The following is a 263,159-nucleotide window of genomic DNA, read 5'->3' as shown; positions in this document are numbered from 1 at the left end:
AACAGATGGCGTTAGAGAAGGCCCAATCTGATCTGGACTCTTCTGAGCAAAGGCTGCACAGAAGCCAGGAGTCAGAAAATGAGACCAGACAGTACATCACTAAAATAAAGGAGGATATGGATGTGCTGCAAAAGGAAAAGTCAGAACAGGATACCAGATTTCTGGCCTTGCAGAAGGAACACCAAGAAGGTTTGGACTCCCTACTGCAAAGCCAGAAAAAGCTGGAGCAACAGCTAGACTTCAATAGGGCATGTGCTGAGCAGGTAGTCACCCTGCAAAGCCACCTAGATAGGGAGAAGGCAGAGAGCAATAAACTGATTCTGAAAGAGCTGGATACCCAGGCAGAGTTTGATCAGGAGCGCCAGAAAGCTGGTGCCTTCCAAAGGCAAAGGGACGACCTGACGGTACAGATGCAGAGTCTTAGTCAGGAAAGGGACACCTTAGGCCAGGAAGTCTGTCACTTAAAAAGAAAAATGGAAGAAAATCACCTGGCCCACCAGGGACTGGGTGACCTCCAAAAAGAACACCAGAACTTGCTAGAGCACACCAGGAGGGTGGAGGATGCTCTAGCAAGAAAGGAGCAGGCCAATAGGGACACAGCTCAGGAGGTAACCCTCCTGCAGCAAAGACTGGCCCAGTTCTCCAGGACCAACCAGGAAGCACGGAGGGAAAATGAGGCTCTCTGCCAGCACAATGAGAGGCTCCAGCAACGGGTAGCGATGCAGGAGAAACTGATAGAGTCGAGTAAGGCCTTAACAGAGGAACTGAAAGCACAAATGCAGGCTCTTGCATTGCAACAGGGAGCAGGGGCGGATAGAGATGAGGTCCGCTGGGAAAGAGAGATTCCTGACCATAACCGCAGGAGCCCTAACACCAGGGGCCTTCATCTCCCCCAGTCCCTGGACTCTACCACCCCCATGTCCCCTGGCGCACATGAGCACAGGGCCACAGGGATGGCAGATTACTATCCAGCTAAGAGTATGGGGCTCATAGGCCAGTACCACTCAGGAATGGAGGGGTGGGCATCCGGGTATGGGCACCCAAGTACAGTACAGTTCAATGGGGAACCCCAGGAGAGTAGGCCCATTAAGGGCATCCTGAAAACCTCTGCCCAGTTAGGTCAGTGGAGGGGGTACCCATTAAATCCTGGCAGCAAGGAGGAATCTGAAGACTCCTCTGAACTGCGCAGGACACAGGAGACCAGGTCCCCACATTCTGCCAGCCATTCCCAGGCTCGCAGAATCCGGGAAAACCTGGAAGAACAGATGGGAACCTCTGGGAGCAGTGCCTCTGAGTCCGAGGACGAATGGACAAGGGTTACCCGAACCAAAAAGGCCAATAAGGCAAAAAGGGCCTTGCTTAAGGACCCCTTAAAGCAGATTAAGGCGATCAGGAGCGTCATCACGCCTTACCATAAGAACGCTAAGTATTCTGTTTGGGAGCACTTAGAGTTGCTTGAACAAATGATGGAGACTTTCCATTTGAAGGACAGCCAAAGCTGTATTCAATATGTAAAGTGGACCTTCTCCCCGGAATACTCCAGTTTCTTTGCGGGGCTGGAGGACCAAAATCATTTAAGATGGTCCACCTATAAGGCGGCCATCTTGAAACATTTTTCTGTTCACAGAAATCCTCAAGAGGCTCGCAAGGCAGCCTACAATTTGCAATGTGGGGAGGATCAGGCCCCACAAGAATTTGTGCAGGAGTTAAAGCGTGCTTTTGCACAGACCACAAGAAGGGTGCGCACGGATAGCAGAGAATTTATTAATACGTTTTTCCATGCCTTGCCCAAATATATCATGACCCAGCTCGTGAGGGATTTTCACGAGAAAAGATCTTTAGACTGGGTCATTGAACAGGCTACCCGGATCTATGAGGTGCAGAAACCGATAGATAGCAAAAGTAATGCCCAGAAAAACCCCAAAGCCAACAGCACCCCTGCTGCTGCCAAGGTGGCAGAGGTAAAGGTCACCCCTGTTTTGGATTTGGAGATGGGGGGGCCTAAAAACCTACCTGCACCTAATAATGCTAGGCCCAGGAGGTCCTCGGGTCAGTCACAGACAGGGAGCCAAGGAGGCAGCCCCACAAATGGGGTCCCTCGCTCTCCTGATTATGTAAGTCCCCGTTACAAGGGAAATCGACCCATCCTGGGTTATGTGTGGACTCCTCCAGCCCAAGGGGGGGGATCCAGCCAAGCACCTAACCCAGGGAACTTCCCTCCAAACTTCCCACAGGAGGGCAGAAATTTACCAAACCCTGGGCAGAACTTTTTCCCCAGATATCCACCCGACTTTCAGCCCCAAAACCATCCATCCTTCTTTCCCCAATTCCTTGAGCCCAGACCACTGAATCCGGGAGAGGGGAGGCCAAGGGTGGAGGGGTACCCAAATCTTCCCAACCCGGGGTATTACCAAAGGAGGGACAGCTACCCTTCCCGGGATCAGCCCAGGGGAGAAAACAGGGCCCCGTATCAGCCTGAGCGGGTTTCACAGCTAGAGCGCCAGGTTCAAAACATGGCGCGGGATCTGGGTCACATACTGAGGGCTCAGCAGAACCCTCAGATGGGCGTGCCGGCGCAGAACGCACCCAACACCGCCCTGCCCCCACTTGCAATCCCGTTGTTACTCCACGGAACCAAGTGGCGGTAATGGTAATCGAGTTTGGTGGTAATAACCACCAAACTCATAATGAGGCCCCGTATTGCTCAGTACACACGTGATTCTGCAACTTGATAAATCGATGGTAAAGGTTCCTCAAAGCAAAGCCTTCCTATTGATTTTCCGAGGAAATTATTGTTTCCCATGGATGGGCCTACTGTCAGGGAGGCTGCCTGCGCTGGTCAGAGCTGGCGGTAAACTCTGCATTCTACTGTCCTTCCATTCGTCCGCCCTTCCCCTGAAAGGCGCTGTATGTGCTTTCTTCACTGCACCCAAGGTTACCCTAACTCAAATGTGAATGACGTCCCTTGTGAGACGTCCTGCGTCGCCGCTTACCCACCAAGGCCGTCAATGCTCGCTGAGTGCGTGAAATCATAGAAGTAGAGATGTGGACTGCAAGTAAACAGATGCTGCAGGTGTTGTGCTTACAGACCTTGGGCCCATGCCTGCTGAATCCTTTCTAAATGGGAGAAAAAACATCGACAACAGGGAAGGCAGAAACTCAAAATAAAGGCAGTGCACAATACTTGACTTCTGTTGGGGCATCTTTTGCAAAGATAATGCTTCTGTTGCAAGCTTTCATGCCAAAATCAAGCATGCAGTCACGGGTGGACTGGACTACAGGGAGCTCTGGAAATTTAACTGTAGGTCTCTGAATCATGGACTTTCATTTTCAAATTAGAAATGGGTTGCGCTTCCTGAAAATGTGTCATATGGGGCCACTTTGAAAATTATCTTCAGGGCCAATAAACAAAACTATTTTGAGCACCAACACATGCGATTTTGGAACTTTGTTCATGCACAATTGTGGCGCAGCAAGAAGGTGTGTGGAAAATACACAATACCTTACAAACAAACGGAGTGGAGGATCTCTTAGTTTCCGCCTTTCACACACCAATGCGACACCTACAAATCTAAATTAAAATACTGCTCACGGGGGTTTCACAATGACATCACAAAAAGCTCCCCCCCAAGCCAAAGTTTCACTATCTAAGGAGTGCTTAGACCCTCCCACATCGAGGAAGGTGAAGGCAGAAGGCAACACTCTGCTGTGGTGCATAGCGCTTGCTGTATGAAAAGAACTGGCCAAGTGCAGAACCTGCACACTGGGCTCAAATCCCAGCTTAACCAAAGTGAGTGAACCTGGGCAACTCATTTAATTTTATGGCTTCCAATTCATCAAAATATTAAATTGTCAGCAATAAGTTCTTAGGTTACTCTTCAAACAGCCTCATGGTTTAACTATAGAAGTGCTTCAAATATTATACTAGTGACTGACCCACCACAAAGTCATTAGCTTGTTTTCTCACTAATCGCAACACCACTTGACACCATGGCCCTCTTGGTGCACCTTCCTTGTAACCTTTAATCCGTAGTCACTACCTTCCTCATTGCTTCCTATGTCAATGCTTGAACACTTGTATATTCTGTGAGGCTGCTGATCTGAGCTCTGTTATAATGCTGGAGCAGCAGTGCCTTTGTCATACAGCTATTGATCTCTGCCCTTACTCTGTACTATAGCATGTATACCTACCTCAGAGCTGATATTGTTAGAATATGACATCTACCTAGATTAGGAGACATGGACCCTCATCATGAGCAGCTAATATTGCCCTTGAAATGCTAAGTGTTTATCATCCTGATTCCAGCACGTATGAAGTGGGCAAAGGGGCACATGAAGAAGGCATGGATGCTTATTTTGATCGGTGCCAGGGCAGCATATACAACTTTGGGTTGCGATGGCGATGAAGGGGGGGGGTTACCAGGGATTCTTACTACTCCCTTAACTTCTTTGACGTGGGCGTGGCCCCACTGTGTCAGTGCCCCCAGCCCTCAAAATCCTTTAAATTGCCCCTCCTATGGGTGCCATTGGTTAGCGTATTATTTTTTTATTTATTTTTTATTTTGGTTGGCTGAAACAAATCAACCTTTCAAAACAAGAACAGAATACATACAATTTATCATAAACAAGTAAAGAAAACAAAAAAATATATACAACAATTACACAAGTTTAGACAAATTTAAACAATTAGTAAAAAAGCAGAATAAAAAAGAAGAACTTAATTTTCTTTAGCAACTGGAATACGAAAGAAGCATTACGTAAAAAATAAAAGTAAAAGAAAATACATGACCTCCAAGAATACATAAACAATCAATAAGAATCTCAGAATATTCATAAGATAAAATTTCACAAAACATAGTCAAAAGAATGAAAAGTCAGGTTGTGCACCAGTAGTTCTCAGTTACCACTACTAACAGGATGCCAAAACTATAAAAAGCTCTCTTGAGATTGAGTAGATCCAAATTCTCTAGATTAGATCTCATAGAGTTTGGGTATTTGACTGCGATGGAAAAATTGCATCAAGAAAATGAACTATGGCAATTTTGGCAGCAATACTAGGATTGGAAAAAATAATCTGCCATATGGAATTGGAAACTGAGGGCTGAAAGATGCAGAGAACATTTTTGAAATGTAAGTTGCGTACTTTCAGCAAATCTGGACAGTCAATGATCAGATTTTGAAGAGATTCCTGTTGGAAATTATCAACACAGAATCTACAAAATTTCTGATCGCTTGGAATCTGTCCCCTTTTTGCCAATACGACAGCAGTCGGCCGTAAATTAAGCCTAAATCGTAGGAATTTATAGCAAAGATATGGCACAGGACACTTGACTAGATAGTCAGCCATGTGCCGAAGTTGCTTATGGCCGAAGGGGGCCTTGTTAAAGTCATGAAAGGATGTGCATTTGGCACGATTGCTGATCCAATCATATTCGAACAATTTATTTTTTGCCCCCAAAGGGTTTTGTAATAAGAGGTCCAGAGATATAGAAGCATCGGATAAAGCATCCAAGATGCGATTCCTCCACCTGGTAGGAAAATGATGGTCGGACTCTAAGAGGTAATGGGCAACTACGCTCAGTATATTATTAGTTTTGAGTCCTGAAAGGCACTCCATAAGACATGGGCATATAAAGAATGAGAGCCCAGTTCATGACGTAAGATGGGAAGAGGCGAGCAATTTCGCAGTCTTAAAACCTGTCTCCAAAAACACCCTTCTAGACGATCCCAACATGATTGGTCTCGCAGAATTTTCGCTTCAATTCCATATAATAAGATTGGCACAACTTTCTGCTGGAAAAAGGTCATCACATGTTTACAAGAACATTTGCCAAACTTGTACATAAGGATCCTTGCATGTGAGATTAATGTTACCAGCTTCAATTCCAAAGAATGTTCAAGATAGGTATCCAACAACAAATTAGTGAAAGGTACACCCAAGTATCTATATTGGGACATGACCTTGAGGTCAGTAGATTGTAACTTCCACTTAAAGCTAATATGAGTGGATCGTGGCAAGGAGCCACTACAAACCAGTATTTGGGTCTTATCAGTGTTAATTACCATATTGTTGTCATGTGCATATCTGACCAGACCATCCAGAAGATTTTGAAGGCCCTTAGGGGTCTGGGAGATTAGGACGAGATCATCCGCGTACAACAGCCATACAAGGCGTTGTAGACCCAGTCTAGGGGCATCTGACAAGATGGTGTTAAATGTATTGGCCATGTCCAGAATAAACAAATTAAACAAAATAGAGGCGAAGATACACCCCTGTTTGAGACCTTGTTTAGTTGGAAAACTCGATGACAAGAGCCCATCTACCGAAAGTCTCACCTGCATAGTCGTGTCTGTATGTAGCAGTTGAATTAACGTTAACAATGAACTGGGACATTTGTAATGTGAGAGTTTTGCAAACAATAGAGAGCGATCGATGGAGTCGAAGGCCACTCGGAAATCCACAAAGGCTAAATATAGTGGCTGTTTCCGAGTGGCATAGGACGATTTAAGCAAGTTCAAAGCAATCAGGTTGGGTAGGGTCCCAAGACCAGCTACAAATCCCGATTGAAATGGGTCACGCATGTTTGCAAAAAGGGACCGTTTGTTAAGATCCCAGAGAATGAGGCAGGAGAAGATCTTTCCCGGAGCGTCCAATAATGCTATTGGATGGTAACTTGCTGGTTCACATCGATCCCCTTTTTTATAGATTGGAAAAACTATTGAATGCTTCCATGTTTGAGGTACACACTGAGAAAGAATCACATGACGAAAGATGGTATACAGTACTTTGGACCACAGTTCTGGATGTTGTTTGAAATGATGATTCGACAAACCATCCAGTCCCGGAGCTCGGGACCGACTCACCTTATGAATAAAGAATAGGACATCATACTTATCAAAGTGTATCTGGAAATGAGAGGCTACTGGAGTATCAGCGGAGAGCTTGCAAGTGACAGGAAGGGCGTAAAGGTTACAATAATAAGAAATCCATTCCTGTTCTGTGACTCCCTGAGATTGAAGAACTATCTGAGGTCCGGTTAGTGTGGTGTTAATGGCTAACCAGATTTCGGCAGTGTTTTTAGTGGAGAGGGCACTCAACATTTTTGCTCTGTCACATTGATATAAGATGGACTTACGGCTGCGAAGCCAATTTTTATACCTAGTTTTAAGCTGGGTCAAGTCGACACCCCGAGGTCCGTCAGGCAGGAGCAAAGCTTCACGTTTTTGATGACGGCATAATGTTTTCCGTTCTTTTAGGTCTTGATTGTAAATATGCAATTTAGGAGTGGATTTGGCTTGATGATGTAAGTTTGGTTGGAACATCTGGATTAGGTCACAATATGCAAATTCATGCACAAATTCACCCCTACTGGCTTTGTCAGTTGCGATCATTAAATGATGGTTAAACAAAAGCAATGAAAACTCCGACCAGCGCAGTCGGTTGCAGCTAGGATTGACAATGAGAGAGTTTTTAAAGTAGGTTTGTTTGTTAGGTGTAAGCTCATGATCTATGATCCAGGTCATTTGCAACATATTATGGTCGCTCAAGGTGGTGAAGAGAACTCGAAAATCAAGGACCAGAGAGATTAAGCGGAATCAGTATAAATGAAGTCAATGATTGCTTAGCTCTTGTCCCTGTGCCAGGTAGAACAGGGCGGAATATCAGCTTTAAAGGCTCCATTGAGCATGTGGAGGCTTCGAGCATCAACAAAATGACGCCACTTAGCTAATCTTCCCACACAAGGAGAGGGGTTTCATTTCAAACAATGCAAATTTAAGTCTCCGGCGATTATAGTTTTTGAAACTTTGGAATCCAAGGATATGCAATCCATCATGACATTTAGATCTTTGAAGAAACATTCGTCTGAAATCCCAATTGGGTTCCAATAAATGTTGATCAAGGCGTATGTAGTCCCAGTTATGTGTAGTTTGATCCTCTGCATAAAGGCTTTGGGAGAAAGCCAAGACTCAGAAAGAATGTAAGACTGCTTTTTGACCGCAATAAGGAGGCCTGAGGATGAACGACCTCGCGAGGCTTTGAGTGCTGAATTCAAATATATGTCATGATTGTCCCAGAGGGGAATGGAAGTAAGCCATGTCTCCTGGAGCAGAATCACATCGTAACGATTGAGATCCAAATTAGGATTATTTGCTAAATGCTTAAACCCTCGAGAATTCCAGCTAAGTAGTGAAAAGGAAACCTGTGATTGTTTACTGTCTAGTTATCGCTGTGCAGTAGAGCACTTGCACGTGCATTGGGAGGCAATTTGTATGGCAGAGGTTCGACTTGAGCTGGAAGCAACAATTGGAACAGATGTGATTGGTGAGTTGGTGAGATCGATATTAGCAGAAGTGGAAAGCGTTGTGCCAGCTAAAAGGATGAAACCCATAGTGAAGAGTTGTGATTTGGCAAGCCATTTGGTGTTGTGTTTTGTACTAGTCTGGATTTCATCCACAGCTCGACAGAGGATAGCTGACTTTGTTGTATAAATTCAACCAACTCAATATCAGAGGAAGCTATATCTTCCAAAGCAGGGATGTCAGAGAAGAGTTCCATGATGGATTTTCTGTTGAGGTCATAGTGTGTGAATGGCAATGGTCTAAAAGAAAGCAACAAAGAAAAGAATGCTGGACATTTGGATGATTGCACTGATCGATTACTAAGGTGAACATTTGAAGAGGCATTTGACAGAAATTTAGCCTGAGGTGGATTTCGAGCATCACGATTGTTTCTAAGAGCAGAATCAATGAAACGTAACATTTCGGGAGTAAGTACAGAAGAGGAGGCTAGATTATCTTGAGGAGACATAGCCAAATCAGAGGTGCAAGAAATTGTCTGAAGAGGCGCCAAGGGTGAAGCACTGTTGACTGAGAGATCGGGTTTGTTTTGATTGGCACTTAGGGAGGCAGGAATCGCTTGAACAGCCTTGACAGCAGGAATGAGTGTATTGCAAGGGATGATTGCAGGCACAGTATCAAAGCTTACACGTGGGTTGAAAACTCCTAGTGCAGGGGCAGCATCGGTCTTATTTAAAATCACAGGTAGAACAAGCTGTCGTTGGACTGGTTGAATGGCCATGTATATATCAACTGCTTTTCGTATTTCTTGTCGGAAAAGATCAGTTGAAATATTATTCTGTGAAAGAACTTCCGGGGCAATGTGAGGAAGATAAAAAGGTCATTGGGAAATGTGGTCGGGGGTGGCTGACCTTGGATTAGGGGTGGTTATTGGATCACAGAAACTCGAAAGAACTTCCTTGTCTGATAGAGAGGCCAGTGAAGCTGCAGCCACCAATTGGTCCAGTGGGGGATAAGAAGGAATAAACGATTTGGGTTTGCCAGCGATGAGCATCTTTTTATCGCGGGCAAGTTTTACATATTTCTGAGTGACCATTTGAAGGGCGGTGGACAAAGCCCTTTTTGGTTGAGCAATGGATTTTAGGAATTGTTTGATTTTAGAGGTAGGAATTTTAGCACCTTTCAAATTTTTGGATTTAATTTGCTGATTAACAAGAAGCTTTGCAGCGTCAAAAGTGGATTTATTTGCTTGAAAAATGTTGTAGGCAGGTTTATTAGTTAGACTAGAAGGAGCAAAAAAAGGAATATCCATATTGATGGAAGATGTGGGAACAATTTCCACGGGAGACACAGAGGGTGTGCTATCATAAATGATATCAGTAAATTGGGGCAAAATCAGAATTATACTTTGTAGCGGTTGGGAATCTGTGGAGGAAAAAGCATCTGTTACACCAAGCATACACATAGAAGTTTGACAAGCAACTGAGATCATGCCAGTGATTGAACCAGAGACAACTGGTAAGTCACATAATTCTAATTTAGGGGGTGGGTAAAACATTTTTTGCCAAAGTAAAATCCGATCCAATTGGGCAACTTGAGACATTAATTTGACATCTAGGGTATCAAAAAGTTTTGTCATAGATTGGATGGCCAGATTCATTGCCATAAGCGTGATATCCAGCAGTTGTGAAGGAGGCTCAGTTATTTTTGGCGAATTGTGATGGAAAGATAATTCACGAGGTTTGCGCGGAGTTGGAGTGACATATGAAACCGCCAAGGCCGAATTTACATGGGAAGAATTAAGAAACAAATCTGGAGACCTAGATAGATTTTGAAAAGAATCATGAACAGAGAAACATGACTCATTTAGATCTAGGTCAATCACCGGCATATCAAGATGTCCCAAAGAGTCAGAATTGTTATCACGCATTACGATTGGAGCAGTTGGTAAATTATTTAGAAGAGCACTATCTGTGATCGATTTACTAAGACTGTCTAGATGGACAGCAACAGGCCCCAATGGAAACGTAGATTCCGGAGGACTCTCAGATGTTGGCAGGGAACAACAGTTTATGGCAATTTTGGCATCTGTAGGAACAATTGAAGATGTGGCAATAACTGCCGGAAGACTTGTTGTAGATGGCAAAGCAGTATTGCAAGAGGAGACTGGAGATGTTATACAAAAAGCTGCTTCCTTGTAGAAAGACCGAATATCCTTATTAGTTGACGCTTTATCCGTTGAAAGTATCAGTTTTTTGGTGGAGCGAAACCGCGGTGTAGAACAGGACCGTGGCGAGCCCTTTGGGGTCCCGAAAACAATGGGCGTCGCCAGGTGATCATTTTCCAGTATGAGGGCAGGGGGAGGGATCCCAGTACGTAAAGTAAAAATGCCTCGCTACATGAGTAATGTTCCACAAAAGATTGCAACAAACTATGGCTGAGACACTTGTTAGTTGTATCAAAAAAAAGATTGATGGGTAAATAAGTAGATAAAACCTGCAAAGTTTCAGCCAAAATACCAGAACAGAAGAAACCACCGGACCACTGCAGCGTGACAAGTGCGGCAAAGCGGCCAAGCGGGACTTCGCAGGACTTGCTTGGGTGCACGTGTGCGGTGCGCGCGCGTGCATGGTTTTATAGCAAATCCCCAGTTAGAGTGGTTGAAGCCTAAATGAAACAGAAACAGTTCATCAAAAGGGGGTATTTTCCTTTTGGTTTACACAAATAGTGCTAAAGGCAATGTCACTTTCAAGTCAGTTCACCTTCTATGTGCTGTAGTTGTTTCTTAATGATTCTTTTGCATCCAATAGCAAGTAAACACGGAATGCAGCAGCTGGACCAGAGAGCAGCGGGCTAGCAGGACTTCACAGGACTTGCTCGGGTGCGCGCACGCGGTGCGCGTGCTTTCACAGTTTTATAGCAAATCCCCAGCTGGAGTGGTTGAAGACTTCTGGGTGCTGTAGTTGTTTCTTAACGATTCTTTTGCATCCAATAGAAAGTAAACACAGAATGCAGCAGCCGGAGCAGAGAGTAGCGGCCAAGCGGGACTTCACGGGACTTGCTCAGGTGCGCGCACGCGATCCACGTGCGTGCACAGTTTTTTAGTATATCCCCAGCTGGAGTGGTTGAAGCCTTCTAGGTGCTGTAGTTATTTCTTAACTATTCTTTCGCATCCAATAGAAAGTAAACACGGAATGCAGCAGCCGCAGCAGAGAGTAGCGGCAGAGCAGGACTTCACGGGACTTGCTCGGGTGCGGGCAGAGTATTAAGGACTCATCCGCACCTCGAAGGACAATGTCATTACAACATGAATTCTGAACGTTTAAAAAAATATATACCATCCAGAACCAACTTTTTTTGGCAGGATGTAAACGTTCCTCAAGAACATGAATTGTGACCATATTATTTAAGTGTGTTATTTTTTTCAATCTATTTTTTTCCAAAACTTATTTTTTCTGTTGCTGTTTTTGCCTGATATTTGATTTGAAAGTTTATAGAAGATTATTTTGTATTGTGCCATTTTTGGTTAATTCTAAGCTATGTTTTAATATTCATACAGTAACAAAGATTTTGATTGATTCATATTTAATGGAAAATGAAATGCCTTTGAAATGGAACATTGAATAGGCAGGACCTTTGGCCCTGCTTGCCATTGCTTGCCTGCTTGCCATTGCTGGACACTTTAGTCAGGGTGGCAGTGGTGAGGCTGGGTAAGGCTCTCATAACCATGACTAATGTCTGGCAGAGGGACTCCCAGGACCCCCCTTGTTAATTTGCATAATTTAAGTAACTTTGGGACCCTACGTTACTAGGAGAATCCAGATGTGGACCCCTTGCTCACTATTCTTAGAGAGGCACAGCTCCACCCTAGTGATGAGGTCCAATCAGACCAAAACATGTGTCTGGGTTTGCTGTAGGTACTTTTGTTCAGAGGAGAATTGTCTAGCATTGTGGTGCTGGATTTCACCATGGATGGAGAAATACTGATATGTTTTGTGTTCAGGACAGGACAAAGACTGATATGTGTTGGATATTTCTCCTGTGTGAAAGATAGTGAGCTAGAGAATCTGGGTAAGGCAAAGGACTAATATCTGGCAGACAGACTTCCAGGACCTCTTGTTAATTTGCATAATCAAAATAACTTTGGGACGCACCTTACATTACTAGGGGAATCCAGACACGGACCCATTGCTCACTGTTCTTAGAGAGGCACAGTTCCACCGTACTGATGAAGTCCAACCAGGCCGAAACACTTGCCTACCATTTCGGTGCTGGACTGCCTGTTACACCGCTCCCCGCACGAGCTGCGACTCTTCCTACAAAGACACGCCCCCCCACGTCCCTAGCCTCTTCCCATCCAGCACCCAAACACACACGTCCCGACAGGGGTACCTCATTACCTTATCTGGTGTCACGCTATGGGGCATGACGTGGCATGCTTGGCAGGACTGGGGTTTATCGCCCTTCATGTGTGTGGCAAACGAACTGGAGACTCCATCACAGATACGCACGAAGAACTGCGCGACCCAGCGCAGCCCAGAACACGTGACTCGTTGCCTAGCAACTCTCAACGCTTGGGTATACGTGTCACGTGATAATGATCACGTGTTTCCTTTCCATGGTTAAAAGGAGCCCGGTTACGGAAAACGTTGCTTCACAGCTGTTCTCTCTGGATCACGTGTTGCTTGCGCTTCGTTTTCAAGTCTCCTTACTTCGCCAGACCCCTGCTCTGTCTAACGGACTGCTCAGTGCCTAACCCTTGTCTGCTTTGTCTACCTTGGAACTGTGGATTATTGGTTGATGAACTATTTTGCCCAACGGATTGCTCGTGTCTCACCCCTTTCTGCCTTGGAATTTGCCTTGGAATTTGGATCCATCAACGCCGACCTACGCTTTGCCTACGGACTGCCTTGTGTCTATCCCCTTGGACACTTCTGCTACTCGCTACCTTTCTTGTTACAAAGACCCCGTCCTGGGTGGTCACCTGCCTGTCTCTGCCGCCACGTCTGTCCCCCCCTGGTAACGCTTGCCTTCGACTCTCTGGGACTACGTTCCAGCATACACAACGCTCCAGCATATACAATGCTCCAGCATACACAGGTATATCGTGTCTTGGTTGTAGTCACGAGATTTTGCATATTGAACAGTTACATAACCTTATACCTTCCTTTACAGCGCTCCAGGGGTTTTTCCGGTTGTTCCTGAGTCCTGGCTCCACGGACTACCTTCTTTGGTCCTAAGCATCACTCTGGCGGTATTCTTGTGGTTGTCAGTCTGATACTTGGGAACAGAGGGATAGCCCATACTCTGCACGACCAACAGCTGCGTAACAGACTGTGAAGCCATTTGGTCATCCAGAGTATGAATCCCTCCACCGGGGACCCAGTGACCGCTTTGATGCAAGCAGTAGCGGCCCTCAGGACCGACATGGCAGCTGCTACAACAGCCATACATGACCGTCTTGATGCCTTACAGAGCACGCTTTACCCATTACCCCCAGACACCGAATTCGGGGACTCCGGCCCCTCGGAACAGCCAGCACCTATCCCAGCCTCTGCACCCACTCCTTTGTTGTTTCCGACACCCGTTCCTCTTGCTGCCCCAGAACGCTACCAGGGAGACCCTCGGAAATACCGAACCTTCATTAATCAATGTAAACTCCACTTCTTGTGCAGACCCTTGGCTTTCCCTGATTCAGTCACAAAGGCCGCATTCCTTCTTTCACATCTATCTGGGGTGACGGCCACCTGGGCAAATCCAATGCTGGAAAACGACCATCCCGCTCTGTATGATTTCGACCTCCTCACAACGGAAATGGCCAAGGTCTTTAATACACATCATAAAGCCCAATCACGGGACCTTGAACTCCTAGACCTAACACAGGGTAAGCTATCGTTAATAGAATACATAGCTCGGTATAACCAGCTCGCCGCCGAGACTTCCTGGCCGGAGGAGAAAAAGGCGATTGTGTTCTACCGTGGCTTATGTAACACCATGAAAGATGTGCTTTCAGTGGTTCCTGCCCTTCCCTCGGTATTTCCAGATCTGGTGGATCTCGCTTTACAGATAGATGCAAGGAGGTCCGAGAGAAGGACAGAAACAACATTCGCTAGCCAGTCCGGTCAGGTCTCTTCTACCACCCCTTCCGAACCCATGCAAATAGGAGGCATCCGAAGCCCGATAACACCGTTAGAACGCGAACGCCGGAGGGCGGATAACGCCTGCTTTTATTGCGGGTTAAACGGGCACTATGTAAGGGAATGCCCCCGACGCCCTAAGAACAAAAACCCGGGTTTTCAGAAGGCTCGCCCATGATACAGGGGGCACCGGCGAGCCTGTCTTCAAGCACCTCTGAACCCGCCTTCGGCCCTGTCAGACCAGTGATAGTCCAGGCCCTCATGAAGCCCACTAGGGATGTCACACATATGGTCCATATAGTGATTGACTCTGGGGCCACTGGTTGTTTTATCGATATCGCCTTGGCCCATCGTCTCAACCTACCCCTGGTCAGAAAAGAACACCCAGAACCCATACATGCTGTTGACGGCAAGTCCTTGTCGTCCGGCCCCATTCAGTTTCAGACCGCACCCTTGGAAGTATTGATCCAGAGCACCCACAGGGAAACCTTGTCGTTTGATCTTATTACCACGCCACAATTCGGTGTCATTTTGGGAATCCCCTGGTTGCGACAACACAACCCGTTGATTAACTGGGGGACAGGACAGGTCACGTTCGAGTCAGAGGTGTGTCAGCAGTTTTGTCTTGTGGATGGCGATACGCCCTCCTCTCCTGCCAATATCCTGGGCGTCATGACCGCTACTCGCATTACTGACGCAACCTCCGAGACTGGGCCTTCACATACTGTGGGGGCCGTCCTGGCTGACATCCCCATCGAATACCACGAATACCACATGGTATTTGATAAAGCCACGGCGGAGGGTCTCCCTCCACATAGACCATACGACTGCCCGATTGATTTGGTTCCGGATGCGCCTGTACCCAGGGGGAGGATCTACTCATTGTCCCAATCAGAGGAGCGGGCCCTCAATGAATACATCCAGCAGGCATTGCAATTGGGTCACATTCGTCCATCAAGTTCCCCTGCTGCCAGCCCGATATTTTTTGTGCCAAAAAAGGAAGGCGATTTGCGTCCATGTGTGGACTACAGGAAGCTGAATGCCGTTACCATAAAAAACAGGTACCCTCTCCCCCTCATCTCCACCCTGCTGGACAGGTTAACCAGGGCTACCATTTTTACCAAATTGGACCTAAGAGGGGCCTACAACCTGATCCGTATGCGACGTGGGGATGAGTGGAAGACGGCCTTCTGCTCTCGGCAAGGGTTATTTGAGTACACCGTAATGCCCTTTGGGCTTTGCAACGCTCCCGCAACTTTCCAGCGGTTTATCAATGACGTGTTCTCCGACGTCTTGGATACCTACGTAGTGGTATACCTGGACGATATATTGGTTTTTTCTCCCTCCTTAGAGGAACACATCGTTCATGTCAGAGAGGTCCTCTCTCGCCTTAAAGCGAACGCTTTGTTCGCCAAACCGGAGAAATGCATTTTTCATTCAAAGGAAGTGGAGTTCCTAGGCTTCCACATCTCCCCCGGAGGCTTGTCCATGAACCAGTCCAAGGTTCGTGCTGTCATGGAATGGCCGACTCCGACTAATGTTAAACAACTTCAATCCTTTCTTGGTTTCGCTAATTTCTACCGGCGGTTCATCGCCGGCTTCTCTTCCATCGTTTCTCCGCTGACCGCTCTGACCAGTCCTCTTGCCCCGTACTCTTGGACCCCCACGCAGAAAAGGGCATTCGAGGCACTCAAATCCAGGTTTACTTCTGCCCCGGTCCTACAACACCCCGATCCCGACCTCCCCTACGTTCTGGAAGCGGATGCCTCTTCGTTTGCACTAGGTGCGGTGTTGTCCCAGCCATGTCCAGCCACGGGCCGGTTACATCCGGTGGCCTACCATTCTCGGAAGTTCTCAACAGCCGAAACTCACTACACGGTAACCGAGAAAGAGCTGCTGGCCATCAAGGACGCCCTCCAGACATGGAGACACCACCTCATGGGGGCAAAACACCAAACGGTGGTTTATACAGACCACAAAAACCTGCAAGACCTGGCCTCCCTGAAGTGCGTAAATAGTCGGCAGGTACGCTGGCACTTGTTTTTTGCTGCCTTCGATTTTGTTGTGAAACACAGACCAGGCCTCACCAATGGCAAGGCTGACGCTTTGTCCCGATCTCCCGGGGGTGAGTCCTTAGTTTCGTTCCCAGACACTTTATTAGGGAAAGGCCATGTTGTCTGCTTATGTACGCCCTCGCCACTCATGCTCACTGCCATTAGAGAATGGGTTTCTCAACATCCCCATACGCTCACGGAATGGACATCACTCTCCAGGATGGGCTCCCTTTCATTCAGGGCAAGCTATTCCTTCCTACATGCGATGAACGCAACCAGGCGCTGGCATGGTCGCATGATGCAGCCATTAACGGCCATCCCGGGCAACAACGCACCCTTGAATTGTTACAGCGCTGGTGCTGGTGGCCATCCATGAGGAAGGACATAGAAAGTTATGTAAACACGTGTTCCATATGCGCACAATGTAAAACACGTAGAGGACGACCATTGGGATTGCTCCTGCCATTACCCATACCTCCCAGGCCGTGGCACACCATTTCGATGGACCTCATTACTGATCTACCTCGCAGACAGGGTTACGATACCATATGGGTTGTCGTTGACTCATACACCAAAATGGCCCGTTTTGTTCCCTGCACAGGCATACCATCGGCCCCAACACTTGCTCGCCTGTTTTTCAAAACGGTTTTCTGTCTTTTCGGTTTACCACATGTCATCATTTCAGACCGGGGATCCCAGTTCACGTCCTGCTTCTGGCGCGCTCTTACCAGGCTTCTGAAGATCGATGCACACTTCTCTTCGGCGTACCACCCTGAAAGCGATGGGCAGAAGGAGAGGGTTAACCAAGCCCTGGAACAGTACCTGCGCTGTCTGTCCCTCCAGTACCAGGACTCTTGGTTCAAGCTGCTCTATCTGGCTGAGTTCGCATACAATAATTCCCGTCATTCGGCCACTGGGTTCTCCCCTTTCTACTCTCTGTACGGGTAGCATCCTCGCGCCCTACCTCTCCCTGACTTCTCCTCGGCCACTCCTGCTGCTAACGCCTGCGTGCGTGATTTAGCGGGGGTCCATGCACATACTCTGGTCCACCTCCGCGAGGCTCAGGCGGTGATGAAGGCCAAAGCGGACCGTAGGCGGGCTGAGGCGCCGGTGTATCATGTGGGCGATCGGGTATGGTTGTCGACCAGACACCTGCGAATCCCTGGTTGTCGCAAGTTGTTGCCCCGCTTTGTGGGCCCCTATCGGATCGCCGGTATACTTAATCCCGTGGCCCTACGCCTGACTGTTCCGCGTGCTTGGCGGATCCACCCGGTTTTCCATATCTCCCTCCTCAAACCGTTCCTTGCTTCCACTCGCATCCTTGTTCCTCCCACCCCTGTTTCTGTGTCTTCCCAGGACGTTTTTGAGGTCAGTGCCATCCTCGGATCCCGCTTCCATAGAGGCCGTCTACAGTACCTGGTGGACTGGCTGGGTTATGGTCCCGAAGACCGGTCCTGGGTTCCTCCCATGACGTCCAGGCCCCTCTTCTGGTGGCGCAGTTCCATAAGGATAACCCGGCTTACCCACGGGGTCGTGGGTCGTTGCGGGGGGGAGTCTGTTACACCGCTCCCCGCACGAGCTGCGACTCTTCCTACAAAGACACGCCCCCCCACGTCCCTAGCCTCTTCCCATCCAGCACCCAAACACACACGTCCCGACAGGGGTACCTCATTACCTTATCTGGTGTCACGCTATGGGGCACGACGTGGCATGCTTGGCAGGACTGGGGTTTATCGCCCTTCATGTGTGTGGCAAACGAACTGGAGACTCCATCACAGATACGCACGAAGAACTGCGCGACCCAGCGCAGCCCGGAACACGTGACTCGTTGCCTAGCAACTCTCAACGCTTGGGTATACGTGTCACGTGATAATGGTCACGTGTTTCCTTTCCATGGTTAAAAGGAGCCCGGTTACGGAAAACGTTGCTTCACAGCTGTTCTCTCTGGATCACGTGTTGCTTGCGCTTCGTTTTCAAGTCTCCTTACTTCGCCAGACCCCTGCTCTGCCTAACGGACTGCTCAGTGCCTAACCCTTGTCTGCTTTGTCTACCTTGGAACTGTGGATTATTGGTTGATGAACTATTTTGCCCAACGGATTGCTCGTGTCTCACCCCTTTCTGCCTTGGAATTTGCCTTGGAATTTGGATCCATCAACGCCGACCTACGCTTTGCCTACGGACTGCCTTGTGTCTATCCCCTTGGACACTTCTGCTACTCGCTACCTTTCTTGTTACAAAGACCCCGTCCTGGGTGGTCACCTGCCTGTCTCTGCCGCCACGTCTGTCCCCCCCTGGTAACGCTTGCCTTCGACTCTCTGGGACTACGTTCCAGCATACACAACGCTCCAGCATATACAACGCTCCAGCATACACAGGTATATCGTGTCTTGGTTGTAGTCACGAGATTTTGCAAATTGAACAGTTACATAACCTTATACCTTCCTTTACAGCGCTCCAGGGGTTTTTCCGGTTGTTCCTGAGTCCTGGCTCCACGGACTACCTTCTTTGGTCCTAAGCATCACTCTGGCGGTATTCTTGTGGTTGTCAGTCTGATACTTGGGAACAGAGGGATAGCCCATACTCTGCACGACCAACAGCTGCGTAACACTGCCCCAGGCCAGGACAAAGACTGATATGTTTTGCATATTTCTCCTCTGTGAAAGATAGTGAACTAAAGAATCTGGATAAGGCTATCAGTAAACAGGACTGATGTCTGGCAGAGGGACTCCCAGGACACCCCTTGTTAATTTGCATAATCTTTAATTCGGCTGTTTTTTAATGATTGCTTTGAGGTTGAACCTGTGTGAGAGTGCCTTTGGCTGGAACTGGGCTTTAATTCGTTAAGTTTGCAGTCACTTTACTCCCGGATTGACGGCTGTTCAAGTCTGTGTATGCTTTCCTGCCAGCTTTTAATACCTTTTATGAACTGCATGTCATCCTGTTGAACCTCAGGAGAGAAAGTATAGTTTGACGGACTCCCTCAAATCGCAGCTGTTCCTAATGTCTATAATTGCATAATATACCATCTATTGTTCATGGATATATTTTTGTATATGGCATATAGCATATGACTGTATGTCGTATAAGTGTATGCAATATGTGTATTTGCCACATGAGTGATATGGTTTAAATTTCATACACTTATGCAATTTCTATATCTTGTATACGTCTTATATACATATGAAAACCTGCATCAAAGTTACTCGTAGCTTTGAGTTGAGTTTTTATAGTAGTGTGCATGTAACTAATGGTCATTTTATAAACGTACGTGTGTAGTTTGGTACAAGAAGTCCATTCGGTTGTCCAACTCCAGGCCTTCAGGACCGGAAACCTGATGGGTTTTCCGGATATCCCTAATTAATATTCATGAGCACAAATTTGCATACATTTAGAATCACTGTAATCAAATTGATCTCATGAATGTTAATGAGGGGTACCCTGAAAATCCGACATGGATCTGGCCCTCGAGGCAATTGTTCTGGACAACCTAGCACCTTCTAAACAAGTCTTTGCATGTGTGTATGGTGCATATCTAGCATATGAGTGTTTGATGTGAAGTCATACGAAATGCACATGTCCTGTATGCCTCCTATAAATAGGAAAACACATAACAGCAAGGTTTCACTTGAGTTTTTATAGCCTAAGGAGGCAAGTAAGGGTTTGACAGACAACACACATGTGCAATTTACTTCTATATGTTTCATATGCATATGAAAAATGACTCTAAAATCAGTCCTGACTTTGAAGTGAGTATTTATATGTATATCAGTTGTGGTGGGTTGGAAGAAGGAGTCGGACACATTGAGGACATTCTGTACTCTCTTTGATAAAAAGTATATGAATAATGCCTATCTCGCCCTATTGCTAAAGGAAATACCCTCCTGATCTAAAGGAACTAAAAGAGCTCATCAGATGGCAGGAAGTCTCATTCTCCTATAAACCCTTCTCCCTCACCCGCTCTCAGGCCTCCCTTGGCCCCCCTCTCCTCTTCCCTTCTACTCTTCTCTTTCTCTCCCATATCGCCGGATGAGGTCTCTAGACAAGCCCTCTCTATAAACGTCTCTTCCTGCTCTTCCAGAACTATCAAGGACAACATTGTATCCCTTGCACCAGCCTTCGCTGATTTCTGCAAGCAATCCTTTGCTACTGGTTCTTTGCCACCACTCCTCAAGCACTTCCTTGTGCACTCTCTCCTCAAAAAGACTTCTGCCGACCCCTCCTGCTGGCAAACTATCACCCTATCTGCATTACCCCCTTCCTGGGAAAACTCTTGGAGAAGCTGGCCATCTCCCACCTCATCCACCACATTGAATATGTTGGCTGTCTCCATGGCCGCCAGTCTTACTTCAGAGCAGTCAGAGGCACGGAAACTGCACTCCTGAACATCGTGAAGACGTGCTCTCAAATCTCGATTCCAACTCTCCTTCCATTCTCATCCTTCTTGACGTTTCCTCAGCCTTTGATACAGTCAGTCATGCCACCCTTATAAATCGGCTACGTGATACCCTCAGCATCACAGACCTGGCACTGGACTGGTTGATCTCGTTCCTCTCTAACTGACCATCCCAGGTTCAACTGGGCCCTTTTCCTTCCACCATCACACTCGCCATCTGCGGCATCCCTCAGGGCTCTATCCTCTTGCTGTGGCTCTTCAAGATATACCTTGCCCCTCTAGCCCATTTGATTTCTGCCTTCCTTCCTCACTTCCAGTGTTATGCGGGTGACACGCAGCCCTCCTTCAAGCTTCCCTCCATTACCTCTTCTTCTTCCTCTCTCTTTCCTGACTGTCTGTCTGCTATTCAGGCATATTGTGCTGCTAACGATTTCTGCCTTAATGCCAGTAAGACTGAGATCCTTCTCATTGGGACCCCCGCTCCCTCCTTCCATACAACTCTCTGGCTGCCCTCCATGGGCCCCCTACCCTCACCCTCTTGTGAGGCCAAAAACCCTGGTGTCATCTTCGACTCCTCTCCTCACATCACAGACCTTGCCAGAAAGTCACATTTTCAGCTGTACCTCCTCAGAGGCATCCTCCCTTTCCTCACCTTCCCCCAGAAACTAATGTTTCCAGAGTTCTGGTCCTCTCTAGGCTAGACTATTGCAACAGCCTCTTCCTCAATCTGCTTAAATCCACCCTTCACCCTCTTCAACTTAATTCAGAATCTAAAAGTATCACGTCCCATTGGTTCTACTAACTATAGGACCCGAGATTCCTTTATGATTGGGTTGCCACCAACCCCACTTCTACTTTTTCACTTTACTTAGCAGCACGCAGAATGGTCGGCCAGGTGCAAGGTGCCCCCTAGCTCCACCGGCCTTCCCCCAATTATTATCACAATCAATCATCACTTTATTGGACATGTGTCAATTATTTCACTGTGGATGGCCTCGAGACGGCATCTCCTGTCTGGAAAAGTTGTGATATCATCGCCTGGCCCACTTCCATGCCTAAGTGTGAAAGTCACACTTCTTCTCGCTCGACTGGTCACGTGATTCAGACACCGTGAAGTTGCTTCTTCTTCATGTAATTCGTGTATTTGATTTTCGTTTCACACAACAAATTGCCACCTGCCTTCAGTTTCTTATCTTGACCTTTCTGAGCAGGATATTCTGTTCTTTGCTTCAATTAATTGTAGCTACTGGTCATCTATTTTACTGATCTGACCTTGGCTTCTTTGGCACAATTTGCCTCTGCTGAGTTTCATTTCTGACGCTTATTCTCGATGTTGCTAAATATGAAGCTTTCCTCGTGTGGCCTATATGTATAGGTGGCGCTTGCTTTACTATCCTTCTACTAAGCATAGCAAGCTGCACGATGTTCTTAGCTTTCTTGCGGTTCCAAGCATATGTACATGCGTAAACTGGTTGAATATCTTTGTCATGCTTACAGCATTTTTGACATCGTCCTTTCACTTTAGGTCCACAATGTCCCTTGTTCATGGCGTTCCGTCTCTTTACGTCATTCCCTGGTCATCATCTCTTCTACATGTGCATCAGTCCAGGTGCTTGTGTCGTCACCATTTGTCTTCCATTAAGACCTTTTTGGTTTCTTCAGGGACTGTACTTAGACAATCTTCATTTTGTTTCATTTGTTGATATGGTTTTATCAATGAGTACCTTACTGTCCATAGTTTCCTTGGTATCGGTACTTCAATAGTCATTGTTCTTCTGATGGGTACTGGACAGAGCCCCACTGCGGCTCTCTGCTGGTTTATTTGCTCATCATATGTCACATATTTTGGCGTGAATGTTCCTGGTACTTCAAAATGGATGGTTGGAGTGCGGGCTGTACTTGTGACCTCCTCTACACTCCCCCCTCTGGGCAATTCATCAACCACTTTCACCTCTTTCTTTGGATCCATCTTCTTTGGTTCCTCTGTATTCACCTTTTCTTCATTGCTTGGGTCCATTCTTTCTTCATCTTCTGGGTCTATATATGATGGTCTGAAGAAATGTCTCTTTGGGGATCATAATCGAAATCAATTCTTCCAACTTCGAGCTTCTTCTGGAGTTTTTCCTAGAACATTTAGCTTCTGGTTTGCTTGTCTTCTGATTTCTGCTCCTTTGACTCCAGGCTTCTCATATCTGATCACAATGTGTTTCGTCTTTCCATTGTTTTTTGTCTTTATTTCCTGGACATAGTCGTCTTCATTTGGATCGGTTGCTTCAGTTGCCCAATTCAGTGAGGCATCACTACCCATGAACTGGCCTCTGGTCTTGCACATTGCCACGTGTGATAGACAGTGCGCTGTCTGGACATCAATGTCTACAGCTACAAAGATCTTTGACTTCTCCATGCTGTAAAGTAGGAGTGCACAAACAAAGCATTCCCCCTCTGAACAACTTCTTCCAACTTCTTTCATGTGCTGGTACCGGATGTTGTTTCCCAAATGTGCTGTGCTGTCCAAGTAATCGTTTAGTTCACTGTCATCTCCTTGTATGCTTCTCTTGACTCTTAAGGTTTTAAGGTTTTCATGTAGTTCGCTATAAATACATCCTTGAATGCATCCGTATGGCTTCTTCTTGCTCGAGGATTCCCAGGTATCCCGGTCTATGGTGCAGGTATCTTCATCTGTGCCAGTTGAGTGGAGGAAAGTCTGGCAATTCTTTCCTTCTCCTCTTGCATTCTTTTTCTTTTGGTTAAATATGTCCATATCCACTCTGCCATTGGTCCAATATATGGCTGTAGTATAGAACTTGTACTTGTCCCCCTCATTGTATCGTGTGTGCTTATCAATGCTGCCTCGGTTGTTCTATTCTCCAACTTCTTTTGTCGAATCATGAGCTCATTTTTTCCCACTTGTCTTGTCACTTCAATTTTAGGTTAGCTTCTCATTGTTGGCTGCCCGACCTTCCTTTCTTCTTTGACCTGTGGTTCTGTAGTTATTGACACTAGGCCTGGTGTGTGTGCATTCGATGTTGCATGCGTGTGCTTGTTAGTAACTTTTTTACATTCATACTCTGCTGACCCTGTCACCGGCTTTTCGATTTGGTTGTTACTACAAGTGTGTGTGTGTGTCATTGCTAATCACATCCATCTCAAGTTCATTCATTCCACCATCAGACCTCGTAGGGACTGGAATGACTATGTAAGGTCTGGGTGCCTTTGTAGGCTTCAAGCGCGCATCATTAGGTGGGTGCACTGGAATTGGAACACTTTGTGCACCAATAAAAAATGCAGTTCTAATCGTCAGTGACAGTAAAACAATGATGAATATAATGCATAAATACATAATACCCCTGTATGTTAATCTACAGCATTTACTTCCAGAAAAATACGGACGTCTCTCCTCCTGAGGGAGGACAAGTTTGCTGCTTTTTATCCCCATCTCGATCATCCGTTGAAAGATGCTATAAAATTATCTATGGATTCTGCCGGTTCTGTTTGTGAGTTGTAGGTACTAAAAAAATTGTTCCCCTTTGAACAATGGATTGTCTATTATTTCTGGACACAGTTCTCTTGTTAGGCTATGGGAATTGTTAAAATCAGGCAATAATTCATCAAGTGTCCATACTGTGCATGTTCAAAATATATGAGTTCCCAATCGGTGCCTCTGATTTGATTCATTCCCAAAGACATGTTGTGTCCTTGCCAATATAACAAAAAGTAAAGTCTCCTACACTACTTTCTTGATCTGTCCCTAGGCGGAAAGTTAAAATCTTCTTAGATAGTTCTGTTGATGGTTAGAAAGTTCGACTTGCATCATGATACCATGCAAGAGCATGCTCATCTGCATAGAATTAGCTGGGTCTCTGATAAATGTGAGGACGTCAACACCGACAGGTCTCCCCACGAGTTCTGAAAAATCCTCGATTAGGTGAAAAAAGACGTTATTTGCCAATCCGCTGTCTTCTGGCGACAGGGACATTTGTTCTGCCTTTGCTGAAGTTTGGGACTGTTTGGCCCTCACTCACTGTGAATAGTTTCTTCAATTTCGGTGTGTATGAAGAGCAACTTGAATAACTATTCCATTCAGGATTATGCTTAAACGTTCTGTGTTTGCTGGATCTCGAAGAAACGTCAGCACGTCTGTAGTTCTTCCGACAAGATCTGGACAGTCTTCAATTAAACGAAAGAACAGTACGTTAATAAGCCTATTTGCTTCTTCCTCCGGTTGGGGCATTTGGTTTTTCCTCGCTGTATTCCAGAAGCAGGAGGAACTGTTTGGCAATTACAGTGAGCAGCCTCCTTATTGTCTTTTCGTTTTCAGGATCTTGAAGAAAGTCAGTAATGCTGGTGAGCCTCCCCACCAATGACGGGTACGATCTTAGCACTAGATCGAAATATGTTAACACGTCTTTTGTGATGTCGCTACTGTGGGACACCATAAGTGATTCCGAACAAAGTCTCTAAGCCTCATTACGAGGTGGGCGCAAAGGGATACCGGGCACCATTAAGGACATCGGTGCCGGTAATCCCTTTGCGCCCTATTCCGAGGTCCCTTAGCGGGTCCTTCCTTAACGCCTGGTTTTACCAGGCGTTATTGACGGGGCCCGTTAAGGGACTTCAGAGCTAATAACGGTACCGCATTTTGCGGTACCGTTATTAGCGCCTTCCCGTTGAGCCCTATGGGGGCTGAAATGGGAAAGGGGAATTGCTTTTTCAATGGGGACTTAGCAGTCCCGCAAAGGTCGGAATAGACTGGTAAGTCCCCATTGCACGAGGGCGGACTCAGTACCAGTATTGGAGGCAGTCATGGAGCTAGTAGCGCCATGATTACCTCCAACCGCAGAATGAGGACCTCTGTGTTGAAAGAATCAGGATACTGTATTTTCTTCCAATTTATGTGTCCTCAATCAAAATTTGGCATATTCTTTTCTAAGCAAGGCTTCAGTGTGCCTCAGTCCAACGTTCAGAGTCAACAGACTATGTTGTGGCTTACACGTACAATTTTCTTCTTCACCCTGCAACTAGGATGCACAGGGTGTCAGTTTATATGTCCTTATCCCTATTTTTTGCTCAGAGGAATGTCCAAAATGAAGCCACAACTTTTGCACAAAAGTTCCTTGTCTTTGCTTTGCTGCTGGTCATGCGTCCTTATTCCTCGTTATGCACCACGTCTGCACATGCTGTGGTTCTTCACTGTCGTCTGTAGTCTCTTCACGGTGGGGTGCAAGCAGGGGCCTTCTCCGATGTCTGGATTGATGTCACCCAAAAAGAGCCAAGCTCTTTTTCCTTGCAGCTTCACTGCAAAGGGAGTGCAGTCTTCCACTGTAAAGGGACCTGTAAACCTTGGCGCATCCAACTTCTTTCTCATGTGGTTCTTCACCAGGATGGTGTCTCCAGGGAAGATTGATGGAATACGTAGTCCTTGAACTTGGTCACTTGTAGTATCTCTTTCTGTGTTCTGTGCTGCCCTGCACCCTTTTCGTCATCGCTGCAGCTGGCCTGAAATTACAGTAAGAGAAGTTGTCATGCAATTCAAGTAATTTTGCATTTCAGATCCTAAGATTTCTCTTGTCGGCTGGGTATCACATCGAGCTCTGTCTCAGGGTGTCAGGGGAGTGTGCATTCTTCTTCCTGTTGCTATTTCGTGTGGCGTAAGATGATGGTCAGAACCAGGTTGGTTTCTGAGTGCTTACAGTGCCAAAGGAAGGCAGTGTAACCATCCCTTTCTTAGAGTAAGCTTCAACTTGGCTATCCTCTCCTTTAACAAACCGTTGAGCTTCTCACATAACCCGTTACCTTGCGGGTGATACTCCGACAAGGACTTGTGCTTTATACCAAGCAACAAGCAAATCTGTTCAAAAACTTTAATTTACAAAAGTGAGTCCCATTATCTGATCTCATGACTTCACATACTCCCCACCTGGGAAATACCTCTCTCACTAGAAATTTGGCCGCACAGGTAGAGTCTGGGTGTGTACATGGAGCTGCTTCTCTCCATCTAGAGAATGGACACACCACAACAATTAGATACCTGTATCCGTTACATACTTGAATCATGTTGACGTAATCGACATGATTCAAGTATGACATCGACATTGAAAAGGTCCGTTGGGGTGACTCCTCTAATTACTTTTAGTGTGTGAACTGTTGGCAAATTATACATTTCACCATAAAAAAGGCAACATGCTCTGCTAAGTTCGGTATGAACCAGTCTTAAGCGAGTGTTGCTGCAAGATTCTCTATTGTTATGTGTGCTGGATAGTGTAACTGTTCCAGCGCTATTTTTAACAGGGCTATAGGCATTACTGGTTTACCAGTGCTGTCTTGTCACCACAAGCTTTCATAGGGGATTAAAGAACACCCTCACCGCTTCCAAAGATTTTTCTCCTCCTGTGGTGCCTCCCCTTGGCATTCCATTAACTGTGTTTGTCCCATATTATTGTAGCTTTCAGGTTCACTCCATGCGACAATCATTTTTTCATTTACATTAGTGACTTCCACATCCATGATCATCTCACTCTTGGATGCCATATGCTTGGCTTCTGTGTCTGCTGCTTGATTTCCATGTGAGATAAAATCTGTCCCCTTCGTGTGGGCGGCGCATTTCACGACTGCTATGCCCACTTGGAGCTGTAGTGCCTTAATCAGTCTGTCCAATAGGGCTGCGTGCTGTACTGGCGTGCCATCCGCTCGGAGGTAGCCCCTCCTTTTCCAGCGCGCTAAGCCTGCATGCACTGTTGATGTCACAAAAGCGGAGTCACTGTACACCGTTACTTCCTGGTCTGCATGATTCTCAATCGTGAGTATCAATGCCAATATTTCTGCAGCCTGTGCTGAATAATGAGATGGTAATTGTGCACTTGTGTATGGGCGCGTTACAAATGCCATATCAAATCACTAAGAAGTACTCAAAACTCTCCATTTGCTGTGTGCTTCATCACAGCAGTGCCTGTATATCTTTGTCCATTGTTTTGGTCGATTCTCGAGGAACAGTCAAAGAAGACAATTTCTCCTTCTGCCAATGAATTTTCTTTTACTCTGGGAATTTCATCGTAGAATTCTTCATAATTTGCACAGTCATGTATTGGTTCTCCTTCAGTGACTGGTTCTGCTATGAACATAGCTGGGTTCACTATTTTGCATCGAACTACCTTAATCGATGGATTTGATATGATCACTTCATAGGCAGAAACTCTCTGAGATGTCAATGTGCCCTTCGGTTTCTCTAGAATAGCAAATAGCGAGTGTTTGACATACAAAGTCATTGGGCATCCCATCACAATGGTTGTAGCCTTCTCTATGGTGAACACTGCGGCAGCTAAACTTTGTTCGCAGGGAAAATTACCTCTCATCACTGGGTCCGAATTCCCACTATAATATGACAGGGGCTTGTACCCCAATGTGGTTCTCTGTGTGTGCACTGCCGTCATAACTCTGCCATTCGTGAGTGAAAACAGGTAGAATTCCTCTGCAAAAATAGGAATCCCTAAAACTGGTGCCATACAATTGGCTCTTTTGGGTTCAGCAAATCCTTCCTCCATGGTTTCAGACCATTCAATCTTTTCTTTCGTCACCTGTGCCTTATTTAGGGCCTGTAACAAAGGCTTGGTATATGAGCTATAGTCAAAGACCCATGCCCTGACATAATTGCAAAGACCTAAAAAGCTCTCATCTGCTTTATCGTGTGTGGTTTGGCTGTGTTCAGTATGGCTTCAGCCCTTTCTGGGGTACCCCTTTTCACCTCATGTGACATCAGCTGACCTATATATATATAGCACTTCTTGTTGACAATATTGTAACTTCTCTTTGTCAACCTTATATCCTTTTTCAGCCAATATGGTCAATAGCTGAATAGAATCGTGTCTGCATCTCTCCTCTGTCGTGCTGCAAATTAAGATGTCATCCACATATTGTAAGACAACACTTTCTAATGCAATATTGCTTATGTCCATCTGCAGGACTCTGATAAAAATAGAAGGAGACTCACAATACCACTGGGGAAGCCTCGTGCTTTTCAGACGCATGTGTCTGAACGTGAATGATATCAGATCTTGTGAGTCTCGATGCAATCGGATTGAGAAAAATGCATTTTTCAAGTCAATCACTGTGAAATATTTACCCTCAACAGGTATATTACATAGAATTGTAGCCGGGTTAGGGACTAAAGGGAAATCAGCCTCAACAATATCATTTATTGGGCGTAAATCCGGAATTAAACACCAAGACCCTCCCTTTGATTTTTTAATCGGGTAAACTGCAGTGTTGCATGACGACTTTGACATCACTAAGATGCCCTGCTCCATCAATTGTCTTAAAAATTCCTTCATCTGCCTCCCTGGACATGGGATATTGTCATGCTTTTGGTAGTATTGCTCCTGGCTTCAGCTTGGTTTTCACTTCTCGGACTCCTTTCAATAAGCGTACGTCATAGGGGCCTGTGGTCCACACTGAAACAGGCACCTGGGCCATGTCGTCCTCGAAATATTCAGGACGGTTCTGTGCCAACACCATTCTCTGAGGCACTTCTCATTTGATAATTTTCACCCAAAAAGTGAGATTTACCTCAACTGCTGTTTCTCCCCTATATGCTTACTCATCAAACAAATCGTCATCAGTGACGTCAGTCAATCTGTACCTTTCTTCAATGGTGATTACTGTGCACCATTGTCGGCCTTCATCATCACAACCATCAATCAAAGAAATTTTCCCTAGTATCGCGGTTGTGTGTATCATCAAGGGAAATACTTTTCCTCGTGCATAGGTATTCTTGGCCTAAATAGAAATTCATCTGAGGTCCTCATGGTTTTCTCAGCAAGGCCTGGCAGCCCTGCCATTAGCACGCATACTCCATACGCAAATATTTCGGGGTCTAATGGTACAGCCCTCATAGCTGTGTGTCCTGCGTATGCTCTAATAATTTTGCATATGTTCACATAGTGCATTCCTGGAATTAAACATACTATGCCCTCCTCCATGAACGAGATTGTCATTTTTAACTTCGTCATTAGATCTCGACCCAAGATGTTTACTGGGGTTTGTCGTGAATATAAAAGCGGTACATTCATATCACATTCTACAATAGAGACTGGAAGTGCGTCTGTAAAAGGAAAACGACTTGTAGCTCCTGTGAAACTCTGAGTATTTATAGCATCGCCGGACAAGCTTGCCTTCACGTATACACGAACGTGTTGCATCCGTGTCAACTAAGAAGGAATATTCTTTATCCCCCATAACAACGTCCACCTTTGGTTCCTGGTGAGGGTCTGGTGTCACTGATAGGATAGAACACATCAGGGTTCCCAGTGAGCTGTCCTAGTCCATATATAATTTTGTCCCACCTTGTGTGAATGGACTTCCCCCATCACCAGTGTTACTCCTCATTCCAGGGTTTGCAGCCTGTCCTGCACTTACTGTCTGTGACAGTTGCATTGGTGACTGTTGAGACTATCCGTGTGGAAAATTCATTGAATTCTGAGGTTGAAAGCTTTGCTGTGCTCCAGGCATTTGTTGTTGCACCGTGTGATTCTGTGCAACTCCATTTCCTCCCTGCTGTAAAAACACAGGTGGATTCACCATACCTGCTCTTGTTCCTTGGTCATTTTGCATCATGCCTTGACTACTACATGTTCATGCTAGATGTCCTGTCATCCCACACAACCAACATACTGGTGGTGGTCTGATGATTTGCCCATTTGACATATCTTGATTGCCACTTTGCATGTTTTGAAAGCTTCCTTGATTATTCTGAAAACCTCCCTGATTACTCTGCCATCCTCTTCCTCTAAAGCCTCTTCCCCTGGGAAAAACCCCAGTATTTCCCTGATTATTGTGCTTTGGATTATTGACTTGCTGTATGCTCGACCCGTCTGTGCTAGTTATCATTGCCCCTTCAATGGCATATTTAGAAAAAGTGTTTTGCACTAATTTTGCCTCGTCACCCTTTCATGCAGCCTCTTTTTTGCAATTCTTTTCTTGCAGCAGCCTGCAATAGTGTGCTATGGTCAACTGTATTTCAGAACACGGTTTGGCCTTGATTCCTCCCAATTTCTTGAGCTGTTTATATACCTGATCTGGCAGCCCTTGGCATAATATATGGTAAAACACAGGTATAGATTTCCCCCAAGATTCCAGAGTCTCGAGTACCCACGCGTCTTGGAAATTCTGAATGTAAATCAAAGGGTCCTCTGACATTTTATGTGTCATTATAGCTCCCATGTCGGAGGTATCCGGATATAGCAATCTTAATGCTTTCCATACCGCGGCTCTGCAGTTATTAAATGGAGCTCCGTCATGCACGGTATTAAATGTGGTCACACTGGGGTAACCTGCCGTGTCCACACATCGTCTGTTCTATCACCTAGTATGGCAATTAAGAGACCTTTGATATCCCCTATTGCTAACGTGTTCCCTCCCGTCATTTTTTCTAGCTCCTGTATCCATTTTCCAGCTCCCGATGTCAACATGGCCCTCTCTCTCTTCTCTCATTGTTCTTCTGTCTATTGCAGGAGTAATATCCCTGCATCACCGCCTACCTGGCAATGTCCTTAGCCGGCACACATAGGGTGGTGGAGACACCCCCCTCTGACCGTGAGATACTTCTTTGTGTCGGTCTGACTGTGGGGCTGGTTCTGATGCCCTCAGTGCAGACCCACTAGAATCTAATCATCTTATCCCTTTCCCTCCTGAGAATCGTTTTTCACGTCTCCTCTCTTCCTCCTTTTCCTCATGTTCCACTCTTTCGGTGTCTGACATTGTCTGTGCCCAACTCGTGCAGCTTCTCGCATCCTCTTTGTTCCTACTGATTTCCAACCTATTTAGGGACAGCTCTCTACTTCTACTACTTTGGGAGACGTCCTCAGCATCGTACAGCTGAGTGCTCTCCAGGTGCTCGTCTTCCCCCTCCCCTTTGGGTACTTGTTCTAGCCCCATTTCATCATATATTCTATCAATTGTCTTTCCCATGCTTCTGGTGTCAAAATCATCTTTGATATTCGCCCTAGATGTGCCTGGTACTGAATCATACTCAGGAAATGATTCTTCTATGTCTTCCCAATCTACTACTGGCTCTTGTTTTTTAACCTCCCTTTCCAGATATTCAAGATCGCGTGCTCACTGTCTTCGCTTACGTTCTACATTGTCATGGAATTCTCTACGCTTCCTTGCTTCTTCTCTGACCCTATCTTCTTCCTCTTTCTTTGCATCTCTACGTTCATTTGCCCTTCGGATTTCCTCATCCCTTTGTCTCTTTACTCTTTTCTCTTGTATCCTTTGTTCTTCCTCTATCCTTCGCTGCTCCTGTCTGTCCTGATCATTGGCTGCTCTCTGCTTACGATCGCATTGTCTTTTTTGCACTTCGCTATATAACTGTTCTCGTCTCTGCCTGTCTTTCTTCCTTATTCTTTCATCTCTCAATCCTTTTTCTTTTTTCTTCTCTTTTCTCTGTAAATCATCTAGCTTCTCTTTTTGTTTCACGTCATCTATGCCTTTGCCATCGAGTTTCAATCAAATCTGACCTCCCATCCATTCGATCTTTGTGATTGCTATATCATCAGTTCTATCCTCATTTCCTTTTCATCTTTTGCCTTCTCTCTCTGTGTTGAGAGATGTACTTGCTTGTACCTGGTCTTTTCTCTCGTTCTCGCATCTCTCCTTGTCCCTCTGGACTTTAGAGGTGATATCTCTATCTCTGTCTTTGTCAGGGTTTTCGTCACTAATTTGCATAGGTGACTCATATGCCGGATTGCTATACCCTGTAGCTGATTTAAGTTCTCTTAGCGGGTATAACCTGTCGTCCTTACTGTCTTCAGTTTTCGTTTCAGATGGGGCGTGTGGCGCTGAAGGAGTCTCACCCCCCCTCTGTGCATACATTAAGTATCCAGTCTAATGGCAGCTCCTCCTCCTTATCCTGTTGATCTTCCACAACTCTAGACTAGCTAGGCGTATGTCTAACATTTTGCCCGTGTATGTGGCGTGCAAGTATGTCGTTATGTGCTGTAGGACCGCTTTAGATAACAATCCACCTTGGAGCCATGGCATAAACATCTTGTTTGCGGTTCCTTTAACTCATTCTGCACTGTACTTTTTCAGCTTAGGTGCATGTTTTGGCAACTGCTTGCACAGGTGTACTAATGGAGTCATGTCTTCCATATTTAAATCTGTTCACTTTCTCTTTATATATCACTTGTTATGTTTTTCGTTACTTTAAACAATTTCAACAGTATGAGCGAGCACCAATCGTTGCAAGCTCCAATCCCTTTTTTTCCACAAAAATTTGATATCTTCTATTTTAATCAATAAACATCAGGTTGTATTCTACAATATTTCAATTATCCAATCGCATAATTTTTATGCTAGTTCCCCGAAGGAAAACATTTCGTCCTATGAGGTCACAGAAAATAACACGTAAAACAGGCGTTTCACAGACTAGACAAACTCCAGCTGGTTACACAGACCTCTGCCTCTAATATTACCCTGACAGGGAGTGTAAACTCATCCCTTTCACAAGCATCTTTCACCGCTGGGGTGACCTATTTGTTCCTCTTTTATTCAGGACTATGCATGCAAGTTTCTTCTTGCCGCTATATTAAAGTGAAGGAATTAGGAGTATCCTCTCTCTTCTCGGGTGTCCTCCCCGGTATCCTCCCTCTTCTTGGGTGCCCCCCCCCGGTATCCTCTCTCTTCTCTGGTGCCCTCCCCGGTATCCTTTTTTGCTACTTAGTCACCCTTTGAGTCAATATTTCCTTCCCCATATATATATAGATACATTCTACTCTACTTCTGACTATACTTTGTTTTCCCGACTCCCTCCGTTACCTTTCCCTTACTTGCTCTAGGACATGCACTTTTTGCCAAAGCATTTAGTCTTTTTCACTCACCGTTCGCATATTTCCTCTCTGGATGCTCGGGATCACAGCCTTCATCACCGCCTCTCCTGCCGTTCGCCAGCTCAGTTGCCCGTATGAGTGGGAAGGGGTTATGTGGGGAAACACAGGTCCCTTCTGTCACAACCCTCGCCCAAAACCCCCTCTGGTAAACCCATTGGCCAGGTGGAGTCAGGACTCGGGCCTCTAGAGCCTGGCATCCTCTTCAAAAGCCCTCATGGGGCCAGTCCTGGCGCCTATGGCGCCAGGCTCATACACCATGAAAAACAATGTGCTTGGGAACTACTTTATTGTATTGTCAGCCAACATGGAGGCATCCACATAGCTTGGTTACTATGAACCAAGCTATGCAGTCTAGTGTTTTGGGTATGGTCGCCTAGGGACTACTTTACCTAGGCTATTTTGTTGGGGCTTTTTAAACCACACCCGAGCAAGACAACACGCTTTGCGTTACTCTGCAGCTTGCAACGTGACACTCACCGTGTCCAGCTATTCCCTCGAACCTCGGAGAAGCAGAACCTGCAAGGAGACAAAAGGAACATCATTAGCAGCAGCATCTTACCTGCAGTCTTCATCTTTAAACAATCGCAGCTACTGAGAACAGCTTCCTTGAATCTGCACGCCTCCCGGACAGAACGACCTGAAAGAGGAAGATAGAGGCAACATTAAAGAAAGCAGTAGAGACATTTACAAATTACGAACTGCTCAAAAGGCTTACCTGGCTGGTCACCTCTCGGCTGGCACCACTCTGGACATTCCACTTGCGCTGAAGAACACCGCGACCTACAAGGAAGGAAAACACAGGTTAGCAGAGGCAAGACTTCGCAGCGCTGCGCATAGCGCTTACTTACCGCATCATAACGCTCTTAATGCGCCATCATTTACCAGCGGGGCTCAACCAAGCCGGTTCGCCGCGCTGAAGCCCTGCATACCTAAGGGAGAAAAAAAAGACATTCTGAATAAAGAAAGGCATGCAGGATGGCAACAAAACTAAAGAACAGCAATAAGACCTACATGAACAATATCAAACGGCCGGTCGTCAGTGAAGTAACTGGACCGCGGTCGCCCATGAAAGACAACGCGCCCCTGCAAAGAAGGCAGGACGGAAAGCTCGCCTAATTCTACCACAAGGTGAGTGGAGGGTTCCACATGGACTGAAATCATATGGAGGGAGGATACTTACCCCAGTCGGTCAGTCTTGAACACAGTCCTCCTGTATTTTCAGGCAGAACCTTCCCCGCAGACCACATCAGGGCAAAGCTGAGAAGCATACCAGCGAGTAACCCGGCTGGGTGGCGTCCCTGTGGATACCAGGTGAGCGTAACAGTATGCAAAGCCTACCATAACAAATCCACCTGGGCGCCATGGAGACATCAGAAATGGAAAAATTGGCCCAATTACTAGGAGAGCTTTGTGCTGAGGTTCATTCTGCCCGACAAGAGACTAATGCCCTCTGGAGAGACCTAATAGTGAGCAAAGAATGCACTGAAGAGATTAGCAAGCAATAATTGCAATCACAGGCAGGACAGATGCCTCTACCTGGAAGCAATCCAACGATGCAAAAACCCGCCATACCACCCACTCTGGTTCAGATCACGTTACCTGGAACAGTGCCCCTGGCACCACCAGAAAGGTTCTCGGGCGACCAACGGAAGTATGCGGCATTCATCAATCAGTGCCGCCTTCATTTTCTTTGTAGGCCTGGAGCATTTCCAAATGACCATGCTCGGGTAGCTTTTGTCTTATCATACCTGAGTGGTAGTGCAGCAGATTGGTCGGTGCCGTTGGTAACCCATGACGATCCTCTATTACATGACTTTGGGGGGTTCCAGAGAGAAATGGAAAAACGTTTTGCTCGCCATACCCAAGAACAAGCAGTAGACAATGAACTCTTGTCCCTCCGACAGGGGAATCAGGACTTGTTAACGTACATTGCTATCTTCAACAGACTGGTTGCCGAAGCTAGGTGGCTTACGAGGCAAATTAAAGGACGTCTTAGCCCAGGTCGTTGATCCACCCAGAGACTGTGCAGAATTCATAAATCTGGTCGTGCAGCTAAACCACTGGTTGCAGGACCGAAAGGCAAACCAGTCTAAGACGGACCCTCGGACCATGTATGTTCGACCAAGGGAAAAAACAACCTGTGTACCTGAAAATGCTGTAGAATCCATGCAGATTGGAGGGATACTGCCTCCATTAACAAAACAAGAGCGGGACAAAAGAAGACAACAACAGCTTTGTTTGTATTGTGGGAAACCAGGACATTTCCTGAAAGACTGTCCAGTAAAACCCCCAAGAAGAACAGTCGGGGCCACAGAGAAGGATGAAGCTAAAGAATCAGATAACTACCAACCTCGACAAACGTAGAAGTCAGTTTGTCGAGTGAGAAGAAAGAGTTGCTGACCTCACACTTTGCAATACCAGTGATCTTAATTAACCACCAACATTCTTCAAGAAAGCATGCCGTTGAAGCATACATCGATAGCGGAGGAGTTGGAAATTATATTGATCAAGAACTGGCAGCAGAGATGGGGCTTCCTTTGTGTTCTAAGCCAACTATGGACAAGGTAACCACCGTGGATGGGACAAAAATCGCTTCCGGACCGCTATCCCAGTGCACAACCAGAGTAACATTGCTGTGCCAGGACGGACATCGGGAGTCTATCTCGTTCGATCTCATCAAGGCACCTCAGTTCAGCCTAATACTAGGGATGCCATGGTTGGTTGCTCACAACCCTTTGATAGACTGGCGGGCATGAAAATTAGCCTTCCCCGGTGACTGCTCCCCTGCCTGCTATTATCAAGAGGAGAAACCCCATGTCTGTATCCCCATGACTCCCGGTGCGACAGTATCAACCCTAGGAGCAACTAATACCTTGCCAAGTGAATACCATGATTTCCAGGATGTTTTCCGAATGGACCAAAACAATACATTGCCGCCGCACAGGCCCTGTGACTGTCAGATCGACCTTGTTCCTGGTGCTCAAATCCCTTGCGGCAGGATCTACGCTCTCACGGAGCCAGAAAACCTTCATTTGAAATCCTATTTGGACCAGTATCTTGCAAACGGATTTATCTGTCCTTCGAAGTCCCCCGCAGCCAGTCCTTTGTTCTTTGTACCGAAAAAGGAAGGAGACTTGAGAACCTGTATTGACTACCAAGCATTGAACCAGATCACTGTGAAGAACCGCCACCCCTTGCCACTTATCCCTGAGATGCTAGACCAAGTTAAAGATGCTCAGATTTATACCAAATTGGACCTTCGAGGAGCGTACCACCTGGTCCGAGTCAGAAAAGGAGATGAATGGAAAACCGCCTTCCGTACTAAGTACGGCTTGTTTGAATATCAAGACATGCCCTTCGGGTTAGGCAATGCTCCTGCGGCATTCCAGTATTTCATGAATGACGTCTTAAGGGAGTTAATTGATGTGAGCGCCTTAGTGTACATAGACGACATCTTAGTATACTCAGCCTCGGAACAAGATCATGTCAGGCACATTTGTTCAGTCCTCACCAAGTTCCGTCAACATCACTTGTTTGCAAAGCTTGAAAAAAGCTTTTTTCACGTCACCGAAGTAGAATTTCTTGGTTTTATCCTTACTCCAGGAGGCATCAGAATGGACGTGCACAAGGTAGATGCCATTCTGAAATGGACTTCACCGACATCTCTGAAAGGGGTACAAAGCATGCTGGGCTTTGCAAACTTCTACCTCCGGTTCATCCCAGACTTCTCTCAGGCTGTGCACCCAATCACAGTTACGAAAAAACAGTAAAAGGTTTGCTTGGACCGAAGAAGCAGAAGAAGCCTTTCAGGAACTTAAACAAAAGTTTACATCTGCTCCAATCCGGCAACAACCTCATCCAGACTTCCCTTATTTCGTTGAAACGGATGCGTCCAGTCTCGCAATGGGGGCTGTCCTTTCACAGAGAAACCCAGACACCGGCCAGTTTCACCCTGTGGCCTTCTGGTCGAAAAAGTTCTCACCGCCAGAGATTAATTATGCCATCACGGACAAGGAACTCCTGGCTATCAAATCCGCCTTTAAAGCCTGGAGGCACTATCTTCTCGGGGCCAGACACACCATTACAGTCATCACAGACCACCGAAACCTGCAATATCTCAAAACAGCCAAGGCCCAGTCCTCGCGCCAATTACGGTGGGCCCTTTTCTTTGCCGAATATGATTATGTAATCACATTTCGACCAGGAGTCAGAAACGGAAAGGGGGATGCCTTATCTCGCATGGGCATAGATGAAATAGTATATACAACTCCAGACCCAGTACCTATTATACCTGAAGACAAACTCTTGGGCATCACAACAGCCTTAACACAAGCAGAACTACGAAAAGAAATCCAACAGACAGTGAATCCTGATGCCTACCTCGCATGGCAAACTCAAGGAGAACAATATACTATCAAGGACCATCTACCCTTTTTTAGGGATCGCCTATATGTACCCAAGAAGGAATTACAACAGCATATTATTTCAAACTATCCGGATTCACTGATCGAAGGGCATCCTGGGATCGCCAAAACCCTAGCTAAGGTGAAAGTGAACTTTTGGTGGCCTACCTGGCGTAAGGACATCATTCAGTATATTCAGTCCTGCTGTGTCTGCGCACAAAATAAATCACAGAAACAAAAACCATCTGGTCTCCTACAACCATTGGACATTCCTCCAGTTCCATGGCACACTCTTTCCCTTGACTTCATCACTAATCTACCTCCAAGCCAAGGGTTCAACACCATCCTGGTAGTTGTGAACTTATTCTCGAAGATGGCCCATTTTATTCCTTCAAAGGCCTCACAGACGCAGCCACTTTAGCAAAAGTGTTCCTGGAGGGTGTGGTTAAGCTACAAGGATTCCCTTCAGTTCTGGTCTATGATCGAGGCAGCCAGTTTGTTTCAATCCTCTGGAAAAAATGTTGTGCAATGGCACAGATCGACGTTCGGCTATCTACCAATCACCATCCCCAAACGGACAGCCAAACCGAGAGAACCAATCAGACACTCGAGCAATATTTACGATGCATGCTGCACCACGAACAAAGGAATTGGAAAGACCTACTATGGATAGCTGAATATGCATATAACAATTCTTTGCATTCAAGCACGGGACAATCGCCCTTCTATACCCTTTATGGCAGACATCCACGTACCTCTGAACTAGACCTTCCAGCCAGCTTGGAAATGCCAGCGGTAAAAACTCTACACACAACCATTACTCAGGCTTTCAAAAGGGCAAAGGAACACCTTCTTCATGCCAAAGAAAAACAAAAGAGATTCACCGACCAACACCGTAAAAAGGCCCCTGATTATCAAGTAGGAGACAAAGTTTGGTTAGCCGTTAAATTCGTACCCATCAAGGGAACCCGGACCTTTCATCCCAGATTCTTAGGACCCTATACCATTAAGACAATTATCAACCCAGCAGCCGTGAAATTGGATTTACCACCTAATCTACACATCCACCCGGTATTCCATGTGTCCCTCCTGAAACCAATGCAACCAGGCACACGGATTGGGACACCACCTCAGCCCATACTCGTTGACGGAGAACCAGAATTCGAAGTCAAAGATATCTTGGACTCTAAATACTCTAGGACCAAGCTATATTATCTCGTCGATTGGAAAGGATTAGGACCACAAAATAGATCCTGGTAGCCCAGTGAGAATATCCACACACCATGTCTAATCAGGAAATTCCATCGGAACTTCCCAACCAAACCTGGGCCAGACAGAAGGAACACCATGGGAGGGGCCTTAGGGGGGAGTGCTGTCGTGACCTTCGCCCAAAACCCCCTCTGGCAAACCCATTGGCCAGGTGGAGTCAGGACCTGGGCCTCTAGAGCCTGACATCCTCTTCAAAAGCCCTCATGGGGCCAGTCCTGGCGCCTATGGGGCCAGTCCTGGCGCCTATGGCGCCAGGCTCATACACCATGAAAAACAATGTGCTTGGGAACTACTTTATTGTATTGTCAGCCAACATGGAGGCATCCACATAGCTTGGTGCCTAAGAACCAAGCTATGCGGTCTAGTGTTTTGGGTGTGGTAGCCTAGGGACTACTTTACCTGGACTATTTTGTTGGGGCTATTTAAACCACACCCGAGCAAGACAACACGCTTCGCGTTACTTTGCAGCTTGCAACGTGACGCTCACCGTGTCCAATTATTCCCTCGAACCTCGGAGAAGCAGAACCTGCAAGGAGACAAAAGGAACATCATTAGCAGCAGCATCTTACCTGCAGTCTTCATCTTTAAACACTTGCAGCTACTGAGAACAGCTTCCTCAATCTGCACGCCTCCCGGACAGAACGACTTGAAAGAGGAAGATTGAGGCAACATTAAAGAAAGCAGTAGAGACATTTACAAATTACGAACTGCTCAAAAGGCTTACCTGGCTGGTCGCCTCTCAGCTGGCACCACTCTGGACATTCCACTTGCGCTGAAGAACACAGCGACCTACAAGGAAGGAAAACACAGGTTAGCAAAGGCAAGACTTCGCAGCGCTGCACATAGCGCTTACCTACCGCATCATAGTTCTCTTAATGCACCATCATTTACCAGCGGGGATCAACCAAGCCAGTTCGCCGCGCTGAAGCTCTGCATGCCTAAGGGAGGAAAAAGAGACATTCTAAATAAAGAAAGGCATGCAGAATAGCAACAAAACTAAAGAACAGCAATAAGACCTACCTGAACAATATCAAACGGGCCGGCGTCAGTGAAGTAACTGGACCGCACTCGCCCATGAAAGACAACGTGCCCCTGCAAAGAAGGCAGGACAGAGAGCATGCCTAATTTTACCACAAGATGAGGAGAGGGCGCCAGAGGGACTGAAATCATATGGGGGTGGAGTGAGGATACTTACTCCAGTCGGTCAGTCTTGAACACAGTCCTCCTGTATTTTCAGGCAGAACCTTCCCCCAGACCACATCAGGGCAAAGCTGAGAAGCATACCAGCGAGTAACCTGGCTGGGTGGCGTCCCTGTGGATACTAGGTAAGCGTAACACCTTCAGACCTCTGTCTGCAGGTTCGACTTTTTACTCTAACCACTGTCTATGGTGAGCTTTGTGGTCTACTCAGCCGGATGGCAAAGGACTTGTGATATTGCCGAGGACCTAGAGTTACTTTATGTCGACGGTTAATGGGTGTCTTATCTACTCGATAATCGGTAATCATCCGATCTCTGCTACCAAGTGTACTCCGGGACCCCCAACTGGCCCATAGAGCCAGGGTTTGCCCAGTAGCACATTAAGATAAGATAGCAGCACCTGTGAGATGGATGGGGGTGCAGATTAATGCTCCAATATCAAATCAATAATAACAACTCAACGGTTTGGCAAAGGGAGTCAGTTTAAGCACAAGTACAAAAAACAGGGAGTCTCATGAATATCAGCAGATGCATGATCTTCTCTCTTGCTTCACAACTCCAACAAACTCAATAAAAAACACATCATTTATACTAAAAACTTGTCATCACCGACGTGTAATGCTTAAAGGTTGCCATGCAATTCTATTGGTTCAGGAAAGGTAACTTTAATATAGGTACTATATCTGTATATGGTAACGGAGTAAGGGGATTGGGTAAACACCGTCAGGTGGGGTATCTAAGCCCTTCCTTCAAAATGGCTACTGTGGACGTCACTAAAAGTACGATGTCCCATTGGTTCTACTAACTATAGGACCCGAGATTACTTAGTCCATTATGATTGGGTTGGCACCAACCCCACTCATACTTTTCCACTTTGCCTAGCAGCACGCAACAAGTCGGCCAGGTGCAGGGTGCCCCCCAGTTGCCCCAATTATTGTTACAATCAATCATCATGTGTCAATTATTTCACTGTGGTTGGCCTCTAGACTGCCTCTCCTGTCTGGAAAAGTTCTGATATCTTCGCCTGGCTCACTGTCATGCGTAGGTGTGAAAGTCTCACTTCTTCTCGCTCGGCTGGTCACGTGATTCAGACACCGTGAATTTGCTTCTTCTTCATGTAATTTGTGTATTTGATTTTCGTTTCACCCACCACCTGCCTTCAGTTTCTTATTTTGAACCTACTGAGCAGGATATTCTGTTCTTTGCTCCAATTAATTGTAGCTACTGTTCATCTATTTTAACTGATCCCACCTTGGCATCTTTGGCACGATTTGCCTCTGCTGAGTTTCGTTTCTGCTGTTTATTCTCGATGTTGCTAAATATGAAGCTCTCCTCGTTTGGCCTATATGTATAGGTGGCGCTTGCTTCACTATCTTTCTACTAAGCATAGCAAGCTGCACGATGTTCTTAGCTTTCTTGCGGTTTCAAGCATATGTACATGCATAAACTGGTTGAATATCTTTGTCATGCTTACAGCGTTTTTGACATCGTCCTTTCACTTTATGTCCACAATGTCCCTTGTTCATGGCGTTCCTTCTCTTTACGTCATTCTCTGGTCATCATCTCTTCTACATGTGCATCAGTCCAGGTGATTGTGTCGTCACCATTTGTCTTCCATTAAGACCTTTTTGGTTTCTTCAGGGACTGTACTTAGACGATCTTCATTTAGTTTCATTTGTTGATATGGTTTTCTCAATGGGTAACTTACTGTCCATAGTTTCCTTGGTATCAGTACTTCAATAGGTTCTTTTCTTCTGATAGGTACTGGACAGAGCCCCACTGTGTCTCTGCTGGTTTATTTGCTCATCATATGTCACATATTTCAGCGTGAACGTTCCTGGTATTTCGAAATGGATGGTTGGAGTGCAGGCCGTACTTGGGTCCTCCTCTACACTATGTACGAAATTTACATTTCCTGCATGTACGTGTAGAGTTTATATATAAGATGCATATTCATTCTGCTAATATCTCATATGCCTCTTATCCGTATAACAGCTCACATTAAAGTGTGGTCTATCTTTGATGTGAGTTTTTCAATGAATATAAGAGGTGTATAGGAGTTTTACATTTCGTACATGTATGCATGACACATCTCCCGTTCGTCTTATACAGATACAAAACTGACATGGCCATATTGGCCATACCATCAAAAATGTTTGCGTGTATCCTATTGACAGAGTTGAATAGCTGGATCTCTTTAAATAACACTATCCCATTTAACCAGACAGGATTCCGGAAAGGTATGGGTACATATGTTAACCTGTAGGCGCTAACATTTATAGTCAAATTTGCTTGCTGGAAGTTAAAACAGATTGTTTATGTCACCTACATCGACTTCCATTCGGCATTTGATGCTGTATGGCGGGAAGTCCTCTGGTAGAAGTTGACTAAGTGGGGCATACACATGGAGTTACAAAAAATGACAATTTCGCTCCACAGCAATACAAGTGTTAAAGTCAGATTGTCTCTTTTCCCAGACAGCGCACTGGGGCAACGCCTTTATCTTGGAAGCAAGACAATGCAGCGCAACACAGGTCGAATCCCGATACCACGCTTAGAAGTTACTCGCTGGTATTACACGAGTTATAAATTAACAATACAATAAAATAAATATATATTTGGAACCGCACCGGAAAAAATGATCTCTGCACCAGCACATATCTGTATGTGACACTTTATAGCAGCAACATGGCACACAAAGGTGTGTCTGCCTTTCACTCCCTATGTCTACTTGTACACAAAACCCTGCAAGTATCAACTTAAAGACCACAAGCAAGATACATTTACTAAAACAGGAGCAAAACTGCAAAGATTTTCTCAAAGTACACATAGATAAAAAGATTTGGAAGGAGCATGGAAGTGGACAATATAATAATGTATATGAAGTAAACGAATAACAAAGCCCTTTATTTTTAAGCTTGTCTATGGATATGTCCACATGTGTGCTATGTATTTAATTAACCAAGTGTGACTATTATGTATTGCAAACAAATATTTTGTGATGATGCATTAAAAGTGTGCCCATTTCTTATGCCATTTGTATGGGTTTTTAGGTCATCTGCTTGGTATTAGATAACCCACATTTTGCTATAGGTCTGTACTACACAAGTTGGTAGTGTGACTGAGCAGCCAGGCCTATCTCAAGAGGGATAAATGTGAGCTGTAGAGCTGTAGCATGGACATTCACAAATACAAGTATTCAAATAAGACTTACAATCAAGGTTTCAGTCATAAATAGTTATTTATTTAATTAACATACATTTTTAAATAAGCATTCTTTAAAAAGGCAATTTGTTGTAACAATGTAAATATACTCTAAAATGACTTTCCAGAATCAAAACAAGTTGGTGGATAATCTTTGGATATGCTTCTTACACAATTCCTACACCCTGAGGTGACTTCCATCACAAGGACAGTAATGGCATTTATATATCAGACTAGTTATACTTTGCAGATTCTGAGGTTGCAGAAAGGATGGTTAGGGAAGGAAAAAGGTTAGACAGTTTCTCAAGTATATGTGAGGACAACTAAATCTTCCAATGAAATCTAGATAATCCTTCCCCAGCAGTAACAGTATACAACAAGTTACCACCTATGAGGGACAACAAGTATGAATGTCAATGGACTGGAAGAGTCTTCAGGGAGCCAGGACAGCCAAAGTCATTTGGGACACAGTCTATGGATCTGAGACACTTCTTCAATCAAGGTCTTGCACAAGGTTAGAGAGTTGGTAGAAAAATCACTTGTAGGATCCCAAGCTGTTCAGCCTGTGAGAAGAGAGTTGAAATGAACTCTAAAAGGTAAGCCAATGCAATTCCCAACCGAGAAAAGTGTGGCTAAAAGGCAATCAGGTAAGAACCCCAAGCGTAAACAGTGCCTCTGGTTTGAAGAACAGTGGTCCAGCTGGATTCTGTCTTGCTACAGCGGTGCAGACCCATGTTCCTGAGCCTCAGTTGTGGGGACATGAGGGAGGGCATCTGGAGGGCTCCTGTAGCGGTACTTGGGAGGTCGTCGGCAGCTACAGGCTCTTTTTGGTTCAGCTGCACTTTGCGGTGTCAGCGTTTAGCAAACAGCACTGTTGCGGATCTTGGACACCGGTTGGACTCTCTTTGGTCCCTCGCTCCTGCACTATGGTGAGGGTACTCCGGATCTGGAAGTCCTACTTCTGGAGGGTCCTTATGAGTCTCCTGGAGCTTCTAGCCAGATTTGTTCCACGGCAGACGTTGCACTCGACTGCGGGCACTCGGCCCTGGCATTCAGTACTCATAGCAAAGTAGAAGTACAGTCAGTCGGGGATGGTGGACCAGTGGAGTTGGTCTCGGGGTTAGTTGGTCCCACTAACCCAAGGGGAGAAGTTGTTCCATCCAGAACTTCTCTGTTAAGGTAATCAAGGAGTTCAGCACTGCAGCAGGGCTTTACTGGACAATTCAAAGGTGCAAGAGGTTGCAGGAAGCTTCGTGCATGGTTTCTTTGTCGGGTATTTCTCCCAGTCGTTGACTCTGCCTGTAGTTCCAAAACCCTCGCCATTTAAGCAGGTTTCTCCCATTCATGCACAGCGTATGCTGTCAATCACAAAGCAGAGTGGCAGCAAGCCAGCCAATCATAACTAGTTGCATTCAGGCATTCCTAGAGCCAAAGGACAGGGGAGGTTTGGGACCCTCCCTCACATCATGTCCTTCCAGACACACTGGAGCCAGAGACAGGCTTGAGGGCTGAAGCCCGCCAAAGGCAAGACAAACAAAGGGCTGAAAGCTATCTCAACGCACAGGGTAAAACCCAAGAAAGACCTCACAAACAGAAAAAGGTGAAAAAAGATGTCAGGGGCCATCTTGACAAAATGATCACCCATTGGTGCTGTACTGCAGCTGAGGGTTCAGCCTGCAGTAGAAAAGCACAATGGTAGGAAAAAGTAAACCACTGCCAACAGCCATTTAAAGTAGTGAGCATAACATCAAAATTGTACATGAGAATGTAGGGTAAGTGGCTACTAGGTAACCCGCCAGCACTGCACATAAGATAGTGTGTGCTGGACCTACAAAGAGAAACAGTAAGTCAAGTTAATTTCACTTTACTATTCTTGGGAACTGTAGTTCACACAAGAAAAGGTATTTAAACCTTATGAGAAATCTAACAGATTTCTCTGTGACACTGCACTAGAGGTGCTGTGTGTCACCACACAAAAGGCAGATGCCAATGGAGTTTATCAGACTCCAAAAACAGTGAAAACACAAAATCCAAATCAGGTCAAAACACATGAGACATTAAGAAAAGGGTCTCAATCACTCCAGGGTGAAATTAAAAAGTCCTAAATTCCAGAAAAAGAGCTGGGGGTCTCTAAGGTTGAACGGAATTAGCACAGAAATGAGAATTCTCCCTAACACTCGTCTCCCCCAGACTAAGGGACAGGAGTATTTAATCCACTCCTGATGAATATCGTATTGCAGTCTGCCATACTTTCTGGACAGAGCATCAGCATTTTGGTGATTACACCCTGAACTGTGTTCTATTGTAAAGTCAAACCCTTGGAGGCTGATTGACCATCTGAACAATTTATGATTCTCCTCCTTCATCTGCATTAAACATCTCAAGGGTTGGTGGTCAGTGTGAATAACGAAAGTAGAGCCATACAAGTATGGCCTAAACTTCTTCAGAGACCACAAAATGGCAAAACAATCACATTCTACAGTTGCCCATCATGTCTTACGGTCCTTCATCTTCCTGCTGATGAAGCAGATTGGGTGTTCCCTGCCTTTCTCATCCGGATCGCTCAAAACTGCACCCATCCCTGTATCAGAAGCATCTGTCTGTACAATGCAGGACTGGTTATAATCAGGACCTCTCAAGACTGTGCTTGTGTTAGGACTGATTTTCTACACTCTGGCCTGGTGGACAGATGTATAGAAGGCCAACCAATAGTCTGGCAATGACAACTCTGGGAAGCTGTGGCCAAACCATTTTAAGGTAGCAGTGACAGGAGGTCTAGGCTAAATTCTTCAGAGGGGTGAGAGTGTAAAGGGTCCACAAAGAGGTCACACAATGGGAGTCACAAATTGCACTTAGATAGGATGTATAGAAATACACAGTTATTTAATTATGGCCAAAACACACTATAAGAAAATGAATACAGGCAGGTAGACTTATCAACCAATACCATCAAACTAAAATACATATATACAGTCACGGGTTCAAATGCACAATACAAATCAAAATACTACTGCCAAGGCAAGTAATGGCAAAGCCAATAGCGTAAGTAATAGGATATTTATAAGCCCATTGACCTATAATAATTTTGCAGAGGATGTTGTTGCAGTGGAAGCTGAGGGTGTGCCAAGTTTCAGTCAGAAACTCGGAACAGTGACAAAGTTAACCCGGTAGCCCAAAAACAAAACTGGTCAGCCACAGGACGATTCCCGGGCACTTCCGAAGATGGTGTTTGTGCTGGGCTCCGAGTAGACGTCGGAATGGATGGTCCCTCAGCTCCTGGGGTCATAGCACCTTTGCAGGCCTACTGAAGATCACGAGACAGACAGGGCTCCACCAGAGCTGTAGCAGACGTTGGTTGCCAGGCCTCCTTCAGTCAGGTTTCAGGTTTCTTTGCGGGTCTTCTCAGCTGGACAGGATACTTGGCTCCTTCAGGTTCTTACAGGATCTCTCCGAAAAGCATGCAGGGGTCCTCTTCTTATCCTAAAAGCCAGGTAGGAGTCGAAGCTCCCACTAGCCAATGGCAAAAGTAGTCCACACACACACACCACAGTGGTCCAATCAGGACCACTGGCGGGAACACTCATGCATACCACTCAGACACACAGAAACCAGGATGTGGATTAGGGACAGACGACTCAGCCCACATCCTGCCTGTCAAACACCCAAAGCCCTCCAGTATCCCGCCAAAAGCTGCTGCTTTCCCAGGCACTGGAAGTCCTTAGAAGGATCTTCCTGGACTCTGAGTCCAGGAAGAAGGCTACACAATAAGATGCAAAAAGAATGGGGGGAAAACCTTGTGGCACAGCCATATTTGACCATTAGCCACAGTCAGTAGCCAAACGTGGTAAACGTGGTAAGGCTAAAACAAAATTCCCCAAAAAGTGGAGAAGAGTCACTGCTGCCACCAGCCCATCTTTTAAACACCTCTAGAGTAGCCAAAAATCCTTTGAGTGTTATTCTAGGGCAATACATAAATGCACCCCATTACACTGCAGTGTAAGCTGCTTTGTGCAATGATAAAAACGTTACACAGGTGATACAAAAGTAACCACAAGTTGCAACATAATAACAGGACTAAGGGAAACACTGTTTCCCAGTACTGATAACCTTAAGGACATATCAGTTTCCCCATAACATGTGAGCAAAGGTCAGTAGAGTGAAGCTTAAGGCTTCACTGCAAAAAGTGCAGGTCAGATTGAAAAATAAAAGCAAAATGTTTGGGGGTTCCATAAAGATGGAAGAAAAAGTGCAGTAAAGAGAATCTTTCATAACAGCTTGACAAAGGGATTTCGTCAGTCCTTCAAATACCTTAGTGCACTCTTCATTCCACCTGGCCTTCTGGGGGAATTTGGGTGAGGAGATTACATTCAAGGGAGAAGCTCTGGTGCCATAGTTCTCTATGAAATTCCTGTAATTCCCATTGAGAGCTATGAAGGCTCTCACTTGAGTCTGAGTAGTAGGGGTGGCCCAGTCTTGTACAGCTTATTATTTGCTAGGCAATGACCTAATTCCACCTCCTCCTACCTCATGTCCAAGGTAGAACACTGAATTTTGACCAATCTGACATTTACTAGCCCTTATGGTCAGATGGGCCTGCTCAAGAGCCTGCAAAACACATCCAAGGTGGTGAAGAAGCATCTGCTCCAAATTAGTGTTGCTAATGTTCCTCTGCCAGCCTCTAGCGGCCCTGCCACTGCGTTGCTAATGCCATTGTGTTCCTCTGCCAGCCTCTAGCGGCCGTGCCACTGTGTTGCTAATGCCATTGTGTTCCTCTGCCAGCCTCTAGCGGCCGTGCCACTGTGTTGCTAATGCCATTGTGTTCCTCTGCCAGCCTCTAGCGGCCGTTCCACTGTGTTGCTAATGCCATTGTGTTCCTCTGCCAGCCTCTAGCGGCCGTGCCACTGTGTTGCTAATGCCATTGTGTTCCTCTGCCAGCCTCTAGCGGCCCTGCTACTGTTTTGCTAATGCCATTGTGTTCCTCTGCCAGCCTTTAGCGGCCGTGCCACTGTGTTGTTAATGCCATTGTGTTGTCTCTCCAGCCCCCAGCGGCCCTACCACAGTGTTGCCTTGCCAGCCTTTAGCGGCCCTGCCACTGCGCCAACCACCACCAGCCCCTAGCCGCCCTGCCAGCCCTACCACAGCCACTGCACCTGCCATGACCGGTCCCTAGCACAAGCACTGTACCGCATAGCACCATCCAGCTCAGTGCTCTAATGCATCCCCCTGCCACCCACCTTACAGCGCCCACACCCCTCCTCTCCTTCTCCTCTTTCTCGCTCATTTCTCTCTCTCTCTGGGCCATCTGCAGCTTGCTCCCTGCATACCCAGGCCTCTCACCACCGCCCTCCATCATGCCTCACTCCTCCCTATCCACATCTCCACACACCACTCTCAACCACTGCATTACCAACCCTCCTGAACACCTTCTTAGGCGTTACAGACTAAGAACCCGCACCAATCCTTCATTTCTGCTCCGCAGTTCATCACCGTCTACCCTCAGTAGGAACCAAAAGCTAAGCTATCGCACCCACACAACACCTTTAGACTCACATCCTCCAGCCCACGTACATACCCACTACCTTCATGCGCTCATACATGCACCCCTCCCTCCATCACTCACATGTGCTCCCACCACCTCGCCCTCACCGAACACCAGCACTCAGGACCCATCACCTACCAACCGCATCCTAAAATGCGCACTCATTAATGCACGCTCCATATATGCCCATGCCATAGAGATCAATGACCTCATCACCACCCACAAACTAGACATGTTAGCAGTATTCGAAACTTGGCTCCATGAGGCATCCAACCCATCCATACACCTTGCCCTCCCCCAGGATTACACCATCCTTAGGCAGGACCGCAAAACCTCTAAAGGTGTGGGCGTCGCCCTCATCAATAGAAACTCACTTGCCATTAGGCAGTGTAACCAACACTGGGACAACAATGCTGACCTTCTCTACGCCGAACTAGCTCTCTCCCCTAATTGCACCATCAACCTCTTAGTCACATACAGACCACCAGGGTCTCCTCCGGACATCCAAAAGCATCTCCTCCAAATCATTAGCAACAACCTGAAAAGCTCCACCAAAACCATTCTACTTGGTGACCTTAACATTGGCTTGAATGACCTTAAGGACAAATCTGCCACACACCTGGCCAACGATCTTTCCAACATGGGGTTCATCCACCAAATCACCAAACCTACTCACTGCAAAGGCCGGTCCATCGACTGGGTAGCAGATCATAACTGTTCATCATCCATTACCTCCATCTCAGCCCTCCCCTTGACAGATCACCATCTCATCCAATTCTCCATCCCCACCACACCCACTCGTAAAACCCTTACTTATGCACCCCCCGCCAAAGTTAGACGTTCCAAAAAACTTACAGCGACCAATCTCGCTCCTCTTCTTGATATCCCTGAACTCAAGCATCCCTTTGTCCAAGATCCCACCTCTCTCGCTAACATCTACAACAACACCCTCACCCAAGCCATTGACTCTATTGCCCCACTGGAAGACAAAAAAGGAAAAAAAATCTATGCACTAAAACTCTTGGTTCTCAGAAGAACTATCTGTCCTGCGCACCTTGAAGCGCAAAGCCCTATCCAACTGGCAGTCCACGCCCAACCAATCCTCTCTCAACGAGTTCAAAGAAATCTCACGGACCTACAAAAATGCCATCTTCGAAGCTAAATCCGAATCATACAATCAAAGAATAACCAAATCCAGCTCCAAACCGGAGAAATATTCTCTATTTTCAAAGAACTCACCACTCCCGAGTCCAGCACAGACGAAATCATCAAGGATGAAGCTTGGTGCACAGGCATCCAGACAGCCCTCTTAAATAAAGTCAAAACGCTTCAAGACAAAATTGCATCCCAACGTAAAGCACTCAAAACACCCACCACGCCTCCCTCTCTCCCCCTTCACATCCTTCACCCGCAAATACCCCTCTTTGCCTTCAGAGAAGTTACAGAACTAGAAACTGCTGATCTACTCAAAAACATCAAACCTTCCACTTGCAAGGGAGACATATGCCCTCCCACTATCATCAAAGAGTGCTCACAAGCCTTCACCCCCATCATCATAGCTTTCATCAACGCCTCCTTCTCCTCAGGAACCGTACCTCATTGCCTAAAAGAAACCTGGGTTCGCCCACTCTTAAAAAAACCCTCCTTAGATCCCACCTCCCCCAGCAACTACTGCCCCATCACCACAGTCCCCTTCCTCCTTAAAATCCTTGATAAAGCAGCCCACAACCAAATTCAGCAATCCATAGAGACCCATGCTATCCTAGGCAGAAGGCAATCAGGCTTTCGCAAAGGCCATGGGACCGAAACTGCTCTACTAGATTTAAAACATCAAATCACCAAAATAATGGACACAGGCAAACCTCCTCTGCTCCTGCTACTCAACCTCTCCGCAGCATTTGACTTAGTGGACCATGACATCCTCACATCTTACCTTTTCAATGCAACCCACTTCTCCCTTAAATATACCTCTTGGATCGCCTCCTTTCAAGAAGGTCGAACGAAGAAGGTGTATTCTGACCAGGCCAGTGCTCCTCCGACCACCATAAGCTGTGGAGTCCCACAAGGGTCATGCACTGCACCGACTCTATACAACCTCTTCACTAAACCCCTCTTCGACCTACTGGACTCCCTCAGCATAGCTTAGACAAACTATGCCGACAACACACAAGTCCTCCTCCCCCTCACTGGAGACTATGCCCGAGACACAGAAGCCCTCCTTAACATTTACTCCACGATCCAAGCATGGATGGCGATCAAAGGCCTCTGCCTTAACGGAGACAAAACAGAGATCATCATCCTGGCCCCCAGCGAAATCCTTTCCAAGCTCAGCCAAGACTGCTCACACATAACCATCTACAACACCAACATACCCGTCTCCACTGCTGTGAAGACCCTAGGAGTATACCTAGACGCTACTCTCTCCATGACAAGACAAGCCAACGCCATCTCCTCCTCCTCCACACTAACTACAAAACTCATCTTCGCCATAAAACCCTACCTTACCACTCCCAACCTCCTCTCCATCGCCAGCGCCACCATAGGAGCCAGGCTAGACTATTGCAACGCCCTCTTAGCCGGCACTTCAACTAAAAAACTTAACAAGCTCCAAACAGTGCAAAACAATGCGCTCCGCACTGCCCTGCACATCCCCAAATTCGACCACGTGTCGCAGGCCAGAAGAAATGCTCACTGGCTCCCAGTTAAAGAAAGAATTAACTTCAAAGTACTCTCCCTCACACACAAATGCATCAATCTTACCGCTCCCTCCTACCTAGCAGAAACCATTACCATGAAATCTTCCCTTCGTCCTGTAAGAACCCCCCATGACAACCAACTCCAAGTTCCCACCATAAGAAGAGCTAAAGCTTGAGGCATTGGCTTCCCACACATAGCATCTAAGCTCTGGAACAACCTCCCTAACTCTCTCAGAGCGGAACCCTCGCTGCTTTCCTTTCGAAAATCCATTAAAACCATGCTCTTCACATAATCACCTCCCACCCTCCCTTCTGACATGAACGACACATATGTTAAACGCCATGATGTCTGCACTGCTTATGTATGTAACTAAAACTTGATACTGTAAATCTAAATGCCTTGTAAACGTATATATCTAAAACATGATACCGTAATTAAAAATGGCTGTAAAATTAACAACCTTCCTTCTGCAACCAGCCAAATGCTTATCTGTAACAGCGCCATGATGCCCACGGGCTGAGCGTGCGCTTTAAAAATATGAATAAATAAATGAGATGCTCTTCCTAGGTGGGGATGAACACTGAAATGCCATCCAGGTATGCCATGCAGAAGTCCTCTAACCCATTCATAGCCTCTCTTTGGTCCTCTTGAAACTCATGTGACCAGCCAAAGGGATCTCATGTGCCAACTCTAGGAACTTTTGTCTCACCTCCTGGGTACTACCAGTCTCCTGTAGTCCACTGGGGTAGACTCAGTAGGTTCACTGTAGATGAGGCCATCCTCCCAGTAAAGCCTATGCTTCCCTGGCTCTTGCCCTTCCAGTTGGGAAGCTGTCTGCGCAGACCTTCTAGAGAGGGACACTCTCTTTGTCCTCTGCTGAAGTTTGCCCTAGAGGGTCCAGCTTCTGCAAGTAAAGTCTGCAGCTCAGGGTGGTCTCCATGATCCAGACCTCCAATGCAGGGAATGTTTGTTTTTCCAGCTCTGTGTCACCAGTATCTGATTCCACAGAATTTGGTTGGTCCTCCCAATCAGAATCAGCTGGGGAAGGGGTCACTGGGGTGACAGTCCTCTCACGGATGTCCTTGTCCTATGAATGGGTTTAGGTTTCAGACCTTTCTTTTTCCCAGAGATCTTTTCCTTAGTCTCTTTTCCTTTCTTGGGAGTTGAAGGCTGGCCTTCCTGTGGGCTGAAGTATTGGAAATCTCCTTAACATCAAACTGAGAGTCTCTTAGGATTGCCTCTCCAGCCAATCTTGTTTGCTCCTGCTTCTTTTTGCTGGGAGGCCTGGGGGTACTAAACACTACTGCAAGAGCCTTCAAATCATTCCCCAACAGAATTCTCCCTGGCACTTCATTCTGTACACTAACAGGAATCCTAACAGTCATGTTATTGCTCTGGATGAGAGCTGGCAGAGTAGGAACCATTTGGATAGGGCCTCCTGCAAGTTTAGTGGGACCTTTGGGTGCCTTAGCTACATCCTCAGGTTTGGAAAAACGTTCATCAACCACTGTCATGCTGGCCCCAGTGGCTCTTATGGCAGGAGTCTCCTGACCATTTACAAGAACACTGTCCTTATAGTATTATTTGGTGTTACATGGAACGGAGTTATAAACATCCACATTCTGTTGTTCCCACAGACCCAGGAACACTAAAGATACACTGGCTTGAACTCCAATGGGGTCTTCAGCCAGTAGTTGAAAGTGTGCACTTCCTGTTTGTGCTTCTCCCTCAGGGATAAAGGCTAAGGAGGCAGTGTGGACCCCTGAAGGTTTACCCTTACATTTGGGACCCCCTTTCACATGATCTACAGACCCACATACAAAGTATTTTCCAAATGTTCTCTGGAATTGGGGTTTCAGTTGACTTCCCTCTGGTCTGGCACCAGAGGGTTCACTAGACCTACCAGGTTTCCCATGTGATGTACCCTTGTTATGTCTGTGGCCCTCTTGTGGATGGTTGGAATTCAAATTCTCTTTACCCTCTTTCTTGTGCTGCTTCCCCTCTTCCTTCTTGTGAGTTGCCCCAGAGTCTTTATTAGTGGCCCTGTTGGCTACCCATAAGTCAGCAGCTTGTGCTAGCTTTTTAGGATCAATTTCCTTTGAGTCAGCCAAGTGCTGTCTCAGCTCAGGAGATCAGGCAACAAAAATAGATTCAAGCAAAAAAAGATGTCTCATTCCTTCAAAGGAGTTTACTCTGTAAACCTTAACCCAGCCATCTAAGTTGTTCAAACATTCACATACTGAGGTAGCACAAGATGTACCATCAGTCTTTTTGAGGGTCTTAAAACCTCTTAAGGTACTGGGAAGGAGACCCAACTCCATCACAGTATCACAGCCATTCAGGGGGAGCCTAGACATGAGCCATGGAATCAAATCATTCCCAATTATTCCTTGAAGACCATAGGTGTATTCAAACTTACCCAGCCAATCCAACACAGCAAGTTTAGGTTTATGCATACTCGCTGCTTCTTTAGGCAGGCGAGGCCTCTTTGGACTAGTAGACCTAGAAGACCCTGAAAGGGAAGCAGAATCAAGGGACATCTTTCTCATTTCCATTTCATGCTGGATTTCTCTTTCTCTTGATATGATATGATATGATATGATATGGCATTTATAACGTGCCTATACACAAGTGTTTCAAGGTACGACGAGGCAAGGCAGGAGGACAGAGGGAGGACAGACAACGATCCTACTAGGCCAGGTGTCATTCAGATCGCGCAAGTGCATGAGAAGGTGGGAAAGGAAGAGTGCGCAGGGGGATGGGAGATGGGAAAGTGCAGTACATGGGAACTGGAATAAATAAGACAGATAAAACACATAAAACAGCTAGCTGGTGGCAAGTGCAAGGAAGTGCAGACATAAGTGCTGGAAGGGGGACTGAAGGGATACAGAAAAAAAACGGTCCCCAAGTGCAGGGGTTGCCAGGGAGGCAGTTCAGGTGGGTAGTTGACGGGGCCTGAACCAGAGATCAGAAAGGGGTGGCCAGGTAACCAGTGCAATTTCAGTCAGGAATTCAGCAAGGGAGGGGAGAGGAGAAAGCAGAAGCAAAGAGGAAGGTTTTGAGGTGTTCCGGAACCCGAGATGGTTCTCCTCAAGTTTCAGGGAGGCAGGAAGGCTGTTCCAGAGAGAGGCCCCTGCCGAAGAGAGTGATCTGCCACCAACTCGTTGCTTGGAGAAGCGACTGACCCTGAGGGAGTTGGAGGCAGATGAGCGAAGAGTTTGAGAAGGAAGATGTTTAGGAAGAGAGAGTTGCAGGTATTGCGGCCCCAGAAGGCCTTGTGTACACTGCTGAGGGTTTTGAGAATACCTCTGAGGAGGTGCAGCTAGTAGTGTGACTTCTTAGAGACGTCAGAGAAAGAGAGTGCAGAGTCGAAGATGACCCTGAGGTTTTTAGCCTTGCAGGTGGGAGTGGGAGGAGGGCCAAGAGAGGCCAGCCAGAGAGCTGCAGGGAAGGGAGGGAGTTGGTGTGCCGATGAGTAGAATCTCTGTCTTACTGGCATTAAGGCAGAGGTCATTGGTGGCACACCACTCCTGGATAGCAGACAGGCAGTCAGAGATGAGGGAAGGAGAGGAGGAGGCCGAGGGTAGCCTGAAAATGAGCTGGGTATCTTAGTTTCACCTCTTGATGTTTGGTTTCAGCCTGGACATCTAGTTTCTTGAACTCCAACTCTAATCTTAGTTTCTCAAGAGAGATATAATCTGGGTTTAGATTTTGACCTTGTGGGGTCCCAATGGGAAGCGACTGAGTTACAGGGACAGGCTGTGGAATAGGGTGGTTCCCTTCTGGAGACTCTCCTCTTGTAGATTGGAGTTGGACTCTAAACTAGCATCCTCATCATCATCTTCCACATTATTTTGGTTAGTAGGTGTTACAGGCCTACTACCCAAACTTTGGTGATTTAACTAGTTTTACACATATCTTTCAGTTGTTCTACTATCAGGCAAGACAGGGCTGACTCATTAAAGTTATCCATATTTGGCATGTTACAATTGCTTAATATTTTGGCGCAGCTTAAGCCTGTGGCTGGTTTAATTGGGCGCAAGTACAACAAATAGACAATGTAACCACTCTACGCCAGTCCCGCCGCCTGCCACCAGTGTTAGGTAAGAACTGATGTAGTAACACAGTGTGAGACTACACAACACTTATCTGCTTGGTATTAGGTAACCAACCTTTTGGTGTAGGTCTGTACTACACAAGTTGGTAGTGTATTCTAGCAGCCAGGACCCTCTCAAGAGGCGCAAATGTGAGCTGTAAAGCTGTACAAAAGAAATCTGTAAATACAAGTAGCCAAGTAACACTTACACTCAGGGTTTCAATTATAAATAGTTATTTTTTTAATTAACACCAATTTTTAAATAAGCATTTCCTTTAAAGAGGCAATTTGTTGTAACAATGTAGATACACTTTTAAAGTAGTTTCCAGAATCAAAACAAGTTAGTGGATAATCTTTGGATATGCTTCTTGCACCATTCCTACACCCTGAGTTGACTTTAATCACAAGGACAGTAATGGCATGTATATATCAGACTAGTTATACTTTGCAGATTCTAAGGTTGTAGAAAGGAAAGGTTAGGGAAAGAAAAAGGTTAGTTTCTCAGGATATGTGAGGACAACCAAATGGTTCAATGACATCTAGATAATCCTTCCCCAGCAGTAACAGTTCACAACAGGCTACCACCTATGGTGGACAAACAGTAACAAAGTCAATGGACTAGAAGAGTCTTCATGGAGCCAGGACAACCAAAGTCATTTGGAACAGTCTATGGATCTGAGGCACTTCTTAAATCAAAGTCTTCAACAAGGTTAAAGAGTTTGTAGAAAACAATCACTTGTAGGGTCGCAAGCTGTTCAGCCTGTGAGAAGAGAGAACTCTTAAAAGGTAAGCCAATGCAATTCCCAACCGAGAAAAGTGTGGCTAAAAGGCACTCAGGTAAGAGCCCCAAGCGTAAACAGTGCCAGTGGCCCAGCTGGATTCTGTCCTGTTACAGCGGTGCAGATCCTTGTTCCCGAACCTCAGTCGTGGGGACAAGAGGGAGGATGTCTGGAGGGCTCCTGTGGCGGTACATCGGAGGTCATCCGTAGCTACGGGCTCTTTTCAGATCAGCAGCACTTCGCAGTTTCAGTGCTTAGCAAAGAGCACCGTTGTAGACCTTGGACAACTGTTGACCTCTCTTTGCTCCCTCTGTCCTGAACTTTGGTGAGGGGGCTTTGGATCTGGGTGGTCCTGCTTCTGTAGGGTCATTAGGAGTCTCCTGGAGCTTCTAGCCGGATTCGTTCTGCGGCAAACGTTGCACTCGACTATGGACGCTCAACCCCTGGCATTCAGTTCTCAAAGCAATGAAGAAGCACAGCCAGTCGGGGATGGTGGTCCAGTGGAGTTCGTCTTGGGGTTAGTTGGTCCCACTAACCCAAGGGGAGAAGTTGTTCCATTCAGAGCTTCTCTGTCAAGCTGAAAAAGGAGTTCAGCACAGCAGCAGGGCTTCGCCAGGCAATTCAAAGGTCTAGGAGGTTGCAGCAAGCTTTGTTCATGGTTTCTTCATTGGGTATTTCTCTTAGTGGTTGACTCTGCCTGCAGTTCCAAAACCCTCACTTATTAAGCAGGTTTCTTCCATTCATGCACAGCCTAGGCTGTCAATCACACAGCAGGGTGGCTTTCCGGACAGGACAGCCAGCAAGCCATTCAGGACTAGTTGCATTCAGGCATTCCTAAAATCAAAGGTCAGGGGAGTTTAGGGACCCTCCCTCACATCTTGTCCTTCCAGACACACTGGAGCCAGAGGCGGGCTTCAGGGCTGAAACCCGCCAAGGCAAGATAAACAAAAGGGTCAAATCTATCTCAGTGCACAGAGTAAGACCCCCACAAACTGAAAATGGTGAAAAAAGAACAAAGGGCCATTGTGACAAAATTGACACCCATGGGTGCTGTACTGCAGCTGAGGGATCAGCCTGCGGTAGAAAAACACAATGGTAGGAAAACGTAAACCACTGCCACCAGCCATTTAAAGTAGTGAGGGTAACATGAACATATTACATGATAATGTAGGTTAAGGGGCTACTTGATAACCCCACCACAGCACTCCACATATGATGGTGTGTACTGGACCTACAAAGAGAAAAGGTAAGTAAAGTCAATTTCACTTTACTATTCTTGGGAACTGTAGTTCACACAAGAAAAGGTATTTAAAGCTTATGAGAAATCTAAAGGATTTCTCTGTGACACTGCACTGAAGCTGCTTTGTGTCACCATACAAAACGTAGATGCCGATGGAATTTGTCAGACTTCAAAAAAAGTGAAAACATAAAATCTAAAACAGGTAAAAACACATCAGAGACTGAGAAAAAGGGCTCACTCACTCCAGGGTTAAAATTAAAAAGTCCTAAGTCCAGCAAAAGTGCTGGTGGTCTCTACGGTTGAAGGGAATTAGCACAGAAATGGGAATTCTCCCTAACATGGGTTACCTGATTGTCATATAAAGTACATGTCAGTAATCAGATCCTCATCAAAGTCTAATTAGATACATGCAATCAACGGAGGCTGGACCGTGCGGGCAAAGGGGTGCCTCAACTTTTAATTAAGGTGATCTTGTCTCACCAGGCCTGGTGCAGCTAACAAAGTTTCTGCTCATGCCTTCCTCCTAGGTTAAGAGGCAACCAAGAGCAGTGACCTTGTCAACACTACCAGGCTGTGGGATGCCCAGCACTACTGGGGCTTGTGTTTTCTTTTGCAGAGCCGGATGGGCTCTTCGCAAAAGACGCAGTGTAAACTACTGAGGTGTTGGCAGGACCTGACTGCTTCTCAGCTGTGTGGCAATAGTGTGCCACCTCACACACGCTGATGGAGGGACGAACCATGAGGTCCATCATGCAGGGGTTAGCTGCGGGTGAGAACAGCTAAGCAGAATACTTTTTATGTATGTATATGTTTGTGTGTTTTCATGCATGCATGAGAGGGGTTCTGTGTGCATGTGAATGTGTAGGTCTATGTGTGAGATGTGTGTGCAGGCAGGAGAGTGGGGCAAGGGCCACAATTGGTGGGTCGGAATGGAGGGGTACCTACAATGGCTGTGGTGGTTAGGTAAAGGGGGGCCTACATTGGTGCCCCATACAGTTTAAACATGGCATCTTACAGTGGAATGGAATGTTTCACTGGCATAATGTGGCATTATGCACAAACCCAACATGATAAGTGTTCATATGTGGACATTGTGGCCTACAGTTGTGTTTTCTTTCTGTGGCATTTCATCTTTTACTGGCATTACTGCAAAGGCAAAATGAGCAATATTTCTGTGTGAAAATTCTGGCCTACATTGGAGTAGCCACCATGGATATGATTCCCTACAGTGGCATGGCATGTTTTACTGGCAGTATGTGCAAAGCCAACAAGAGTATGTTCTTATGTGGGAATACTGGCATATATTGGCAGAGCAAGCATGGCATGTTTTCTTGTAGCATTAGTACGGTACACAAAAACATGAGTATCTTCGTATGTGGACATATTCCATATATTTAAGCCAACATGGACATGTATGGGTTCAAACTGCATAAATATGTTTTTTACACTTGAAGAATACTGGCATATATTGTGGGCAAAGTCATTATGAAAATGCATGCTGTCAAACACTCCTCTGATATCTGCCGCCTTCTGGAAGAACTTGACCTTGATGTCCTAGGTCTCACTGAGACATGGTTCACGGCCAGCTCTGTCACAAGCTTTGATATGCTCCTACCCGATGGCTACAAGATCCTCTCTGTGCCCAGGTCCAACCGCTCCAGTGGGGGTGTAGCCCTGATCTTGGCTGAGTGGATTCCTGCCTCTGTCACTCCTACGCAGGCCTACTCCTCTTTTGAATGCCTTGTCTGCAGGCGCTCTCTCTCCCCTAGCCATTTACTTACTGTGGCTACTATCTATCGGCCACCTGGTCAGATTTCTTCCTTCCTCTCTGAGTGGGCAGACCTCTCCTCCTCACTCCTGGCCTCTACCACTCAACTCCCCCTTCTTGGAGACTTCAACATCCACCTGGATGCCTCCTGTCCTCCCTCTGGACTCTTCTGCGACCTCTGCAATTCTCTCTCACTCACTATTCTCCCCTCTGGCCTGACTCACTCTGCAGGGAACACTCTGGATGTTCTGATCTCCTCAGACCTTCCCCTCTCTGTCCCTCTCATCACTCCTCTCTCATGGAGTGATCACTTTCTCCTCTACTCCCACCTTATCCTCCCTACCCCTCTTCCATCACTGCCACCCACCTTTTCGGTCATCCGACCCATGAAGTGTGTGTCAGCTGAGGCATTCTCCGCCACCTTTGCACCCCCTGCCCCCCTTGGCTGACTCTTACCTTGACACAGCCCTCTCCATGCTCCACTCTTCTATATCTGATACTCTTGATATCCTTGCCCCTGTCATGAGAATCTGCCTGAAGCCCAAAGCCAAGTTCAACTCCTGGTACGACTCAGACCTCGTCACCCTAAAACACAAGTGCAGGGTGGCCGAGAGGAAATTGTGTGCTTCATGTGCATCCTCTGACAAACTGGCCTGCTGCCTGTTGAAAAGGCAATATCGACTCTCTGTCCTAACCAAGAAGAGAGCTTATATCCAAGCCTGCATCTCTGCGGCACTCAGCTGAACTCTTTAAAATCTGCAAGGAACTGGCCAATCCTGCCGCATTCTCTACCTCTCCTGTCCCTTCCCAGGCCCTCTGCATGGCACTGGCTTCTCACTTCATCTCAAAAACTCAGGACATCCTGTTCACTCTCTCCTCCTCCCCCCTGCTCCCTCTACTCCCTGCTCTTTCTCTGGCCCTTCTTCGGCCACCTCTCCTCCCTCCTTCTCTGCCTTTCTCCGTTCTCCGCTGACAAGGTTTCTAGACACATCCAATCTATGAAAGTCTCGTCCAAACAGGTTCACCCCTGTTCCTCCAAAACCATCAAGGACCACATTGACACCCTGTCTCCTGCCCTGGCTGATTTCTGCAATCACTCCTTCACCACTGGAGTCTTCCCTTCCCCCCTGAAGCACTCCCTTGTGCACCCTCTTCTTAAGAAACCCTCTGCCAACCCCTCCTGCCTGGCTAACTATCTCCCAATCTCCATCACGTCCTTCCTGGGCATGCTGCTGGAGAAACTGGCCATCTCCCAGCTTAATCTCCACACTGAAGCTGTTGGTTGTCTTCATGACCATCAGTATGGCTTCAGAGCTGCCAGAAGCATGGAAACTGCTCTCCTGAACATCTGTGAAGACCTGCTCTCCAAACTTGACTCTAACATCTCCTGCGTCCTCATCTTGCTTGATCTCTCTTCTGCATTTGACACTGTCAACCATACCATCCTGCTCAACTGTCTCTGTGATAATCTGGGTATCACTGGTCAGGCTCTGGCACGGCTGACTTCTTTCTCCTCTGACCGACCCTCCCAGGACCAGCTTGGGTCCTTCCTCTCTGCTATCTTTCTCTCGGCCTGTGGTGTGCCCCAGGGGTCTAACCTCTCTCCTTGGCTTTTCAACTAATACCTGGCACTCCTTGCCCACCACATCGCCACTCTCTTCCCCAATGTTCAGTTCTATGAGGATGACACTCAACTCCTTTTCAGGCCACCCTCAGCCTCCTCCTCTCCTTCCCTCATCCCTGACTGTCTGTCTGCTATCCAGGAATGGGGTGCCGCCAATGACCTCTGCCTTAATGCCAGTAAGACTGAGATTCTCCTCATCAGCACACCCACTCCCTCCTTCCCTGCAGCTCTCTGGCCGGCCTCCCTTGGCCCTCTTCCAGCTCCCACCTGCAAGACTAAAAACCTCAGGGTCATCTTCGACTCCACACTCTCCTTCTCTCCTCACATCTCTGACGTCTCTAAAAAGTCACACTACCAGCTGCACCTCCTCAGAGATATCCTTCCTTTACTCTCCTTCCCCCAGAAGCTCACAGTCTCCAGAGCTCTGGTTCTCTCTAGGTGGACTATTTCAACAGCCTCTTTCTAAATCTGCCTGCTTCTACTCTCCGCCCTCTGCAACTTATCCAAAACAGGACTGCAAGACTTGTCCTTGGCCTCAAGCCCAGGAATCGTATCTCTCCAGGACTGAAATCTCTGCACTGGCTCCCAGTGGCTGTGAGGATTAAGTTCAAAACCATCTGCATCGTTCACAAGGCCTTCTGGGGCCTGGGTCCTCAATATCTTCAACTCTCCCTTCCTAAATACCTTCTTTCTCGAGCTCTCCGCTCATCCGCCTCCAACTCCCTCAGGGTCAGTCGCTTCTCCAAGCTAAGAGTTGGTGGTAAATCTCTTTCTTCGGCTGGTGCCTCCCTCTGGAACAGCCTCCCTGCCTCCCTTAAACTTGAGGAGAACCATCTCCGGTTCCGGAAGCACCTCAAAACCTTTCTCTTTGCTTCTGCTTTCTCTCCTCCTCACCTCTTCTGACCTCCTGGCTGAAACCAGAACCACTCTGGCTACCTGGACACCCTCTTATCTTGGGCCCAGGTCCCCCGTGCCATCATCTCACACCTGCACTGACCACCTGGCAAACCATGCACTCGGGGACTGTTTCTGTAGCCCTACAGTCACCTACCAGCTCCTGACACCTATTGTTCGCACTTACCCAAGTACTTGCCACATGCTGGCCGCTACTTACTTATTGTTATCATCTTGTACTGCACTGTCCCTGCCCCCTTCCCACGCTCTTGCGCGATCGGAATGACACCTGGCCTAGTAGGATCGTTATCTGTCCTCCCTCTGTTCCCCTCCCTTGCCTCGTCATGCCTTGAAGCACTTGCGCATAGGCGCGTTATAAATGCCATATCATATCATAGCATTGTAAAATGCACCTGTGCACTACTGGAAACTCTGCAGCGAATGGATTTTTTCGTGTGGCACCCTAAAAAACGGATGGCTTTTTAACAGTTTTTGCAGAGAAACTGTGCTGTAAAATGTACCAACAGCACCTAGAACACCTTTTTAATGAATATAGAACAATTTCTTCATGTGAATTATAGTGTAACATTCTGGGGGGAGGGGAGGCTAATATCTTGGAAACTAGCCGTTATTTGGTTCTTTAAGGTGATTTTTCATGGGAAACATTTAAGTGCCATTTCCCTTTTTCAATTAATAGAAAGACCATGTTAGCACATGCCACTTTATGATGCTCCATTAACTTTTCCTCTGAGAGCTAAACTGGTTATCTGATTCTCTTCAAATGGTTCCTTATTTTACTCCTAATGGATTTTAGCTGCTTATTGTGATTTGGACTTCTGCGGTTACTACATAATTTGAATATGGTACTGTACAATTTTATGCTGTTCTTATCTTACATTCTTTTTCATTGTATACTATGGATGGTGAAAAGTTCACTTGTTGAACTGTAACACTATTAAATAAATAAAAAATGTTTAATTAAAATAAATGACCATTTTCACCAATTATTTTAAAAACATTCTCAGAGGCAGAATGCCCCCAACCCCCCCTTAGTTCATTCAGGCTCCATTGTGTAAGGGTTTATTTGGAAGGCACCCTCAACACAGGGAGATCTTTCCCTCCACACCCAAGGTGTGACACAACAAACTGTTTAACAGATTATGTTATTCAGCCCTACTCCATACGCATATCATGGCCCTTGGACCACCCTCCCAAGCTTCCCTCCACGAGCTAACAATGAGCCAAGAACCAGGCTGGTGTACAGGAAATATGTTTGTATTTATTTAAATTAAAAGTAGTAGCGATTCACAGGAAAATGTCAAACACCACTTTATCCGTGGCACAACACAATAATCTTCTCTCCACATAAATAAATCACAAAAGTGAGTTGAAAAGAAAACAAATGAACAATTTTTTGCTTTCTACAATTTCAGTTCAAGAAATAAGTAGCGCTGGTCAGTGAACACATTTATAGATGTAGTGCTGTGCTATTTTGATTTTCCTGTGTACAGTAGGAAAAGCTAGCAGTGGGGTTTCAAGATTGGTACAAATACATGTGGCAATTATGGTTTCATATACACCTTTAGTTTCAAATAAAGACAGGGTGATTTAGAGGTTGGTTTTTCAGACCCCCCTACTTTCGTCTGTGTTGGGGAAGTCAGACAGAAAAATTGGAACGATTGGGGAATTTTGGATTTCAGACCTTCCTCCACTGAAAGGCCGGTGTTAAGGGGAAAGTTGGAGAAAAGAATTGGACTGATGTAAGAACAAAAACACCCCTCTTCCTTAAAGAAGTCAGGGTCAACAGGACAAAAAGGATTACTCGATTAAATTACAGGCTGTCATTTTTCAGCGCACACATGGCAAGTGAGCTTTGTTAATTTTTTAATTTTAACAAAAATCACCCCGTAGTATTCCACCAAATGGGGAATTAATTACATTAATCTTTTTAGTTAAATAGGCTAAGAATCTACACAGACTTGTCCCCCCACCCCCACTCCCCAACCACTAGAAAAGGAAAGGATTTAAGGCAAGAAGACTCCCCCACCTTTTCGTTTCCCAGGGCTCAGATATACTTACATAGAAAGCCTCTGTTTACAGTGCAGGACAGCCAGCTGCATGTCAGGACCCTCTGTAAAGATAGGGCAGGGGTCTGATCACTCCACTCTCAAGGATGGCCTCCCCGCTCTCCACCATAAGACCTAGTCAGCGTTTAGGCCTTCCTAGCAACAGACAGCTCCACCCAGATGCACTGTCAGCAATCTCCTCTGATGGCTCTTTGCAGCTGTCAGATGTAAGTTGCAGCAGCACTCTTTTGATGGTACATTTCCGCAGTGCTCTTGCTTCCTCCAAATGCAATCCCCCTTATATAGCAGCGATGACAACACACATTTTACAATCTTGGGGCAGTACCCTGCCAGATTTCTCACAACTAGGATTGGAAACGTACCCTTCCCTCTCCTCCCAAATCCAGCCCATCTCAACAGATTGGTTAAGCAGTGTGGAGCAGACATATGGCAGCACCATTTGCAATCCCCATTTGTTCTCCTGTCACATTTTTGGCAAAAACTAGTTATGTAGCAAATCTTCAAAATGTTACTAGCAACTGCCATAACATATATATGTTCCTTTCCAGTTACTCATGGGGAATTAAATAAGACAACAGCCAGGTCTGCACCATTTGGCACAGCCGTTTTGCAATTTTCCGCCATTTTCACAGAAAGCATTACAGTTATGAACATGCAATTTCCTCTCCATATTCCTAATTTTACCCTTCACCGGTTGCCAACTCTTGCATTTGGAACGTTTTCAGATCAGCCAGGATCCTAGTTTTCCTGGCCATTACAGTTCCCTAACTCGTAGGTGCATGAATTTTATATCTCCAAAATCGCCTGGAAATTACCTAAAAAGAGAAAGTACTGTAAAGTTACTTGGAAATAAGGCAACATATTTTTCTTTTATTGCTTCCCCTGCCCCTATTTCCTTTTGTGACATTTCTTCGTGATTTTTAGATATTGAAAATGTTATAGAATATAAATATTGACATGAATTGTCATATATGTCATTTGAACTGCCCTGAAGAAGCTCACTTTTAGAGAAATCGATCTAAATAGTGTGAAACACGTGTTTACAAGTTGGCATGGTGGATCAGGCAAACTGAAAACAATGTGTTACAATTAACAGTGTACCATACTTGTATTTTGAGGACAGTTTGGAAAGCATATGCCCCTCCAGACCATTCTTCGCCTGCCAAGCCATTACAGAAGGGGAAAGACCATATGCAAATCATGATTGGTCCCACCCGAAAAGGTGCAGTCCAGCCCGAACTACTGGGTCACAACCCTTCTGTATGAGACCACAAGCATCCCCAGACATGTTTCAGCCTTGTTGGGCCTCATCAATGAGGTGTAGCTTGGGTCTCTAGGCCGAGCAGGTATGGGAACCACATGTGGGCATACACGTCCCACTCGGTATGACTTAACCAAATCAAAAAGCTGATGGCTGTAAGGTTTTGAATGAATCATAACCACGGGCACGGCTCTGGGCAACCCTCCAGACCATCATTTTTAAACCTGCGAAGCTATCACAGGAGGGTATAGAGAACATATGTAAATCAGGCTTCATCCCACCCCAAAAGGGGCTGTCCATGCCGGTCTGCTAGGTCACAGCCCTTCTCTACAAGACCACAAGCTTCCCCAGACAACAGCAATGCTTTCAATGAAAACCTGAAGCACACACAGCTTGGCGCAGGAAGCCTGAGCTGAGCTAATGCTGGGGCAGTGAAAGCAAGCAGGGCGTATAGTGGAGAAGAACGGGGCCTTTTCAAGACCCGTGCGGGAGGCGGGGTGGTGGGGTTACGTGCGGTGCCCCAAATGTTCAACCCAAACAAACGCCATTTTGGCAAGTGCTGTGTTCTCTAATAGATCTTATCTGATCATATTATATAGATGAGATGGATTTAAAGAACATATTAAAACGGATCACTTAAGTACACGTGTTTAGCAGCTGGGCTGCAAGTGCCTGGCCACATCTGTATTTCCAGTTCTAATTCTAAGAGGAAGAACATTTAATAAGGAGGACAGGCCTTGCTCTGCGCCTCACAGGCTCTGCTGGATACTGGGATGTGTCAGGCTGAGGGGCGTGTGCCCCTTCCTCCTTTCCTGCTCGGAGGTCCACGTGAGCGTGCCCTCGGCCAGCCTTGGCGGAGTCGGCTTGATAACCACCCATGGCACGGCGGTGCCGCAGCGGGGAAAGCATCGGACGGGACTCAATTTCCATTCCCAGGGCGGAGATACCGCCAGTCCGCCTGGAACCAAGGTCACCAGCCGCTCTGGCCTTGTTACAATGCAGATTACGGGGTGCGCTGACCAATCACGTGTCCCAAACGCCTCTCAAGGGGCTGTGAAGTGAAGGTCTGTGCCTATCTCTAATGGCGACACGCGGCTCACACGCTTCTAAGATCTACCCGGATTCTTATATGTCGCTGCACAGAGTTTGAGTTGCTATGATTTGTAGGATAATGATGTGTTATTAATGTAGGCTTCCCTAGTAAAAAAGAAATACACTTTTTGGATTGTTTTGGGATTGCTTCTGGCTTGTTTTCAAGCTGCAGATTTTTTTGGGATTTATTTGGGATTTTTTGGGGATTTTTTCAAGCAAGGATTTATTTGCCTTGGGTAGGAGGATTTATTTTGGAGTTTTACTGACTTGTTTCTCAGTAAAAACAATCCACTAACACTAATTGGCAGGCAGGCATTTCTAAAGGATTTATTTTGGAGTTTTACTGACTTGTTTCTCAGTAAAAATAATCCACTAACACTAATTGGCAGGCAGGCATTTCTAAAGGATTTATTTTGGAGTTTTACTGACTTGTTTCTCAGTAAAAACAATCCACTAACACTAATTGGCATGCAGGCATTTCTACAGGATTTATTTTGGAGTTTTACTGACCTGTTTCTCAGTAAAAATAATCCACTAACACTAATTGGCAGGCAGGCATTTCTAAAGGATTTATTTTGGAGTTTTACTGACTTGTTTCTCAGTAAAAACAATCCACTAACACTAATTGGCATGCAGGCATTTCTAAAGGATTTATTTTGGAGTTTTACTGACCTGTTTCTCAGTAAAAACAATCCACTAACACTAATTGGCAGGCAGGCATTTCTACAGGATTTATTTTGTATTTTTTTCATCTTGTTTCTCAATAGAACCAATCCAGCAACACTACACATTTTTACTGCATTTATTTTGGATTCTTTTGCAAGCAAGGCTACATTGGAAGATTTATTTTTGATTTTTTCCAACTTGTATCTCTGTAAAAACAATCCAGTAACATAGGCACACATTTTTAGTTAATTTAAATGTTGGAAAAATAATGTCAAACTGCACTTAACTAATTTCTCCAGTAAATAATGCCCAGTCGCTATCATTCAGGGTGTATCAATTTGCAGCAATGGGTAGAAGGAATGCCAACACCTCGGCCAGCCCATCTCCCATCGCACCACCTGACTCGCTGGATGGTGGCTGACTGTCTCCTGCCTGCCACCCGGTACAGCTGTACCCCTCCTCTGTGCTACTCTGTTTACCACCCCCGGTTGTATATCTGTTCTGTTACGTTTGAAAAAAAAGAATGCACCCGCAATTACTATTTTATTTCTTTCTTTTATTTATTGGATACTTTGTAAGTCCCCTACACATAAAATGGTGTTTCAAGGCACCTCAAGACAAAATAAAGGGGGCAGGAGAGTACAAGGGAGAAAGATAACAATATTCCGGCTATGCCTTGTGACATTTGGATCATTGGCAGCAAACCATGCCTGAATAGCCTACTGTCTCTACCCCAAACAATAAATACTATGTATGGTACTCTTAAATAATTTACATTTCTTATGCAGATGTAAGTAACCAAGCAGAAAAGAAGCAGAAAAGAAATAATATGATTAACAGGTGGGGCTCATGGCCGGCCCCTGCTTCTGGCAGGCACTGGGCCACGATGGGGGGTTAGGCCAGAGTCCTAGGTGAGGCTTGTGCTGGCCCGAGCTCCCCTGGGATCTCCCAGCTCTAGTCTCCCCACCTAATAAAACACTACTTTTGGCTTTAGCTTTAAAAATGCCATATCACAGTGAGAAAACATGGCCAAACTGGATGTACAATGTAGGCCAGTCTTATAGTCAGGCCTGGCTGAAGAGGTATGGGGGCCTAATTCAACCTGATGGTTGGGGGACCCTTTGCTTAGAATGCAAAACAGTCTGAGGCACCTGTGGGGTGCATACATCATAATGGAGAGCAAGAAATACAGCCACGGGTTAATAGCTGCCGATTTTCCCATTGCACTTGCACGATGCAAATGCAACGTGCCTGAAGATCCTCTGTCTGTTCTCCCTTGTCTTCTCCCCTTAATTGCACTGGTAAAACTGCAAAATCGCTGACGGGCCTATTTGCAGTGTCTCAACTGTTAAATGTATATTACACACTTACTGTGCCTCTGGAGACTATTATCGTCTCAGAATTTCAAGGTATACTAGACTGGGGACAGCAAGATCAAAATGATTTTCCCATGATAAGACACTTTAGGGAAGTGGTGAAATCAGGGTTGGAGTCCAGTCTTGCAATTAAAGTACTTAACCACATATCTTCCCAGCTACAGCTTGTGGACATGTCTGGGTTTTGATGGAGATGGCTTAAAAAGTATGCAAATCACATGATAAACCACGCTGACAAACATTTCCTTATAGAAATATGTGTAACACGAAAAAGAAAAAAAACACAACTTTTGTTGCCCCAACCCATCCTCCTCCCCATTTTCACTGGAAAGCTACAAGTACCAGAAGTAATATAAGCCTAATCTCCAAGTAAAAACCACTGAACAGGTTATCATGCCATGTTCATTCTAGAGAGGAGTGCCTGCTACCTTTTTTGTATTTTTTCAAGGAACTTGGGGTTGGTCATCCTCCATTACCTGGGAGAACACAGACGTGGACCCCTTGCTCACTGTGCTCAGAGAGGCACAGCTCCACCTCACTGATGGGACCCAACAAGGCTGAAACATGTGTATGGGGTTGCTGTTGGTACTCTTGTTCAAAGGAGGTTTGCCTGGCATTTTGGTGCTGGACTGTCCTTGTGGGCGGGACAAAGACTGATATGCAAATGGATATTCCTCCTTTGTGAAAAGTACAGTGAGCAAAAAGTGATGGCTGCGGACTCTCAAGTGGGTAAAAACCATTGAACAGGTTATTATGCCATGTTTATTCTAGAGAGGTGTGCCTGCTACCTCTTTTGTATTTAAGCTCCATGGGGTTTGCAAATGTGCTTAGACACACAACAAAATGTATTTTGTGGTAATAATATGGTCACCTACATTTAGTCATTGTTTGACTAATAAAGAGAATTTAATTTAACTGTGCTGCTCATAACAAAATGTGTTTTAAAAAAGAGTTTCTGAGGAGAGTGGGGTTAAATTTGCTGGGTATGCACTCTGTTCTATGTATAGTTATGGTATTCTGTTAAATGTCTTAATTTTGACACCTAACCACAGCGTTTTAAATGAGTGCTCTTTCCTGCTTATTTCGTTGGGAGTCGGCTTGTTTTGGGCTTTTTTTTCTCGGGCCTGGCAGCGTGGGCAGCAATGGCGGAGGAAGAAGAAGATACGGTGGTGGCTGTGGTCCTTATGGGCACGAAAAACTGGATAAATACCATACAAGAGGTAAGTGTGCACACGTTTAGGGCACCTTTATTCATGTGGATGTGTATCTGGACACAATCTGGAATTCAGGAGGTGAGCCCCAGAGCAGTGTGCTGATCGAGAAACAAAGTTAACCCGTCAACACAAGCAGGGGCACTCCCCATCTAGCCCAGCACAACTATGAACTGGAGATGTGTGGCACAGCCGGTTCCACGTGTGTCTCCTACTCCCATTTCCAGGGCAGGGGCACAAACTTGCAACTGCCGTCAAAGGAGCCAACTGTAAATATATGTCTACTGGGCAAAGGAGAATGGCAGTTCAATCTCACTGCTGTCTTTGAGCGCAAAGCTTATCCTGTGTCATGCGTTACTTATTTACTTCCAACTGTTCAGCGCGCCATTAAAACCATCTAAACGCTGCGCCTGAGGGTTGAACACTAAACAGTTTGGTACCGCAGTGACCGGAGCTGGATCTTTGAAGAAACCGTGCATTTATTGTAAATACACATTGCAAAATGTTGCGGCCATTGACCACAGTACTGAAATTGCCAGAATCAATGACCCTGTAGAAGGGTCAGATGGGGTACTGGGTGTCACTGCCTTTTGGATCAAAGGACAGTGGCTCAGAGCAGGCAGGCAACACGTACATGGTCGAGAAACCCAGGTCTAAAAGGATGACTTAAGAGACCATCCTGGAGTCATCCGATGATCATCAAACTACATTAGAAGTCATTCCCACATCATCAGAAGTCATCACGCTGTTAAAGTCATCAGCAAATGTCTCAGAGTGGTGGGTGATGATTTGGGGATGGGTTTGGGATGACTTGCTGATGATGCCAACATCATCCCTATTTTAGAAAACTCTTTGTTCCTGATGATTTTAGGATGACTTGCCGATTACGTCAAGAGCATCAACAGGTTTGCCCCAGATGATTCTGGGATGACCTGCTGATTACTTGAAGAGCATGTTTGGCCCTGATGATTTGGGGATGATTCTGGGATGACTTGCCGATTACTACAAGAGCATCACCATGAAACATGTTTATGTATCGCAAACTATTCTTAAAATTGGGCTTTTTTCGCTGCCGGCTGTCCCAGGGATAACCACAAGTTGGCGCCCCTGGTACTGGGTGCTGCACCGGGAAACATCCAAGATGTATTGAACGTGTAAAACAAAACGTTTCATGAAGTAAAATATTTCCTGATATTTGTTCAGATTCAATACAGCCTGCATACGAAAGGAACACAATTGTAAAAAAAATGATACTTGTTACTATTTCAGTTCCTGCACACCATACTCATGTGTCCAGCAAATGGCACCTTCTAAATACGTTCAGCACTATGACTATTAAAACAGCATTTGAAATGCATACACAGCCAGTCTTACTGTTTTCGCTTGTGCAACATATAACCATTGTCCCCATTTGTACCCTGTACATCAAATTATATATATACTGGATAAGTGAACGAACTTGCTGTTGATGGGCTGATTTCCTGAACTGGTGTACGACCACAATATATATATATATATATATATATATATGTCAGAAAAGACTGTTTTCTCTGCAGTCCATGGAAAGCACTCCCCCATTCGCAAAATATTACTCCAGGAAGCCGGTGTTCTGTGTCCAAACAAATGTTCTTTATTGATTAAAATTGCGCAGCATATGGCTCAAAAAAATCCACCAACATTGTGGTCCTCCCAAAATATATGGCCCTTGCATAGCAGAAATGACGCGTTTCGCGGTTTCCTCACCGCTTGTTCACAACCGATATATATATATATATATATATATATATATATATATATATATATATATATCATGGCCTGCTGTAGCAGCCATGTAGTTATGGTTAAGTTGCTAAACCCCTAGGAAATTAACCATAACGTCCCCTTAACAAAGTTTTTTATTGAATGAATATATATATATATATATATATATACACACACACACACACACACAGCACTTTGTAATAAAAATGCGTATCTGGGGCACACAGATCGTTGAAAACGTGTAACTGTCCTAATTTTATGTTTGCATTCTGGGACTTGTAGTATTGCCGTTGTAATGGCGCTACAAATCCCGGAATACAAATAAAAAAATATGTAGGCATTGCCCTGTAGGCCAGTCCAGGCCTGGCAGCATCCTGGCAATGTAGACATGGCTCTCTTCATATAATATCGTGCAGGTCAGGGCATGGGACCATTGGTGGAGGGCTTTGCAGTTCCCTCACTGGGCTGTCTCCATGTAGCTTACATCTCGGGTCAGGTTGCCTTGGCAGACCTGCTGGGCTGCAGGTGCTCCATTTTTAAAATGTAAACTGCTTTTCACTTTACAGAAACATGGGCCCAATTCTGAAGTCCATGTAAAATTGGAAAAGTATTGTTCCTTGGTGGAACAACACTTTTCCTAAAAGCACCGTATTCTGTGACATTAAGAATGTGGGGATACAGACATCAAAGCTTCCAGTGTCCCTAATATGGCCTGACAATGGCCATAGTGCCTCTGACGAGTGCAGGACAGGCACTGCCTGGGGATTATCCTTGCAGAGCGCTAAAAGGAGTTAAAATACGGTGCCTGTGAGGTATCGTTAACATCTATTTTGCAAGTCTTTCCTATGTAAGCTGCACATTTCCCAGATGGCTGTACCACTTTTCTGATTTACTGAAAGCATAAAGACACTTTTGTAAGTCAGAAATGGCAGAGTTTTGAGAAATGCTCAGAAATTAGAAAATGGCAGTTTTGAGAAATGTACAAAGTGACACCTGAGAGAATTGTGTCTTTATTTAAAATTTTTCAAGCTTCAGATTTTTTTTCCATTTATTTTGGATTTGGGGGATTTTTTCCAAGCAACGATTTGTTTGTCTTGGGCTGCAGGAGTTTTGGGGATTTTTTACTGACTTCTTTCTCAGTAAAAACAAGCCACTAGCACTACTTTTTATTTTAACTTAGTATATGTGTGTTTTCTCTATGTTTCTGAATTGTGCTGTTTCTTACTTTTGAAACCCACTCATGGCGTTTACATGTGTGCTTGCTTTTTTCGGTTAATTTGGGTGGGAGTCAGCTTGTTTTGGGCTTTTTTCGTAAGGCGATGCAGCGCATTTTTTCCTTCCACCTGGGAACACTGGACAGCAGCTGAGCAATGGAGGACGAGATTCGAGCATGGATCATGATGCTGGGATCGATAAACAAAGCCAGAATCATTGGGTAAGGAGCTGATGATGTACACGTTTTAGGCTTTATTTCAGAGTGAGCCTTTTGCATAGTGATTGTTATATCCGCCCTACGTCCCGCAGCGCGGTGACGTAGGGCAGCTTAATAAAAGCCCCGCCCCCTGGAGAGGGAGGCAGTTCCAGGCGAATGCATGCCAGCGTGTGTGTGTCCTTATTTAGCGCTCCTGCCTAGGCTGCGTTCCAGGCCACGCGGCCTCCTGGACCGGAGCCAGCTCCTCGTGCTGGGCCTCCGGAAAGCCAGCATCTAACAATGGCGATGAGGAAGTGAGCGAGCATCCACGCGCTCCACCACCATTTTTGCACGCGGATGCCACACGGACGCTCCGTGTTAATTTTTGGACACCCGGTGGGGGCCCCCACGATCACGTGACCCCCACCCCCCAAAAAAAAAAAAAAAAAAAAAAAATGTTTTCCATTCCCCTCCCACACATCATCTTCAAGGGGGTGAAAAAAAATGTTTTCTCTCATCTCGTGTCATCACGGTCATCACCTGCACAACGCCCCTCGCATGGCACACGGGTCACGAAGCGCCAATCCATCGGAGCACAAGTGCCGGTAGGACACTGCCTCACCACAGGGCGCGCACGAACCCAGAGGGCGGAGTATCGTTGACCAAGCGCACGCTACACCATGGCGACTGGGTCATCTACCCCTGGACCCTCAACACCGTCCAGAATGGCGGCAAACCTGTCTATGGCGTCACCGCCGCCTCGCACGCAGGGGAGTTCGTCGACGTTGATCCAACCATTCGACCCATTCACAGACCCATCGTCCAGTGGGCCCAGATGGCAGCTATGGCTACAGAAGTTTGAGATGGCCATGGAATGTAAGGACGTCACGTCTTCCAGAAAGATGAAAGCTCATCTACTCCTCAGTGTGGGCGACGAGGTGCTGCGCATCTTCAACTCCCTGGATGTCGATGACGGCCAAGACGCATACCGGAGTGCGAAGGACGCGCTAACAGCACATTTTCTCCCGCAACTAAATCCAGACTATGAAACTTTTATCTTTTGCACGACCATCCAGGCCACCGATGAGACTCTCGACGCCTACCACACGAGGCTGAGGAAGCTGGCCATGTCGTGTGAGTTTACGAACACTGAAAGGGAGATAAGTAGGCAAATCATAAATGGAATTCACTCGGAGAAGCTGAGGCGTCTCGTGCTCAGTGAAAAGGGCATCCCCCTACAACGCATCCTGGAACTGGGTCGACAGAGGGAGCTCGCCCACTCCAGGGCCGCCAACATGGAAGTGACCCTACAAAAACTTCAGCCGTCACTTTCTACAGCGATGGTTGCTCAAATCTCAGACAGACAATCTACGAGAAGTGAAAGTGGCAGCGGTTATACCCAGAACAGGTGGCAGCCTCGAGCACCAGGACCAGCTGAATGTGGATGGTGTGGTGGTCAAAGGCACGAAAGGCGAAACTGCCCGGCGCAAGGCACCACGTGCGGAGCATGTGGCAGGAAGGATCACTACGCGAAAGTGTGCAGATCAGTGAACACGCCACTACAGCCTCCACAAGGATCCCAGGAAAAAGGGTCATCGAAAAAAAAGAAACAAGCCAGCGCGAGGAGGGTAGCGGTAGTCAACTCCTCGACGGAAGAAGAGGGAGATGACCTCTCGGCCCTACGTCAAACAGCAGGCACGGAGAACGAAGGAAAGGGCCGAAAGGTGTACTTAGTATCGACACTAAACCAAGGGCCAGCACCGTCGAAAAGAACCGCCAGGCGACGAAAATGCATGGTCAATATACAAGGCCAGGACATACAGATGACCATTGACACGGGGGCCTCGGTAAACGTCATGCCAACCACCGTTTTCCAAACTCTCGCACCAAGACCTGAGCTAAAATCCACAGACACTCGGCTATTTGCCTACGGCAGTCGGAAACCTCTACCGGGAGGTTCCGCACCACCCTTGAGCATGGCGAACAGAAGTTGTGGTCGAAGATCTATGTTGTCAAGGCGGGAATTGAAAGCCTGCTGAGCGGAGATGCGGCTGAAGACCTGGGAGTGGTCAAATTCATATGCCACGTTGACGACACATCCGAGGTCGAGAACTTCCTCAGGCAACACCCCAAGCTGCAGAGGGGGATAGGCTGTCTCAAAGGAAAGACCATCAATCTGCATATTGATCAATCAGTGCAACCACGCGCGGTAAGACACCGAAGGACACCCTTCCACATGAGGGAACAAGTTGAGAAGGAGTTAAGGTCACTCGAAGCCGCTGGTATTATTGAAGAAGTCACGGCACCAACACCGTGGGTTTCCCCGATGGTGGTCACCCGGAAGCCCAAACAACCAGGAAAAGTTCGGATCTGCATTGACATGCGCCTGCCCAATGCAGCCATAAAAAGAGAGCGACACATAACACCCACAATTGATGAAATCATCACTGACCTCACTGGATCGTGTGTGTTCTCAAAGGTAGACCTGAAGGCGGGGTACCACCAGCTGAAGCTACACAGAGAGTCACGCTATATCACCACGTTCTCAACCCACCTAGGTCTGAGGAGGTACAAGCGCCTGAGTTTCGGCATATCATCGGCCGCAGAGGTTTTTCAACAGACCATCCAGGAGGTCATCAGAGGCATACCAGGGGTATTGAACGTGAGCGATGACATCCTAATACATGCACCGGACACCAAGGAACACATCGTGAGACTCAAGGCACTACTGGGCAGGCTGGAAAGCGCCGGACTCACAATCCATCGAGAGAAGTGCGAATTCCTAAAACCAGAAATAACTTTTTTTGGATACAGGTTCGACCGCACCGGCATATCACCTGATCCCCAGAAAGTGGCAGACATACAAGCTGCCAGCCCCCCCACGACTCCCACCGAGGTGCGCAGTTTCCTGGGAATGGCCACCTACTGTGGCAGATTCATTCGGAACTTAGCAACCCTATCCAAACCGCTGCGGGAGCTAACAAAGGCCAGCACCAAGTGGGACTGGGGGCCCGAATGCCAGGAAGCATTTGAGAGCATAAAAGACTCCCTGTCAACTGATACCAAGATGGCCTACTATGACACGGACCACCCGACAGAACTATTTGTGGATGCCAGCCCAGTCGGACTTGGAGCAATCCTGATGCAGGTCACGAAAGAGGGCACAAAAAGGTCGATTGCATATGCATCCAGGGCGCTCACAGCAACGGAACAAAGGTACTCCCATATAGAAAAGGAGGCAATCGCCGTTCTATGGGGGTGTCGACACTTCCACATGTACCTATATGGGCGCAAGTTCACGGCGATCACCGACCACAAGCCCCTACTACCAATCTTCATTGGGTCATCGGCACACCCACCAGCCAGAATCACCAAGTGGCTGCTACACCTCCAGCAATATGATTTCGAACTTGTCTACCAACCGGGCAGCGGCAACCCCGCGGACTTCCTGTCGAGACACCCACGACCAGCCACCCAGCAGGAAGTGTTAGTCGCCGAAGAAACGGAGGAGCACATTTGTCAAGTGGTCCACACCATGAGGCCCAAAGCGATAAACATTGAGGACATTGCAACAGAAACCCAGAATGACCCCTGTTGCGATCTGGTAAAAGACGCCATTATGTCAGGCAACTGGAAAGACTTCATGTCGCACACACGCAACAGAACCGAGGGGGCCAAGGAGTTCCTAGCGGGCATGTTCACGGTTCGACAAGACCTCTCAATCACTGAGGGAGGGCTCCTGCTAAGGGGTGACCGCATCATCATACCCCCAAGGCTGCAAGACAGGATAGTTGCCTTAGCACATGAAGGACACCAAGGGCTTGCAAGAACAAAGGCACGGGTCAGACACCGGGTATGGTTCCCTCACATTGACGATCGTGTTGAGGACCTAGTGAACACATGTCTACCCTGCCAAATAACGAGTGGACCACCAGACCCAGAACCGATCCTATCGGCCGAGCGTGGCCGGGCACGATGGGAAGCGATCAGCATTGACTTTTGCAAAATCAGAGAGGGTCTACATCTACTGGTGGCAATCGATGATCACTCACGCTATCCAGAGGTCGAGATACTGGAGTCCACCGCCGCGGAAGTGGTCATCCCGGTGATAGAAAAGATGTTTGCCACCCATGGTCTGCCCACGACCATTAAGAGCGACAATGGACCCCCATTCACAGGGGAGGAATTTAGGTCATACATACAAGAACTGGGCATCAAATACCACCACATCATGCCAAGGTGGCCACAGGCTAATGGGGACGTCGAGCGATTCATGAGGACCATCAACAAGGTACTCCGAGTATCAAAAGCAAACGCCAGCCCGTGGAGGATCGACCTATTGCGGTTCCTAAGGAACTATCGGGTCACCCCCCACAGCACCACGGGCATACCACCTGCGGACCTTATGTTCGGTACTATCATCAACTCGTCGATTCCCCATCATCCAAGCAGAACCCCTGACGACGTCGACCATGCACGCGTGGAAGCGAGGAGAACACGGGCCAATGCTCACATGAGCGCCAAGAGAAGAGCAAGGCCCTCAAACCACAGAGTGGGCGACCAAGTCATCATGTTGCGAAATCCCACGAAATCCAAGTTAGACACCAGGTATGAGGAACTGCCATGGACTATCAGCAACCGGCGTGGGACCATGATAACCGTCACACGGGGATGTCGGGAAGTAACAAGGAACGCCTCCTGGTTCAAGCCCGTGCCCCAGCACCTCTGGACGGATTGCGAGGGGCCTCACGACGACAACGAGCAACAAAGCAGCGACGTGCCGGCGCAAGACCCCGAGGAGGAATCCGCGGGGGATCGCAGCTGGCAATCACGAGACTGCCCAGCGGTGAGGACACATGCAGCGAAGGTGAGCAGACTTACGAACCGAGCGGGGACAGCCCCCAAGCGAAGCAGTACAGTCTGAGAGAGACCACGAGACCGCCTGCGAGGCTGAATGACTATGTATGCTAAGCCAACAGCAGTGGCAGGAGTTTATAGTTGAGCATGTTGTTTATGTTTGTTTTGTTAGGCTATTTTGAAATAAAGGAGGGATGTTATATCCGCCCTACGTCCCGCAGCGCGGTGACGTAGGGCAGCTTAATAAAAGCCCCGCCCCCTGGAGAGGGAGGCAGTTCCGGGCGAATGCATGCCAGCGTGTGTGTGTCCTTATTTAGCGCTCCTGCCTAGGCTGCGTTCCAGGCCACGCGGCCTCCTGGACCGGAGCCAGCTCCTCGTGCTGGGCCTCCGGAAAGCCAGCATCTAACAGTGATGAGTGTGTCTCTCGGGAGTCAGACAGGTTGTGTTGACTTATGAGACAGACTCTGCCTTTGCAGTGCGCGCTCCCCACGTCCAGCGCCCCCATTTCTCCGTGAGCCTCCAAGCATGGAGCACTGTTGCAGACCCTTGGTGTATATCATATGTTCTCCTGCTAAAGGCCGGCACAGTGCGTTTATCTGCAGGACACCGGGATGTTTTCCTTCCCTGGATAACAGGCTGCTGGCACATTTCATTACTTTGTGGGCCGCCACGGTTCACACGGTGCAGCTCTAACCTGCTTTACAAGTGATATTAAAGCAGGCTAGAGCTTTACAGGAGAACATATAATATACACACGTGTCTGCAACATTGTGCTCCATTGTTTTCACACGACTTCAATGATCCAGCGTCATATATGCCAGCTATGGCTTTTGGGAGTTTCAGTCCAAAACACATTAACGTACCATGCAGCTGCAATTGTACTCGGAACTGGGATTGGCTGTGTAACATAGGCAGTGTGGGAGGGAAGGGGTGCAGTGGGCACGCCTAGACCTACTGCAATTGATTTACTGGCACAACTGCACTTTATCACAAAACCAGCTGAGTGTTCGGGAGGGGCCGTTGTATAGGACATGACGCATGGGTGGCACCTCAAAGAAAAGGAGCCTACAGTCGTAAATCCTACTTTGGAAGCTGTGCAGTTAGAGCAGCATCTGTGGGGTTCGATGGGGGGGGGCTAATTTAATGAATATGTTGGCCCACCTGTGCATTTTGAAAGCTCACTGAGGCCACGACTGTGTTCAAAACGACCACATCCCTTTCAATTTACCCGCATTTGGCTATCCTCTAAGAAATTCATACAGATTAAGAAAGTTCGTGCATATGTAGCCCCAGGCCTAACTCGGGAGCCTGCACTTGAATGGGACAGTAAGGGGGGGGGGGTGGTTTGGAAAGATATCCACAAGGATAACCTGAGGCGTTTCATACGAGTACACATTAGCTCTACATCGTGTGCCATCATCTGGGTGTAGTTGGTCACAGCTGTTTCACTGCATTTGGTGAAAGGCCGTTTTGCCAGGTTTTTTTGCTGCATTTTTGTTATGGGGTTTAGGGTAGGGGAAAATTAAGTAATTGTGGGTGTTGGGAGTGTGCCCCCATAGATAAATGGGGCAAAATGGGCAGGCACCGTGGTGGTCCATCTCCCCTTGAATCATCTTTCCATTCCCTGTTGATGCTCTACATTCATGGCTGCCTCTCCCTTGCCAGATGCCTTAGAAATATTGCCTCCTGCTTTCCTTAATCGGCTGTTGCAAGACCCCCCCCCCGTGGCATGGAACATGCACATTCGCTACCACTGGAATGTAAACATGTCTGTCTTCAGCACTGGCTGGTTTGCTTTCGTCTTTGCAATTTTTTTTGGCAAATGGCCTGAACGATGGCACATGAATGCGGTTGCACATTGATGGTGCCATTTCACGACCAGGTCCATTCCACTGAATGCCCAGCACCTCTGAAAAGCTGGTGGAGATGATTGATCAAAACGCAGTCGCTTTGACATATGTGCAGAGCCTGCTGACGCAGGTTCGAATCCTGGCAGCCCCAAACTCAGCCTTTTATCCTTCCGAGGTCGATAAATGAGCACCACACACCGTGGGTAATAATAAGCAGCGCTCGGATACATGAGGGTTCGTAGCGCTATATAAATGCTGAATTATTATTATTATTATCCTGGCTCAGTTTGTTCGATCAGCCTGACAAAAGCACAATGTTGTATTTGAACAGCGGAAGTAGTTATAAAGCAACATACATTTGAGTAAAATGGTTATTCTTTAGGGCAGGGGTGCACAACTGATTTTGACAGTGGGCCAAAAGTACCTTACATGATGGCTATAATGGGCTGAAAAGTAAATGTGGGCGGGGCGGTAGGTGCAGCAGGCGTGGCGGGAGGCTTGGCCCCACCCCTCAACCAAACACTATGCCCCATGGACCCCCACCCCTCAACCAAACCCTATGCCCCATGGCTCCCATCCCTCAACCAAATCCTATGCCCCATGGCCCCCACCCCCAACCAAACACTATGCCGCATGACACCCACCCCTCAAGCAAACACTATTCCTAAGGCCCCCACCCCTCAACCAAACACCATGGCCCCCAACCAAACACTATGCCCCATGCCACCAAGCATGCACCATGCATACATACTCATACAGGCCCAAACCCCCCCACACCCAACTCGCCACACAAACTCACAAGCATACACCAATACACTATGCACCCATACAGACCCGAACTCCCCACCCCCCAACTCAGCACACAAACTCACAAGCATACACCAATACACTATGCACCCATACAGACCCGAACCCCCACCACCCCCCAACTCAGCACACAAACCCAGAAGCATACACCAATACACTATGCACCCATACAGACCCGAACTCCCACCCCCAACTCAGCACACAAACTCACAAGCATACACCATGCACCCATACAGACCCCCAACTCACCATACAAACTCGCAAGCACATTCAGGCAGTCCCGACACACACACCCCCTCCGCATCTCAACACACACTGCACTTGCACACAAACACATTCAGTCAGACCCGACACACACACCCCCTCCGCATCTCGACACACACTGCACTTGCACACAAACACATTCAGTCAGACCCGACACACACACCCCCTCCGCATCTCGACACACACTGCACTTGCACACAAACACATTCAGTCAGACCCGACACACACACCCCCTCCGCATCTCGACACACACTGCACTTGCACACAAACACATTCAGGCAGACCTGACACACACCCCAACCCCGCATCTCAACATACACTGAACTTGCACACAAACACATTCAGGCAGACGCGACACACACCCCAACCCCGCATCTCAACATACACTGGACTTGCACACAAAAACAAACATTCAGGCAGACCCGACACACACCCCACCCCTGCATTTCAACATACACTGAACATGCACACAAAAACAAACATTCAGGCAGACCCGACACACACCCCACCCCTGCATCTCAACATACACTGAACTTGCACACAAAAACAAACATTCAGGCAGACCCGACACACACCCCACCCCCGGATCTCAACATACACTGAACTTGCACACAAACACATTCAGTCAGACCCGACACACACATCCCCTCCGCATCTCGACACACACTGCACTTGCACACAAACACATTCAGTCAGACCCGACACACACACCCCCTCCGCATCTCGACACACACTGCACTTGCACACAAACACATTCAGTCAGACCCAACACACACACCCCCTCCGCATCTTGACACACACTTCACTTGCACACAAACACATTCAGGCAGACCTGACACACACCCCAACCCCGCATCTCAACATACACTGAACTTGCACACAAAAACAAACATTCAGGCAGACCCGACACACACCCCACACCCGCATCTCAACATACACTGGACTTGCACACAAAAACAAACATTCAGGCAGACCCGACACACACCCCACACCCACATCTCAACATACACTGGACTTGCACACAAAAACAAACATTCAGGCAGACCCGACACACACCCCACACCCACATCTCAACATACACTGGACTTGCACACAAAAACAAACATTCAGGCAGACCCGACACACCCCACCCCTGCATCTCAACATACACTGAACTTGCACACAAAAACAAACATTCAGGCAGACCCGACACACACCCCTCCCCCGGATCTCAACATACAAGCAGCACAAAGATCCGACAAACACACACGCCCCGAAGACAACAAAGACTTTCCTAATGGAGGGGGCCGATGCTGCTTGCGGGCCGCCCTCCATTAGGAAAGTCTTTGTTGCTGGCGGGCCGGACAAAACGGCATGGCGGGCCGCAACTGGCCCGCGGGCCGTATGTTATGCACCCATACTTTAGGGTATATCCTACTTTTTTCATCTTAACACTTCCAGACTTGTTCAGTTGCTTCGTTGAACTGCTTTGTGGCTGAAGGCAGACCTGGTTAAGACATTTTTTATCACACCAGTAGTGGGTTTACAACTCCAATTAAGTAATTAACTCTTAGAATACTGCTTTGAAAATCACAGGCAGGCACTTTAAGCGCAGGCACTTTAAGCGCAAAGTCTGATAAGGCTTGATTAAAGTGAGCTCAAAGTTCCCATAAGGAGGTATTTTGGGAGGGGCAGGATCTGGGTGTAAATGGCCATAGGGATTAAAATGACCATGGGCAGTCAATATTTCGGCAAATAACCAAACGCCTACTGGCTTTGTGTGCCTAGGTGTTCACCATTTCAGAAGTTCAGGTAAGACTGGCACCTGCCCGAGACACTTCCATGGGTGGGTTCCTAACGAACTTCCTTACTTGCTGGGCTGTGTCTGGGTACCCATCTGGCTCCCTGCGCTGGTTCCGGGTCTTGGTAATTGTCATTAGAATGCGTACTGTATTAAAATGTGTAATATTAATATTTGTGCTATTATTTCAGCATACTGGGACACAGTGGATTCCTGTCAGCAGGTAGCAGTTGAGCACTGCTTGGAACTGGCCCTTCAGTGGATATAGAGGAGGCGGACAGGGGCCACAGAAAAAGTTTTCCCGATACAAATCCCAACCCTGGTCCATCAACTGCATCAGAGGTAAGTGCCATTAGAGTTAAACAAAAGTTGGTTTGTGCCCTTATGAAATAAATAAATGCTTTTTCTCTATCCAAATACTATTGGTTGTAGGCTTCTGTGTCTCCACCCCAATCTCAAACCCTCCTCCCCAACATCCCTATGAAGCCATAGGGCTTCTAGACGACTGTGTCAGAGGGTGGGAAAAGGTAGCTCAAATATTGTGGCTCATGTATTAACTGGTTATTGTCCATCACTCATTATATGCCCACATGCAAACATATTGCTTTGTCCATTACTTATGACCCGTTAAGCTTCAAATGTCATAGTGGTGTCCTATGTTATTTTTTTAGATTATTACAAAAGCAAGCACGCACATAGTTAAATTCCCATAGGTATATGTTATCGGCATCAGTTGGCCCGGGAGCCAAATTTAGCTCCTGGTAGGCATGGTGTAAAGCTAACCAGGCTCTTCAAGGCTACAAACAGGGCTACATAGCCCCCAGCTCCGCTCAATTTCAAACCCTGTGTATTTGTTTTGCTTGTCTGGCTCCTTTACCAATGCACTGTCCATGGGGGAAACACAAGATTGGTAATTTCTTCACAATATACCAATTATGGAAAGAAGATAAACGTAGAGCCACTTCCTGGGGAAGTGACACTAATCTATATTAAATTCTAAGGAATTGCCATGGTTTCATCCAGATTGACAGCTTTGAGAAATGTAGTAATTGGAATTACGAAAGCACATTAGAGGGTGTACAGTGAAAATTGTCTATGCTTTATTTCTCACAGCCATGTGTCAACCAAAAAGTACTTTGCTTGCTCTTTTCAAACTTTTTACACAAATCTTTTTTGCATTTCAGAATGTATCCATGTTAAAGCCAGGGAAATGGGCTTTCCAGTACTCTCGGCATCCGAGTGCAGAAAAGCCCTCCAAAACAAAATTGGGAACTACCGGATGAAGAAGGAGCCAAACCTCGTCTTTTCTACACAAGTGTAGTTCCGCATTCCCTTGCTCTTTTGCCTCGTCCTGGATACTAGTGTGACTCCCTGGACTGGTTCTCTTTCCCCTCTCACCCTTGCTCCCTGGGCTGGTCCCCACCGGACTCGCTTGCTCCCTAGGCTGGGCCTGTATACTCGTGTGACACCCCTGGACTGGTTCCGTGTCCCCTATCACGCTTGCTCCCTGGGCTGGACCGAACCGGACTGGGTCCCCTCTCAACCTTGCTCCCTGGGCTGGTCCCCACCGGACTCGCTTGCTCCCTAGGCTGGGCCTGTATACTCGTGTGACACCCCTGGACTGGTTCCGTGTCCCCTCTCACCCTTGCTCCCTGGGCTGGACCGAACCGGACTGGTTCTGGGTCCCCTCTCACCCTTTATTTTTAAATTGTGAAGCACCCGTGTTTGGGATTGCTACAGTTGTGTTTTTGTGCTATGTACACAGTGTCCGATTGAACCTCTGCCTCTTTTTAATAAATATAGTGGGGGTAAAAAAAAACGTGTCGCTTCTTTTTAAATATAGTTTATATGCCATTACATGGTCTTGACTTTCATGGCCATTTTACCTAAATGACTGTGACCTAATTAGTCATCACTATTGTTCTAAAGGCAATTCAAAATGCAACTCTCTGAAATGGGCAGCAATTAAGCCACAGTGACACTTTTAAAGCCCAATTCAACAAGGTGCACCAAATGCGTTTTTAAGCATTTCTTTTCAGGATTATAGTAAACATTATTTTTATTAAAACTCCTAAATTTTTTTCCAGCTCATAAACCGAAACAATGCCTATAATGTTAAAGGATATTTTTGGGATTGCTTTGTTGTTTTGATTTGTACAGTATTATTTGGTGACTACATTAATTGCTTTTGGATTTCAAAAGGTTTATTTGGGGATTGCATTGCATTGCTTTTGGATCTCTACGAGGGTACATTTAGCCAAAAGGAAGCCAGCTGTAATCCGTTGCTTTTGTATTTATTTAGGGATGGCACTGCTTTTGGATTTTTATAGGATTGTTTGGGGATTGCATTGTTTTGGGATTTTTGCTGGATTGTTTGAGGATTGGATTGCTTTTGGATTTTTATAGGATTGTTTGGGGATTGGATTGATTTTGGGTTTGTAGTGGATTGTTTGGGGATTGGATTGCTTTTGGGTTTGTAGTGGATTGTTTGGGGATTGGATTGTTTTTGGATTTTTATAGGCTCGTTTGGGGAGTGGATTTTTAGTGGATTGGATTGTTTTTGGATTTTTAGTGGATTGTTTGGGGATTGGATTGTTTTTGGATTTTTATAGGATTGTTTGGGGATTGGATTGATTTTGGGTTTGTAGTGGATTGTTTGGGGATTGGATTGCTTGGATTGTTTTGGGATTGCATTCCACTGAGGATTGCTAATTAACATATTTCAGGGTGCATGAAGCCAAAAAGAAGCCAAAAGCAATCCACTGAGTACAATGGGAGTTTCTGGAGTTAAATAGGATTTAAAGAGGATTTAAATGTTTGGGAAAATCCAGTAGCAATCCACTTTCAATCCAGATTTTTTTGGTAGGGTTTACACCTAAGCGCTTAACATAGGACATATATACATACAATAGCACACAACCGAAGTTGGTACTCTTTATCGACCTCAGAAGGATTTAAGGCTGAGTTGGCGTTGCTGGGATTCGAACTAGCGACTTGCAAATCGAAGCAGCAAGCACTCGAACCGCTGAGCTATTTTACCTGCACTTTTAAAAGTGCATCTGTATTAAAAGTTTGAAGGTGCTGGCTGTTAATTACCCACCCATTGCCTTCCCATGGCCATTCTAATCCCTACGGCCATTCCACCCAGCTCCTGCCTCTCCTCGCCCAAAACACCTCCCCATGGGGACTCTTTGAGCTCACTTTATCAAGCCATAGAATCAAACTTTGCACTCTGTGCCTGCCAGTGTTTTTCCACAGTAGTCTTCTGAGTTAATGACATAATTGGATCTGTGAACATGTTGCTGGTGTAATAAAAATGTATTTACCAGGTCTGCCTTCACCCACTTAATGTATAAGCACTAGGTGTGCCCTTTGCTGAAATCCTGTTGAAAACAAGCATTGGCAAAGCCAACAGTCTAGGCTTGTGTATCAGTTATAAGTATTAAGCATTTGCCACGCACTGCAATTAGATGCCCAGGTACTCGCACCATTTTGCAACTACTACCATCCATGCCAGTTAATACCACGATGGTACTGCCTGGCAAATGCCTTTCTCAGGCCTAAACAAGAGCCCAAACGATTTGCATTGCCAATGCTTGTGTTATCTTGGCTCATGGACAGTTAACCCCTGACACAGCCTGCTGTTTCATGTACAGAGAGGGTGCCCTGCTACTTGAATTTATGTATATATAAGAAGGCTGTCCATGTGAAGTGTTTGGTTACTCAGAGGGCAGGCAGAGGCTGGCCTGTAGGGCAATAGGGACAATACCCAGCATGCTAAAGTGGGGCAGTTTTTAGGTCAGTTTGACTGTGAGGAATTTGACCATCCGCACGGTGGGGTGCCCCCACCTGGGCTTTTTTTTTAAATTCTATTTGAAATTGAATGATGGTAGATCAACCTCTGGAAAATGTGCGGGGCTAAGTAGCACACATTTTCCTATGCTCACCCCACAACATACACATAGACCTGTGTACTCTGGGTGGACACAGCCTACGGGCGCCATTCCCCCTGTCAAATTTAGTTGGAATGTGACAGCTAAGAGTACATCAAAGCATCTCAGAAGGGGGAAGGCAAAACCTTCCCCCTGCCATGACCATCCTAAATAAATACAAAGGCTCCATGGATCTGTCCTATCCTTTGTTGGCCCTGCAGAAGGGTGGCAGCAATTAAACATAATTAGCATACTCATAGAGTATACTTCAAAGAAGCCCACATGGGGCCTAGCGGCAGAGGTGAACAAAAGACAGGAAAACCCCCTACAACCTTTGATATGTACTACGTCGACCTGAAGCCAGCTCCCGCCTCTCAGTTTGATGGGCAGTGACCTGTTTTGTCTGCCACTATGCATTTATAGTAGTCGCCCCCACAGGGGGACCCCATTCAGAAGGTACAAGTATGTGGTTTGGCAGTGACCAAAAGTCTGTTCTCGCCACAGCTTCAAGGGAGACCTGCTGCTTTAATCTGGAACCACAGAGAGCTTCATTAACTAGAGAGACCCTTTGATTCACAACAGACAGGAAGATGGGTGGGACTTAGAATTACATGTGTTCACCCCTTTACCTTTTCTGTTTCAAAGCACTCTGGTTATGACCTCATGCACACAGGAGATTATTGGTGGGGGCCCACGATTGGTTCATTAAGGTAGGCTTAGCCCAAACCAATCACTGGGGCCCATTTGGCTTTAAATTAGGGTAGAGCCCCTCTTTTGGAAGATCATCTGAAGACTTTGCAAGAAGTAACAAGAAGAACTTATTTGGACGCTAGCTGAAGGTACAGTCTGCTTTACATCGTCCACCAGTAAAGGAAGGCCAGGATTTCCAAAGAGGGAAGCAAGTTCCCTTGAACAGAGGGAGATACTGAATCCAGAGGTCCCTCCAACAGCTCCAGAACCGATACCCAGCCAGCACACAGCGTGCCCTGCTAGACTCTTCAACAAGCTTCCTAGGAGGGAAGTGCCAGAGAGTCTCTGAACCAAACCAAGGACAAGACAGTTGCCTGCAAAACTGTGCAGCTTTGGGCCGTCTGCCTTAAGGGATGACACACGCCCAGTGAAGAAGCTAGGAGGAGTGCATCGACAAGCATCCACCATCGTCCGCCTTAAAGGACATTTTCAAGATAGTCGCGCCCCTCCAGCTGCAACCGACTGCACCACTGACTGTTGTCACGCTGTAGTTGCTAATGCGGTCCGAGATGTCTCGACCAGTGCTTCAGACCTGCTGACGAGCACTGAAATAATTCCTGACCCCGAGGCGCCATGTAGGCCAGCCTTCAGCCATCCGTCCAGCCTCTTTCCCCGAACTGCCTTCCGCCCGATACCCGCAGCTGTCTCCCATCTTGAACTCTGTTGCAGGACCCTGTCGAGCACCAAGAACTTCTACAAGCACAAGGTACATTGTGGTTCTGTCTTCGAAGGCCCCTAGTGACTTTCTACGACCCATTGTTCCCCTTGTGCTGAAACCAAGTATCCGTGAACTATTGCGAATAATTACTTTACCGACTACACTCCCCAGACTGCATCCCCTTTCCTTCTTTGAAACTGTCTGTCCTCTGCATTCCTTTACAGGGTGGGTTGTATTTTGTAGTCTGCTAGAACTGTCTGTTGAATAAATAATAAAGTAGATATTGGTATACAGCATTGACTGGAGAGTCCCTTTTATCATTGGGTAAAAATTGTATTTTCGCTGTGTTGCAACTAACAAACGATCCACATATTTGCAGAGATAAGCCTGCCGTTCTGTCCACGTTACCACAATTGGATAAGGGGGGGTATAAATGACTTGTGTTTGCAATCTGTTTGGATCCCTTCTGGTGCACTAGAGGTGTGGGGCTGATTGATGGTTTAGAAACCGATATTCATCCCTGGAACACTGGGGACCCGATATTCACCCCTGGACCACTGGTGACCCGGTAGTTGATTCATCACCCTATTTATTTATTTATATATTTATTTATTCACATTTGTTGAGCGCACAGCAGCCCGTAGGCATGACCAATGACTTCACTGTGGGACTGGTAGTTTTGCCAACTTTGGGCCACTTTTCACTGTTGGCCGACTAGGAGAAATCAAGTGGCAAACCGATAGGCATCACCATGCCCTCGTTTATGGGCTGCACAGCAGGGTTCGTTGGGGTCAAAATAGTGGTGATATGTGTCCATGAAACAGTCATTTCAGGTGAGAAAAAAGGAGGTGCAGTGTCTGAAGCTGGAAACAAGCTCGGACTGGCGTACAGGGCGATGGCCAGCTTTTTTGCTTCAAGTGGGCACTTTTTTGGCCAATGTGGGCCAGTTTGATGAGTTACTTCACTTTGTGGTTGGTAGCTTTGACCAGTGCTGCTGAATAAATATTCTTTAAATTGCACAAGTTGCCTGACACTTTATCAGACAGTCGGTGACAAAAGGAATGAATTGCCAGTTGCAACTGTGGGCCACTTTTTGATTGGTGCCCAAGACAATTGTATACCCCACTCCGAGCCTGACTTGCACCCGGGCATTGGTTTGGAATGCAGCTATGGAGGCCCGGCCATGATGCAGGGAACAGGAAGGGACCCAGAGCCCAGGCCAGGCTAGAAGAGCCATGGAGACACGCCTTGGAGACCCCGCCCAGGCCCTGCCAGGCCCGCAGAGTGCTGGCCTTGAGGCTGGCAGAAGATGCGCCCACGTAGACTGGTACCCCAATCACTGGGACCTTCAGGGTAGCCTGGCCTCGAAACCACATGCCCCGGGCCAGCGGAGAGGTGGAAAGCAGCCAGGATAGCAAAGGCGACGAGGATGACAGGGAGGGAGGGAGGGAGGGAGAAAAGGGCGTGGGAGGGGCTGATAGTGGCAAAGGCACAGTGCTTAAATACGGCCCCCTTGCACACAGCTCAGGAAGCGTGCCCTTCAGACTGAAACCAGGCAGCAAGCAACCTTCTCTGCTGCAAGTGCCCCAACCCACTGCGTTACTTGCCATCTGCATCGCCCGCGGCTAGAGCTCCCCGGCGCTCCTGAAGCACAGACGGGCAGGCTCAGGAGAGCCTTCCTTTCGGCTTCTGTTCTCCACTGGTGATAAGGAGGGGGCGACCCTCACTGCAGCCCGTCTCCATCCCACCCAAGGCCCAGCCAGCATGGCCCCGTCACTGGCCGGGGTGAGCTGCCTGGTGACCGGAGCCGGGGGCTTCCTGGGGCAGCGGGTCGTGGAGCTGCTACTGGCGGAAGAGGAGGCCCTGGCCGAGATCCGGCTCATGGACCTGGCCTTCAGCCCCAAACTGCTCAAGACCTGCGACGGTGAGTGACCTTTCACCTGGCCTAGCCTTTCGGGCTAGACTTGAGTCTAGCAAAAACACAACGCCCTTCGCGTGCCTGGTTTTATTGTTGCATACATTGTAACACGGTTGTTTGGGGGAAAGGCTAGAACATAAGACTGTGACTCGGCATCAAGTTGAGGTGCATTGTCAGAGCTGAAGTTGGATCTCGCAATTGAGTACTTGTAGACAGTGCTGACAATCGAGATCATTTACAAGTTACCATAGAGGGTGGGGGCCCACTGGGGGGGGGGGGGGGGCTCCCCCTCCAACTCCCCCCACATAAACACCATCAGATGATTAATCATGAACACTTGGAAGCTTAAGAGAGGATCGTGTCCCACGATGTTCCTGGTGAAGTATAAAAGGTGCGCGCCTTTTAAACCTAAAAGGGTGCATTTACATATTGCAGATTTCCTGCAGAGTGCAATCTTAAAAGCGATTTCGCAAAGAGCCTGACCAGATGCCCAAGTGTCCCTTAGTAAGGGTCACCCTTGATCCCATGATCGAGCTTGGAAGCGAGGGCACTGTTTAAAGAAGTCTGGAGGCGCTAAAATAGGGCAAGGGTTTCTCAGACCGGAGATCCGGGAAGATCTCTTTTGCGGGATCCCGGATCCCGGAAAATCCAGCACTGCGTGTATAAAAGCGCCTACTTCAGGTTTGGACTTCGGTGCGGCGCTTGAATAGAAGGTGTGTGGGGAAGGGTCGTGGGAGGCGGGTTTCATTTTAAGATTGAGGGCCTTTGTCAGAGCTTCATTTGGCGATACCAGAGCAGTCCATCCGGTGTTATTTGGGGTTAGCTGCATTGTTAGAGGTGCAGCGGGGGATCCCCAGTGGGGAACCGGCGCGTCAGGGGGAGGATGGGTTCATTTTAAGACTGGGGGGCGTCGTCCGCGCTACAGTGGGAGATGCCAGTGCAGTCCTAGGCTTGGGTGTAGGAGGTGCATTGTCAGAGCTGCAGTGGGAGATGCCAGTGCAGTCCTACGCTTGGGTGTAGGAGGTGCATTGTCAGAGCTACAGTGTGAGATGCCAGTGCAGTCCTAGGCTTGTGTGTAGGAGGTGCATTGTCAGAGCTACAGTGGGAGATGCCAGTGCAGTCCTAGGCTTGGGTGTAGGAGGTGCATTGTCAGAGCTACAGTGGGAGATGCCCGCGCCGTCCTAGGCTTCGGTGTAGGAAGTGCATTGTCAGAGCTGCAGTGGGAGATGCCAGTGCAGTCCTAGGCTTGTGTGTAGGAGGTGCATTGTCAGAGGTACAGTGGGAGATGCCAGTGCAGTCCTAGGCTTGGGTGTAGGAGGTGCATTGTCAGAGCTGCAGTGGGGCATGCATGTGCAGTCCTATGCTTCGGTGTAGGAGGTGCATTGTCAGAGCTACAGTGGAAGATGCCAGCGCAGTCCTAGGCTTGGGTGTAGGAGGTGCATTGTCAGAGCTGCAGTGGGAGATGCATGTGCAGTTCTAGGCTTGGGTGTAGGAGGTGCATTGTCAGAGCTGCAGTGGGACATGCCCGCGCCGTCCTAGGCTTCGGTGTAGGAGGTGCATTGTCAGAGCTACAGTGGGAGATGCCAGGGCAGTCCTAGGCTTGTGTGTAGGAGGTGCATTGTCAGAGCTGCAGTGGGAGATGCCAGTGCAGTCCTAGGCTTGTGTGTAGGAGGTGCATTGTCAGAGTTGCAGTGGGAGATGCCAGTGCAGTCCTAGGCTTGGGCGTAGGAGGTGCATTGCCAGAGCTACAGTGGGAGATGCCAGTGAAGTCCTAGGCTTGGGTTTAGGAGGTGCATTGTCAGAGCTGAAGTGGGAGATGCCAGCGCAGTCCTAGGCTTGGGTGTAGGAGGTGCATTGTCAGAGCTGCAGTGGGAGATGCCAGTGCAGTCCTAGGCTTGTGTGTAGGAGGTGCATTGTCAGAGCTACAGTGGGAGATGCCCGCGCCGTCCTAGGCTTCGGTGTAGGAGGTGCATTGTCAAAGCTGCAGTGGGAGATGCCAGTGCAGTCCTAGGCTTGTGTGTAGGAGGTGCACTGTCAGAGCTACAGTGGGAGATGCCAGTGCAGTCCTAGGCTTGGGTGTAGGAGGTGCATTGTCAGAGCTGCAGTGGGACATGCCCGCGCCGTCCTAGGCTTCGGTGTAGGAGGTGCATTGTCAGAGCTACAGTGGGAGATGCCAGTGCAGTCCTCCGCTTGGGTTTAGGAGGTGCATTGTCAGAGCTGCAGTGGGAGATGCCAGTGCAGTCCTAGGCTTGGGTGTAGGAGGTGCATTGTCAGAGCTGCAGTGGGAGATACCAGTGCAGTCCTAGGCTTGTGTGTAGGAGGTGCATTGTCAGAGCTGCAGTGGGAGATGCCAGCGCATTCCTCCGCTTGGGTTTAGGAGGTGCATTGTCAGAGCTACAGGGGAGATGCCAGTGCAGTCCTAGGCTTGGGTGTAGGAGGTGCATTGTCAGAGCTGCAGTGGGAGATGCAAGCGCCATCCTAGGCTTGGGTGTAGGAGGTGCATTGTCAGAGCTACAGTGAGAGATGCCAGTGCAGTCCTAGGCTTGGGTGTAGGAGGGGCATTGTCAGAGCTGCAGTGGGAGATGCCAGTGCAGTCCTAGGCTTGGGTGTAGGAGGTGCATTGTCAGAGCTGCAGTGGGACATGCCCGCGACGTCCTAGGCTTCGGTGTAGGAGGTGCATTGTCAGAGCTACAGTGGGAGATGCCAGTGCAGTCCTAGGCTTGTGTTTAGGAGGTGCATTGTCAGAGCTGCAGTGGGAGATGCCAGTGCAGTCCTAGGCTTGGGTGTAGGAGGTGCATTGTCAGAGCTGCAGTGGGAGATTCCAGTACAGTCCTAGGCTTGGGTGTAGGAGGTGCATTGTCAGAGCTACAGGGGAGATGCCAGTGCAGTCCTAGGCTTTGGTTTAGGAGGTGCATTGTCAAAGCTGCAGTTGGAGATGCCAGTGCAGTCCTAGGCTTGTGTGTGGGAGGTGCATTGTCAGAACTGCAGTGGGAGATGCCAGTGCAGTCCTAGGCTTGGGTGTAGGAGGTGCATTGTCAGAGCTGCAGTGGGAGATGCCAGTGCAGTCCTAGGCTTGGGTGTAGGAGGTGCATTGTCAGAGCTGCAGTGGGAGATGCAAGCACCGTCCTAGGCTTGGATGTAGGAGGTGCATTGTCAGAGCTACAGTGGGAGATGCCAGTGCAGTCCTAGGCTTGGGTGTAGGAGATGCATTGTCAGAGCTGCAGTGGGAGATGCCCGCGCCGTCCTAGGCTTCGGTGTAGGAGGTGCATTGTCAGAGCTACAGTGGGAGATGCCAGTGCAGTCCTAGGCTTGTGTGTAGGAGGTGCATTGTCAGAGCTGCAGTGGGAGATGCCAGTGCAGTCCTAGGCTTGGGTGCAGGAGGTGCATTGTCAGAGCTACAGTGGGAGATGCCAGTGCAGTCCTAGGCTTGGGTGTAGGAGGTGCATTGTCAGAGCTACAGTGGGAGATGCCAGTGCAGTCCTAGGCTTGGGTGTAGGAGGTGCATTGTCAGAGCTACAGTGGGAGATGCCAGTGCAGTCCTAGGCTTGTGTGTAGGAGGTGCATTGTCAGAGCTGCAGTGGCAGATGCCAGTGCAGTCCTAGGCTTGTGTGTAGGAGGTGCATTGCCAGAGCTACAGTGGGAGATGCCAGTGCAGTCCTAGGCTTGGGTTTAGGAGGTGCATTGTCAGAGCTGCAGTGGGAGATGCCCGCGCCGTCCTAGGCTTGGGTGTAGGAGGAGCATTGTCAGAGCTGCAGTTGGGAATTCTCGATGCAGTGCTGCAGTAGGGGTTGCTTGTGGGGAGTGGGGGCTACAGGGGGTGGGGGAGGGTCTTGCAATTGACAGAGCTGCAGTGGGTGCGGCCAGTGTAGGCCTTATCTAGAAAGGGAGGGGAGATGCCAGTGCAGTCCTAGGCTTTGGTTTAGGAGGTGCATTGTCAAAGCTGCAGTTGGAGATGCCAGTGCAGTCCTAGGCTTGTGTGTGGGAGGTGCATTGTCAGAACTGCAGTGGGAGATGCCAGTGCAGTCCTAGGCTTGGGTGTAGGAGGTGCATTGTCAGAGCTGCAGTGGGAGATGCCAGTGCAGTCCTAGGCTTGGGTGTAGGAGGTGCATTGTCAGAGCTGCAGTGGGAGATGCAATCACCGTCCTAGGCTTGGATGTAGGAGGTGCATTGTCAGAGCTACAGTGGGAGATGCCAGTGCAGTCCTAGGCTTGTGTGTAGGAGGTGCATTGTCAGAGCTGCAGTGGGAGATGCCAGTGCAGTCCTAGGCTTGGGTGCAGGAGGTGCATTGTCAGAGCTACAGTGGGAGATGCCAGTGCAGTCCTAGGCTTGGGTGTAGGAGGTGCATTGTCAGAGCTACAGTGGGAGATGCCAGTGCAGTCCTAGGCTTGTGTGTAGGAGGTGCATTGTCAGAGCTGCAGTGGGAGATGCCAGTGCAGTCCTAGGCTTGTGTGTAGGAGGTGCATTATCAGAGCTGCAGTGGGAGATGCCAGTGCAGTCCTAGGCTTGTGTGTAGGAGGTGCATTGCCAGAGCTACAGTGGGAGATGCCAGTGCAGTCCTAGGCTTGGGTTTAGGAGGTGCATTGTCAGAGCTGCAGTGGGAGATGCCCGCGCCGTCCTAGGCTTGGGTGTAGGAGGTGCATTGTCAGAGCTGCAGTTGGGAATTCTCGATGCAGTGCTGCAGTAGGGGTTGCTTGTGGGGAGTGGGGGCTACAGGGGGTGGGGGAGGGTCTTGCAATTGACAGAGCTGCAGTGGGTGCGGCCAGTGTAGGCCTTATCTAGAAAGTGAGGGGAGATGCCAGTGCAGTCCTAGGCTTTGGTTTAGGAGGTGCATTGTCAAAGCTGCAGTTGGAGATGCCAGTGCAGTCCTAGGCTTGTGTGTGGGAGGTGCATTGTCAGAACTGCAGTGGGAGATGCCCGCGCCGTCCTAGGCTTGGGTGTAGGAGGTGCATTGTCAGAGCTGCAGTTGGGAATTCTCGATGCAGTGCTGCAGTAGGGGTTGCTTGTGGGGAGTGGGGGCTACAGGGGGTGGGGGAGGGGCTTGCAATTGACAGAGCTGCAGTGGGAGATGCAATCACCGTCCTAGGCTTGGATGTAGGAGGTGCATTGTCAGAGCTACAGTGGGAGATACCAGTGCAGTCCTAGGCTTGTGTGTGGGAGGTGCATTGTCAGAACTGCAGTGGGAGATGCCAGTGCAGTCCTAGGCTTGGGTGTAGGAGGTGCATTGTCAGAGCTGCAGTGGGAGATGCCAGTGCAGTCCTAGACTTGGGTGTAGGAGGTGCATTGTCAGAGCTGCAGTGGGAGATGCAATCACCGTCCTAGGCTTGGATGTAGGAGGTGCATTGTCAGAGCTACAGTGGGAGATGCCAGTGCAGTCCTAGGCTTGGGTGTAGGAGGTGCATTGTCACGGCTACAGTGGGAGATGCCAGTGCAGTCCTAGGCTTGTGTGTAGGAGGTGAATTGTCAGAGCTGCAGTGGGAGATGCCAGTGCAGTCCTAGGCTTGTGTGTAGGAGGTGCATTGTCAGAGCTGCAGTGGGAGATGCCAGTGCAGTCCTAGGCTTGTGTGTAGGAGGTGCATTGCCAGAGCTACAGTGGGAGATGCCAGTGCAGTCCTAGGTTTGGGTTTAGGAGGTGCATTGTCAGAGCTGCAGTGGGAGATGCCCGCGCCGTCCTAGGCTTGGGTGTAGGAGGTGCATTGTCAGAGCTGCAGTTGGGAATTCTCGATGCAGTGCTGCAGTAGGGGTTGCTTGTGGGGAGTGGGGGCTACAGGGGGTGGGGGAGGGGCTTGCAATTGACAGAGCTGCAGTGGGAGATGCAATCACCGTCCTAGGCTTGGATGTAGGAGGTGCATTGTCAGAGCTACAGTGGGAGATACCAGTGCAGTCCTAGGCTTGTGTGTGGGAGGTGCATTGTCAGAACTGCAGTGGGAGATGCCAGTGCAGTCCTAGGCTTGGGTGTAGGAGGTGCATTGTCAGAGCTGCAGTGGGAGATGCCAGTGCAGTCCTAGACTTGGGTGTAGGAGGTGCATTGTCAGAGCTGCAGTGGGAGATGCAATCACCGTCCTAGGCTTGGATGTAGGAGGTGCATTGTCAGAGCTACAGTGGGAGATGCCAGTGCAGTCCTAGGCTTGGGTGTAGGAGGTGCATTGTCAGGGCTACAGTGGGAGATGCCAGTGCAGTCCCAGGCTTGTGTGTAGGAGGTGAATTGTCAGAGCTGCAGTGGGAGATGCCAGTGCAGTCCTAGGCTTGTGTGTAGGAGGTGCATTGTCAGAGCTGCAGTGGGAGATGCCAGTGCAGTCCTAGGCTTGTGTGTAGGAGGTGCATTGCCAGAGCTACAGTGGGAGATGCCAGTGCAGTCCTAGGTTTGGGTTTAGGAGGTGCATTGTCAGAGCTGCAGTGGGAGATGCCCGCGCCGTCCTAGGCTTGGGTGTAGGAGGTGCATTGTCAGAGCTGCAGTTGGGAATTCTCGATGCAGTGCTGCAGTAGGGGTTGCTTGTGGGGATTGGGGGCTACAGGGGGTGGGCGAGGGGCTTGCAATTGACAGAGCTGCAGTGGGTGCGGCCAGTGTAGGCCTTATCTAGAAAGGGAGGGTGTATATTACAGTTGGGGGCCTTCATTAGAGTGACTCTGCTTCCCCCATGCCCAGTGTGTGAGCAGCAGGCTGTGCGTAAAGTACGCTTGAGGTGCATCCCTGCTCGGTGACTCCCTGGTTCACTGTCTGAATAGAAACGGTGTTTCAGGGCATAGACGTAACCACAGGAGTGATTGGGGGTGGACGGGATGGTCCCGGGTACGTGCCCCTACCCCGACTTTTGAAATGTGGATTTTGCCCCCAACACATTTCTACTCCCCTCTTGTCCCTTTGGTGCCACAGTCACTTGTGTGAGGTGGTGCACCTGTTATCCGGTTGAGAGGTGTGCAGATTTCATGGGTATTTAAAGCATATCCACCAAGCGCTTTAAGGCGATACAAATGGGAAAAGGCGCTAAATAAATCACTCTTACAATGGAATTATCAACATCGGATGCTGGCGGTCAGTGGGCATTTATTTTTGAAAGAGGGAGCAGATGGGGGATGCACACGTCCTCCTAGAGCCCCACCCGAGCCATGCAACAACTTGAAAATCCTCTGCAGTGGGAAAAGAGGTCAAACAACATTCGTAACCTTTTACACGTGTTTTTTACACTTAATTTTACGCTGCGGAGATTGGTAAGTAGGATGTGTTTCTTGGGGCGCCACATTTTTGCAAATAAGGCACAGTGTTTACCCAGGATCACACAATTTGGTGAAGCCGGGATTTAAACCCATTTATCACGTTAAACGCACATATTCAAGCTCTATAAAGAACAACGATATAGGTGTTTACCCTCAAAAACTACAATCTTATAGAGTTTACTTGCAAAGTGCACAAATCACGTAGTAGAGCAATCTGTCCACATATAAATCCTCGTAGAAACATGTTAAGCAAAAAGAGTGTCACAGTAGCTTTATTTTATGCATCATAATACTGGTGCCAAGGCAGGGAAAAATCAGTCTGTCATTGAAGGACATCTTTGAGGGATGGCTGCTGATGGGACTCAGAGAGTGAAAGAGAGGGTCAAAACACGACTGCCGTGGAGCAAGGGGTTAAGTGGGGCGAGAGGCGCATAGACAGTTATACAAACAGAAAGTGAGAAAGGAAGAGCGAGATGCGCCTAGAAACTGAGACAAACGGAGAACTGGGCAATTGGAAGGGGGTGGGGGCCATGGTAAATTGAATTCAAATGGTCGAGGGGGAAGCGAGTGCTGCGCGTGAGAACAGTTTTTGGACCTTACCAGGGACGAGCCCAGACCCATTTACAGCCCAGATTGATGAGCTACGTCTGCTGTGTCGCTCTCCTACACACTGCACAGGCACACACATGAAATGGGGGCTACAATTAAAGTGCGAAGACACTTTTGTTTTCATTTTGCCCCCCACGCATTTGAATTTGAACCCCGTATCGGCCCAACCAAGATTTAAACCAGTGACCTAGAGATCACACCCAGCTCGGCAGCAGTCCCTCAACCAACTGAGCTATGGTACTATGCTTGTCTTGCACGTTAAGGACTATGCTGCTCAAGATAAGTCAATTGAGACCCCCGAATTCAACACAGACACATTTGTGAGCACCTGTTAAGCAGGCATTTTACTGTGGAGTGTAAAACGTGCGCTCTGAATCGACATTGCTGGATTGTGTTGTCATACATGTCCCATTCCAGTCAGGGGATGCTAGCCCAGTCCTGCTTTTTACATGTCCCTCTGTGACTTGTGGTCCTGGTAATGCAAAAAACAAACAGGACAGGACTACCAGGTGTTTCGCGCCTTGAAACACCTGTGTATAGGCGCGTTCCAAATGCCATATCATATCATACCATATCCATAATTGAGTTGGGCATGTCGGGATCTGTGCGTTATAATCCTTATGCAGATATGCACCGGCTATTCAGACGTATTACTCTAACACGTGTATATATTGTCAGGTTCATTTACCATTGGATTTGGTGCTTTCCAAGTAGCTTTATGAATGGGCGGTGCACTAAATGGGGGCCGCACAGCAAGGCGTTTTTCTTTTATGCCTCCACGCAATGCTCCAGCTCATCTTTCTGCAATGGTGAGGCGGGGGAGGGGAACAGAGTGCAGATACGCTCTCTGCTGTGCATTTTTATCAAGGCGTTTTGTGAAACGAATGGATTCCTTTGGAATAGGCCTTGGCTTAGCACCTCCTAAAGTCCGGGTGGATTCCGTAGGAACCCATTAGTAAACGCCACCCGCCAAGCGTACTTTGCAGGCGGTCTTTACTTTTTTACAGGAAAATGAACGCGTATAAACTAGTTAGCCCCCCTTTATCTGCTTTACCCCTCTACCTTGTGAGTGTTTAACATTGAATGCAGTGCCTCGGGCAGCACAGATGTGCTAGATTTGGCGGCCCGCCGCATGCAATTAACATGCAATAGAACATATGTCTAAGTACTAGCTGTGGTGGGGGCAAGCATTGCTGGCTGGTGCAACAGTAAAGATGGGAGGAAACGTAGTCTACAGCAGGAATTGCAAAACAGTAAGGCGACACGAGGTCGCACCGTGGCTTCCCAACTTTGGCAACCCGTGTGATCCTGAGCACATCGCATAACATCATTGGGTCTTATTCCCCTCGACTGCCAACACTGGGATCTCCTACAAGTCATTCTTGCAAGTGTATTGAATGCAGACTCGAAAGCGAGGCGTAATGCACTCCACGCTGCGCCCCCAAGAAGGCGGAGGGGCACCGAACGGAAATCCCCGCCGTGCTCATCTCCTCCGTCTCGTGACTGCGCCTTGTTGTGCGCCGAGTTGAGATGTGTATGCACGCGAGCAAGAAGGGATTCCTATGGAATCTGCCTGACATTAGCACCTGCTAATGAGCAGGCGGCTTCCATCGGAATCCACTAGGAAACGCCACAGAGAAAGCGGATTTGCAGCCAGTAGAAAAAAGAAGCAGTGAGAGCGACTTGTCCTCACTTCCACCCTGTCCTTGTCCATCCTGCCTCAGGAGCATTTAAGGTCACTTTTGGGGGGCCCGCGGCAGGTGCTGCCGTCCATGGTCTCTGCCTGCAATTAACAAATGGTGTGAAATAAGGCTAAACAAAAAAAGCCCCCCTCAGTGTTGGCTTGATAGACTACACCTGGGCTCTGGGTGCAACCGTTCTAATGGTTTGTATAGTGCACTGCACAGGCTGGGCACAGCTGTATGTCAGCCAGAGCAACATCAATACCACGCCTTGGTGCTCATTTTCTTACATAGCGCTTCGTGCTGGACTCCGGCCTCTAGGCGCGGGACACAGTACTGAACTCTAGCGCCTTGCCCTTGAGCTATCCTGCCGGCCCTCTCCTTGCACATACTTGTAAAGTGTAGTACAACGTTTTGCGGAGGGTTGGGAGGGTCAGTGCCTTGCATCGCTCCTCTGCACCAGCAGTGTGGGTTTATTTTAGATGTACACTGTCAATGCTTTACGAATATACAGTCAGTGCTATGGAGACGCAGCCGTGGGCCTGTCTGTTGTGTTCCGCTCTGGCTGTGTGAGTCTCTCCAGTGCCTTGAAGGATCGCGGCAGTGTGAGCCTCCTCCAACAGTGCCCTGCCAGCGCTGCCGGACTCAAGTAGTGACACGTCCATGCCACGGGACTCCAGCAGTGAGATCCCCCCCGCAGCAATGCGGTGATGGGCGCAGGACCTCAGCAGTCACAGCTCTCCCCAGCAGTGTGCATTCAGGGCTGAATGACTCAGCAGTGACACGTCCATGCCACGGGACTCCAGCAGTGAGATCCCCCTGCAGCAATGCGGTATGGTGGGCTCAGGACCTCAGCAGTGTGAGCTTTCCCAGCATTGTGCATTCAGGGCTGAAGGACTCAGCAGTGACACGTCCATGCCACGGCACTCCAGCAGTGAGACCCCCCTGCAGCAATGCGGTATGGTGGGCTCAGGACCTCAGCAGTGTGAGCTTTCCCAGCAGTGTGCATTCAGGGCTGAAAGACTCAGCAGTGACACGTCCAGGCCACGGGACTCCAGCAGTGTGATCCCCCTGCAGCAATGCCGTGTGGTGGGCTCAGGACCCCAGCAGTGTGAGCTCTCCCAGCAGTGTGCATTCAGGGCTGAAGGTCTACGCAGTGGAAGCGTCCATGCCACGGCACTCCAGCAGTGTGATCCCCCTGCAGCAATGCCGTGTGATGGGCTCAGGACCTCAGCAGTGTGAGCTTTCCCAGCAGTGTGCATTCAGGGCTGAAGGTCTCCGCAGTGGAAGCGTCCCTCAGATGAGCACTGCCGGTGCTAAAAGACATCAGCAGTAGCGGGGCTCTTTCACTCGCACTGCTTTTGGAGACAAGCAGTGTGAGCATTCTCCAGAAGCACACTATCAGTGTTTTTGAACTATAGCAATGTCAGCATTTTCTCCAGCAACCCACTAGCAGTGTGACACTGCTACATAGAGTACCCATCAGCCGGTGTATGGTTTAGCTTCTTCCAGCAGTGCCATATTATACATAAAGGGCCCCAGTAGCGTAAGCATCCCCCTGCCAGTAGAGCCACAGCAGTGTGCGCTTCCTCCAGCAGTGTCTCGTCAGTGTTGTAAGACCCCAGCAGTGACCCACCCTGGCTTCAGAACCACAGCAGTGTGCGCTCCCTCCAACAGTGCCCTGCCAGTGCTGTAAGACCCCAGCAGGGCCCCATCCTGGCTTCAGAACCACAGCAGTGTGCGCTCCTTCGAGCAGTGCCCTGTCAGTGCAGTAACACCCCAGCAGTGCCCGACCCTGGCTTCAGAACCACAGCAGTGTGCGCTCCCTCCAGCAGTGCCCTGCCAGTGCTGTAAGACCCCAACAGTGACCCATCCTGGGTTCAGAACCACAGCAGTGTGCGCTCCCTCCAGCAGTGCCCTGCCAGTGCTGTAAGACCCCAACAGTGCCCCAACCTGGCTTCAGAACCACAGCAGTGTGCGCTCCCTCCAGCGATGCCCTGTCAGTGCTGTAAGACCCCTGCAGTGTCCCATCCTGGCTTCAGAACCAAAGCAGTGTGCGCTCCTTCGAGCAGTGCCCTGTCAGTGCAGTAACACCCCAGCAGTGTCCCACCCTGGCTTCAGAACCACAGCAGTGTGCGCTCCCTCCAGCAGTGTCCCGTCAGTGCTGTAAGACCCCAGCAGTGCCCAATCCTGGCTTCAGAACCACAGCAGTGTGCGCTCTCTCCAGCAGTGCCCCGTCAGTGCTGTAAGAACCCTGCAGTGTCCCATCCTGACCTCAGAACCACAGCAGGGTGCGCTCCCTCCAGCAGTTCCCCGTCAGTGCTGTAAGAGCCCTGCATTGCCGCATCCTGGCTTCAGAACCACAGCAGTGTGCATTCCCTCCAGCACTGCCGTGCCAGTGGTGCAAGACCCCCGCAGTGCTCCAACCTAGCCTCAGAGCCACAGCAGTGTGCGCTCCCTCCAGCAGTTCCGCGTCAGTGCTGAAAGACCCCAGCAGTGCCCCATCCTGTCTTCAGAACAACAGCAGTGTGAACTCCCTCCAGCAATGCCCTGCCACTGGTGTAAGACCTCAGCAGTGACCCACCCTTACTTCAGAACAACAGCAGTGTGGTCTTCCTCCTGAAGTACCCCGTCAGTGCTGTACGGCCCTAGCAGTGCCCCATCCAGGCCTCGGAAGCACAGCAGTGTGAACTTCTCCCAGTGATGCCATGCCAGCAGTGTTAGACCCCAGCAGTGCCCCATCCTGGCTTCAGAATCACAGCAGTGTGCGCTCCCTCCAGCGGTGCCCTGCGAGTGTTGTAAGACCCCATCAGTGCCCCACCCTGGCTTCAGAATCACAGCAGTGTGTGCTCCCTCCAGCAGTGTCCCGTCAGTGCCCCATCCTGGCTTCAGAGCCACAGCAGTGTACGCTCCCTCCAGCAGTGCCTTGCCACTGCTGTAAGACCCCAACAGGGCCCCATCCTTGCTTCAGAACCACAGTAGTGTGAGTGTCCTGCAGCAGTGTTCTTTCAGCAGTGTGCAACACCAGCAGTGCCCTTTCATGGCTTCAGAGCCACAGCAGTGTGAGTTTCCTCCAGCTGACCTTGCCAGTGCTTTAAGACCGTAGGCTCCCCAATAAATATATATTCCTTCTTGATCAGAACTCTTACCACCTGTCTTGCAAGATGCTTCTCCTCTAGGCTCCTCAATAAGGATCTATTACTTCTTCATCAGATCTCTTGCCACCTTTCTTGCTATAGACTCTTCCTGTCTCCTTGTTCTGAATCAATTTAACAGAGATATCAAGAAAGAGTGCAACCTTTTACTAATCAGTAGCGAGCAGCCGAATATCCCCTGAACTGTTACTGTGGGCCCCTTGCTTGGGAGGTCCTGACATTTCTTTTAGAAGATTCAGCAAACTGCTATCTAGTGGTATAGAACAATTCTGCTACTGTACATTTGCAACCACAGCATCATTTTGTTTACCATTTCACTGGTATGACGTTTACCATGCATTTTAAAACCACTATTTAACTATCTAAGAATACTAACATTTTAAGGAAATAATTCAAATATTGTCGTCTTTGAACAGCGAAAAGATGGACACACGTGTGTGATGAAAATAGGCTGCATTAAAGGAAAACAAAAATATTCATATTTCTATTTTGAACATGTAGACCCTGGTCTGTGGCACAGGAAGCCATTCCAAACACAGCATTGCTTTGGAACCGGTCATTAGTGGTGCCCACGCTGGACATGCATGCAGCATTAACGTCTGTGATACACTTTCAAAGCATTCCATTTGATGCACGCACCCGTCACCGTGCAAATGTACTGAGGCGTTTAAATGTGGTCCTGCATCTAAGTAGCCCCTCGGCCGTGTCACTGGAACCCGTGTACACATATGTCCCTGTGCCCCCCACCAACATTTCAGCAGTGGCTTTACCCCTGGGGTTTGGGTGGGGCTCATTGCAAGAGCTGTGTGAGTATTGCAGGCCGGCTGCGGGTCAGGTTGAGGTGCTTTGCTGGGATCCCCCTAGGTATGGGTGGGGCCCATTGCAAGAGCTCTGTGAGTATTGCAGGCCGGCTGCGGGTCATGTTGAGATGCTTTGGCTGGGATCCTCCTAGGTATGGGTGGGGCCCATTGCAAGAGCTCTGTGAGTATTGCAGGTCGGCTGCGGGTCAGGTTGAGGTGCTTTGCTGGGATCCCCCAGGTATGGGTGGGGCCCATTGCAAGAGCTGTGTGAGTATTGCAGGCCGGCTGTGGGTCAGGTTGAGGTGCTTTGGTTGGGATCCCCCTAGGTATGGTTGGGGCCCATTGCAAGAGCTCTGCCAGTATTGCAGGCCGGCTGCGGGTCAGGTTGAGGTCCCTTGGCTGGGATCCCCCTAGGTATGGTTGGGGCCCATTGCAAGAGCTCTGCCAGTATTGCAGGCCGGCTGCGGGTCAGGTTGAGGTGCTCTGGCTGGGATCCCCTAGGTATGGTTGGGGCTCATTGCAAGAGCTGTGTGAGTATTGCAGGTCGGCTGCGGGTCAGGTTGAGATGCTTTGGCTGGGATCCCCCTACGTATGGGTGGGGCCCATTGCAAGAGCTGTGTGAGTATTGCAGGCCAGCTGCGGGTCAGGTTGAGGTGCTTTGGCTGGGATTCCCCTAGGTATGGGTGGGGCACATTGCAAGAGCTGTGTCAGTATTGCAGGCCGGCTGCGGGTCAGGTTGAGGTGCTTTGTTGGGATCCCCCTAGGTATGGGTGGGGCCCATTGCAAGAGGTCTGTGAGTATTGCAGGCCGGCTGCGGGTCATGTTGAGATGCTTTGGCTGGGATCCCCCTAGGTATGGGTGGGGCCCATTGCAAGAGCTGTGTGAGTATTGCAGGTCGGCTGCGGGTCAGGTTGAGGTGCTTTGCTGGGATCCCCCAGGTATGGGTGGGGCCCATTGCAAGAGCTGTGTGAGTATTGCAGGTCGGCTGCGGGTCAGGTTGAGGTGCTTTGCTGGGATCCCCCTAGGTATGGGTGGGGCCCATTGCAAGAGCTGTGTGAGTATTGCAGGCCGGCTGCGGGTCAGGTTGAGCTGCTTTGGCTGGGATCCCCGAAGGTATGGGTGGGGCCCATTGCAAGAGCTGTGTCAGTATTGCAGGCGGGCTGCGGGTCAGGTTGAGGTGCTTTGGCTGGGATCCCCCTTGGTATGGGTAGGGCCCATTGCAAGAGCTGTGTGAGTATTGCAGGCCGGCTGCGGGTCAGGTTGAGGTCCTTTGGCTGGGATCCCCCTAGGTATGGTTGGGGCCCATTGCAAGAGCTCTGTCAGTATTGCAGGCCGGCTGCGGGTCAGGTTGAGGTGCTTTGGCTGGGATCCCCCAGGTAAGGGTGGGGCCCATTGCAAGAGCTGTGTGAGTATTGCAGGCCGGCTGCGGGTCAGGTTGAGGTGCTTTGGCTGGAATCCCCCTAGGTATGGGTGGGGCCCATTGCAAGAGCTGTGTGAGTATTGCAGGCCGGCTGCGGGTCAGGTTGAGGTGCTTTGACTGGGATCCCCCAGGTATGGGTGGGGCCCATTGCAAGAGCTGTGTGAGTATTGCAGGCCGGCTGCGAGTCAGGTTGAGGTGCTTTGACCGGAATCCCCCTAGGAATGGGTGGGGCCCATTGCAAGAGATGTGTGAGTATTGCAGGTCGGCTGCGGGTCAGGTTGAGGTGCTTTGGCCGGGATCCCTCAGGTATGGGTGGGGCCCATTGCAAGAGCTGTGTGAGTATTGCAGGTCGGCTGCGGGTCAGGTTGAGGTGTTTTGGCCGGGATCCCCCAGGTATGGGTGGGGCCCATTGCAAGAGCTCTGTGAGTATTGCAGGCCGGCTGCGGGTCAGGTTGAGGTGCTTTGGCTGGGATCCCCCTAGGTATGGGTGGGGCTCATTGCAAGAGCTGTGTGAGTATTGCAGGTCAGCTGCGGGTCAGGTTGAGGTGCTTTGGCTGGGATCCCCCAGGTATGGGTGGGGCCCATTGCAAGAGCTGTGTCATTATTGCAGGCCGGCTGCGGGTCAGGTTGAGGTGCTTTGCTGGGATCCCCCTAGGTATGGGTGGGGCCCATTGCAAGAGCTGTGTCAGTATTGCAGGCCGGCTGCGGGTCAGGTTGAGGTGCTTTGCTGGGATCCCCCTAGGTATGGGTGGGGCAAATTGCAAGAGCTGTGTGAGTATTGCAGGCCGGCTGCGGGTCAGGTTGAGGTGCTTTGGCTGGGATCCCCGAAGGTATGGGTGAGGCCCATTGCAAGAGCTGTGTCAGTATTGCAGGCTGGCTGCGGGTCAGGTTGAGGTGTTTTGGCTGGGATCCCCCTAGGTATGGGTGGGGCCCATTGCAAGAGCTGTGTGAGTATTGTAGGCCGTCTGCGGGTCAGGTTGAGGTGCTTTGACTGGAATCCCCCAGGTATGGGTTGGGCCCATTGCAAGAGCTGTGTGAGTATTGCAGGTCGGCTGCGGGTCAGGTTGAGGTGCTTTGCTGGGATCCCCCAGGTATGGGTGGGGCCCATTGCAAGAGCTGTGTGAGTATTGCAGGCCGGCTGTGGGTCAGGTTGAGGTGCTTTGGCTGCGATCCCCGAAGGTATGGGTGAGGCCCATTGCAAGAGCTGTGTGAGTATTGCAGGCTGGCTGCGGGTCAGGTTGAGGTGTTTTGGCTGGGATCCCCCTAGGTATGGGTGGGGCCCATTGCAAGAGCTGTGTGAGTATTGCAGGCCGGCTGCGGGTCAGGTTGAGGTGCTTTGACTGGAATCCCCCAGGTATGGGTGGGGCCCATTGCAAGAGCTGTGTGAGTATTGCAGGCTGGCTGCGGGTCAGGTTGAGGTGCTTTGACTGGAATCCCCCAGGTATGGGTGGGGCCCATTGCAAGAGCTGTGTGAGTATTGTAGGCCGGCTGCGGGTCAGGTTGAGGTGCTTTGACTGGAATCCCCCAGGTATGGGTGGGGCCCATTGCAAGAGCTCTGCCAGTATTGCAGGCCGGCTGCGGGTCAGGTTGAGGTCCTTTGGCTGGGATCCCCATAGGTATGGTTGGGGCCCATTGCAAGAGCTCTGTCAGTATTGCAGGCCGGCTGCGGGTCAGGTTGAGGTGCTCTGGCTGGGATCCCCTAGGTATGGTTGGGGCTCATTGCAAGAGCTGTGTGAGTATTGCAGGTCGGCTGCGGGTCAGGTTGAGATGCTTTGGCTGGGATCCCTCTAGGTATGGGTGGGGCCCATTGCAAGAGCTGTGTGAGTATTGCAGGCCGGCTGCGGGTCAGGTTGAGGTGCTTTGGCTGGGATTCCCCTAGGTATGGGTGAGGCGCATTGCAAGAGCTGTGTCAGTATTGCAGGCCGGCTGCGGGTCAGGTTGAGGTGCTTTGCTGGGATCCCCGTAGGTATGGGTGGGGCCCATTGCAAGAGCTCTGTGAGTATTGCAGGCCGGCTGCGGGTCATGTTGAGATGCTTTGGCTGGGATCCCCCTAGGTATGGGTGGGGCCCATTGCAAGAGCTGTGTGAGTATTGCAGGTCGGCTGCGGGTCAGGTTGAGGTGCTTTTCTGGGATCCCCCAGGTATGGGTGGGGCCCATTGCAAGAGCTGTGTGAGTATTGCAGGCCGGCTGCGGGTTAGGTTGAGCTGCTTTGGCTGGGATCCCCGAAGGTATGGGTGGGGCCCATTGCAAGAGCTGTGTCAGTATTGCAGGCCGGCTGCGGGTCAGGTTGAGGTGCTTTGGCTGGGATCCCCCTAGGTATGGGTAGGGCCCATTGCAAGAGCTGTGTGAGTATTGCAGGCCGGCTGCGGGTCAGGTTGAGGTCCTTTGGCTGGGATCCCCCTAGGTATGGTTGGGGCCCATTGCAAGAGCTCTGTCAGTATTGCAGGCCGGCTGCGGGTCAGGTTGAGGTGCTTTGGCTGGGATCCCCTAGGTAAGGGTGGGGCCCATTGCAAGAGCTGTGTGAGTATTGCAGGCCGGCTGCGGGTCAGGTTGAGGTGCTTTGGCTGGAATCCCCCTAGGTATGGGTGGGGCTCATTGCAAGAGCTGTGTGAGTATTGCAGGCCGGCTGCGGGTCAGGTTGAGGTGCTTTGGCTGGGATCCCCCAGGTATGGGTGGGGCCCATTGCAAGAGCTGTGTGAGTATTGCAGGCCGGCTGCGAGTCAGGTTGAGGTGCTTTGACCGGAATCCCCCTAGGAATGGGTGGGGCCCATTGCAAGAGCTGTGTGAGTATTGCAGGTCGTCTGCGGGTCAGGTTGAGGTGCTTTGGCCGGGATCCCCCAGGTATGGGTGGGGCCCATTGCAAGAGCTGTGTGAGTATTGCAGGTCGGCTGCGGGTCAGGTTGAGGTGCTTTGGCCGGGATCCCCCAGGTATGGGTGGGGCCCATTGCAAGAGCTCTGTGAGTATTGCAGGCCGGCTGCGGGTCAGGTTGAGGTGCTTTGGCTGGGATCCCCCTAGGTATGGGTGGGGCACATTGCAAGAGCTGTGTGAGTATTGCAGGTTGGCTGCGGGTCAGGTTGAGGTGCTTTGGCTGGGATCCCCCAGGTATGGGTGGGGCCCATTGCAAGAGCTGTGTCAGTATTGCAGGCCGGCTGCGGGTCAGGTTGAGGTGCTTTGCTGGGATCCCCCTAGGTATGGGTGGGGCCCATTGCAAGAGCTGTGTCAGTATTGCAGGCCGGCTGCGGGTCAGGTTGAGGTGCTTTGCTGGGATCCCCCTAGGTATGGGTGGGGCCCATTGCAAGAGCTGTGTCAGTATTGCAGGCCGGCTGCGGGTCAGGTTGAGGTGCTTTGGCTGGGATCCCCGAAGGTATGGGTGCGGCCCATTGCAAGAGCTGTGTCAGTATTGCAGGCTGGCTGCGGGTCAGGTTGAGGTGTTTTGGCTGGGATCCCCCTAGGTATGGGTGGGGCCCATTGTAAGAGCTGTGTGAGTATTGTAGGCCGGCTGCGGGTCAGGTTGAGGTGCTTTGACTGGAATCCCCCAGGTATGGGTGGGGCCCATTGCAAGAGCTGTGTGAGTATTGCAGGTCGGCTGCGGGTCAGGTTGAGGTGCTTTGCTGGGATCCCCCAGGTATGGGTGGGGCCCATTGCAAGAGCTGTGTGAGTATTGCAGGCTGGCTGTGGGTCAGGTTGACCCGAAGGTATGGGTGGGGCCCATTGCAAGAGCTGTGTGAGTATTGCAGGCCGGATGCGGGTCAGGTTGAGGTGCTTTGACTGGAATCCCACAGGGATGGGTGGGGCCCATTGCAAGAGCTGTGTGAGTATTGCAGGCTGGCTGCGGGTCAGGTTGAGGTGCTTTGACTGGAATCCCCCAGGTATGGGTGGGGCCCATTGCAAGAGCTGTGTGAGTATTGTAGGCCGGCTGCGGGTCAGGTTGAGGTGCTTTGACTGGAATCCCCCAGGTATGGGTGGGGCCCATTGCAAGAGCTGTGTGAGTATTGCAGGTCGGCTGCGGGTCAGGTTGAGGTGCTTTGGCTGGGATCCCCCAGGTATGGGTGGGGCCTATTGCAAGAGCTGTGTGAGTATTGCAGGCCGGCTGCGGGTCAGGTTGAGGTGCTTTGACTGGAATCCCCCAGGTATGGGTGGGGCCCATTGCAAGAGCTGTGTGAGTATTGCAGGCCGGCTGCGGGTCAGGTTGAGGTGCTTTGACTGGAATCCCCCAGGTATGGGTGGGGCCCATTGCAAGAGCTGTGTGAGTATTGTAGACCGGCTGCGGGTCAGGTTGAGGTGCTTTGACTGGAATCCCCCAGGTATGGGTGGGGCCCATTGCAAGAGCTGTGTGAGTATTGTAGACCGGCTGCGGGTCAGGTTGAGGTGCTTTGACTGGAATCCCCCAGGTATGGGTGGGGCCCATTGCAAGAGCTGTGTGAGTATTGCAGGCCGGCTGCGGGTCAGGTGGAGGTGCTTTGGCTGTGATCCACCCGGTAAGCCTGACAAGTGCAGCAGAGTTGTTAACTTGTAGATGAGGTGCCCCGGTGAATAGGGAGGGTGCGGGGAGAGGGATACTCTGCCCCGGTGCCTCGATCCCTTCCATGTGGACCCAACTGGGTCACGGCAGGGTGGACTGATGCCCGCGTGGTGGCGAAACTGTGTATTCAGTTGGCTCCAGACCTTGCCTCAGATTCATGAAGAAACAATCAGGGTCGGATCCTGGAACATGTGATGGTCATTAACATGCCCCCGGGACCCCCGTGATCAGGCCTTGGACTCTCGTACCTGAACGCATGCGCAGGAGATAGGTCTGCATCGTGGGCGTTCCCGGCGCGCTCTGATGAGCTCCGGTCCCCCCATTTATCATGCACATGCGCGCCGGCGAACAGTGCCGTCGCACTCATGTGACTCTGTCACATCCCTCCTTTTTCGTAACAAAACATTTATCTTACATTATTCTTAACTTAATGTCAACGTGACATACCAACATGCGCATGTATAACAAACAGTGACTAGGCCCAATGTGGGCAGATACCATCAACTTCCGGTCATCTTCAACTCGGGTCCATGATGTAGTCCTGGACCCTGGCCATGACATTTCCGGCCCTCTCGGCAGGGATATCTCACTTCACTTCGCTCTCTCTCTGGGCTGTGTCCTCCTGGTTCGGGGTCCCCCGTATCTTCTTCGAGAGTCGACCCCTTTGAATCGCTCGGGCCGGGGACATCCCGACTGTGGACGGTTAACTTCACCTCGCCTGGACCTCGCTGGTCACCATGAGTCTCTGTGTCCCGGCTCTCAGCATTTGGGTCCCCTGCCACGGGGCGAGCATCTCACTTTGTGCTTCTCCACTTCTGCTTCATTGGACCATTGAGTCCCTTCTCTCTTTTAATCATTGGGCTGTCTCCTGACAGATATACCGCGTATGTCGGTTCCACAATGGGCCTGGGCCTCCTTGCTCACTCTTCCTTGTCTCAGTATTTTCTTGCATCAAGCTTGGGTAAGTCTCCCTCTTCCTCATGCCAGTCTTATAAAGGATACCCTTTAATGCATTATAATGGTTAGTGGTCTGGGGGCCCAGAGGCACCGGAAAGGAGGATGAGGTGAGTGGGAACACCAAACGGGGAGACGGATACCGTGCTCTCCCAGATCCATTGTCACCGGTCCCATGAAGAATTTCCCTCCGCATGAGATCTACCCGCTAAGTACCACCCCCAGGAGGACTATTGGGTAGTAGCCTTACCTCCCAGGCCTCTTGGGAAGATGCTTCCTCCATGGAAGCAGCAGCAATACCTTGGGATTCGTCACAGTGGTCAGAGCTCAACCCCTCAATGGTTCCGCTTGGAACTCAAGAGAGCACAAGACACAGTAAATAGAATTGTAAACCACATGTCAAAAGCTGCAGCCCCTGCAAAGTAGAGAGTGGAGCTATCTGCAGGTCCCTCAAACCGTCCAGCACTAAAACAGCGAGTGAGAGAGACACACTCCCCAATTACGACAGAAGGATGTTTATTAAAAAACAACCAGATAAAAGTGTGATGGAGCAAGGGTCTCTGGACTCAGAGTGGAGAAAGATCCCCAGAACTAGAAACAGTCATGCTGGATGGTGATCCCTTGACTTTGTAGCAAGGGTCTCTGGACTCAGAGTGGAGACAGATCCCCAGAACTAGATACCATCATGCTGGATGGTGATCCCTTGACTTTGGAACAAGGGTCTCTGGACTCAGATTGGAGAAAGATCAACAGAACTAGATACAGTCATGCTGGATGGTGAGCCCTTGACTTTGTAGCAAGGGTCTCTGGACTCAGAGTGGAGAAAGATCGCCAGAACTAGATACAGTCATGCTGGATCGTGAGCCCTTGACTTTGTAGCAAGGGTCTCTGGACTCAGAGTGGAGACAGATCGCCAGAACTAGATACAGTCATGCTGGATGGTGAGCCCTTGACTTTGTAACGAGGGTCTCTGGACTCAGAGTGGAGACAGATCCCCAGAACTAGATACCATCATGCTGGATGGTGATCCCTTGACTTTGGAACAAGGGTCTCTGGACTCAGATTGGAGAAAGATCAACAGAACTAGATACAGTCATGCTGGATGGTGAGCCCTTGACTTTGTAGCAAGGGTCTCTGGACTCAGAGTGGAGAAAGATCGCCAGAACTAGATACAGTCATGCTGGATCGTGAGCCCTTGACTTTGTAGCAAGGGTCTCTGGACTCAGAGTGGAGACAGATCGCCAGAACTAGATACAGTCATGCTGGATGGTGAGCCCTTGACTTTGTAACGAGGGTCTCTGGACTCAGAGTGGAGAAAGATCCCCAGAACTAGATACAGTCATGCTGGATGGTGAGCCCTTGACTTTGGAGCAAGGGTCTCTGGACTCAGAGTGGAGACAGATCCCCAGACCTAGATACAGTCATGCTGGATGGTGAGCCCTTGACTTTGGAGCAATGGTCTCTGGACTCAGAGTGGAGACAGATCCCCGGAACTAGATACAGTCATGCTGGATAGTGAGCCCTTGACTTTGGAGCAAGGGTCTCTGGACTCAGAGTGGAGAAAGATCCTGAGAACTAGATACAGTCATGTTGGATGGTGAGCCCTTGACTTTGGAGCAATGGTCTCTGGACTCAGAGTGGAGAAAGATCCCCGGAACTAGATACAGTCATGCTGGATAGTGAGCCCTTGACTTTGGAGCAAGGGTCTCTGGACTCAGAGTGGACACAGATCCCCGGAACTAGATACAGACATGCTGGATGGTGAGCCCTTGACTTTGGAACAAGGGTCTCTGGACTCAGAGTGGAGAAAGGTCCTCAGAACTAGATACAGTCATGCTGGATGGTGAGCCCTTGACTTTGGAGCGAGGGTCTCTGGACTCAGAGTGGAGACAGATCCCCAGAACTAGATACAGCCATGCTGGATGGTGAGCCCTTGACTTTGGAGCGAGGGTCTCTGGACTCAGAGTGGAGAAAGATCCCCAGAACTAGATACAGTCATGCTGGATGGTGATCCCTTGACTTTGGAGCGAGGGTCTCTGGACACAGAGTGGAGAAAGATCCCCAGAACTAGATACAGTCATGCTGGATGGTGATCCCTTGACTTTGGAGGAAAGGTCTCTGCACTCGGAGTGGAGAAAGATCCCCAGAACTAGATACAGTCATTTCTGGATGGTGAGCCCTTGACTTTGGAGCAAAGGTCTCTGGACTCAGAGTGGAGACACATCCCCAGAACTAGATACAGCCATGCTGGATGGTGAGCCCTTGACTTTGGAGCGAGGGTCTCTGGACTCAGAGTGGAGAAAGATCCCCAGAACTAGATACAGTCATGCTGGATGGTGATCCCTTGACTTTGGAGCGAGGGTCTCTGGACTCAGAGTGGAGAAAGATCCCCAGAACTAGATACAGTCATGCTGGATGGTGAGCCCTTGACTTTGTAGCAAGGGTCTCTGGACACAGAGTGGAGAAAGATCCCCAGAACTAGATACAGTCATGCTGGATGGTGATCCCTTGACTTTGGAGGAAAGGTCTCTGCACTCAGAGTCGAGACAGATTCCCAGAACTAGATACAGTCATGCTGGATGGTGAGCCCTTGACTTTGTAGCAAGGGTCTCTAGACTCAGAGTGGAGACAGATCCCCAGAACTAGATACAGTCATGCTGGATGGTGATCCCTTGACTTTGGAGCAAGGGTCTCTGGACTCAGAGTGGAGAAAGATCACCAGAACTAGATACAGTCATGCTGGATGGTGAGCCCTTGACTTTGGAACAAGGGTCTCTGGACTCAGAGTGGAGAAAGATCCCCAGAACTTGATACAGTCATTTCTGGATGGTGGGCCCTTGACTTTGGAGCAAAGGTCTCTGGACTCAGAGTGGAGACAGATCCCCAGAACTAGATACAGTCATGTTGGATGGTGAGCCCTTGACTTTGGAGCGAAGGTCTCTGGACACAGAGTGGAGAAAGATCCCCAGAACTAGATACAGCCATGCTGGATGGTGATCCCTTGACTTTGGAGCGAGGGTCTCTGGACTCAGAGTGGAGACAGATCCCCAGAACTAGATGCAGTCATGCTGGATGGTGAGCCCTTGACTTTGGAGCGAGGGTCTCTGGACTCAGAGTCGAGAAAGATCGCCAGAACTAGATACAGTCATGCTGGATGGTGAGCCCTTGACTCTGGAGCGAGGGTCTCTGGACTCAGAGTGGAGAAAGATACCCAGAACAAGATACAGTCATGCTGGATGGTGAGCCTTGACTTTGGAGCAAGGGTCTCTGGACTCAGAGTGGAGAAAGATCCCCAGAAGTAGATACAGTCATGCTGGATGGTGAGCCCTTGACTTTGGAGCAAGGGTCTCTGGACTCAGAGTGGAGAAAGATCGCCAGAACTAGATACAGTCATGCTGGATGGTGAGCCCTTGACTTTGTAACAAGGGTCTCTGGACTCAGAGTGGAGAAAGATTGCCAGAACTAGATACAGTCATGCTGGATGGTGAGCCCTTGACTTTGTAGCAAGGGTCTCTGGACTCAGAGTGGAGACAGATCCCCAGAACTAGATACAGTCATGCTGGATGGTGAGCCCTTGACTTTGGAGCGAGGGTCTCTGGACACAGAGTGGAGAAAGATCCCCAGAACTAGATACAGTCATGCTGGATGGTGAGCCCTTGACTTTGGAGCAAGGGTCTCTGGACTCAGAGTGGAGAAAGATTCCCAGAACTAGATACAGTCATGCTGGATGGTGATCCCTTGACTTTGGAGCGAGGGTCCCTGGACTCAGAGTGGAGACAGATCCCCAGAACTAGATACAGTCATGCTGGATGGTGAGCCCTTGACTTTGGAGCGAGGGTCTCTGGACTCAGAGTGGAGAAAGATCGCCAGAACTAGATACAGTCATGCTGGATGGTGAGCCCTTGACTTTGGAGCGAGGGTCTCTGGACTCAGAGTGGAGACAGATCGCCAGAACTAGATACAGTCATGCTGGATGGTGAGCCCTTGACTTTGTAACGAGGGTCTCTGGACTCAGAGTGGAGAAAGATCCCCAGAACTAGATACAGTCATGCTGGATGGTGAGCCCTTGACTTTGTAGCAAGGGTCTCTGGACACAGAGTGGAGAAAGATCCCCAGAACTAGATACAGTCATGCTGGATGGTGATCCCTTGACTTTGGAGGAAAGGTCTCTGCACTCAGAGTCGAGACAGATTCCCAGAACTAGATACAGTCATGCTGGATGGTGAGCCCTTGACTTTGTAGCAAGGGTCTCTAGACTCAGAGTGGAGACAGATCCCCAGAACTAGATACAGTCATGCTGGATGGTGATCCCTTGACTTTGGAGCAAGGGTCTCTGGACTCAGAGTGGAGAAAGATCACCAGAACTAGATACAGTCATGCTGGATGGTGAGCCCTTGACTTTGGAACAAGGGTCTCTGGACTCAGAGTGGAGAAAGATCCCCAGAACTTGATACAGTCATTTCTGGATGGTGGGCCCTTGACTTTGGAGCAAAGGTCTCTGGACTCAGAGTGGAGACAGATCCCCAGAACTAGATACAGTCATGTTGGATGGTGAGCCCTTGACTTTGGAGCGAGGGTCTCTGGACACAGAGTGGAGAAAGATCCCCAGAACTAGATACAGCCATGCTGGATGGTGATCCCTTGACTTTGGAGCGAGGGTCTCTGGACTCAGAGTGGAGACAGATCCCCAGAACTAGATGCAGTCATGCTGGATGGTGAGCCCTTGACTTTGGAGCGAGGGTCTCTGGACTCAGAGTCGAGAAAGATCGCCAGAACTAGATACAGTCATGCTGGATGGTGAGCCCTTGACTTTGGAACAAGGGTCTCTGGACTCAGAGTGGAGAAAGATCCCCAGAACTTGATACAGTCATTTCTGGATGGTGGGCCCTTGACTTTGGAGCAAAGGTCTCTGGACTCAGAGTGGAGACAGATCCCCAGAACTAGATACAGTCATGTTGGATGGTGAGCCCTTGACTTTGGAGCGAGGGTCTCTGGACACAGAGTGGAGAAAGATCCCCAGAACTAGATACAGCCATGCTGGATGGTGATCCCTTGACTTTGGAGCGAGGGTCTCTGGACTCAGAGTGGAGACAGATCCCCAGAACTAGATGCAGTCATGCTGGATGGTGAGCCCTTGACTTTGGAGCGAGGGTCTCTGGACTCAGAGTCGAGAAAGATCGCCAGAACTAGATACAGTCATGCTGGATGGTGAGCCCTTGACTCTGGAGCGAGGGTCTCTGGACTCAGAGTGGAGAAAGATACCCAGAACAAGATACAGTCATGCTGGATGGTGAGCCTTGACTTTGGAGCAAGGGTCTCTGGACTCAGAGTGGAGAAAGATCCCCAGAAGTAGATACAGTCATGCTGGATGGTGAGCCCTTGACTTTGGAGCAAGGGTCTCTGGACTCAGAGTGGAGAAAGATCGCCAGAACTAGATACAGTCATGCTGGATGGTGAGCCCTTGACTTTGTAACAAGGGTCTCTGGACTCAGAGTGGAGAAAGATCGCCAGAACTAGATACAGTCATGCTGGATGGTGAGCCCTTGACTTTGTAGCAAGGGTCTCTGGACTCAGAGTGGAGACAGATCCCCAGAACTAGATACAGTCATGCTGGATGGTGAGCCCTTGACTTTGGAGCGAGGGTCTCTGGACACAGAGTGGAGAAAGATCCCCAGAACTAGATACAGTCATGCTGGATGGTGAGCCCTTGACTTTGGAGCAAGGGTCTCTGGACTCAGAGTGGAGAAAGATTCCCAGAACTAGATACAGTCATGCTGGATGGTGATCCCTTGACTTTGGAGCGAGGGTCCCTGGACTCAGAGTGGAGACAGATCCCCAGAACTAGATACAGTCATGCTGGATGGTGAGCCCTTGACTTTGGAGCGAGGGTCTCTGGACTCAGAGTGGAGAAAGATCGCCAGAACTAGATACAGTCATGCTGGATGGTGAGCCCTTGACTTTGGAGCGAGGGTCTCTGGACTCAGAGTGGAGACAGATCGCCAGAACTAGATACAGTCATGCTGGATGGTGAGCCCTTGACTTTGTAACGAGGGTCTCTGGACTCAGAGTGGAGAAAGATCCCCAGAACTAGATACAGTCATGCTGGATGGTGAGCCCTTGACTTTGGAGCAAGGGTCTCTGGACTCAGAGTGGAGAAAGATTCCCAGAACTAGATACAGTCATGCTGGATGGTGATCCCTTGACTTTGGAGCGAGGGTCCCTGGACTCAGAGTGGAGACAGATCCCCAGAACTAGATACAGTCATGCTGGATGGTGAGCCCTTGACTTTGGAGCGAGGGTCTCTGGACTCAGAGTGGAGAAAGATCACCAGAACTAGATACAGTCATGCTGGATGGTGAGCCCTTGACTTTGGAGCGAGGGTCTCTGGACTCAGAGTGGAGACAGATCGCCAGAACTAGATACAGTCATGCTGGATGGTGAGCCCTTGACTTTGTAACGAGGGTCTCTGGACTCAGAGTGGAGAAAGATCGCCAGAACTAGATACAGTCATGCTGGATGGTGAGCCCTTGACTTTGGAGCGAGGGTCTCTGGACTCAGAGTGGAGAAAGATCCCCAGAACTAGATACAGTCATGCTGGATGGTGAGCCCTTGACTTTGGAGCAAGGGTCTCTGGACTCAGAGTGGAGACAGATCCCCAGAACTAGATACAGTCATGCTGGATGGTGATAAGGAGCAAAGATTAGGTGAAGACCCAACCATACAGCCGCTCTCTGGAGTCCCAAATTGGGTTCTATAGTAATTGTAGTTCTGCTCAATGTGAATCCTTTAGTTCCAATTCTTAATGAAATATGAAAGTCAAATGGTGGTTTTCCATCAAGTGAAAAGTATTTATTTTATACAAAGAGGTGGCAATTAGCCACCAGAATATTCTTCATGAGGAAGAAATTGCCATTAATCATTCTATCCGTAGACTTCTATTGTGCCAATGCATTTCGGAATATAACATCCTTCATCAGGGCAAGTCTAAAAGGTGATTTTCACATGCAATTATATCAACCATTTCGTAGTTATTACACAATTAAACAAATTTCCATATTTCAACAACACAAATATATCAACGTTAACAGTCATCATCCACATAATTGAAAAAGTAAAACAACACATACCGGGCCATGTAATGAGCCGGAACAGAAGGTAGATCCAAAAAAATAAACAAGAAAAACAAATCAATATGCAGGTAAATCAAGACATCTTGTAACTAAAAATGGAGGTAATCGGGTCTTTACCTGATTTCGGTGAGTAATGGCGGAAACTATTTTCCGGAGTGCAAGCTGCTTCCACCAAGTGCGGAAAGCAGGTGCTGTAAACGGTAAGAGAAAAACTCTATGAAAGACTTATACTAGGTGTGCCTAATCACTAATAGTAAACTCGGGTGGTAGCTTACCCTATGTGGAGAACGAAGCGGAGGAGTTCTCCCTGTGCTTACTGAAAGCAGACTGTCTTCGTTGCTTCGGCGCGTTGCCGAGCAACCTGAATTTTGTAGGACACGTGATTGAGGGCTGAGTGCCTTCCTTGTTTAGACACGTTGCCGAGCAACACGGGATGTGATCACGGCTCCATGACAAATGTCAGGAACCTGTTCGATGAATAGCCTATACTCAATATTGCTTACTTAGTGGCCCTCCTGGGGTAGAGGCGAAAAAAGTCAACACCTTAAAAACGTGATATGTGGATAGTAGTCCATAGACATAGAGAAAATACTAAGAAAGATTACTGAAAACTATAATAATGGGCGTTCCTAACTAGGATGGATGGAACCTTGGGGTCAGCTCAAGGACTGTACCATATATGAAAACAAATGTTTACATGCCGCTAGTGGTGTCGTCTAGACAGACGGCACCTTGGGTCCTGGAAGAGCTCCAGGATGCGCAGCATGGAGAACATTTAATTCATGTAAATCATTACTTTTTCAAATACATACAAGTATTGGTGTCAATTTAAACCAAACGATGTTAGATATCACAAACAATCAGGTAAAACACAATTAAAGTGAACGCAATTAGAGAAAACATGGTAGTTGATCTCCTCGTTTAACCCATTGGGTGCCAGACTTCCCAGTTTGTCGATCCAATAAGTCTCTCTGCGATTCAAGCGTTGGCCTAAATCTTCGTGAGGGCTATTTTTGGTGAGTGCTTCCAAAATCACAAATCTTATTTGTGACACATTATGTCCACTGGAGATCCAATGCCGAGCTACGGCTGAATTAATGTTTGCATTACGTATGCATGACCGATGCTCTCCCCATCTCAACTTGGCTGTTCGTGTCGACTGTCCAATATAGAATTTCCCACAAGGGCATTTAATACCATAAATGATATTGCTACTGTCACATGTGGCAAAAGTCTTGAGCAAAATCTTCTGCCTAGAAAACTAGAAAAAGGGCTCACCATCCAACATGACTGTATCTAGTTCTGGGGATCTGTCTCCACTCTGAGTCCAGAGACCCTTGCTACAAAGTCAAGGGCTCACCATCCAGCATGGCTGTATCTAGTTCTGGGGATCTGTCTCCACTCTGAATCCAGAGACCCTCGCTCCAAAGTCAAGGGATCACCATCCAGCATGGGTGTATCTAGTTCTGGGGATCTTTCTCCACTCTGTGTCCAGAGACCCTCGATCCAAAGTCAAGGGCTCACCATACAACATGACTGTATCTAGTTCTTGGGATCTGTCTCCACTCTGAGTCCAGAGACCCTCGCTCCAAAGTCAAGGGCTCACCATCCAGAAATGACTGTATCTAGTTCTGGGGATCTTTCTCCACTCTGAGTCCATAGACCCTCGCTCCAAAGTCAAGGGCTCACCATCCAGCATGACTGTATCTAGTTCTGGTGATCTTTCTCCACTCTGAGTCCAGAGACCCTCGCTCCAAAGTCAAGGGCTCACCATCCAGCATGACTGTATCTTGTTCTGGCGATCTTTCTCCACTCTGAGTCCAGAGACCCTCGCTCCAAAGTCAAGGGCTCACCATCCAGCATGACTGTATCTAGTTCTGGCGATCTTTCTCGACTCTGAGTCCAGAGACCCTCGCTCCAAAGTCAAGGGCTCACCATCCAGCATGACTGTATCTAGTTCTGGGGATCTGTCTCCACTCTGAGTCCAGAAACCCTCGCTCCAAAGTCAAGGGATCACCATCCAGCATGGCTGTATCTAGTTCTGGGGATCTTTCTCCACTCTGTGTCCAGAGACCCTCGCTCCAAAGTCAAGGGCTCACCATCCAACATGACTGTATCTAGTTCTGGGGATCTGTCTCCACTCTGAGTCCAGAAACCTTTGCTCCAAAGTCAAGGGCTCACCATCCAGAAATGACTGTATCAAGTTCTGGGGATCTTTCTCCACTCTGAGTCCAGAGACCCTTGTTCCAAAGTCAAGGGCTCACCATCCAGCATGACTGTATCTAGTTCTGGTGATCTTTCTCCACTCTGAGTCCAGAGACCCTTGCTCCAAAGTCAAGGGATCACCATCCAGCATGACTGTATCTAGTTCTGGGGATCTGTCTCCACTCTGAGTCTAGAGACCCTTGCTACAAAGTCAAGCGCTCACCATCCAGCATGACTGTATCTAGTTCTGGGATTCTGTCTCGACTCTGAGTGCAGAGACCTTTCCTCCAAAGTCAAGGGATCACCATCCAGCCTGACTGTATCTAGTTCTGGGGATCTTTCTCCACTCTGTGTCCAGAGACCCTCGCTCCAAAGTCAAGGGATCACCATCCAGCATGGCTGTATCTAGTTCTGGGGATCTGTCTCCACTCTGAGTCCAGAGACCCTCGCTACAAAGTCAAGGGCTCACCATCCAGCATGACTGTATCTAGTTCTTGGGATCTGTCTCCACTCTGAGTCCAGAGACCCTTGCTACAGAGTCAAGGGCTCACCATCCAGCATGACTGTATCTAGTTCTGGGGATCTTTCTCCACTCTGTGTCCAGAGACCCTTGCTCCAAAGTCAAGGGCTCACCATCCAACATGACTGTATCTAGTTCTGGGGATCTGTCTCCACTCTGAGTCCAGAGACCCTCGCTCCAAAGTCAAGGCTCACCATCCAGCATGACTGTATCTAGTTCTGGGGATCTTTCTCCACTCCGAGTGCAGAGACCTTTCCTCCAAAGTCAAGGGATCTCCATCCAGCATGACTGTATCTAGTTCTGGGGATCTTTCTCCACTCTGTGTCCAGAGACCCTTGCTCCAAAGTCAAGGGCTCACTATCCAGCATGACTGTATCTAGTTCTGGGGATCTTTCTCCACTCTGAGTCCAGATACCCTTGCTCCAAAGTCAAGGGCTCACCATCCAGCATGACAGTATCTAGTTCTGGGGATCTGTCTCCACTCTGAGTCCAGAGACCATTGCTCCAAAGTCAAGGGCTCACCATCCAGCATGACTGTATCTAGTTCTGGGGATCTTTCTCCACTCTGAGTCCAGAGACCCTCGTTACAAAGTCAAGGGCTCACCATCCAGCATGACTGTATCTAGTTCTGGCGATCTGTCTCCACTCTGAGCAAGGGTCTCTGGACTCAGAGTGGAGAAAGATCCCCAGAACTAGATACAGTCATGCTGGATGGGAAGCCCTTGACTTTGGAGCAAGGGTCTCTGGACTAAGAGTCGAGAAAGATCGCCAGAACTAGATACAGTCATGCTGGATGGTGAGCCCTTGACTTTGGAGCAAGGGTCTCTGGACTCAGAGTGGAGAAAGATCCCCAGAACTAGATACAGTCATGCTGGATGGTGATCCCTTGTCTTTGGAGCAAGGGTCTCTGGACTCAGAGTGGAGAAAGATCCACAGAACTAGATACAGTCATGCTGGATGGGAAGCCCTTGACTTTGGAGCGAGGGTCACTGGACTAAGAGTCGAGAAAGATCGCCAGAACTAGATACAGTCATGCTGGATGGTGAGCCCTTGACTTTGGAGCGAGGGTCTCTGGACTCAGAGTGGAGAAAGATCGCCAGAACTAGATACAGTCATGCTGGATGGTGAGCCCTTGACTTTGGAGCGAGGGTCTCTGGACTCAGAGTGGAGAAAGATCCCCAGAACTAGATACAGTCATGCTGGATGGTGATCCCTTGACTTTGGAGCAAGGGTCTCTGGACTCAGAGTGGAGACAGATCGCCAGAACTAGATACAGTCATGCTGGATGGTGATCCCTTGACTTTGGAGCAAGCGTCTCTGGACTCAGAGTGGAGACAGATCCCCAGAACTAGATACAGTCATGCTGGATGGTGAGCCCTTGACTTTGGAGCAAGGGTCTCTGGACTCAGAGTGGAGACAGATCCCCAGAACTAGATACCGTCATGCTGGATGGTGAGCCCTTGACTTTGGAGCAAGGGTCTCTGGACTCAGAGTGGAGACAGATCCCCAGAACTAGATACAGTCATGCTGGATGGTGATCCCTTGACTTTGAAGCGAGGGTCTCTGGATTCAGAGTGGAGAAAGATCCCCAGAACTAGATACAGTCATGCTGGATGGTGATCCCTTGACTTTGGAGCAAGGGTCTCTGGACTCAGAGTGGAGAAAGATCCCCAGAACTAGATACAGTCATGAGCATATGGCCCTTGGAACGCACATCTGTTACTGGATGGGATTACACCAGAATAATTCTGAGTCCAAACACTCAAGAAGATGGCAAGTTACTGTTTTATTAACACTTATCTAAAACAGGGAGGTTACAACGAACATCAATGGATGTACGCGCAGTCTCTCAGTGACTTCCACAAAAAATACAATTTATATACTTCATTATGTGTCAGAGGGATGTTATACTATTTGGTAATAGTGAAAAACCTATCAAGGGTTGGGATTGGGTAAGGGACCCATCTAGATATACAATCATATAGGAGCTAGGTTTGTTATTGGCTGTCTGATATCAGGTGGACAACATATGCCTACCTCTTCACACATGTCATTTATGCAAAATCAGTTACACAGTGTTTCATTGGTTTCTTAAGTTATAAGTTCCTTCGTATATGGACTAATACAATTGGTTGGCACGCTTGTGCCTTGTATGGAGCATTCAGTTCAAATAGCAGCACGTAAACCAAAACCCAGGTGCAAGTAGATAGGACATGAGGCTGCCCTACCACTCAAATAGCCCAGCAACTCTCATCACCCATGCCTTCTGCCGTGAAATTGTCTTTGTACTTGGCCTTGCAGAATATTCTCATCCCAGGAATGCACATGAGTCAGGGCACTCACTATCGTGTCTGGAACTCCAAGTTCAAACTCTATTTTCATCCTTGACTCACATGACAAGAGACCACGATTCTGTTAATTCTGCAAGCTTTTAAATGCTTTAAATAAATGAAGACTTGCCATCCTTTGTGTTCTTTCTTGCACCTCAGCGTGAGAGCATTCATCCCCCGCCCACACGTTCTTCTTCAGAGCAGATAGCAGACCTCGACTTCTCAGCTCTTGACATCAGGCCAGACAGCCCCCCAACGCAGCGCCAATAACCTGCTATTCTAAAGCGACACAGCTTTTCATTCTTTCTCAAAGATTCTTTGGCTTACTATTTAATGATACCAATGTCCAGTTTCTATACAATGGTGTCTCCGCCTGCATTCTATTCAGTACTTGTAGCTAGCCTATACAATGACTTGATCTATCTTGCGTTTCAGCCTCTGAACATTCATTAAACTTCTGCTTTCTGCAGCATTTTTTTAACGTGTAATCTTCTTCTTTTATGCTTTAATAGTTCACTCGATTTTTTACTTCATCATTTGTCCTCTAGGATCCATACACCGTCTTCATTCAGTATCTCAGGATGTCGTGCACACTTTCATATGACGTAATCAGTAAATTGTCTTAGCTCTTTCTCATATTCCTTCAGGAAGTTCCTCATGCAGGCAGTTGTCAACTCGAGGATACATTCTATATGTTTGTCTCAATGGATACCGTCTTCCATATGATATGATATGATATGATATGATATGATAGGTTATTTATAACGCACTTAATAACCAGCGGTTTCTAAGCGCGGACCCAGGGATTGAATCTGTGTTGCTCCGTGTCTTGTTGCTTCCAAGACAAGCACGTTGCCCCTGAGCTATCTTCCCGAGACCCCTGAGCTATCCTCCCGAGACGATATGCTCGCTGTATTATTGGTATAGGTGCTGAGGATAGACAGGGCATGGTCTCATGGCTCCAATACAGGGGAGGTAGAGGGGGTAGGATCTCCTGCAGATGTATACGTCTGCTCCTGTATATTCCCTTCTCTGGCCGAGTCCTCGACCACCTCCTTGAGTTTTCCTGCTTCTTTGGCTCTCCTCTTGAAGAAAGGTTTCTTTGGTATCCACATCTTCGTCACCCGCCTCCGGGTGCCCGCACTTTTAATATGTTTGTCCACACTCCAGGTCATGTAATTGCATTCCCTACGTAGGTTACAGAAACCCAACGTCCCACATAATTCTTATGATTTCTTGAATACAGGAACTTTGCTCCCTCAGGTGCCATAATACTTGCTTTTATGTGGTCTCTGATGGTACCTTCAGTCTGAGCGTTGTCTTCTGTTTCACCTTTTTCCTCGACCATGATCTTCATTCCCACTGCTTTATTTGCTGTTTTCTGGCATTGTCCAATTATTATCCTTATAACACAGAATCCAAACTTTATCATCACAATACTGCTCCAAGGCACTTGAATATATTTGCCATCCAGTTGGAAATCCATGAAAACAGGTATGAGAACCAATTGCTATCTCCAATAGCCTCTGTCTCTACCTCCATTTTCACTTGTAAATTTTGTGAACATAGTTATAGCATATGTCAGAGTCCCGTTCCCACCGTCATGAGATAGTATGAATGTACAGCAAGATGGCCTCACCTTCGCGCAAACACATCATTCCATTGCTGTAATCATGTCAAGGACATACCTGTTCTGGAGGGTCATCAACCTTATGGCCCTCATTTCTTCCTTTATGGAATTGAATCATTTTATAGTGCCATTGAGTGTCTGTAACAACTCATCTGGTAGTCTGCAGCCATTTGGCATTTATTGATGTATTTATATCATTTGATATACATGCCCAGGACCCAGAGGTATTACAGCGCTAGATAACATACATAGGAAAGAATAAGTAAGACATAGTTACAGTATCGAGATTTGGTTAGGCAGTGGTTTCAGCTAGACTCATGCGTATAGACATAGTTACAGTATAGAGTTTTGGTTAAGCAGTGGGTTCAGCTAGACTCATGCGTTTTTATTAAATAAGGCCGTTTTGACTTGTTTGCGGAACACAAGGTAGGAGGGTTCATTCCTGACTGAGGGTGGGCGAGTGTTCCATAATGTAGGAGTGATGACGGTGAAGCAGGATCTGCCTTATCATTTTCTGGTGAATCTAGGGGTAATGAGTGCAATAGATGAGGAGTTCAGTGTAGGGTTCTCGGGTTGTTTTTTTGGAGATGCAGTGGGTAAGATAGGATGGGGCTGTGTTGAAAGCGCAGCAGTGACAGGTGGATAGTATTTTAAATTCAATGTGTGCTTTGACACGAAGCCAGTGGGCATCGCTCCTAATTTGGGAAATGTAGTCTGAGCGTTTGAGGCCCCAAACCACTCTAAGGGCGTTGTTCAATGTGAGTTGTAATTTGTAAAGGTTTTTGGTGGAGGTTCCTAAAGCAGGGCATTGCAGTAGTTACTACACACTAGCATTCACTACTGTTTGGAGTCCAGGCATGAATATAGATGTCATTATCATAGCAGTCTTGCTAAACAATGTGTGCTCATCAAGAAAGTCTTCATAAGCCTTTATTAATTTCAATGAGAAATAGTTCTCTCTTTCCATCCGCTGGAGTGCGAGTGACCTTATTTTTCTCAAGTGCTCATCCACTTGCAGAAATCCCTTGATCTTCAGGTTGCTCTGAGGAATCACCAAGGCTGGAACATGGATGAGTACAATGCTACACACTCCTCCCCAGTTCCTGGGTAGCTTCATATATGCTCTAGATCCACAGGCCCAATACCGATCCATTAGGACAGCAGTCGCTCTCCTCATTCCTGGGATATCAATTATGTTCTTGCGCCCTTTATTCTCTCCAACTCAGACTTGACCTTTAATTCAAAAGCACATTGTTGCATTAATCAATGGGCCAGAGCCACTGGTCCTGGTTCATCATCCAGCCATGTCAGCAGTTTAGAGTTCTTGGCCCATGGCTTTAGGCACTCATCGTTCACTTTATGCACCTCAAGCACTGTTTCCTTCTTCAGCGGATGAGCTGCACAGGACAGCATTCCATCTTCCCATCCTTTGGTCCTAATCACTTATCCATAGATTAACAGCTGTGAGTGCTCCCAGCATCTAGGCATTCCAGTTTTTTCTGTTTTGTTAGAGTCTCTTCATTTCTTCAATGATTAATTTGCCTTGTCCTCAGAAAGATATACAAGCATTTTGCCTGTCTATCCAGGCTCTTTTTCCATTTGTTTGTCTTGATATAATCTTCCTGATATGGAAACAACTGTCTTGGTCGCCATTGCAGGTTTGACTAACTCCCTTGGAACTGTCCTCTGGTAGTAAATGCTGGTAGATGGCTGAGGCACTTTGCATCATGTGCCGGCATCTACTTTGAAATTAATGTCCTGTTAAGCGGCCTCACTTCAACGCTACAGCTAAGTCAATGCCTAGTCTGGGATGCTGAGGGAAACCCTTATTGATATATTTTTAGGTCCAGTTCATGTACTCTGGATGACAACCCTTATATAACACCCCTCACTTAGAATCCCCCTGACCCCACTGAGCCAAGAAGTAGGTTTGTTTTGCAAATTAAAAGGTTTATTTGAAAAATTAAACAATATATATATATATCACACTTTTATAATAAATTAATATCTGATAGTACACTGAGACATATGATGTGGATCCACAATGGGTAATGTTACAGTGGTACACTTGATTACTTAGGAGTAGTATAGAGGATGAGGTAGCTGAAAATGCTTGATGGTTTCAAGGAAATGCAAGGTGGAATAAATGCAGTACAGAAAATAAACTGATATAGTTTCACAAGAGATAATATGTTCACTTTTCCCCTGTTGGCAATTCACCCCCCCCTATATGCAATGCAAGGAGATGGAAGTAACACACACAGTCTTCAGGAATACAATCAAATACAATACGGAATTCAGTTCCCCCCCAGCAAGCTTAGAGGAAACAGGTAGAAGTTTGAAACACAGACCCAGAATGCTTTTAAATGTGATGGCAATGGATGGGAAAATGTGCTAACTGATTTTAATTCCCTCTAGAGATTCAGGGTGAGTGAGAGATGCTTGTTGGTATTAGTTCAGGCTCACTTTAGCAATGCTCTATGAGTTATTACCAGGTTGCAAACGGATTTTAACAAAGGAAAGAATGGAGCTGCTATTTTGACAAGTGGAGAAATTGAGCCAAATCGCAAATCGCGGTAAATTTCGCGAGTGCGTAAATCGCGATTGCGGAAAAAGTATAGCAGTATACTAGAATCACAGCTTTAAAATGAAAGTTCAACCACGTTCCTAGCTCAAACGGTTCAAGAGATACGGACGATTTAATAAAGGTAGATTTTCAGATTTAAAGTAAAACTCAAAATGACAGGTGACAGTTTGCAGCTTTAGAATGACAGATGACAGCTCGCAGCTTTAGAATGACAGATGACAGGATTACTAGGAGGCAGTTCTACTTAGGTTAAAATAGTTTGGATTAGATTATTTTAACTAAGAGATTGGTTCTGCACAGTTCTGCTAGGTACTCACAATATAAATTTGAAATAGGCCTCGTCACGGAGCTGGTCAACATGTCCAGCGGCGGTTCTGTCTGCTCGGCGGGTCAATCAGGCACCGGTTCTGCTTACAGCGATCCGGATCTCTGGTTCTGCTCACAGCGGTCTGGGTCAGCTCTGCTCTGCTCGTCTAGCCTCTCTGGATACAGCGGCCTCTGGTTCTGGATACTGCTCCGCTTTCTGGTCCGGATCAAGTGGATTCTGGATGTAACACTGCTTTCTGGGTACTGGCAAAAGTTCTTGGCAAAAGAATTCAGACAGCTCGCCCGGCTGTGGAATAGTTTGCAAATGATTTTAAGGATGCTGAGGCCTGCTGAGAAAAGTTCTCAGTTTGTGGATTTAGGCCCTTGCTTTAAGTTCTGAAGTAAATTTCTGGTCTCTGAAGATTGATGGATGTGAAGTCTGGAGTCTCCCGGCAGAGCGTCCCGCAGAATATGGAATTGAATCTCTCTACCTGTCCCAGCAGTCTCTTTTTATGTGTGTGCCTGGGCCTAGCTAAGCCTGCCCCTCTCTACTTGTCATTGGCCCAATTCTCCCCTCTCCCATGATTGGGGGAATTGGGTTGTGACTCAGAATGATGAGGTCTGTTTATGGGTCAGAGGATCCTCCCCTGGTCAATTTGCCCACAAATCTATATTTGATTCAAATACATATTTCCCAGATACACAATTTGTTGAAATTACATGTACACATTATATATTCCTTATGGTCCATGCTTGTCCGCCTCTGATCTTCCTGGGGGCTTGCATTCAAAAGTGACAACATTTTGCGCTTTTTGACTGGTTTACCATTATCGGACATTTACCAAAAATTACACACATGTGCGCAAGGAGTATGGACATTAATTGATGAAGTGTCAGGTTTTTAACATGCAGACATTTGGAGTAAGACCCTATTTTCCGCTAGCAACCCCCCAGCATACACCACAGGGTCCTAACACCTCTTAAAACGTGCACAGAAAAATCACAAGAATAATGATATTTCTTATATAATTTTGACCAGTCCGCACTATGAGTTATCTATCTTTTTAACTTATGCCCTGGTCAAAAAGGGGTGTGGCTTCCCACATCACATGGCGGAAGAACTGGTTTATTCACTTCCCCCAAGCTCAGCTGGCTCTCACAGGCACTTCTCCTCCCACTTCTCCCAAGAGGAAGCCACTTTACGGCCCCCCCAATATAACATTTGCCTGAGTCCATTGTTCAGTTTCCTGCAGTGCCCCTCCCCTAATCTAATCAGAGAGGTGTCAACTCCTTTTGGTGGGGAAGCAGGATGCAGCTAGGCCTGGGAAGAGTGGCTGAGCAGGTTTCTCCTGTCGGGGGTAGTTGTCAGGCAGAATTCAGCTAAATGTCACTTTAGTTCCCAGTTTAAATCAAACTTACAATTTTTTACCTATACATTAAATAATTACTTCTTTCAAGTCATTTCAGAATATAGTTTTACATTGTGTCCACCTCTTAGCAAGTCTTTCCTTGGTCTGGTTTGGGTTCCTCTGTTCAGTTTTACACAAAAGTGTGGTGGTTTTAAAACGCCGGCTTTCTGATAGTGGTGAGTACCGGTATTGCAACCATTTTTGGGATTAAGAAAATGAATTCCCCACAGTTCTGAGTTGCTTTTTGGCAATCAGCATTGCCATTCCCAATGGTTCCAAGCTACTGTGTGTGTAGCCCAATGGTGGTTTTAGGCAGTGCCCTCCTGTGCTCACAACATAGGCAAAAATGGGTGGCAGCCTATTCTTCATGTTTTCCCTGTGCACTCTCTGGGGAGTTCTGGCCATCATGATGTTTTCCATGCCAGTACTGCACAGTTTTATGATAGGGGTTGGATGCATGGGTAAAAACATCCCACAGTCCTTACTGTACTCATGGCATAAAGGATGAGAGATCAGGCACAGCAGCTCTCATCAGATGCACTCTCCCTCACCTTTTTCATATGTTGGTACCACATATTATTCCCCAGGTGAGCTGAATTATCAAGGTATGTATTTATCCACTGGTTCTCTTCTTCTGCATCCCTCTTATGTCACCTGACATGCCCAAATAGGTCAAATAAATTATCATCTTTGTACTCATACTCGGAAATATCACATGTGTCGTGTTTTTGTTTGAACCAACAGCATGATAAAGAAATCGAAATGTAAGATACAGAAAGAAGAAGAGAACGCACATGCATATATAAATCAGGCATAAGAGTCTAGAAAAACATTTTGTGTGCCACGCCATTTCTCTTTGAATGGCTAGTCTCCCTGCAACTGCATTTTCTTTGTCCTGAATCATGTTTAATACAATGTATTCCAATCACATTTGCAGTTGCACAATCTGCTCAATTATTGCAATTAAAAGTGTGCTTATCACTTGGCTGTTTTTCAGATCATGAAGAAACATGAGCATATTAACATCTCTCCTAACAGGGATAGGGTATGATTGAAGTATAAACACACAAATGGCAACTACAAGCCTATGTGTGTCACTGTCGATGGGTATCATGTATTATCCTTGAAATCGAGATGCTCCTAAGAATGAATCTGGGTATTGAATTCTCTCCCATCTCTAATAAGGAACTGGCGCTTGGGCATAGTATCAATATGATTTTGCTTTGTCATTATTTATTATAAGAATCTCTAAAAGTACGTTCAAGCTCTGGAATTCTCTGCAAGTGCATGCACTTCCAGCTAACATTTTAAGGAGTGTCCAATGAATTCCAGTTCAAAAAGAAATATCTTTTCAATCTCACACTGTTTTATTGTCCTTTTTCCTGGTCATCGATCGGGTCTGCACATGCAGCAATTCCTCTTCTTGTCTTGCTTCTTGGTCAATTGGTACTAGAGGGAGAGTCTGGCCGTTATAGATCTTTACATCACCCACATGTAATCAAGCTCTTCTTCCAGATACCCTAACCGCAGTAGGGGAAAGGTCTTCTACACAGAAAGTTCAGTTAAACCTATGTTCATGCTATCTATGGGTAAAGTTTTTAATAAGCACTTGGTCTCCGACATACAACTTTGGTGGTGGCAATAATTCACTCGGATTGGTTACTGAGCTGTCCTCTTCCGTGTTCCTTGACCACACGCTCCGATGCTTGACTTGATCTGAAATGAAAGAAACACTGGTAGTCATACATGTCAAATAATCGTGCATTTCATCACCTAGAGTCTGTGCTACACTCTGGGCATCACTCTTGACTCTAGATCGGGGCATAAGAGACGTCCTCATGCGGCACCCTGTTACTAGCTCATGGGGCGTAAGGTGATGGTCCGAGCCTGGCTGATTTCGAAGGGCATACAAGGCTAAGGGTAGGCAATATAGTCATCCCTTTTTTAACGTTAATCTAATCTTTGCTATCCTTTCCTTAAGGAGGCCTTTCTCTCACATATTCCATTTGCTTGTGGGTGATAAGCAGAAGAAAATGTATGCGTTATGCTCGATAGGAGCCCTATTTGTTGAAACAGCTCATTGACAAAATGTGGCCCATTATCGGACCTCAATACTTTGCACACACCCCATCTCGAAAATACTTTGCTCACTAGGAACTTCGCTGTGCAGGTGGCATCAGGGTGTGTTCAAGGACTGGCTTCGATCCATCGAGAAAAGGGACACAACAGCACTAATAGATACCTATATCCATTACATGTCGGCAGCATATTGACAAAGTTGATATGTAAATGCTGAAATGGGCCATTCAAAAGAGGTATTACTCCTCTGATTGTTCTTAGTGTATGCAGAGCTGTAAACATCTGACACACGATAAAATTCACAATTAACTGTGCAACGTGTTCCAACAAATTGGGGACAAACCAGTCTTCTGCAATTGCGCAGCAAGACTTTCTCCGGTTATATGCGCAGGGTAATGCAGCTGCTCAAGTGCGATTCTTAGTAATGCTGCTGGCATCACTGGCTTTCCAGTGCTTTCTCATCTCCATAATGCTTCCGTGGGGGATAATGAACACCCCCTATGTTTCCATTGCTCTGGTTCTTCTTGTGGGCTCCACCCTGTCTCTCTATTAGTTGTGTAACTAACATGCTTTGGTTTAATATTTCTTTCATATTTGAAGTTTAAAAACTTGAACTTTCTGAAGGATATGCAACCCTTTTGGCTTCTAAGTCTGCAGTTTCGTTTCCGCGAGAGATAAAGTCTGTTCGTATAGTACACGCCGCTGCACATTTTATGACCGCTATTGCCAATGGGAGTTGTAGTGTCCAATAAAGACGCATGTTGCACTGGAGCGCCATCAGCACAGACATAACCCCTCCTTTTTCAGCATGACAGCCCTGCGGGTATAGTTGACGTCACATAGGCAGAGTCACTGCACAACATCACTTCCTGACCTTTGTGTTTCTTGAGCACAACAAGTGCTACCAATTCTGCTGCCTGTGCTTAAAAATGGGACGGTAGTCTTGCACTCTCCACTACCTCAAATTCACCATTTAATCTGTGTCTTACAACTGCGGATCCTGAATGCCTATCCCCACTAGTTTAGTACATTTTTGAAGAACCATCAATAAAGAGAATCTCCCCTCCTGCTAGAGCATTTTCTTTCACACGGGTATATCATCATAAATTTCAACACAATTAGAGCATTCATGCACATGATCACCTTCTTCTACAGGTTTAGCTACAAACGTGGCTGATTTCACTATTTTACACCTCACAATTTTAATCACTGGATTAGAAATCATCACTTAATATGCAGACGCTCTTTGTAACATCAATGTACCTTTGGGTTTCTCTAAAATAGCAAATAAGGTGTACTCCACGTATAGAGTCATGGAACGGCCCATGGTAATAATTGTGGACTTCTAAATTGCAAATGCGGCAGTAGCCAAAGGTTGTTTGCATGGAAAATGTCCTCTCATACCTGGGTCAAAAATCCCACTGTAATGCACCAAAGGTTTATACCGTAGGGTTGCTCTTTGTGTGAGTACTGCTGTCATTACTGACCCATTGGTGTGTGAAAACAAAAACAAGTCTTCGCTTTAATTGATAATTCCTAAAACTGGAGCTGTACAGATTGCTCTTTTTAATTCTTCAAATCCTTCTTCCATTTCTTCAGTCCACTCTTATCTTTTCCTTACCAACATGTGCTTTCTTAAGTGCTTGCATAAGCGGTTTTGTGTATGTGCTGTAATCGAACACCCAAGTCCTGCTAGAATTGCACAAGCCCAGAAATTGCTTCCTTTGCCTCAATGTTTTTGGCTTTGGTGTTTTCACGATAGCCTCAGCTCTTTCATGTGTCACTTTCTTTCCTTCATGTGAAATTAACTGACCTATGTAAAAAACCTTTTCCTGGCAATACTGTAATCTCTCCTTATCTACCTTGTATCCCTTGTCTGCCAATATAGTCATTAACTGGACAGAGTCTTGTCTACATTCAACCTCTGTTTCACTGCAGATTAGTATGTCATCTACATAATGAATTACTGCACTCTTGAGTTCAATGTTGACTAAATCTATCTGCAGGACCCTGTTAAAGAGCAGATTGTCTGAATATAAAGGAAGTAAGGTCTTGTGAGTCTTTGTGCAACGGGATTGAGAAAAACACATTTTTCAAATTGATCACCATGAAATACTTAGCTTCAAGTGGTATGCTACACAATATTGTCGTAGGATTCGTAACTAATGGAAAGTCTGATTCTACAATCTGATTAAGAGTTTGCAAGTCCTAGTTAAATCTCCATGACCCTCCTTTAGATTTTTTAATTGGATACACTGCATTATTGCACTGGGATTCCGATGGCACTAGGATTCCCTTATTCATCAACGCTGAAATAGTTTTAAATATACCTTCATCAGCTTCTCGAGACATAGGGTACTGTTTTGCTCGGGGTAAAATTGTTCCTGGCTTGAGTTTTATTTTAACCTCTCCTGTTCTCTTCAATAGGCCAACATCATATGGGCCTGTAGGCCAAAGGACACTTGGCACCTTTTCTAGATATTCCTAAAAGAACACTGGTCATTGCCGCATTAGTGCCATTCGCTGCGGGACTTCCCTTTTCTCAATTTTTATCCAGTATTTAATGCTTTTAAAAAACACTACCTCATCATCTATACATTCATCTCTGAACATATCTTCATCTGTTATGTCAGTCAACCTGTATCCCTCCCCAAGAGCTATCACTGTTCTCCATGTACTGCCTTCGTCATCTACTCCTTCAAGCATTGCTATTTCCTCTCATACTATAGCTGCTTCCAATTCTATAGGAATAGTCTGCCCTTCTTCCTAATCCATAGGAACTTGTGGTCTAAATAAAAATTAATCAGGTATCCTCACAATTTTCCCTACTAATAGAGGTAGCCATGTTAATAAATTGCTCACTCCAAACATAAAGACTTCTGGATCTACTGGGATTCCTCGTAGATCCACTTGCCCTGTAAATGCCAGTATAAACTCCCCTACATTTAAATAGTGTATTCCTGGAGTGGAGCACACTATTCCTTGATCAGTGAATGAAATTGTCATGTTAAGTTCCGTCATCAAATCTTTACCCAAATTTTGAATATAACAAGGGGACAGACATGTCACATACCCCTATAGAAACAGGCAGTTTATCAGTAAAAGGCACTCAATTTGTAGCTCCAGAGAACCCTTGGGCATTCATGGCAATACCTGACATTGGGTATTTTCCCTCCTGTATGCAAGATTGAGTCACCCCAGTGTTTACAAGAAAAGAAAAAGATTTGCCTCCTATCATCACACTGACCGATGCGTCCTCTTGGGGGTCTGGTGTTACTGATAGTAATTAACACATCAAGTCACCCTGTGAGCTGTCCTATTGAGGGTACACATTCATCCCTGTCCCTGTGAAAGGATTCCCTCCTACCACAGTGACACCCCCTATTCTAAGTGTCATTATTTGCACTGCATTTGCATTCTGTTGTGTTTGCCAGGGTGCTTGTTGTGATTGCCATTGTGGTGGGTGCATTTGCACTGACACCTGCTGCTGTGCCTGCTCTGCTGGTGGTGCCTGTTTCTGATAGGATGTGTGATCCTGGGAAAATCCCTCTCGTGTTTGTGTACTGTATAGCAGTGGATAAGCTGTCCCCCTCGGCTGACCCCCTGCGTGTTTCCTCGGCTTGTACATGCATGCGCAATATGACTTGTCATCCCACAATTGTAACCTACCATTATATCCACTGTGAGTATTCTGACTTCCACTCTGGGCATTTTGAAATCCACCTTGGGTGTTCTGAAATCCACCCCTCTTTCTCTAAATCCTCCACCTCTACCTCGTGGCCAAAACCCATATCCACTTTGATCCATTGGGTGTACATTAATCACATGTGACACACCTGTTATTTCTTGCGTTCCTACTCCTTCTCCTTTTCCACTTGTAAATAGTGCCACTTCCATAGCACATTTTGACAATTTTTTCTAAACCAATTTAGCTTCCCGAATCTTCCTGTTCTCATCTTTCTTTCTGTTCTTCTCTAGTAATATCCGACAATGATGCACGATAGTTCATTGTATCTCAGCCCACTGCTTCGCTTCCATTCCTGCTTGTTTTTTCATTTGTCTCTGTACTTGTTCTGGCAATCCCTGACACAAAAAAGGATAGAATAGTGCCATTGGATTTTCCCATGGTTCACGCATTTTAAACTGCCATCTATCTTGAATAACCTGAATATAAGCAATAGGGTCCTCATCTTCTTTCATTTTACATGTCATAATTGCGCCCCTATCGGACGTATCAGGATGCTGTACGCTGAGAGCCCTCCAAACACCTGCCCTGCAATTATTAAATGGCGATCCATCATGCACTGTGTTTTGTTCTGTCACACTCGCATATCTCACTCATCTCCAAATGTCATCACCTCTCTCCCCAAGAATAGCTGCTTGTAGACCTTCTTTGTCTCCTATGGGCATCGTGTTTCCCCCTATCATTTTCTCTAATTCGTATATCCATTACCCAGCCCCAGATGTAAAACTAGGTAACTTACATTTTAAGTTATCCTTATCCATCTGGGGTCATGGAATATATTGCAGTCTTGCCCCCCCCCTTCTCTACCAATGGGAACTGTGAGAACCCTGTCCCATAACTGGGTCCCATTATTTGTTTACCCAATGCCCTGGTAATCATCCCTATTCATCTTTGTGCTGGTAACGATCTTAACGTCCTCACATAGGGTGGGGATTCTAACCCCACACTACACGATCGTCTTCAGGAAAGTTCGGGATATGGTGTTTGATCTGGTGTTCTCTCTTTACGGTGTTCCAGATCTAACCATCTTACCTCCTTATCCAACTGTTGACTTCCCAGGGGGACACATGTACCCTCCCCTTCTATCTCATGACCTGACTCTCTTTCCTCATCTGACATTGCTAGACCCCAACTGGTGTGACTATCATCCTCCTCTTCTCTATCTAAATGTAATATACTTAACTACAATGCTCTGCGTTCATCACTGAATATGTTTTCCTCCTCCTCCTGTTGTTTAGGTATTGGGGATTGTTTGCCGCTCCCTGGAGTCCCACACTCATGGTCCTGCCTCATCTTCAAAACTAGCTCCATGATGCATAAATGCCTCTGCAACACTGCTCTACAATACCTATGCCAGAAGATTGAAAGATCCATTTCCACCAGACCAGTAAGGTCAATTTATGCCGTCTAAAGATGCCCAAGACAAAAAGATCAAGCGGAGCATGTTTCTTCCCTCAGTTGCAGCTAAACACTGGAACTCCCTACCACCTAAGCTAAGAGCAGAAACATCCTACTGGCCCTTCGGTAAGGCTCTTAAAACTTGGCTATTCACCTAAACAGGTCCTCCCCTGGTTCTTGACATTCAGTACTTTCTCATACTTTTTCACTACTCACAGTGTAACCGGTTGCAACAGCGCCCTGATGCCCTTGGGCTTGGGCGCTTTACAAATGTTAAAAAAAAAGAAATACAAAAAAATAGTAAGGCCTATGCTAAAAAAAAAAACTATTACCAAATCCTTACAACTAATTATAGAAAGAGTGTGGGATAGGGTTTTCAATAAAGAAAAAAGTGTTTACAAATAATAAGTCAGGATATGATTGCCAGGGGTCTCCCTTCCCCACGTTTTGAGCACGGGACAAGGTCTATCTCCTGAGCAAAGAACACGCTCAAGCTTTCCCAGCATGAGCCAACAGTTCCGTTCCAGCTATCTGGTTCTTCGATGGTTAAGTCTCTTTTAACAAAAGTCTCTTGCCTTCGAGGGCTTGAGGTTTTCAACAAACAAACACAAAGTTTTGCACCCCTCTTTTGGGCATAGACCCCTCACAAGCCGTATTTAACAAAATCAACTAAATAGTTCCTTTCTCAATGAACTTTGGGTGATGACGTTCCACCCGTCGATCTCCCTCTCTCAGGCTCAGACCCCTAGGCTTCTTGCATTCACAAATCTTAATGTCTTTTAAAACAGTTCAGGCTGCCTCCCTTTTTGTTGGATTCCCTCTGCTGGTTTCACTCTTGCCAAATTTCGTCCAAACAGTTCAGTGTGGACATCCCTTGGTCGGGTTCACTCCTGTAAACACACTGCTCATGGGACTTTAGACTTCACCCCTTTTTGTTAGCATCCCTCCGCCGGGTTCACTCTTGCCAACCTTTACAATGCCCTATTAATATACTGATTTCACCATGAGCGATCCATTTCCCTTAGCTTCACAATCATCTGTCGGTCAAAGACGTTCGATGATACAGAGGATTTTACAGGACCCCTGCATGACCAATTTGACCTCTCTTTGCCTCTTCCCAAGGCCTTTTGGTTATGGTAGTCTGCACTCTAATCGCCCAGAATTTCCTGAGTGAGCACCCGCGTGGTGCCAGATGCCTCTGCTGCTGTGGTTTTCCCCTCTTTCATCAATTGTTTCTATAAACCTTTCAAAGTTCATAAATAGCTGTTGGCTACTTTTCGTTCAACACAGTTCGGTTTCTTATCGACTCACCGGCTGTGATCTGCCTGGCCTTCCTTCTCTTTGGAGTCAAGGTTGGTACCTCCGAGACAAGCTTCTCTCCCCGGCTTGGTAATCAGCAGAGGAGGGTCTTGTGTACCGTTGACATCTGCTGCAATACACGCTGGCTATTGTTCTCAGTCCTATGTTTCCATCTGCAGAGGTTTCACAAGCCTTTGTCGGAAAGGGCAAGGTTGCTTCTCTCCTTGTCACCCTCTCGTTATGCTCCATCTTTCCCCTCCTCTTGAACTGCCGTACTGAGTTAGCTCTCGCGTTGTGCGGTATGCCTTACCTGTCCTATGCTTTCGTGCTTCATCTTTTATCCCTGTGGGGACGGAAAGGGCCATCAGGTGAGTGTGATTCTTGTCAATTGCCTGACTTTGCCTAACCCGTAGGTCGGGACATGTCAGGTGAACAGTTCTGGAATTAGTATGTTGTCTTTCGTGTTGTGCGAAGTTGTTTGTATCGGAAGGGGGGGGAATTAGAGTGGAAGAAGTGTTGTATGGGATTATAGTTCTTGTCCTAGGGGTTTGGGTAAATTCAGATGGGTGAGATTGGTAGGGGTTGTGGAATGAACGAAGATGACCAGAATTTCTATTGAGACCTGAACAGGGGGAATTGTGGGAATGGTAGTGTGTTGTTAATGCGGTATACTGGGCTTTCGGTAGAGAACAATCAGAGGGACATGAAAAAGAATAACCAGGAGTATTCTGGGAGGTAACGTAAAAAGCAGGATTCTGGGAGTTGTGGTTTTTGGTGTCCAGTTAAAGGATCAAATACAAAAGGTTTGAATGCAAAAGGTGAGAGTCAATAGGATCGAAAACAAAAGGTTCACATTTTTTTTTTAATTATATCTTTTTTTTTGGGTTTCCGTTTAGGTAAAAAAAAATTAAATACTATTTTTCAAACCTTTTGTTTTCGGTCCTTTTGATTCAACCCTTTGTCATTCGATCCTTTTGATTCGATACTTTGACCTATAACCGTGGTTTTTTAGTATAACGGGATGGTTGGATTTTATTAAGGGAGCTTCTTTGGTTGGAAGGGAGGTGGATGCAGAATAACCAAAAAAAGCTTCAGGGACTTTGTCCCTGGCGAATACTGCATCTCTCCTGGGTATACCTCCAAGCATAACCCTGGGCTCCCCTACCCAGGTTATCCTCCCTCACTTATCCGTCCCCAGGGTTGGCATTTGAGAGTGCTAGCCCTTCCCTGTCCACCTGAAAAAGGGATTCTTGAGGTCTTCCTGGAAGGTATCAGGTAATATTATCCCCATATATATGGGCGCCGTATATAATATCGCCGGGAAAAGGTCCATGCAATAATGTCCCCACAAAAAACAGCAATTTTTCGGCGACATTCTTGCATGGCGATATTTTTGAGGGGACATTATTACATGGAACCTCCTGGAAGAATACCCTCAGGTTTCTTACAATAGCCGTAGCCAAAAACTATCGACCAATAACCCGTGTGCCATATTTACTGAAAATTCTCAACAGAGTTGCCTATTTACAATTACTAAGCTTTATGGAGAAGAATAAACTCTTGGATATACATCAGTCAAGATTCAGAGCACAACACAGGACTGAAACAGCATTGTTAGACCTTAAATCGAACATCTCAAGTATTGTAAAAAAAAAAGGCCACCCTGCATTATTAACGCTATTGGACCACCCTGCGGCATTTGATCTCATTGATCATGATCTTCTCCATGAAAGGCTAATTAACATTGCCAACTGCTCAGAGAAGGCGGCCCATTGGATCTCATCTTTCCTGGGCCCTAGAACCTCAAGAGTGGTCATTGAGAAAGCGGAAGCCTCTCCTATCCTCTCAATGTGTGGGTTCCTACAGGGATCTTGCCTATCCCGGACTTTCTTGAACATATACACAAGACCACTACTCAACCTTCTTGACGATATGGGTATCCAATATGCTAACTACGCAGATGACACCCAGGTCCTTTTTTTCGAGTTGACCAGTACTTACACCACTGACATCAAAAACGTGAACCACATATATACTGAGATTCAAATCTGGATGGCCTGCAATTCACTTGCATTGAATAATGAGAAAACGGAGCACCTCATCCTTGACGCGGCCCTCGTCTAAAGAAAATTGACCCTAGGTACATCTTTCGATCATGGGCAACCGGATTCCTGCCAGCAAGTCAGTGAAAACCTCAAGTGTCACACTGGATTCCGAGTTGTCAATCAAACAACATGTTTGAAGCGTTCGCTCCTCCTGCGGATATGCTGTTAAATTGCTCCACCATATCAGGCATACCTCGGCATAAAAAACAGATCCCTTCTGGCCACTGCATTAGTCAACTCGCGGTTGGACTACTGCAATAGCCTGCTCATCAGCACTAATCAATCTAATATTGCCCGTCTACAGACCACATAGAATGGTGCCACCAGGGCAATATATGGTCTAGCCAAGAATGGCCATGTATCGGATTTCAGAAAAAGGCTGCACTGGCTTCCAGTTAAACAGAGAATCAGGCATAATATTCTGTCCTGACTTACAAATGCCAGAACTCTGTAGCCCCACAATACATGGAAACAAGGATCTCTCTCGCAGAGCCTACCAGAGTTCTGCGCTCTGATGAAACCAACTCACTGCACCAACCCCGCTTCCACCTAACACGGTTCCGAGGCACAAGCTTTGAAGTCTGTGCACATCAAGAGTGGGTGGCACTTCCTCCCGCTTGTAAATCTCCATCTTCCCTGCCAGTCTTCAAGAAGACCATAAAAGCTCTACTCTTCAACTCAGCTGATTAAGTATTTTATCCTCTAAACCCTCTGAGTGACCTTGAACCTCTTTGATTTTCTAATATATTGCAAACTAAAGCTCCTGAGGAAGGGACATTAGTCCCGAAAGGCGTAGAGCATAGATGCGTTGCACTTAATTGGATTCCATGAAATTATTTGTGATTTATATGAAGATTATTGACAATAATTGATTTTTTAAAAATGTATTCATTTGAAAATTGGATTTCCATTAATAATTTGTTTTATAAAATATTGTGTGCGATTGAATTCCATACTGAAATCAAGAGTTTACACCGTTAAATGTCGATTGATTACTCATTCAAACAAGGAGTGCAGGGGACGCAAGTGTTCCACAGATTGTGGACACCGGTTTTCTATATTCTGTTTGTTGACAGCCCAGGGCTGCTTTTTTCTCTGAATATTGGAGTGCACCTGCACACTATACTGTATATCCTTTAACAGTAGCAGAGTACTGTGAAATGAGGTCTGTCCATTGGTATGTGCACAGGGATCGATATGTGATGCTCCAGTAGCGGATTGAGTTGGTGAGTGACGGTCGTTGAAGGGGTGATTTTAGGTACGCCAATCTGCAGTACGGCGAGGCAGTCGTATGAGGGCTACCTGTGTCAAGCTATGGTTGTAACCCCTGGTCAGAGCCGGCGTATGACTCTGCAGCGGTTCAGGTCAGGTCCCGGTGTTGAGTAGTGGATTCAGGCCTAGCAAGCAATAGATGCAGCTAGGGTACTGTGCAGCATAAAGCTTGTTGAAGTGAAAGCAATAGCTTGAGTTGGTGGAGGAGCGCAAAAGCCAGCGTTGGCATGTTCCCTCTCATTCAGGGTTTGGTGAACAAGCGACCGGTTCAGTGTGACAGAACATGGAGCTTCGGCTGGTCTTGTCCTCCAGCTGCTGTGAGGCCGACTCAGAGAGACACGAGGAAAGGATGGTTCCATTCAGGGTCTGCTCTCCAGCTTTAGGAGATTCCAGTGTAGAGTGTCGAGTCCAGGTCCACAGCAAAGGTTCATCCCCAATGTGCCTTGGGAGTGGACAGGGAGCACATCTTTCTGCTTCCTTGGATGGCCCATTCTTCACCTCAGGCTGTTGGCTTTGGAAAGTGCACCTTTCCCAAAAGGATTCCATAGAGTTCTTCCAGAGCTAATCCACGAGTCTTGAGAGGATCTGAGAGAACCTGAAGACGGAGTGGGAGACCCCTTCTTTTAAAGGCAAACGTCCCCAGGGATTGGACTAAAGCTAGCCTGCCTTAGTGGTCCAATCCCTGCTATTGAACGGAGTGGACTTTGCCCTTCTGATGTCACACCCAAAGTACCTTGCTGATTCCCACTGTTTACCCAATAACAGAAGTGGTGGCTTTATTTACCTGAAATCACATGCAGAGCGGATCTGTCAGTGGAGTGGGCCTTCCCGCTGTTTACCCGAGGCCTGCAGGATTGGCTTCATTAGGCTGAACTCACCTGCAGAGTGAGCTCCAGTTCCAGAAGCCCCTGATGACATGGAACTCGTGTAAGTTTGATTTACAACATGGAATGTAAATGTGAACAGGAAAGCATAACTACAACACCCCTCCCCCGTAGGGTTTGCAAAGTGTAGACCCTCTAAGGTACATATGAAATTGAACAAAATAACAACAAGGTGCTAAGAATCTTAAAACTGTTGGACAACGTGCCACCCCCACAAGACACTAATGTACATAATCCCGGAATGTGGAAGGCTCCGTTCTGTCTTCGTAGAACAGCTTAGAACCCCGGCCGCCTGTTTGGCAAATGCCCTTCCATCCATCCTCCAACTCTCCCCACTTTGTTCCCTGCCTTAACCCACACTCGCTTTGTGCTACTCAACCCAACACACTCCCCCATCACAGTCGTCCTCTCCCGGCCCGCCCCGTGCCAAGGCGCTGTTCCTGCCTTGCAGGGAAATGTGACTCTTGCTCCACATAGGCCCATCTTTCAATCTGACAAATCCTTTTCCAACCTTTTCTAACCTGGCGGGCACACAAGAAGCCCCTTCCTCACAAAACAGGGGTTCTTTATCCTGTCAATGTCCCCCAGCTGCACCTGAATCTCCCTAGCCCCACTTGGTTCTCCTGTCTTCCATCTCCGCCTGCTGCTTCCCTTTAACCGGCTCAACCAGGGTCTTGAGATCAATATGTACTTGAGCCACCCCACCCCAAACACGGGTAACAACTTGCACCCGTCCTTTTGACCATACATCATCTCAAATGGAGTACACCCTGTGAGAACAGATGGAATCCACCTGAGCATGAAAATAGCTGCAGACAATACCCTATACCACCCCAAGCCACTCGCCCGGGCTACCTGATGAGTCTATTGGTCCTTTCCACCAACCCATTAGACCCGTGGTTGTACAAGGCCATCCTATGATGCCTTATACCACACTCTGCTAAATCTTTCAACTGGCGAGACACAAATTGCATGCAGTTATCAGTGACAACCCCTGCTGGGACCCCTTGCCTTGCAAAAACTATGTCTAACGCACCAGCAACACCTCCATCCGTCTAGAGCTGTAATCAACCAACACCAACAGGAACCTAGCATTTTCCTCCAAAACACCAAAGGGGCACATTATATCAAGAGACAGCCTATCCCACACCTTACCATGAATCTTCATAGGTGTGATTGGTTTCCCCCTCACTGTCTGACTTTTGTCACTTATGGCACACAGCCTGCAATCCATGGGAACCTCAGGGCACCTCAGGGCTTGGCTCTTTCCCCTATTCTATTCAACACCTATGTTCAGCCTTTTGCCAAACATATTCAATCCCACGGATTCTGGGGTTACACCTATGCCGGCGATGCCCAAATTGTGGTTCCTCTTGGCCTCAGTCAACCAGTGGCCGTTGCTAGTTTCACTCATGTCTTGAGTCAGTTGGCAATTGGATGTGCCATAACTGGCTCAAACGTAATGGTGACAAGAGCGAGGTCCCACCAGTTGGCCCCTCTACTGCTTCTGCTCTCTGGACCTCTACTTTCTGGCCCTCTTCTTTAGGCTCCTTTCCTCTACTTGTGACCACAGTTAAATATCTTGGCGTAGAAGTGACTGCTTCACAATCGACGGATGCATAAGTCAGCTCTGTCTGCCAAATTGGTCACTTTAAACTAAAGGTTTTGCAGAAAGTTCTCCCTTTCTTACCCTGCCATCTCCGTGCCCCAGTTGACGCGTCCACGGTTCTTGGACATTTGGATTACTGTAACTCTCTCTTCCTGGCTCAGACAGCCTATCTGCTACACTGCTGTCCAAGTCCTACAAAACTCAACTGTGAGAGCGCTTACTGGCCCCCCGTATCATGAGCATATTTCCCCCATTTTATGAGGATTGCATTGGCTCCCTGTGACAGGCGGAGTTAAATTCAAAGCACTGTGCATCGTCCACCATGCCTTTTGTGGAGGAGGAACTGAATAATTGCAGGACAAATTCTGTCCTTATGTGGCACCTAGACTTCACTCTGCCAGTGCCCTCTCCATCCAGGTTCCCCGGTTTCACCGATCCAGAGCTGGCGGCCGTGCATTCTCGGTGGCAGCTGCCTCTCTCTGGAACAAGTTGCTGTGTTCTATTCGCGTGATTGATGACCATCTTGGTTTCGTTGCTAGTGGAAACTGTTTTGTTTCTAATATTCTGCAGGCTACTTCTCCGTTTGTCTGTGATATGTTTCCTCCTTAGGGCCATGGTGCCTCTGGGCGGCCGCTGCGCTTTACAAGTAATTTAACATGACAAAGCATAACAAAACATAACCAGGCCACCAATACGTTCCCTGCAATAACCTTTAGGTACGCGTTCTGCCCATAGGCCTGTCATGAGCCAACGCCACCAACTGATTTCTCCCTCGATCCCTTCTAAACCGGGTCCCTGCAACCATGACACACGATCTTCTACAACAATTCATTGTCCTGGCACATACACAACCAAAAAAGTGTATCGGTGCAAATCCCCCATCCATCTTGCTATCTGTTTGGTCCATTTAATTTTCTCTGATTGTTTTTTTTAACTTCCATTTACTTGGATTATTTATGAAAAGTATCTGTGCACATCATTCTTTTTTGACTGGACTGAGATTTCCATTTTTTTAATTAGATTTTCTTTTTCTGGAAAGAGGCATTTTTTTTTACATCACAAACAGCTACACTTCTTTTCAGTTTCATTGTAATGAATCTGTTTAGCAGGTAGCTGGCTTTCTTTTTTCATTGTTTTCTCCTATTTCAAACACCTGTCCCTCACACCTTAAAGGTATGACGGTAGGGAGGGTTTGAGAGGTGTAAACGGAGAGTTGAGGTTTTTTAGCAGATGGGTTAGTGGAGCTACCTCGTTGTTTCGGGCATCTGTGTTGGGTGTCTCTGCCCCTGCTGTCTGCAGGAGCGTTCCTTTGGTGGTTCATTCGTTTGTGTCTGCGCGAGGCGGTGGCATGCCTCTGTGACTGTCTAGTGATCTGTGGCCGGGAATGTGGAGAGGGCCTCCCCCTCCCCAGGGTTGAGATCGCTAAGGTTGTGGGTTTCTCCTTGGTTGTCAGTGGGGTCTGCCTGCCATCGTCTCCCTGAGCTCCTGTGGTGCGGTTTCCTCACTCCAAATCTTAATGGCCCCCTGTTCTTTTAGGTGCTAGTTAATGGTAAGTGCTCCTTCATCTCCAGCCACAGTCCCTGCCTCTTGGGCTTTACCTAGCGCAGGGGTTTGGCTTGGGAGAGAGGGAATCCCGGGTTTCCTCCCTCACCCGCTACTTCTTGCCGCGTGTGTTTGTTTCTGGGGCGTTCTATTTCCAGTGGTGTATGTTAGTTCATTCCGTCCGGTTCTGAGGTGAAGAGCCAGGTTTGGCGCACTGTACATTTGTGGAAATAGTGGACCCAAGGGAAAAGCTAACGTCACTGTCCTGCCCAGAGTGAATGTTGCAACTGTGAACAGACTAATCTCACGAGGTGCCACCCCCAGTATCAGAACGGAAGACCTTGATGGCTGCAAACATCCGGTTCTTCATGCCAGGCAGGAGTGGGCATGCACCACTGGGTACACTGGGTGTAAGGGAATCGGACACCACAGTCCTGGTGGATACTGGCAGTTTTTAACACACAAGGGTGAAACGAGGAAACATTCGTTATGATTCAATCCAAACAACTAAACTAGCACTGTCCCTTATAAGAAGTACTATGCTGTCCCTTACAGAAAAATAAATAACACTAGGGTGTGGTGTTGTGCTGCCTAACAGGGAGAGAGGGAGAGAAAAATGGTTCTCCACTAAACTCAGGAATTAATCAATCAGATGTTTATCATGTAGCACTTAGAAGGCTGTCTGTAAACCCACCCACTGTGCTCGTCTCCTGCAACTCCGGCCCCCACACCAGCAGCGAGCAAAACCATATGGAACCTACCCGGCCGATTGATGGCAAAAACTAGCAGTGAATTGATTGTGTTTGGGTGATTTGAGCTCTGCTTTTTTAGAATTAGATGAGTAGTAAAATGATATGAGAAATAGTCCAAAATCCTCCAAATAGGCCAACCAAAAGAATGATTTAATCTCATTGGGGTCAGCCGACACGTGTTTCGACCTTGGTCGTCCTCAAGGCCTTGTTGATCCTATGTGTTTATGCAATTGTTGATTTGCATGAGGGCGCTGAAACAGTTCTTTGGATATTTCACTTCAGCAGGTTGAGTTCTGAAGTTGATAGCACTTAATGAAATGCTTTAAATTGCACGATCAGTTGCTGGCGCTGCTATGTTCATGGGTACATTCCCAGAGGACGATTTATAGTACCATACACTCCACTGTCATGGAGTCCGTGTACTTCTTTGGGATAGATCCCAGTGCCACCGCCCATGAACGTACCCATGAACATTGCAGACCCAGCAACTGATCATGCAATTTAAAGCATTTCATTAAGTACTTTGCAATTGTCATTGTAGTTTCAGCCTTGCTGCACCTAGAGTCCACAGCTACCCTTCACAGGTGATGCTCAATGAGGCCGAAACATGTCTGGTGTTGCTAGAGGTCTACAGACGATGCGACCTATCATTACAGGCTGGATGGCAGCTTCTGGGATGGGAGGACGCTGGAATTGCACATATTCTCCCCCTTTTGTAATGTTACAGGAGGATAAAGAGCTGAATGGGAACCTGCTCCGAGAGGTTGCGGGTGGTTGTGATTAAGTGGAAGCTCTTCCATCCATCATCTATCAGTCTTCATGTTGGGGTATCTGCACTGCCCCAAGTAAATATTCATGATAGTTTTATAAAAGCCACACACATTCCCTGGGCACTATTACAGTGTCCCTAGAAATTACCCATTTCAATGGCAATGGTGGGTTGCCAGTGCTGCTCCAGTGCAGCACATTTGCATTGCATGCTATTATCGCCATCCCCCTAGAACACCTGCAAGCCAATTTCATAGAAAATGCCTGTGCAACTTTCTAATTGCACCCAGAACATGTCCATGCTATCAGCATTGCCATGCCATTGGTGCCTCAGTTGAATGCACCCAGAACATGTCCATGCTATCAGCATTGGCATGCCATTGCTGCCTCAGATGAATGCACCCAGAACATGTCCATGCTTTCAGCATTGCCATGCCATCGCTGCCTCAGCTAAATACACCCAGAACATTCCTCAGATAAATACATGTCTGCCTCAGATAAATGCACCCAGAACATGTCCATGCTATCAGCATTGCCATGCCACTGCTGCCTCAGCTAAATACACCCAGAACATTCCTCAGATAAATACATGTCTGCCTCAGATAAATGCACCCAGAACATGTCCATGCTATCAGCATTGGCATGCCATTGCTGCCTCAGCTAAATACACCCAGAACATGTCCATGCTTTCAGCATTGCCATGCCATCGCTGCCTCAGCTAAATACACCCAGAACATTCCTCAGATAATAACATGTCTGCCTCAGATAAATGCACCCAGAACATGTCCATGCTATCAGCATTGCCATGCAACTGCTGCCTCAGCTAAATACACCCAGAACATTCCTCAGATAAATACATGTCTGCCTGAGATAAATGCACCCAGAACATGTCCATGCTATCAGCATTGGCATGCCATTGCTGCCTCAGCTAAATACACCCAGAACATGTCCATGCTTTCAGCATTGCCATGCCATCGCTGCCTCAGCTAAATACACCCAGAACATTCCTCAGATAAATACATGTCTGCCTCAGATAAATGCACCCAGAACATGTCCATGCTATCAGCATTGCCATGCCACTGCTGCCTCAGCTAAATACACCCAGAACATTCCTCAGATAAATACATGTCTGCCTGAGATAAATGCACCCAGAACATGTCCATGCTATCAGCATTGGCATGCCATTGCTGCCTCAGATAAATGCACTCAGAACATGTCCATGCTATCAGCAAGACTTGTCCCATGGATCGTACCTCTCCGGGACTGAAATCTCTGCACTGGCTCCCAGTGGTGGCAAGGATTAAGTTCAAAACCCTCTGCATTGTCCACAAGTCCTTCTGGGGCCAAGGGCCGCAATACCTTCAACTCTCCCTTCCCAAATATCTTCCTTCTCGAGCTCTTCGCTCATCCGCCTCCAACCCCCTCAGTGTCCGTCGCTTCTCCAAGCAACGAGTTGATGGTAGATCTCTCTCCTCGTCAGGGGCCTCCCTCTGGAACAGCCTTCCTGATTCCCTGAAACTTGAGGAGAACCATCTCCGTTTCCGGAAGCACCTCAAAACCTTCCTCTTCCTGAAACTGCACTGGCTACCTGGCCACCCTTTGTGACCTTGGGACAAGGCCCTGCCATTTGCACACCTGCACTGCCTCCCTGGCAACCCCCGCACCTGGGGACTGTATTCTGCATCCCTACAGTCCCCCACCAGCACTTATGTCTGCTCTTACCTTGCACTTGACAGCATCTGGCTGTTTATTTATCTTATTGATTCTACTATCCCATGTACTGCACTTTCCCCTCTCCCATGTACTGCACTTCCCCTCTCCCCTCCCCCTTGCACTTTTCCCTTTTCCCCCCTCCCATGAACTTGCGCGATCTGAATGACACCTGGCCTAGTAAGATCGTTGTCTGTCTTCCCTCTGTTCCCCCTCCCTTGCCTCGTCGCGCCTCAAAACACTTGTGTATAGGTGCATTATAAATGCCATATCCTATTATATCAGCATTGGGATGCCATCACTGCCTCAGAACCCAGAAACATGTCCAGAACATGTCCACGCCTCAGCTAAATACACCCAGAACATGTCCACGCAGAACATATCCGTGCTATCAGCATTGGCATGCCATCACTGCCTCAGCTAAATACACCCAGAACATGTCCGTGCTTTCAGCATTGCGATGCCATCGCTGCCTCAGCTAAATACACCCAGAACATGTCCGTGCTATCAGCATTGGGATGCCATCGCTGCCTCAGCTAAATACACCCAGAACATGTCCGTGCTATCAGCATTGGGATGCCATCGCTGCCTCAGCTAAATACACCCAGAACATGTCCGTGCTTTCAGCATTGGGATGCCATCGCTGCCTCAGCTAAATACACCCAGAACATGTCCGTGCTATCAGCATTGGGATGCCATCGCTGCCTCAGCTAAATACACCCAGAACATGTCCGTGCTTTCAGCATTGGGATGCCATCGCTGCCTCAGCTAAATACACCCAGAACATGTCCGTGCTTTCAGAATTGGGATGCCATCGCTGCCTCAGCTAAATACACCCAGAACATGTCCGTGCTTTCAGCATTGGGATGCCACCGCTGCCTCAGCTAAATACACCCAGAACATGTCCGTGCTTTCAGCATTGGGATGCCATCGCTGCCTCAGCTAAATACACCCAGAACATGTCCGTGCTTTCAGCATTGGGATGCCATCGCTGCCTCAGCTAAATACACCCAGAACATGTCCGTGCTTTCAGCATTGGCATGCCATCGCTGCCTCAGCTAAATACACCCAGAACATGTCCGTGCTTTCAGCATTGGGATGCCATCGCTGCCTCAGCTAAATACACCCAGAACATGTCCGTGCTTTCAGCATTGGGATGCCATCGCTGCCTCAGCTAAATACACCCAGAACATGTCCGTGCTTTCAGCATTGGGATGCCATCGCTGCCTCAGCTAAATACACCCAGAACATGTCCGTGCTTGCAGCATTGGGATGCCATCGCTGCCTCAGCTAAATACACCCAGAACATGTCCGTGCTTTCAGCATTGGGATGCCATCGCTGCCTCAGCTAAATACACCCAGAACATGTCCGTGCTTTCAGCATTGGGATGCCATCGCTGCCTCAGCTAAATACACCCAGAACATGTCCGTGCTTTCAGCATTGGGATGCCATCGCTGCCTCAGCTAAATACACCCAGAACATGTCCGTGCTTTCAGCATTGGGATGTCATCGCTGCCTCAGCTAAATACACCCAGAACATGTCCGTGCTTTCAGCATTGGGATGCCATCGCTGCCTCAGCTAAATACACCCAGAACATGTCCGTGCTTTCAGCATTGGGATGCCATCGCTGCCTCAGCTAAATACACCCAGAACATGTCCGTGCTTTCAGCATTGGGATGCCATCGCTGCCTCAGCTAAATACACCCAGAACATGTCCGTGCTTTCAGCATTGGGATGCCATCGCTGCCTCAGCTAAATACACCCAGAACATGTCCGTGCTATCAGCATTGGGATGCCATCGCTGCCTCAGCTAAATACACCCAGAACATGTCCGTGCTTTCAGCATTGGGATGCCATCGCTGCCTCAGCTAAATACACCCAGAACATGTCCGTGCTTTCAGCATTGGGATGCCATCGCTGCCTCAGCTAAATACACCCAGAACATGTCCGTGCTATCAGCATTGGGATGCCATCGCTGCCTCAGCTAAATACACCCAGAACATGTCCGTGCTTTCAGCATTGGGATGCCATCGCTGCCTCAGCTAAATACACCCAGAACATGTCCGTGCTATCAGCATTGGGATGCCATCGCTGCCTCAGCTAAATACACCCAGAAGATGTCCGTGCTTTCAGCATTGGGATGCCATCGCTGCCTCAGCTAAATACACCCAGAACATGTCCGTGCTATCAGCATCGGGATGCCATCGCTGCCTCAGCTAAATACACCCAGAACATGTCCGTGCTATCAGCATCGGGATGCCATCGCTGCCTCAGCTAAATACACCCAGAACATGTCCGTGCTTTCAGCATCGGGATGCCATCGCTGCCTCAGCTAAATACACCCAGAACATGTCCGTGCTTTCAGCATCGGGATGCCATCGCTGCCTCAGCTAAATACACCCAGAACATGTCCGTGCTTTCAGCATCGGGATGCCATCGCAGCTAAATACACCCAGAACATGTCCGTGCTATCAGCATCGGGATGCCATCGCTGCCTCAGCTAAATACACCCAGAACATGTCCGTGCTATCAGCATCGGCATGCCATCGCTGCCTCAGCTTAATACACCCAGAACATGTCCGTGCTTTCAGCATCGGGATGCCATCGCTGCCTCAGCTAAATACACCCAGAACATGTCCGTGCTTTCAGCATTGGGATGCCATCGCTGCCTCAGCTAAATACACCCAGAACATGTCCGTGCTATCAGCATTGGGATGCCATCGCTGCCTCAGCTAAATACACCCAGAACATGTCCGTGCTATCAGCATTGGCATGCCATCGCTGCCTCAGCTTAATACACCCAGAACATGTCCGTGCTTTCAGCATTGGGATGCAATCGCTGCCTCAGCTAAATACACCCAGAACATGTCCGTGCTTTCAGCATTGGGATGCCATCGCTGCCTCAGCTAAATACACCCAGAACATGTCCGTGCTATCAGCATTGGGATGCCATCGCTGCCTCAGCTAAATACACCCAGAACATGTCCGTGCTATCAGCATTGGGATGCCATCGCTGCCTCAGCTAAATACACCCAGAACATGTCCGTGCTATCAGCATTGGCATGCCATCGCTGCCTCAGCTTAATACACCCAGAACATGTCCGTGCTTTCAGCATTGGGATGCCATCGCTGCCTCAGCTAAATACACCCAGAACATGTCCGTGCTTTCAGCATTGGGATGCCATCGCTGCCTCAGCTAAATACACCCAGAACATGTCCGTGCTTTCAGCATCGGGATGCCATCGCTGCCTCAGCTAAATACACCCAGAACATGTCCGTGCTTTCAGCATCGGGATGCCATCGCTGCCTCAGCTAAATACACCCAGAACATGTCCGTGCTTTCAGCATCGGGATGCCATCGCTGCCTCAGCTAAATACACCCAGAACATGTCCGTGCTATCAGCATCGGGATGCCATCGCTGCCTCAGCTAAATACACCCAGAACATGTCCGTGCTATCAGCATCGGCATGCCATCGCTGCCTCAGCTTAATACACCCAGAACATGTCCGTGCTTTCAGCATCGGGATGCCATCGCTGCCTCAGCTAAATACACCCAGAACATGTCCGTGCTTTCAGCATCGGGATGCCATCGCTGCCTCAGCTAAATACACCCAGAACATGTCCGTGCTATCAGCATCGGGATGCCATCGCTGCCTCAGCTAAATACACCCAGAACATGTCCGTGCTATCAGCATCGGCATGCCATCGCTGCCTCAGCTTAATACACCCAGAACATGTCCGTGCTTTCAGCATCGGGATGCCATCGCTGCCTCAGCTAAATACACCCAGAACATGTCCGTGCTATCAGCATCGGGATGCCATCGCTGCCTCAGCTAAATACACCCAGAACATGTCCGTGCTATCAGCATCGGCATGCCATCGCTGCCTCAGCTTAATACACCCAGAACATGTCCGTGCTTTCAGCATTGGGATGCCATCGCTGCCTCAGCTAAATACACCCAGAACATGTCCGTGCTTTCAGCATTGGGATGCCATCGCTGCCTCAGCTAAATACACCCAGAACATGTCCGTGCTATCAGCATTGGGATGCCATCGCTGCCTCAGCTAAATACACCCAGAACATGTCCGTGCTATCAGCATTGGCATGCCATCGCTGCCTCAGCTTAATACACCCAGAACATGTCCGTGCTTTCAGCATTGGGATGCCATCGCTGCCTCAGCTAAATACACCCAGAACATGTCCGTGCTATCATGCATTGGGATGCCATCGCTGCCTCAGCTAAATACACCCAGAACATGTCCGTGCTATCAGCATTGGGATGCCATCGCTGCCTCAGCTAAATACACCCAGAACATGTCCGTGCTATCAGCATTGGGATGCCATCGCTGCCTCAGCTAAATACACCCAGAAGATGTCCGTGCTTTCAGCATTGGGATGCCATCGCTGCCTCAGCTAAATACACCCAGAACATGTCCGTGCTATCAGCATTGGGATGCCATCGCTGCCTCAGCTAAATACACCCAGAACATGTCCGTGCTATCAGCATTGGGATGCCATCGCTGCCTCAGCTAAATACACCCAGAACATGTCCGTGCTATCAGCATTGGGATGCCATCGCTGCCTCAGCTAAATACACCCAGAACATGTCCGTGCTTTCAGCATTGGGATGCCATCGCTGCCTCAGCTAAATACACCCAGAACATGTCCGTGCTTTCAGCATTGGGATGCCATCGCTGCCTCAGCTTAATACACCCAGAACATGTCCGTGCTTTCAGCATTGGGATGCCATCGCTGCCTCAGCTAAATACGTTGGCCTGCCAATTTCACACTTGTCTCAAGGCCCGAGAGGGGTGTAAGCATGAATTATTAAGTGCCTAATGCACACTGGGCTTGGTTCTCATTTCATTTTCACAACAATCACCCTAACATTAAAGTGTGTGTAACCAACCATGAACTATATCCCCTCATTCGAGCCTCTTCCGGATTTGGATCTGAGCCTCATCCCACATCTCACTTCCAAGGTTTGCTGGATTTAATAATAATAATAATAATAATAATTTAGCATTTATATAGCGCTATGAACCCTCGGGTATCTGAGCGCTGCTTATTATTACCCACGGTGTGCGGTGCTCATTTATCGAGCTCGGAAGGAGGAAAGGCTGAGTTTGGCCCCTCCGGGATTCGAACCTGCGTTAACAGGCTCTGGACTGACGTAAAAGCGAGCGCTCTACTCGCTTATTATTATTATTATTATTATTATTAAGGTGCTCAGAGCCGCATGTTGCAACACACACGTGCGTATGACAATGCCTAGAATGACAACAGCAATCATAACAGTTACTGTTGTATTGATTACATTGTTAGTATGAGTAGTATGACTATTGTTATTATTATTATTGTTATGATTATTATTACTGCCTTTTCATAAATGGTGTCATGAATGGGATTCTTTCATCACCTACGGATGCTCCTATTCTATGGACAGACAGAGACCCTATCTTACTATTCCCTGATGACACAGTATTAATATGCTTGACACCATCTGGCTTAAAAAAAAACAATGTGTAATGTTAAATGTCTTCTGCAATGAAATGGGGGTAACAATTAACCACAAAACCCGAAATGAATGGTCTTTACAAGAAGAAGGAAGAAATCCCCTGCCCGAAGACTTGCGATGGAGAGGCGGCTCCCATCGAACGAACCGAGGGTTATGATTATCTGGGATTACGGTTCTCATCCACAGGGGAATGGGATCAGCGGATAGAAAAAGCCCCAACCACTTTGGCTGGATGCCATAGCAACATTCTCAAAGGAGCAGGGAACAGGTGCTCTTCGCCTGACCCTAGAAGTGTACCAAGTCCAGCTGAGACAGGCCACACTACACTGTCTGGTGCTGAGATCTGGGGTTACACTAACAACCAAATTATCCACATAGGATTTCTTGGAATCCATCTTGAATCTCCCCAAAAGCACGCCAAAGATCCAGAGCTGTCCAACCCTGCCTTGAGGGCCAGAAACCTGACGGGTTTTCAGGATATCCCTCATTAATATTCATGAGAGAAAAGGTGCATGCATTTAGAATCATGCTATGCAAATTTATTTCATGAATATTAATGATGGAGATCCTGAAAACCCAGCATGGATCCGGCCCTCAAAGCCTGGAGCTGGACACCATGAAGAACTAAATGTACCCTATTTACAGAATTTGATTACTAGTAGGCCTGCGTTTTATTGGGTGCGGCTGTAGAGTGCCCCAAGTCTTCTGCCATAGAAGACCTTCTGTTGCAAGCGGGAGCCCACTCTTTGCTATGGTTTCTTCATGTCAAAGAGTCGCTCAAGGACATTGGACAAGTGGATATGTGGCTAAACCCCGGGGTAATTACAAGCAACGCCAAAAGGGCGTTAACACACTTATTGGGTATTAGGAAGACACGACAATAAAAATCGTGCACTCATTTCTTTTGCTGGCATACTGTGAAAACCAGTTATCAGTGGGATGCAATGAGACCTAAAACGATGCAAGCTTTATTCATAAAGTTACGCTTAGGAATTCTACCATCAGCAAATAACTTGAACAAATGGGACAACAAGTCTTTTGTCACTTGCAGCAGCGACAGCCAAGGGAGGTACCTCTGACACTCCCAAAGTGTACAGTAGCTGTCAAACGGTGCTATGACCTCAAAATTGCTACAATAGCTAGATTTCCTTTTGAGTAATGTAATGTCCAATACAGTTTCCAGTGTATTTCTTCAGTGTGCTTTTAATTATAGTGGATCTAGAACAGCCGACACGTGTTTCGACCCATACGGTCGTCCTCAAGGCAGCTTTTTAAAATAAGTGTCCCGATTAGCATTGTAAGGTAAATGGTTCAACGTCTGCATCTTGATAACCTTCACAGACAGTAACAATGTCTCTTTTGTCCAATAATATCAGATATGCTGGCTCCTAATTAATTCTTCTTAGAAGTATTGTTGGCGATTGCTCCGACGGTTTCTCCATTAGTTAATGAAAGTTCCCAAAGCCAGATAGTCTGGCTCCTTATGTGTTCTTCTCCATTATAGTAACAGGTAAGTTGTAATAGGTCTCCATGAATTATTATTGGGTCGCGATAGAGGCCATGCAGGATCTAAACCATGGTATTCCCCAGGGGTCTAACCTCTCGCCCTGGCTTTTCAACCAATACCTGGCAACTTTCACCCACTGCATTGCCATTTTCTACTCAAACTTCCAGTGCTACGCTGACGACACTCAACTCATTTTCAGGCTGCCCTCGGCCACCTCCTCTCCCTCTCTCCCTCTGATTGCCTAACTGCCATTCAAGATTGGTGTGCTGCCAATGATCTTTGTCTGAATGCCAGCAAGATGGAGATCCTCCTCATCAGCACACCTTCACTATCCTTTCCCCTCACTCTCTGGCCGGCCTCCCTTGGCCCTCCTCCTACCCCCACCTGCGAGGCTAAGAACCTCAGTGTCATCTTTGATGCCACACTTTCCTTCTACACTCACATCTCTGATGCCTCTAAAAAGGCAAACTTCCTACTGCACCTCCTCAGAGGTACTCTACCTTTCCTCTCCTTCCCCCAGAAGCTCATGGAATCCCAGGCTCTGGTCCTCTCTAGGTTGGATTATTGTAACAGCCTCTTTCTAAATCTACCTACCTCTACTCTCTGCCCTCTGCAACTTATCCAGAACAGGACTGCGAGACTTGTCATTGGGGTGTAAAGGGGGTATAATGAAAAGAAAAGAAAAGAAAAGTCTGCATTTTCGGCCGTCGCAATTGTGTGTGGTCGCATTGATCACATAGATCCACTTGAGAACACATTTCCTCGAGAGAGCCTCTCTCCTTTGTATTTTGGACCATGCATGTCTTGTAATCAATTTAGCTGATCGACTTATAGGTGCTTTATTTTTAGTGTGTTGCCTGTTGTATTATATCCGTATTTTATCTTATACTGTTAACATAATTGGTGCACTTCTTGTATTTATTAATATGTGTATTGCTTGCTATTGTTTGTGGAATTTCAATCCGAATAAACTTAATGAGATACTGTTATTAATGTTATTGATAATGTTATTATTAATATTCTCAAAGACTGCCATTTGACTCTGATGTTTTGGTTCCTTCACCGCAGAGTATTGCGGAAAGACCAAGCTCCAGCTTTTGAAGGGGGACATCCAGGACGCCGAGTTCTTGATGAGAGCCTGCCACGGTCTGTCGCTGGTCATTCACACAGCCGCCATCATCGACACTCTGGGCACAGTCCCTACTGAGAAGCTCATGGGGGTCAACGTGAGAGGTGCGTATGCAAGGCAGCCACGTGGCCGATGCAGTGACCTATCCCAATGGAGGTGGAGTGCGGCCATTTTTCCTCCCTTCGTGCATGCGGGACAGGTTCCATATTTCACATGACCTGGGTATTTTGATCAGGCTCTGGCCTGGCTGACTTCCTTCCTCTCTGACTGACCCTCCCAGGTCCAACTTGGGTCCTTCCTCTCCTCTATTTCTCTCTCCACCTGTGGCGTTCCCCAGGGGTCTAACCTTTCTCCCTGGTTGTTCAACCAATACCTGGCACCTCTTGCCCACTGCATTGCTGCTCTCTGCTCCAACTTCCAGTGCTCTGCGGGTGACACCAAGCTCACTTTCAGGCTCCCCACTGCCGCCTCTTCTCCTTCTCTCATCCCGGATTGTCTGTCTGCAATCCAAGAGTAGTGTGCCACCAATGATCACTGCTTGAATGCCTGCAAGACGGAGATCCTCCTCATCGTACACCTTCACCCCTCTTTCCCTTCACTTTCTGGCTATCCTCTCTTAGCCCTCTTCCTGCTCCCACCTGTGAGGCTAAGAATCTTGGGGTTATCTTTACCTCCACACTCTCCTTCTCTCCTCACATCTTTGACATCTCTAAGAAGTCAAATTACCAACTGCACCTCCTCAGAGGTATTCTGCCTTTCCTCTACTTCCCCCAGAAGCTCACTGTTTCTAGAGCTCTAACTCGCTCTAGGCTTGACTACTTTAACAGCCTTCTTTTTAAATCTGCCTACCTCTACTCTCCGTCCGCTGCAACACTTCGACTTCACACTTTCCTTCTCTTCTCACATCTCTGATGTCTCTGGGAAATCACACTACCAGCTGCACCTCCTCAGAGGTATTTTCCTTTCCTCCCCTTGCCCCAGAAGCTCACTGTCTCCAGAGCTCTGGTTCTCTCTAGGTTGGACTACTGCAACAGCCTCTTTCTAAATCTGCCTGCTTCTACTCTCCGCCCTCTGCAACTCATCCAAAACAGGACTGCAAGACTTGTCCTTGGCCTCAAGCTCAGGGATAATGTCTCTCCAGGATTGAAATCTCTACACTGGCACTGAGTGGCGGTGAGGATTAAGTTCAAAACTCTCTGCATTGTTCACAAAGCTTTCTGAGGCCTGCGACCTCAATACCTTCAGCTCTCTCTTCCTAAATATCATCCTTCTGGAGCTCTTTGCTCATCCACCTCCAACTCCCTCATGGTCAGTCGCTTCTCCAAGCAGCGAGTTGGTGGTAAATCTCTTTCTTCGGCTGGGGCATCCCTCTAGAACAGCCTCCCTGCCTCTCTGAAGCTTGAGAAGAACCATCTAAGGTTCCGGAAGCACCTCAAGACCTTCCTCTTTGATTCTGCTTTCTCTCCTCCTCTCCCCTGGTGATCTCCTGGCTGAATCTGAAACTGCACTGGTTACCTGGCTACCCACTGATCTCGGGCCCAGGTCCCCTCCCCGCCAGTTGCACACCTGCACTGTCCACAGGGCAACCCTTGCACTCGGGGACTGCTTCTGTATCCCTAAAGCCCCTACTAGCATTTGACCCCTGACATCTGCTCTTACGCTTGAGCTTGCCACCAGCTGGCTGCACTTCTGTTTATTGTCTTTATTTATTGTACTGTTATCCTATGTATTGCACTCCCCCGTCCCTGCACTTGTGCGATCTCAATGTCACCTGGGCTAGTAGGGTCGTTGTCTCTGTTCCCTCTGTTTCTTCTCCCTTACCTCGTCGCGCCTTCAAACACTTGTGTATAGGTGCGTTATAAATGCCATATCATATATCCAGAACAGGACTGCGAGACTTGTGCTTGGCCTCAAGCCCAGGAATCGCATCTCTCCAGGACTGAAATCTCTCCATTGACTCCCAGTGGCTGCAAGGATCAATTTCAAGACCCTTTGCATTGACCACGAGGCCTTTTGGGGCTTGGGACAAAAATATCTCCAGCTTTCTCTTCTGAAGTATCTCCCTATTAAAGCTCTTCGCTCCTCTACCTCCAGCTCTTTGAGGGTCAGTCGTTTTTCCGTTTTTCCGAGCAACAAGCTGGTGACAGATCACTCTCTTCAGAGGGCCCATCCCTCTGGAACAGCCTTCCTGCCTCTCTGAAACTTGAGTAGAACCATCTGCGGTTCTGGAAGCAGCACAAGGCTCTCCTCTTTGCTTCTGCCATTTCTCTGCCTCTTCCCTGCTGATCTCCTGTCTGATACTGCACTGGTTACCTGGCTATCCGCTGAACTACGGACCCAGGTCCCTGCCCTCCCAGTTGCACACCTGCACTGCCTCCTGGCAACCCTGCACATGGGGCTGTATCTGTAGTAACCCTACAGTCCTCCTACCTGCACTATCTACCCCTTGCTGTTCTGCGCTTAACCTTGCACTGCCTCCTGTTTAGATCCTATGTCCTGCACTTGCTGCTCTGCCCCTCCCACGGCACTTTTCTCCTTTCCTCTCCCCTGCACTTGCGCGATCGCAACCTCACTGGGCCTAGTAAGATCTTTGTCTTGTCCCCCCTTGTTCCCCTCCCTGCCTCAGCGCGCCTTGAAACACTTGTGTATAGGCGCACTATAAATAAAATATCATGTCATATCACACAAAGGGAAAGTTAGAGTCTGTCCAGGGACAGTTATCTATTTGTTAGGCTAACTAAATAGAGTTGAGGTTCCTCTCTCCATAGTGTTTTCATGATAAGATCAGGCCACCAGAGAGGTTAACATGCTCATCAAACACCTGGGTCCGGGGAAGTCAGGTGAGCGGTGCGGCACCTGCAGTTGAGCGCGGTGCATGGCTGAATTTATTTGTGTGAGAACACGTGTGGATGGAGGCTTTGCAGCATGCCATCAAGCGTCATGCTCGGGGGTCAGGCTAGTGATGGAGGGCTGTGAGTCGGTGGCAGGGACGGCAGCTCATAGCCTTCATTTTCAGTGGAAAAGGCCATCAGAGCTCTGTGGGAACCGAAGAAGCTGCCCCATGTTGGCAGTCTTATGTCTCATTAACATATCCATTGAATTCGGGACATTAAGTGTGCACAGCATGGAAGCTATAGGCTGAATTTGCTGGCACCCTCAGCCCTCCCAACTCTCTTTGGCAATATCCAACAATGCTCTTTTCACCTTGTTGTCTTTTTTTTAACTCTGATTTCCCGACAAATATTAGCACCTCTCTGTCGAGCGATTCCTAGCTTTTCAGCTGACATTTACTGTTTCAGCTCCCTGCTGGCTGCCTGCCTCGTAAAAATGTGCAGCTTTTAAACACCTTGCTGCTTGTTGCATGCCTTTGCCTTAAATATAATGTAAGCATCCCAGGGGTGCCCCAGACTGTGTTTCCCCGCTGTAAGGCAAAGGGAAGCAACTTAAAAATCATGTTGAGATGGGCCCCCCCACCAGCCCTGAGGACTATCATGAGGATATGGACTACGAGGGCTTCATTGCAACTGTTAATCACGTTTATGATTCTTTGACCATATTTTTTTTAATTAATACTTGAATTTAATTACAAGATAATGATTTTTACAAGGTTAAGAGAACCAAACAGAGACACCCGACCTCGTCCTCTAGAGGTAGAACTTCATCGTTAGTTAGTTCATTGGCTAGATATCCATGCAGTCTGGGCGGAAATCTACGAGGTTTCTTAAACTGGGCCATTTTCCATCGTCTCGTTTGTGGATTGAATTGTCATTTTTTTTTTAACGCTAGGTCTATAAGTTTCACCGCAGCTATGGTCTGTCTTCTGGTTTCCCCAGGTATCAGTCTGTACCAAATGGTCTCCAGGTCTGCCGTTCGAGGATCAATAAGTAATGATTCCAAGTAGACACGACGATTCTGGGTTGTCTCTGGGCACATCAGCACAAGATGTTTGAGTGTTTCGGGGGAGTCATGTTTTTTGCATAGACGGCATCCAGTTTTTGCCGATGCTGATCTGATTGATGTAATTTGTCGTGTTAGGAGCAAATTAAGTCTAGCTTTCATGAATAGGGTCCGCAATACTTTATTAGGGAACTTAATGCAGTAATTTTGCGGTTCTTTGACTTTGTTAAAAGTCGAAGGAAGATGGGCTTTGTTTGCACTTGCTCTCTCGATGGTGGCTATCCAGTCGTTCAATTCCATCTTTTTTTTACTCTCTGTGGATTGTGTCTCAGATCCTCCTCTGAACATGGCTCCTCGTTCAACATGTCTTTTTGACGTGCAACCCATGTTTGCAGGCCCTTATATTTTTCACTCCTCAGTTCTTCCACGATGATGTTGTAGATAGGTAACAAATCTGCTACTAGAGTTTTCCGATACAGTAGAATCGCATTCTGTTCAACTAGGCTTGCCAAGGAAACTAGCCCCAGTTCCTGTCTGATTGCTGCCATTTGTGTAGATTTTAGTAGTCCCAAAACAGCCTTCCAGATGTACCCCTCAAGTTTGTTCCAGATAGTTGGAGGCATGTTAACAGAAGCGTCCATCCCATAGATAAATGCCGGAACAACTTTTGTTCTATAAAATTGGATTGCTGGTAGAAGTGAAAATTCACCATATTTGTTGTTGACTAACTTGGTCTGAGATGTCAGCCGCTTTGTTTTCTCCTACAGCAAGTCTTGCATTGAACTTTCTTTGCTCGAACTGTCGAATGTGACTCCTAAGTATTTGAGGTTTCTTACTACTTCCACTTTTGTTTTGTCCAGATACCAGTTTTGTTTTTTTTGGGCTTTTTTGCCCTGTTTGGCTAATACAAGGATTTTCGTTTTTGTTTTGTTAATTTCTAGATTATTTTCTTCCATGTATCTAGACAGGTTGTCCAATTTTCTTTGCAGCCAATTTGAGTTTGATCGATCAATATCACGTCGTCAGCGTACAACAATCTTGAGATGGGTGTTAGCCCTATTTTCGGGGGGAGCACCCTTGCTTTAGTTTCCCATTGTTGGTAATCGCCTAAAAAGGAGATAAAAAGCACTCGCGCCAAGGGCATCCCTTTTTTACTCCCCTGTACACCGGGATTTCATCGGAAAGGATAACTTGTCTGTTAAGTTTCACCCTGATTTGCGTGACCACATGGAGGGCGATGATTGGTTCCAAGATCTCTTTTGGGCAATCCCAGTTTTCAAGTTTGGCCCACAGTTTTGCTCGATCAATTTTGTCGAAAGCTTTTGCTAGATCTACGAAAGCAAGGTATATTTTCGGAGAGCCTTCCTTCACTTTGAGCTTTCAGATGTTGAGTAGCAAGATGTTAACGGTTGTACTGGCCTGTTTCTGGAAACCCATTTGGAAATTATCATTGCATGGTGCATTTTTGTACCAATTTCTAAAGAGTCCGAACAGGCTGGAGGCGTAGAATTTCCCTATGATGTCTAAAAGGGCTATAGGCCTGTTGCTCTCCGGGTTTTCCCTGCTTCCTTTCTTGAAGATAGGTACTATGATGGCATTTGACCATGTTTCTGGGATCGATTTTGATCTAGCACAGTGGCTAAAGATTCTACTGATCACTGCTGCCCACTCTTTCGGTGCATGTTTCAGATCTATATTGGTCAAGCCGTCAGGGCCTGGTGCTCTTGAGTTTTTAAGTTTGATGAGCAATTTTTCAATCTCATCGCTGTTCGTCACATCTGCCCATGGAGTGGTAGAATTCCGTATTTTGATTGGTTGACTAGTATCGGGGAGGTCAAAGAGCATCTTGAAATGCACTGTCCATTGGGCTTCCGAAACAGAATGGATATCTCAATTTCAGATTGGGTTGACATCGTTTTGATCAAAGACCAAAATTCTCCGGATTTTTTGATACTAATTCTTCGCAGCATTTCTTCCGAATCATGTTGGTAGAGTGCTGCTCTTCGATGTTTTATCCATTTGGAGTATAGTCTTGCTTCCTCTTCCCAGTGATGCCAGGCTGCATGGGAGTATTTCTTTTCCATGCAATTCGCTTCAGTTTGAGCATGGCTTTCCATTTTTCTACCACCAGTTTATCATACACATGTTTCGGCTGCTCTGTTTGCTTTTTCTGTGTAGTAGCTGTTACTCTGTGGGCCAGCAGAAGAGGCAGATAGTTTGGTCTTGTGTAGCAAGGAAATCCTCGATGTTATATTTGGCATTTATCTTTATCACGTCTTTTGTAGTGAGGCGAAGCCTTCACTGCTGATTATTTATGGCAACATCATATATGTATGACCGTTTGGGAATACGTGTACCTTACCTTGCCAAATACAGACGAGAAGATTATGGTCGCTATGCACAGTTCTCTGTACGTCCAAAGCTTTTATAATCGGGAGCAGACCTTCACTCACATAGATATGGTCCAGTGTGGCTTTGGCATTTAACCGTTCCCACGTCGGGATAATATTTTGTTCTGGGAATAGGGATGTTATATTTCTTGAGCTTGTTAGAGTTGTCCAGGCGTTGCCTCTTTCTACTGTTTGTTCTTGAGGGTACGGGATCAACGGGTCATCTGTGCTTTTGCCGCACTTTGCGTTCAGATCCCCGCAAATTATAATGTCAATCCTTTCATCTGTCTGGTAGATTTGATCAATTATTGCCTCCATGCCTGAGCAGAACACTTTGGTTGTCGTGCGTTGGGGCTTCCAGTAAATATTTATGACCACCAAATGGGTTTGGTGAGCTGCTTCTTCGCTGGTAGTTTTTCGAGTCCAATTTAGCAGGACAGCTAAAATCCCATATCATTTTTCCAAGGTTGCCATCATGGTGAAACCCGAGCTTATTTTAATTGCCGACAATAGCCCCGCCGAGGGGCACCCCAAGAGACCTTTCTTTGCCAGTGATATTTCTACCGTAAAGCCATCAAGGGATGGTTTGTCCGCCAACCAGGTTTCCTGTAAGAATAGAATATCAAAGTGTCTCAGGTCGACGTCTCCTGTCATTGTTAAATTTGTGAGTCCTCTGGTGTTCCAGGAACCCAGAGTGTAGGTGTCTGTCAGACTTTCTAGAAGAGCACTTCAACTGGGAACAGAGGACATTGATCGTTGCAACTTTTTGTTTGTAGGCATCACAGTTGATTTCAACCAGTTCCATGGACCCTTTGTAGTGGCTACTTCTCTGCCCCCCCTTGGCTTTGCGTCTTGTGTTGTTTCATCATTCTGTCTTTGCCTTTTTGGGGAGTAAATTTGTCTGTAGTTCCTTTGGTTGTCCTCTCTTTTGTGGTGTCTAACACGTTCTTGTTGCTTGGAGCTCTTTCTGTATCTTTCAGCGGCGTCTCGGAGCCTTTCATTCTCGGCTTCAGATCTGTATTTCCCCTGGCGTTGCTCTTCTTGGCCTATATTCTCATCAGAGGAATATTGTCTGTTTCGTCCTTGCCACTTTCCGCTTTGGTGGGGCCTATAGAGGTTTTCTGTTCTTGAAGTATAGTGCTGTTTACGAAATGTCTCTTCTTTCTTTGTAGAATCTTTTTTATCAGACGGTCTTGGATCTCCTATTTCTCATAGGAGGAACCCTAACTGTTCAATTTCTTTGAACACTGCTCTCGACAAGTCTTGGATACTGTGCAATTTCACATGGAGGTATGCTTTTGCTATCTCCCCTCTGTGGTAAGGTTCCACGAGTTTGAGATCTTCGGTCCTTATCTGTTTTAGGGAGTTTGTTTTCCTTGTTATTGCTAGGACATCTTTTCTGTTGAGGATCGTATAACCTTCTGCTCGTTTGGCTTGCTCTAGTTTGAAGATGGGTACGAGTCCTTTATCTTTATTTTTTCGCGGAGAGCCACACTTAGTTTTCTCTGGCGCCTTTTTTCTGTCACAGCTCAGCATTGCCCGTTTTTTTCTGTTTGCATTATTTCTAAGTGTTCTTTGTTCAGGACCTTATTCTGATGACACCTCCGGACGTTATTGTCAAGAAGGTGTACGGAGTGATGAGTTTTGTTTGCTTCTGTCTCACTCCTGCGTAGTCCGGCGGGTACATGCCTAATTTTGTCTTTCTCCTTTAGCAATTGCAAACTTTCTTCTTCTCTTATCAGCGTTGACTTTTCACCAAACCTTCGATCGCTTTCCCAGTGCTGCAACAGATTTATGAGATCTGAATTCACCAGGAATTCCTCCGCTGATCTGGACGATCTTGTTAGGTCAACCACCTTGGAGCCAGTCTGTGTATCAACCTGTATTCTGACCTCTTCAAGACTTCTTTTCTGTTCTTCCCCTGTCACTTTTTTGTCATTTCTTGTGCTCACTCGTTCCTCCACGTGATTTGACAGTTTCAGGACCGTTTGCTGTTTCATTGAAGTGGTAGGTCTTTCGGTGCGTTATCCATTGTTAGTATGTTGTCCATTTCCACTATTTCCTTGGTTCTTTTTTTGATTTTCAAGACATCAGCACTGTCTTTGTTCGAGTTCGTTTCAGAAACATTCTTTGATCCCTTATCGCCATTACAGGGCTGATTTTTAATTTCCGCTTTGCAGCACATCCACTCGTTTTTCAAGCATTGACACTTTGAGTTCCATTTATGTTGGATCGTGTTTTTGGTCTCTGTTGCTGTTATATATCCTTCTATGAACTTCATTTTAGTGTCTATGTTTGACAGGACTGCGGTATTGTCTTGCACACTTTCTCTTATCGATTCATACAGTTTGCCAAACGGGGCTAGGGCAATAGTAATGGACGACATTATCGTCATCATATCTGATTTTTTTGATGGAGAGTCTTTTGGAGTTGCTGATGAGATTTTGCTAAAGCGCTGGCTCTTTGCAGAGATAGAGATGTTTGGTCGTTTGTTGCTACCACAAGGTGAATCCAAAGCTTCCTAGAAGCTTGTTGCATTTGGTTCCTGGCGGAGGTCGGATACCTGGGCTGGGATTGCATTTTTGTTTACAAGGTCCTCTTGTGGCCTTGCCTCTGTGTCCCCCTTTTTGCTTTTTGAATACAGAGGTTGTCCTGTGATTATATGAGCTTTTGTCCACGCCAGGCGTTGTCCCTTTTCCTGCTGATCATGTGGATTGTCCATTCCATTAACTGGAGCGTTTTCTTCTACGAGAGATTGCCTTGGTGGCATCAGCACCTCTTTTGATGTTTTTGAATTCTGTCCATTTTGCGGCAGAATGTCCATTTGTTGTTGCGGTGTAGTCTTTCTCGGTTCCGTCATTACGGGCTGATGGCCTGAGTTGGAATGCGTAGGTGTCTCAGTCGTCTGCTGGATTTCCCTCATCGTGGTTGTTTTTGCGTAGTGCTTTTTGTTGGTGAGGGAACCACTAGCAAGGTATTTTGCATCCCTCTGTTAGGTGACTTTGCAGTTGCAATATCAATTTTGCTGAGTTTCTTTATTGGCGTAATTTCGTGAGTAGCTTCCAGTAGCTCTGTGTCTGATAGCTCGGTGTCTGTATCTATTTTCCTCTTTTGGTAGTTGGTTAAAAAAGACTTCAGCGGACAGGACAGGAGTGGCTTTGGCAAGAACTGTCCCAACTTTGCCCCACCTTTATTTTGGGTTTTTTGTAATGGCGCCATTGTTGTCTTCCTTTTATTTGGAGCCATGTTTTTGATGGCTTGCTTCTGCTTACTAGGCTTTGTGTTCGCCAAGTTTTGTGTTTTCACTTGCTTTTTTGTTCGAAATTTAAATTTGGGCTTGTCTCCATGTGAGTTGGTTTTTAGGAGGGTGTAGTTACACTCTGCATCCATGTCACCGTCGGTGTCTGGGTCCGAGTTATCTGCCTCATGACTCCTTTCTGTGTCACTTTCTCTTTCCCCTTCACTGCCTTGGACTTCTAGGCGCTGCTCACCACTCTTGTTGGGTTGTGTTGCGGTTCTTAATGTATCATCGCTTTCACACTTGATTTATTGCCCGCTGCTGGCTGAGATTGTTTATTGGAGTCCTCCAGTGCCAGTGTTGGCTTCGTGGTGGCAATGGCCGATCTTCCAGGCTCCTCCTCCTGGGCTTGAGGGGGGTCTACCCCCCACTGGAGCCCTTATCTGTCTCTGTCTCTGGATGGGCTCGTTCCCCAGCATTGCCGCCATCTGCTGCGTGTTCCTGGACTCCACCCGTTAGGGGCAGAGCCAAGCGAGAGCCCCTGGAGCCTGTCACCTTGCAGCTGCGGTCCCGCGTGGAGTCCTGCAGGGGCCGCCCTCCGGCCGCCTCTGCCGGAAGCTCACTGGCCTGAGCAGTGCGCGGAATGCCAGTTGCTTCGGACAGACTCACCTTGGGCGTGCTCGCTTCGATCCTTGGCTCTTCCTGTTTCGAGCCACCGCCATCGGGTCCCGGATCCACCCTCGGATTAGACGGTAGGTCGTTTTCACTCCCCAGTTTCAGGAGGCTTACTTCTAGATCCAGTGTACTTTTGTTACTTCTTAAACGGCGGCGACCCGGATCTACCTACCCTTCATAGGCAAGGTTGGGGGTGATCTCTTGGGCTTGATTCACTGCCGAAGACTTCAATTTAGATTCCGACTTTTGGAGTTTGTCCCCTGCCGCATTGGCTGTGACTGGCTGTGGTCTCTGAGCGCGTGGGCTTTCCATTTCTTCCACGTCTGCCACGTCTGCTGTGGACTGCCGCAGACTGAACTCTGCCCGAGCTCCGCGCGCGCTCTGCGCTTTCCAGGAGTTTTTAAAGGCAGTTGATGTTGTTTTCCTTAAAGATATGGCAATCCACAACGCAAAACAGAACAGGGTCCGTGCAACGTCGCTGCAGCTCCTCTCACCAGCCCTCTGCCGCAGACTGAACTCTGCCCGAACTCCAGCATTTGACCATAATATTTTGCTGTCATTGCACTTTAAACTATTTTCATAAAGCTCTACACACAATATATACCGGCATTGCCACTGTAAAGCATTTTCATGATGTTACACTCACAACATATGCCAGCATTTCCATTGTACATTTCTTTCAGGATGTATATGGTGCCCTCATTCTCCAAAAAACAAACACTTCATGCACGCATACTCACATACACTCACTCATTCACAGAAACATGCATGCATGCATGGATGCGCACAGACTCACTCATTTAAAATCGTGTGTACACACAAACACACATGCACCCATAAAAGGAGACACCTGTAATCTTGAAACCACCCTTTATATAACCGGAATGATCTAAGAGTAGCACAGATCAATCACATTAAGTGGTTCGGAAGGAATAAGCCCTTGAGGAAGCTCACCCTAGTGCAAAACAAATGTTGGCCAAATCTCGTTATATTGTTTGTTTAATTAAAAAAGACATGTTTTTCATTGCTCACACTCTATTGTTGGACTTATTTCCGATAGAGTTTATGTAGTGATCCACTTTTTAAGAAAATGTAGTTCAACTATTAAGTTACATTTTTTAGTAGAATTGCTACTGTTTAGGAGTTAGCGCAGCAGATCACAGGCGCTTGGTTGCCGTACATGCAGTGATCTGCTGCTTCAGTGTTCTCTCCAGTGCTAGTGTGAAAGCAGGATTCACTATCAAAGCAGGCAGCAGGAAGAACACGGGAGACACAGTGGCAGGGAATCTCAAGTTGGCTCTCAAGCAACCTAAGGGCTGCCGCGCGGCCGCGTCGTCTATATGCCGCTGAGCCACTCAAGTTATTCCTGCATGCACCCATTTCTATGAAACAAAAGTACTGGATGACCAAGTACTACCCCAGTGGTGGGTAAGGGCCGCATCAGGGTATAGAGGAGGGGACCAAGGGGAGCGTCCAGACCCCTGACTTCCTGGCTGCACCACTAATGCGGTCTTGAATGGATAAGGAGCATATTCAATGGGCCACTGCATTCCATTCTGCATTGCATTCTGCAGTCCCTGAAGTTGAGCTATCTGTTTTACAGTAGTCAATAGTGGAGGAAAAGAATGCCTTTCCCGTGATTATAGATATATGTGCCACCGCCCAGCACAGAGAGTGTAGGTGAGATAGGGCGGCGGAGCCAATCTGTGGCAGGAAAGAAAGTGTGGAATCTAGACTATGAACAAGGTTATAGACCTGGGCAACGGTGGCTGAGCAGGTACAAAACGCGGCAGGCCAAAAAGTAGACTTCACACGTTGACTCAAGGAGAAGCTGAAGCCCACAGCTGATATTTAAGGCGTACAATTCCCAAGTGAAGCTCGGAAGATCTGTAAGATTGGAAGCCCAAAAATGAGGGTTCACTGCCAGCACAACTGCACATGTCCCAGGGAGAATTCTTAAAATGTTGACTCAAGCAGCGAGGCACATGTCTTTGCAATTTACCCGGAAACTGACTTGATTCTTTTTTGTTTCATGAAGACTGATTTTATTTATTTATTTATTGGACATTTGTATATATGGTGCCTATACACAGGTGTTTCCAGGCACCACAAGACAAAAAGGGGTGAGGGGGAGGGCCTTAGATTCAGAAGCTTTCTGAAAATATCCATTTGGAATCTTTATGAAACATTGTACTAGAGGTTCTAGAAGCCAACAGAACGCTCTTATATGTCGCTATTGGCTTGGGAAACATTCTGCGCAAACGTCCTCCTCTTAAGGTAAAGAGTGGGGTGTCCAGTAGGCCTGTTTTGAGCCAGTGTCTGTATCGCCAAGACATTGAAATCTGCTGGACTCTGACGAAACGTCTTCGGTTTCGTTCACCAGGTTTGGGGGACCAGGCAACTGGCCATGGCATTGGTGTCAAGGCAGGCTTGCTGGTAAAAAAGCAAGCGCTTCACAATGCAAGGCTCTTTAAGGCCCTGTCACTGCAACATTCTCCACCAAACTGGTGCTGGGAGCTTGTCATACGTTAGTGTCAGCAGCGCGTACGGCTAGGGCACTAGTCTGTGCATAAACCATTATTTGGTGCCCCCGCCGGTATCGGACGAAAACACAGACAGAAAAATGCAGAATGCTCATTTACTGCACATTCGGCTGTTTGCAAAATACCGACTCCCATTGCACCGAAAAAGGGGAGCGCGATTGTAGGGGTGTCCCCTGCTCCCCTTGTTCGGTGTAATAGGCTCGGGCCCTGCTGCGGTGTCCCCAGATACCATGATAGAGGGGCACAATAAAGTTAAAAAGAAACATAAAAGGAAAAAGGAAAAAAGGACCCTGCAGCGCCAGTTCCGACCCACGTTAGAAAGGGCAGGAGGGTATGGGGGATGCAGGCAAAAGTGATCCATGTGAACGCTGTGCCTCGCCATTTTTGTAATCAGCATTTATTTTGTAGACATTTTCAGAGGCGCAGTGATCACATAGCTAGCCCCCGCCCACCCTCAAAATGCATATGTTGCCTTTGGGCATTTAAAAAAAGACCCTCTGTGCTGTTTTTACAACTCCCAATTTGGGGGAATCCGGCCCTCAGTGTCTGAGACAGGTAAGGGGAGCGAGGCAGTTTAGGAAAAAAGTAGTCTGGCAGAGTCTGAGGAGTGATTGCCAGTAACTCTACTCTTTCTACTGCCTATTGTGGGAGTGCCCTTAAAAACTGCTGATCCCCGCGGAGCGGGCGCGGAGTCTGGCAGAGTCTGAGGAGTGATTGCCAGTAACTCTACTCTTTCTACTGCCTATTGTGGGAGTGCCCTTAAAAACTGCTGATCCCCACGGAGCGGGCGCGGAGTCTGGCAGAGTCTGAGGAGTGATTGCCAGTAACTCTACTCTTTCTACTGCCTATTGTGGGAGTGCCCTTAAAAACTGCTGATCCCCGCGGAGCGGGCGCAGAGTCTGGCAGAGTCTGAGGAGTCCGAGGAAGTCTGCGGATTCCCGGACCCCCCCCTGTGGTCTCTCCTTCTCTCTGCCTGCTCTATATTGCTACCGCGATCATGAGAGTAAACATTGCTGCCACATCCAAAGGCAAAGCTGCGTGTACATTGATGAAGACACGGGCCCAAAGGAAGCGAGTGCGGGAGCTGCCCTGCACGCTGGGCACTGACCTGGAACAATCTTGGTCATCGGCGGCTTCCCCCGAATCCCCTGACACCCCCCGGAAGGTGACTCCTAAAGATGCATTCGAGCCGGTTTCGACTCCCGTTACAGCTGAGCACGACCGCGTTCCGGTAAAAGAACGACCGGAGCTGACGCAGACTACAACAACGACTCTCACAAAAGTAAGTGAGTGTGTGAATACCTCATCGATATCAGCGTTGGTGTTTTCTGCTGGTTGCACTGTGTTGGGTGATAGGGCCAGTGATGACAAGGGCATGTGGTGTGATTTGGCGGCGGACGCTTTTGTACCCTCAAGACAACCGCTCGTACACTCTGCCTCCATCCTGGAGAGCTGCGACACGCTAGAGATGCCATCTACCCCATTTTCAAACGGAAACTTCACCCAAGAGGGAGCCCGAGGAAAAGTGTTTGCGGCGGCCACAGGTCACAGCCCCACCAAGTCACTCTCTGGTATTCTAATGAGCGATCGGCGATCTGAGACTGACCTGATATCTGTAAACACAATACCAACGTGCGAAACTACTGGCGATCAAGCTCATATATCGAGCACATGTGCTTGAATAAAACATATAACACAGATCAAGAAGAAATAAGTACGGGCTCTCACCGACCAAGATTCTACACTGCGTATGACAATCTAATACCTTCGCCAGTTTCATCTCCCAATAGGGACCAGGCTGATATCTCTCATAGCGCTGTTTCCATTCATAGGGACGCTGTGGAGCTTGTCTTTGAGCCGTGTCCAGAGACCCCAGTCTGTCACTTAAGAGCTGTTCTGGACACATCGAAGGCTTTGGAAGACAAAAGTGTTTCCAACCGCAGAAACTCTTTAGACATTGTTAACAAACTTCTAATAGATCTGAAGCAGATAAATAAAGAAAGACTCTCTACCTTAACCACAAAAGACACTATAATGGGAGATGCTGAACCAAGGGAGGCTGCTTCGGAACGTTCGCACAAGGCAAATATACATGTATCTGAAATGGTGGCAAACCCCAATCCACAGGCAGTGGCAAGCAAATGCCAACTGCAGAGCCCTCTTAAAAAGAATTTGACGAAAAGGAGAAGAGTTTACTCGAGCTTATCCCTGAGCGTACAATGTTCACAGAGAAAGCTCCCTAAAATAGGTTCTGCGGTTGCAACGCAAAAGCAAACCTACTCATCGAATACCGCGCGAAAGTTTGCGTGTGGCCCTCAAACTGACAATGGGAGTGTTGCATCCACAACTGACTCTTCATCCTCTGACTCATCCCTGATGGAGCGACCCTTTCCTAAAATCAGACGACTGCCGTTAAGCAAAAAACGGCAATTGGGACATATAACAGAGCCATTTACAAACACTTGCCAAACGCCAAATATGCAAGAACTCCAGACCATCATCATGTCGTCAACAACGATGTCATTGACACCTTTTCTCAAAATGTACGAACATTTGAACGATAGCCTAAAAGATCTGACGGCAGCTGTCTCTGGAATAAACATAAAGATTGCCACGCTTGAAAATACGCACACGTCTCTTATGGACGCAGTTCTGAACACCAACACGAAGGCTGAAATGGCTCTGGGGGCCCTAACAGACTGCAACAAAAATGTCTACCAAGACAGAAAACTTCTGGCTGACGTGGCGAAACAAGCACTTAACCTGTTCCATCAAAAGTCAACAAACTACTCGTGCAATGGCCTCTTAGACGACAGAGGAAACGGGTCCTCTTGCAGCTTACATCACTCGTCTCTCGGTCTCTCTAACAGTCTGACTGAGACCGCCCGCATGCAGCCTGCGGTGAATCTTGCAATAGCTCATACAGTTCGTAAGATTCCGACGATCACAGTGGACAAAGCTGCTTCGACAAGTACTCATGACTCGATGAATGTGGTGGCGCTTTCTGCTGACAGCCAACCTCGGGCTCAAACAGGTAACGACCTTTCAGTCTCAGTCGGGCCTGATCAAAGCAACCCCACACAGTTCCAGGACATACTGTTGGCAACTCATGCCGTCGGAAACTTGGCTTTATTAGATCCTCAACTGGCTTCCTCCTCGACCCAGTTCCAAAACCCAGACTTGGTCGGTGAGGAGCCCATACTTGTGGGGGAAGAGGCGAATAGTGTTGCCTCGGCCGTCTTTGACATCTTTAAATCTGTCAAGAGGGTTCTTCCAGTTGGCCCCAGTGTTAAGGTTTGCCGAGAAAACGGGCTGAAAAAACCTAAAAACATGCCCTTGAAAAAAACAAAACGAGGCAAAGACTCGAGAAAATTTCTGAGAAACTTGAAAACAGTTAATGTAACTGTCAATAAGACGATCCTGAAAGAAAAAAGTGGAGTGTCGGACTCCAATTCTGGAAATGTTGTCATTGAATTGGACAAATTAATCGGAGCAAAAACTAACTCATGTGACACTTCTGACGAACTATTAAACATGTCAGTATATGAGGATGTAGAGACTGAAGATCTGGGTGAGGTAGAAGATTTGGCAGAGATCGTCTCAGACTCCATGGTAGTGGTCTGTGCAAATCCAGAGACTAATGGAGCTGCTTTTGTAAACCTGCCTTGTTCAAACAAGTCATCTCAGCCATCGAACAGAGTGGTCACATTATGTGAAATTGGACAGACCAAAACTGCTCCAGTTGACAACTCGGACCGTCAAAAGAACACATTTTTGACGCTAGACGAAAAGCGCTTGAGATTGTCAACATTACCCCACAAGCTGGCTTATCAATTAGATGAGACCAGTGCTCAGTTAGCATTGGACATTCGTGGTAAGATGCCAGTTTCTGAGCCTGCTACTTTGGAATTAATAAATAATGTCCCAGGGGTTTCCACTTTGCCCACACCACTGCAACCGACCCCAAATGTGAGTCCATCATCAAGTCCGTTAAGAAATGACCTACTAAATGTTTCCAATAAGGTCAATCTTCGCATTAAAAAAAATTTATAAAAAATGAACCACTGCTTCATAAAAAAAGCGAACCACTGCTTCATCGGGTGCTCTTGGAACGTATTGACACTGCAGATGATTTGATCATGAATCGGCACAACGTTCTATGGTTATGTCATCTCGTTCCAAGCCTTAGAGCGATTGAATCCGAAGACATACAAATAGTGGAATTCTTTAACGAGATGAAAAATGATGCAGTCATTTTACACGTGCAGTCCAAACTGATAGTTGACATACTTCGTCAAGCCGGCCCGGTGTTACTGTCGCTGGGTTTTGACATCTCCATGGCACCAGCCCGTGCACTCACTGGCGCACCAAAAGTGGCTTTTAACATGGTACATGATGGTAAAGTTGATCAAGTTCATAACATGAAGACAACTGATTCTGCCAAAATAGCTTCTTGCGACAAATCACAATGCACTGCAGTAAACAATTGGAAGCCAGTTCTCGACCCATCCAGTAACAATCGGATAAGAATCACAATTCAAGGAGCCGATCCAGCTCACTCCAAAACCAAAGCAACCGATCACTGCCTGCTGTATAAAATGAGTGGAAAAGACTGGTCCTGGCTAGCTGAATCTTTAAACAATGTTCAGTCATGTTAACGCCAGGCTCCCTCTCCATCCAAACTTTACACACTAGGATCCTGGAATACCAGGGGCTTCAGCCATCTTTTTAATACTGCTTGGTCTGCTGAATTGGATATTGCTTGCCTGCAGGAGACGTGGCTTTGCGACAAACCAATACTAGAAGGATTTGAACTTGCCCATAACCCTGCAACTAAACAGCATAAGGGCAGACCTATGGCAGGCCTACAGGTGGCTGTTAAGCTGGACTCAGGCTTTCGGATTGTAAGTTCTGCTAACATTTCTCCGTTCATTCAAGTGGTAAAGATTGTCTCTGAAAAGGCAGCCGATGGCTTGGCCATAAATCTTCACATCGTCAATCTTTACTGGAACCACGAAGCTGCTGAGTCTAAATACTTCATAGATGAAGTCACAACTGTGTTGGACGAGATTCTGGAAGGTGGCCCACAACACGAACTGATTATTTGCGGCGACCTTAACATCGACTGCCTCACTCACTTAAACCCATTGGGAAACAAGAAGAGATTAAACAACTTGGGACACCAACTGACATTGCAGTGGTGTTTAGAAATGGAGCTACGTGGCCTGACGATGCTAAACGGACAAACTCAAGGGGATATTCCAGCGGCTCCAACTTGGAGAAGAGGTGTACAAAAGTCTACACTTGATTACATCTTTGTATCTGAAACGATTCATAAAAGAACTGACAGGTTCGTTGTCATTAAAATGACTCACAGTGACCACGATACGGTGGTCCAAAAATTTACTTCGAAAGTTCACCTTTCCCAGGCTCTATGGTCTCATTCTGTTAGAACAGGATCCGGCCGGGTCCGTTTGAATCTTGAACCAAGTGAGATGAGCAACATTCTCATGGGATTCCAGTCTTCTCACTCTCTGGAGTATGACCATTTGCTGACGCAATACCAAGAACAAAAAAAAAAGAATCTAAGACTTACCCAATTCACACCTAAACACAAATTCGACCTTGAGGTACAACAACGGAAGCGCCTTCTACGCCAGCAGTTGAGATTGATACATAAAAATCCTCTTACAGACGATGGAAGCCAAGCTCAAAAGATTAAACAAGCCTATAAGAACTGGATAAAGTCCCACAAGGCCATTATGCTGCAAAATGACGCAGAGCTCATGCTGGCAAAAATGGAGTCTGCTAACCTAGTCGAATATTGGAGACTCATAAACGATCACCTTGCTCCACAACATGCCCTTCAGGCCAATTTGGTGCCTGAATCTGAATGGACAACTTTTTATGCTGATCTCTTTTGCAAGGACAATCTCAATCACACCTGGAAGCCCCCAAATTTACCACACTGGGACCTCGCATTCGGATATGAAGACATCCTCAGAGTCATCAAGAATGTGCACGACTCCAGAGCGCCAGGCCCTGATGGGTTAACAAACTTTACGATCAAGCGCCACCCCGAACATTGGGCAACCTTCTGTGAATCACTGTTCAACAGGATCATTGAGTGTCGCAAGACCCCTAGCTCATGGAAATCTGCAGTGATCATTCCAATCTTCAAAAAAGGGGACCGCAACAACCCTAAAAATTACAGACCTATTGCACTCCTTGACGTGCTGGGAAAGGTGTATGCAACCCTTCTGCAGCAAAAATTGCTGGAGTGGTCTTCTTACAACCGGCGGGTAGACCCTAGACAGACAGGTTTTGTAAAGGGCGTAGGCTGTTGCGTCAATCTCCTATTATTGAATTTAATGAAGATGGAGGCGCTTCGTTCGAATTCTAAGATCTATCTTGTGCTGGTAGATCTATCTCAGGCGTTTGATAGTATAAACAGAGAGCTTCTATGGGGAAAAATGTCCAAATGGGCCTGTCTGCCAAGTCTGCTGGCCGCCATTAGTGAACTCCACACAAACACCTCAATTAGAGTGCGATTAGATCTAAAGGGCATTGTCACTTCTAGAGGTGTGAAACAAGGATGTCCCCTAGCAGCAAGTATCTTCAACCTGTTTATATCTGACATCAAAGACGCTTTCAACAGCTTACGCACTTTCCCACCTAAAATTCACGGCACACACGTAGACTATTTAGTCTATGCGGACGATATCATCTTGTTAGACTCAACACCCATAGGTCTACAACGTAAATTAACTGCTGTGGCAAAATACTTAACAGATAATGGATTAAACATCAACAAGGGAAAATGCGAAGTCATCGTCTTTGAAAAATTGCAAGGTGCAAAAACAAACAAGCCGAGATTTAAATGGTATCTAGACAAAGAACACATTGGGCGCGTGCTAAATACCCGCTACTTAGGGATGCGCCTAAGTGCGAGCAGAAATGATGCTCCATGGGCTGAAGAAGCAAAGAGAAAATGCCGCCAACTGGCATGTCAAGCGTCTCTAATTAACAGAAAATTTGGCAAATTTTCTTTAAAACCGACATTAAACTTCTTTCAGCAGAAGGCTGTGCCCTCATTGATTTATGCTGGTGAAAATGCCTTTGGCTGTGGGAACGAAGTATGGAACACTCTTGAAAACATCTTTTGGTCTAAAGTTCTACATCTCCCAAAAGGTACTTCAACGGTTTGTGTTAGATATGAGCTTGGGTATATCTCTTTACAAGCAAGGGTTGCTTGGAATCTGCTAAATCTCTACAGGAAATTAATCCAAGCAAAACCTATGCTTCAAACTGCAATTCTCCAAAACCCAGAGTCTGACAAAGCGCCGTCAATTGTCTATCAATGGAATGAGCTATGCCAGGAGGTTCTTACCTCATATGACATTACGCCACGACTACTGTTAGAAAATCCCGATGCTGCCAAACCGAAGCTCTGGAGATCGGACTGGATAAACACCTGTGACCAAAGAGCGACATCAAGGTCAATGCAAGAAGTTCCTGGAGAAGCTAGAGCCTATGGTTGTGTGCCGACATACTTGTCATGTTTTCCGGATCAGTGGTTGCGTACCCTATATCTACAATTTAGACTGAACGCCCTGCCGACGAAGGAACGGCTATGCTATTGGTCCCAACGACCGGACTTAGACCTCAGGTGTCGCTTCTGTAACTTCACAAACGAAACCTTGAAGCACCTGACGATGTCATGCTCTGGTCTTGAGCAGGAAAGAAATCGTATCCTTAGTACAGTGACAAAGAACTTCAAATGCTTAACTCGCGACGATTGGTGGAAAGCCTTGTTTGACGGGTCTAACAAACCTGTCCTGTATGCTCTTGTATCCTTTCTTCAGGTAGCTAAAGAGCGTTTAAACACTACTTTAAAAAACGAGGCTTAAATCACAGGGTTGTTGATGAGCGTGGGATGTTATACACATCAAATCTAAAATGTAAAGCTATGTGAGTCGTTTGGAAAGTCTTATAAGGCTACTTTAGTTTTTTTTTTTAAAGGTTTGTATAAAAACCAAATAAAAAACAATAAAAAAAAAAAAAGAAAAAAGTAAAGTGGGTGTCAAACAGGAAGGCAGGTCAACACTCTGGCTCCAGGTCGAGGTGCAAATGCATTTGTAATTGTAAAAATGGTCACATTTGGAACGGGTGAGAACATTTCTTTATATGGCTCTGAAGTCCAGCAATTGTGGGTTTTTGATTTCCTGCCGAAGCTAGAAGGATTCATTTGGGGCAGGGCATTCAGGATTCCCAGTGCTGTGCCCTTAGCTGCCATCTTTAGTAGGGCTCATTGGAAACCTTTGTCTTTTTATCATACAATTCAATGCCCTTTGCAATATTCTATATTCGCAGACCGGAATGTCATTATTAAATGGAATGGGTATACATTTTTGAAACGTTTCTGTCTTGTGCACCAACCTAACCAGACAGATGGATTTCTCTGAGAATAATGTTATGATCAAACCCGGCTGAAATAAAGCAAATACTCTATAGTTCTGAGTGGATCTCCACCCTTGAAGGATTGCATAGCTGTGAGTCTCCAAGTCATCTTAGTTGGGAGCAGAAATGCAGTGGGGAACCGGCTCCTTACTTGACTGTTTATCTGAATAGATGTGTTCCTGGGTCCTTTACAAGATTCAGATGGAATCTGTACCACACGAAGCACATCTTAGATATCGATTGATGACATTTGAGAAGGAGAACTGTAGATTGTGCGGTAATTTAAGTGAACCTGAAACTCTGAAACATCTAGTGGTCTATTGTCCTTCACTATATGGCAAACGAATAACCTTTTTTTTAAAAAGGTGTTGTCTATTCTAATACCTCTGTCGACTGCAAATGTTTTTGGGCATCCTGTCTTGCCAGGGGACTACTTCGATTGTTCGAGCTGTGGTTGGTTTCATGAAATGCTTGGACATTGATGGGATTGTATGACTTACCTCTGCTGCTGGTTCTAATAATTAGGGATTTTTAATGGAAAATGTAAGAACTTTTGTATGTTGGATGTAATTATTTGTTTTTAGGATAATGATTTTAGAGGGGTTTTGATATTGAATTGATGGGTTTTGTGAGGAAATGTGCAATTTGAGTTGTATGTATGTATTTGTTTCTGTGTTCATGCAATATTGTGACGTAATCTGTTCATTTATTGTAAAACCAGTTTATTGGCATATAACCATCATCGCATTATAGAAAAAATAACAGGAGATCATGGCACCAAGGTACAGATTGAACTGCAACATAAACCAACAAACAAACAGATTGGGAATCAGTCTCACAATTAAAGTCTAATATTGGTGTTCTATGGGCGACCCAAAGAGCCCCAAGCAGTCATCCCGACCCGGTGGAGACAGGAAGGCAAAACCAGCTCCCCCCAGGACTCCACCATCCTCACGGGCGAGGGAGGGAGAGCAGCCACATGATATGATGTGATAGTTATAATGCGGTGTATACCCAGAGGTTTCTAAGCGCGGACCGAACCTGTGGTGCTCCTTGTTGTCTTGCTTCTAAGGTGAGCACGTTACCTCTGAGCTATCCACCCGAGATTTTCAGCCCTGATTTCTATCATCCCCTTCTTAATTTGTCAGTATTGCAAATACTCATGGAGGTTTGTCACCAGACGGACCAAACATGGCTGAAAGGAGTGCCTTCCAAGCCTCCGTATTGGTGGTATACTCCCTAAGGTCTGTGCCACACTACAGTTCCACCGCTGCACGTCATTCAGCCACAGTAAGTGGTTAGGGCCTCCCCTCCTGTTTCCAAGGCAGCACAATTCTCCTTTTTTACAAGGACACATGCCAGATCTATAAGTTTAATTATATGTCTTATATTGTCAGGCCCACCATAAATCCCCAGCAAGCATTCACTCGGGGTCCCCTTGAGCCTGGAAAGGCCAGCTCTTTCAAGCGTTCATTGGATAATTCCCCAGAGAGCCTGCACCTTCAGGCAGCTCCGGAACGTGTGCATTATATCTGCCGGGGCATTTCCACACCAGGGACAGTTGGACGACGCGTGGCTGTTAAATGGAGCAATTCTAGCAGGTGTCATGTATGTCCGAAGTAGGGCGTTGAGCTGTAACAATCGTAATTGCGCATTCCTAGACACGCGCTTGACAAACAATAATGCAGTTTCCCGCTCTTTGTCCTCCAACTCTAGTTCTACGTCCGAACCCCAAGCTGTCCTAGCCTTTAAACTGCCAATACATGCCACAGACAGGAGTCCACTGTACAGCTGTGATACCGGTTTCCATGCATCTTCAATGTCGTAGGGTAACACCAGTATCTTGCTAGGTAGCGGTTCTGCCGGCCAGTCAGGCCACTTTTCTCTGGCCAGCTTGGCGACTCTCAGGTATCTTAAAAATGGTCCCCTATGTAGCCTGGTGTTAGAGTCAATATTGTCAAAGTCTTTGAAGATGCCTCCATTGTACAAGCCCCCCCCCCAAGACGAGACACCAGCAGTCTCTCATCGTCTAGCACAAGCATAAGGCCTCTAATATGATGTCAGAGGTCAAACGCAAAAGGTACATGAGGAGAATAAGTATCTCTAATCTTAAGTATCTGTATTGTGGTGGCCCATATCCGTCTGCCCATCCATAGCATATGAGGGGTGTTTCCAATGCATTTCTCCTGTGGAGGTTCATCGGCCAGCCAACCCGCAACAAACTGCAGCTGTGCCGTTAAATAGTAAAGTTCAAGCCATGGGAGCCGTACACCCCCTTCCTCAGGCTTCCCATAAAGTGTAGATATCATGTTCCTAAGAAGGCCGCTCCACCAGAGAAAGTCCCAGAGGATAGATTCAATTTTCCTGAACAAGTTAGCAGGGATACAAGTGCTCTTTATCGAAGAGGTAGCGTAGGCGAGGTAGGATCATCATTTTAACTATCGCAAATCGCCTCATCATGGACACTGTCAATCGAACCCAGAATCCCATGGATCATGTGACCCCATAAAAAACCCTAACAGTATTGTGTATACTCATCTCCTCAGCTGAGGGCAGAATGAGTATCCCTCAAATATGGGAAGTCGTGGGTCTCCCATCGAAGGCCCAAGTCTAGTAAGTTTGACCCAGCCCTTGCAATCTGGCCAAGGGAAACATACAGGATTTATCCTTTAAAAACATGTTACCGGACATATCTGCAAAGTTATTTAATACCTCTAGGACTAAGGGCAAGTAGTGCTCTGGTCCACATAGATGCAAAAATACATCATCGGCATAGAGCAAAATCCAGTGTCTACACTTCCCAGCCCATATACCCGCCTCACAAAACTCGGCACGCAGAAATACTGCAAGCGGCTCCAATACCAGGATGTATGGTATTGGGGACAGCCTTGCCTGGTGCCTCGCAGGATCTCACACGTGGTCGAAATGTGTTTGCCACTGCAAACCCTGGCTATCGGTTTTGTATATAGCAACCATACCCAGGGTATAAATCCCTGGCTGAGGCAAAAGTGTGCAGCACTGCATATATCCATTCCCAGTAGACTGAATCAAATGCTTTAATAGCACTGAGCGATATCACAGCACAATTTGCATCTTTGTGAACCGTCCGATTCATATTGTACTGCAGTATTCCTTCCAGGGACAAACTCAGTTTGGTCTTCATGGATCAGGAACCCTATAACCCGATTAAGGCGGCCGGCCAATAGGTCCGTGAGTAACTTGACGTCCTGAGCCAACATGGACAGATGCCTATAAGAGTCACAGAGCTTGGGATTCTTCCCTGGTTTGAGTGCTGGGACTATCAAGGATTCTCTCATGCTGCTCAGCAGTTGGCCTTGTTCAATCTCTTCCTCAACCGCCATGTGCAGTACAGGGGCTACGATTTCTCTGAACTCCTTATCAAACTTGGAGGGGAGGCCATCTCCCCCCAGAGCCCTCCCAGACTTCAGGGATTGTATCACACCCAGGATCTCCTCCACAGTTATAGGCTCATCTAATGCGCCAGCCTGTTCAGGGGTAATCCTAGTCTGTGTAATTTGTGACTGCGTGCACTTCACGTCGTCCAGGTCAATAGCCTTGCGTCGACCATGCAGAGTGTTGTAAAATGTGCTAACGGTGTCATTGATTTCTGCCTGTGAACGCCATGTCCCGCCACATTCATCCGTGACCATCGTGATCGAATTTCAGGGGGTTTCGTTATTGTGCAGCCATGCTAATAATCTCCCCGATTTATCCCCCCCACCATGCAACCTGCAGATGTAAGTACCATATTCAAATTTGCTAATCCTCTCCCATGCTGAGCTGCACTGAAGGCGCAGGGTCAGCAATTCCGCCTCTGTCTCAGTGTTCAGAGTTCCACTGTTTTCAAACGTGAATACAATCTTCCAGTCTCTCAAGCTCTCCACTCAGGGATTTTCTAATACCCCCTGCTTTAGCAATTCATTCTCCCCAGGCCTCCATTTTGAGAGTCCCCCACACTGTCCCCCATGTGTCTACACTGCCCACATTTCTCTCTCGGTGTTCCGTCAGGGCATCATATATGTGGTTCCTGAGGGCCTCATCTAGGAGGGCTCCCGCGGGCATACGCCATGTTGATATTGCTGGACGGACCACAGTACAGACCCAATAGACTCCCAACGGGGAATGGTCAGATATTGTTTGTAAAAACCTTGGAGGCAGCCTTGAACCAACCGTGGGCAAATCCTTAATTTTAGATTGAATGATTTGGTAGCTTGGCGAACAGAGGCAGCAGTAAGGAAATACTGCCACTGAGGCTGTCCAGTAGCGAGAAACTTGAATTTATAGAAAAATAATGGAATCCTTATGTTGTGCCAACATAAGAATTCCGTTCTTTTTCTATAAATTCAGATATTGTTTGACCATAATATGCTGCATCCACAAACTCAGCAATGTTCAATCTATATATATAAAGCAAAGTTGTGGTTGTGGGTTTGTATATGGCATTCTTGGTGAGGTCTGGTGTCATGAATTTTTCATGGCATATTCTTTATTTCATTGCCAAATTAATGCAACTATTTCTGGCTCGATAGGACAGCTCGTTTCCGAGATAATTCATGTTTTTGGTTTTTCAGCTTTGTTTTTCGGCATTACGTTTTGTGATGTTACACCGCCATCTAGAGGTCATTTGTAGAAAGTGTTCATCATCGTGCATGGAAGCTGAAACACGATCAACACCTGATTAATATCTATCGCAATATTTTGTAAAGGACAGGTACTAAACCCTCATGAAAACAAATGGAATTTTGCTACAATTTGAAGATGACATAGTTGAATCAGTTGATTTGAATTAGGTTCCATGTTTAACAAAAAGACTTCTTCTGTATTCTCTCCTTTCATTAATGCTTTAATCCCATGAATATATTTTTACAGAAATGCCACAAAAAAAGAGAGCAGTTGTTAATCCCACCTGAATTAAAACAACAAAAGCTGAAACATGATAAACATTCTGAAAAAGGTCGATCTAAGACCATGAAGCTGATAGAATTGAACGTGCTTTCAGACAGAACAAGGAAAGTGCTAAATAACCTAAAGCAAGACTTACTAACCAGAGAATTTGTGCTGCTAAAAAATGAAGGAATGAAACTGCTGAAGAAACGGAAGTGAGACTTGCCGATCAGAGATTTAAAAATCTGAGAATTGAAATCCCGAGCGAAGCCGGGTAGTTAATCTAGTAAAAATGTAATCAATTCTGGTAAACTGCCTATTTGGTGCAGTGTACTATGAGTAGTGTCAATCCTCACCATTGAGGTTCCTCCGTACATCTGCCAGCGACAAGTCTTCTAGTACCATATTGAGGGCTATCGAAGCAGGCAATGGTTTTGAGTGTGCAGTGTTAGATCTACCTTTAGTGGGGTCCAATATACAGTTAAACTCCCACCCATAAAAAAAGAGCGCCCCTTATACCAGCCAATCTCCCACCCAATGAGAAAAGAAATGTAGCCATTGCATGATTAGGGGAATATGAATTTACAATATACCTCTTCCCTATATTGAATAAATCATGAACCACAACGGGCCTACCCTCTTCATCTTTCTCAGTGACTATTAGCTGGAAGGGAGTAGTGGCAGCAATCCACACTAATACCCCTCTGGAATACCGCGAGTAGTTGGACCCATATCCTGTGCCTCCCCATCATGCCACAACCTTCTCTTGTTCATCTGGCAAAAGATGGGCTTCCAGGAGCAGTGCTATAGAAACATTCTTCCTGCGTAGGTACCAGGCCTGGATTGGCCTGGCGGGAAACTGGGAGTTTTCCCGGTAGGCATCTGCACCCTGAGCCTCTTATGTGCTTCAGAAGCATTGGAGTGCCTGACTTTGCATCTATTTCTTAACAAACACTTTTTTAAAAATGTTTCATTGCTGAATTGAAGTTATGTGAGCTGTCTTCGTGAGAGTGTTACTGTCAGGAAAGCCGGAGCAATTTGTCCTGCAGCTTCAGCTCTGTGTAACTGACACACAGAGTGCTGGAGACTTTGTAGAGGGACTAGAAACTAGCAGAGCTTGGGTTGCTAGGCATCTGAGCTAGAATGTATCTGTTCTGCCTACCCAGCCTGCAAGTTCAAGTTTCTCATGGGCTGGTTAAGCTGGGGTCGTTGCAGACAAAACATGACCCCTTGCTGGCTGCTCCATCTAACACTGTGAACCTGGCTCCTCACGGTTGTCTTGTGCGATGGACTGGCAACCAACGGATCTCAGGTGAGAGTGTGCTTAGAATAAACAGTAAATATAGTCAGATTTTGAAGAACAACATGCAATACATAATTTCTAAAGTTAACAGTTTCATAGGTGCGCAAAAGTGCTCACAATGGGCCATGGTTTTCTCCTCATTAAGGCATAATATTGCACCCCTTTTTTCAGTGACAAATTAAAGTAGGGGAGAGAGGAGCTAGCATAATTGGTTGGACATGTAGGTTTTAATTGAAATGAACCACCCCAAGTACTAAGACAGAAGAGTGAACCAGAACATGAGCATTCAGTACGGGGCAACAGAAGGGGGGGGTGCCAGTGACTCGAATCTGTAGAATGTCTGGAGGAGTGGTTTCAGTGGAGAATAAAACTGAAAGGAGAAAAAAACAAAGAAGGGTGCATGCATGGGGAATGGCACCTGTAGAAAAGAGTGGGATACAGTAAATACGAGAGTGAACGAAGTACATTACTGCAGAAGCGAAAGGGTTTAGGGGGAGAATAGGTGCCAAGGGGAAGACGAGTGCATCAGCGAGTGGGGCAGAGGGGATTTTAGTTCAAAGGAATGAGGCGCACAGCAGTTTAAAAGAAAGGGGTACAGGCAACAATGGATTAGTATGCAGGAAAGAGTTGAGTCTTGGAGGGGGGCACAGGGAAGACTAGGGAGCATAACTGAGTGCAGATAAGGTAGGGGAAGTGTACGCAGTGACATCTTTATGGGAGGACGAAAGGGTCTGCTACAATGGGGTACCGCCCTGGGGATAATTGGCTATTTGAAAGCTATTCGTCATTGCACATGTTTTACAAAACATAAATTACACACGTCATGATACATAGAGCGCTGAGGCCATGAGCCTTCTCCATGGCCTCTGTTGGGAGCTAACTTCCTATTTATCATTTAAACCTATAAAATGTTCACTGTACGTGGGTCTGCAACTGTCGCTCTCCAACTCCTATCTGCCATAGAGTGAACTGTCAATGATGAGTACTCCTGGGAGTCGTAGCCCAAAATGTGGTGAGCTGCATCTTGCAGACAACCGCAGATATAGTTTATTATTTTGCTATATCACAACTTGAGTAGTGTTTTCTCCTTTCTTAGGGGAATGCATTGATCACGTGCAATAACCAAAGTTAAAATGCATGTTGGTAAATTTGAGTGACGCAATGGATTACAAGGTAGTTGAGAGCAAGGGTAAAAATGTTAAGTTGGAAGCTACTAGCCAGGGATAAAAAGTCACTTACCCCCTCAATTGTCCACATACACCAACACATAATTTTTTACTTTCCATGCTTCATCTACCACTAGACAATGACTAGTTGCAAGTGCTCATTTTGGGTCCTTGATCAGTGTCATCATCACTTGTTCAAGAGATCTAAGTTCACATGCCAGATTAAAGTACCAAAAGCCAGCAAGGAGACTCTGTTTCGGAGGGTGATAGCTTGTGTAAATACACGTCGGTTCTATTAACATCTACTGTGCCAAAAAACCACTTGCCTGCACCAGGAAGCACGTATAAAAAACTAACATAGCATCCAAAAGGAGCAGGTCTAGAGCTTGGTTCCTCTAAACACGCATTAATAAAACTGGCTAGCCACCCCAATGAAGTGCATAAAGTTTCCATTGGGACTGAGAGAGGTAGAATTGTGTATAACCTGTTTTGTGGCTTTGCTACCTGACACTACTGTGATCTTCGACAAACCATTTTATCTCACTGTGTACTCTGTTGGTTTCTGGGAAAGGTTTGCCTTTTCACATTCTTATGGCACTGTTTAGCGAGTTACCTTTAATTTCTTATGCTGGCCATTTTAGTGAAAGGCATGTCACACACGAGAGCTGGCCAAATGTGAGAGGCCTTTCAGATCAACTTTTTGAACACAAAAATCAGTTTGTTTTCTACAATTTCACGTTGTTCTTCACATTTTTTAATATCAATCTGCAAGACTGACAAACAATGACTATAGGCATGTGGCCTTATCACACATGACCTGAGAGAGTCCTACCTGGAATTAAACGTGCGTCCTGTAGGGTGAACACAAATGCCCGAGGTGAATGCATACCTTATTGGCCTATTTTACTGCAGAGCAAGCAGCAGCCGAAATAAGTGAATTTGAGAGATAAGGGAAAAAGCACTAGGCAGATGTGTGGGGAGACAGTGATGCAGGTGCATGTTGTATGGGTTCCCTCGTTGTAGCCAGTTCTGTGAAGTAGTGAAATTGTACTGACCAGTGCCATCTATGGAGCCCTATGCCCCCCACACCCCCAGCACCAAAGCCTGGCTCTGCCACTGTGAGTAAACTTAATAAGGGTCAGCAGCTTTGCAGAAAGCTCTGTCTTCTTACTGCAACCAATGGTGCAGCATTCCTGACTCCAGACTGTACTCCAGTGGGAAAGCTCAAACCAATAAAAAAAGTCTTCTCACGATCCCTGAGTCAAGTTTGTTTTGCTTGCATGGTGTGTTTTCGTCTTTCAGCTTTCCCCCTAGTTATTTCCGTTACTTCCTATCTCTCCTATTGCTCTTTTCCGTGGATTTACTACAGGTTTCCACTTGAAAAAGGGAGGATGTGTCATAGATTGTATTCACAAGAGCCACTGCCTTGCAGGCAATTGGATGGCAGGGGGGGCCACGTTCCGCCCCCTAGCACCGTCACTGTTCCTAATTTGAAGAAAACAGATACTCTCTGGAAACAAACTACAGTTTACAGCCTGCAATATATAGTGGTGAGTGGGAGCAGCAGCTTTACCACGTAGTGTAAGCCTACTGGTCACCAAAGCTGGTGAGAAGGCTGCAAATAGCCAGTGAGCTACTACCCAACATCTGTGGCCATAGCTTTTTCCTTGAATCTGGGGCAATAACTGCACACTTGGGTTGTGGAAATACACTACTAGCTGCTTTGCGCCGCACTGCTGCTTTTTACTACACACCCTCCAAAATCATTGGTGCCTTTAATTCAAGAGCCAAGCAAAATTTCCCGAATTCCCCATAGGCATAGACAAACACTTGGTATGGCAGGAAAGGAGAGACTCTCATCTAAAGGCTGCCATTGTTTTTAAGGGAGGATTCAAGGGTCCAACACTCTGCCACAAAAACTACAGGTGTACACATTTAAATTTTGTACACTCTGTGGAAAGTGTTGCAAAGGGGCACCGGTCTTGTATGTAAAGTGCCACTCTCTGGTTTCCTGCCGCCACGACCTGGTATAACAAGGTACTAAGAGCAACTCTGCTACTGAATTTCCGTAAACATGCATTTCCTTTTAATGTTTCATTACCATGGACCACTTTGGTGGGTATGCAGATTATCAATTTACACTTTCATCCCCACTATCAAATGTTCCTAAATGCTTCTGTGTGCTCCTGGTTACCAGGCATCTATTCAATTTTGTTCATGTGTGATTCACATGTAAGTTATATACCCCAATTCATTGTGCAGTAAAATGCGCATTTTCAATACATTGCTCTGCTTGGGCGCCCATGTTAATTTGGGGGAGATGATAATGCCCCTCCAATGAAATTATTAACCAGCCACCACCAACTCTGAATCATTTAAAATGTCATTACACTTCCAGGAACCTCCAGGAGCCACCTCGTCCACCAACACCAAAAGTTGCCTCTGCCTCTAGCTGAGACCTCTGAGGCACCTCTAAACAACATTCAGCCTCTGGTTGCCCCAGGAGTAACTAGACTTAGTGGATGAGAGGAAGGGCAGTAAGTACCCCAGAGATGCCAGCCACCAATCCTGGCCACATGCATGAGCTCCAATTCTGGACTGCAGAGGGTAAGGGGTATGGATAGGATGGCCTTCAAGGACTGAGAGAGGTGTTCCAGGGATTCTCTTTTTCTAGATGCCTCTGAAGATATTTGGTCAACTTTCTGAAGTGCAGAAGGGGCTTAAATCGTAGCTCCACCCTATCAGTTTGTGTGATCCTGGGCAAATGATTTGATCTCACTGTGCCATATCTGTACAAATTGGCACATAAGGTATCTGATTCATGTTGGGGCGGGGAGGCAGGATACCTGTCATGGAATCATTTGCTTCAAAGTGCACTCTTTTCAACCATTATATTCATGTTGTGCTGGTAGTGTGAGTTGGGTTAACTTGCTATTCTTGCTCGGTGGAAAATGAGGGCCACTTTGAAAATAATTTGCAGGGCCACTTTTGGTTCCCAGTCCACCCCTGGTAGGTACGATTGAATTCTCTCCATCTCACATAAGTGTACAATCCCCTGACGTTCCACGTCAGCACCTTCATCACGGCCATCGCATCCATGTGTGTCCCTGCCTCCTTACACCTCCACAAGTGCGGCTCCCCCTACCGCCCCTGGCAGATATCCAACCACTGCTCTTGGCCACAAACACATATGCTCCCAAAAACACCCAACATTTTCAGCATCTCCCGGTACAATGTCCAACTTAACCAGCACAAAGGGAACACGTCAGGAACGCCCTGGATACGTAAAGGCCCAACAGCACTGTGCCGTTCCGGCCAACCTGCCATCTTCCACCAGGAAATCTCCACTGGAGTGGCAGGCGGTGGGTACCAAGATTATGGGACCCTCCTAAAAATCAGAACATGTGGGGTTGCTAAACCAGTCACACACCGCAAAGGTCAGTGTAATTCCTCCGGGCAGTCAGGGTGCGATAATAAGGAAATAAACTCAACAAGGAAACATCCAGAATCCTGTGGGCTAACTGTCTCTTCTGATCAGTAGATCAAGGCCTCTTACTAAGCTCCTGCATTCCCCTCATACAGCACTTTTAATTTGGCTGGGAAAATCAGCATAGACTGAAGGCCGTGGAGCCGCAGCCTCTCCTTCGTTGGCAGCAACATGTTTCACCTCTTTCTGCACTAGCGGAGTATCATCAGGGTGCAGGGCAAGTTCCAGGTTTCCCTGACAAATGGATCCTCCCTCCCTCCCTAGAAGGCTGCTGTTTTACTTTTCTGTCTCTGAAGGTGTGCACTTGTGCAATTATAGGTCTCGGGTTAGTGTCCGAAGGGGGTCTCTGCTGTAGTGAACGGTGTGCTCTCTCTGCTGTAGTGAACGGTGTGCTCTCTCAGCTGTAGTGAACGGTGTGCTCTCTCAGCTGTGAACCCCTGTGATAGTGTGAGAAAACGTTATTCTCATGTCCAGGATGTTGGGTCGTCAGGGTTGGTTGGCTGGATGCTTCTCTTTTTATTTCAGGGGCCTTCAGCAGGGTTTTAGCACCAAATAAGTCCAGCATGTTATCCCTGGAGTCTCCTTTGTACTTATTGGACGGGATCATAGGCACCATTGGGGGTCCACTCCCCAAGGCCACCCCGCAGCAGTGTAAGCAGTACTGCAGGGCCAGGACACGGCAAGGTCAGCTCAGGCACAGCACAAGCAGAATTCCCCAGGGATCGCACCAGGGTCTTGCTTCGTCCGTACACGTGAATGTCGTAGTGTAAGTATTACACTACCCAGAGGTCCACTGGAGCAGCACCCATTCCAGCTCAGGCAGTCCCAGGAGTCAGAGCAGCTCAACACCCAAATACAGAGACATCATAAGCCCCAGAGGGATTGTGTGCATGGGCTACACCCAATCAGAGGTCCCTGTGAGGGGAGTGCATAGAATGCTGTCGCCGGCCATGTAAGTCCTCCAAAACTCGCAAAGGGCAAAATCAGTTGTATCACACTTCCGTTGTCAGTGTACCTCTACAGGCCCTGCATGCACTGCGTTCATGTGAGGTGGGGAGGGTGTAGGAGAGAGGGAATGAGAGGGTAAGGTAGGTCTCAGAACCCCCCAGCCCACCGCACTCAGGATACAGCTCTGCCCGCTGTGCTCACCGCAACGTGCACCTTCTTGGACATTGATGCACCGCTGACCGCGCGGCACAACAAGGCACAAGGATCTGTCACACCGCAGCTGTCAGCCTCCCTGGCGTGGAAACTGGGAGAATATCACCACCTGTCCACAGCTGTACGATCACACAGTGCCCGTAGTGCTCAGGATCCTTCTGCAGTCAAGATCCAGCGGCCATCTTGGAGCGGATCATCCAGCTCCTCATGGCCCAGGCGAATATCTCTAAAAGACAGCACGTTCGCTCCGCTGAGCACGCCTAGGATTTAGCAGCCAGTCAGTGCAGCCCTCACAGAGCATCAAAGGTCTGAATAAGAATCCTGCACCTAATACAAAAAGGATCATAAGTCAGATCATCACAGGAGCACGTGCTCTGAACGTCTCCATGGCATGGCGACTAGCCACGCCTGATGAAGTTATTCATTAATCAAATGACAGTACAAAAATAAAAAATAAATGTTTTGAAGGTACAAGTAAAAATAAGTATTGGCATTGCCAACAGTTTGGGCTTTTGTGTGGGCATGAGAAAGGCACTTGCCAGACACAGCCCTAGTGGTATTACCTAGCCATTGACGGTAGGAGGTGCAAAATGGGGATGTATATGGTTTGGCTGTGGCACAATTTAAGGCTGAATTAACCATGGTAAGTTCGTCCGCAAAGCTAAATTGGCTGCGGCTGCTGCCAAATCTGCCCAAGCTAAGCCCCCCAACCGCCCGCATACACTCCTCCTACCAACCCCCTACTTACCTTTTCAGCGTCCGCTCATCTTCTAACCCTGCAACGTCGATTCGTCCCTCATACGCGGGTCTGATACGTCGCTGGATGGTCCGCTTTTCTTTTTTTTGTTTTTTTTCTTCCCGTCCCCTGCCTCCAAACCTCAATTTGGGTACTACCGCAAAATGTTGCTAGTACCTGGGCCTCTAATAGCTGTGCCTGGTAAAAGCTTTAAACTTACGCACAAACCAAAAATGTTGGCTTTGCCAATGCTCATTTTAAACAGGACTTCAGTGACTTTGCCAATGCTTGTTTTAACAGGAATTCAGTGAAGGTCACGCAGAGTGCTTATACATCGAGTGGCTGAAGGCAGACCTGGTAAAACATTTTTATTACACCAGTAGCAAGTTTAAAACTCAAACGAGTTCCCATGAGGAAGTGTTTTGGGCGGGCAGAGGCAGGAATGGGTGGGAATGGCCATAGTGATAAGCATGGCCATGGGCACGCAATGGGTGGGCAAATAACCAAACAACACCTACAGACTCTGTGTCCCACCTCCTATGCTATTCCTCCCTATCTGTACCCCAATGTCCATTCCTCCCTATCTGTACCCCAATGCAATAGCAAGTAACACCTAAATGACCAAACTAAAAAGCAAGCCCCATAACATGGAAATGCATTAATACAAACCACATTATTTCGGATGAGGGCACTGGTAGAGGGTTTGCTTGTGATCAAAGATATTTTGGAAACCTGCGAAGCAGGAAGCTATGAATACAGGGATGAATACGTCTTATCTTGTGGCTTTTAAATCAATTGTTTTGTTGTTCAGAAATTTTACACATTTTAAAAATAACAATGTCTGCATTTAATATGTTTCAAAAATAGTTTTTCCCAAAGGTTAACACTGAAGATGTATTTGCCTGTAATACACAAATGACAGGTTCTTAGCTAGGACAGATTAGTTGTGCCAAGGGATATGACAAATTGTGTTGATCAGAAGTACCCCTCATTACTGAAAAGTGTGGGTACACTAGATTGAAAGTCTTATTGTATTACTGTATCTGCTTGTCTACCCCACTCCGCTCCTGAGAGCTATCCTTCTCCACTCGTTCACTGCCACCACTGGCAGCCAGGGGAGGTACTGGATATCCTCTATGCCTTGAATCTGGAAGATAATGCCAGATGCTAACCCTGGCGCCAGGGGATTCCTCCTAGAAGATACTCACTGGCCCCAGGGGATTCCTCCTAGCAGACACCCACTGGTACCAGGCTAGCAGACACCCACTGGTACCAGCGGATTCCTCCTATAAGACACCCACTTGTGCCAGGAGATTCCTCCAATAAGACACTTACTGGCTGCAGGGGATTTCTTCTAGCTGGCACCATGGGCAAAATAGGATTTCTCCTAGCAGACACCACTTCTGCCAGGGGATTCCTCCTTGCAGATATACTCACTGGCCCCAGGGGATTCCTCCTAGCAGACACTCACTGGCCGCAGGGGATTCCTCCTAGAGGACACTCCCTGCCACCGGGGGATTCCTCCTAGCAGACACCCACTGGCCCCAGGGGATTCCTCATAGCAGACACTCACTGGCCCCAGGGGATTCCTCCTAGCAGACACTCACTGGCACCAGGGGATTCCTCCTTGCAGATATACTCACTGGTGCCAGGGGATTCCTCCTTGCAGATATACTCACTGGTGCCAGGGGATTCCTCCTAGCAGACACCCACTGGCGCAAGGGGATTCCTCCTTGCAGATATACTCACTGGTGCCAGGGGATTCCTCCGAGCAGACACTCACTGACGCTAGGGGATTCCTCCTAGCAGACACTCACGGGCCCCAGGGGATTCCTCCTTGCAGATATACTCACTGGCCCCAGGGGATTCCTCCTTGAAGATATACTCACTGGTGCCAGGGGATTCCTCCTAGCAGACACCCACGGGTGCCAGGGGATTCCTCCTAGCAGACACCCACTGGCCCCAGGGGATTCCTCCTAGCAGAGACTCACTGGCCCCAGGGGATTTCTCCTTGCAGATGTACTCACTGGCCCCCAGGGGATTCCTCCTAGCAGACACTCACTAGTGCCAGGGGATTCCTCCTTGCAGATATACTCACTGGTGCCAGGGGATTCCTCCTAGCAGACACCTACTGGTGCCAGGGGATTCCTCCTTGCGGATATACTCACGGGTGCCAGGGGATTCCCCCTAGCAGACACCCACTGGCACCAGGGGATTCCTCCTAGCAGACACCCACTGGTGCCAGGGGATTCCTCCTAGAGGACACTCTCTGCCACCAGGGGATTCCTCCTAGCAGGCACCCACTGGCCCCAGGGGATTCCTCCTAGCAGGCACCCACTGGCCCCAGGGGATTCCTCCTAGCAGACACTCACTGGCACCAGGGGATCCCTCCTAGCAGACACCCACTGGTGCTAGGGGATTCCTCCTAGAGGACACTCACTGCCACCAGGGGATTCCTCATAGCAGACACCCACTGGCCCCAGGGGATTCTTCCTAGCAGACACCCACTGGTGCCAGGGGATTCCTCCTTGCAGATATACTCACTGGTGCCAGGGGATTCCTCCTAGTAGACACTCACTGGTGCCAGGGGATTCCTCCTTGCAGATATACTCACTGGTGCCAGGGGATTCCTCCTAGCAGACACCCACTGGCACCAGGGGATTCCTCCTAGCAGACACCCACTGGTGCCAGGGGATTCCTCCTAGAGGACACTCACTGCCACCAGGGGATTCCTCCTAGCAGGCACCTACTGGCCCCAGGGGATTCCTCCTAGCAGACACTCACTGGCACCAGGGGATCCCTCCTAGCAGACACCCACTGGTGCCAGGGTATTCCTCCTAGAGGACACTCACTGCCACCAGGGGATTCCTCCTAGCAGACACCCACTGGCCCCAGGGGATTCTTCCTAGCAGACACCCACTGGTGCCAGGGGATTCCTCCTTGCAGATATACTCACTGGTGCCAGGGGATTCCTCCTAGTAGACACTCACTGGTGCCAGGGGAATCCTCCTTGCAGATATACTCACTGGTGCCAGGGGATTCATCCTAGCAGACACCCACTGGTGCCAGGGGATTCCTCCTTGCAGATATACTCACTGGCCCCAGGGGATTCCTCCTTGCAGACACTCACTGGCGCCAGGGGATTCCTCCTTGCAGATATATTCACTGGCCCCAGGGGATTCCTTCTAGCGGACACTCACTGGCCCCAGGGGATTCCTCCTAGCAGATACCCACTGGCCCCAGGGGATTCCACCTAGCAGACACCCACTGGCCCTAGGGGATTCCTCCTAGCAGACACTCACTGGCGCCAGGGGATTCCTCCTAGCGGACACTCACTGGCCCCAGGGGATTCCTCCTAGCAGACACCCACTGGCCCCAGGGGATTCCACCTAGCAGACACCCACTGACCCCAGGGGATTCCTCCTAGCAGACACTCACTGGTGCGAGGGGATTCCTCCTAGCGGACACTCACTGGCCCCAGGGGATTCCTCCTAGCGGACAATCACTGGCCCCAGGGGATTCCTCCTAGCAGACACTCACTGGCCCCGGGGGATTCCTCCTAGCGGACACTCACTGGCCCCAGGGATTCCTCCTAGCGGACACCCACTGGCCCCAGGGGATTCCACCTAGCAGACACCCACTGGCCCCAGGGGATTCCTCCTAGCAGACACTCACTGGCGCCCGGGGATTCCTCCTAGCAGACACTCACTGGCGCCCGGGGATTCCTCCTAGCGGACACTCACTGGCCCCGGGGGATTCCTCCTAGCGGACACTCACTGGCCCCAGGGGATTCCTCCTATCAGACATGTATAGTGTACTAGCCATATCAATATAAACAGCTATGTCTTTAACATTTCTAACATAAGAACATCCTAAGTTTCATTACAAAAAAATTACAAATAAGAACAATTAAAATTAGACCCACCACCAGTCCTGACAAGCATAAAAGCATACATAGGGGTAATAGGGAAAAAGTAAAAGATGTCAAGAAAACAAACAGATGTATTACAGAGTTACATGACGTCGCAACCATGCATATGACAGAGATCCTCAGGTATGCACACGTTCAGGCCTTCATACTAACTAAGGTTAGTATGTATACAGAATGCGTGTTCAAGAACATGTGCAGAGACCACAAGCACGGAAAATAACAAGGAGAACACAAGTCACAAGCCATTGTAGGCAACGTTTTCTTTGGCCACTGCACAGCAGTAACAGAAAACCAGCCGGGCTAGGGCTCAGAGAATGAACATGCAAAGGTTTACAACAGCCCACCCTCACCCGCACCCCCTATTAACCTGCCCCTCCCCCCGCCCCACTATAAACGGAGACGCAGATGATGCTGTTATCGCAATAGCTGCGGGCAAGACGTGTAAGGTCTCTGCGGGAGGGCGTCGAGTCACCCAAGGCCGAGGTCAGTGCGTCACAACCCGTGTCCTTGGGGCGTTATGCGAGGTGATGGTCCCTCCTCTGCTGCTATCGCCAGAAGAGTGGGCGGGGGGGGGCGAAGGAATGGCAGTCAAGGGCGCCAAGAATTCTTTCCATGGCCCTTAGTGGTAGGACTCACGTGGAAATGGACACCTGCGCTGAAATACTGCGCAGCTGCATTCTATGGAGGAATGGAGTTCCCAGCACGGCCCTCCCGTGGAGGGACGGGGGGATGCCTGGCACTGGGGCAGAAGCGGAAGAGTCATCCTGAGGGATGGCATCTGGTCCAGTGAGGCATGTTGTGCTGGGAGGCCCAGATTGCCAAAGTTGGAGCCTGAGGGGGTGTGTGGTGGTGCCACATGGCTTCAGTAACGCACCAGCACTACACAACAGTGCTCCCTAAACACGGCGTTTCATTAGCGGTGGGGGAGCCAGAGATTTCATGGGTAGAGCTGAGCCGAGGCCAAGCTCGGGAGTCAGGCCGCGTTCTAGGAGCCCACCACGGGCCAAGCCTGGGAAATGGCTGCACAAAACGCTTTCTCCAAAGCACTGTACATACAGCATATTTGCATGTCGATAAATGTGTACCGAAGTTGACATCCATTTATCCACCTGGGAAAGATGAAAGGATGAGGCCGCTACCAACTGGCTACTTTCATTCCTATCCAATAGGTCTAGCAGGGTATGTGCCAACAATGCCAAAGCACCAGTAATTCAGACATTGTTTGGAGTGCCACAAGGCACCAGTTTGTCGCTGTGCATCTATAACATCTTCATGTCTCCTTTCTTTGCCCATCTTGCCCAGGAAGGCGTTCTCTTTTCCATCTATGCCGATGACACTCAATGTGTCATCCCTCTTACAGGCCAGTATTCGGAGGATGAAAAAGAACTTAATCGCATCTTTGCTATGATAGAACAATGGATGATGTTGAATAATCTTGCACTCAATCGCAGCAAGACAGAACTCATGGTTGTAGGATCTGATAGCATCATAGCCAAACTAGACCCAACTTACAAACATTTCCAGCTGGGAGACGCTCTAATTTCCACACTTCCTAAAGTTAAAATCCTGGGCGTGGTTTTGGATCAATCACTCAAGATGAATTCTTATGTGGCCAGTACCGTTTCTTCCACCAACTATTATTTTAAATTGCTTTCCCACCTACGTCCGTACATCTCCCAATCCAAAGCTGAGACCATCGCCCGAGCCATTATCGGCTCCAAACTAGACTACTGTTGTAGTTCATTAGCAGGCTCCAGTAAAAAAATCATCAAACGCCTTCAGGTGGTTCGGAACGGAGCTGTTAGAGTGGTATCTGGTCTTGCATACAGGGTACATGTCTCGGAGGCACGTCGAGCACTACACTGGCTGTCTGTGGACTCAAGAATCTCCTTTAGACTTGTGGTCATCACATTTAAATGCCTTCAGGGCAAGATGCCCACCTACCTGCAAAGGTACATTGAAATAAAATCTTCAGCCAGAAACCTTCGGTTCAACAACCGGAACCTGCTCCAGCAGCCCAGAGTCAAAGGCAAAAAAGCACAATGTGGTGCTTTTACCTCTGCTGCACTGGCACTTTGGAACACTCTGCCAGACCAACTGAGAAACTCATCATCCCGGAATACATTTAAGAAGGGCCTTAAAACCTTCCTCTTCAAATAGTTGCCCCTGGTTTGCGGTTACTCTTTACATTAGATCATTCGGCCTCTCTATTTCCCCTTTTTCTGTGTTTTTGTCTGCGCCCTCACACCTATGGGTTTATGGTGCACCATACAAATGTAATAAAGTAAAGTAAAGAGAACCTGCAACCTGCATATCGCACACTGATCGCAGCTGTGAGCGCTTAACCCGCTGCGCTATCTTACCAGCTACAGAATACAACTAGGACGCTCCCTGTTATTCTTTAGCATGGAGTTCACAAATAAAGTGAGGGTGAGCTTGACTGTTGCTAAGTGTGCTTGCAGGACATGTATTGTGTGCCCTCCACTGCATTTTCATGGACAGTTTTAATGAAGCCTGAGTGGCTGCATAAAGTGGGAGAGGGGGCAGCAAATTCACCCAGATTCACGGATGGAAGTGTAATACCAATCATTGGTGCTGTACCACTAGTGCTTTTAGTTCAAAGGCTCAAGCAACCATCCTTGATGCTTTGTCTTTCCCCTGAGCCAAACATAGAATCGGCTCAGGCCGGACATTCAAGCACTGCCAGTTTCCGAGGTCTCAGCGAGGCAGACACACACGCACAGTGTCCGTGGCTCTGCAGGTCGTTAAGGTGCTCAGGTTGCACACACATTTCTTTTATCAATGACCGCAGAGTCTTTCATACACATGATGGAACATTTCCAACTCAAAGAGCTTGCAAAGCACCAGTTACGTTGCAAATCTATGCTAGTTAAAGTGAGCGATACAAAGCACCCTTTTGCATCCAGGATGTCTCTGCTATCCTGATATCCAAAACAATAAAGTTGCTTTCAGTCACTAATTAAAGGTTTTCAACCACATGAACAACCTAAGAAAAAGGATGCACTGTCGTCCGCGGCATCACGGCAGCACAGTGCAGCCATGGTAAGAAAGCAGCGCTGAGAGATGCGGTGACAGAAGCGGTGAACAGCTGTGGATGCAGGAAGCCAGGAGAGTGGTGGAGAAGGACGTGCCCTCCCGCGCAGGCTAAGTTTAGGTCAGGCGGATGAAATAAAGGCAGGAGTTGGCGAGCATTCGGGCCGACGCCCAGCTCTGAGTTCCCATACTGCACTGCCGTACTAAAAGTTTAGTGGTAAGGTGGAGGATTTTCCTGCAGCAAAAAGCTGGAGGTAAATCCTCTAGTTTACCGCCAAAATCATCCCAATATAGCAGCCAAATTACTGCCAGCGGTAATTCCGTCAAAATCCCCAGGGAGACATGCGGACTCCGAAAATGGGAATGAGCACCGCTTGTAGTCCTGTGGTGAATCCACGAGACCAAGTTGCGGTAACCATAATCGAGTTGGGTGGTAATTCAGCAGATAATTACGCAGAGAATTACAGACAAACTTGCGATGGGGCCCAAAGTGTTCTCCAGCGGCTCCAGTGTTCACATTGTGCGCTCACTGTAACGTCCTGGCAAAGGGGAAAGCGGAGAGGGACGGCACAGGAAGTGATGGCATATGACCCTATTGACATCACATGAACTTTATCCCCCATGACATCACCTGAATGGACTGACTGGTTTAAAAAACAAATATATAAGCTTGCATTTCATAAAATTACAATCGGTACTAAAGCAGACATAAGGCTTTTTTAGGTACCAACCACATTTTCCCTAGTGTGCTGCGTCGATATATCATGGAGGGGGCCACACGATCACAGGGGTTGACCGCATAGAACCAAACTAGGCCAGGGACAGTGCTATGCCACTACAGCCTGATATGGCCATTTACTGCCATCTTATACCAATTATACACGTACATGCCAGGTCTAGTAATCCCATGGCAAGTAAAGACCCACATTCCCAGCTGTATGCCAAACATAACCTTTAGTACATATCCAGTTGCTTCACTCATAAGTCAAGTGCACCCTCTGATGCCCACTGCATTAATGCCCATAAATGCCACCCAATATCAGTTCATGTGATCAGGGGCGAGAAGACTCAAGGCATTGACGTGCCAAACAAAAGGTAATCATCCGCTATTAACTAGTACGTTAAGTCTGGGGCATGACATTGGCCCCACATTTCACTATATGCACAGAGTCAAATCAAACAGGAGTTTTCATGAGAAAATCTAGTTTAGGATTTGTATTGCCTTTTCATTGCCTAAACCTGTGCATGTGTTTGTGTTTCATCTAATGCTTTCTAGAGGCTAACTGAATATTGTACACACAGATTCTCTTTATAGAACAATTTCTAGCCCAGACTCGTTCAGCTTCAGACATGCCAGTATAAAAACAAAGTAAGATTCTGTGAGGAATTCGACCATCTGCACTTGCATGGATTTTAATTTTCTTTTATTAAATAGAATGATGGAAGCCCAACCTCAGGAAAATGTGTGGGGCTAATCCACACACATTTCCCTATGCTCACACCACAACAAACACATATACCAGTGTACTCTGGGTGGACACAGCCAACAGGCACAATCCACCCTGTCATATTTAGTTGGGATGTGACAGCACTATGTCCTCTCCAGGAAGATGCAGGCCAAGCTTCCGCCTTCCATGGCCAGCTGACTGATTCCCTAACAAAGGATCCATGGATCCGCCCTGCTCTTTTGTTCAGCCCTGCAGCTGGTGGCAGCGATTATCATACAAATAGAGTGTACTTCAAACAGGCAAACATAGGGCCTGGCTGCAGAGTTTAACAAAGGAGACAGGAAACCCCATCATCCTATCGTATGTAACTGTGGCAACCTGAAGCCAGCTTCCACCCTCAGTGTCATTGACAGTGAACTGTCATGTCTGGGACTGCGTGTTTACAGTAAGCCTCCCCGGTAGAGGGACCTCGTTTATCAGGTACGAGGATGTGGTTTGCAGACTCCATAGAGTCTGGTCTCACCACAACTTCAAGGGAGACCTGCCACTTTAATGAAGAACCACAGAGAGATCAATTAACCACAGAGACTCATTGATCAACAATAGACAGGAAGATGGGAAGGACTTAGTATCACATGTTCTCACCCCTTTACATTTCCTCTTGCAAAGCACTCTGGTCCTGATCTCATGGATACAGGAGATTGTTAGTAGGGACCCCAGGACTGGTTCATTAAGGTGGGCTTCGCCTGCACCAATCCCTGTAGCTCAATTGGCTCTAAAAGAGGGCTGATCCCCTCTTCCCGGGAGATCATCTGAAGACTTCACTTGAAATAACAAAGAGGAGCTCACCCTTGGACCCTGGCTGAAGGTGCAGTCTGCCTTACATCTTCTGCCAGTGAAGGAAGGCCAGGATTTCAAAAGAGGGAAGCAAGATCCCTCCCCTAAACATCTCCAAGGGAACAGAGGCAGATAAAGAACACATAGGACCCTCCGGCCCCTTCCAGAACCGGTACCCAGCCAGCACACAGCGTGCCCTGCTAGGCTCTGCAGCAAGCTTCCTGGATAGGAAGGACCAGAAGGTCTCTGAACCTACAACAAAGGACAAAGCAGCTGCCTGCAACACACTCCTTAGCTTTGGGCCGTCTGCCTTGAAGGACGACACGAGCCCAGTGAAAAAGCTGGGAGAAGTGCTTTGATGAGCATCTACTGACGTCCACCTTGAAGGACAATTTTGAGCCAGTCCAGTTCCTCATGCTTCAATCGACTGCAACGCTAACCGTTGTCAAGCTGCAGTCACTTAAAGACATCTGAGACGTCTCGACCAGTGCTTCAGATCCGCCGATCAGCACTGAGACAATGATTCGTGACCCTCAACCGCTGTGTAGGCCAGTGTGCAGCCATTCATCCAGCCTCGCTCGCCGAACCATCTTGCCGCCCGTTACCTGGAGCTGATTCCCATCATGAACTCTGTCACAGAAGCCTGCAAAGCACCCTGAAGCTGACTCGACCCTGTCGAGCTCCAAGAACACCTACAGCACCAGGCACATTGTGGTTCTGTCCCCCTGGTCCTTCCCAGAAGGCCACTAGAGACATTTTAGGACCCATTGCTCCCTTTGTGCTAAAGCCAAGGAACCTTAAACTGTTGTGGTTATTAATCAGACCGACTACTCTCCTTTCAGAATCCAGAGTGCATCCCTTTTCTGTCTTTGGAACTGTCTGTCCTCTGCATTCCTTTACAGTGTGTGTTGTATTTTGTAGAATTGTTGATACAGCCTTGACTGGACAGTCCCTTTCATCATTGGGTAATTATTGTATTTTCAGCTCACTGTGTTGCAACTAACCAACGATCCACAACCTTGCGGAGATAAGCCTGCTGTTCTGTCCACATTACTAGAATTGGACATGGAGGTTTATAAATAAGTTGTATTCCAATCTGTTCACATCCTTTCGGGTGTACTAGAGGTGTGGATACAGTGTTACAGATGGATAGCTCAACAAGTTAAATGCTCAACTTTGACATGTGCCAGCAAGCACTGTCCATGTTCACATTTCAGCAGGACTGAATCAGCCCTTCATCCTTCTGAGGTTGAATAATAAAGTCCCATTACATTTTGTAGGTCCTGTCCCTCCAATGAATTTCCAGCATCACATTTCCCTCATGGGGAAAATCAAAGCCACATCTGTAGCATGCACAATTGAGGGACGGGTCTACTCTCTTTGTTGCACTTAAAGTACCACCTATTGTTACAGCGCTTAGAAGCAGGAGGAATCAGAAGCCAAACATAAAGCACTATACATAAAAATATGGCATAATGCCAACTACATTACTTGAATACTGGAACATATAGGCCACAGTGACATTAAAGCATAGAGTAGTTTTGCACAAAATGATAGGCCGCAAAAACAAAAAACAGTCCAGCTGAATCTACGCAGCACTGGGTCTGTGGCATTCCGTCTCCATGGCCTATATAAGCAACCATGAACCTCCAGCTGCACCTTACAAAATGCCAAACTTCACCAGTGATTTCCGAAACTAATGATGGCTCTAAGAGCCTGCTTTATTTTTGTTAATGACACTGCCTCTGCAACGCTTGACCAGGGGTCACAGATGCAGTGCCAGAGGTCACGAGGGAGGCACCAGGGGTCGCAGCTGCGACCCACACATGATGTGCATGCAGCGCGTATCTTTCCTCCCGAGCCCTGTCACTCCAGTGAGCTTCAGAATTCTCAGTAGCTCCTGCCTCTATGTCAATAGATGATGTTTCAACAGCCGTGAGGGTTGTGCCCCCTTCTTCACGCCTCAGTGAGTGCATTTCTGATGCCTTACCACTAGAACCATTGCCTCATTTTGAGATTGCTGGCTTAAGTAATCTGGACCCCAGATAGACTGGTGGGCTGAAAGATGCTGACATGTTCATGGACACCACAGCTCTGCAAGACAGCAGGTGTACAGGAGGCATCAGAATGCCCACTGCTGGACCAATGCTGCACGGCATTACACACCACCAACGCACACGAGGGCTCAACACAGAGCCTGAATGTGTTCTTTGCCTCACATGAAACTATTTATTATGAGAGACACGCCTTTCACACCACCACCCAAGCGGAAGGCTAGACTCTGCATCTGAGAACACATCTTAAACATTGCCACGTTGACAGATGTTCAGAGGTGCGTGCTCTAGGCTGGCAAGTGATTGCTGGGTGTGACTCTTGGGCATCCCGAAAGAAGTAACATCAGAAAACACATACCCTTCACAACGTTCTATCCATGGCTCTCGCAGCAATGGCGACTGATGTACAAGGAGATGCAATGGACAAAATGAAAAGTGTTCAACTACATCTGCACTCACATGCCATTTAAGTGCAACAAAGAGAGTAGACCCGTCCCTCAATTGTGCATGCTACAGATGTGGCTTTGATTTTCCTCATGAGGGTAATGTGATGCTGGAAATTCATTGGAGGGACAGGACCTCCTTGTCCCTGTCCTCTACCTACTTAAACTCTGCATCCTGCTTATTTTCATTCAGGAGGCCAGTTTGGACCCCTGGCGGTGCAGCTCTTCATTTTATTCTGGGTGAACAGACCCTTGGGATACCCTTAGGGCACCCATGTTTAGGGGTACTACCCTGTATCCTAGTGTCGGTTTTTCAACACATGCGTGTGGCCAACAGAGCAGGGTATGGGCGGGGACAGCTACATGCTGACTTGACAGTGGCTCTGGATATCCTCAAGTTTTGGGATACACAGCCACTGCCATAGGAATCAATGGATTCCTACACAGAAGCAAGCTGGGCACTGTAGCCTCTTGGCTGCTTTTGCCTTAACCCCTTGTTTCTCGAGGTTCTGAGAAGCCCTGGATCTGTTCCCTTTGCCTGAAGGGTTGTTGGGTGGAAGGACCACATATGGCTCTGGGGGCTGCCAATGCTAGACTGGCTATAGCCTTCTCAGGGACTGCTTGTTGTGGGTACACCTTTGGGGTGGAGACTACCCAAATGGAGTGAGTAGTCAATTTACATTCTGTTTTGTTAGTGTTTGGGCTTGGCTGTGTGAAACAGTGCCTAAGCCATCCCTGACTGAAACTGGAATGAATGCAGTGTAGTGCACTGAAAGGCTGGGGAGTAGCCCACAATCCACATTGGGTGTTGTGGGTGTCTGGTTTCTGGTGAATAGCCTGAATGCCTGTGAGTCTGAATGAGTGCTCCCTGCATGAATGCACTAGTGTGTGATAGAATGTGGAGTGGTTTGTACAACAGGGGGCCTCACACTCAACTCCTTGTCAGAAGCTGTAATAAGAAACGTGAAGCTGAAGTCATCTTCAGTTGCATCCTGAAGTCCAGCTGGAGGAAGAAGTCTGTGGCTGCAAATCTTCAAGGAACCCGAAAGCTGCTGTACTGACTCAAGGATTGAACCAGAGAGGACCTGGATAGGCAATCTCTTCTTGAGCTATTAGGGAACACAGTGAAACTGCTGCTCTTCGCCAAAGTGTCCTGGAAGCCAATCCTGTGTGTTTTCCGTCCAGAGAAGAGATCTTCATGGGACCAGAAGTGGAGTGCCTGAACCTCTTGAAGCCAAGAAGTTCATCTGTGTCACCCAGGGTCCAGAGGAGTATTTGTGACCGGTGGAAGTCAGGCTTATGAGTATTGCCTGGAAGAGGGAATACCATGGCATAGTACTGCTTGATACCTGGAGATGCAAAAGTTCCAAATCATTGAATAATCCTTCAAGGGGTATTCCTGCCATGACATCTGTCCGCTTGTCCACGCTGGAGAAGGTCCAGGGTCGCTGCCTGCAGTAAAGTATCCACCGGTGGGTTTCCTGCCACCAAATACAAAAAAGACATCCTAAGCATCCAGGCTAAGTGAGGGTCCTCATTCAAGTCCAGGTGTCATGTACAGGTTGCTAGAAGCCCTCCTGAGGTCTGTGCTTAGGCTGCAGCACCAAAGAACCGAAAGTTGGTAAACCACAAAATCCTTAAACCTGGCACTTACTTCTGTCATAGCACCCGTCACAAAAAAAATGTATCCACGACGGCCATGGGTCTATCTTCTTCAGCAAGGCCTTTTTGAGGTTCACAGCAAGTTTCACCTTTGTGGGAAATCCTCACCCAGGCTAACAACCCACCAACAGAGACCACCGCGAAGATCGAAGGTGCTGCCTTTATGACACTACTTGGTTCCTTTCTTCTTCTCACCATCGACATCCCAGCGACTCCTTCTTCCAAAAGGGGTCCATCCTCGGGGGGACTCATGGATAAAGGCCAAGAATCTCCAACACTTCATCTGCCAAGACACCCAAAGTACTGTGACGAGGAAGAGATCTTCCATCCTCAGGAATCTGCCAGGGGTCCCAGATTTGTCGTGGGTCCTGTTCTCCTGTGGCTTCCCAGCTACTTTGGCTTAGTGGGTCCTGTTCAAAAAGAAACAGAGCATTATTGAACATATTTGGACTGGGCTGTAATATACAAGATCAAGTACACCTTAACTTTCCCCTTAGAGGTTGCCCAGGTGAGGGGATCCTCACACAGTGTTGGCTAATATACTTTAAAGAAAGTATTCTGCCAATGTTCTCAATCTAACCTGCCTTCCTGCAGTAATGTCTATGCATTATCCAATGCTTTATGATTCGTATGCTGTTTAACAACGTTAGTTGGTGCATTCTAAATTGAATAGAAAGTATATTGTGGTACCACATAAAGGTGTATATATTTACTATTATTAGGATATTGTTATCTGAGTACAAAGTGAGATTTTAATTGATGGATATATTTCCTTGAACCTTATTTTATATAAAAGAACTGTTATCACATAACATAGTGTGTGGACATTCCTTTGTGGGGGCTTTGGAGAAACACTGTACTTAGGAACCAGCCTACATCACCTCCCTTGAGTCTGAGCCTTGGTTGCTCGTCCATTGCTACCATTAGAGAACCTTGGCTGAGGTGTTCTGTGCTCCCGCCCCAACTGTATAGGGGCAGAAATACAGATACCCCCCTCCAGTCTTTACAGGTAACTCACCAGTGGTGGTAAGTACGTGTGATGCATGTGACAATGAAAACCACTTGAAGTCTTTGTTAATGTTAATGTTAATGTTAGTGTTAATGTTAATGTTAAAGGATGTTTGTACCACGCACTATCACCATTGGAGTGGTCCCCTGGCGGCTCTTAAAGAGGGAGGTAGGGCAAGTTAGTGGGAGGAAGCAGGAAAAGTGCAAGAGAGCAGTGATGTGCTGTTGGCGGCCTCAGCCCGGTGGGTCCGTTGACTGGGCCTTGGGTGTTTGCGGCCGGTAGACGTTGTGTACTGTTGTGCGAGTCTATGTGTGTTTTTGTTTTGTTGTTGCAATGTAGGGAAGTTTGCGCAGATTATTGTGCTGTAGGTTTGTGGTTGTGTTTGGTTCGGAGTTTGAGAGGTGTATGCAGAGGGGGACATTGTTAGTGGAATTGGTTATTTGGTATCTCTGTCCTGAATTGAGGCGTTGGGTTTGCGTAGTCTCTCCTGATGTGCCTCTGTCCTGACCTTCCCCCGTCTGGTATTCAAGGTCTCTTTTACATCTGGCCTCCATCTCCACCTGCCTCCCTCACAACCCCACCTGTCCTCCCTTCCTACTTCTAGTGGCCAGTGCACTAGTCAATGTCCACAACTCAGGTGTTGTGGCGATTGCCCATATCTCGACAATTTCCCAGCATTGTGGTACCTGATCGCAACTAAGCGGCGGGTGAAGATGCTTTGTGTACAGCATACCAATCAATGCCATGTTTTTCAGCAACTGGCAATCGGTCTTCTTGACGACTTATAACACCACCAAGAAACCTTATTCAGTACTCTCCTGAACGCCAGAATCAATCACCAATTCGGAGTATGCATCAGCGATGCTCACCTCATCACACTTGCAGATCCTTTGAGCCAACCCAGCCTCAACAGTCAGAAAGTAAATAGAGAAATTTGGAGACATAACCATGTTCTTCAAATGAGTCTGAATCCTCCTTGAGTGATGAACAGAATAGGGGATACTTCTTTGCACGGGGAAATGCCACTGCAGTTGAACACAGCCCAATTCTTTTGGTGCAGTTGAATGGCAATTTCGGTGCTGGACTGCCCATGTGGGTGGGACAAAGACTGATATGCAAATGGTTATTTCCTATCTGTGAAAGGTACTGTGAGCTAAAGTGTGACTGCGGACTCTCGAGTGGGTACCTTCCCAAAGAACAGGTCAATGGGCCACGGTCGTTCTCACAGAGGGGCGCCTGTGCACTATTTTTTGATTGTTTAGGGGACTTAGGTTTGGGCTATGTTTAGTTATATATTCATGTACCTGGATGTAGTTATAAAATTGGCAAACAAATAGTTAGCCCATATATTTTGTGCACATTTTGTTGATACTGAAATGTTTTTGTTATGTGAAATGCTGTGTTAATTTCTTGATACAGTACACAATTGATTGCTGAATTTAGCCCAGTATTTAATTGCTGCATTTAGCCCAGTATTTGACTGCTGCACTTAGCCCAGTATTTGACTGCTGCACATAGCCTATTTCACCTACTACCTTGGTCACTGCACTTAGCCTATTTTGCTTATTATTTGATGGCTGTTCTCAGCCTACTTTGCCCAGTATTTAACTGTTGCAACTAGCCTACTCTCCCTAATACCTAGCCTACCCTGCCAAGGCTAATACTCGATTATTACAGGAATAACAGGCCTTAGCTCAACTAGGGGTAACACTATGGACTCTTACCTGCCAAACCTAGTCCTCCGAGTATCATTCTCTAATCTAATAGTGATACTCATTACTACTGCCTATATCACCATGCTAACTCCCTAGCCCCTAGAGGGCCCAGAGGCCCACATACAAGCCTGCTCCAAAACCCCTTGCAACCTAGCACAGAGGAACCATAGACTCCGGGCTCGACTACCCAAAATATTCGAACCCATTAATAAATATAACATCAATCTGGATCACCTTCATCTGAAACCACTTCCTCCTCTGGAAACTACCGTCCTTCCCAGCCATAAACCTCATCCTAAAAGAAATAAGCCTACTGCTAACCTACCTCCTATAGTACCGCCAGAACCTGAACTAAAAGCTGCTTTAATCAATGCCAGATCACTAGTCGCTCATGCGACAGACATGGCAGACGTTATCGAGGATAATGACCTTGACTTCATTGCCATTACTGAATCATGGCCCCACGAAGCAGCAGGTCCTGCACTTATACTAGCAGTCCCAGACAATTATACGATCCTCAGAGCTGACAGACCAGACGCACGCAGTGGAGGAATAGCGATTATCGGCAAAACCAATGTTTACATGAGAATCACATCCACACCCAACCTTAAATCCTGTGAGTTTTTCTCGATCAAACTACCCACCGCCAACTCTCAAACATTAAATATCCATCTCCTCTACAGACCCCCAGGCCCTATCGGTTCCTTCAACGAAGATATTACCACTGTTATCTCTGAGAAGCTAAAAAACTCCTCACAAACTTTAGTGTTAGGAGACTTTAACCTAGGTTACAATGATATTAATGATCACCGGGCCACTGCCGTAGCCAACACCCTATCAGAACTAGGTTTCACGCAATCTAATAAACATCCCTACGCAATACAAAAAGGACATCATATTGGCCAAACAAGAAACGTACAATAACAGGATTACCCAAGCCAATTCCAGTATGAAGGAGCTCTTCTCCATCCTAAAAGAACTGGAAACTCCTATCGTTGCACTGGATGACTCTATCAAAGATAAAACCTGGTGCACAGACATACAGCTGGCTCTTACCAATAAAGTGTCCAACCTCCAAACCAAAATTGCCCTAAAGAAAGCCTCATTACCAGCCCAAACACAAACTCCCTTGGACAAAACCTCTATACCTAAACCCAGAGAATTTACCCAATTCAGTTTCTCTAAGGTCTCAGTGATCGAGGTAGAGAAAACTATTCTGGCTCTTAGACCATCTAATTGCAAAGGCGACCAATGCCCAGCACAATTGATTAAGGACGCTGCTAGTGATCTAGCCCCCTTTATCACAAAACTTATCAATGCCTCCTTTACCACAGGCACCATTCCACGCAACCTAAAGGAATCCTAGGTACTCCCATATTGAAAAAACAAACATTGGACCCTAACATTTCCACAAATTACAGGCCCATCACCACAGTGCCTTTCATATTAGAAATACTAGACAAGGTAGCCTACACCCAAATTTAGAACTTCCTTGAGGTGAACCATCTCCTTGGCGTCTGCCAATTCGGTTTCCGACCCCTACATGGCACAGAGACTGCCCTTATTTAGTTGAAGGCCCAAATAGATTTACTCAGAGACGAGGGTAAAGTAGCTCTCCTCCTCCTACTAGACCTCTCAGCCGCCTTTGATGTGGTGGACCATACAGTCCTATGTAATCACCTGGACTCTACGGCCCACTTCTCAGGGGAGGCTATAGTCTGGATACAATCATTCCTTAGTGACAGGACCATGAGGGTGTTCTCTTCTTCAGTGGCAGCAGACCCGATACCTATCACCTGCGGAGTGCCCCAGGGATCTTGCGTCTCGCCAACACTCTACAATATCTTCACCAAGCCACTCTTTGACGATCTTGACAATCTGGGTATCACCTACACCAACTACGCAGACGATACCCAGATTCTCCTACCACTTACCGGGGATTATGGGGAAGATCTGGCTTTGGTGAACAGAGTCTATAGTATCGTTCAAGCATGGATGGCCAACCACAGACTCTGCTTGAACGATGACAAAACAGAGCTCATCATCCTGGGCACTGCTGCCCGCATCTCTAAACTCAACCGAAATTACTCTGCATTTATCTTCGATCAGAACACTATTTAGGTCACTAGAGAAGTAAAAACTCTAGGTTTCTACCTTGACTCGACTCTTTCCTTTACCAAACAGGTGAATTCACTGGCCTCATCCACGGCCTATACATGCAATTTAATACGAACCGGGAAACAATTCTTATCAGATGACAGCTGTCTTATCCTAGCCAGAGCCCTCATTTTATCAAAACTAACCTATTGCAACTCCCTCTACATAGGGACAACCAAACAAATAATCAACAGAATACAAGTGCTCCAAAACAATGCACTTAGAGCGGCCCTAAGTAGCCCCAGAAGGGCACAAATCTCTGAAATAAGACGTAAATACAAATGGTTCTCCACCCAAGAAAAAATCAACCTTAAAACTGCATCCCTTATCCATAAATGCTTAAATAACAAAGCCCCCCACTACCTTACAGAACGATATACTAGAAGAAATCCTACTAGACTCACAAGAACAGTCAGCCCCAACTCCCTTCTAGTGCCCAGATTTAAACTAACTACAATCAGAGGATCCAGCTTCCCAGTCAAGGCAGCTATATTGTGGAACTCCCTACCTCAGGCACTTAGATCTGACCAAACGTTCAACAAATTCAGAATAAACACTATAAAATGGCTCACCGAAAATGCCATTTAACCGACATTTCCCCACTTACCTCCACATGTATTGCACCTGATACAGACTGACCTGCTACTATGTAAACGCTAGTCATTAGTTGACTGCTTGGCTGCGTATCGTCTGCAATTGTACTTGTCTCACCCTGTGAAGCCTAGAATATCTTGTTTTCTTTCATGATCTGCAACCTGTAACCTCTGTAACTAAGCTGTAAATTTCCTTGTCTCATGCGCCCTGCTACCCCAGGGTGCAGCGTGCACAATAAATAAATAAGCAAACAAACAAACACACATTTAATTGTAACTATATTCATTTGTTATTTTTGCATTTTCCTTTGTCATTAGTAAATCATTTTACACATCTCCAACTGGTAAATTTGTTTGAACTTTGTAGGCAATTTGCCTTGCCCAAGTGTGCCCAGGCCATGTTCCCCCCATTTATCCGAGGGACCTCCTTTACTTTGTACCTCAACAGAGATCCTGTAGCCAAGATCAGACCAGGTGCACCTAAAGCACCCCCAATCCATACCAGTAATCATTTTAGTGTGCACATTTCCACACACCTCTCTTGTACCCAATATACCTATCAGGGGCATGCACTGTAGCTTGTGACTTTAACCAATTTAAGCTACTGTTCTCTTCCTCCACTATCGGCTGTGACCTCTTGGGTACAGCTTTCCAACGTTACTTCAATTTTACATTCTGCATTCATGTTTCAAGTTCGCTCCATGGACTTTGTATTATCTTCACTTGAATAGTGACCTTCAACTTTCCCCCACTGGGACGAGGGAGAGATTAGGCTCCCCATGTCCTCCTTGACTTTTCCACATTTTACCAATATTCTTCAAACTTCCCCCACCTGGACAAGGAAGAGTGCTCCCTGAGTCCTTCTTGACTTTTCAATAACACAGTCTTATGGAACTGACCTGGGATTTATCTCACAAAATGATCTACTTCTCTCTTCTTGTTTCAACTTATCAAGTTTGCGCAGCCCCTCTCCCGGACTTATTAGTGCTCCCGTTACCTTCTTTCGGAGAGCTCTTCACCTGTTTCACAAGGTTTGTTCTTTCTCTTTTTACTTCTGCTCTTGTTCGGCTCACATCACTTTGCAGCCTGGTACTGTTGGCAGATTGGGTGAAAGTTTTGGAACAGAGGGTCCACCCATTACAGGTCACACAACCACCACAGTTCCTCATACCTCCCATGCAATTGCATACGTGGCTCTGCATTGTCAGTGCTAGTGTTGGCAGTCTTGGGGTAGTTCTTGGACCACATGGTCCACCCAGGAGGTCGCTAGACAAGTCTGATCCATGAAAGCCTCATCAAAACAGGTCATCAACGTTCATCTAAAACCATTAAGGACCAAATTGATACCCTTGCTTTGGCTCTTAATGATTTCTGCAACCTCTCCTTCACCTCTGGATCTTTCATCTCCCCTCTGAAGCACTCCCTTGTGCATCCTCTCCTCAAGAAACCCACAGCTGATCCTTCTTGTCCAGCTAACTATTGCCCAATTCACATTAGTCCCTTTTTGGGTAAACTCCTCGAAAAGCTGGCCATCTCTCAGCTTAATATTCATTCTGATTCTGTTGGCTCTCTCCATGACCACCAATCTGGCTTCAGAGCTGCCAGAAGCATGGAAACTGCTCTCCTGAACATCCGTAAAGATCTACTCTCCAATCTTGACTCTAACATTCTCTCTGTCCTCACCCTACACGATCTCTCCTCTGCTTTTCGACACAGTAAACTATACCAACCCGCTCAACCGTCTACGTGACAACCTCGGTATCACCGATCAGGCTCTGGCCTGCCTGACCTCTTTCCTCTCTGATCGACCCTCCCAGGTACACCTTGAGTCCTTTCTATCATCTATCTCCCTCTCTACCTGTGGTGTTCCCCAGGGGTCTATCCTCTCACCCTGGCTTTTCAACCAACTCCTGGCAACTCTCGCCTACTCCATATCCATTTTATGCTCAAATTTCCAGTGCTATGCTGATGACACGGAAATCATTTTCAGGCTTCCCTCGGCTACCTCTGATTACCTAATCACCATTCAAAATTGGTGAGCCGCCAACGATCTTTGTCTAATTGCCAATAATACTGAGATCCTCCTCATCGGTACACCCTCACCATCCTTTCCCCTCACTCTCTGACTGGCCTCCCTTGGCCCCACCCCCCGCCTGCGAGGCTAAGAACCTCAGGGTCATCTTTGACTCCACACTTTCCTTCTACTCACATATCTCTGACGTCTCTAAAAAATCAAACTTCTTACTGCACCTCCTCAGAGGTACTCTGCCTTTCCTCTCCTTCCCTCAGAAGCTTACTCTCTCCCAAGCTCTGGTTCTCTCTAGGTTGGACTACTGCAACAGCCTCTTTCTAAATCTACCTGTCTCCATCCTCCGCCCTTTACAACTAATCCAGAACAGGACTGCAAGGCTTGTCCTTGGCCTCAAGCCCTGGGATCGTATCTCTCCAGCTCTGAAATCCCTTCATTGGCTCCCATCGGATGCAAGGATTACATTTAAAACCCTCTTCCTTTGCCACAGGGCTTTCTGGGGCCTGGGTCCAAAATACCTTCAGCTATCCCTCAGTAAATACCTCCCCTCTCGAGCCCTTCACTCCTCTACTTCTAACTCCCTCAGGGTCAGTCGTTTTTCAAAGATACGAGCTGGGGTAGATCTCTGTCTTCTGCTGCGGCCTCCCTCTGGAACAGCCTCCCTGCCACCTTGAAACTTTAGGAGAATGATCTCTGGTTCCGGAAGCACCTCAAGACCTTCCTCTTCGCTTCTGCCTTTGCCCCTCTTCTCCCCTGCTGATCTATTTTATCTCTCGGCACCATGCACCTGGCCACCCTCTTTCCTTCGGGCCCAGGTACCTGCTCACCCTGCCACCCTCCTGCACTGCCTCCAGGCCACCCCTCGCACTGGGGCCTGTATCTGTACCCATACAGTCCCCCACCCATTTTCTTCTGCACTTATCAGTTATACCCTATCTAGCTAGCCTGGAACTTGCCACTTGCTGGCTGCACTACCACTGTTTATCGCCTTTATGTATTTATTTATTTTACTTATTATTATTTATTCTGTCTCTCCTCCGTTTCCTACTTTCCACTTCTCCCCTCTTCCATGCACTTTCCTCTTTTCCCTTTCCCATGCACTTGCACATTCTCAATGTCACTGGGCCTCGTAAGATTGTTGTTTTTGTTCTCCCCTGTTCCCCTCGCTCTGAAACACTTGTGTACGAGCGCGATATAAATAAAATATCATACCTATCACAGGTGATGCCACCACCACACTGACTCTCAACTTCAGGGTTATCGGCACCAAGCCGACTGACGAAACACTTTCCTCACATCCATCAATTCCTTCTCATCCCGTCACACTGCTGCTTCAATTTTTTGAACGTCCTGTTTCCAACTCGCTGGGTTTTTAGCAGCATCGATTTCTCCTTCCAGATGTCGCTCTCCTTGTACTTCTTTACTGTTTAGCTTAAGCAGATGAGACTGCCCCAGCATAACATCAGTTTGATTGACAACAGCTGGTTGAACACTCTTCATGCTTGGCTTGAGCCTTCTTGAGTTCTTCTTCGTCCCAGTACTTATCATAGTGAGACTGTCTGACACAGTACAGTAACACACAGTCTCTAACCTTATCATACACATGGAAGGGTTGGGTGTTGTTATTACCCTGTAGGGTTGGGAGATAAAGCGGGCGTGTCCCACACTCACATCCTTGTCCCAGAAGGGGAGTTCCTCCGCATGAGATCACCCTGCATGTTGACACCCCTAGGGGGCTTTTGGTAAGTGGCTGCACCTTCCTGGCCTCATGGAAAGGATCATGACACCCCCGTGATGCAAAGACCATGAGCACATACATAACAGATGAGATTTACAATGATAAAAAAAATGAGAGGTCGGCAAAATAGCTCAGCGGGTTGAGTGCTCAGTGCTGTATTTTGTGCGCAATCTGCAGGTCGCCGGTTCAAATCCTGGCAAGACCAACTCAGCCTTTCATTCTTCCGAGGTTGTTAAATGATTACCAACTCCAGTTGGGTGATATTGTATGTACATATGTTCTATGCAAAGCACTTTGGCATTCACGCTATATAAATAACACATCATTAGATCCTATGCGTCATCAACTGCTGAGTTAAGACTATCATCACGTCCCACATCCGCTGAAGTTCAAGGGCTTTTTGCGTTAAATCTGATCACCTTAACTGTTGATTAAATAAAACATTTTTAATGAGTATATTTATGTGTTGCGGTCGCCACGCTATAGTTAAGGTGAGTGGCATGATCCTTAGGTAACTCAGAAATGCTATTGCTGATAACCTTTGACTTGCATGACGGATTTGGCTCACATTTTCTAAACAGAACGTTGGACTGGAAATGTGAGGAAGGATTCGTTAAAAATGAAAAAGTTAAGAAAGCAAAACAAATGTTCTTTTCAGTTTACTCCCATTCATTTCCCCATAGAGAAAAAGTCCACATTTCTGTGCAGCGCACAGCAACAACCGCTGGATGGATTTCGATCAGGTATGAACAACTTGGGAAAAAACCGTTGACTCGATTTCCAGGAGAGGCCTGGGGTTACCCCATCCAGTAGTTGTAAAAATATCTATAAATGTGTCGCAGAATGCATCAGAGAGGCTTTTCAGAAATGAAAACGCAGCAATTTCCCCTGAAATTCTATTGTGAACGATTTGGATTACATTTTCAAAACATAACGTTTGTCAAGGGCCCCCCCAAACACTGCACATTTTGGGAACAATACATCATAAAAATGAAAAAAGTATAAAGGAAACAAAACACCACTGTTTTCAACCTACTCGCATTCATTTTCCCATACAGGAGAAAGTGCAGTTTTTGAACAGCTGTAGCGTGAAAACCGCTTGGCAGATTTGAACCAAATTAGAAACTATTTGGGCACAAAGCATTGACATAATTTCCTTGACTGGTTAGGGGTAAATCCATCCATTAGTTTTTAAAATACTCGACAGAGAACAGGGTGCACACATTAAAACCTTTATATCGGTCTTGGTGCTTTGCAGCAGAGAGACTGAAGAGAGGCTAATAGCTTTTAACTTGCTGGATGGATTTGGTTGATATATTCTAAATCATACGTTTGTCAAAGCCCCCCCCCCCGCTTATTGGAGGAGTTGGGAACAATTCGTAAAAAAATGAAAATGTTATTAAGAAAACAGAAAATGCAGTTTCCAGCCTATTTCCATTCATTTTCCCATAGAGAAACAGTGCAGTTTTTGAACATCCATAGACTGAAAACCTCTTGGAAGATTTAGAACAAATAAGAAACAATTTGGGCACAAAGCATTGACTTAATTTCCTTGTCTGGTTTGGGGTAAATCCCTCCAGTAGTTTTTAAAATATTCAGCAGACACATGGGGCTGGCCCCTGTTCCTTAAAACCTTTCTATTATTTTTTACTTATTTATTTTTTATTTTTTATTGTGTTAACTGAATTAACAGTTTTTACAAAAAGAAGAAGAAAATCCTTTTTTCCAAGTTAGATTTCCAGTTGCTTGTCAAAGGGCTAAGTCCTTTCCAGGTCTTTCTGATCATTGACAAATAACGTCCAAGTTCAAACTGTGCAAAAAGTTTACCACAGCGATCACTGGTCTTCGACTTAGCCCATTCATCAAGTATGACCACCAGTAGTCCTCATCCAGTCTTGTGAATTTTGAATAGAGGTGACCTAGATGGGTTTCTCTGTTGCCAGTGGTTCCTGGGCAATGGAGAATCAGGCGTTTTAGGCTCTCCTTTGATTCTTGATTCAGGCAGAAACGACAGGAGTCAGACGCGGATTTGCCTCGGGATTTCAAGACCTCATTAGATTTTAGGATGTTCAATCTTGCTCTCAAGAAAGTCGAGCGAAAGGTCTTATTCGGAAATTTCAATAGGTAGCTGATGGGCTCATTTATTTTTTGGGCAAAAGGTGGGAGATGTGCCGCAGATTTGTAATTCAGAGCTTTCTGTTGGGTCTCGCACCAGTCTGATTCTTTCAATAGTTTAGCCGTTTTTACCGGATTGCCCAGCAGCTCGTTCTCTGAACTACCTATTAATTTTAGGAGAGTTTGTTTTTTATCTATCCAGGTTTTGAGCGTTTTGTTTGAACCTTTCTCGATTTCTTCTTGGATCAGTGTGTAGATTTTGTCCACGGATGATCTCACTTCTCTGTAGAACATCAAGCTGTTAAGGGATACTGTGCCTTCGAGTGAGGTAAGACTGAGTTCTCGTCTTATCAGAGTTATTGGGGTAGCGGTTGGTAGTCGGAGGAATTTTTTCCAAAGGGAATCCTCCATTTTCGGCCAGATAGAATCTGAAATGCCAAACATGGCCGCCACGCCATAAGTAAGCGCTGGAACCGCTTTCATCCTGTAAAAGTTGGTTGCCACCTTAACTGAAAAGCGACCAAATTTCTTGTCCATAATGATCAGTTGATTTGTCAAGGTTTTGTTTTTGTTAATCAGGAGGTCTAGCATTGGTTGCTCATTCATTTTGTTGCTAAACATGGTGCCCAGATATCTAAAAGATTCCACCTCTTCGAGGCGGATGTTATTGAAGAACCATGCCTCTGGAGCTTTTCGTTTGGCCGTTTTTGTCAGTCGCATCACTTTAGTTTTCAAAGCGTTGCTTTCCAGGTCGTTGGTTTGCAGGTATTCCATCAAATTGTCCATATGATATGATATGATTTGATAAGTCATTTATAGCGCGTCTGCAAGTTTTTGTAAGCACGACAAGACAAGTACGGGGAGAAAAGGAGGACAAAAAACAATCTTACTAGGCCTTGTGCCATTCAGATTGCGCAAGTGCAGGGATGAGGAAGGTGAGAAGTGCCCAAGGGAAGGCTTGGGGCTGGAGGGAAAAGTGCAGGTAACTCAAGTGCTGCCGGAGGGTGGCTCATAAGTGCAGAGAGACAAAGGAATGTAGAGTTGTAGATACAGAACCTTAAGTGCTGGGGGAGCCTGGAGGCAGTGCGAGGGCAACTGGACATGCAGGAGTCTGGGCCCAAGTTTCAGTGGGTGGTCAGGTGATCAGTGGGCGGAGCAGTCAGGGACATCAGCAAGGGAGAGGAAGAGAAAAAGCGGAAGCAAAAAGGAGTTAACTCGGAGCAGGGAGGGAAGCAACAGTGAAAACGCTCATGCGCGGGCAAATCACCACAGAATTAAGGGGAAAGCGCGAACGCCATGATGGACTAGTGTAGGTGTCATGGAATTGAAATCATTAAGGCTACTCGATATGGGCAATGGTATATTTGAGATGTGCATATGCCGGAAATAGAATGCGCATGGTAAATACACAAATAATAGTGACTTGCAAACAGAATGCAAGGCGGAAAGACATACATTCGGAAAGAATTAACTAATCAATTGAAGTTTGAAGTCAATTGGGCTGCGCACGGATGGCAGTAGTGTATTGTAAATACACATGTGCCTGCATCGATTGTGTATAGAGGATATCGCGCGTACTGGCACAGATGCTAAATAAAGAAGAGGCGCCTGGACCTGGTTAGATTTACATACGTTTTGTATAGTCGGTGACGCCCGTGCTGGCAAGGGTATTAATTAAAGATGAGGCGCTGCGCCCGGATAGATAAGATATTGTATACAAGGGCGAATTTTAGGATGGTAGAGCTTGCAAGAGCATAGCCTAATAGTTGGATAATGACCCAGAGGAAATTGAGTGTAACAATTACTTGCTAAGCAAGAGAGCAAAGGCTCATGATAGGTCTGAAAGACCCACATGTAGACATCAGCTGATCACCATTAACATCAATACAAATGAACAATACCTGTTAGGCATAACATGTGGAAAGACCTTAAAAGACACGTGTGCAATAACTTTTAAACAACATGCAATCACAAAAAGACAGATAGTTCATGGTCTGTGTCCCTGCTCCGAGTTAACTCGGGACACAGAGGGTCTCCGTTTGGCTCCAGTTCTTCACATAGCAGTGAACGCACTGGTGAGTCAACGCTGATAATTTGTACACGGACCCTTCCTGCGAGCATCACTTTACGATCAGTCATTGTTGATTCAGATGTTTGCAGAGATAGCCCACTTAACTGGCTAATTGACCCATTGTTGTTTTCTTTGTTTCTTGCCGCAATTGCATTCTTTGAATCCTGCCCGTGCCAGAGCAATACAATAATTTACTGAAACGTCCTTCGTGCAACTGCAAAATAATGGTATGTCATTTTTTCAATTTTAAATGACTGCTATGTGGAGATCTAGCTAGTCAGAATTCCATTCAAACAGACATCCCTTCTTTGTTTTATAGGGAGCCCACGTCTAACTTTGCCAAATAATTCAACCTCTATCAATGGTAGGCGGGGTATAATTATATAATATATAATTTTTTTATTATGCAGCACATTTGCAGACCCTGGTTTACCGCATTCGATCTTTAATTCTTAATTTACCCCTCGACACAATCATTTAATTTTGCATTTTCTCCAGTACCCAGACTTTATACAAGCCAAGATCAAGGTAAAATTTCAATAGTCTGTGGCCCTATACATATATTTCTGGCTGATTACCATGAGCATCTTTTCTCACTGAATAATTGTGTTCTTTTTTCTTCTCTCTTCCCCCCCCTCCTTATTTTTTACAATGTGATATGCTTTTTCCACCGAATTGCGCACCTTTTGTGAATTTAATTTCTTTTCTCTGAACTGGGTCAATTTGAAATGTGCATTCGTTGAAACTGTCTGTTACTTTAACCTATACTTATGTGTTGGTTTGGCATACCCTAACTGCCTTACTTGCCCTGGGTCTGGGGGCTTGTTTGTTTTATTATTGAATCATGCTCAACATATGTTTTTGTTTTACATCAATGTTTTATAATTCTGTACAAGCAGCCTCAGTAGAAGAGCGGGAAGCTCGAAACACATGTCAGGCTGCACGAGCTCTGATTAAAACCACCCATTTAAATTGCATTGTGCTTACTATTCTATGTGTGTGCGCAGTTTGAGAGCAAACCCTTTCTTTTTCTGCTTTTTATGCAGTTTCCCCCTTTCACACAGCCTGGCTATCAATCACACAGCAGGGTGGCTGTCCTGGTGGGACAGTCACCGTAGCCAATCATACAGAGTGCGACATGGGTCTCCAAGGAGACCCTGTGCAGGGACTCTCAAATCCCTCCCTCAAATCCTGTCCCCCTAAGACATTCAGGCACCTAAGGAGGGCTTCTGTGCAGAAGCCCACCAAAGGACGGCAAACAAAGGAACCAAACCTGGTTAGGCGTACAAAGTAAAACAAGAGAAAGACCTTTACAAAAAGAAATGGCGAATAAACCCAGCCGGAACCAAATAAAAGTAAATGGGGTCCAGCGGATTTGTGTTCGAGGCTCCTAACTTAGCCTAAAACAGTACCAAAGCTATTGAAATAAACTGCGGTAGGAAAAAATATGGTAGATACCACTGCCAATAGCCAAATCTTCAAGAAATGTTCCATGAGAGACAGACAAAAAGGGATAACTATTAACCCTTTCCATTACTCTATGTATGATAGTATGAACTGGGTTTGTGAATTTAAAAAGACTAATAAAGTCAATGGCAACTTTGCATGTTCTGGGAGACAGTAGTCAGTCCCAGAAAATGGAGTTTGAAGTGGGAAGTCTGAAAAAGACAACCCTGTGTCACTGCACTGAGGGTGCTGTGTAAAACACAGTCAAAAGATGATGCCTATGGAGTAGGTGAAGCTCCACAGTCTATGAACACAAAAATGTTAAACACACAGAGCAAAACTCATGTAAGAGTGGAAGAAAAAAGGCTCACACTCTTACCAGTTGAAGAAAATAAATCCTAGAAATCCAGCAAAGCTGCTGAGGGACTCAGTAGGTAAGGGAAATTAGCGATTCTGGAGAATGGAGAATTCTCCCTAATAGAGAGGCAGGGAGGCTGTTCCAGGCGGAGGCCCCAGCCGAGGAAAGAGATGTCCCACCACTCCCTGCTTGGAGAAGCGTCTGACCCTCAGAGAGTTGGAGGTAGATGAGCAGAGGGATTGAGAAGAAAGTTGGAGGCAGCGCAGTCCCAGGCCCCAGAAATCATTTTGGATGATGCAGCGGGTCATGAACTGATGCTTGCAGCCACAAGGAGCCAGTGGAGAGATTTCATAGCTGGAGAGATACAATCCCTGGGCTTGAGGCCAAGGGCAAGTCACGCATCAGCCTTGGTGCTTTGCAGCAGCAAGGCGCTGCCATTTTCCATTTTGCTCGATTTGAGTGATTCCAGTGAAACTGCAAATGAAAGAACTCAAAACGCTATTTGTAGGAGGAAAAAGGATACCATCAAACTTTGGAATGTACTTCCCCACGACCTTAAAGAGTCTAATGACATTCTCAACTACATAAAGAAACTCAAAACTCTTCTGTTTATGTACTCACTCCTTTGGGAACACAGATTGTTTGGAACAACAGCGCTTAGATGGCATGGCAGTAGGTGCTATATAAGTACCAGTAGCAGTAGCAAACACATCAAGGTCACAAGTGGGAAAGAATACACCATGTGAAGTTAGGGATTTGGGGATGGGTTTGAGAGCCGGTTACGGGTTGAACATTTTTGGTTTATCAGGGGAAGACTGCGTGAATCTCATGACATTACAGCAGCAAAGCCACAAGATGCGCTCAGAAAAAAATGTGTGTATCATGATCATGATGTCTACCCCCGGGGAACCAGACCTGGTCCAGCAGCCCCGGGAGCAGGCATCACGTTCCCGGGGAAAGGCCCAGCGACCCCTGTTAGGGGCCATCTGGACACAGTCCTGGTGCCTTTGGCGCCAGGCTCATATTAGACTTCAGTCCTGGCGCCATAGGCGCCAGGCTTATAAGGGGAAAACTTACCTGGACTTACCTGATGCAGACCATGTTGCAAGGGATCCAAGCCCTCAAGAGGCCTAGAAGGGACTACTTTACCAAGGGACTCTTTTACCACTCGGGTGTGGCGGTGGAGGAATACTTACCTGGAACTACTTTGGAGGCTTTTTAAACCACGCCCGAAGAGCAGCACACGCTTCGCGTTCTGCATCCAGCAGCGTAACGCTCACCGTGCCTGCAGCAGCATCCAGACTTCAGCCACACCCGCCTCGAACCCGGAGCACCTAGAAACAAGGGAAAGAAGGAGAAAGGTTAGAACCAGAACATTTACCAGCTTCTTACCTGATTCCAGAGCCATCGCATCGTCGAACCAAAGGAAAGACTTCATTTTTACACACGTCGCATCGCCAGCAGCAGCGCCGCGCTGCACTCACCATTCCTCGCAGCATCCTCACGTTTCACCGCATCCACCTGCATGTTCCCGCCGCATTCCGGCACCTAGGGGGAGATAAAGACAACAAGGTGAGCCAAGGGAACATATAGAGGAATACTGGTTACCACCCTAAGACCTACCTGATTTACCACCGGGGAAACCATTCCTCTCCTCGGGTCGGCGCAGCTCCCACTGCACCATCGCCGTACCCCGGCCCCTAAGGGGAAACAAAAGCACAACAGGGTGAATCAAAAGGACAATCAAGAGGAGCCACCTCCCGCCATAGACTTACCTAATTTTACCGCCGGAGGTATAACTCCTCGACTCTGGTTTTCTCTCAGCACCTGAATAAAGGAGAAGACCACAGATTACGGGATTGGATAGGAGTGATGGTCAGGCATTTGAACTCTTACGAACTGCATACTTGCGGCGTCTTGCCGGGAAAGTCAAAATAACCCTGGAACTCACCAATTCCTTTGACCAGTGGAGCAACTGGTCCATCACGCGCCCCTGCGCTCGAAGCAGGATGGAGAGCTCACCCTTTCAAAACATAAGGTGAGACTTCAGAGGGGATATTGGAAGTGGTCAGTGGGGAGAACAACGGGGGTTCGGGGGAATTTACGCTCAACTCCACAGGTGGTTAATTCCCCTTTCTCCATTCACAGAAGTGTACTCCTACCGGCCAGACAAACGACACATCTCGGCCCTACGCATTACGCTGGAGGAGGCCGCAGCAGCCCAGATCAGACCAGCGCCTCTGTGGGAGTCAGGTGAGCGCAACAGAACGCGAAGCCTACCTACAATTTCCCACCCGGGCGTTATGGAGACCTCAGAAACTGACCACCTGGCCCAATTACTAGGGGAACTGAGGGCCGAAGTGCATTCCGACCGTCAAGAGATCAATACTCTTGGGAGAGAACTGATCTTATCAAAGGAGCGAACTGATGACCTTGCTAGGCAACTATTGCAAAGTCAGGCTGGACAAGCACCCCTTCCTGGTTCCGGGGGAAATCCAGCCCCTGTGGTATCAAGTAACCCTGTGCAAATAAACCTACCTGGAAATATTCTGTTAGCTCCACCCGAACGCTTTGCCAGAGATCCAAAAAGGTTTGCCGTATTTATGACCCAATGCCGCTTGCACTTTTTATGCAGACCTGGAGCCTTCCCAAACGATCAAGCCAAGGTAGCTTTTGTATTGTCATATCTCAGAGGCAGTGCAGCCGATTGGTCTATCCCACTGGTTACTCAGGATGACCCAATGCTTCGGGATTTTCAAGGCTTTCAAACTAGCATGGAAAGACTATTTGCCCGGCACTTCCAAGGACAGGCCTTGGATAACAAACTTTTGTCCCTACGGCAGGGTAACCAGGATCTCCTATCCTACATCGTGACCTTTAATAGGTTGATTGTTGAAACTGGGTGGCCTGAGGAAAAACGGATCACGTTATTTCATCGAGGACTTCGAGGAGAACTAAAAGATGTCTTGGCTCAAGTCGTGAATCCACCTCAAGACTGCACTGAATATATAGACTTAGTGGTCCAGTTAGATCATAGACTTCAGAACAGAAAAGCAGATCGAACCAGGTTTTAGAACCGGGTGTTGGTCAAAACCCCCGCTAACCCCGAAGGAGCCGATGCTTCAGAACCCCTTAACCCAGAAGGAAAGAGAAAGGAGACGGCACATGCAATTGTGCCTTTATTGTGGGACCTCTGGGCATTTTCTACGGGATTGCCCTGTAAAACCGCCCAAGAAGGCGGTAGGAGCCGCTGATACAAGCCATATGGAGTCAGACTCGGGAAACGACCATGCCCGACAAGCGTAGAGGTCCGCTTGCCGAGCTTGAAGAAGGACACTCAGACCTCGCATTTCATCATGCCAATGGTCCTCATAGATCCTGAGCAACCATCACGTATGCACGCAGTAAGGGCATACATTGATAGCGGGGCAATAGGTAACTATGTGGATTAAGAATTGGCTTCCAGGATGAATCTGCCTCTCTGCCGTAAAACCACCTCAGATGTCATCACCACAGTCGATGGAACCGTAATCGCCTCTGGGCCTGTAATTCATTCCACCGCAGAGATGACACTAGTGGGTCAGGATCGAGAGACTATTGTGTTTGATGTAATCAAAGCCCCACAGTTCCAGATAATACTGGGGATACCTTGGTTGGAAACACATAATCCTAGTATTGATTGGCGAGAAAAGAGAATAACCTTCCCGGGTTGTGCACAAATCTGTTATCCAAAGAAAAACCTGAACGCAGGCCTGGCTACAGTAACCACAGCAGTCATGCAACTACCTCCAGAGTACCAAGAATTCCAGGATGTCTTCCAAAAGGAACAGGCTAACACCTTACCTCCTCACAGATCGTACGATTGTCAAATCAATCTCATACCCGGTGCACAACCCCCTTGTAGCAGAATCTATGCCCTTACAGAACCTAAGAACCTCCACCTACAACAATATTTAGACCAGTACCTTGCCAATGGTTTTATTCGCCCATCCAAATCCCTTGCATCTTCAGCTTTGTTCTTCGTGCCCAAAAAGGAAGGTGACCTTAGAACGTGCATAGACTACCGCGCATTGAACCAGATAACGGTAAAATACCGATACCCATTGCCTCTGATCCCTGAACTACTAGACCAGGTGAAGGACGCTTGCATATATACCAAACTAGATCTCCGGGGGGCATACCATCTGGTACGAGTAAAAGAAGGCGACGAATGGAAGAATGCCTTCTGCACCAAATATGGATTATTCGAATACCAGGTGATGCCTTTCGGGCTGTGAAACGCACCAGCAGCCTTCCAATACTTCATGAATGATGTCCTTCGTGAACTCATTGACGTTTGTGTTGTCGTATATATCGATGACATTCTGGTATACTCCTCTTCGGAATCAGATCATGTGAGACACGTCCGAGCAGTCCTTGAGAAATTGCGCCACCACAAACTATATGCTAAACTGGAAAAATGCGTTTTCCATGCAACAGAAGTTGAATTCCTTGGGTTTATCCTAACACCGAAGGGAGTCCAAATGGACTCACGAAAAGTAGACGCAATCCTTATGTGGCCATCACCAAGTTCAGTTAAAGGAGTTCTAAGCATGCTCGGTTTTGCCAATTTCTACTGCAGATTCATCCCGGATTTTTCACATCTTGTACATCCCATCACAGCACTCTTGCGGAAAAATAAACGCTTTATGTGGACTGAAGAAGCCGAAAAGACCTTCCAAGAACTGAAAGCGAAATTCACGTCTGCACCTGTATTAAAGCATCCGCGCTCTGACCTTCCATACATAGTGGAAACTGATGCATCTAGTCTAGCCATGGGAGCTGTCCTGTCTCAAAGAGACCCTGAAACTGGCCAGCTTCACCCAGTAGCGTTTTGGTCCAGAAAATTCTCGGCACCTGAGTTAAATTATGCAGTTACCGACAAGGAGCTATTAGCCATTAAGTCCGCCTTCAAGGCTTGGCGGCAGTATCTTCTCGGTGCCAGGCATACCATCACTGAGATCACCGATCACCGGAACTTACAATATTTAAAAACAGCCACGGCTCAATCATCACGTCAACTCCGATGGGCATTGTTCTTTGCCGAGTTCGATTTCGTAATCACCTACCGTCCAGGTTGTAAGAACGTAAAGCTGACGCTCTATCCCGAATAGGGATGGGAGAGACTGAAGTGAACTCAGAACCAGTACCTATAATTTCCGAACAAAGGATTCTTGGCATGACCACTCTACAAACCCTAGAGGACATTCAGAGTAAAATCCAGCAACTCTTTGATCCTACAGCCTTGCAGGACTGGATAAAGAGAGGCCCAAACTTTTCAGTCAGCAATAAACTACCTTATTACCAAGGGCGCCTGTTTCTGCCACACAAGGAACTACAAGAGCTAGTCATTTCCCGTTATCATGATACCCTGATGAAGGGGCACCCAGGTATTGCAAAAACCGAAGCAAAAATCAAAAGACAATTCTGGTGGCCCACCTGGCGAAAGGACATTAAGTCATTTGTGATGTCTTGCAGCGTTTGAGCCCAAAACAAAAGTCAGAAGAAAAAGCCAGCTGGACTCTTACAACCATTAGACATTCCGCCTGCACCATGGCATACCTTATCATTGGACTTTATTACTGACCTACCTCCTTGCAATGGGTTTAACACCATTCTTGTTATTGTGGATCTTTTTTCCAAAATGGCCCACTTTATTCCTTTAAAGGGGCTACCTTCAGCTTCAATCCTAGCCAAGGAATTTCTTGAAAACATTGTTCGTATACATGGATTTCCATCCGTATTGGTCTCTGACCGGGGCAGTCAATTCATTTCTCATTTTTGGAGAAAATGTTGTCAACTGGCGCAAATCGACGTGAGGTTATCAACCAGTCACCACCCCCAGACCGATGGTCAAACGGAGAGGACTAACCAGACTCTTGAACAATACCTGCGTTGCATGTTGCATCAAACTGAGAGTAATTGGAAGGACATCCTTTGGATCGCTGAATATGCATACAATAATTCAGTTCATTCTGGAACTGGGCAAAGCCCTTTTTATACCCTATACGGGCACCACCCTCGAACCGCAGACCTTGACTCACCCCAACACCTAGAAATGCCGGCAGTGGACCATTTACACTCAACGATTACACAAGCATTTAAGGAGGCAACTGCACATTTGAAGCAAGCGAAGGAGAAATACAAGAAGGATGCAGATCTGCATAGAAGTGATGCTCCACAATACCAGATAGGAGACCAAGTATGGTTGGCCACAAAATACATACCGCTCAAGGGAACACGGACCTTTAACCCGAGATATTTGGGACCTTACTCTATTAAGGCCATTATCAACCCAGTGGCCGTTAAGTTGGACTTACCGGCTAATATGCGGATTCACCCCGTCTTTCATGTGTCACCTTTGAAGCCAGTGCAACCAGGGACAAGACTAACCAAGCCACCTGACCCCATCCTTATAGACGGGGAACCCGAATTTGAGGTTAAAAACATCCTGGACTCCAAGATGGTGCAATCAAAAAAATGTTATTTGATTGACTGGAAAGGTTATGGACCACAGGAAAGGTCTTGGGAATCCAGTGACCACGTACATGCACCTCGGTTGGTGAAAAGATTCCACCGAAATTTCCCAGACAAACCTAAACCACTGGGAAGAACGACTTTAGGAGGGGCCTTGGGGGGGAGTGCTGTCATGATGCCTACCCCCGGGGAACCAGACCTGGTCCAGCAGCCCCGGGAGCAGGCATCACGTTCCCGGGGAAAGGCCCAGCGACCCCTGTTAGGGGCCATCTGGACACAGTCCTGGTGCCTTTGGCGCCAGGCTCATATGAGACTTCAGTCCTGGCGCCATAGGCGCCAGGCTTATAAGGGGAAAACTTACCTGGACTTACCTGATGCAGACCATACTGCAAGGGATCCAAGCCCTCAAGAGGCCTAGAAGGGACTACTTTACCTAGGGACTCTTTTACCACTCAGGTGTGGCGGTGGAGGAATACTTACCTGGAACTACTTTGGAGGCTATTTAAACCACGCCCGAAGAGCAGTACACGCTTCGCGTTATTCTGCTTCCAGCAGCGTAATGCTCACCGTGCCTGCAGCAGCATCCAGACTTCAGCCACGTCCGCCTCGAACCCGGAATACCTAGAAACAAGGGAAAGAAGGTTATAACCAGAACATTTACCAGCTTCTTACCTGATTCCAGAGCCATCACATCGTCGAACCAAAGGAAAGACTTTATTTTTACACACGCCGCATCGCCAGCAGCAGCGCCGCGCTGCACTCACCATTCCTCGCAGCATCTTCACGTTTCACTGGAGCCTCCTGCATGTTCCTGCCGCATTCCGGCACCTAGGGGGAGATAAAGACAACAAGGTGAGCCAAGGGAACATATAGAGGAATACTGGTTACCACCCTAAGACCTACCTGATTTACCATCGGGGGAACCATTCCTCTCCTCGGGTCGGCACAGCTCCCATTGCACCATCGCCGTACCCCGACCCCTAAGGGGAAACAAAAGCACAACAGGGTGAATCAAAAGGACAATCAAGAGGAGCCACCTCCCGCCATAGACTTACCTAATTTTACCGCCGGAGGTATAACTCCTTGACTCTGGTTTTCTCTCAGCACCTGAATAAAGGAGAAGACCACAGATTACGGGATTGGATAGGAGTGATGGTCAGGCATTTGAACTCTTACGAACTGCATACTTACAGCGTTTTACCAGGAGAGTCAAAATAGCCCTGGAACTCACCAATTCCTTTGACCAGTGGAGCAACTGGTCCATCACGCGCCCCTGCGCTCAAAGCAGGATGGAGAGCTCACCCTTTTAAAACATAAGGTGAGATTTCAGAGGGGATATCGGAAGTGGTCAGTGGGGAGAACAACAGGGGGTGGGGGGAATTTACGCTCAACTCCACGGGTGGTTAATTCCCCTTTCTCCATTCACAGAAGTGTACTGCTACCGGCCAGACAAACGACACATCTCGGCCCTACGCATTACGCTGGAGGAGGCCGCAGCAGCCCAGATCAGACCGGCGCCTCTGTGGGAGTCAGGTGAGCGTAACAGTGTGTCACACAAAGCGATCAGTAATAGGGGGTAATGGGAGAGGGTTATGGAGTAAAAAATCAATTGAGTGGAGTGAGGGGACCTGGAAAACAGAAGGGAGACACAAGTTGATTGAGAACATGGTAGACTTTTTTATTCTGAGGAATGGTTCCCGTTATCTTGGGAATCAGTAAATCACCACTTTACTTCAGGAATGTATGTTATTGGAAATGATTACTGAGAAATTATCACAGGAATGTGGAGTTCGAAAAATAGAGGTTTAACATCTGCAGTGCCTACATGTACTGTGTAGGGTGCAATGGGTATCTGGTAACAAATGAATGTGTGACATTGCCAGTGACCATGGCTATTGGGCCCAAAAGAAAACTATTGGTACAACATGTACAGTGGCCACGGCAGAAGTCCATGGGTAGTGGGCCATCATGAAACTAAGGTAAAGCAAGACCCTTGAAATTCAGTGAAACACCATTTGTTAAGAGCGAGTTAAGGTTATCAGATTTAGCACAATACAACCTCTGAAGTTCAGCACTCGCATTTCAATCAAATACACATCTGAGAACAAAATGTGTCAGACACACCAAGCAATGATAGGGGAAACGGCCAGGAGAAGGCCAGGGATGAAAAAAGCAATTGAGGGCATTGGGGGTCCATGGAAATAGGAGGGGGACACTTGGTGAGTGTCTGTGAGGACAGGGAAGAGTTTTGGATTTTCTAGCATTATTTGGGAATACCGGCGGAATCCTGTGGGCATGGGTAGTTCAATGCTGATATATTAATAGTTTTTTACCATTATCAGGGGAATGGGGAGAGAGGGAAAACATGTAATTCTACATCTGCAGTGAGCACATCTCCTAGTCAGGGGGTAATGAATCTAAGTGCCGAAGGTCATGGCTGTTGGGCCCCCATGAAGCCTATTGGGGCAACATGTACAGAGGCCACGGCCTAAGGCAATGGCTAGTGAGCCCCAAATAAACCTATAGGTGCAACATGTACAGTGACCACGGTTGAAACCTGAGGCCATAGTGCGCCCCAAAGAAGCCTATCAATGCAACATGTACCGTGTCCACGGCCATAGGCCATAGCTAGTGGGCCCCAAAGGAACGTACTGGTGCAACATGTATAGTGTCCACGACCGAAGGCCATGTCTAGTGGGCCCCAAAGGAACATATTGGTGCAACATTTACAGTGGCCACGACCAAAGGCCATGGCTGAATAAATTGGGATGCTTTTAGCACTTCAATAGGTGCTATGATCTAGGCAGCTTGAGCTGAGAAATGCATTGGTAATCTTTTCTGCACTAGCATTTCATATCCCGCATCGACTAGACAAACCACTGCTGCACCAGTGTGCCGCAAGTCTGTGCCCTGGTGAATTGTGGCTGACCTATCAACAAAGAGGACCCCGCTCAAGTGGCTTATCATATGCTTGCAGGATGTCATGTTCTACTCCTTCAAATGTTACACAGTCATGGTTGGCTAGATCCTTGTCAGAACACATTTCTGTCAAAAAGCTGGCTGGGTTAACAGTTTTGCAGCATACAGTGTGTATGTTTGGGTTTGGTAAAAATAATTTCCTATGCAGGCGCTCACTGCATGGTCAGTGAGGATTTGGAGAATTCTAAAATGGCAAAGACTGCATACTCGACGTACAATGTTACAGAGCATCCCATAACAATAGTTGAACTTTTCTCAATGGCAAATGCGCAGCAGCAAACACTTGTTCACAAGCAAATTGGCCCTGCATTACGGAATCCAGTATACCACGATAATAGACTGGCTTGTGGCCCATGGTGCTTTTCTGTGTCAGCACCACAGTCATCACTTGCCTGTTGGAGTGGTAAAATAGATAGATTTCTTGCGGCTAGTCTGTGGTTGCTAACACTGGCACAGTGGAGCTGACCTCCTTGAGGTCATCGAAAATGTATAAGTATGTCCTCCATCCATACTATTTTGATGTCCCCTTTCTGAGCTTCCTTGAGACCTTGCAACAGGGGCTTCATAGACAATGCATACTCACGTATCCATGCCCCTCAATAATTGCATAGCCCCAAAAACCTTTGCATTTCTTTCACTGTTTTGGATTGTGGGGTGGCTGGCACAGAGGTGGTGTGATCAGGAATGATTCTTTTGCCATTTACAAAAATCAATTGACCCAAAAAGAGTACCTCCTGCTGCCAGGAAACATGAAATGGTTGTTTCCCACCACGCTCATCCCTTGGTAGGGCATGACAGTGCCATTTGGCACACTGTCGGTCAATAGCATGTTTCTCCCATACACGGTGTTCTGCTGGGGCACCAATGGTTGTGCCACTAGAGGATGTCGCATTTGCGCACCTGGGGGTCTAGGTGGTAATTGAGTGTAGGCCTGGTGTATCTCATAGGCTTTGGAGGTTGGCCTCAGGGCTTGTACCTGTGGTTGGGGCTGGGGCGGTGGGCAATAGTTGCTATATGGATTACATCCCACACCCTGCATGCTCCTACACTCCCTTGCAAAATTCCCCCACTTCCTACAGCTTCAGCATTGCCGTGGTCCCATACCTGCTCCCTGAGGTTCCCTGCCCCCAAATCTCCCTCTTCCCCCTCTGAACCTGCCCCTCCCACGCTGCAGACCTCCTTGTTGCCACTCCAGGTAGGGGAACTGAGTTCCACCTCCCCAATGTCCTTGTCCTCCTCATGCCTTCTCTTGCAATGGTGTATAGTGATAGTTTGTATCCCAGCCCACCCTTTCACTTCAATACCCACTATTATGTTGAGTGCTTTCTGCACTTCCTTGGGTAATCCCCTTTTAATGGCAAAATGAAAAATAAGAACTGACCGGTCACACTGGTCCACATCTCCTGAACCTTAATAATGTATTGCGCAGAGTTCTCATCATCCCCCATAGTGTACTGCATGATAGACTGCAGATCTGGCGTGTCAGGGTACATTCACCGCAGCGCGTCCCACACCTGCACCCTGATAATGTTAAAGTGCATGCCACCATGTGCATCATCGTCGAGCTTTACACTGGGATATCCTGCTTTAAATAACACGTCTCCGGCTTGGTCCCCCGCTATTGTGACAAGCAGACTTTTCATATCCTCCACAGCCAAGGGAATCCCTGCTGTCTGTTTTTCAAAGGCATACATCCATTTTACGGCCCCAGAAGTAAGGGTGGGAGTGGTTAAATCAAGTTATTCTTGTCCATCTGCGCCCAGAGCGCATAGTGTTTCCTACCTAGGCCTTTATGCAACAACGGCATCTGGGTACCTGCACTCCTCCCTTCTTTACGTCCATCACTTCCCTTTTTCCTTGCTACTGCCACCCAGCCAACCTGTTCCTCACTGCGTTGCCCACGAATGTTCCACAGGGGGCGTAACCTCTGGCACCTGCTGCACATCTACTTCATCATCCTGCTTCTCATCCATAGTAACCCATTCATCTTCCCTCAGCTCCTGGTCTGCATCCCTTGCAGACCAGACTGTCCCATATCCCGTGCTCCCCTCTTGCCCGACACCACCCCCCTCCTTCTCAATGTGCACATCTTTTATAGCTGTACTGTCTAACCTGAGGAAAATGTCTCCTGCCCTCCATTCATCCACCCTACTCACCTTTTTCCCCATTCGCTCCCTGTGTCGCCCTCAATCGAGCAAATGCTACCCGCTTAGCCTCCAATGCTTCTTGTAACTCCTTCTGAACCTTACTGTCTTGGGGCGAGATGGCCCTCAGTGTTGGTGTGTCGGGAGGTGGGGCAGTAGCCGGGGTGGGCACATATGTTGGGTTGGTATATCCTTTGGCTGGGTGTGTGGTGGGTGGGTACCATGTGTGGTGAGTGGGTACCATGCCTAAACCCTCTGTGACCAGTGCCCCCCCCCCAATCAGGGTCCTCCACATCCTGTATTAACTTCCTCATATTTAGTATCTCCTTTCTCTTCTGAAGTTGTTTACCCTTATATTTAGCAGCTAAGAATGCACTCATGTCATCTAATATCCCTCTCTTGTGGGTGCCCTGCTCTGGGCAGGGGTGGGGTATCCCCCCTTGTGTCTCTACCACCCATTGCTTGTGATAATTCTCAATCTTATTTCTGTACAATGGTAATGCTCTATACATATGCTCCAATGGCGTCCCCCCTTCCATCTTTTGCAATTTGTGCACTCAAAAACCCCACCTTTACAATTATGCACTGCACACACTTTTATCACCTCCTATTAACCTTTCTGCCTCCCCCTTTCCACACGTACACTATTACACTACACACTATCAAAAGTGGTTATAAACACCGGCCCACCTCTGCACAAAAAGCATGATACACTAAAGTAACAAGCTAAAATAACAATACTACTTCCACTGAGCCCTTTAATTATAGGGAGCTCCTATTTATTCGCCTCCTTATCAGAAAACAAATGGTGCCATCATCTTCACTCACTCGTAAAGCTCCCTACAATCCTGTTTTCCTCCATTTAATCCTCTTAAATTATCCACAAAAAATGAAGAAAAAACTGAAATCTTGCCACGTGGCCTTACCACACTCCTCTGTCACTCATACACCCCACACTCCGTCACACCCCCTATCCCTCATTGTTATCACTCGCAAGGGGTGTGCTCACGTCTGCGTCTTCACCCAAGCTCCTCCATCACCGGGTACCATTAACGGACTGCACTCTCCCAGGAGCCGCGCCCCGCTCCAAAGTGCAGGCAGGAATTCTGTATAAACGGCTCCTGCACACCTCTGTAGTTTGCGCGCTTGGGACCGGTCGCTGTAGGTGGGCGCTGCCCCTTCAGTGAAACGCCCTGGAAGCCTCCCTCATCGTGGGGGTTGCTGGGATCACGTCAGGGTCACCAAGTGTAGGAATGCCTCTAGACGTTCACACCAGAAAAAATACAACCCACTGTGGAAAAAAGGCCTAATGCATGTCTTGCAAGGATAAGAAGGTTTATTTCTACACAAAAATGGAAGCAGCAACAAATAACTCTGCTGCCGTGGAATGTTCTGGAGAAATTTGCATGAGCAGCACATTAAGAAGGTACATCGCTTGATCAGTGACATCATTACATACTGTAGAAACCCACGGGGCTGGTTGGTAAGACCCTATACAGAGGTCACCTGTTCCATAGGGGATGCCAGGCAATTGGTGCCATCCCCATCCATCCACCTCCTTCCACGTGGGTGATGTTGCATTCATCATTGGTCGCAAGCAGAATAATTGGCAATTATCTGCAAACTAAACAACACATCTCTATCCATGTAGCAGTGCACCTCGTACTAGCAGGCATGGGCCCAGGGGGAAAGCCGAGGTCATACTAACTCACACACTTCACTCACTACCAGACAGGCCAGTAACTCTCCAAGGACTTCAGCCCTCATGCTGGGTTATAATTTCATCCCTCCCTGCACCTACCAGCCCAAATAACGTGACCTAGAAGTGAAGGCAGGAAGGCCCTGCTTTTTGATCTTTTAGATCGATTGGGGGTACAACATGTTTATGATCTTTGGTCTGGGGCTGCCTGGTACATTGCAATTTAGAGGTCCTAAAGCAACAGAATTTGGGTGCTATAACTTAGAATTGGGAGTGGTGGTGGTCAGAGGCCTGTGCCCTCCTTCTCGTGGGATTGTATCATACAAAGACGATGAGGAATCCTCCCATTGCCTTGCAGGGCACATTCTTCCCAAGGCGCGAAGTTTGGCAAGGTTTTAGAATAATAAAGGGTTTGCAGATCTGTGTATCTTTGGCTTTTCTCATCAGTGCCCGGGATGCAACCTATTTCTTTACTCATGCTCGCGGCCTGGGCCTGCGATACAAACTGCTGCACTGCGTTTAAGCTTTGTGTTCCAATAGGACTGCTAATACCTAAGATGGCTGCTATTTCCGCACGTGCACTACATCTACGAAGCATGACATAATGTAATTGTGTAGAAGCCTTTAAGTGCACCTCGCCACGCCCTAGCCTCTTACATTACCTATCATTGCATTTGCCTATTGTGAAGTGCTTGGGGGTGTGGGAGGGTCGTGTCCTCTTTCCAATATTTACTAAACAATAAAAATACTTAGAGGGTATTTCATGGAATTAATGTGCACTGAAAACAGGGGCGCAAGCGTGAAAATCACAGCGCACCCGCACGAAAGCCACGCAAGCGCCCGTTTGACGATTCATGGAAGGCGCTGCGTGTGGCTTACCTGTGACCTGTGCTGAATCCGCATGTGGCGCACACATCATTTCGATATCCCGAAGGCTGTGCACGAGATGGCCAATGAAGGCGCAGACACCTAAAAAGGTGGGGGATCACGCAGAATGGGGAACAACACGTAAAAATGTGGACATTACGGGGGAAGTACCGCTGCAAAATCATTAGTTCAAAAAACCACATGTGCGCTAACAACACGTATTCATGGAATCGAAAAGGGGAAAACCGCGTGCCACAAAAGACATGCTAAGCCGGAAACACGTACGATAGCCGAAAGCAGGCATTAGTGACCCCGCGCAGCATAAAAATGCACTCAAACAACAAACAAGCTCATACTGCTACGAAGAATATACCGTTCCTCGCAGCTTTGGTCGTGGGACACCGCAGGAGGAGGAGGATAGCCTGGCCCGGCATTTTATTACCCGGGACCAGCCTTTTTGGGATGCATGATGACCAGGTCTATGGCAGGTACAGGTTTCCACCCCATAGCAACCTAGACCTGGTCACTAAGTGGGAGGATGACCTCACATCACCCACCTGTGCTCGCAAGCACTGAGCCCCTTGACAAGGTGCTGAATGTACTGCATTTCTTGACCGCTGGGTCATTTCAGCAGACATCTGCCATAGTTGGGGGCGTTTCACAGCCCACGCAGTCACGCTGCCTACACCAGGTGTTGGCAATCATAACTGCACACCCCTCAGTCTGCAGGCGCATATAAATGCCCAGAACACCCGCAGAAAGGCAGGCGATGGTCCAGGACTTTTACGGCATGGCACACTTCCCCAAAGTGCTTGGTGCCATTGATTACACCCATGTGGCTCTATGTCCACTTAGGGCCACTGAGCACATCTATCGCAACCGCAAGCACCGGCATTCCATCAACATGCAGGTGGTATGCTATGCCAAGGGAATAATCACCTCTGTGTATGCAAACGATCCAGGGTCCACCCATGATAGTTTCATATTCAGAATGTCACCCCTAAACCGGGACCTGCAAGCTAGGAGGCATGGCGAAACATGGCTGATTGGTGAGTACAAATGCCTGTGCACAGCATGGATGTCACACACATAGAAATGGAGAAACTCAACTAATCACAACCATTATGACTTCCCCAGGGGACAGTGCCTACCCTCTGAGCACCAACGTGATGACGCCAATACGGAACCCCCCACACCACCCGAGGTAAGATACAACGCAGCCCTTATTGCAACCCGGGGCATAGTGGAGTGCACATTCGGAGTGCTGAAGTCACGTTTCCGCTCCCTTGACCGCTCTGGTGGGCAGCTACTATATGCTCCCCCAGTAGTGTGCATGATCATTGTGGCAGCATGTGTCCTGCACAACATTGCAACCCGGCAGGGCATACCGGTGGTCATGGTGGTGCCCCCACATCCCCAACCACATGCACGGCCCCTGCTCATGGGAGGGGAAATGGCACATGGGGAGACAGCCTGTACGCAGCTTGTGGCTACATTTTCACCTAAAATCCCACCCCTGCGCAGTGCACACAGGCCTGGCACATACCAGGTGACAATCGATGATGAGAAAGGGACAGTGAACTGTCACAACCTTACCAACCTGAGAATGTGTCCCTGGAAGTGCTACAATGTGTGCATCCCTAGCTACTTAAAGAAACCCAATGCCGTGTGACCAAAAGGCACACATTCATGCTGCATAATCCACTTCCCCCTTGCAAATCAGCACAGCCAAATACTGGTATGTCACCTAACCCCTCACAAAGGCCATGTCACCCGCCCAACACACCATGCCATGGCATGCAATGTGAAAACAACCAAATCAATGCACAACACATGACACAACTGTCACAAAGTGCACCATCAGAAATGGAAACAGGCCACAGATAATTACCTCTCACATATGAAAATGAAACTGCACACATGAACATATATTTACCTGCATGACAAATCATGAATACAGGACCCAACAGTGGCAACGTCAGACAGTGACCAATCACAATAGCCCAAGTGTCACAATCTGAGAAAGCCACCACATGGACCCCCTCCCATCTTCAGTGTGTTGCTGGTAGTTAAATGTGGCAGGGTACTGCATACAGCATGAACTGCATGTGCAATGGAGAGAGGCAAGGTAACCCATGAACAAGCAACATGTAAATATGCACAATGACCAATATGAAAAGCAATATACATATCAACCATGCAGTGCAGAAACCATCATGAAACCCCCTTAGGGGGGTATACACAGTCTGGACTGCGGTCTGGCCACACAACTGATGGAAGCCCAATGCCTCTATCTAAATTACTGTCACACGGTGCAATCCTTGCAAGCCCATGGGAAGGGGAATCAGGAGTGACATATGTGTCTGGACCTCAAGCCTCAAACACAAACACAAGAGAAGCCTGTATGGGCCCAGCTGGAACACACAGTGGATGCCTTTGGATGCCACACAAAGCAACACACTGTCACATAAATGCATAATAGACAGAAAAAGTGAAAAAAGAAAGAAAAAATAAAATAAAAAGAAAAAATCAAAAATGTGCTATGGTTGTCTGGGCGGTGGGGGGACGACCACCCAGGAGGGAGGAGGTTCAAGGTGCACCTCAGCACTCACATGTGTGGATGTTGAGAAAAAAAAAAACTCCATGGGCTCATGGCCTGCACGGCTAGCCGATCGTGGGAGAATTGCCATCGCTGTTGTCACCCTCTGGTGGAATATGAGAAGGTGTGCGTGGTATGGGAGGCAGACCACACAAAGCCCTGGCATGCTCCTCCATGGCAGCAAGCATGCGGGTATGAAAGGTTTGGTTCTGCAGGATGATGGTCCGGAGGTCCCAATGCAGCACCTCACGTGTTAACGGAGTTCTGCCTGCAAGGTCTCACATGATGCACGGATATCCTCACGGGTTGCCTGGAGCTTAGCTGAGATGTTGCGTGTTAGCTGCTCCACCTGCTGTTCTGACCGTGGACAGGATGGTCTGTAGAAGGTATGGATTCTCATGCAGCATCACCCCACGTCCTCCAGTGGTGCTTGCTTGGGGCTCTGAGTACTCCTGCCCCTGCGCCATCTCCTCCTCCTCCACAGCATCTAGTGCCTCATCACCTGCACAAAATGAAAGAAGAAGTCATGAAGACACACATGAACAGCACAGCCGACACACATAGGTATCAGAATATACACATCCAATACATTAATCAGACATGTCACACATGACATAAATTCAGCCACGCATGCAGTGGCAATGAAGTGGAAGGGGACCCTGAAAGCATACACTGATGACTCCAAAATGGAAAAGTAACACATGTGCTGCATGGTGTATAGCACCTGCACCACACATAAGGATGTGATTCGCATGGACCATCCACAAACATGACACATGCCAGGACAAGGATGGCACATAGCATAGCCATGGCTGAACTGACAAGGACACGCTGGTGGGAGTCAATCACTACTGTCCCCCATCCATGTAAAACGCATATCATCAAACAGAACATGCAAAAGAGTGGGACAAAAAACACATGTGTCTCACGTTGCAACAATGCCAGTGTGTTCAAATACAGTGATGGGAGGCACATGGATACATCAATGGTAGGCCACTTTGACATGACACAAGTGAATTGTCATGTTGAATATTCAAACAGGGCTCAAGAGTGAGCATGTGCAGTGCATGTGTAGGTGCGCAGTAGTCAATCAGCCTGATTGATGAAATTATTTGCGTGAAAAGCACTCATTTGGGTGCCTTTCTGGCCCAAAATCCCTTTCTAAAGTATGGTGATTTTGGAGCAGATAGGCATGCAAATCTGCGTTTTTCATGCAAATGATTCCATGAATCAGGCTAAATAAAGAGAAAAAACTGTAATAACAATGTCGTGGCATGATGGCAGTTTAAGGGCAAGTGCAGTCATCATGTGCAAAGTGTTTGCAGTGGTCAGTAGGGATACAGTGAACCCCAAACCCAAGAGCGGGGGATGGCTTGGAGGCACTACATGGGTCACATATGGCAGTTATGACTACACAGCCTGACCTGGCACTCAATCACAACACATCACCCAAGCAACATACACATGGTCTGGACACACACACATGGGCACTCAACGAACATTGGGCCTCATTACGACCCAGGCGCTAATGGGTTAATGGCGCCGTAAAAGGCTGCGGCGCCGTTAACCTATTAGCTCCTAATTACGAGGTCCCTTTGCGGGACCCGACCTTAACAGCTGGTGTAGACCAGCCGTTAAAGTAGGGACCCGCAAAGGGACCTTGGTGCTAATTACGGTGCCGCAATTTGCGGCACCGTACTTAGCGCCTTCCCCATTCCCATTGAGCCATATGAGGCAAAAATGGGAATGGGGACGGGCCATGGAGGAAGGGGGAATTACCGCCCCGCCAACCTTGTAATGGGGTGGTAATTCCCCCTTTCTCCATGGCGGAGTCGGTAACTTACCGGCATGGACCATGGTGCTATTAGCACCATGGTCTTCCGCCAGGGTCGTAATGAGGCCCATTGTCTCAAGATCTGGCAGGTCTCCCACGCCTTGGATCTGATGCTCTGCGATGAACCCTCCAGGGATTGCCTCATGTTCTGTGAGTTCATCCTCCTCTGGTGGTGACCCACTGCCAGTCACCAGAATAGAGGCGTAATTGGAAGCCAACTTGTTTTTTGCTCGCCATTTGAGGTCATTCCAACGCTTTGAGCAATCATCAGCTATGTGCTTCACAAATCCAAAGGAACTAATGTGGTCCGCGATATACTGCCAGTGGGCCCTACCCTGAGCAGGCATAGTCTTGCACCCTGCCTTCACCAGCATGTCATGCCCATATTCTGACATGTAGCCCACAAGTGCGTCTAGTTCCACATTATTGAAAAGCTGCTTCCTTGACGTGCCGGAGGGGCGAGCCGTGTCTGGGGTCCCAGCCTGTTCCGCAAGAGCATGCTTCTTCCTCTTGAGAGATGCGGACCCTGAATGGCTTACAACGTGCCGGTCTGTAGGGGCTGAAGCGCAGGTGGACTGGGCACTGGAAGCAGGCAATGGCACGATGACCAAAGGTCTCACTGCAGGAATTGACTGCTGGGGGCTGTTGCCAGGACCAAGTGGCACAACTGCCTTGGTGTGAGGGGCTGGGACCAGCACTGTACCAGCTGGGTGACTCAGAGCCGGGGTGGTGTCAGCTGCAGGTGCCCCTGCAACATCCTCACCCTGGCAACTCGGGGCAGCAGATGACATTGCTGCCCCAGGTTCACGTGGCCTGGTGACAATAACTTTCACCGCCACACATGGCTTGGACTACATGACATGGAAGTCGGCCTGTAAGTCATCCCGTGCCTGTTCCGTGACCAATCCTGGCCGGGCTAGCAGGGCCTGAGCTGGCATGGTGTCAGCTGCATCTCCGTGACCCACTGGGGTGGGGGCATAGGTGTCCCTGAATTGTCATGGACACACTGCCCTTTTGGGCCACCCTGCCTACGTTGCCCACCGCTGCCACCTTGGCCGCACCCCAAAATCAAAAACAAACGTGCATGCAACCCCTCTGTCGTGAATGGGGTACGCAACACCTGGGGGCAACCACAGTGGGAATAATACGTGTGCGTTGGTAACACCCCTGCCAAAACAAGAAGTGAGCTCTGCCGCAGTAAACAAGGAGTACGCACTGCAACCGTTGTGAAGTAATCACGTGTCAACCCGCAAGAAGTACAAGAATCACACGCTCGCTCTCCACAAAAAGCACATACAGGAAAATGGCATCCTACGTGGACCTTTTAACCATGCGCATAGTAATGCCTACATGTGCCACGTCACTTACATGCTTACGCGCTAACGACCTTTCCTCAAATTACACGCACACTGATTTTTCACATGCCGAGTCATTCTGCATCAAGCTGGCCACGTGACAACACACGGAAGACCACGCTCCTGCCCAGAAGGCTATTTACCTGCCCCACAGAGCCCCGGACAGCCACCTATGAGCCATCTGCTGCTGCCTGCCTGCTGCCAACGTGCCCTGTTATTTGGTGCCGGAACATCAGCCATCGCCAGGGCTCCAGCTGCTGTAACCACCCTTGCTGGAACAGAAGACTCCCGACTGGTGTATCATTGCTCCACAGCCTAGCCCCAGGATCCAGTTGCCCACCCACACCTGCCTCAGGGGTTTCCATGTCGGGCCAAACACCATCTGGGACCAGTGGCGACCCCCTGGCAGAGAGGCAGCTTCACTGCTAAAGAAGTTGGCATCCTGGTGGATGAAGTCCTGGGGCATTATGATGCCCTCTTTGGACAAGCACGCGCCGACAAGTATGGACGGGAGAGGATCTGGTTGGACATCGTGTGTGCCATCAACGCGGAGGGGGTGGCACCCCACGACTGTAAACACGTCCATAAGCGCTGGGAGGACTTCAAGTCCAGGACCCTCAGGAAGGCCCAGCGCCTCTTGGATGCATTGGATGCAGTGGGGCGCTGGGTCCGGCTTACCACCGACCAGATGAGGGTCCTGGAGCGCTTTCGCCAATTGCTTCACCTCCAGGTCCTCAAGAGGCAGACCCGTCCGGAGTCGTGCGGTAAGTGTCCACGCGTTCTCAATCGACACAGTTCATGTTGAGCTGTGGAAGCAGTGTACAGCTTGGACATATGTCTGACATGGCCCATGTATGGATGTGTATGTGCAGGGACATGACCGTGCTGCATGTGTGTCCAGTCATGTGTGGTGCACATCAATGGTGTATGTGTACCGATGCATGATGTACAACTGCATGTGAAGATGCACACATGTTTGCATGCCTGTGTATGTACTCAGCCGTGTTTGGGGTATGACACATGGATGCTCGTCCCACTTTCATGTACGTGCACGCTGTACATGTGTCTTTGTCTCTGTTTGGTATGTGTGTGACTGTGAGACGCGATGGATGCATGTGACACCGACACCTAGTTACCCAATTTGCAGATGTGACATAGTTGACGATGATTACATTGTGACAGGAGTTAGAGATGGCCAGATGCATGTCTGTGTCATGATGCCTACCCCCAGGCATCCAGACCAAGTCCATCAGCCCCGGGAGCAGGCATCTAGACATTTAGTAAAAACTCAGCAGCCTGAGAACCCTGGGGGCTACCTGGGTTCAGTCCTGGCGCCTAAGGTGCCAGGCTCATAGTAGGAATCAGTCCTGGCTCCTAAGGCGCCAGGCTCATAGTCATTACTTACCTCAGGCAGACCATGCTGCAAATGACTCCAATCCAACATGAAGCCTGAAAGGGACTATTATTCTACAGGGACTATTTTTTACTCGGGTGTGGTTCCAAGGACTTCTTACCTGGGACTACTTTTGAGGCTATTTAAACAACACCCGACCAGCAACACACGCTTCACGTTATTCTGCATCCAGCCGAGTAACACTCACCGTGCCTGCAGCCTGCATCCAGTCATCTGTCACGCCCGCCCCGAATCCGGAGCTCCTAAAACAAAGATGAAAGAAAGGGACAAGGTTAGAAAACAAACTTATTTCTATTGCACACCTGATTCTGGATCCATCTTGTCTCCGGACCTGTAAAGAACATCACTTCTGCATGCGCTGCACCTCCAGCTGCAGCGCCGCACCATACTCACCAGTCTTCACAGCATTTCTTCACCGAACTTTGACGCCTAGGAGACAAAAGAAAACCACAAGGTGAGCCGAGGGAACCAACAAATATAATTCTTACCACCATAGACTTACCTGATTTACCACCGGAGGCATTCTTTTGTGACTCTCCATATTTTCACGTGCCGCATCTGTAAAGAGAGACAAAACAACACGTTTTCCTCATGCAACATTTACCGGACAGCGCCGGGTAATACAGACTCTTACCTGAGCGCCACCAGCTGCCACAAGAGCATCTTTTCACGAGCCAGCTGCAAGACAAGAAAAGAAGGCGGGAACAAGAGTGAACATCAGACATATTGAACTCTATAAACTTAATACTTACTGGTCCTCACCAGGAACCTCAGAGTCAATACTCTCCGGAACTCTCCAGAGCCTTCAAACCAGTGAAGTAACTGAAATCGACGCGCCCCTGCATATCCACACAGGATGGGGAGCTCATCTTTCAAGAATATAAGGTGAGATTGCTCTGAGGGCATTTCGGAGGTGATTAGTTGGGGAGGACTGTGGGGGTGCCAGCACTTGAATCCACAAGTGGCTAAATCCATCTCTCCACTTGCAGGAGAATATTTCTATGGTTTAAGCAGACAAGATTAGGATGGCAGATCCAGTCAGTCATCGCTGCACTACGCATCACGTGGGTGGAGACCGCAGCTGTCCGGGTCTGACCGACACCCCTGTGGGAGCCAGGTGAGCACAACAGAATGCGAAGCCTATCTACAAATCCCCACCTGGGCGGTATGGAAACCTCAGAAACCGACCAACTAGCCCTATTGTTAGAGGAACTTAGGGCAGAAGTGCACTCCGCGCGCCAAGAGACTAATGCCCTCAGGAGAGAGCTGATTGTGTCAACGGAGCGCACTGATGATCTTGCTAGACAATTACTGCAAAACCAAGCTGGGCAAACACCATTACCTGGACTCGGGGGGAATCCAACTCCTGTTTCATCGAGCAATCCTATGCAAGTGGTTCTACCAGGGAGCATTCCTTTAGCTCCACCCGAACGTTTTGCTGGGGACCCAAAAAAGTTTGCCGTGTTTATGAACCAATGCCGCTTGCACTTTTTATGCAGAGCTGGAGCTTTTACGAACGACCAAACCAAAGTAGCCTTTGTACTATCATATCTTAGTGGCAGCGCAGCGGATTGGTCAATTCCATTAGTTAACCAGGATGACCCTCTTCTTTGGGATTTTCAAGGTTTTCAATTGAGCATGGAAAGACTATTTGCCAGACATTCCCAGGAACAGGCCCTGGATAACGAACTTTTATCATTACGACAAGGTAACCAGGATCTACTAACCTATATTGCCACTTTCAATAGGTTAGTGGTGGAAACCGGATGGCCAGTGGTAAAACGAATTACATTATTTCATCGTGGACTTCGTGGTGAACTCAAAGACGTTTTGGCCCAAGTTGTGAACCCACCTCAGGATTGTGCAGAATATATAGACTTAGTGGTCCAGTTAGACCACCGACTTCAGAATAGAAAGGCTGATAGAGCTAAGTTCGAGAATCGGGTATTGGTTAAACCCAATGTTACCCTCAAAGGAACAGATGTATCAGAACCGATGCAGATCGGGGGTTCAAGGGACCCTTAACTCAAAAGGAAAAAGAAACAAGACGGCAGATGCAATTGTGTCTGTACTGTGGGGCCTAAGGACATTTTCTACGGGATTGCCCTATAAAAACATCTAAAAAAGTAGTCGGAGTTGCTGATAAAAATCAAACAGAGCCTGATTCGGGAAACGACCACGCCCGACAAGCGTAGAGGTCCGCTTGCCGAGCTTGAAGAAGGATACTCAAACCTCGCACTTCATCATACCAATGGTCCTTATAGATCCAAGGCAGCCATCACGTATGCACGCAGTGAGGGCATACATTGATAGCGGGGCCATAGGAAACTATGTGGACCACGAGTTGGCTTCTAGGATGAATCTATCTCTCTGCAAAAAGACCACTTCGGATGTCATCACCACAGTCGATGGAACTGAAATTGTCTCTGGGCCTGTAACTCATTCCACCGCAGAGATGACACTATTGGGTCAGGATGGGCATCGAGAGACTATTGTGTTAGATTTAATCAAAACCCCGCAGTTCCAAATAATACTGGGATACCTAGGCTGGAAACACATAATCCTTGTATTGATTGGTGAGAGAAGAGAATAACCTTCCCGGATTGTGCACATATTGTTACCCAAAAAAAAAAACATTGAACCAAGGCCTGGCCACAGTCGTTTACTCCAGTCGTGCAGTTACCTCAGGAATATCAAGAATTCCAGGATGTTTTCCAAAAGGAACAGGCAAACACCCTACCACCTCACAGATCATACGATTGTCAAATCGATCTCATACCCGGTGCACAACCTCCATGTAGTAGGATCTACGCCCTTACCCAACCCGAAAACCTTCACCTACGACAATACTTGGACCAATACCTTGCTAATGGCTTCATTCGTCCATCCAAGTCCCCTGCATCTTCAGCTTTTTTCTCCGTGCCTAAAAAGGAAGGTGACCTCAGAACGTGCATAGACTACCGCGCATTAAATCAGATCACAGTTAAGAACCGATACCCATTGCCTCTGATCCCCGAATTACTAGACCAAGTAAAGGACGCTTGCATCTACAATAAATTAGATCTCCGAGGGGCATATCATCTGGTACGTGTAAAGAAAGGCGACAAATGGAAGTCTGCTTTTCGCACTAAGTACGGGTTATTCAAATACCAGGTGATGCCCTTCGGGTTGTGCAATGCACCAGCAGTCTTCCAGTATTTTATGAACGATGTCCTTTGTGAACTCATTGACGTCTGTGTTGTTGTATACATAGACGATATTGTAGTGTACTCCTATTCAGAATCAGACCATGTGAAGCACGTTCGTGCAGTCCTTGAGAAACTACGCCAGCACAAGTTATGTGCAAAATTGGAAAAATGCGTTTTTCATGCTATGTAAGTTGAATTCCTTGGATTTATCCTGACTCCAAAAGGAGTCCAAAAGGACTCTCGAAAGGTGGATGCAATCCTCAAGTGGCCATCAACCAGTTCAGTTAAAGGGGTACAAAGCATGCTCGGATTTGCTGATTTCTACCGCAGATTCATTCCGGATTTCTCACATGTTGTACACCCTATCACAGCACTTTTGCGAAAAAATAAACGCTTCTTGTGGACCGAAGAAGCTGAAAAGGCATTCCAAGAGCTGAAAGCGAAATTCACGTCTGCACCTGTCTTAAAGCATCCACGCCCCGAACTTCCATACATAGTTGAAACTGATGCATCCAGTTTAGCCATGAGAGCTGTCCTGTCCCAGAAGGATACTGAAACCGGTCAACTTCACCCAGTAGCTTTTTGGTCCAGAAAGTTTTCGGCACCCGAGTTAAACTATGCAGTTACCGATAAAGAATTATTAGCCATCAAATCCGCCTTCAAGGCTTGGCGGCATTATCTTCTCGGTGCCAGGCATACCATTACGGTAATCACCGATCACCGGAACTTGCAGTATTTAAAAACAGCCAAGGCCCAATCGTTGCTTCAACTTCGATGGGCATTGTTCTTTGCTGAGTTTGATTTCGTGATCACTTATCGATCAGGTTGTAAAAATGGCAAGGCAGATGCCTTATCCCGAATAGGGATGGGAGAAGCATATGCAAACCCGGAACCGGTGCCTATAATTTCAGAACAAAGAATTCTTGACATAACCACTCTACAAACACTAAAGGATATTCAAGTAAAGATCCAATAACTCTTCGATCCAACAGCCCAGCAGGACTGGGTGAAGAAAGGGCCGGACTACTCAGTCATCAATGACCTACCTTATTATCAAGGGCGACTATTTCTACCACACAAGGAACTACAAGAACTAGTCATCTCGAATTATCATGACACCCTGATGGAAGGACACCCAGGTATCGCAAAAACTGAAGCTAAAATATAGAGACAATTCTGGTGGCCCACCTGGCAAAAAGACGAAAAGTCATTTGTAATGTCTTGTGCCATTTGAGCCCAAAACAAAAGTCAGAAGAAAAAACCAGCTGGCCTCTTACAACCTTTGGATCTTCCACCTACACCATGGCACACTTTATTGTTAGACTTTATTACAGATCTACCTCCATGTAATGGATTTAACACCATTCTAGTTATTGTGGATCTTTTTTCCAAGATGGCCCACTTTATTCCTCTAAAGGGATTACCTTCTGCTTCAATTCTGGCCAAGGAGTTCCTCGAAAACATTGTTCAAATACACGGATTTCCTTCCGTATTGGTCTCTGACCGAGGTAGTCAATTCATTTGACATTTTTGGAAGAAATGTTGTCAACTGGTGCAAATCGACGTGAGGTTATCAACCAGTCACCAGACCGATGGTCAGATGGAGAGGACCAACCAGACCGTTGAACAGTACCTACGTTGCATGCTACACCAGACTGAAAGTAATTGGAAAGATATTTTATGGATTTCCGAGTATGCATACAATAACTCTGTACATTCAGGAACCGGACAAAGCCCCTTTTATACCATATGTGGACATCACCCTCGAACCTCAGAACTAGATTCGCCTCAGCATTTAGAAATGCCCGCAGTTAGTCATTTGCACTCTACTATTACACAAGCCTTTAAGGAGGCAACAGAACATTTCAAACAAGCAAAAGAGAAATATAAGAAAAATGCTGATCAACATAGAAGTGAAACTCCACAATACCAGATTGGGGATCAAGTTTGGCTGGCTACAAAACACACACCTCTGAAGGTAACTCAGACTTTTAACCCTAGATATTTGGGACCTTACACTATTAAGGCCATTATCAACCCGGTAGCCGTCAAATTAGAATTACCCTCTAATATGCGCATTCATCCTGTCTTTCATGTTACACACTTAAAACCAGTTCAACCAGGAACAAGATTAACTAAACCACCCGACCCCATCTTGATAGATGGAGAACCTGGACTCCAAGATGGTTAAATCAAAACTTTTCTATTTAATCGATTGGAAGGGCTATGGACCACAAGAAAGGTCATGGGAACCTAGTGACCACGTCCATGCACCTTGGTTGGTGAAAAGATTCCATCGGAACTTCGAGACAAACCAGGGCACAGGGGAAGAACACCTTTAGGAGGGGCCTTGTGGGGGAGTGCTGTCATGATGCCTACCCCCAGTCCGTCAGCCCCGGCAGCAGGCATCTAGACATTTAGTAAAACATCAGCAGCCCCGGCTAGGGGCTATCTGGGTTGAGTCCTGGCGCTTTAGGCGCCAGGCTAATAGTAGGAATCAGTCCTGGCTCCTAAGGCGCCAGGCTCATAGTCATTACTTACCTCAGGCAGACCATGCTGCAAATGACTCCAATCCAACATGAAGCCTGAAAGGGATTATTTTTCTACAGGGACTATTTTTTACTACTCGGGTGTGGTTCTAGGGACTTCTTACCTGGGACTACTTTTGAGGCTATTCAAACCACACCCGACCAGCAACACACGCTTTGCGTTATTCTGCATCCAGCAGCGTAACACTCATCGTGCCTGCAGCCTGCATCCAGTCTTCTGCCATGCCCGCCTCGATTCCGGAGCTCCTAAAACAAAGAGGAAAGAAAGGGACAAGGTTAGGAAACTAACTTATTTCTATTCCACACCTGATTCTGGATCCATCTCGTCTCTGGACCTGTAAAGAACACCACTTCTGCACGCGCCGCACCTCCAGCTGCAGCGCCGTGCCATACTCACCAGTCTTCACAGCATCCTTCGGGACGGCGCTGCCTCCAGCAACTCAAGGTGAGCCGAGGGAACCAACAAATATAATTCTTACCACCATAGACTTACCTGATTTACCACCAGAGGCATCCTTTTGTGACTCTCCATATTTTCATGTGCCCCATCTGTAAAGAGAGACAAAACAACACGTTTTCCATGTGCAACATTTACCGGACAGGGCCGGGTAATACAGATTCTTACCTGAGCGTCACCAACTGCCACAAGAGCATCTTTTCACGAGCCAGCTGCAAGACAAGAAAGGAAGGGGGGAACAATCGACATATTGAACTCTATGAACTTAATACTTACTGGTCCTCACCAGGAACCTCAGAGTCAATACTCTCCAGAACACGCCTGAGCCTTCAAACCAGTGAAGTAACTGGAATCGACGCGCCCCTGCAAATCCACGCAGGATGGAGAGCTCATCTTTCAATAATATAAGATGAGATTGCTGTGAGGGCATTTCGGAGGTGATTAGTTGGGGAGGACTGTGGGGGTGCCATCACTTGAATCCACAAGTGGCCAAATCCATCTCTCTACTTGCAGGAGAATATTTCTATGGGTTAAGCAGACAAGATTAGGAGGGCAGATCCAGTCAGTCATCGCTGCACTACGCATCACATGGGTGGAGACCGCAGCTGTCCGGGTCCGACCGATGCCCCTGTGGGAGCCAGCTGAGCGTAACAGTCTGTCTGTTGGCGTGTGTGTATGTGAATGGCATGCTCCATGATGATTGTAACATCATGCCACCCTTAGGATGTTCATGGAGTTCCATGTGAATGGATGCAGATGCCTGTTGGACGTTCCCTGCTTGTCTGTGCATGTGTGTGCATTCAATTAACCTGAGTGATGGGGAGTGTGATGCCGCCTGTGATGTTTAACACTGCCACTCATGTGAAATAGTTATGTGTCTAGCAGACCATTGTACGGTGTCCTGATGCCTGTGTTCTGTCTCTCCATGTCTGCAGCGTCGACTGATGAAGATGGCAGAGACGGCATTGTGGAGCACAGCGGCAGGGATGCCACCGCCAGGTGGAGATGCAAAGCCCTGCCCCCCTCCCAGGTAATAATATATTCCTGGAGTGAGGGGACTGGTGCCACGTCCATGGCCGCAGCTGCTGAGGGGAGGTCCAAGAGGCCAAGGTTGGATGTGGACTCCTCGGCAGAAGAAGGGCAGGTGAGCCCCCACAGGTGCGTATTACGGAAGACGGCACTGAATCATCCAGATTGGTGGGGGGTGTGGTTGAGGAGGAGGCTGTATCAGACCCACGCATGGGGCCTGTATGGGGTGGTTCCACTGGTGAAAGTGGTGCAGTCCAGGGGCAGGGGAAGGAGGCAGCACAGGTCGCCGTGGAGGTGCCTGTGTGTAATCCTGTTCCTGATCATGTGCCTCTGTCCAGGCCGTTTGCAGGTAGGGGATGTGTCTACGTCAACTGACCTTCCTCTACCTGCGGATGAGGCAATCCGTGACAGGGTTGAGCCTGTCCTAGTCGGTGTCGCGTTGCGCACCTGGGTGATTCTGGATGATGTGCGTGGTTCCAGTCAGGACATCATTTCGGACACCTGTGTGGTTGCGTCGACTTGCTAGGACAGGTCATTGGCACAGGGTTCCTCCATGTGCTGGATGCTCTTGCGCCCCCCTCCTCATCTGCACACCCTATGCGCCAGTCATCCTCCATGCCGTCTTCCCACCCATGTCTCACCTGTGCGCCCTGTGGACCTGCCCCATCCACTGCGGCCAGGCTGGTGGAGAACAATCGCTGCCACAGTCGGGAGCATGAGGACCAGCAGAGGTGGTCACCCCAGCAACTGGACCCCAGCCAGTGGAAGATGTGCAGGCACCATCAAATAGGGCACGTGCACCACGGCCCTGGGTGTTTCCATCTTCCCAGTGGCAGTCGTGGTTGCAGAGGCAGTTGGCATTGAGGCGGCGGCAAGCTCAACGTGGGAGGCATCAGGCCTCTGGGCCATCTTCTACATCACAGGGGCAGGCATCGGCCGATGGGCAGGAGGACCATGGACTACGTGTGTCTTCCGTGTGGCAGCAGTTGTGCCAGCAGATAGATGCAGAGTGGCGGCGGGCAGAGAGGGCACAGCTCACGATGGTCAGGGCAGAGAACTCCATGCACCGGGTATTGAATCAGGCATTGTTCCTTGAGGAGACTTGCAGGGAGTTGGTGGAGACCATGGCGATGTCCCTGCGAGCCCTCGAGGACACATCCCAGGCCCGCCTCCGGGACATCAACTTGGAGTTCTATGATGCCCTGGCCAAAGACATTAACATCAGGAAGTGAGCCACAGGACTAGCCCGCCGCCATTGTATATAGTTGATTATACTTAGGTTTCCTTTCGTTTCATTTTAATTTTGGATTTGATGGACTTTGCTCCACTTTTTGTACATAGTTGTTTTTCTGTAGGTATTTTGGTAGGTTTCATTTGGTTTTGGGATGATGGACCCTGAGAACTTTCATTGTATATAGGTGTGGAACTGTGGACTTTTTTATTTTCAAATTTTTCACACCCATGCTGGAATGTTTTTTTTTTAATTTACCCTTTGGATTATGATGTTCATTTTTCAGGACATGGACCACTGGGATTTTTTTTCTTATTTTTTGATGACATATTTTTTGGAATATCCATTTCAGTTCTGTTCACTTTAATTTATCCTTGTCATTTTTGGTTTTCGTTTGTGAGATTTCTTTTAATGTAATACATTTTCATCTGTTCATATATTTTGGTTGTGTGCTCTCATTGGTTTGGCGCATGCGTCAGTCGTCATTGCCTCAGTCATGTGGCGGTGGTGTGTGGCCATGTTAGGCATGTCTTTGTTTGCATGCATGTATGCTTCTGTGCATGACATGCCATGGGGCCTGTACTGGGAAATGGGGACAATGGATGGGCGTGGAGTTGCACTGTGGGGGGCAGTGTGGGGTGGCATTTGGGTGGACATTTGGTACATGCATGTATGTTGTGTCAATGTGTTGGTTGGGTGGACATGAGTGGGGGCCTGTTGGCAGGTTGCCGTCACTGGTGGGGGGTAACGAGTTGGGGCCTGCTGGTAGGTTGCCATCACTGGTGAGGGGTGGGGGGACATGAGTCGGGGCCTGCTGGCAGGTTGCCATCACTAGTGGGGGGTGGGGGACATGAGTCGGCACTTGCTGGCAGGTTGCCGTCAGTGGTGGGGGGACATGAGTTAGGGCTGACAAGTAGATGGTGCCATGTGGGCTGCCTCTGGGGCATGGACACGGGTGTAGGGGGATCCCCTGTGGTGTGGGCTGCCTGCGGGGCATGGTCAGAGGTGATGGGCTGCCTGCAGGGCATGGTCAGGGGGAATGGGGTGTCTCCTGTGGTGTTTGCTCTCTGCGGCCCATGGGGAGCCACCCACAGCCTAATCGCATGAAAAGCGCACTCGCATACCCCGGAATACACGTACCCCGCTTGCGCCAGCGAAATCGGTTGAAAAGCACATTTGCATACCCCGGAATACACGTACCCCGCTCACACCAGCCTAATCGTGTGAAAAGCACACTCACATACCCCAGAATACATGTACCCCGCTCGCGCCAGCCTAATCATGTGAAAAGCGCACTCACATACCCCGGAATACACGTAACCCGGCTCGTGCCAGCCTAATTGCGTGAAAAGCACACTCGCCTACCCCGGAATACATGTATGCCTCTGGCGCCAGCCTAATCGCGTGAAAAGCAAACTCACATAACCTGGTATACACGTACCCCGCTGGAGCCAGCCTAATCACTTGAAAACCGCACTCGCGTACCCCCGAATACACATACCCCGCTCGCGCCTCACGAATTCACGTGAAAACGCCCTTGTGTACCCCAGAATACATGTATCCCACTCGTGCCAGCCTAAATGCGTGAAACGTGCACTCGCATACCCCCATATTCGCACACCCATGTGGTGAGGAGCCACATGCACCTCCTGCAGGCAGCCCACACCACAGGGGACACCCCATCCATCCTGACCATGCCCTGCAGGCAGCCCATCACCCCTGTCCATGCCCAACAGGCAGCCCATCACCCCTGACCTTGCCCCGCAGGCAGCCCACACCACAGGGGACACTCCATCCCCCTGACCATGCCCCACAGGAAGCCAATCACCCCTGACCATGCCCCACAGGCAGCCCACACCACAGGGGAGACACCATCACCTGTGATCATGCCCTACAGGCAGCTCATCACCCCTATCCATGCCCAGCAGGCAGCCCATCACTCCTGACCTTGCCCCGCAGGCAGCCCACACCACAGGGGACACTCCATCCCCCTGACCATGCCCCACAGGAAGCCAATCACCCCTGACCATGCCCCACAGACAACCCACACTACAGGGGACACACCATCACCTCTGACCATGCCCTACAGACAGCTCATCACCCATGACCATGCTCCGCAGGCAGCCCACACCACAGGGGGGACGTTTTCCACTCGATTTGCCTGGCGCCGGCATGGTACACGTATTGCAGGGTTACGGTAGGCCTTTACCATGCGATTTTGTAGGTGCGAGCGGGGTACGCGTATTCAAGGGGGTGAGCAAGTACATTATCATGCATATTGGCTGCTGTGAGCGGGGTACACATATTGAAGGGGGTGCGTGGGTATATTTTCATGTATTTTGGCTGCTGCAAGCGGGGTACGCGTAGTTTTTCACGTGATTACAGTGTGGGGGGCTACTAAGCTGGTCCAGGGTTAGCGCGGCCCTTTGAGCCGTATTGGGGATTTCTATGGCTTTTCCAGCACAAGGGGCGTTCTAGGGGGCGTAACTGGCGCTGCTGGATGTTCGCTGCGCCACGGCTGCAAATGGCTTGGGAAATCCATGAATACGTGGTGCGTGGAAATGGTATTTAGCGCAAGTGGCTGGCGCACACTGGCGCACGCTCCCTCTCTGCGCCAGCCACGTGCGCTACTTCTGTGCTGGATTCTATGAATTACCCCCTTAATTGGAGGGAAAGCACCTGATACTGGTAAATTTATTTCAGGTATTTCACAGATAATATAATAAGTATATGTAGTAGTAAAACACATAAGAATAGATTGTTTAATAGTAAGTGTTATGAAAATAATCAATGTTCACATTTAAACGTACAACTCTTACCATAATAACATTACATGAATGCATTCCTTTGTAAATGACAAGTTTTATAAAAACTAATCACATAGAAAAGAAAGTATGTGCCCATAAGAACTCAATATGCAAAACGAATCAGTTACCTATGCTGCATAATCATATTTGTAGAAAAGAAGATTAGAGCGTAAATATTCTATTATAGACATAGCAATGGTATTACTAACATTCTTTGTCATTTCTTTTGAAAATGAATTAGGAATTGTTATTACAATATAACAGATTACGTTCCAAAGTACATAAATGCTTACGTACTATTCTTTTTTGTAATGATGTCTGCATGTACTTACAATTATATATCATGCATTACATTTAAAGAAACAACGGTAGACTGCATTGTACAGTGTAAGTATGAAAAAAGTACATATATGTTATGGTAAAAGACAGAAGGCCTGATCACGAGTTGGGCGGTATCCCAGCGTTAGCACCCACCCATCCAGCAGTATTACCACCAGATCATGGGTTAGGTGCTAACTGTTATCCCCCATTCAAAATGGGGAATTTTTGTTGCAATTACCGCCTGGTAATAACGCTGATGGTAATTGCACTGAAAATTGCAATTTGTCTGGCATGTTTGCCCCGAGCTCTGAGCTGGGGGTAAACATGTCAGACTCGACTTTGGGCACACTCTTAAATGTAGTGGTAACACCATTACCGCTGGAGTGAATGACTACCTCCAAACTCGTGATCAGGCATAGAGCGGTCATTTTTCAAAATGTAAATATTCAAACCAGTGATCCAATGCATGATGCAATTAGTGACTCCATCAGTGATGTCATGTATGATGTAATTAGTGATGCCATCTGTGATGTTATTATTATGGTCATACGCTGCGTAACAGGAGGCACACAGTTAAGGGGGACTTGCGCAAAATGCGATTGCTGAATTTCAGGTGTTTTGTTGCATTAAATCTGATCACCTTAACTCTCTCTTAACCAAGGTTTTTTGCACTGAATATATGGAGGTTTGATTTATTGGCACTGTTGTGGACTTTTATGAGTGTACTCCTCAAGTGTGTTAGTTTGTGCTGCTGTTTTTGCCTATATATGTATTGTGTAGAAGCCTTTAACGGCATCCCCTCTCCCCTGGTTTCTAATATTACCTGTTAAAGCCTTTGCTTGATTCTCTGATTCTGGTTCCCTCTCTCTCTCTCTCTCTCTCTCTTTCTCTCTCTCTCTCTCTCTCTCTCCCCCTCTCTCCCTAAGCCTGATGAAGTGATTTGAAGATTACGAAACCTTGCAAATACAAAGACATTGCGTTGTTAGCCTAACTAAGGTATAATCATGTTGTGTCATTCTTATGTATTGAAAGATAGAGCAATACTTACATCCCTAACACAATTGTGCATTTAGTCCTTATTGGCTTCAATAGCTCTTTCCACTCCTTTTGCAGGTACTCAGCTGCTCTTGGATGCCTGCATCGAAAACAGCGTAAAGTACTACGTCTACACCAGTTCTCTGGAGGTATTGGGTCCAAACAGCAGGGGGGACCCTGTAATTAACGGAAGTGAAGACCTGGTGTACGAGAGCACGAACCACTTTCCTTATGCCCAGAGCAAGAGCATGGCAGAGAAGTGTGTGCTGCAGGCCAACGGGCAGAAGTTGAACAACGGTGCAAGCCTAGTGACATGCGCACTGCGCTGCATGTACATCTTCGGGGAGGAAAGTCAGTTCCTGAGTGTGCTCCTTGATGGAGCCATAAACAACGGCGACGTCTTTCAGCGGTACTCCCGGAAGGAGGCTGCTGTGAACCCATCCTACGTGGGGAATGTGGCCTGGGCACACATTCAGGCAGCCAAAGCAATGAAGGACCCGGAGCGCGTGGCACGCATCGCCGGCAGGTTTTACTACATCTCAGATGACACACCACACATGAGCTACTCAGACCTAAACTTTGAGCTGGGGAGGGGGCTCGGCTTCGGGGTGGAGTCCAAGATGCGCCTGCCCCTGCCGCTGATGTACGTCCTCGCCTTTGTGCTGGAGATGCTGAGTCTGCTGCTGAGCCCCTTCATGAGGTATGTTCCACCAACCAATCGCCACCTGATCAACCTACAGAACACCCCTTTCACCTTCTCCTACAAGAACGCCCAAAAGGACTTTGATTACAAGCCCCGATACAGCTGGGAGGATGCCAAGCAGATTACCACCAAGTGGCTAGCAAGCCAGGTCCCACTACGCAAGGAGTTTCTGAAGCACCACAAGAAGCGCTGAAGTCTCCGAGAGGATCTGGTTGGAGTAGAATATCGGAAAACCCATATGAGTCCTGCTGACCTGCATTCCACTTTAAGCGACATTATCATTGAACGCACACTGCCTTCTCAACTCCTTGCAAGTGTGATATGTTGTTCAACAGGACATTGATTGGAAGACACCCCAAAGCCAAACGCTGGAACAGAAGGGGCAGCGTTCACCAGCAGTAACTCTATGGGACCAGCCATGCAACTTTGTGCCACACTGTCATGTTCACAATATACTCGTCCACACCTACCATTAGGCTGACACTCTCCTCTGCACCCAAAACAACAGCATGCGGCAATCCCCCATGTCTAATTCCAGCCTAGCTGCACACATAATTATACACCACCATGCACAACAATCTTTAGAAAGCAACCATACAAACAAGAGGCCTTGCTACACACATGATGTCATAAACAAGTACCACCTCCACTAGAATGCAGCTACCCAAGACAGTTTGGCCTAGCTGCACGCATGCTACTGGCCTCACAGAACCTCCTCACTACTGCTAGCATCAGAATACAGCTACCCACCACAAACCTCAGTCTTGCTGCACACATACTGAGTGCACACTCGCTCTACTTACCACCCCACTTTCTCTACTGACCTGTACTACTGTCCCCGAGGTTGTTCAGCCCACAGTGCATTGAGAACATACCAATGGTGAAAGGCACTATACAATAACATATCCTACCATAACATACCGGCTAATGGTCTATGCCTTAACGGGGAAAGACCAAAATACTGCTGGTAGGCCCCAAAGAAGCCCTAAAAAATCTAGATGATAACTACAGTTCCTTCAGCATCAAGGACACCATCATCAAAACCTCAGGCACAATCAAAACTCTCAGTCTATCTGGACTCCACCTTATCAATGGACAGGCAAGTCAGCGCCATCTCGTCAGCAGCAACATTCACGTCAAAAATCATAAATACTGTGAGACCGTACCTATCCCAAAAAAACTGCCTCAACATTGCGAGAGCCACAACTGGCGCAAAACTTGACTACTGCAACATCCTACTCCGAGGCACCTCTAACAATAACATCAACAAATTACAAATTACACAAAACAAGTGCCCTCAGTGCGGCACTCAGCATTCCAAAGAGAGAGCACATCTCCCAGGCAAGGAAGGATGCCCACTGGCTCGCGGTCAAAGAGCGCATTACATTCAAAGCCCTCACAATCACACACAGATGCATTGCCCAGGCGGCCCCATCATTCATAGTGGAAGGAATACATCAATCACCAGCCCACAGACCAAAACGTGACCAATACTCTCATCAACTCTTAGTCCCTACTTTTAACATAGCTAAAGCAGGCGGCTCTAGCTTTGAGGTACTAGCCCCCAAAACCTGGAACTCACTCCCACTCGCCCTAAGAAAGGAAGAATCCCTGGCAACCTTCAGAAAAGTCCTATAAACAAAGTTGTTCAACTAGACCGCTTATCTCATGCACTGCCTCCAACACTTTGTTCACAATGTCATCTAATGTTTATATCTGTTTCTGTAACCAATGTATATCCTGCACCAATTGAATATCCTGTATAACCTACATAACTTGCACCAAGAGAGTAACCTGTAACAGCGCCACGATGCCTCTGGGCTGCTGGGCGCTTTATCAATCTAAATAAATAAATACCATCTACTGCACCATTCACACATTCACCCTACTCTATTGCCACTCACTGACCCTTCTTGCAGCACCCCATGCATAACCTGCTGCACAGGCACTAAAGAACCCCAACTCCAGCAATACCGGGGCATTCACATGCAGAAGAACTACTCACTGTTCCTGCCTGCACCACCACCTCAGTCCTCCCAGGCTTGACTCCATCACCACTCAGTCTCATGGTCATTTACTTGAGCCTTCCTTCTGCCTCTTCTCCTCTCTCATATATTCATATATATATATATATATATATATATATATATATATATATATATATATATATATATATATATATATATATATATATATATATATTTGTTTCTGATGCTTGTGAATCTGCTTAGAATCACATGCTGTGCATATAGCATCACATCTAGTGGTAATCGCATACTATTGCCTCTTTCGAAGATTGAAAGGGGACGTCAACATGGGTGTGACTGTAACACTATCCCTAATGTGACATGCAGTGTAGCCAAAATCCCTCACACGTCGAGGTACCTTTTCACAGATATGAGGGAGTACTAGTATACACACGCTGGTCGCCTCCCACTCAAAGAACCACCATTATCCAGAGCTTCATTCTTTAATACTTTAATGAAACGACCGAAAAGGGAGTAAATCCCAACTGACAAGTTTCCCTCTGGCCCAAGAGCTTTCTCTGAGGGGTATCACAGTAAAAGCAGCTTGCTTTGTAGATAAAGACAGCAGTAGTCCCTTTACACTTTCCATTGCATCTAATGGCAATCTTTCAGGCTGCTTCATCTGGCAGCCATTTTAAAGGACATTTCATTGCATATATATATATATATATATATATATATATATATATATATATATATATATATATATATATATATATATGTGTATAAATATATATGTACATGCATTGCATTGATAAAATACAAACAGCATTGACATTGCAGCAATCCCCTCTCAGAGTATTATTGAAGAAAGTGTTAAATGAGGCAAGACTGATGCATTCCTTGCATAACATTGCCTCAATAATGACCAAATACAAACTTAGTGTGTCGTGTTTTTTCTGTTTTTAAAAGGCCGGATAGCAGAGGAATGCCGAGTCCTACAGGGATAGCGCTACCTGTAACTCAGTAACAGAAGGATCCGCGCTGCCTCTCTAATGACAGGCAGCATAGGTTATAAGACATTGGGCCTCATTACAAGTATGGCGGTAAGGCAACAACGGCGCTGGTATCGCTATCGGCACTGTTGCTACTGAAGGCGAGCGTCCCCAGAGAGCACGACCCTCCCCGTAATGAGAGGCAATAATGGGCTCTCCCACGAATGGGAATAAGGCTAGGACCAAGTGCGGGTGAGCTCAAGGGAAGTTTTATCTAAGTCAAAAAGGGCATGCAAAGAACTCTGCAAATTCCGAGAGCGCTCTGTCTGACAATCGCAAAGACAGGCATTTATATTTACAAAATGTATCATAGGCACCTACACACTATAGGGGGCACATGTACATGGGGTTTGGGTGGCGTCGACTAACTATATGTGCAGCCGTGATGCATCGCTTCATGGTTCGTGGACACCGCCGGGTGCCAACGTGGGGTGGGCAGGTCAGCTGGGCTCATCCGGAAGGCGCTGTCCGGTCAGACGTGGTCAGTGTCATTGATGGACATCTTTCTTGGCTTTCTGCCCTAGGGGCCATGCACACCCCATTCATTGAATGCTGCAATGTCAGTTGCCCTGTAAAGGGAGGAGGAATGCACATTAGGTGGAGTATTTCGACAATGCATCAATACAGGGTTGCTGTTATCCTGTTGACTAGGTATCATGGGCCACGGGGTCGGGTCTCAGGGCACGGGGTGAGCTGTCTGAGCTTTGGGTGTCGTTAGAAGTAATGACAGATGCCTTTACACACTGTTGGTGCAATATTAGGTGTCTTCTTTTACAAGCTTCATTAATCTGGGGTGAACTGGTGGGTCATGGGACCTATGAGGGGGCACCTCTGGCATCTGGTTATGGCCGGATTTTGCTGCTGGGCTGTAAATAATTCAGGTGGCTGTTCGTGGCCATGTGAGCTGCGAGGGAATTAAGAATGCTTGAAGCGGCTCCAGCCGAATTGGGGGAGGTGAGGCGGTGTAGCTCGGGCCTTTGCTTTCTCTGGCAGGCTTCAATGGGAAGGGAGGGGAGGTGGCCTTGGATATGCCCACGATGATACTCTTCCCGTATGCTGTAAATTATATTGAATTGCATTGAAGACGAAGGGATTCATATAATGTAATAATGTATAATGTAACATGGCTAAAGGTTTACGCGTCTATAATATTTGCATTAGTACATAGTCATTTCAGAACACGTTAACTATATCAACAGTTCTATTAGTCACTACAGGGTAAGTATTTGCAAGATTAGCAGCTTTAGCATCACATTGTAAACACGATACGTGAGGTAGCATTAGGGTTGGTGGAGCACGCAGGAGCAACAGACCAATACGGTTGACAGCAGTAATACACGTTAAACTCGTACATTTACATTTGATGGCATTCTATGTATCTCATTAAACAATTTACAAGAGCTCACAATACTGTCGCGCTTGTGTTCCTTTGCACTGTAGCAGCATCAGGATAGTCATGGCATAAGGGCTTGATATCATTCTCTTTACAACACCCCTAGAGAAGCACATAGTAGGAGGCCAGGGGCACTGAGTGGGTGCACATAACTGAGGGGGTTTGAGTATCGTGACCATGTTGTCACACAATAACACAGTCTTCTATTCGTACAGTGTTTGTAGATGTTTGGCACGGGGGTCGTGCAGAAGGGATATCATTGTAATGCAATATATATATATATGTATATATGTATGAACAGTTTCTTGGTATAGGATGGAGGCTTTTGTTTCATCGAGGACGGTTTACAGTTATTTTCCACGCCAGCCCCGCTACCCGGGTCATGCTGAGGATAATGATGCACTGTGGAAGGTGAATGATACAGTGTTTGCTCTAACACCAGCTCATGTCCGACGGATCGTGGTGAAGGCGAGCGTCCCCAGATAGCACAACCCTCCCCACAATGAGAGGCAGTAATGGACTCTCCCAAGATGGGAATAAGGCTATGACAAAGTGCGGGTGAGCTTAATGGGAGTTTATATAAGTCAAAAATAGGGCATGCAAAGGACTCTGCAAACTCCGAGAGCGCTCTATCCGACACTGTTGTACAGCCATGATATAACAGAAGGGTTGCGATCGTTTAAACTGTGGGCATTGTAATCGGAGACATTTGGCGGGGAAGCATTTGGCGGGGCAGTTGTGCTATCCTGCATTTTATCCGGCAGTCTTTCATGTGGCGAGGTAGCTACATTGGGCGGTTTCGTGTTATATCCCCATACAAGTTTAGATCCGTCCCACACCAAAAAACACCTTCTTTAGTATTTGCAGTTGTAGCTTGATTTGTTACATAAGTCCCGTTATTCCCTCCCCCTTGTTCATCTTGATAGAGATGAACGCTATAAACCAATAGGTAGCCAGGCCAAACAGTATTGTAAAAAATAATGTAATGCATACAGACAATCCACACTCATACGAATATCTACACCTTTCAGCTAAATCATTTCCACATCTAATCAATCTATTTGTTGCGGGCTGCCCGTTTGTTGCCATGGTAGTTCCTCTTTAAAATATAAAAGTGCATTAAGTACGTGCATGTAAACATTTTTGTTGGTACTGTGTGTACCAGGAAGTCCTAGAAAGGGAGATGGTTGGGTGGGGGGAGAGCGGTGCACAGAGAAGGGAAAAGAAAATACATATATCTTACACCATTATCTTTAATTAAACATTTTTTTTAATTATTAATTTTTCTCATTTATCTAGATCAATAACCTGTAATAGAATTGTTTCGTTAACATCTTAGTTTACCAGTTACACTCCTCCATTAATTCGTTCCTTTTTACTCATCATTTCCATCATTTTTGTTTGCTGTTGTCTGTGCCTCCTCATCCACTTCTTCCCGCACACTATTGTATGCCTTTCGCACATCTGTCAAGTGTATCCAGTATCTGTGTCCCTTCACCTTCACAGCTGTGGGTGTACAAAAAACTACCTCGTATGAGCCATGCAACCTTGGGGCATTCCACCGGCGCACAAAACTCCGGACATAAATGCACTCTCCTGGCATTAATTGTACTTGTGTGTCCGGTTCCATAAAGGACACCGTTGTGTTCCCTTCTTCCAAGTAAATGGTGGTGAGAGTTGCCTTGAAATTGCACGCGCTGCCCTAGTTAGCTTCTTCAGGTAATCTGTGAATTCATCTCCTAATATTGTGGCGCTTCTGTGTGCATCTGAGTGTTGGCGCAGTGGGGAATGTGCTGTGTGCATCTGTCTTCCCGTCACAATTTCGTGCGGGGACAGGTGATGATCCTTGCTTGGTTGATTCCTCAGCTCAAACAGTGCAAGCGGTAGGCAGTAGATCCAGTTTTTCTTTAACGAAAAACACAATTTAGACAATCTCCCTTTTAACAGGCCATTCATCTTCTCAACAACTCTGTTACTTTGGGGATGATACATCGAGCAGAGTTTATGCTTTATTCCCAATAATGCAGTCACTTTCTTGAAGAGTTCGTTCATAAAATGAGTGCCGTTGTCTGAACGAATTACATCACAAATTCCCCAGCGTGGGAACACTTCCCTCACTAGGAACTTTGCAGCGCTCTTAGCATCAGGGCGCGCACATGGACCCGCTTCCACCCACCTGGAGAATGGACATACAACCACTATCATGTAGCGTGCCCCATTACACCTCTCCCCCATGTCTGCATAATCAATATGCAGTTCTCTGAAGGGCCCTGTTGGTTTGGGAATTGTCCCCCTGAGTGTCTGTAGGGTCATCCCTGAGTTACATATTTGGCAAGTCGTGCACTCCATTGTCAACCTGGATATGTGCTCCTGGAGACATGGCACAAACCAATCTTCCTGTATCTCCGCTGCAATGTGTTGTTTAGTATTATGCGCTGGAAAGTGTAATTGCTGGAATGCTATTTCTAACAGTTTGATGGGCATCACTACTTTTCCTGAATTATTTTGGCGCCACAATAAATCTGTTGCCGATTGGCTGCAACCCCTCTTTTCCCACAACACTTTTTCTTCCCTACTTGCACCTTCCTGCAGCTCTAGTATTTGTGATATGGGCATGGCATTGTATCCTTCTGGAAGTTCTTCATTCGTCTGGTGCTGCAATAGGTACTCACCTGTTCCAAGTATTTCAAAATATGAAGCCTCCTTGGCAGTAGCGTCTGCTGCCGCGTTCCCCAAAGACACAACGCCGGTGTTAGACGTATGTGCTTGGCATTTCACTATTGCTACCATTGATGGGCCCTTTAGGGCTTCAATCATTCCTTCAACAATTCGGCATGCTGCACTGGGGTCCCATCCGCCCTTCGAAACCCCCTCCGCCCCCACCGGGCTAGACCTCCGTGTACGGTGGTCGTCATGTAAGCTGAATCTGTGTATATCGTCACTGCACATCCCTTAGCTGCATGTAATGCTTCTATTAGGGCGATAAGTTCTGCTGCTTGGGCTCAGAAATGGGACGGAAGGCCGTATTGTACTAACACTTCATACTCACCGTCTTCTAGCCTCACTACTGCTAGTCCCACATGTTTCTCTCCTGTGTCCATGTCAATTGATGCTGACCCATCTACAAAGTACACCTCTCCCTCGCTCAGGGCATTTTCACACACCACCGTGCCCTCCCCTGTTTCTCCTGTGTATGTTGCACAATTGTGTTCTTGCATGTCCTCTAGTGTGCATGGCTCTGTGATGAATGTTGCTGGAGTTACTGTCCTGCACCTCACTACGTGAATGTTGGCGCTGGACAATATTATCTCATAGGCAGTTGCTCGCTGTGTGGTCAGTGTACTTTTTGATCTTTCCAATATTGCAAACAATGAGTGTTCCACGAATAACGTGACAGGGCACCCCATTATTATTGTGGCACTTTTCTCAATGGCGAATGCTGCGGCGGCAGCGAGAGACTGCTCACACGCGAAGTGCCCTTGCATTACTGCATCTAATGTGCCGCTATAGTAGGCCAATGGTTTGTGTCCTAGGGAAGTCTTTTGTGTCAGCACAGCTGTCATAAGAGTCCCCTTGCAATGTGAGAACTGGTAAAATTTGCACTCATAATCAGGATTGGCGAGTACTGGAGCACTCAAAATCAGTTCTTTTAGTGATACAAATGAGTCACTCATTTCTTTTGACCACTCTATTTTCCTGTTCTCTTGCTGGGCTTCTATGAGCGCTTGCAGCAAAGGTCTGGTGTAGGCTGCATAATCTAGTATCCATGCTCTGCAATAGTTACACATTCCTAGGAATTTCTGCATCTCCTTCACTGTGGTTGGTTCTCTCACTGACCTGATTGCTTCCACTCTGTCAGGTATTATCCTCTTCCCATCCTTTGATATCAGCTGCCCCAGGTACAGCACCTCTGATTGACAGTATTGTAGTTTCCCTTTGTCCACTTTGTACCCCTTGTGGGACAGCAGTGTAAAGAGGGTAACCGAGTCTCTTCTGCACATCTCCTCATTCTCTGCGCAGACGAGCAAATCATCTACGTACTGAATGATCGTGCTTTCAACTGTTAAATTACCCAGGTCTTCGTGTAGTATGCGGTTGAATATGCTGGGACTCTCACAGTACCCCTGTGGTAATCTGCAATGCTCGTATCTCCTCCTCCCTAGGTTGAATGTTGTCAAGTATCTGCTTTCTTCTGCCAAGGGGATGGAGAAAAATGCATTTTTCAAATCAACTACTGTGAAATGTGATGCCGTCTTCGGGATAATGCATAGTATGGATGCAGGGTTCGGGACCAAAGGAAATTCTTTTTGTATGACGTCATTTAGGGGGCGTAGATCTTGGATCATCCTCCAAGCCCTTCCCTTTGCTTTTTTGATTGGATAGATACAAGTGTTACATGGGGAGTTCGAGGGCACTATTATCCCCTGTGCTAGCAATGCACTTACTGTCTCTTTTATCCCTTCCTCAGCTTCGTGGGACAATGGGTATTGCTTCACTCGGGGCACAATTGCCCCTGGTTTGAGTTTTATTACTACTGGTGTTACTCCATGCAACAACCCTACATCATGGGGGCCTGTTGTCCACAAATTGTTTGGCACCAGTCTCATGTCATCATCAAAAAATGGCGGCGGTGCTCCCACCACTGCCATCAACTGGACGGGCACTTGTCTTGTTTGAATTAAAATGTCACATGGTATTGCTATTTCCATTATTATTTTGCCATCACTCTTTGAATCAGAAAAGAGATCCTCATCAGACAAGTCACATAGGGCGATATCAGCATTGATGCACAGTACAGTGCGCCATTCACACCCGTCTATGTCCATCCCAATTACTGCAATCCTTTTAGCTGATACTTGCACAGCATGCAGGTCTAAGGAAACCACTGAACCTGGGGCTATGTCTGGGCGTACTATTGGGCGGAAGATGAATTCTGCTGGTACCCTCCACTCTAACTTTTTTAGCTCGGGTACTACTTGGGCTAGTGTTTTTAATCCTTCAATAAACATTCTTTCATCCACTGGCATGCGCGTATTTCTGGTGCTGTTGCCCGGGCATGTACCACTAGCATTACGCGCAATGGGCATATTCCTGGGGTTGAGCACACTATCCCTCTTTCTGTGAACAATATTGTCATGTTAAGCTTGCTGAGAAGGTCCCTTCCAAGCAGGTTTATTGGTGATTGTTCATAATAAAGTAAGGGCGTTTTTACCGTTTTACCCCCCACTGTCACATCCAAATCTTCTGTGTAAGGAACTTCAATTACAGCCCCAGAGAACCCCTGCGTCTCTAACTTCCAGTTAGATAGCGGAGACCGGCCTTCACGGATACATGATTTCTCTGCTCCCGAATCCTCCATAAATATGAATCACTTGTCTCCTATCTGCGCTCCTACTAATGGTTTCTCCGCTACATTGTAGGTGGTAGATAGAACAGGACACGCAAGT

General features: G+C 47.5%; 1 protein-coding gene and 1 long non-coding RNA gene across 2 annotated transcripts; both read left to right on the top strand.

Moving 5' to 3' along the window:
• Positions 1-73,253: 73,253 nt before the first annotated feature.
• On the top strand, positions 73,254-84,696 carry LOC138525669 (uncharacterized). The gene is made up of 3 exons (XR_011283405.1): positions 73,254-73,364; positions 83,090-83,240; positions 84,083-84,696. It is a non-coding gene; the product is annotated as an uncharacterized lncRNA (long non-coding RNA).
• A 5,033-nt stretch (positions 84,697-89,729) lies between these two features.
• On the top strand, positions 89,730-255,173 carry LOC138525667 (3 beta-hydroxysteroid dehydrogenase/Delta 5-->4-isomerase-like). The gene is made up of 3 exons (XM_069635737.1): positions 89,730-90,162; positions 155,889-156,053; positions 252,673-255,173. Exons 1-3 carry the CDS (start codon positions 90,003-90,005, stop codon positions 253,488-253,490), a joined length of 1,143 nt encoding a protein of 380 aa, XP_069491838.1. The 5' UTR covers positions 89,730-90,002; the 3' UTR covers positions 253,491-255,173.
• The last annotated feature ends 7,986 nt before the right edge of the window (positions 255,174-263,159 follow it).

This window comes from Ambystoma mexicanum, chromosome 7p, assembly GCF_040938575.1.
Source record: "Ambystoma mexicanum isolate Mex_15411 chromosome 7p, UKY_AmexF1_1, whole genome shotgun sequence".
Classification (NCBI taxonomy): domain Eukaryota; kingdom Metazoa; phylum Chordata; class Amphibia; order Caudata; family Ambystomatidae; genus Ambystoma; species Ambystoma mexicanum.
Note: the sequence above shows the minus strand (reverse complement) of the source record. Positions and strands in the feature narration are given on the sequence as shown.

Excerpts from the sequence above, each read along its gene's own strand:
- LOC138525667 (XM_069635737.1), top strand. The coding sequence starts at position 90,003 with ATGGCCCCGTCACTGGCCGGGGTGAGCTGCCTGGTGACCGGAGCCGGG. Across the intron at positions 90,163-155,888 it reads ACTGCTCAAGACCTGCGACG|AGTATTGCGGAAAGACCAAG; the intron begins GTGAGTGACCTT and ends CCTTCACCGCAG. Across the intron at positions 156,054-252,672 it reads CATGGGGGTCAACGTGAGAG|GTACTCAGCTGCTCTTGGAT; the intron begins GTGCGTATGCAA and ends CTCCTTTTGCAG.